The sequence below is a fragment of the Pinus tabuliformis genome, chromosome 2_1 (genome assembly GCF_031772625.1).
Source record: "Pinus tabuliformis cultivar Carrire ecotype Pingquan chromosome 2_1, CPIR1, whole genome shotgun sequence".
NCBI lineage: Eukaryota > Viridiplantae > Streptophyta > Pinopsida > Pinales > Pinaceae > Pinus > Pinus tabuliformis.
The window spans coordinates 601,104,274-601,392,631 of record NC_142299.1 but is presented as its reverse complement, the minus strand read 5'-3'; the positions used below and the strand labels follow the sequence as shown (position 1 = coordinate 601,392,631).

The following is a 288,358-nucleotide window of genomic DNA, read 5'->3' as shown; positions in this document are numbered from 1 at the left end:
ATCGAAGAAAGGAATAAACTGTGGAAACCCTTTAAAAGTCCACAACGCATTGGAGTTTAACATATCAAATTTATTAGGTTCTACCACTCAAATTCCCCGATTGTGATATGTGTATTGCAGACCCGTTGGACCATTACAATACTCCTTAATGAAACATTGTGTCTGCCACATTGGAAGGTATCGCAAAGTCTTAAAGGTATGTTACACTAAAAATAGCGATTGCGATATAATATGCGGACCTGAACAGGTTATACTAACAGCGTTACTACAACATCGTGTCCATCTATCGGAAGTTATGAAAATCATAAAGGGTTGTCACCATTAGACCACAGATTGTGATAGACTCGAAAAACTGCCAATTGCGATAGTTTCATAGACCATCGATTGCGATAAAGTGGTGGACCTGATGAACTTATCAAAAACGGTTTGATATAATATCGCATCCGCTTCATTGGTAGTATGAGTATCGATAATGTTACATCAGTGATTTTGAAGGTTGCGATTGCGGGACCTCCAGAAGTTGCGATTGCGATTAAGATGATGTGGTAGGTGGGACCACCCATTATATGGCTTTAGCTATATTGATATGTGATTTTCGAGAATAAACAAGTTTATGATAAAATTAACATAAAGGGCTCTCTGATGTATTTTTAATATATAAGTCGGCCTCCCTCCAATGAACGTGTCTCTTGGTTATTGGTGAGACTCGTATAAATACGAGTTAAAACACCTCACCTTATGAATTGAGCTCGTGCATCAAAAAAACAGAGAACAAGGAGAGTTCACAACTCGTGAACGTGAAAGTAAGATGAAGGTTGAGTGAGATAGAGAAAAGAACGAAGCCGAAGGCCGAACAACGGAAAGAAGAAAGTTGCAGGTCAAACAATGGGAAAGAAGGAATCTGAAGGTCGACCAATTCTGCTGATTGGGTTAATCTTTGAAAGGCTTGAACCTGTGATGAATTAATGGAAGAAGTACATATTGTAACTCGAAGAACATTTCAGTGAAGCAAAATAAGGTTTGATCTGCCATCGTTTGAAGGGAGCAATAGACTACACCAGTGTTGAAGTATTTTTTAGTATGTTCCTTGGAAGAAAGATATCGCAACACTAAGAATAGTGAGAAGTAGTCACTCCTGAAGTACTTACCACGGCAGATAGAAAAGAGGGTTGAAACAAAGAATTTTTTGTGTGCAGATGATGAGGCTTAGTGCAATCTACTAAAGATATTTTGTTGAAAAGCTTCAGCAGATCTTGGAGACTTTATTGAAGATCATGATGCATTGTTAAAATCATCATGAGGTAAACTTTGCAGACTCTATTGGACAATATGAAGAGTTGTGAAGACTCCTTCATATGAAGACAGGTTGTCATTGATGATGTAGCGTGGAGACTACAGTGAAGCTGTAGATTGAAATAACTCAGTGGAGAAGATTTTTGGAGCTGAGAATTACTATCAAACATATCTAGACAAAGTATAGCAGTGGGTTGGAGCCTAAAGGGTTGGTGCCCTGAAGGTTGGAGCCTCGAACAAACAAGGTAGGTGCCTTGAAGGATAGGGTTGGAGCCCTAGAGGATCGTTGTCCTCAAGAAACATGGTCGAAGCCTATACTAGAGAAGGGTTGGAGCCCTAGGGGTTGGATCCTCTAAACACAAGGTTGGTGCCTTGAAAATATAGGGTTGGTGCCCTAGAGATTGGAGCCTCACAAAAGACCAAGTTGGTGCTTGGAAACAGGTTGGAGCCTGGGAGATTGAAGATCAGTGTCTACATCAAGGGTTGGAGCCCTATATTATTGTACTTGATTCATTATAAAGATTATATTAATAAAATCATTTATTCCTATTGCTCATTTTGTTCTAAATTTAATTGATTTAAATGGTAAAAGTAATAATTGAAAAGACATATTTATTCACCCCCCCCCCCCCCCCCCCGCCTCAATATTTTCAACAATTCATATCAGAGCCAGTACCTTCACTCAAAGCCTAACAGCTTGAAGTTTGATCAATTAGAACACAAATGTAGAAGCCAAGGAAGAAAGTCTCCAATCCTCCTAAAGATGTGTCTCCCTCAACCACTGAAGTTGAAATCAATCAATTTGTGAAGGCTCCATTATTCAATGGAAACTTTGATATATGGGAAGCAAGAATGAGGAAGTTCTTAAAGACTCATGGAATTTAAGTCTGGAAATTAGTGATTTTTGATAACATGATGGATAAAGAATCCAAGGAGTACAATGCAAAAGCGAGGATGACAATCTTGAATGGGCTACCAGATTCTATAAAGGACAATTTTGAAAATTTCTCGTCATCAAAGGGTATATGGGACAAACTTCATGACCTTCACTCAAAAGGAGCATTCACCATGACCACTAGCCAAGAAGATTTTGGAAAGCAAGAAGGAAATATAGAACCCATCTTGGAAGCTGAAGATAAGAGTAATAACATCAAGGCTAAATAAGACCTAGAAGATGAAGAGAATGAAAAAAAAATGAAGATCTCTTCACTAAACTTATGGTTGCCATAGAAGAAATTATTATTTTGAAAAAAAGAAAATGAGGAACTTAAGAAGAAATCATTAGTTGGTGACAAAGACAAACAAGGATGGAAGTTGACCTTGTCAAGCTTCAAGTATAAGAAAGGGATGAAGAACTTGCAAAGCTTAAGGAGGAATTTCATCAAAACAAAAGAAAGCATCATGAAGAAGTCATATCCATGACAAATCAATTAGATAAGGCAAAGAAACAGGAAGATAACTTGTCAAGCTACCTTGAACAAAGGCACAAGAGCTTGAAAAAACCTGAAGCAGGGACTGGTCAATACAAGGAAGAGATCTCCTCCCTTAGATCACAACTAGAAGAAGCAAGGAAACAAGCACAAGGAACTTAGAAGACAATGGAAGCATTGGTAATCATATAAGGACGGGTTGATGAAGGAGAAAAGTAGAGAAACACCATGATATGCCAACTAAAAGAAAAGGATGAAGAAATATTCAAACTAAAATCCGACCTCAACCTTCTCAAGGCCGAAACATGTAAAGCTACAAGGATCATGGAAGAAATGGAGAGCAGTATAGCTAAGGAAAATGAAGAAATCTTCATAATGAAATCAGCTATCATCTTTCTTAAAATAGAAGAAAATGAAGCAACTTGTATCAAGGAAGAGATTGAGAAACAACTTACTAAGAAGAATAAAGTCTGCGAAAGATTGGAAGAAGAGATTATCTCCCTCAAGAAAAAGGTAAAAGGGATGGACAAATTTTTAAAGAGCTCCCAAGCCTTGGATGACATGCTCAGCCATCAAATATCCCCATTTGATAAATCAGGTCTTGGCTATGAAGGAGAATCCTCAAGCAAGAATCATAATGATTCAAACAACAAGGATGTGAGGAAGCTAGAAAGAAATGTTTATGCTCCCAGTTCCAGAAAAGGCAAGGATAAGCGTCAAGGAAAAAATGAAGGAAATCCCATTCCAAGAAGAAATGAAGATGATGTCAAGGATGCAAGAAGAAATGAATATCATCAAAGGACCTCAAGGCAGAAAAACTTCAAAAGTACATAAAGGAAATCTTCATCTCCCAGGCACCAAAGTTTATTTCTTGCTTATTGTTATGCTTGTAAAAACTTTGGACACATGGCAAAAGATTGTAGGGCATATCACAAAGATAAATATTATGGTCCCCAACAATCTCCGAGAAGCAATGTTGCAAGAAGAAGTCATGAATTCATATTCATGAACAACATAGAGTGCTTCAAGTGTCATAACATTGGTCATATGGCACGTGATTGTAACTTGACTTGGGCACCTAATCAAGCTAGAAATATGCTAGAGAAGAAAGTTACACAAGTATGGAGAAGAAATCAAATACAATCTAAAAATCTCCTGAACTCTCCAGGAAACAACATATTTTGTTGACATGATGAAGATATCTTTGATATTCCGAGTGATTCTTGGAAAAAGGAGACCATTCATACAGTTAGGGGGAGCATGTCATTCTTGATCATTATTGCAAAAGCTATATGTGAATGGGCCTTATGAAATCCTTGATGAGCTATATTGACAATCATTCTTTGATAGATCATTTCTCATAAACACTCCATTGACGAACATGATCTCTTATCTATCTAATGGACTGTTGTTAAATATGTTTTCCACTTGATCACTAAGTAGAAATTGGAGTATCAGAGAAGGCCATCTACTACTAATAAGGTGAATCACTATGTTACTGTTATTACAGAAGTTGAATGTCTCAACTCGGGGATTTGAAGTGAGAACATGGACACAAATAGAGGCAACCTTCAAATAAACAGATACACATGGGAATGGATCTTGAAGCAAGAGTAGTTGGCAGCATCTAACAAAATTGAAGCATTTCAAAAAGTTGTCAATCAGTAAAAAGAATTCAAAAGACAGTCACAGATTGGATATCAAAATCTTCTAGTGGAAATAGCTTGCAGAGATTTTTTTTGCAAGAACACAAGGAAAATATGGCTCATCAAAAGGACTATAGAAAGGAGAATGTTGTTCAGTCTAATATAGCTCAGTGACTCAAGGAGAAGCACAAAGATATATAGGAACTAAGATCTGAAGAAAGATAGAAAGAAAGACAATTTTAGTGGCATTTTCTCTTGATTCAGACTATGAAGACCTCTTAATTATGACTATGGAGACAACAGCTACGGATTATAGAAGAATAAAAACTTGTACTGGGACACTTGATGTGTGACTATTTGGAGTCCGTCTGGAAGCATTAAAGTGGATCATCTTTAATCATTGTCGAAGCCATGATGAAGCATCAATCCTTCTATCTTGAGTAAAAAGAAGAGCAGTTCGATAGGGGGAGTACTTGGGCACCCCGTTTTCCATTGATGTCAAAGGGGGAGAGAATTTTGAAAGGTAAATAATATTGCCATCAATGAAAAAGGGTGGTGATCTAGATTGTCATTGATGTCAATATGGAAATATTTTTGGATACTATATGATGATGTGAAGCTAAGCAGAGTAGATCCATGAAGCAACAAGAGCAGTAGACCCAAGAAGGAAAGTAGAGGAGGAAAGATATCGGAAGCCATCAAAAGAGAAAGCCAAAGAGTAAGAGCAAGAAGTTCATCAGAAGAAGAAAATAGGAACATGCTGCGAAGAAAGAGCTAAAGTGAAGAAGATTCATATCGAAGAAAGGAATAAATCGTGGAAACCATTTAAAAATCCACAGCGCATCGGAGTTTAACATATCGAATTTATTATGTGCCAACACTCGAATTCCCCAATTTTGATATGTATATTGCGGACTCGGTGGACCATTATAATAATCCTTAATGAAACATCACATCTGCCACATCGGAAGGTATAGAAAAGTCTTAAAGGTATGTCACACTAAAAACAGCGATTGCGATACAATATGCGAACCTGAATAGGTTACATTAACAGCCCTAATATAACATCATGTCTGACTATCAGAAGGTACGCAAATCATAAAGGGTTGTCACCATCGGACTGCCGATTGCGATAGACCCAACAAACCACCAATTGCGATAGTTCCGCGGACTGCCGATTGCGATAAAGTGGTGGACCCGGCAGGCTTATCAAAAATTGTTTGATATAATATCGCATCCGCTTCATCAGTAGTATGAGTATCGGCAATGTTACATCGGTGATATTGAAGGTTGAAATTGAGGGACCTCTAGAAGTTGTGATTGTGATTAAGATGATGTGGAAGGTGGGACCACCCATTATATGGTTTTAGCTATATTGATATGTGATTTTCGAGAATAAACAAGTTTATGATAAAATTAACATAAACGGCTCTCCGATGTATTTTTAGTATATAAGTCAGACTCCCTCTAATGAACGTGTCTCTTGGTTATTGGTGAGACTTGTATAAATAGGAGTTAAAACACCTCACGTTATGAATTGAGCTCGTGCATCAAAAAACAAAGAACAAGGAGAGTTCACAACTCGTGAACGTGAAAGTAAGATGAAGTTTGAGTGAGACATAGAAAAGAATGAACCCAAAGGCCGAACAGCGAAAAGAAGAAAGCCGCGGGTCGAACAACAGGAAAGAAGGAAGCCGAAGGTTGAGCGTCTCTACTGATTAGGTTAATCTTTGAAAGGCTTGAACTTGTGATGAATTAATGGAATAAGTACAAGTAGTATGTCGAAGAATAGTTCAGTGAAGAGAAATAAGGTTTGATCTGCCATCGTTTTAAGGGAGCAATAAACTACACCAGTATTGAAGTATTTTTGATTGTGTTCCTTGGAAGTAAGATATCGCAACACTAAGAAAAATGAGAAGCAGTCACTATTGAAGCACTTATAGCCGCAGATAGAACAGAGGGTTGAAACAAAGAATTGTTTGTCTGCAGATAATGAGGCTTAGTGCAATCTACTAAAGATATTTTATTGAAAAGATTCAGCAGATCTTGGAGACTTTATTGAAGATCATTATTCATTATTAAATTCATCATGAGGTCAACTTTGCAGACTTTGTTTGACAATATGAAGAGTTATGAAGACTCCTTCATATGAAGATAGATTTTCATTGATGATGTAGTGTGGAGACTATAATGAAGCTGTAGATTGAAATAACTCAGTGGAGAAGATTTTTGGAGCTAAGAATTACTATCAAACATATCTAGACAAAGTATAGCATTGGATTGGAGCCCAGAGGATTGGAGACTCGAACAAACAAGGTAGGTGCCTAGAAGGATAGGGTTGGAGCCCTAGAGCATTGGTGTCCTCAAGAAACCAAGTCGGAGCCTGTACCAGAGAAGGGTTGGAGCCCTAGGGGTCGGAGCCTGTACCAAAGAAGGGTTGGAGCCCTAGACATTGGAGCCTCTAAACATAAGGTTGGTGCCTTGAGAAGATAGGGTTGGTGACCTATAGGTTGGAGCCTCACAAAAGACCAAGTTGTTGCTTGGAAACATGTTGGAGCCTAGGAGATTGAAGATCGGTGTCTTCATCAAGGTTTGGAGCCTTATAATATTGTACTTGATTCATTATAAAGATTATATTAATAAAATAATTTATTCCTATTTCTCATTTTGTTCTAAATATAATTGATTTAACTGGTAAAAGTAACAATTGAAAAGAAATATTGATTCACCCCCCCCCCAGTATTTCCAACATGTTCAGGTGTAGAAATTTTGAATAATATGACACTTATTCAACAGAGATTATCCTGATTATACACTATTGTGGAAAACATGCATAATACATAACCTCCTCTACGTTGATCATCAATTTGCAGTAGCAGAAACAATAACATGCGCACAGAGAAGCATCAATCACACATATCAACACAGTATTTTCCCGAGGAAAGCATCTCGCTAAAAACCCCAACTATCTGTATATTATATTGATTGAGAACATGTAACAATACATAGTACAATACTCCTCACAAGTAATCAGCACTATCTCCATCTGTTACACACAATACAGCTCAGATCTGATCTCCAAATCTCCTCCGTTGCTTGCCTGCCTCCACTGCACAATACCTACTGAGAATGAATGAGAATGGCTGATCCAAACTCCTATTTACCTTGTCAAAATCACCCACACTGTAAATCACGTGATCACAAGCTATATTTCACTTGGTATTGGCCCACACTATGCAGAGATCATTGGCATAACTCAATCCCATGCATGTGCACAATCTCATGCACAACTGATAGCAATCTCAACCTCTAACACCTCTTTCCACTGAACGGTACATGCACTGAGTTAACTGATGTATTCTTCAGTTGCATTATGAGTTAATAATTAGTGAATTAATTAATAACTAATTCACACAACTCATCACTTAGTCTATTGGCCAGTTAGACTAAATACAACTAGTTTAACTAAGTCAAACTGAACACAACTCCATTAACAGCTCATCCAACTCCACAGAACTCAACCACATGAGTTCTAACTGATGTCCTGCATGCAATAGTTCAACTGACCCAAAAAGAAAGCATATTTCCTTCTGACAGCTGTATGTGCCACATCTGTAGCTCAAACTGAGGTGCTCCAAGAGGATAAGATAAAGTTTATAGTCTAAATATTATTATGAGACAATAATATTTGACTTTTCTATTTTTAACTAGCAGTCTAAAAATAGACTCTGATCACTCCTGTTGTGATCACTCCTGCTGTGATCACACCTGCTGTGATCACTCCTGCTATGATCACTCATGCTGTGATCACTCCTGCTGTGATCACACCTGTTGTGATCACTCCTGCTGTGATCACTCATGCTGTGATCATTCCTGCTGTGATCCAAAAAATAGACTTTGCGCCATAATTTGCCTACGGACCTACTTAGTGAAGGCAACTCCTTTCCACTAAGCTACATCATCTTGTTGCATTCTCAACAAGCATTTCTTGTTGCACACTTTTCAACACTCCCTCTCAACAAGAAAGGCTTCCTCTCAAACCCAATCATGTAACTCTGGAATGTTCTGCATGCAACACATCTGCACAGTCCACTTTGCTCCAACAACACTTGGAACAAAAACACTCCCAACTGACCACTCTGTTGGGCTAGGAACATACTCTGATGCTAAAGCTCTACCTGCTACTGACAAGTGCTCCCTCTCTGACATCTGTGCTACTGCAACATCTCCATGCATCTCGCACCATTTCACACCTCTCTGTGCCACCTAGCACTTTGCAAAACACTTGTGCCTCTCGCATTGTTGCAGCCTGCATGATATGCGATATCCTAGGATTCCCTACACTGTCGCTCTCTCTGCCGCTCCATCTGCATCTGTCTCTACCCAATCAGTCAGTTCCTGCTACTCCACATCGGGGCTCCCGTAGCAAGGTCTCATCCAAGAGGTTGGGTACCTCAAGGATCTTGCCCCTCCTCCTTGGGACGATCAATCCACATCACCCCACCTCCTACCTGGAGGTATGGCTGCATGCGATCCCTCAGCCCACCTGGCTCAAATTTTCCCCCTACTGGAGGTCTCTGCATGAGTAGATGTCTCTACTCGATCTCCTCTCAGCTTCCCTTGTTGTGGCTGCTCCACAACCTCCTGAAGCTGTTGCACCAATCGTGGCTCCTCCACAATCGTCTGAGACTTCTTCTGGCTCTGCATGTTGAGAGATAATATACGCTCCCTCTCAACCACCAAGTCTCCATCAGTTGCCTCGCTGCTCAAGGCTTTGCATGCGTCTTGAACCTCAAGAGCATACAGGTTCTTGACCCATGAACCAATCTGCTTCACATGTCTAGTGATGATGTGTCTAAGGAAAACCTTTCCCTTACTGAAGACTACACCATAGCCTTTGTCTTCCAGCATCGCGATCAACACCAAGTTTCTCTTCAGGCCTGGTACATACTTGACATCGGTCAAGGTAAGGCGAGCTCCATGCTCCCTCTGAAAAATAACCGTGCCTACACCTGAGACACTATACTTCTCATCATTACCCATCCCTATGAGTATCTAGAGATCTTTCTCCTCCAAAGTACTGAACAAACTTTTGTCACCGGTCATGTGGAAAGAAGCTTCACTGTCAAGAAACCAACCATTTCCGACCATGGATGAAACCATGCATGCGAAGAGTGTGAAATCCAACTCAAACTGTGAAGCAAGTGCCTCACCTTCAGATCCTTCCCCGGATCCCTTCTTGGACTTCTTCTTTGGGCAATTATTAGCATAATGGCCCAACTCATGAAAACGAAAGCATCTCACCTTCGACTTGTCAACCTTCTTCCCATCATTGGAAGAACTGGATTCGGAAAGAGAAACCTTCCCCTTCCCCTTCTTCGCCTTACTCACTAAGGCACAGTTCTCCTCATCATGCATAGATGAAGAACTGTCTCTGGTGCGTCGTCTAATCTCCTCTTACACAAGATCCGACCAAAGTCTCTCCCATCCTGGAAATTTCTCACTTCCATTCACCGAGTCCTGGTAGCTATGCCAACTCTTAGGAAGGCCAAGGAGTGCTAGACTCACCATATCCTCATCCTCAACAGTTACCCCCACACTTCCCAGCTCATCCCGGCATTGGGTGAACTTCGTGAGATACTGGGGCATACTGTCTCCATTCTCACACTTAATGTTTCCAAGTTTTATCCTTGAGCGCCATTCCACAGCTCAAAAAACTCAACCGCTTCTGATCTAAAATTCGTGAGAAAAAAGTATTTCTCGTACAGAGATCGACTGTATGGGCATTCACCGAATATCTCACCTTCCAAAGAAGGATGAATCCAGAGGCTACCTGGCCCGATCACAGACTCTGCCTGAAGAAATAAAATGTAAACACTTTCTGAATAATAGATTTGATGATCAATACAGCACTGATATCATGTAGAACTTCTTCTACAAATCAGCTCGCTCCCATACCATGTAGAAATTTTGAATAATATGACACTTATTCAACAGAGATTATCCCTATTATACACTATTGCAGAAAACATGCATAATACATAACCTCCTCTACGTTGATCATCAATTTGCAGTAGCAGAAACAATAACATGCGCACATAGAAGCATCAATCACACATATCAACACAGTATTTTCCCGGGGAAAGCATCTCGCTAAAAACCCCAACTATTTGTATATTATATTGATTGAGAACATGTAACAATACATAGTACAATACTCCTCACAAGTAATCAACACTATCTTAATCTATTACACACAATACAGCTCATATATGATCTCAAAATCTCCTTCGTTGCTTGTCTGCCTCCACTGCACAATACCTGCTGAGAATGAATGAGAATGGCTGATCCAAACTCCTATTTACCTTGTGAAAATCACCCACACTGTAAATCACGTGAGCACAAGCTATATTTCACTTGGTATTGGCCCACACTATGCAGAGATCTTTGGCATAACTCAATCCCATGCATGTGCACAATCTCATGCACAACTGATAGCAATCTCAACCTCTAACACCTCTCTCCACTGAACGGTACATGCACTGAGTTAACTGATGTATTCTTCAGTTGCATTATGAGTTAATAATTAGTGAATTAATTAATAACTAATTCACACAACTCATCACTTAGTCTATTGGCCAGTTAGACTAAATACAACTAGTTCAACTAAATCAAACTGAACACAACTCCATTAACTACTCATCCAACTCCACAGAACTCAACCACATGAGTTCTAATTGATATACTACATGCAATAGCTCAACTGACCCACAAAGAAAGCGTATTTCCTTCTGACAGCTGCATGTGCCACATCTATAGCTCAAACTGAAGTGCTCTAAGAGGATAAGATAAAGTTTATAGTCTAAATATTATTATGAGACAATAATATTTGACTTTTCTATTTTTAACTAGCAGTCTAAAAATAGACTTTGATCACTCCTACTGTGATCACTCCTGTTGTGATCACACCTGCTGTGATCACTCCTGTTTTGATCACTCTTGCTGTGATACAAAAAATAGACTTTGCGCCATAATTTTCCTGTGGGCCCACTTAGTGAAGGCAACTCCTTTCCACTAAGCTCCATCATCTTGTTGCATTCTCAACAAGCATTTCTTGTTGCACACTTTTCAACATCAGGTTCTTCCCTTGCTCACTTTGACCTTACTGATCTCGCACTTAGCCAAATTCTGAAAACTTCTTCTTGCCTGAGAAAATTGGCTTCACTCATCCCTCCTGAACTGTAAATTGTGCATTCTCAACCCTCAATCTTAAACCTCTTGGGACCATGAAATGCATAGTTCCTTCCTTCCAGAACTGCACACTACCCAGTCTCAGTGCTCAACCCTGACCCTTGTACTCTATAATTGCGCATCCTTGCCTCCCAATAAGCTCCTTCTGTGCATTGTGTAGTCTCAAGCCTCAAGCTTCCATCCTGACTCCTTGAACTATGCAATTGTACAATTCCTAAGCCTCTCTCCCTCCAAAACTATGTAGTGGAAAACCTCAAGCCTCAAGCCTACCTCCTTGAGCCCCTCAATTGTGTAGTCACCTTGCCCTAGCCTCCCTGAACCATGCACTGTGCAGTCTCAAGCCTCAGTACTAGCCTCTGACCTCTTGAGTTGTGCAACTATGCAATCCCTACGCTATCCTCTTAGTCCTTCCTCCTAGTTCCAACTTAGCCTGTGATTTTCATGAAGCATGATAGGCTAGGAGTTTTTGGACTTATGTTGCCTTGTCATGAGTGGATTTCAGTTTCAGGTATTATATCTTATTATGAAAGGATGATGATGAAGGAGATGAAGAAGGAGACCCTTCCAGAAGACACCCTTGTAGTTGTAAAGACAAAGATGATCATTGAAGAGAATATGAAGAGACACTAGTTTCTGACAGAATATCAAAGATCAGGATCACATGAATACTTCATATCAATAAATCCCATGGAGGATAAATATAAATAACATGCAATATCTATCATGAAGATGCAAAGAAAGCAGCAAAAGGAGCAGTTTGTAAATTCCACATCATCATGAAGTTCCATGTCATCATTGTCAAGAGTCAGACGTGTCATAATGTCTTACCACATCATTTTTGGAATGTAATTATGTAATTCTCCAAATTAGAAAATGAAAATATGTGGAATACCAAGATTCCCGCATGGAATATGAAGAGTCGCTATTGAATTCGTATAGAAGCTCAAAGGTTGTGTAAGAATTTGAAGAGTCATTGTATAATCTCAAGAGTCATGAGGGAGGTCAAGAGTCACATGAGAGTTCAATAGTCACCATGTTTGTTATAAATACACCTGCATAATGCAAGAAAGAGGAATTTTGGGACTTGAACCTTAACCTTAGATTCTCTAGCATTGGCATAGGAGAGAAGATCTTTCTTTGGAGAAGTGGTGACTTAATGTTCCACTATTGGGGCTAGTGTGGCAGCATTATACTTGTATATATTAGCGCTTCGACTTGATTTATGAAGCTCGATGAACCAAGAAATTTTCATGCATGTATCACAAATATAGTAAGATTATTCTTTATATGTTTGTGGTATATGTTTTGTTCACATGTACTAAGGAAATTGAACTATTTTAGCGGCTTTGGTACTTATCTCTTTGAAGGTGTGTTTTCTTTCATTTTATGATCGTGATTGTCTTGTGAACTACTTTGCAGACTAACTTGTTATCCTCTTATGCTCATGTGTGTCTCTTTTAGGATGATACTATTACTTTTCTTCTATAGGCTCACTTTCTTTCTCCCTGCCATGAAAGTACCTTATATGAATCACAATTATTTGCATCACAGTGTCAACTTACTTGCATGTTTCAAAGAATGTTTTTATAACCTCTTATGTTAATAATGGCAGCCAAGGGAAATCCCTAAGGACAATGGAAACTAGTCGCATTTCTAGTTGGGGCTTCTATTCCAAATGGTGTGAGGTCTAATTGGGACTTCACATCAAGGAGATCCCCTTGGTTAACGGATTTCCATCACTTTCAACAATTGGCACTAGAAGGAGGGAAATATGAAAAGTGCCCTTCGACTTTGTTTTGAATCTTCAATCTTAAATGGATCTTTCCCAAATCATAATTCCGGAATGTTTTTCTAAACTATCCCCTAGTAAAATTTTCATCTCCATGGAACATTTTGATGACTTGTCTCAATTTAGGTTTGATGGTGAGGGTGGTACACCCATAGCCAAACATGTATCCAATTTTATTGGTTTTTGTAAATCTAACAAAATCGATGATGAAGATGTTGTTTGTATATTATTCACCCTCACTCTTGAAGGTCAAGTTCATAAGTGGTGTCATACTTTACCATCCACTTCCATTCATTCATTTGATTAATTTCTTAGGTAGATCATCAAGCCTTTGACATGTATAATTATCAATATGTATGTAATAGGATTTATCTTCTCAAAATGAAATCTGGTGAATTTGTAGAGGATTTTCTTAATCAGTTTTTTCACCTTTGCTACGAATTTTTCGAGGGAGTGATTGATTCTAATTTTATCAGTGAAAAGTTTCAGAGCTTGATTCTTCTCTCCTTGAAATATTTTAAATCTAAACCCCTAAATCATGTTTCTCTCCCAACTTATGTTGATCATAAGACACCCCAAATTTCTGAGGAGGAACCTACTATTTCGTTTGTTCCTTTTCCTCCTCATTTTCCAATACCAATTTAGGTGCCTCCTGGTGATGATGCTAAAGATGGTAAATCTAAAAATGGAATTGTTGATTCGCCCATTCAACCTCCACCCATTTCCTATGATCTGGATCCTATTGAGGAGAATTTGGAATGGTTTAGCAATTACATAGAGCCTAAAGTAAAAGTTAATCCCTTAGTCCTTCAAGATCACATTAATGTACATAATACTAATCTTGAATATGAATTAATTGAAAACATAATTTCCTCAAGGGATCATACTTTTCACCCTCTACCATATATATCTCATCAATTTTTTTCAGCTCTTAAAAATGTGCAATCTATTGTTTCAATAAGTAATCAATAACAATATAGTTTCATTTCAAAGGTGGAGGAGCAAAGCAGTGAAGATATGTTTCATATTTCTTCCCTCTTTCAGGATGACAATCTTGCATTTCTGGTTAATCACCAATCTTGCGATCTTCATAACCTATCAAATAATTTCAAATCCTTCATTCAAGTTTAGACTTTGGACAACCATCACTATGATATCCATGTTTCCATTAACACATTTAGTGATGGATATCTAAGTACAACTAATGATATCTTTTCTTCTTTTGAAGGTTTAGATTTACAAGGTATCGATTCAGAATATGATTTTCATAGCTTGCAATCTACATTTATGTGATGGGATTCTCTTTCAATTCTAAATGATTCTAAAATTTGTTCAATACATGCATCTTTAGATATCAAATCCAAATAAAAATGTTGTCGGCCTTTTCAATCCTTGGTATACCCTGTTAAAGAAAAGAAAGAAAATTTTGAATGTTGCAATGGTATGTCTGCCTTTGATCAATATGATGATGAAGATAATCTCATGGAACATAACATGCATGTTGATCCGTTGTTTTTACAAGCTCAATCTGATTTTACAATCGGTGTTTCTCCACCTGAGTCTTTTCATATTTCCTCACCTTTAGCACACTACTCATTGTACCCAGACACGTGTGATAAGTTTATTATACCAGCAGTCTCTCTAAATCCTTTATATATTTATCTGGATGGTCATGGTAGCAATCAGGTACAAGATGGTGTGGTCTTACGATCAGAGGATGAAAAGCTTGAATCTATTATTCATGATTTGTTCACTTGTAAATCTTTCATATGTCAGGAGGAAGACGATACAATTCTAAATGGTCAAGGGAGTTTTCTATCTGATGCATCTCAATTTTCTTATATGTTTAATGAGTTTGACCAAACCAGTGGCATCAATAGTGTTTTCATTGATACATCTAACGATGGTGGTGTGCACCTACCTGTCGATTTTTCTAAACCGCCCAAATTTGATGTTCCACCAGCAGAGAGTTTAGAGATCCTTCAGGAAGTTGAGGCATTTCATTCCCCACTGATATATCAGGTTCTCGCAATCTTTTTGAGATCTCTGAACTAAGCTGGATCCATATTGTCATGCATAGTTATTTCTTTAACATCGATCTAGTGGTTTTGACTTCAATCTTAAAAAGCTCTCGATATTGTCATGGTTATATTCACGATCTTCAAGACAACATTTCTGAGCAGATAAAATATTCTTGTTTGATTAATCTTTCTTCATTGTGTGAATCCTTTGCACCACATTCAAGGTTGGAGAGCACATGTTTCACAGGTCCCCATAGTTCCAAAGCCTGTCATTCTGATTATCAAGATAAACGTCATCCTAGGTTGAAGGATTTCCATTTTTCAAATACTTCTGAGATAGGTCACCTTCCTATCACTTTTTTGCATGTCATGGATCTTATCATCTTTTTCACACAATCTCTCTTATCTAGTGATGGTAAATTCTTGAGTCATTTTGTGAATCAAGAACATTATGTTGATATGAATAGTTAGTTCGACTTGACCCTTGCTTCCAATATGTCACCAGCCTGGTATCTTAATTGGTCTCCTAAATTTTTGATGTCACTAATTGTCTTAAATACCTCAAGTTTTCATATTTTTTCCATGATCCCTAATCAGATACAAAGGGAACCAAAGGAGAATCGAGGATCTTATAGTCACCAATCTGGTCATAATCATTTCACATTGATTGATTTTGTTGAATCCAGTGATCTTCATGGTTTATCATTTCAAAATTTAAATGTTTGTCGAATAGTTGAGACACTTCAGCATGAGTTGATGGTTATTTCAAGTTCTCACCATCTTGGTAGGGATTCTGAGCAAGACCAGACCAAATTCCCCTCAGAATATTCTCTTGCGACTTGAATGTGCTAATTGAAAATTGATTTTCTTTAAGCATCAGGATTTTCAAATTGATTTTTCTAAATATCATGATCCAATCGTCAAATGGTTAGAGAAATATTACATCGCAAGCTTTGTTGCAAATAATAAGTTTTAATCTTTTCTTATGTTTCTGAAAAATGAAAACATGAATGAATGTACTTCTGCAAGAAACCTTCAAGGTTTGTATGGTCATCGTTTCAAGAAACAAGGTAAAGCTCAAAACTCGTTAAAGCTAGTAAGTATGGCACATATTTCTATTGATAAGAAATACCTTTGATTCATTGTGCAAGTTTGTCAAGTTGTAGTCTTTTCTTTTGCACAATGTTTTATATTACTTTTAATTTCTTATATCTTTGTGATTGCAGGTCGGGAGTAGTTACGGTGGCTACACTGGAAATTCCATTACACTTAGCCTTGACCTTCTAGCCCATTAGGTTAGGAGTAGGTTTAGGTGCATTTAGTCCCCTAGTTGCATTGCATGATTCTGAATTTCACCCTACACTAGTCCTTGCATTTAGTGTGTTTTTTTTGTTTGTCTCTCATGTTGCTTAGTCAAGGTTTACTTTCACTCTATTTTTTGCTTTTATCTTCCCATTATTCCTTGTCTTGTCTTTCTTGCTTTTCTTTTAAAAAGACTCTGCATGAAGAAGCTTTCTCTTGGATCAAAAGACAATGTGGAAAAACTTGAAAAGGGAAATTGTGAGGACAAACAATGCTTAGCTTATCTGTTATCCTCTTCTATATCTTGGGTTTACATGTCCTTAGATTCAATGATTTATGAATGGAAAATACAATCCATTCAAACAGAAATCCTTTGGTCAAGCCATAAAGCACGAATCTATTCTAGATCTTCATTCCTTGACTCGGTGTTGTAATTAAATGGTGCTCCTCTTGCTAGTCCAATCGAGTAGAAGAAGGGAAACGGGAAAATCAGTAGTGAGAAAACCAATATTAGAGGTATATATAACCTTCTCTGAAGGAACAACCTCTTTTGGTATGAATAAATCAGGATCCCTCTTTCACCCCAGTGAAACAAATAAGCTTTAAAGCATACTCCTATAAATAAAATAAATAAAGGGTGAAAGAAGAAAAAGGCTTCATGTGCAGAGAGATGAAGAAAGTAACTTCGTCGAGGTATTGTTCAAGCTCGTTGGTAGTGAAGAAATGCATGTGTCCCTGTAGTGACTCAATCGGGGTACTATCCAGGCCTGTTAGTAGTAGAGCAACATCATATATGAAAACTAAGACTTTGATCAACTTAAACTCGCAATTTTATATTACCCTTCTCCTGAATCGAAATAATTGTGGTTTGGCAAGCTTTATGAATGTGTTTAGTACAGAAAAGGAGTAGCGGGGACTATATCCATAACCAGGTCAGATGGGAAGCCAAGGTAATCCATGTGATGAATCAATACTTCTTGAAAGACTAAGACCTTGCACTTAAGGATAAAACCTAAATAGAGAAGTGTTGATTTTGTGATCAACACCCTCTAAAATTTTACCTACATGTGAATTTTGGAGCCTACTAAGGATCTAATTATCTATTTGCTTCATCATCAATGAATTTTATGCTAAGTGTTTAAGTCTTCTTCTCGGTTTCTGAGTGTCGAAGTCACTTGCATACACATGTTCAATCTGTAACAAGTTCATGAGTGCATTCTTTTATGCAAGCTTGAATAGGCATAGTACATTCCATCAACACGGTGTTTGTGCAACGTTAAACTTATGACGACAGTCAGTGCACACTTTCAATTGACAGTGTCTCACTTTTGGTTGCAATTGTACTTCTATTTCGGTGATTTTTCCAACTGTCACTTTTGTGCACCTTCGCTTTCACAAGTGTTGCTTTCATGTTTATGATATTCACTTTTGCTTCTTTTCACTTCAATAAGTGTTACTTTCATGAAATATTTTCTCTGGCATGTGTCGCTTTCAATGTCATTCGAATTTTTCAAGTTTTGTTTGGACTTCTCTCTTACTGTCGCAAATGTCTTCTTTTAGCATGGGAATCATCGTATATCCCATAAGCGTAGTTAAGGTTCATTTCAAGGGGTAAATTTTGTGACAATGAATCATATTTATCATGTTTACATGTATTACACTCATTCCAAAAGTTTCAAACATTTTCGCACAAGTGTCATCACTGTCGTCGCAAAGTGTACCTTAAGTGTCGCACTTGGGAGAAGTTGTTGCATTATCATCGCATTGAGGGGATTATATTGTTCATGTGTTCTGAGTGATAAATGTTGTGTCATTAATTGTTTTGAGTGTGTGATCATGTTCAGGTTTTTCCCTTGCTCACTTTGACCTCACTTATCCCACACTTAGCCAAATTCTAAAAACTTCTTGCCTGAGCAACTTGGCTTCACTCATCCCTCCTGAGTTTTGCACTACACAGTCCCACCCCTCAAGCTCATACTTTTCCTATTGGAACTGTACAATGCACAGTTCCTGCTTTCCATAACTCTGCACTCTGAAGTCTCAGTGCTCAACCCCGACCCCTTCAGCTCCGTAATTACGCATGCTTTCCTTCTAGTCAACTCCTTTTGCACATTGTGTAGTCTCAAACCTTGAGATTCTAGCCTAACTCCTTGAATTGTGCAACTACACAAGCCTTAGGCCTCTCTCCCTCCAAAATTGCGCAGTGGAAAACCTCAAGCCTCAAGCCTCAATCATGCCTTCTTGAGCCCCTCAACTGCACTGTCACCCTTCCCTAGTCTCCCTAAACTGCGCACTACTTAGTCTCAAGCCACATTCCTGACCCTTGACCTCTTGAGCTACACAACTACGCAATCCCTGAGCCAACCTCTCAATCTTGCCTCCTAGTGCCAACTTAGCCTATGATTTTCATGAAGCATGATAGACTAGGAGTTTTCGGACTAATGTTGTCTTGTCATGAGTGGATTTTAGTTGCAGGTATTATATCTTTTTATGGCAGGATAATGGTGAAGGAGATAAATAAGGAGACTCTGCTAGAAGACACCTTTGTAGCCACAAAGACAAAGTTGATCATTGAAGAGAAGATGAAGAAACACTAGTTTGCGACAGAAGATCAAAGATCATGATCAAATGAAGACCCCATATCAATCAACCCCATAGAGGATGAATATAAATAACATGAAATATCTATCATGAAGATGCAAAGAAAGCAGCAAATGGAGCAGCTTGGCAATGCCACATCATCATGAAGTTACATGTCCATTGCCAAGTGTCCTCTCAAGAGTCACATGTATCATAGTGCCTCGCCACATCATTTTTGTAATGTAATTATGTAATTCTCCAAATGAGCAAATGAAAATATGTGGAAGACCAAGGGTCTCACATGGAATATGAAGAGTCACTATTGAAGTCATATAGAATCTCAAAGGTCATGTAAGAATTTGAAAAGTCATCGTAGAATCTCAAAAGTCATGAAGGAGGTCAAGAGTCACATGGGAGGCGAAGAGTCGCCTCATTTGTTATAAATACACCCTAATAACTCAAGCAAGAGGACTTTTGGGACTTGAACCTTCACTTTGGCTTCTCTAGCATTGGCATAGGAGAGAAGATATTTTTTTGGAGAAGCAAGTGGTGACTTAATGTTCCACTATTGAGGCTAGTGTGGCAGCATTATACTTGTATATCTTGTAACTTCCACTAAATATATGAAGATCGATAAGCCAAAAATTTTCATGCATGTAATGTAAATATAGTAAGATTATTCTTTATATGTTTGCAGTATATGTTTTGTTCACATGTACTAAGGAAATTGAACTATTTTGATTGATTTGGTACAGTTTATCTCATTGAAGGTGTGTTGTATTTGGTTTTATGATCGTGTTTATCTTGTGAACTACTTCGTGGACTAGCTTGTGATCCTCTTATGTTCTTCTGTGTCTCTTTTAGGATGGTACTATTACTTTTCTTCTATAGGCTCACTTTCTTTCTCCCTGTCGTGAAAGTACCTTATATGCATTGCAATTTTTTGCCTCACAGTGTCAACTTGTTTGTTTCAAATAATGTTTGTATGACCTCTTATGTTAATAATGTAAGCCAAGGAAAATCCCTAAGGACAATGGAAACCGATCGCATTTATGGTTGGGGCTTCCATTCCAAATGGTGTGAGGTCTAATTTGGACTTCATGTCAGGGAGACCCCCTTGGTTGACGGATTTCCAACAACATCAACACAAGGAAAATATGTCATGAATTTGTAGAATGCAAGTCCTTGGCAACACGAATGGAGATGAAATTCAAGAAGTTATGCAGAGATGTTGCTAGACCTGACTTGGTGAACCTCTCTGAGTATTGACAATTGATTGGGGCATTGATGTTCCTTGTGAACACTTGTCCAAATATATACTTTGTTGTCAACACCTTGAGTCAATTCATGATTGAGCCCCTTCATGCACACTAGGTTGTTTCCAAGCGTGTGCTGAGATATTTGCATGGGATGATTAACCTTGGTTTGAGATATATTTTCAGAGATGCACAACTTCATGGGTACATTGACGCTGACTGGGCTGGAAATGTTATTGACAAAAAGAGCACATCATGGTATTACTTTAGCTTGGGATATGCCATGATATCTTGGATGAGTAGGAAATAGAATTCCATGGCTTTGAGCATGGGTAACGCCGGGTATATTGCTTCTATCATGGCTAGCTGTGAAGCAGTGTGGTTGAGGAAGCTCTTTGGAGATTTGTTTAAATAGGTTCTGGGTATTATAGTGATATATTGTGAAAACAAGAGTGGGATTCAATTGGTAGAGAATCTCGTATTTCATGACAAGTACAAGCATATTGAGATTAGGTATCACTATATATGAGACATGATGTAAAGAGGAGCAATGAGAATCCATCATATTGTGACCGATGAGAAGATAGAAGACATACTCACCAAGGCTTTTCCTAATGGGAAGTTCTTCGTCTTCAGAGAGCAGTTTGGACTAACGGATGTGAGCCACCTGGGTAAGGGTCATGGCTAATCGAGAACACTGAGTGTATATCTTACCCGTTGTTGAGTTCCTAGGATAAGGAATGGAGCAGTAAGGGCTCCTAGGGTTGAGGAAACTCTGGAAAATAGGATAGGGTGTGATCCTTAGCCATGGGGTAAGTCAATCTTGCTTATTGTCCATGTCAGGGAAAATTTTAAGAACCCCCCCTAAATTTATAAATATAATAAATGGGCGAATCTCCATGGTATATAGGAAAAATGGAAGGCGATTTTATCAATAATATAATATGTATATATAATTTTTTGGCGAATCTCTCACCAGGCATGGCGAATATTTTACTCAATTATAAAATCTTGTAAGATCTTGGCGAGTCTTTCACTAAATAATAAACCTTTGTAAAGTCCTAGTGAATCTTAGCATAGGCTACACGCTGGTTTAATTCCCCCATTTAAATAGGCTACATTCCAGGTGAATACCATGGGTCAATACCATGTGCCATTTTGGTGAATACCATGGGTCAATACCATGTGCCATTTTTATTTTTATTAATTCTAATATTAGGGTTAATAATGGTTTTTTGCATGGTATTAATAACAATCTAGTCCATGGTATTTGTCCCATAGTATTTTGGCCATAGATTTCACCTAAATATAACCCATTTTTGAGTGCTCGTAAATATAAGGTGACTTATGGAGTAAATATAAAAAAATGTTTTATTTGTTTACCATACCTCTCGTTTATTTATATTTTTATTAATTTACCATACCTCTTTTACAAATATGGTATTTGGCCCATAGGATTCACTTAAATAAAACCTCTTTCTTGAGCCTTCATAAATAGAACGAGGGTTATGGACTAAATATAAAAAGAGGTTTTATTTATTTACGATACGTCTAGTTTATTTATATTTTTATTTATTTACCATACCTTTTGAGTAAGTATAAAAAGACATTTTATTTATTTACCATACCTCCACTTTACTTATATTTTTATTTGTTTACACCCTTACATGTATATAAGGTGACTTATGGAGTAAATATAAAAAATGTTTTATTTATTTACCATACCTCTCATTTATTTATATTTTTATTAATTTACCATACCTCTTTTATAAATATGGTATTTGGCCCATAGGATTCACTTAAATAAAACCTATTCTTGAAAATGGGCGAATGGATTCACTTAAATAAAACCTATTCTTGAAAATGGGCGAATGGAAGGTTGTAAGTCCTAATTTCAAGGGCTAAATTTACCTTTTTTACCCTCTCCCTTAAAATAAGGTGGACTATTTGAGGTGATTTGTAAAAATGTACTATGATACAAAATATTCGCCCACTAAAAATTTAAAACCCCTTAATTTTGCCAAAGGGCGAACATTCGCCCCTAAAATTATCCTTGGTCCATGTAGGGTTTGTGTGTCATCCTTGCCATTTATGACAAGTGGGTGTCTCCCCCTACCATCAAGTCTAGGACTTGGCAGAGTATACCTTAGTTGGAATCCTACCCACAAGCTAGGCTTATTGGGATTGGTCCTCCCCATTTGTCCAATGGGTTGAGGTGACTTGAGATAGGGTGTGATCGTTAACCAGCCTCATAAGTCAATATTGCTCAAGTATTGGGATGCAGGTGTTCTACCACTTGACTCTTGAGGGTCTAAATGGAGGATCAATAGACAATAGGACAAAGTGTGATCATTAAGTCGATACTTCCTATTATCATTAGATAATAGGACAAAGTTTGATCCTTAATTCAATCTCACTTATTGTCACAGGTCAATAAGATAGAGTGTGATCCTTGCCCTTACAGCATGTAGATCTCGCCTATTAGCCTTGATAGAGGGTGGTAGATTGACCTCCCATATGATGCTAAATTATTATTCTTTTAGATTTGAGAGTGTTCAGTAGATGAGAAGATATGGGAAAAGAAGACATTTGACTAGATGTTTTCATGATGTAGTCAGAAATTTCTCCCTAGATAAGAGGGACTATTAATTTGGAAGCTCAGGGACAAATTCCCTCATTTGGACATCCTTCCTCATCCAAAGAAGACCCTCTTTTCCCTTGGAAAAAAATAATTTTGTCAAGGATAAATTTATTTTTAATGTGAAAACCCAAAAGTGCACAAATTTTAAGTCGGCTTTAAAGACAAATTGGGTCTCCCCCAATGCCTATAAATGCAGCTCATTAGCACCTCATTTGGACACACATCTCACACATTCATTTCTTCTTCTCTTGGAGTTTCATACATATGAAATTTCAGGTCATCTTCTAACATGTGCGAGTAGGAGAGAGAGAGTTCAGGAGGCCTGGAAATCTGTCTAGCTTCAGCACTTTGACCAGTGTTGACTTTTTTAGTTTGGGCATAGTTTGACTTGATTTGACCTGGCATTTTTGGACTGTTTTGGAGGTCGAATTCTTTCGAACATACATCAAGGTTTTATGGGCACTTTGAATGTAGTTGAACGCAAACTTTGACTTTAGATCTAACTGCATACCTTCTCTCTCTATTGACCAAGTCTGACTGAGGAGTTTGGGATTATTTTGACTTTATTTTGACCAGCAAAAGAGGCTCAGTATTTTGACCTTTGACCAAGTTGTTTGGGAGGCTATTTTTCCATTTACTTATGACTAGTTAGGGCATAACTTGTTGGTTTTGACTACTATTGACTTTGAACACATTTTATAATTTGACCAGATTTGACTTTTTGGCTCATCTTTTGGATTTTGGATATTGCTTTGTTGGAAATTCAACGATGTTGATCTTTGACTCTTGGATGGTGAATTTAATCTTGTACTCTCTTTTTTGAACATTTTATAACAATCTAATAAGAAGAATGTGAAAGGGTTTGTTCAGCCTTGAAAATGTCATTCATTTCCATTACACTTTCACTATTATGTCCATTATATCACCTCCATTTCATCTCCATTTCACTACTATGTCACCACATTCATCCCACTTTCATTATCATTGGGCCACCTTTATGTTTTTCCAATCTTTATTATTTCTAAGCCTTTTAAGTGAATTTGTGGTTAAACATTAGAAAATAATGTGCATATTCTTATACCTAACAAATGGGTTGAGATTGTTGAAATGTGTAGGTTGAAAGGAGGCTTCTAGAAGACCCTTATGTGGCACTCTAAGGCCAAATTCGAATTTGGTTGGAAAGAATCATGGGATCATGAGGATATGTGTCACATCTCCTAATTTTATTGTAACTCTAAGAAGACGTGTCTTATCAGTTCCTATTTTGATTAGGACTCTAGAGGTAAAGGGAGAGATTCATGGACTCTCATTAATGAGATGGATCTCATCTTTTCGTATAAATAGGAGATCTCTCTCCTTCATTTGTTAGTCTTTTTAGTCTATTTTAGCTTAAGCTTGTTTTGTAGTTCTTCCTTGATGGCTTTTGAAAGCTTTGGAGAACTTTGTTGTACTTTGTACTTTTGAAGAAATTGAATAAAGCTTTGATGTTCTCAACATGGAAGGAGATGTGAAGTAGATGTCATGGAGCATATTAGGATGTAAGGTAGAGTAGATTTCATTTTGTAAATATTGCTTTGTAGAATGTAAGGTAGATTAGATTTTTCATTCATGCAATTTTAATTCATGCAAGTGTGTTCAATTTTGCTTTGATTTCATAACTAGTGGCATGTGTGATCATCCTGTCTATGTTGCTGACCTTTATTTTTCTGCAGTTTGATTTTCATTAGTATCATTTCTTTAACTTGCACTTTACTTTCTGCTCTTAGATATCAAGTTGTTCATCTATTGATGGTTCTTTTTCCATAATCAAATAACTTTATTGGAGCCAAAATATCACTTAGTACAGCTTGGTTTAGTTTGCTTTAAGACTCACATTGCTGACTTGTTCATAACTGTTCTCACATGATAAATCTAGCTGAAAGGCAAAAAGGTTAAGAAAAGGTTAAAGTAGTGTGATTTGTCTCCTTTATGTAGTGTCACTTAGATTTCACATTGCTTAGATTAAGTTGAAGAGTTAAAATAGTGTGAGATAGTTGTTCTCACTTTTAATTGAATTTAATATAGATTTCATTTTCATTTTAAATCAGCAGCAGAGATACTGGGCCGATGTCATTAGTCCTTTATTTGATGTCTTTATTTTCCTTTAAGCATTTGATTTCATAGGTGGTAGAGGGCCCCTGCCTTGTATAGTTGTCATTTAATTTTGCATTTTATTTCACCATGTATATTAGTTGTACATAACAAAGCTTTTTGATTACTATTGTTTTACATTTTTCTCATGTATATTAGCTGTACATAACAAGTTGTTTTGATTACTGTTGTTTTACATTTTTCTCATGTATATTAGCTGTACATAAATTGCTTTCAAGTTGATTGTAGATTAGTGATGCACATAGCCTTTTAATGAACTAATGACGTGATAGAATCATCTTGTCCTTTTGCTGAAGCAGCAAGGATACTGGGTCTCATAGTCATTAGCTCATTATTTGGTTATTGCATTTTATTTTGATTAAACTAGTTGTATATTTACACTTTTGTTTAAATACTAACTCCATCAATAACATGTTTTAAATTCTTTTGAAGTGCTAAGTTTTGGAAATTACCATTAGGGACATAGGCCTTGTCTTGAAATCTTTATCCATACTTGTCCTTTAAAAGTATTCTTAAGACCTTAGAATAGGATTTTCATTTGCATGAAACACTTTAGAAAACCAACAAGAACAAAACCCCAAAAAAACAACATAAACTATAAAACAACGAAGTAAGAGAAAGGTTAACTAAGCACATATAGTGCACCACACTTCATCAGTTTACGATACCCGGATTGATAATTTATGTAGAGCAATTTAAGACATTAAATTGACTAGACAGGGTTTTCCCCCTTGTGGTGTTTTTCCCTGGTCTTTGACCAAATCCTTGTGTCTCTCTTGATTGTCTCTTATTGTCCATTGCATTTACTATTATACCTACAACTATTATTTACTACTAGAAGATTGAATTGATTCCTAATTGAAGTTAAGAATTGGGCTAAAGTGATTGTAACATCATCCTAAAAATCCCTTTTCAAAACTAGTTGTTTAATATAGTCGTTAAAATTATTAAGAATCTCTATATTGGTTTCTCTCTTTAATCTGGTGCCATAATCTGATTCTCCATCTTGTCCTGACGATGAACCACACTGGATGATTCGAAACACATCGATAATTATCTCTAATGTGATTTCTCCGAAAATATTTCAACACATAAGATATTGATCACAGAAGCCTAAATTCAGTTAAGAAATAAGTAGAGTGACAAAAGAAAATAAACAGCTTGAAGAGAAGAATCAATGCCTTGATTGTACGAAGGAATATGTGTTCCCCTAAGGCTCCAAGAAGAAGAAATATCTAAGGACTTTAGCAAGAAGGAAGCAAAATTGCATCAACAAGAGAGGAGACATGAAGAAGAAGTCAACTCCCTAAAATTTCAACTAGAAGAATCAAATAGAATAAAAGAAGTAATGAAGATCCAAATGATGAAAGAAAAGGAAGAATGTGCTTAGAAACTTGAAGAAGAATTATCTCTTTGAGAAATGAAATCGACATTCTATATAAGAATATGAAGAGCACACAAGTACTAGATAACATTCTTAGTTACCAAAAGTCATCATTTGACAAATCATATCTTGGCTATACAGGTGAGACTTCATGCAAAGATGATGAAAGCCCTAAGTCACCTAAAATCAAAATCAAGGTAAAACCTTAGAGCCATATCCTTCATATCTCTATTCCCAGTGAAATCAAGAAAGGAAATAAAGATGAGTTTGGAAGAACCACTTCACCAAGTCACAGTTATGCAGATAATTTTAAGGGATTCATACACAATGCAAGAAGCAGTAAGGATTGACAAAGATCTAAGGCTCCTCCAAGGAAAAACAACTTCAAAAAATCATCAAGAGAATGTTACTCATCCAAGTACATAAGTATTTTCTCTGGTTATTTTTATTCATGCACTAATTTTGGTCATAAAGTTAGAGATTTTAGAGCATATTGTAAGAATGATTGGAAAGGTTATCATCAAAACCCTAGAAGGAATCCTACAAGCAGATAAGACAAAATCTCCAATTACTATCATAGTTCATCTACTCTAATATTTAAGTCCAATATAGAATGAAATAAATGTCACAATTTTTGTCATATGGCACATGAATATAGAAATTGGATGAAGTGGATTCTTAAGAAAATCAAAGAACAAAAGTTCTCTGAAAAACCTAACCATGTTTGGAGAAGAAAGCAAGTAGAACCAAAGATACAAAATCATGAATTAACTCTGCTTGTTCAGGATCCTATTCTGAATTAAGGAATTTCATCACTTCTATGCATCTTTTCCATGGTGAAAGAATGCCAAAAGTATGTTATCCCTATTAAGAATGATTACCTTAATATGGAGACATAGATGGCATGAGCTCAAACTTGTGGAAACTTCTTGTGTTTCTCTTGACATTCATCTCATCATTTGGAAATGATCATGATTTTACTTTGAAATCAAGGTTGTTAATTTGGAAGTCATGATACATCTAGATAGTGCCATTAAACTGGTGAGATCAAAATGAGGATGAAGGATTATATGATGACAGTTATTTCGACTAAGGATTTTGGAAATGTATCAAGACTAAACACACCACCTTAAAAGTTCAAACATGTTTTCATGTAAGGCATATTGAGTTAAAGTTGATGATGAATGGGATTTGATCTATACAACATCCTAATTTGTTGTTGGAGACATGATGTAAGCAATATTTTTTTATGATTGACCAAAGTTTGAGTTCCAACCATTTGTGACAGATTCTTGTGTGTTAATGTGACTGGAGATATCTTGGTAGAATGAGATTTCAAAGAAATATGATGTTAATAAAGATATTGAAGGTTTGGGTGAGAATGATAGAGTATCATATATATTTGGATCTGATAAAATAACTAAATTTCTACAAAGACATGACCTGAATATGGATGAGTTTTTTTTACGAATAGGTAATTGGTCACCATATTTTCTACTCCAAATTACTGTGCGGAATTTGATAATGTTGGGCTACGATGAGTTTTGATGAAAGTCTTATGTGATCCTTCCGAATATTAAATCCATCTAAGAATAAGGAAATATCTATCACAGCAGAAGCATGATGAGTTTCCCTATGCCAAAAAGGAGTTGCAATGCCAACTTAACTATAAGCTTTAGTGGCATAAAATAATAGAAGGTGGAGGTCTGGCAGTATTATTTACTAACAATTAGACTTGAAGTGTCAAATACACTCTTCACAGAGGAATATATGAAAGCAAAACAAAAATAGTTAATTGTTAATTTGGGAAACCTTGTTCATCGTTCATTAATTTCTCCTAAAAGGCCTTCAAGTGAAGTTTATGGATCTATTGTCCCATAACCTCTAGATGTAGAGGCACGTAAGCTAATTGTTGATCTAGGTAACAAAGTTGGTAAATTAGTTGAGCAATATGTTGAAGCAAGAAAAACAAAAGGGTTAAATTTAAATATGGCTTGAAAACAACAATGAGAATATCTAGTGAAGGAAATGATTACTTATAAGATTGTCAATTTTGGAAGCTTTACAAGGAAGAACCAGCTTCATGTGTCATTGTAGTGAAGACACCAATTGGCCTTGTACATATCTTATTTGAACCTTTCATGCCCTCCTTTTCTCACAAGGTGTTGGGGAATCTCAATATGCCATATGAAACATTGTATCTCTCTAATAAAGGTGATGTGGAACAGTATGGAAATCCTTGGATGATTGTATTTGTTGGTCACAAGATTGGGAAGTCAAAACCTTTGCTTTCAGAAATGAAGGATGAAGATGTCATAAGCACAAACTCAGGAGTAGCATGTGAAGTTCTCGTTGAAAAAAATAACAAAGAGAATATTGAAAGGGGAGAAATATCAAGAAGCAAGATGTCAAGAGAAGCATTATTGATAGTGGGTAGCTAACAAAGCATCCCATTGGCCACTGATGTCAAAGGTGGAGAGAAATACAAGAAGAAGGAAGACAGGGGGAGTCGTGATAGGTGTGCTTACGTCAATGACAAAAGTGGGAGATTGTTGAGAGTTTTGTCATTAGTGTCAAGCAACAGCAAGAGTTAGTGACATCATCCTCAATGGTGAATGCAAACAATACTTCAGTTAAGTTGGATGAGATGTGGGAGGAAATTAGTTGAGCTAGCCCAAGTCTTATGGTTTCCACCAAAAAAATGTGGATTCCATTATCCTCATCAGTAGCATACATTATGACTTATAGGAAGATTTATTTGAAGTACAAGGCCAGAATGGAAGTCAGTGGTGACTTCCAAGTGGATCTATAAGATCAACCATGCAACATATGGCAGCATCGAAAAGTACAATGTGCGATTGATGGCAAGACGGTTATTATAGAAAGAGGGAGTGCACAATGACAAGACATTTTCTCCAGTCACTAGGTACACTTATATTAGAACTATTATTTCTCTTGTTTTGGTTATGGGTTGGAAGATCCATCAAATGGATGCAAATATCACTTTCCTTAATATTGTGATTAAGGAGAAAGTGTATAAAGAGAAACCTCATGGCTTCGAGGTACATGGGAAGGAGTCCCATGTTTTCAAATTGAAGAAGGCTTTCTATGGACTCAAGCAAGCACCCAGGGCATGGTATTCTAGGATTGATGGATACTTCATGACCTTGTGCTTCACCAAGAGTATTGTATATCTTTACCTTTACTTCATGGTTGTTGATGGTGATCCTTTGATCTTAGTGTTGTATGTGGATGATCTTTTATTTACTAGGGTAGAGAGGCTCATCATTGGGTGCAAGAGGGAGTTGGCCTCGGAGTTCGAGATGAAGGATCTTGGCTTGATGATCCAGGTGGATATTGGTGGCCACCTGCCAAGTCCACCTGGACCCCCACCATTGTCTTTCTCAGCATTTTCAGTTTCCTTAATTGTAGCACAACTTACTATTTTTAGCAGTTTTTCGGGGCTCGGATAGATCTTTCTAATGAGCTATTGTACGCGTCAAACGGAGATCATATGCCAAAGTTACAACCCCGGGAAGTTGATGTACCAATTTACCCCAAAACGGGGCCCACAGTTTGGCGTTTCATCTCCTAGGGTTAGGTTTTGGAATGTTAAGGGTTTTCCATTGTTTCTCAACAATAAATAGGCCTTGGAGCCTCATTGTAAGAGAGTTCAGAGCCATGTAGCCATCACATCTCTTCTCAGAGATAAGCTACCATCGCCCTAGCTGGTTTATTTCCATTTCTGGTTGTAAGCATATTTCAGTATTTTCCATTAATGAAATGAAGTATTATTTCCGCTGCATCTTTGTGTATATGGTTATCTCTGTAATTTGTTGCGTTCCTGTTTAAATCCGGATCAGTGGTATCAGAGCGGTCTGCTTTTTCTCTGTTTTTCTTTGCATGTCCCCAACAAGGTCGGGATATAAGGAGTTAGGGCTTGAATTGGTTGAACCTTTGCAAGACCAGCCTCGCAAATCCTAACGGCCTCCCATGGCGGACGAGAAGAAAGACGAGGGGGCAGGAGATCCCATCAAAATCTTGCTCGAAGAAGCCCTCGAGCGACAACGGAACGCAATGATGGACAGCTTTGCCTAGATCCTTCAACGGCTACCCAGAAGCAACGCATCAGCTTCCAGCAGCTACTCTGGAAACGCCACACCCTTTAAGGTACAAGTTAATTTTGAAATCCCAATATTTGAGGGTCAGATAGACACAGATGTCGTAGATAAATGGTTAAATCTGCTAGAGGGTTATTTTTCTGTTCATGAATTTTCGAGTCGGGAAAAGATTGTTTTTGCTCTCCTCAAAGCAGCCCCCCACGTCAAGGACTGGTGGGAAACCTACTGCGAGCAGAAGGATGAAAGTACTGGCTCACTATTTTCAGCCGCACCCACCTGAGATTCATTTCGGGATGCCATCAAGGAGCAGTACTACCCTGTCGGGAGCTATGAGGATGAATACATAAAGTGGACCACGCTACGGCAGGGAAGGGACCAAGACGTGCCGGAGTTCACCAATCTTTTCCATACCCTTCGCACAAAGTTGGGTATCAAGGATTCGGAGCAACATTTGATACTCAAATATTGTGGCTGCCTGCACAAGTACATCCAAGAAGAAATAAAATTCCTAAACATCCCCTCGCTCAGCGCAGCATACCGGTATGCCGTCAAGGTCGAGCAGAAGTTTAAACAAAAGAAGCGAGACTTTGGATCTGCGAATCCAAAGCAAGGGAAAGGTGCCCCTAAACCACAGAACAAAGGACAAAGCCAAGGCGGGACAGCCCAAGACAACCAGCCGAAGCTGCAAGCAAAGAACAGCGTCGCGAAGCCGAGAAAGGACACTGGAAAATGGTGCGAGTTCCATAAGAGCTCCATTCACAACACAAGTGAGTGTCGGGCCAAGCAGTCACTAGTGGCTGAGCTAAAGGTTTCAGAATCAGATGCATGTTCCGACTCTGAGTCAGAACCCGATAAGGGGTATGAAAAAGGGAAGCAGATCATTGATGCGGACCCCAGCGCCACTGTTGCTACCGCAAAGATCCAGAAAAATGAACCCGAAGATCCAGAGGAGGAGGAGCGTCTCTTCCACTCCCAGATGTGGGTAAAGGGCTCCCCGATACAGTTCATTGTTGATAGCGGGAGTCAAAAGAACCTCATTTCAGCAGAGGTCGTGAAGCGGTTGGGCTTACCGACCACAGCACATCCACAACCATACACCATTGGGTGGCTTCACCAAGGACGAGATCTTCGCGTGAGCCAGCAGTGTCGCCTTCCATACAACATCAAGCCCTTCACAGATGAGGTATTGTGTGACATTGCTCCCCTTGAAGTTTGTGATGTATTACTAGGACAACCATATTTGTGGAAGCGACATGTTGTGTATGAATCAAGGCCCCGTGCTGTTATGATTACATTGGGAAATAAGTTGTTCAGGATACCAGAGGTAGCACCACCTGCCGCCATCTCTTTGATTACTGCAAAACAATGCAGTAAGATCATTTCCAAAACCAGGAAATTTGTTTTCCTGATGAAATTCCCTCAAGGAAAGAAGAAGACAGTGGCTGCGGCCTCCAAACAGGGCCCCTCTGCACGACAACTACAGATGGACAAGATTGTGGAGGAGTATGAGGACATCTTCACCTCCCCGGCAGGGGTTCCTCTGCACTATCAAGTCAAGCACTCCATCGATCTGACCCCAGGTGCTCCGCTACCCAATGGACCAATTTATTGGCGCTCCGTTCTGGAGAACAATGAAATCAAGAGGCAGATTCAGGAGCTCCTGCAGAAAGGTCACATCCGTCCGAGTTCATCACCCTGTGGGAGCCCGATCGTGTTGGTACAGAAGAAGGATGGGACGTGGAGACTCTGTATTGACTATCGGGCGCTGAACAAGATCACTGTCCGTAATAGGTACCCGATCTCGCGGATTGATGACCTCCTAGACCAACTAAAGGGGGCGAAATATTTCAGCAAGATCGACCTGAATTCGGGATATCACCAGGTACCAATTGAACCCTCTGATGTGTGGAAGACTGCCTTCAAATCCAAGGAGGGCCTCTTCGAATGGTTGGTCATGTCTTTCGGATTGACGAATGCTCCTGCAACCTTTATGAGACTAATGGATGACATCTTGCGGCCATTCACCAACTCCTTTGTAGTAGAATACTTGGATGACATTCTAATCTTCAGCCAGAGTTGGGAAGAGCACCTCCACCACATCCGGCAGGTTCTCCAAACACTGCGGCAACACAAGCTATGTGCCAATTTGGAGAAATGCACTTTTGGCATGACCCAGGTTCAGTATCTGGGATACGTCATTGATGAACAGGGGGTGCATGTCGATCCAGCCAAGATCCAAGTCATTCAGGATTGGCCCTCTCCAACCGCTCTAACAGAGTTCCACAGCTTTCTAGGTCTTTCCAACTTCTACCGCAGGTTTGTGTTGGGGTTTTCTCATATTTCTTGGCCCTTGAGTCAAGTCACCAAGGGCGGGGTGAAAGAAAAATTCTTTTGGTCTGAATCTCAACAGAAGGCATTCAGGGAGTTGAAGGATCGCCTCTGCACGGCACTAGTGCTCGCGTTACTAGATTTACAACAACCATTTGAGGTCGAGACAGATGCCTCTGACTATGCTATTGGGGCAGTCCTTACTCAACATGGACATCCAGTGGCATATCACAGTGAAACACTTTCAGAGACAGTCCGGAAGTACCCCACTTATTATAAAGAGATGTATTCCATTGTACAGGCCTGCCGACAATGGAAGCATTACATTTTGGGGAAGGAAATGGTCATCCACACAGACCACCGACCTCTGCAGTTCATACAGACCCAAGGGAAATTGCAAAATGATCGCCATCAGAAGTGGTCTACATACCTGCAACAGTTTCACTTGAATATCAAGTATAAAAAGGGCAGCACCAATAATGTTGCAGATTGCCTCAGTCGACCACCGATCATGGCACTAACCACCGTGCTCAACTCTTGTGGGCACGAGACTTCTGATTGGCCACTTCACTACAAAAGCGACCCAGAATTCGGCCACACATACCAGACACTCTTGGAGGGTCGGCAGGTTGCAGATTTTCACCTCCAGGATGCCCTTTTATGCCACCTCGGTCACCTTTGTGTTCCTTCAAGCGAGCGTGCCAAGATGATTTGGGAAGCACACTACAGTCGGGTTGCTGGGCATTTGGGGGCATGGCAGTACTGCAAAATTATTTCTACTGGCCGAATCTTCGACAGGATGTTGGGAAGTACATCCGATCATGTACTGCCTGTGCCATTGCCAAACCGACCATTAAGAAGCACGGCCTCTATACCCCGTTGCCTACCCCTAGTCGACCTTGGGAATCCATCTCCATGGATTACATGTCAGGCCTTCCTTCCACTAAGCATGGAAATGACTGTGTTTTTGTGGTCGTCGACAGGTTCTCGAAGATGGCCATTATGGTGGCCTGCAAGAAGAATATCACAGCAGAAGCCACTGCTAAACTCTTCTTTGAACGAGTGTGGGTGCACTTTGGGATCCCACAGTCTATCATCTCAGATCGGGACAGTCGGTTTCTCAGCACATTTTGGTCTAGTCTCTGGTCAATGCTGGACACCAAACTCACGAAGTCCACAGCCTTCCATCCTCAAATTGATGGCCAGACAGAGGTTGTCAATAGGATGATTGTGCACATTCTGCGCATGTATAACTCAAAGCATCCACGCACATGCGACGAGAGCCTCCCCTATCTTCAGCATAGCTACAACCGAGCTCTTCACAGCTCCACTGGCCATAGCCCTTTTCAGGTGGGTTTGGGATTCCAGCCACTATGCCCCATTGATGTGGCCATGCCACTTGCAGCTACTCACATGAATTCAGCTCATGTCCAGTCCGAAACAGATAAGGCCACCAGCTTCATTGAGCGCATCCAACATATTCGCCAGCAGGTCCATGAAATTCTTGAGAAATCAAATGCCAAGTACAAGCAGCGACATGATCAACATCGGGTGCCACACAAGTTTCAGGTGGGTGACAAAGTCTGGTTGCATTTGCAAAAGGAACGCCTTACTGGAGCCTATCGGAAATTGAGACCACTACGATATGGTCCTTACACCATTACTAAGGCTATGGGAGACAATGCATTTGAGCTCAGCATTCCCCCATTCCTTGGCCTGCACCCAGTGTTCAATGTGGACCGCCTTCGGCCATACTTTCCACCATTGCTAGACACATCTGACATTGCAGAACAGCTCAAACCCACATAATTAAATCCAGATTGCATGGAACAAGCTGCAATTGATCGGATCATGGACACACAGATCAAGAACACTCGCCAACAGAATATCCAACTGTATCGATTTGTCAAAGCAGGCCAACTCCTTCAGCAGGGCAAGTGTCTCACCAGGGAACAAGTTCAGCAGAAGTTTCCTCATCTCATGGAGGAGCTCAACGCAATGGGGACCATTGCTTCCTAAGGGGGGAGGAATGATCCAGGTGGATATTGGTGGCCACCTGCTAAGTCCACCTGGACCCCCACCATTGTCTTTCTCAGCATTTTCAGTTTCCTTAATTGTAGCACAACTTACTATTTTTAGCAGTTTTTCGGGTCCTGAACTTTCAGAGCCGTTTTGAGGCCCTAAACGACGTTTTTTGGGGAATCTGGGGGAAACATGGGTCCATGGAATGGACCGATGGACTGATGTTTCCCATTCCAACAATGATAGTGCTCGGATAGATCTTTCTAATGAGCTATTGTACGCGTCAAACGGAGATCATATGCCAAAGTTATGACCCCGGGAAGTTGATGTACCAACTTACCCCAAAACGGGGCCCACAGTTTGGCGTTTCATCTCCTAGGGTTAGGTTTTGGAATGTTAAGGGTTTTCCATTGTTTCTCAACAATAAATAGGCCTTGGAGCCTCATTGTAAGAGAGTTCAGAGGCATGTAGCCATCACATCTCTTCTCAGAGATAAGCTACCATCGCCCTAGCTGGTTTATTTCCATTTCTGGTTGTAAGCATATTTCAGTATTTTCCATTAATGAAATGAAGTATTATTTCCGCTGCATCTTTGTGTATATGGTTATCTCTGTAATTTGTTGTGTTCCTGTTTAAATCCGGATCACCTGATGCACTATTTCTTGGGATTATAGGTGTTGAAAAAACTTGATGAGATCTTCCTCATACAAGGGAAGTACATTGTTCAGAGATTCGGTATGTGGACTGCAAGTCCATGGCTACATCTATGGTGACCAATCTAAAGAAGTTGAGTGACTCCACTTAAAACTCAGATTTGGTGGATCCCACAATGTACAAGAATTTGATTAGATCCTTGATGTACTTGGTTAACACCAAGAATGATATTTGATTTGAAGTGAACACCCTAAGCCAGTTTATGGTTTATCCAAGGTAGGTACATTGGGTTGCATCGAAGCATGTGTTGAGGTACCTGAAAAGTATAGTTGGATATGGTTTAAGATATGTCTTAGGTGGTGAAGTGAGACTACAAGGATATACAAATTTATATTGTGTTAGGGGTGTAGAGGACAGAAAGAGCATCTCGAGGTGTTGCTTCAGCATGGGATCGGCTATGATATCCTAGTTTGGAAGGAAGCGGACTTCTATCGCACTTAGTGCATCAAAAGCAAAGTATATTGTAGCGAGTTACGTAAGTCAGGAAGTAGTGTGGCTTTGAAAGCTACTTGTAGGGCCATTTTATCAGGATCTTGAGCTAACCTTGATATTTTTTTATAATCAAAGTTGTGTCAAGATTTTGGAGAATCCATTTTTTCATGAAAAGTAAAAGCATATTGAGATCAAATATCACTTCATCTGAGACATGGTGCAGAGAGGAGCAATGAAGCTCTAGTACATATCCACATATGAGTAGATTGCAGGCATTCTCACTAATCTTATGCATATAGCGAAGTTTATATACTTCATATACAATCTTGGTGCGATGCAGAATGTATCCCTCATCGAGAGGGAGTGTTGATGTCTTTGCGAGAATGGGTAGACCATCTTTTGAGAATCCATGTTGATTTGGCTAGGTCATGCTGACCAATGGAGATGGATACATTCACCTAAGTAGACATGTTGATTTGACTAAGCCACATTGATTTGGCCAGGGGTGAATGTCCCAAGGGCGGACCTTCTCCTGACAAGCCATACTAATTTGGTTGGGCTATGTTGATTTGACTAGGGGAGATGGATACATTCACCTTACTCATGTTGATTTGATTGGGCCATGCTGATTTGGCTAGGGATGAATGACCCCGAGGCATACCTTCTCCTATGAAGTCATGTTGATTTGGCTGGGTCATGATGATTTGACCAAGGGAGATGGATACATTCATCTGAGTAGTCATGATTATTTTACTGGGACGTGATGATTTGGCCAAGGATGAATGGCCTAGGTGCAGACCTTCTCTCAAGAAGCCATGTTGATTTGGCTAGGTATGTTGATTTGACTAAGGGAGTTGGATATATTTACCTAAGAAGACATGTTGATTTGGTTGGGCCATGCTAATTTGGCCAGGGGTAGATAGGTTGGGTTACTAACATTTCTTGTTCAGGGTTGGTGTGATCTATATCTATAGACATGCATGGGGGGGGGGGACAATACATCAACATAGCAAGCTAATGAACTTTTCTTGAGGAAGGAGAAATTTCAACTAAGGAGAATACCTCCCTCGCTAAGAGTGGGTGTTGATTTTTTCAAGCAGCAGGAGGTATTCTTGCATGGAAAAAGAGGTCTCCAATTCGACCTAGAATAATTAAAATAAAATTTGTTTTGGAGTAACAAGTCGACCATTTCAAATGGAAGGGCTTCTCCCTTGGATAAGCCCTTCCATTGGATAAGTATAAATAGATGATGTGACATATCATCTTCTCCACCAATGAAGAGCAAGTATTTTTCTCTCCCTTATCTATCTTGGACATCCACGCATGGGAGAAGAATAAGTTGAGTTTGACTAGCATCAAGTGTGAAGAAAAGTTAATTGTTTAATCGAGTATAAATTGCATAGACCAATATGTTTAACCTCTGATTTGACCGTAGATAGTACAACATTGATTGAGGATTTGACTGTAGTCTGCACATGCAGATTCATCCTCATTCTGACCAGCTGTAGGGTTGCACATGTAGGTTGACTGCGATGACAAAGTTAACTGCAGGCAGTAGTTTCACTAGGGCTAACTTTTTATTGTTTTGACTATTTTGACCAATGTTGACCAGTAGAAGATTTGAACAGGTTTGACTAGGATTCGGTCTTGTATATTGGAACAAATTTCTAGACAAATTGTCGATTTGTAAACCTTGTTGAAGAAAAATTTCTCCTAAGAGAATTTGTTGTGTTTTCTCCCAAGATTGGGTTTCCCAAGGAAAAAATTATTGTCTCTATCGTGCACGGTTGTATTTCTATGATCCTTATTGTTTTCGTTGCATTTGTTGTTGAAATTTTCTGAAGTGCAATTATTCAATGATAGTAGTGGCATAAATACTAGTTGAAAATTATTAGGAAATAATTATCTAGCAGAAAAAATTGTATCTATTTTACATCTTGTAGAAAATTTCACAATTGGTACTTCAGTGAAATAGCTAGCTAATGTTTTGTTGGTTGTTTTCTCTCCTTGTAATGTCATGTGATTTAAGATGGTGAGCCGAGGAGAATAATTGTTCTAAGTTTGTATATGTTGTGTTTGGTTCCCCATTTCGAGATTAATAAAAGACGGTTGGAGCTTAGTTTATTTGTGTTTTTTTTATTACGTAAGACAATTGCATGGTATTTAGTTATGTTTCTTTCTAAAAGTTATAATATCTAGACAGAACTATCTCAGTGATATGAATAGTTAAGGCACCCCTTTCAAACTTGTTACATTTCTATGGTAATGTTTCCACAATCGTTATGGATATGCATATTCGGGGTTAGTCTTCCAACCATAGGCTAAGTATGGTAGAATGCTTGCACATATCATATTCCCATTCCCTTTGTTAAATTTTCATCAGTTGTTCTATGATGCAACTATTACTTCAACAATATCCAATAGCATCCAATTTAACAATTTCCACTTCTTCAATTTAACCAATGATAGCATAGCAATAGTAGATGGAACAATTATTCAATGCACGATGAAAGACAAATAAGAGACCAGAGACACAATATTTTGTCAATGACTAGGGGAAAACCCTTTGTAAATATTCTTCAATTAGATTGTCTTCAAATGTTCAGAAAAGAGAGAACAACATCCAAGAGTCAAAGTCAAGCTTTGACTAGCCAATATCCAAAACCAATATCCAATAGCCAATTAATCTTATGTCAAATCAATATACCAATGTCAAAATGATGAGGAAGAGTCAAATCAGGTCAACTGTCGAATCTGTGAAAATTCAACAGCAGTTGACTGCCCCACCCAGTCAAGTCAATAGTAGTCAAATCATGGTCAAATCTGCTTCAATTTAATTCATTCAAATCCTAGTCAATGCAGCCTCTTTTGTTGGTCAAGGATTAGTCAAAACAACTGCAAAAACCTCAGTCCAACTTGGTTAATGGAGAGAGAAAAAGTACAACTTTGTTATGCGATCAACAACAGTCAAACTCCTCAAAATGCCTCAGTTTTAGAGACCAAAAATGTGTACTGATGGGACATACCTTCTCCAAGAAAATCGAAGTCAAAATTCTCCTTTTGACCCTTGGTCAACATTGGTCAAACTTCCACTGCATAAAAGTCAACATTGGTCAAAGGTGGTCTAGTTGCTTTAGAATTTCGTCCTTTCTTCCTCACTGAATTTGGCCTCCTTAATCAAATACAAAAACCGAGAAAACCAAGCCAAACCAAATTCCCAATCATCAAAAGTTGAAGATGCCTCCAAACCTTTGCACATGTGAAGAAGAATAGAGTTGCCTTTAACCTGTAAGAACCAAACAATTGAAGAGAGAAGAAGAATGTGTGTTGTGATGACCAAATGAGGCAAGAGGGCACTTGTATTTATATGCAACTTGAGGGGTGTCATTTTTTCCAGGAGATATTTCATTTGACCCAAGGTCGACCTTGACAATTTTGTATTTGTGGGCTTGACCTCAAAAATCCACTTTTCCTTATCTGAATTGAGTGCTTCAAAAGTCAATTTTGGTCCTCTTGAAAAGAGGAATTCTATGCAATGATTATCTCCATCAAATGAGTTGTCCAAAGTGGATTTGTCCCTAGTTGCATAATTAAACACCCTTCGTTGTTGCAGAAGCTTGGTTCTCACAGCACCCATAGGTGCCTCAAGTGAGACTTCATTTGTTTTACAAGTGATGTTGAAAGGGTTGGTATTTAGTGGATTTTGTTGGTTGCATCTTGTGCATTAACCTGAGTTGGATTCAAAATAACACCAACAATGAAGCCCAGTTGTGATCTCTGTGTGAAATCACCAAGATATTCTCTAGATTATATCTATCAATAATATGGAGAATGTCATTGCAAGGGGTTTCGTCCTCACAAACCAAGAAGAAGTAATTTCCTCCATAAAACAATAATATCAAATATCAAAACCAACATATGAAATGAACTATGCAAATTTTCTTTTATAACTCCTCCAGGAACTTCAACCCTCTTCATCATGCAATGTGGGATTAAATAAAATCACATTTAGTCTCCCAATGAAAGGCCTCATTTTTTTTCTTTTTTAAATAAAATATTTTTCACTTTATAAGTGGCCCTTATAGTCCCTTTATTTAAAATATTTAAATAACAATAAAGTCATATCTTTGACTTAACTTTATTAATTAATAACTTATTATTATTTTATTTAAAATCACCAAGCTATATAAAATGATGAGATAGTTATCAAAACTAAACCCAATGACAATACTAAAAATAGTAACCTTACCAACCAACCTATTCGGTGCTCGAAACTGATTTATTAAAAATAGTAAGTATTAGAAAACTATCCTAAAATCATTCCAAAAAAATGAATCTTGCTCAAAATCTCGATGAAATCTAAATTGATCATCAAACACTGGAAAACTATTGGATTACTTATCTCCAAGGTTCCCTAACCCTAACCTAATAGCCTATGGGAACTAACTGATATGCTAGAGGTCCACCAATTTGACTTGTTAAGAAGACATTATAGATGGGGAGGAAATGAGAGTAGGGAGAGATGTTATATTCACATGTGGGAAAAAGGTAAGACTCTCTCCAAACTTTAATGGTTTCCTTCAAGAGTAGAATATTTGGGTCCTTAAATAATGCAATGATCTAGTACAGTCACTCACTTTCAATGGGTGGTAGACTAACATTGATTAAATCGACATTAGAAGTAATTCTGATATATTGGTAATTCGTGTCTCACATTCCCAAAGGAGTCCTTGAAAAGATAAGAAAAAAGTTATTTCAATTTCCTCTACAATGGGAAGGAAAAAGTAGAGAGAGTTCACTAGATGAGCTAAAATTTGATTTCAAAAGCAAAGGATGAAGGAGGATGGGGTCTAAAGAATGTCCATGTCTTTGGAATCATGGTGGAAAGGAAGTTTATGCAGAATCTATTAACAAAAGGGGGTTTATGAAGTGTATTGATATGTTAGAAATATTGTGTGCCTAATGCTAAATTAACTTGGGTAAGAAGGGAGGATAAATCTTGGTGAAATGGTTCTTCTTTGTTGATTAGTGGTATCATCCGATGTGCTCTAGCCATGAAAATGGTGGAGAGGCTAAAGCACATGAAATCTCCCAAGCCCCGAAATGGTTTGGGGAAATTCCACCCAGTTAGAGAGATATTAAAATAATTAATATTTTTAATGGAGTTCCTAAGTCTAAACTTAGGAAAATTAAAATCATAATGGGTATTAATATAAAACTGGGTGAGAATGTTCTAAAAGACATGGATCAAGCAAAATCTAATCTTAATTGTTGATTAGAGACTTAATCTCAGTCGTTGAAGACGCAATAGAAAAAGTATAAGAGGAGGCTTGAGGGTCAATTGGAGATACACCAAGATTGATCAGTCAATTCGATTTTTTGGAGTGCGGTTCGCTAAGAAAATTTGAAAAAGTGATTTGTTGCAATGAGGGGTAGTGAGTATATAGCAGAGAGGCAAAGATAGTGCTAGAGATTCAGCGCATTGACTGAAGAGGCCGACGAAGAGGCAGCTAGAGACTGCGTGGAGGCTGAGGGGCCTGTGTGAGTGACGCAAAAGGCCAGAGAGCTGACGTCGAGAGGCAGAAGGCTCACGCAAAGGGTTCTAGAGCTACACTGAGGCTAGCAAGGTTGACATAGAGCCTTGGAGCAGCGTCGGAAATATTTTCGTGGGGCAGACTTGCTGAATATCTGTCTCCTAGAAGACGTATTACTGCCGTGTAAAAATATCTATTGGGTGAGCCAGTTTGGCACCCTAGTTCTACTCAAGAAAACTTCATAATAATAAAACCCTCAGAAATACTACAACGGTTTTCCGGCATTGGGTTTTTCTGGGCACGATTTTCCAAAAATAAAGGTGTCCCTTGTGTGTTTGTCTAGTATTTCAGTTGTAACTCTGTATATGAGTTAAGGCTACATTTGTGTTTATTTCTAGTATTTATATGTATAAATAACTTGTTAATGGAATAAACAAGTAGGTAAAATAAACCAGATAATGCAGTAGGAATTTCTGACATGTCAGAATTAGAAATTTCAACATGGTATCAAAGCATTGCAGATCACAGTAGGACTGAAGGCACTAGCAATATTAGAAATTTGCAGCAGTAGCAGTTGTCCCAAGAGACAGAGCTGCTCCTAAGCAGAAGGCAGTAGAGAAGGAGTGATGCAGAGGGTCTGCATCATCATTTCGAGCCAGAGAGAGGGTCAGTGCAAAGGCAAAGAGAGGCAAAAGAGGATCATGAGAGCCACGTCATCTTACTCATCCAAGTAGGCTTGACACAGTTGGCCAAAGGAGTGATTCAGCCTTTGCCGCGATTGCACAGAGTTGGAAATCTCAGTTTCTTCAGTTATCGGGGCCTAGGGAGCTGTGGGAAAATTGTGGAGCTGGTGGGGTTTTCTTTATGTACCTAACGGGATATAACCAAGGTAGAGGGAGTCACTGCCTTGATGGATATCTAGCCAAGAAATCCATATCTAAGTTACAGTTGCAAAGAGGATTGGAGAGAAGCGGTTCGACATTTAGCGAGAAGATTTCCAACAGGGAAGTCAGAACTTAGAGGGATATTTCTAGGACGGAAGTCGAATCTCAGAGGGAGTCTAGAAGAGGAGCGGAGATGGCAATGAACGGACTGAGGGATCAGGACAGGTTGGACAGGGCCTCAAACTTTGTCATCTAGAAGACCAGGATCCTGTCAATCCTGGATAGACATCGCATCAAGGGATTCACCTTGAGAACCATGGCTATCCCAGTAGACCCAGATGATAATGATAAGTATGAGGATGCAATGGTGAAGGTAAAATGCATAATCCTTAATGGGGTCAAGGATCATGTCGTACCACATATTGCTGAAAAGAACAAGGAAACGGAGATGTGGGATACTTTGACGGCATTGTATCAGGGCACTTCCGTACAGCAGAAGATGCTATTAGAGAACCAGTTGCGGTCGTATCAGATGCAGAATATAGAGAAGATAGAACTATACCTCCTCAGATTGCAGGAGATTTGGGACCAACTAACTTCCATACAGGCCATGCTGGATCAGGAGTACATGGTGAGGACTGCCTTGAATGCAGTCTCCGAGGAGTGGGAGACATTTTCCCAAGCAATTTTGGGTAGAGCTACTCTTCCAAGATGGGAAGAGATGTGGGTAGCTCTTCGCCAAGAAGAGATCAGACGGTTGACCAAGGCAGGGAGTAGCAGCAAAGGAGGTCAAATCAAGAAAGAGGAGGAGGAGGATGGGGCTCTGGCATCTGCGGGACAGCAAGGGAAGAGGAAGAAGAAGGACATCTCCAAGGCAAAGTGCTTCCGTTGTGGGGAGATGGGTCATTATGCAACCCAGTGTCCCAGGAAGAAGAATAAGGGAGAGTCTTCTAACTCTAAGGCAGCTCTGGCTAAGGCGAAGAAAGAAGTCTAGAATGATGACGATTATGCAATGAGTCCTCATGCACCTCTAGAGAAGAGGTGGGGAGACATCGATTTGTAGTCAGGAGAACTATAGAAGATGAGGGGCAAGATCCTTGAGGTGCCCAAACTCTTGGATCATATCCAACTACGAGAGCCCAAATGACAGTAGCAAGATGACGGATGTCGGGAAGAAGTAAGATGCGATGGAGTGACAAGGCAATGCTAGAGTGCAGAGGTCTGTAGCAGCGCAGTGGGGGTTGCAGCAGTGCGAGAGGCACAAAGGTGTTTGCAGCAATGCGAGAGGCACAGTGGAGGTTACAGTAGTGTGAAAGTCACATAAGTGTTTGTAGCAGCGCAGAGGCAGTAGAGGGAGCATAGGATAGCAGCAAAGGTAGTGTTGGGTAGCGGAAGCCCAGCGCAACGGTTACAGGGCGTGAAGCTAGACATTTTGGGTAAAGTTAGGATAAAGAATCCACTAAACACGCCGAGCGTGAATTGTAATAGGTTGAGTCAAAGGGTAGTCTGCACAAAAAAAAATGTAAAAATATGTAACTAGGGTTGGCCTACGTAGGGGGTCATGGGCCAAGGGAGGGTATAAATAGAGCGAGGCTCTATGGGTAGGAAAAACAGAATTTTGATTGCGTGAAATGTAATGGGTACTTGAAGTAGAAATATCGAGAGCATCTGTAAGTCTGAGTCGAGGGTTAGGTAGTAGGTAGAGGCTCTGCAACTATGTGCGCAGAGGCCTAGAAAGTCCGCAGCTATGTGCACAGACCCCTGCAGCTGAGTGCGCAGGGTAGATATGGATGTATTGGTGAAGAATAATAATAAAGATAAGTTTGCTTCTGTAATTCTGTATTATCGTGCATCTGTCTTTATGGTTTACCTTTCTATATCTGGTTAATGAAAATGTGATGAATGTATGCGAATTTGGGTTCATTTTGTGCGGAAATAATTTATGTTGGTTAAATGTTTGCTTAAAGACCCTGTTGAATAGTTTTGAATCATAACTGCTTCCTTCAAGTAGAATAGCGCATGAATAAGAAAATTATAATCACCCTGGATCAGCGCAAAGGCCAAGCAGCGCGGAGTTATAGAACAGTGTGTGAACCCTCCAGTACACATCTAGACATCCCTAGGGTGTGGAAACCTAGTTCCAACACCCTCCCCTGCTACCTCGGGTGAGACCTCAGTCCGCGCTCCGTAGGCTATTGCCGAAAGGGCTGGTAGCTGCGGGATTTGTTTGGCTAAATAACTCTTCTGAACCTGGGTCAGGCCCAAACAAGCCAACAAATGGTTCCGTTGTCGGGACCGGGATCTGCCTAAGGGGTGTCTAATGTGGGAACATTGGAATCCTACAAAGAAAGAACTCGAAGATTGGTGGGATCTGAAGCTTCGCGAGTTCGCGGTTCAGGAAAACAGAAATTCGCAGATATCGGAGGAACAGTGGTTGGATCGCTATATATTCACGGACATACATGAGATCTTCTTCATAACATTCCCGATAGAATTATATGAGTGGATCGCGAAGTTAGCTGATAGCGTGGGGAGGTGCAGATTGGACCAGCCCATAGTGTGGACTCCGGAACTGGTGTGAAGGCTGGAAGCCACCGAAGATAGACTTGCGCGCGCGGTAGACCACTGGTTAGATCGGATCATTGGGGGATTTATCATTGAATTCGTGATAGATACAACCATAAGTTACAGCGAAGCAGAAAGGCACTTTCTCCAAGGACCGCAGGGTAGGTGCATCAAATCATTGAATACTTGGATTAAGATGTTGTTGTGTGAGAAACAGATTTTGTACGTGTATTGATGTCTGTGGTAACGTGGAGTGGAAAGGGTTATCGAAGAATAGAAGGAGTAGAAAATAGCCCGTTGGCTTCTATCTCGCGGGAAAGTGAGGAGGATCTCGCTAGGTTCTCGCCGGGGAGTGCGGTCCGATTGATTAAAGAACGCTTCCCACTGATACCACCTTCGTCTACACTGCCACTCGCTTCACTCGCGTCGAGTCCATCCACACCAACACCTTCACCACCTCCTCCACCACCAAAGGTTGGGATGGCGACCGCAATCAAGTTACCAACATTCCAGGGTGTAGGGAATGAAGAGCCAAGTCGGTTCTGGTTTGTGATAAAATCTGTATGGGATGCACAAGGTATAACAGATGAAAACATCAAGAAGGCTACGCTGGTCAGTGCACTACAGGACCGCGCGCTAACATGGTATATAAAATACTCAACCAACCATCCAGGTGAGGGAATAGTGGCAATCCAGGACGCATTGAATAAAGAGTTTGGCCGGCCAAAGTCTGAAGCCCAGTCGGTCATTGGATTCAAGGAGATAGCAATGTTGCCTGGTGAAACTCCGTGGGATCTGGACTAGAGATTGAAAAGTACTATTCGCGAAGCTAACATGACTTTAACAGATGGGCAGCATTGCGCATGGTTTGTGGCATCCTTGACGCCCCAGTTGAGGATGGCTTTGTCACAACATAAGATCTCAACCCAAGCCGAGGCACTGGAGACAGCAATGAGGTTACACGCGACCCCAATACCGGACCCAGGGTTGGGAGTTCAGCAAATCCATGCGCAACTTCAAAACTTGAGCCTGGAAGTGCAGAGTCTAAAGCAAGGAAGAATGTCCCGACTAGAGGTATGCCCGGAGGTAGGCTGTATCAAATGTAAGAGCCCAACACACGACAAGGACCATTGCCCAGTTTTCTTGAACTATCTGGCAGGAGGAGGTCCGATGCCATTAAAGGTAGAAGTACAAGCAGGACCAAGTACTGCACAGGCACTCTGGTGCGCAATTTTCCAGGAGGGAGGGAAGCATGCAACAGATAACTGCCACCTATTACAGAAGTACACCCAGACCTCACAACAACTGTATTGCAACTTTTGTCGATCGGTGGGACACGATGAACGAACGTGTCGAAGTTATGACTTAATGCTAGAGAGAACCCCAGCCTACCAGGTGCAGACTGAGGTGCGAGGAGGGTTTCAAGGACATGGTAGGGGAAGAGGATTGGGGCCCGGACGGGGCCGTGGTCAATTAATTTGTTATAATTGTGGAGGACAGGGACACTACACGCGTGACTACACTAACCCAACCAGGATCTCATGCCCCTACTGTGAGCAGTTTGATCATGAATTAATAGATTGTCTGATTTTAATTGGCCAATTAAGCGAAAAGGGAGTACTCCAACCTCCACCAACCCAGAATATCCAAATGATGCATGCAGAACCTCGCGAAGAGGACCCTAGCATAAACATGGTACTAAGAAGCAGCGCAATTGAAGGAAATGAAGGCAGGGATAGGTGCGACACACCTATGAAGGAACAACGCGCAGAGCCGAAGCAAGGAAGGATGGGGCCAAGAGAAGCCCAGCGAAGCTTCGCGGAAGCTTCGACCCCAGATAGGAGGGATCAGATGGAGGCAGGAGTGGACGCCTCCATGGTCACTACCTTTCTGGAAACCTGCATGAAATTGTTGCGCGATCGTAAGGTTGTTCAAGAATTGCAAGAGCTGATCACCCGATGCGCTAGATCCAGTGAACCCTAGGTCATTCAGAAGATAGGAAGACGTGCTCTACGCACTGGACGGGAGATGAGACTGACCATGCAAATCGGTGACTATGAAATGGATCAAGTTATCTTGGATTTAGGCTCAGATGCGAACGTACTGCCTAAACAAACCTGGGAACGGATGGGCAAGCCCACACTGCAATGGTCCCCGATTCAATTACGAATGGCCAACCAGCAAAAGATCTTACCAATGGGCCGATTGCAAGGGGTGACGGTAGATATCGACGGTGTAAGTACCCAGACCGATTTCGAAGTTATAGAAATTTTTGACGACAGCAATCCTTACCCAGCGTTGCTAGGAATTGATTGGGCTACAGATATGAAGGGGGTTATTAACTTAAAAAGGCACAAGATGACCTTTGAGAAGAAGTCACTACGGGTGGTAGTCCCATTGGATCCATCAAAAGGAGAACGCTATACCGAACCCATATGCAATGAAGAAAGTGATGATGAACTGGATTGCATTTATCAGATAACAGTGAAAGACCAAGATCGGATGCATTTCGCCGAGAATAGAGGAACCTCGTGGGAACGCGATAGCATCTGCACCATGGAATCTGAGGAGGAAGTAGAGCGATGGCAGAATCGATTGCAGGGAGTTACGACACTCAACTGTAATATGATGACACGGTCAGTACGACGCATAGCAACAAAAGAAAGACCCCGACCAGAGGAGAATGACGCGATCATCGAAGCACAACTCGGGCCTCCTGGTACATTATGCGTAATAGGGGAGCAGCCCAGTGTACTGAAGGACAAGTTGTGCGCACCTAGAGGGGAGCCGCAGAAGTTGGGATATAGACGATGGTTTCAAGTCCAGATTAGGGGACGTGCGTGGCGGCCACGATGGCATAAAGCGGTAGAGCGAAGGATACAGATGCGCAACGGACGACTAACAACCCAACCGGACCTGCGCGAAACACAGGAAGTATCTGGTGCAGCCCACTCCACCGCTGACGACGTCCGCGACAGAGTTCAGCAGCTTTGGGCAACCATCCTACAGGGGAAAACATGACTTGATAAGTTAGAAGAGACTGGGGCCCGACTCCATGCACAAAGCCGAAAGCTGGATAAAGCAATTGCGGAATTGCAGTTAGAAGTTGCCTACCTGGACTACGGAACGAAATTACTAAAGGAAACCGACGTTGTTGGCTCTCCTACCCGGTTACAGGCACTGACCCCACTAGCGTCGTTGTGATTGCACCCAAAAGAACAGGGATACGCGCACCATAATTCAGTAGTAGGATCGTGGGAACATATGGGGTGCTCGCAACCCGGGCTAGTCAGGAAACGGAAGACCCGTACTAGGGGTTCACCCACCTGACTATCCGTCGGAGACCCAGCCCCAGCGCCCCATGCAGTTGGAAGAGGGTGCGGGCTAATAAAGCAGGCTGTTGAGAAGTCGCGCGACAGAACCATCGCATACGTACAAAAACCCCACCTGCGTCCCTGGGGATTCGCGGCCGTGAAGGAAAGATGGAAAGCGACCATTGCAAGTACTATTTATGAAGTAATGACCCATTTAGAGCACTACGAAACCGGCGGCGGGGAATTAATGCAGAGGAATAACTGTCGAAATCACATTTATGAACTGCCACAGGGACAAGCAGCCAACCTAGCATGTCAAATCATATATAATTAGATTCGGGGTCACACCACCACATATTTATGCTCTGCAAGAAAACCGCCCAATGTCAACAGCATGATGAGTGACGAGAAATTCACAAATAGTCCATGGTTTCAGGCCTTGCCCAAATATTACCAAGACGTAATCCTGAAGGTGAAGAATCCTACTACATACAGCCACACTGCAGGCCACCGAGCTCCCCAAATCTCCCCGGACGCTACGAACCAAGAAGGATCCTCAGAACCCCAACCCAGTTAGAAGGTCGCCCCGGCATCTACAATCTGGAAAACTCACAATGGAAGAGAAGGCTAAAACGGTGATAATTGAAAGCGAGGACGAAGCTGAGGGTCCTCCCACATACGTCGAAGAAGTCCTCCCTGAAGAAGACCCCATACAGCCAGTACGGCGACCTAATTATGTGCCACCAAGCAAAGGGAAGGCCAAAGTACCAGCAAATCTGGATGAAGTCGACTCTGCTATCAACACCCCGTCGCTACCAAAGGGTGTGCCAGTGGAGAACTCGGTGGTTGGCCGTGTTGCAACAATGAAGTTCGAGGATTGGGACCTCGCAGATAGAGTAAAATTTCCCCATCTCGCGACGGACGCACTAATGGACCAGAAGATAGAAGGGACGGTGACAACCCTACAGCCGAAGACGTGGTTACAAAAGGTGGATCAAGCTGGGTTACTCTGTCTCTTGTCGATTCCTCACTTTCTCCAGCCCCCTATCACCATGTTGGTCATCAAGCAGCTGCTCTGTTTAGTCCATGAGGATGTCTTATGGGTTGGTAAGCCTGTTCGTATCACAGCGGAACTGGTTCATCGTGTTTTGCACCTACCTTGCGATGGTAGAGACCCTCGGGGAATTACTGATAAGGGTAACAATGTCGCAATGATAGAATGACTGAAAAAGAAGTACCAGCTTGCCAAAGGGTAGCGAGGGTATCTCATTGATAGTATCTCAGACAACGCAGTTTGCGTTGCCACCCAATTGCTGGTAGGGAAAGTCATGAGGAAATGTCACGGCACTGAGGTCCCCGCTGTAGTTATCGCTCTTGCTGAGGAATGCGCAGCCAGTGTACAGTTCAACTGGTCGCAGTTCCTTTGCGAAGAATTTCAGACCAATTGTCGTGAAGTGCAGGAGGAAGGTATGAGATTCCATTATGCATGGCTGCTTCTATCCATCATGCTGGTCGCTACTGACCTACCCGAGGAGAGCCAGTTTCCAGTCTTGGATCCGGAGTGGCCTGAAGCCGCTCGATATGCTTCCCTTTGGGTGACACGGGACGCAGAACGAATTCGTAATATCAAGATTTTTTGGGTATTGATGGACGCGACTGTGCGTCAATGGATTAATCAGTTACCCCGCCTGACGGACGAGATCTATGAAAGCATGGAGCACATTGCCGAATTTAAAGCGGACATGCATCATGTCTATATCAGGGCGCGAAAGGACCCGGCTCAGGCATGGACTCCACTCCGGTTTATTGCCATTAACGATGTTATTGACGGGATTGTGGATTCTGTGATCCATATCAAGTTAGAGAAAGATTTCGGCGAAAATCACATGGAATCTCATTTGTCGACGCGTTTCGAACCAACCAGTGTGGTTCATCGTCAGGACAAGTTGAAGAAACAGATCCAGCTTGGCATGTTAAATAGACCGAGCAGAGCCTCCAACGGCTAGTTTGACCAACTGTAAATATTGACTAATGGACCGGGATCAAAACATTTTTAATAAAAAAGGAGATAAGTTATATAGGAGACCAATAAATCATTTAAATTAGTGATAATAGTTTATTAATAAATAGTTAAAAATTATAGGTTAATTATTTTTAAAAGGAAAATTAGTTGCAAAGGACGGCTTCTATGAATAAATTAAATGTGAATACGAGTTAAATGGGAATAAAAATAACTAAATGAATAAAAATAATAATAATAAAAATAATAAATAAATAAATAATAATAAAAATAATAACAAAATAAATAACAATAAAATAAATAAATGAATAAAATAAATACACATAAAAATATAAAATAAATAAATAAAAATAAAAATAAAAATAAATAAAAATAAAAATAAAATAAAATGTGAATACGAGTTAAATGGGAATAAAAATAACTAAATGAATAAAAATAAAATAAAATAAATAAATAAATGAATAAAATAAATACAAATAAAAATAAAAATAAAATAAATAAATAAATAGATAAAAATAAAATAAATAAAAATAAAAATAAATAAATAAATAAAAATAGATAAATAAATAAATAAAATAATAAATAATTAAATAAATTTAAAAAAAAATAAAAATAATAAAGGAAAATTAGATGTATAGAGTAATGTATAAAATTAATTTTATTTAAAAATATTATAAAAATTGTGCGTTAATAAAGGTAATAAAGAAAATCAAAGGATGATATGATAGATCGGAAATTAGTTAAAAATATAAGCAGTAAAGAATTAGAAAGGAAATTAGTTATATGGAGGCCCTTAAATAAAATAATCAATAAAATAATAGGAACAGAAGAAATAGGTTGTTACATACACGATTAAAATATATATATATATAAGTGAAAATAAAGATAAAAGAACACCAAAAAACCAAAGAGGACGAAAAAACGACTAGGAAGAGAGGGTTGGGACCCAACACCTACTGACTTTCCAACCATCCTCTCTATTGAGATTGCTTGGTCTCTGTTCGATCTCAAGTGCTTCCCTGAATTTTCGATGATGGAAATGTGAAACCTTAGCAATAAAACTGGCTTCTTCAATACAAACATGATGATTGGTTTTCTCAGCATGTTCAGCCAAAGCGGAAGACTTAGATATCCTATGCTTCAGATCCGCTGCGTGCTCGCTAATCCTCTGATTAATGGAATGACCAGTCTCCCCAATATAGGGGGTCCCACAGGAACAAGGGATCATATAAACACCCTTCATATCTTTAGGGTCGATGGGATCCTTCACCGATCTGAGGGACGAACGAATGGTGTTCAGGGGTCTGAAGGACACAGGGATACTATGTCTCCTGAGAATCCTACCAATTCTATCAGTGGTCCCTTGAACATAAGGAAGATGGACACTAGGAACACGATCTTTAGGCTCTCTTTTCACCAGAGAATTCTTGGAAGCTTTAAGGAAAGCCCTATGACCCATGTATCTACTATACCCATTCTCCACAAAGACATCCAGCATATGGGATTTTTCCTTCTCAAAGCTCTTCTTGTCCGAGATCCTCAGGGCCCGAGTAGCAAGGGTACTAAGAACACCCATCTTTTGAGCACGTGGCCAGTGGCCTGGCGCGGACCCTTCGCGGAAGCACGTGACGAGGCCACCATTCGGAAACGAAAGGAGGAAGCCATGTGCGCCGCACAATAGAAGTGGAATGAACAGTTTGTCGCGCAAGTTAAAGCAACTCGGGAGCTGGTACTAGCAACAGAAAGTAAACCAGAACCAGGCGGTGAGACATCAACAACGGACAAGGGCAATCAGAAGGAAACCACTCAGCAGGCTGCGACAAATACTCCATCCACTGCTAAGGGTGCCACTTTAAAGCACTCAGCGACACCAGAGCAGCCGAAGCCGCAAAAGAAGGTAAAGGCGTCTAAAACGGACAACAAGGTGACCACCCTCACCGTGGGTGACCTAAATGACATCGAAGATGCCGTTCGCAATGCCACATGGGATGCAGTCGACGAAGCCATGTCTGAGCAGCAGATTGTGTTGGGGGAGCTCCATCAGCAGCTACAGACGCTAGGGATCCGTGTCGCACCAACAAGTGCAAGCACTACTGCAAGGGGTTCTGGCATGTCAGCTGCAGAACCTTTACTGAAGTCCCAAGTCACCTATTCTGTTGCAATTCCAGCAGGTGCATTGATCACCGACAACGTGGAGGACAGAGTTGTGCTGGGATGGCTTACAGGACTGGGACTCAACATAGCCGCTTTACCACGCAAAAGCTTGCACCAACTCCAGGATAGCGCCACGATAGAGCTCCGCACCAGGGAAGGCCATGCCGAACAAATATTCCAGGAGAAGAAAATAAATCTCGAACAGTTGCGCCTCCAAAGGGACAAAGCCGTTACCCAGAACCATCAAATGCAGCAGCTTGTCGCGGAGGCTTGCTCAAGTGCCCCAGAGTTGGAGATTGGGGCTGATCTCCCTATTGAGACCCAAATTCAGAAGCTGGCTACTGGGTTCCGTAGCGCTAAAGAGGAGGCCGCACGGATCCACTGGGAGCTTAGTGTGTAGATCACAGAGTTACAAATGAAGGCTCAGCCGGCAACACCCCCTGAGATCATTGAGCAGCACAAGAACATCATCACAGTCGCTCGCGAAATGCTTACAAGAACAATGAAGGAATGTTCAGATTTATTCACACAGTCGATTGTCACACTCACGACCCTTCAGGAGGACCCAACTCTTCAGTGCTTGGAAACCAAAGCTCGGGAGCTTCAGGAAGCTTATGACAGGACCAAAGGAACCGCGTCGACGGTCGCTATCACGCAGCGCCTGGCTAAGATAAGGGAAGCCCAGGACCTAAAGATCCAAGTTGACGCGGCTCGACAAAAGGCAGTCATGATTAAAGCTCGTCTCCAGCCATGGCTGGATGAGGCATTTGCAGTTTCGACCACCATCGAGCGTTGGGTAGCTCAGATGCAAAGCGAGTACGCCACCATTGAGACAGCGCCACCCGAGACTGAGTTGACGGCCGCACGTGTGGAATTGATGCAACGGATGACAGAATAATTTGCTGCTGGAACAAGTGAGGCGCAGAGGATGCTCACTGCCCTCCGTGAGAAGATTGACGTACCAACCGAGTGACTCGGGACGAGTCACGATGATTGTGTTGGGGGACTGTTGGGTAGCGGAAGCCCCGCGCAACGGTTACAGGGCGCGAAGCTGGACATTTTGGGTAAAGTTAGGATAAAGACTCCGCTAAACACGCGGAGCGTGAATTGTAATAGGTTGAGTCAAAGGGTAGTCCGCCCGAAAACAATGTAAAAAAATGTAACTAGGGTCGGCCTACGCAGGGGGTCGCGGGCCAAGGGAGGGTATAAATAGAGCGAGGCTCTATGGGTAGGAAAAATAGAATTTTGATAGCATGAAATGTAATGGGTACTTGAAGTAGAAAGATCGAGAGCGTATATAAGTCCGAGTTGAGGGTTAGGTAGTAGGTAGAGGCTCTGCAGCTATGTGCGCAAAGGCCTAGAAAGTCCGCAGCTGTGTGCGCGGACCCCTGCAGCTGAGTGCACAAGGTAGATCTGGATGTATTGGTGAAGAATAATAATAAAGATAAGTTTGCTTTTGTAATTCTGTATTATCACGCATCTATCTTTATGGTTTACCTTTCTATATCTGGTTAATGCAAATGTGATGAATGTATGCGAATCTAGGTTCATTTTGTGCACAAATAAGTTATGTTGGTTAAATGTTTGCTTAAAGACCCTGTTGAATAGTTCTGAATCATAACTGCTTCCTTCAAGTAGAATAGCACATGAATAAGAAAATTATAATCACCCCAGATCAGCGCGGAGTTATAGAACAGTGCGCGAACCCTCCAATACACATATAGACATCCCTAGGGTGTGGAAACCTGGTTCCAACACCCTCCCCTACTACCTCGGGTGAGACCTCAGTCCGTGCTCTGCAGGCTGTTACCGAAAGGGCTGGTAGCTACGGGTTTTGTTTGGCTAAATAAATCTTCCAAACTTGGGTCAGGCCCAAACAAGCCAATAGGTAGCTTCAGCATTAAGGGGCTTCCAGCCTGACAAGGATGTCAGAATTTGGGTAGATCAGTTACTTACTTCTCGGTAACTGAGTTGTAGATGCAGCAGTTAGCAGTGGCAGTGCTATGGGCAGCATTTGAGAGAGAGCTGGAGTGCAGATGCAGTGTTGGGAGGAAGGACCAACAACAGCGTAGATGTAGAGGGAGTTGTAGTACAGATGTAGCAGTGGCAGTGGAAGAGCTATGGGCAGTAGTACAGGAAGTAGCAATGCATTGGATGTAGGGTAGCAGGTCCAGCATCAAAACAGGTACCGGTGCAGAAGGATCAATGTGATGTTCAGTGATGGAACATTAGTAGAGCACATTCCTCACTAAGAGGGAGTGTTGATTTTTGGTAGCATCGGATGTGCTCTAGCCACGAAAATTGGTGGAGAGGCTAAAGCACATGAGATCTCGAAGGCCCAGAAATGGTTTGGGGAAATTCCACTCGGTTAGAGAGATATTAAAATAATTAATATTTTTAATGGAGTTCCTAAGTCTAAACTTAGGAAAATTAAAATATTAATGGGTATTAATATAAAACCAGTTGAGAATGTTCTAAAAGACATGGATCAAGCCAAATATAATCTTAGTCGTTGATTAGAGACTTAATCTTGGTCATTGAAGACTCAACAGAAAAAATATAAGAGGAGGCTTGAGGGTCAGTTGGAGATACACCAAGATTGATTAGTCAGTTCGATTTTCTGGAGCGGGGTTTGCTGAGAAAATTCGAACAAGTGATCTCTTGCAGCGAGGGGCAATGAGTACATAGAAGAGAGGGAGAGATAGTGCCAGAGGGTCAGTGCAGTGACTGAATAGGCTGACGTAGAGGCATCTAGAGCTACGCAGAGGCAGCAAGAGCCACGTAGAGGCAGCTAAAGACTGCGCACAGGCTGAGGGGCCTGCGTGAGTGACGCAGAAGGCCAGAGAGCTAACGCAGAGAGGCAGAAAGCTCACCCAGAAGGTTCTAGAGCTATGTTGAGGCTAGCATGGTTGACGTAGAGCCTTGGAGAAGCGCTAGAAGGATTTTCATGGAGAAAACTTGCTAAATATTTGCCTCCGAGAAGAGGTATTACTGCCATGTAAAATTTTCTGTTGGGTGAGCCAGTTTGGCACCCTAGTTGTACTCAAGAAATATGCATAGTAATAAAACCCTCATAATTGTTGCACCGGTTTTTCCGCATTGGGTTTTTCCGGGGACGATTGTCCAAAAATAACGGTGTCCCTTGTGTGTTTGTCTAGTATTTCGTTTGTTGATCTATATATGAGTTAAGGTTGCATTTGTGTTTATTTTCAGTATTTATATGTATAAATAACTTGTTAATGGAATAAACAAGTAGGTGAAATAAACCAAATAATGCAGTAGGAATTTATGACGTGTCAGACTTAGAAATTTCAACATTCTCATTGGTAGGCACTAGTGTCATTTTTTCCGGTGATAGGAAAACTATTAGGGTGGAAGGTGGGATGTAGAAGAAATGAGAATAGGAGAAGATTCTATATTGGATTGGTGCAACTAGGTAAGCCTCTCTCTAGACTTTATTTCTTTTCTTCAAGGGAGTAGTACTGCAGTGATCCAATTTGAACAAACATTTGGTCGCAAGACTTAAAATCACATAGGGATCTTGGAATAGAAGGTGGCTCGCAGAGGGAATGGGAATATTTTGTTAATGAACTTAAAATATCCCATATTAGGTTAAGGGAGGAGGAGGACAAATTAAATTAACGAGGGAGGCTTTTACATAGTCAAAATAGGTTATCAATCATTGATGGGAGTAGCACATGATCTTTTGGTATCGTGGTGGGAAAGGATCTAGGAGTTGAAGGTTTTGAAGAAAATCAAACATTTCACGTAGCTTGTGTTTCAAGACGAATTTTATGTGTGCTCCATCGAAAGGCTAAGGAATCAATGCAACATACTTTTATGAAATGTGTTTTTGTTAGACAAGTCTGTCGAGATGTTAGCAATTGGTTGGGGAAAATTGATTTATGGAACAAGGAGGGTGTGTGGCATTCTCTGTGGGGTTGTTTCTTAGGTCAAAAATAAATATTTATAAAGTTGTCCCATTTTTAATGTTGTGGGAAACTTGGTTATCATGTAGCAATATACTTTTCATAAAGAAAGAGATACCTTCTTTCAAGATTTTCTCCCAAGTCAATGGATCCTCAACTCCTAAATTGTCACAATAGATTGACAAAGGATGAAAGAAATTCTAGTTGACTACTCATCTGATCCATATGTATTTTTTTAGATATAGTCATAGCCAAGTAGTGAGTCTTCAACCGATATTGGGGTGGTTTATGTTGTCAAAGAATCAGATCAGGATTGGGAATAGATGTCAATAGTAGTGGGTGGTTTATCGTTGATGCATATAATCTCCTTTGGCTTGGATGGTAGGTTGTTGTCCTATTTTACTCACAGACTCAACATTTAGATGGGGTTTTTGTCCCTAAGGATAGGTACTTTGAGGTTTTATTGGCTATATTTTTGGTGAGTTTGGAGGTTTCACAAGATTGTGGGTCACAACTGATATCCTCTAGAGTTCTTAGGGTTTTTGTGTTGGAGGGGGTTACGCAAAACTGTTGGTCACAACCAGTTTTTGTTTGTGATTTGGGGGTCTTATTCTTAGAGGGGTTGTCCCTGAGAGACCACTTCTGGCAAGGTCCTTTGGGATTTTACCCTAGATTGAAGAGATTTTCTCCCTTTACAATAGCCGTTTTATTGTAGCAACCTCTGAGTAAAAGGCTCTTCAAGGTCCATTTAGTTTAAGGTCAACCAACGATCGAGATTTTTCGTCAGTAGATTCTAGATTAGCTCAGATAGAACCATCAATTTCTGGTGGACAAAGATATTCAAGAGCCAAAAGAAGGAAGACTTGGTGTGAAAAAATCAAAGGAGAAGAGGTAAAGGTGGCTCTTGGGGAAGATGTGTATCTTCATAAGGTCATACAAATGGTGAACCTAGCAATTGTGGTTCAAGCCATGGGTCAAAGGTTTAAAATTAAAAACGTAAAGAAGTGGTTTGCACATGCATGGGACCAGCATTTGGAGCCTCTTCCCTCGGTTTCCTCCTTAGCTCAAGGTTGGTTCCTTCTCCTCTTCAACTCGAGGGAAACCACCTCATAGATCCTCAAATGGAAATGGAATATTGACTTGTTCCTAGTTTTTATGAAGAAATGGAATGTTAGGGCCCAACCCTAACCCCTTTATTTATGTAATAGGGTCGAGTCATAGTTATAGTTAGTTAAAGAGTCAATAAAGCCTGTATTAATAATTGTAAGTGCTTGAACCGCATTTAAGAAATGGACCACAGTTAGTTGCAAACGAGCCATGGTATTAGATAGATGGTATTGAGAGAACCATGGTAATGACCCATGGTATTGTATGTATGAATCCTATATAAAGGATAGAGACTCCCCATTGAGAAATATCGAGTCTTATTTTGTAATCGAGCTTTGCTCTGCTAGAGGTTGCCCCCTCAAAGAGGCAAGTGAACATTGCTTTCATCTCTGAATAATAAAATACTTCTTGTTTTTCTCATTTTGTTTTGTGTTCTAGGTTGTATTTCTTTGCATATTGTGTATTCTGGAATTTCTCGCAGGTCAAGAACCTAACAAGTGGTATCAAAGCACTTTCCAGGGCCGATGGTACCTCCATTTTTGGCAAAAGTTTTTTTTTAGGCTAGAGACGTGTTACGACGTCTTTAAACCACGGGATCTGTCATTGAGCACATAAACCTGCGGATTTAGGGAGGCATGCATGAAGGAAATACAAGAGGTGGTCATGCTTATTGGACTCCCTTGTAACCCCTGTGGGTACCCTTCGAGTAGTAGTACATTAGACAGAACCGCTCGCGGACTGCCTTCCACGTACCCTCTGGGTATATTGGAAGCCCCCTAGGCTCACCTAAAACCTCGCCTTAGATAAATCGTCGGTTGCCTTGCTGCTACAGTACACTGAGAACAGCACTCGGGGAGATTACTCACGCGTACGATAGGGTAGTCGGGTAGTACGGCTAAGGGTACAGTTGATCCTCCTTAGTTAGTGCCTTGAAAGATTGGGTCGAGTACTATTGTTGGACCCTTATGTATATTGCGATCTGTAGCACCTGACACTCCTTTGATACCATAGTTCCCTCGACTCTTTGAAGATTGCATGTTATCTTATTTTGCAAATCAGATCTAGCAGTTGGGGTTATGTCGCCACCGCAACAATCAGATCCACTAGTTGGGCAGTCAAACTCACATTCAAAAATTGGGGTTTCGCAGGCAGATCTGACCATTTGCGCAGTGAGGCTTGTGGCTCCTATAGTCTAGGCCCGATTTTCGTAGGACATTGGGCAAGATCAAGTTTTCTGGAATTTGGCCACTGCAGTATTGATCAGCGGGGAGTAAAAATCCATTCGGAGTATTAAAAAAAAAACTGAGGCCTTCCTGGGACACTTACAAGAGACTTAGCCCATAATATTCAGGACAATTAGTTGATCGCAGTGGTACCATTCACTTGTTAGCTTCAATTTTCAGGCGGTCCCAAATTTTTTCAAAGTGACGACAAGTGACCAAGATCTATGTATGGTAGCAACCAGAGCTCAAGTCATGGCCAACAAGAAGATCGAGCACCTTGAACAAAAGTTGGATTATTTCCATAGCCTAGCGGAACAGATGCAGCAATTCATGGCACAATTCAAAATGAGCACGTTGGGGTTGCATCGAAGGCACATGGTATTAATGAAGACCTTGAAGGAGAATCTAGCCATCATATTCACTTCCATGGAAATCACCAACATTCCCACCCTCGCCCACCCAAGCTGAACATGTATAAATTTGATGGCTCTAATCCGGCAGTATGGGTAGCCCAAATGGAACAATATTTCATTCTGAATGATATCCTAGATGATTAAACTAAACTACGTGTGGGATTCCTTTACTTGGACCAAGAGAGGTGGCAATGGTGGAAGTGGCATCGGAAATGCTATCCCAGGAACATAACTTCGCAAGTGTTCTCAAAATCTCTTTGTGACCAATTTGACAGAGAATCTAATTTTTTGGGCCGTCTTACTAAGCTCTGACAGACAGGCACAGTAAAATACTACATTGCAACATTTGATACATTGGCCATTCGCACAGAAGGTCTAGGAGATGAATTCTACTTTGAATGTTTTATAAGTGGTCTCAAAGAAGCCATCCAAGCCCATGTCTGGATGCACCACCCACCTACATGGATGGATGCTTGCACAAAGGCTATCGAAGTGGAACATGCTTTAGCTGCCTAGTCACCTCGTCCAAATTTCATAGCCAAGGGACACCCCACCCAAGCTCAAGGCCCTACCCAAACACTTAAGGTTCAAAAGGTGTCTCCAGCAGAAATGGCTGAAAGAAGAAAACAAGGATTTTGCTACTACTGTGATGACAAATACTCCCCCGGGCATAAATGCAAGGAACCCAAATTCTTTCAAATTGATGTTACTGATCACAGCTCATCTGAGGAAGCCCCACCCCTTGAGGGACCAGAGGACGAAGTTGAGGAAACCCAACAGGACAATGAACTCCTAGCTACACCAGAGGAACCAGTGATCTCGCTACATGCTTTGGTGGGCATTTCTGCGCCCCAAACTCTCAAAATCAGAGGCTTTATTAAACATTGCCCTGTAGTAGTATTGATTGATAGTGGTAGCACTCATAAATTTATCCATCAGCGAGTCGCCGAAGTTGTTCATTGTTTTGTCATGGCAGTCTCTAATTTCCAGGTCCAAATTGTTGATGGGGGGAAAATGAAATGTGAAGGCCGCTGCGAAAATATCAAACTTCAAATTGGAGACTACCACCTAAAGACCCACATGTTTGTGATTAAAATGGGTGGTTGTGACATTGTCTTGGGTGTTGAATGGCTTTGCACACTAGGCCCAATGGATTTCCAAGAGTTATATATGAGCTTTAAGCAGAATGACCACATGCATACCCTCCGTGGACTCTAGGCAGGTGCTCCTTCTATCATCAGCTCACATCAAATGGAAAATTTGTTGAAAAAAGGCCATCATGGAGTTATCGCCCAGTTTAATACCATCCAGGCCATAGAGCCCACTACTCTTCATATTCATCCTGAGATGCAACAGGTCTTAAATCGCCACCAGCAGGTATTTGATAAACCTTAAGAGCTTCCACCCTCTAGACGGGAACATGATCATATCATCACCTTGGTCCCAGGGGCACAGCCGTTGAATGTGCGCCCATATCGATATCCTTTCGCCCAAAATAATGAAATTGAAAAAATCATCAAGGAACTCCTTGAAGTCGGTGTTATTCACCCTAGCATTAGTCCTTATTCATCACCAATGGTCATGGTGCTCAATAAAGATGGGGAATGGCGCATGTGTCCAGACTTCAGGGCCCTCAACAAGCTCACTGTCAAAGACAAATTCCCTATCCCGTTTGTTGATGATATGCTTGATGAACTACATGGTGCTCAATTTTTTACTAAGCTAGATCTTCGCTATGGCTATCACCAAATACACATGAAAGAAGTAGACATTCCCAAGTCTACTTTCCGAACTCATGAAGGCCACTATGAATTCTTGGTCATGCCATTTGGTCTCTGTAATAACCCATCCACTTTTCAAAACCTCATGAATCACTTTGCAACTGCTCCGGAATCACAAATTATTTGTCAAATTCTCCAAGTGCTCTTTTGGCATGGAAGAATTCGAGTATTTGGGCCACATTGTGGGTCGTGAAGGTGTCTGGGTGGATCCCAAAAAGATATAGGCAATGCAGGATTAGCCCCAACCAAAAACCTTGAAGAGTTTGAGGGGATTCTTGGGTCCCACTAGCTATTATCGCAAATTTGTCCACAATTATAGTCATGGTGCTAAAGAAAGATGGGGAATGTCTCATGTGTCCAGACTTCAGGGCCCTCAACAATCTCACGGTCAAAAACAAATTCCTTATCCCGGTTGTTGATGATCTTCTTGATGAACTACATGGTGCTCAATTCTTTACTAAGCTAGATCTTCGCTCTGGCTATCACCAAATACGCATGAAAGAAGTAGACATTCCCAAGACTGCTTTCCAAACTCATGAAGGCCATTATGAATTCTTGGTCATGCCATTTGGTCTCTGTAATGCCCCATCCACTTTTCAAAGCCTCATGAATCACCTGTTGAAACCATATCTCCGAAAATTTGTCCTCATTTTCTTTGATGACATTCTCATCTACAACCTAACCTAGGAAAAACATCTTCAACATGTAGACCTACTCTTGCAACTACTCTGGAATCACAAATTATTTGTCAAATTGTCCAAGTTCTCTTTTGGCATGGAAGAAGTCGAGTATTTGGGCCACATTGTGGGTCGTGAAGGTGTCTGGGTGGATCCCAAAAAGATACAAGCAATGCAAGATTAGCCCCAACCAAAAACCTTGAAGAGTTTAAGGGGATTCTTGGGTATCGCAAATTTGTCCATAATTATGGTCACATTGCTAGACCCCTCACTAACCTTCTCAAGAAAAATTCATTCCTCTGGACTGATGCAGCACAACAGGTGTTTATGGATCTTAAACATGCCATGTGTTCCACTCTCGTATTGGCACTACTCGACTTCACCAAATCTTTTGTGATTGAATGTGATGCTTCAAGTACTGGTAGTGGTGTTGTCTTAATGCAGGAAGGTCGACCCTTAGCTTTGACCAGCCAACAACTAAATGGGAAATATCTGGGACAATCTACCTATGAGAAGGAGATGATCACCATATTACATGCAGTAGATACCTGGCGACCATACTTATTGGGGCGGCATTTCCAAATGCATACAGACCATCAAAGCCTCAAATATTTTTTGGAGCAATGTCTATCCTCGCCCCAACAAAATAAATGGCTATCGAAAATATTGGGATATGATTATGAGATAATTTACAAGAAAGGGTGTGACAATGTAGTAGCGGATGCTTTATCACACCAATTTGAGGATGAAAGCACCTTGATATCAATCTCTCTTCCCATGCCCAATTGGATTGAAGAAGCCCATAAGGAATGGTTTTCACACCCCTCTCTCCCAACTCATTAATAACTTGAGAGCAAATCCTAATTCCTTAGTTGGCTACTCTTGGAAGGATGAGATTCTTTGCTACAAGGATAGAGTAGTTATATCGCTGACATCCACCCTCAAAACGTGCATTTTGGCAGAGATGCACTCATCTCCCACTACATGCCATGCAGGCTTTCAGAAGACTTATGCTCGCACTCATTGTTCTTTCTTTTGGACAGGCATGAAAATTGACATTCTTACTTTTGTAGCTGAATGTGAGGTGTGTCAACGCCACAAAGGAGAAACAGTCAAGTTACCAGGCACCTTACAACCATTGCCAATCCCTGCCTCTGTCTGGATGGATGTTTCTATGGATTTCATTACTGGTCTCCCGAAGTCAAGAAACAAATCAGTCATCATGGTGGTTGTGGACAGACTTTCTAAATATGCTCATTTTTGCGCTCTACCCCACCCATTTACCCCCACTTTGGTGGCTCAAGCTTTCATGGACCAGATCTTCAAACTGCATGGCATGCCCACTTCCATTGTGTCTAATCGTGATCCGAATTTCACCAGTAACTTTTGGCAAGAACTTTTCAAGCTACAAGGCACCTAACTCCAACTAAGTACTTCCTATCATCCCCAAACTGATGGTCAAACTAAAGTAGTCAACAAATGTTTGGAGACATACCTAAGGTGCTTCACTTCAAAAAAGAAACATCAATGGGTACAGTGGCTACCTTTCGCTGAATAGTGGTATAATACTAAATATCATGCAACCACCAAGATGACTCCATATGAAGCAGTGTATGGCCAACTCCCACCTTCACCTATTTCTTATATCCATGGATGCTCTAAGGTGCAAGCAATGGGTCAACTCCTATAGAATCGTGTAGCCATGATAGCTCTTCTCAAAGATAATCTCGATCAAGCTCATAATTGAATGAAGCAACAGGCAGACCAACATCGTTCATAGCGCACATTTCAAGAAGGGGATCAAGTATTCCTGCGGATGCAACCATATAAGCAAACATCGCTCAAAGAAAAGGGCTGCCAAAAATTAGCTCCAAAATTCTGCGGACCTTATCAAATACTTCAACGCATTGGAGCAATAGCCTACAAGTTGGCCTTGCCACCAACTTCAAAAATCCATCTAGTATTCCATGTATCATGCCTCAAGAAAGTGGTGGGGAACAATTGCAGAATTCAAACCAGTCTACCTGAATTGGATGAAGAAGGTTCACTCTGGCTCCAACCTAAATAGGTCCTCGATACACGAGAACAACATCTATGCGGCCGCACGATTAAGGAAGTCCTCGTCAAGTGGAAAGACACCTCTCCAGAAGATGCGACCTGGGAACCAACCACTATTCTTTAGCAGTTTCCGCAACTTCAACCTTGAGGACAAGGTTGCTTTTGATGGGGGAGGGAATGTTAGGGTCCAACCCTAACCCCTTTATTTATGTAATAAGGTCGAGTCATAGTTATAGTTAGTTAAAGAGTCAATAAATTCCGATTAATAATTGTAAGTGGTTGACGCGCATTTAGGAAAGGGACCACAGTTAGTTGCAAATAGGCCATGGTATTAGATAGATGGTATTGAGAGAACCATGGTAATGACCCATGGTATTGTATATATGAATCCTATATAAAGAATAGAGACTCCCCATTGAGAAATATCGAGTCTTATTTTGTAATCGAGCTCTGCTCTACTGGAGGTTTCCCCCTTGAAGAGGCAAGTGAACATTGCTTTCATCTCTGAATAATAAAATACTTGTTGTTTTTCTCATTTTGTTCTATGTTCTAGGTTGTATTTCTTCGCATATTTGGTATTCTAGAATTTCTTGCAGGTCAAGAGCCTAACATGGAAACCATTATTTGATGTGAATAGAGAACAACTAGATTTGACCCCCATTTAGGTTCTTTTCTCGGGTCTTCCTGTACAGTATTGGTACTTAGAGGCTCTTCGAGACATTGGCAGTAATCTCCGACATATTCTAGAGGTTGACTTATCTTTCCACTACACTGGGGTGATGAATTTTACATGTATCTTAATCACTCTAGATATCTGAAATGGTCTTGTTGCGGAAATGGAGTTAGGTCTCTTGAATATTCCCCACCTCTAAATTATGGACTATGAAGGCATCCATTTTCATTGTAGGAATCACCAACATGGCCATATTGCAAAACATTCTTCCATTCCTTTCCATGGTTAGGAGGACATAACTTCCATGTCTACAAAAAAGAGAGGTCAATCCACGGAGTTTTCTAGAGTTGAGAAGACACCTTTAGATGGAATTCATGGTCGGGATATCTCCTTTCCTTCACACCCTCCTCTAGCGATTTTAGAGGTTGAGGGAGAGATGTAGATGGAGGCAGTAGAGAATGTTGAGAGTCCTATGGATGATGATCTAGTGCCTTCGATGCATCAACCGAATTGTTCTTTGGGTATCTCCTCTTCTCCTTAAATAGGCCTTACCATGCTTTTAATTTAAATGTTTCTATTTGATGTCAATTGGTTGTGAATTAGGATACACCAAATTAAGAATTGAAATATTGAGTCAAATAAAAATTCTAAATAAGAAATCATATCCTCCACACCTCTCTACCTGAGTATTTCTTAATAAAAATGAGCATTACATGTTATAAGATCAATCTTAGAATGAACATCGAAACAATGAAACTACCACACAAAAATCATTCCTTCAAAATTGTATTTGATGGTAATTTTTGAAGAGACGTAATTTCATGTGTTATTTTATTATTGTTAGTACGAAGAATTATTGTTGGAGAAAGCCATGGAAAAGGTAGAGCTTCTCATTGCTATTGAAAGCACCTTATTTGTTGGAAGCCTACAATAGCTAAGATGAGCTTCTCTTTACAATCCAACATTTTAATGGCATGTAAAATTCCTCTTGGAACTTTTAATGCTCATTAGTTAACTCTATAATAGACTTAACATTAAAAGCAATGGCTAGGGAATTGAAACCTAACTTGATCAAAACATAAATTATTATTAATCTCAAAATGCAAGGCTTGCCTCAACATGTAGTACGGTGCTAAATGGTTTGTCATAAAGCTTCAATTGGACTTAATAACCTTGAAGAAACTCATCTGCATGTAAAACAATGCATATGAAAATCCCTCAATTGTAGCATCCACTTAATTAATCAAATGGGAGGATGACATCTAAATTTTAACAACAAAAAAATTATGAGAACTATTTTTCAATGCTAAAGATTATTGTGAGAGTGGACTCAATTTTCATCACCAAGTACAAATACACATTTTTATCAATAAAAGAAAACAAAACACCTTATATTAAGAAATAGAGGCAAGGATGAGAAAAAAACTACCCATAGATTGAGTTTGAGAGCATGTTTTAGAGTTGACTAAGGGTTTTACAATGCAAGCATGCACCAATGATGATGTCCCGCATGTTTTAATGATATGGTGATAAGTTACCACAAAAGAGATCCAATGAATGAATTTGTCATCAACACCTACAATGAAATGTTGCTAATATTTTGAACAATTTGGCATTGTGTAGTGGAAATTTTTATGCTAGTATGCATGTTTAAATGATATGGTGATAAGTTATCACGAAAGAGATCCAATGGATGAATTTGTCATCAACACCTACAATGAAATGTTGCTAATATTTTGAACAATTTGGCATTGTGTACTAGAAAGTTTTATGCTAGTAAGCCAACATAGCATTAGCATATATGTGTGTGTGTCATTACTTAAGTGTGCATAAACTATGTATAATTTCTCATCATGTCAAAGTTAAAAACCAATCACATATCACAATAATTAATAAATTGCTTCATTTCATTTTAAAAATATAAAATATATGTTTTAGTGCATATTAATAGGAAGCATACAAAGGGTTCCTATTTCTTGGTATGATAGAAAAGAATAGCTTCAAAGAGGGTAATTAACAAGTTAATTCGATAGGAATTTGTTGGAATCACAAGTTTGAGTTATGAAATCTCCACAATTTGAGTGCCCTATGGGAAATTTTAAGATCTTAAATCCATATATATATATATATATATATATATATATATATTCAAAAACCCATTTTAAATAACAAAGATAAAAATATGGCAAAAAAATTGCAAGTTTCTAGTCTAACACTCCAAAACATATAATGATTAATCAATGCCAATAAATAGATCTAACTTTTTTAATTTGCTATGTAATGTGAAACCTAAGATGATTAGCATTCCTAACATGTGACTTGAGTAGCCATGACCCAAGAGGATCAAAGCCATCAAAATCACTAAAAGATCACACCCACCCTGCACCACATCAACGCTTAGCACGGCTAGATTTCTTCCCACATAATTTCAAACCAATAACTTTTACACCACAAAATATTTTAACAAAAACATCTTATTATCATCAGCTTTACACCCATAAAATAAATATATCTATATTTAAAAATTCACTTTAACTAAAAACACATCACATACCTCTACCTCTACCTCTACCTCTACCTCTACCTCTACCTCTATTATTGTAAAAATTCTAAATTCATATTCGCTAGCTGTATATACTCACCCAAATTTTAAGACTTGTTTTAACAAAAATTATTGTATCTCATTCTCCTATGATCGTGTCTCATATTTCAATAAATTTGAGGAAAGATATACGGACGTTACTAAGTCTGAAATTTTTGCTTATGCTTATGTCTATTTGTTGGCTTTCCAAAATGTCAAAAGGAGTGAAGGTGAACCTTGGTGTCAATTTTTAGGCTGTGTCATTGAAATGGGACCTTCAATATATATGGGCTTCAATATATATGGGCTCGGGAAATCTCCGAAATCATGAAGCAACAATAATTATTGCTCCTTATAAATTGTAGGGATTTTATTATTTTGATTTGGAATAGGATATTTAGATTTAAATAATTATGTTTTTTTTATGTTTTTTAATTAAATTGATTAATTAAAGAAATGTTATATAAATATGAGTTATAGTTTTTTGGTATTTGGTATTAGTAAGTCAGGGTATTGACTCGTGGCATTATAATCAAACTTATTTAGATTAATAAAAAAAATAATAATAAATTTCAATGACTACAAATCTGGTTACATATATATATATATATATATAATTCAAATATTAATTATTATTATTATAAAGAAGAAATTATAATTTAGTTATTTTTTGTGTTTTTTAATTTTCACAATGCGAAATGTATCATGAAGTGTTTTGATCCCTGTCATTTATCAATCATTCAATATATATGATTGTGTTAATTTTATCAATAAACAAAAATGATAATCATCTAATTAAACAACATTGAATATCAATTGCTAAACTATAATTATCTATTACAATATGATGAACCAAACTAATTCCACCAATAAACTCAACTTTTATCATGGAAATTTAAGGTCGAATAATATATTCTCTTTTCCTCATTTCACAGGACTTCAATTTTAAGACAACTCCAATTTAAACAAAAGATTATCTACCACAAAATTTTGAAAATATAACTCCCAACATATCAAATTTACAACATAAAACACCATTTATTAATTGGTAGTACAAAGTTCAAATTTATTTTTCCTATATCAATTAGTTTGCTAATATAGTCTTGAGTTCATAATTTTTCCAAATTAAGTTAATCAAATCAATTAAACCACCTCCTTATAGTACATTATTTATGAAAAGTCATAAATTGCAATTTGAATCCAATAGAATCTTTCAAAATTACTAGACTTAATTGGGATCCATAATTTAGCCATCTTGTATCCAAATATTCCCAAAACAATAAAAATATTATACATTTTCTTAAAACAAAAATTCCAAAAATCAATAAAAAAATAAATCTTACTAAACAATAAAAATCAAAGCTCAGTCAACTTATATTTGAATTGAAAAAGAAAACAAAACAATAACCTTGATTATTAATCAAGCTTAGTTAAAGAAAAAAATTAAACTTTATATTGTCAACGTTTGACAGCTTTGAATCAAAATATTTTTTTAAAATAAAAATTCCAAAAACCAATTAAAAAACAAATCTTATTAATCTTATTAAGAAACAAAAAATAATAAAGCTAAGTGAACTTGGACGGCTTTGAATGGTAAAAGAAAACAACGCAGTAAAGGTCATTAATCAACCTTGCTTGAGGGAAAAAATAAGGCTAATTTTGGACAACTTTGAATTGAGAAAGAAAAAAAAAAAAACAAAGTAGATATTTTGATTAAATATTATTATTTTTTAACGGTATTTTGGTTTTTAATTTATTTAAATATTTGAAAAGAACTTTACATGAACATGTTCTACCAAATGTAATTGAAATATTATTTAGTCAACTTTGAAATGTAATTGAAATATTATTTGACCAATTTCGAAAAATAATAGTGTAAATCATGCTTTTATATATATCAAAAAAGTTATGTTACTTGAACACACATATTTCTTAAGGTGTGACAATCATTTTATTTAATCAAAAATTGACATTGACAAAAAAAATATTGTTAAGACAATAACATAATTCTCCAATATAATAAAATCTTTCAAGATTACTACACTTAACTGGGACCCATAATTTAACCATCCTTAATCCAAATATTCCCAGAAAAATGAAAAATATTATACATTTTTTTAAAATAAAAATTCCACAACTCAATAAAAAAAATAAAAATAAAAATTCTTAATAAACGAGAAGTAAAGGGAAAAAAGCTAAAGCTTAGTCAACTTCGGATGGATTTGAATCGAAAAAGAAAACAAAACAGTAACCTTGAAAAAAAAGTCAACCTTTGACAGCTTTGAATCAAAAATTCCCCCAAAAAAAAAATAAAAAATCCAAAAATCAATTAAAAAACAAATCTTATTAAGAAACAAAAAAAATAAAGCTAAGTGAACTTGGACGGCTTTGAATTGTAAAAGAAAACAACGCAGTAACGTTGGTTATTAATCTAGCTTAGGTTAAAGGAAAAAAAAATAAGGCATATAATGTCAATCTTGGACAGCTTTGAATTGAAACAAAAAAAAATCCAAAGCAGTAAGCTTGATTTGTAATCAGGCTTAGCTAAAGCCTTGGTAGAAAGAGTATGAACCTAGCTCTCTCCCATATAAAATTGAAGAAGTATTCCACAGCCCCTATTAGAATAAGGATTGTTTGCCAAAGATGTGTTTTTTGGGAGATGTTTTTTGGATTCCATTACTTTAACATGTCCTTGAGGGGCAGCACTGCATGATACACACTTCCTTCAGTTTAAATGAAACCAAGTAGTAACCTTGATTATGAATCAAGCTTAGGTAAATCCTTGGTAGAAAGAGTATGAACCTTACTCTCTCTATACAAAATTGATGAATTATTCCACATCCCATACTAGAATAAGCATTGTTTGCCAAATATATGTGTGTTTTCGGAGATGCTGTTTGGAGTTAATTACTGTAACATGTTCTTGAGGGGCAGCACTGCATGATACAGATTTCCTTCGGTTGAAACGAAGCAAAATAGTAACTTTGATTATTAATCAAGCTTAGGTAAAACCTTGGCAAAAGGAGTATGAACCTTGCTCTCTCCCATATGGTATTGAAGTATTCCACTTCCCATATTAGAATAAGGACGGTTTGCGAAATATATGTGTTTTTTGGGAGATGTTTGAAGTTAATTACTGTAACATCTCGTTGAGGGGCAGCACGGCATGCTTCCACCAAAATTCATCCTGGATTTACATTTAGCATCATCTCTTTGTTATAACGTCAAAAAAGTGAAACAGACCCGGAAGGAATGGAACTATAGTAAACAAAATATCCCTTCTTCAATCTCACCAATGAACTCCATCGGCAATGTTACCCACCAAAATAAGTCACCCTATAGGAGAAAACTCTCATATTCTTGACAGCCAGTTGATCAGCCATGCATCTAGCAGCCCCTGACAGCCACCACTAATTGATGATATGCCATATATCTCTTTCACTCGCATCATCCGTTTGTTTTACACCCATTGATCCGGATTTAAACAAGGACGCAACAAATTACAGAGATAACCATAAACACAGAGATGCAGCGGAAATAATACTTCACTTCATTAATGTAAAACACTGAAATATGTTTACAAACAAAAATAGAAATAAACCAGCTAGGGCGATGGTAGCTTATTTCTGAGAAGAGATGTGACGGCTACATGCCTCTGAACTGTGTTACAATGAGGCTCGAAGGCCTATTTATTGTTGAGAAACAATGGAAAACCCTAAACATCCAAAAATCTAACCCTAGGAGATGAAGCGCCAAACTGTGGGCCCCGTTTGGGTAAATTGGTACATCAACTTCCCAGGGTCATAACTTTGGCATACAATCTCTGTTTGACACGCACAATAGCTCGTTAGAAAGATCTATCCGAGGACTATAACTCTGGGAAGAGCAACATCGGTCTACGACCCATGTTGCTCCCGGTTTTCCCAAAAAACGTTGTTTAAGGCCTCAAAACGGCTCCGGAAGTTCAGGGCTCGAAAATCCGCTAAAAATAGTAAATTGTGCTACAATTAAGGAAACTGAAAGAGACAGTTGTGGGGGTCCAAGTGGGATAGGTGGGTGGCCACCAACATACACCTGGATCATTCCTCCCCCCTTAAGAAGCAATGGTCCCCATTGCATTGAGTTCCTCCATCTGCTAGACTTGGTCCTTGGTGAGTTGTTCTGCAATCTCTGAAGTGTCCAGTAATGGTGGGAAGCATGGTTGAGGGCAGTCCACATTGAACACTCGGTGCAAGCGAAGGAATGGGGGAATGTTGTGCTCCAAAGCATTGTTCCCCACAACCTTGGTACTAGTGTAATGACCATGTTGCTTCTTGTACTTGTCATTTTTCAGAATGGAGCGGTGATATATCGGCCTGTTGGGTAGAGCTGCTCTGGGAGTCAGATCAAATGAATGCTTGACCTGACAATGCAACGGTATCCCTGTGGGTGAGGAGAAGATGTTCCTGTTTCCTTTCATGATCGTATCCATCTACTGATGCTGCGTGGAGGAACCCTTCGCAGGGGTCATGGATGTGGCGACAATCTTCCCCTTACTTTGAGAGCAAACCAGACAAAATTTAAATTTCCTAGTCTGGGAGATGATCTTACTGCCTTTCTTAGCAGAGATCAAAGAGGTGGCGGTAGATGGGGCTACGTCCGGTATCCTGTATAATGAATTACCCAAAGTAACAATAACAACACGGGGCCTTGATTCATACACAACATGTCGCTTCCACAAGTATGGTTGTCCTAATAATACATCACAAACATCAAGGGGAGCAATGTCACACAATACCTCATCCGTGAAGGGCTTGATGTTGTATGGAAGGCGACACTGCTAGCTCACGCGAAGATCTCGTCCTTGGTGAAGCCACTCAATGGTGTACGGTTGTGGATGTGTTGTGGTCGGTAAGCCCAGCCGCTTCACGACCTCTGCCGAAATGAGGTTCTTTTGGCTCCCGTTGTCGACAATGAACTGTAGCGTGGAGCCCTTTACCCACATCTGGGAGTGGAATAGACGCTCCTCCTCTGGATCTTCGGGTTCCTCCTTCTGGATCTTCATGGTGGCAACGGCGGCGTTGGGCTCCGCATCAATAATTTGCTTCCCTTTGTCATTCCTCTTGTAGGGTTCTAACTCAGAGTCGGAACATGCATCTGATTTTGAAACCTTTAACTCGGCCACCAGTGACTGCTTGGCCCGACACTCACTTGTGTTGTGAGTGGAGCTCTTATGGAACTCACACCACTTTCCCGTGTCTTTTTTCAGCTTCACAGTGTTGTTCTTTGCTTGCAGCTTTGGCGGGTTGTCTTGGGCCGCCCCGCCTTGGCTTTGTCCTCTGTTCTGCGATTTGGGGGCACCTTTCCCTTACTTCGGATTCGCAGATCCAAAGTCTCGCTTTTTCTGTTTAAACTTTTGCTCGACCTTGACGGCATATCGGTATGTCGTGCCGAGCGAGGAGATGTTCAGGAATTCTATTTCTTCCTGGATGTACTTGTGTAGGCAGCTGCGGTATTTGAGTACCAAATGTTGCTCCGAATCCTTGATACCAAACTTTGTGCGCAAGGTATGGAAAATATTGGTAAACTCTGGCACGTCTTGGTCCGTTCCTTGCCGCAGCGTGGTCTACTTTATGTATTGATCCTCATAGCTTCCGACAGGGTGGTACTGCTCCTTGATGGTATCCCGGAATGAATTCCAAGTGGGTGCGACTGAAAATAGAGAGCCTGTACTTTCATCCTTCTGCTCGCAGTACGTTCCCACCAGTCCTTGATGTGGGGGGCTGCTTTGAGAAGAGCGAAAATAATCTTTTCCCAACTAGAAAAATCATGAACAGAAAAATAACCCTCTAGCAGATTTAACCATTTATTGACGGCATCTACGTCTATCTGACCCTCGAATATGGGGATTTCGAAATTAACTTGTAACTTAAATGGTGTGGCGTTTCCAGAGTAGTTGGAAGCCAATGCGTCGCCCCAGGGTAGCCACTGAAGGATCTGGGCAAAGTTGTCCATCATTGCGTTCCTTTGTCGCTCGAGGGCTTCTTTGAGCAAGATTTTGATAGGATCTCCTGCCCCCTCGTCTTTCTTTTCATCTGCCATGGGAGGCCGTTGAGATTTGCGAGGTTGGTCTTGCAAAGGTTCAACCAGTTCAAGCCCTAACTCCTTATATCCCGACCTCGTTGGGGACATGCAAAGAAAAATAGAGAAAAAGCAAACTGCTCTGATACCACTGATTCGGATTTAAACAGGAACGCAACAAATTACAGAGATAACCATAAACACAGAGATGCAGCGGAAATAATACTTCATTTCATTAATGTAAAATACCGAAATATGCTTACAAACATAATTGAAATAAACCAGCTACGGCGATGCTAGCTTATCTCTGAGAAGAGATGTGGCGGCTACATGCCTTTGGACTGTGTTACAATGAGGTTCAAAGGCCTATTTATTGTTGAGAAACAATGGAAAACCCTAAACATCCAAAAACCTAACCCTAGGAGATGAAGCGCCAAACTGTGGGCCTCATTTGGGTAAATTGGTACATCAACTTCCCGGGGTCGTAACTTTGGCATACGATCTTCGTTTGACGCGCACAATAGCTCGTTAAAAAGATCTATCCGAGGACTATAACTTTGGGAAAAAAAACATGTGTCTATAACTCATGTTGCTTCCGGTTTTCCCAAAAAAATCGTTTAGGGCCTCAAAACGGCTCCAGAAGTTTAGGACCCAAAAAACTGCTAAAAATAGTAAATTGTGCTACAATTAAGGAAACTGAAAAACTGAAAGAGATAGTTGTGGGGGTCCAAGTGGGATAGGTGGGTGGCCACCAACATCCACCTGGATCACCCATCTGGCGTGAGCACATGGACAAAGATGGGATTCCTCTCAAAAAGTACTTTGATCATTTTACAATCAGGTACTTATGCTTGTTTGTCTTTGGGCATTTGGTATGGATTATGGGGTGATCTGGAAGAAGGATGGGCTTTGGCTATGATCTTGTTCTCTCACCTTAAATGGGGGGTTAATCTTTGATGCTAGTCCAATGGGACCTCCCTTAATGGCCCAATAAGTGTAGGAGGGACACTACTTGGGAAACCCTGATTGAGATAGCGTAGTTCCATCTTCCCATATGCCATACTTAACACTCTCCATCTTACATTAGAAGCCTTTATTTCACTTCCATTCTTCAAGTTCAACTTGTCATTGGTTCTTTGGGATTTGCACTCATAGGTCCACACACCTGGGTAAGGCCCAAAAACTTTTCCCTTTGAGGTTGATGCATCTAAAAGAAACAGAAAAAGAATACATGGCCATAGCAAAATTAAAAGAAAGAATATCAAAATGCAAAAAATGGTCAGGGAAATAAGAATTAGCACAAGGGCAAAAGCCCAGTATGAGCTCTACCTCACTCATATGGCCATCACCTGGTTCCTGAGCATATGTTACGCCATTACCTCAAAAGAATGAACTCTTGCATGTCCCAAACCCGATGGGCAATGAAATGACTCATCATTAAGGGTAATACAACTGCCACATCATTCAAAGCAAGCTCTAACCCTTGAGCTATGAGCAATAATACAAAGAAAAATCAAAAAAAGTAAAAGGCGCACAAAAGGGGTGGACAAACAAACGTTGAGTTGGTAATTCATGCTTCCACGAATGCTCCCTCCTCACCTCTATACGCTCAGGATGTGGATACCCCCATCAACTGGACCCTTTGACCATGGCACTTGGCCATGACATTTGTCCCCATCGTTACCATCATTATTATTCACTAACACCTATCAATTGAAGGGTAGACTAAAGAAATGTTACATCCCCTTAGGGGTTGGAAATACCTAACAAGGTTGTCCTTTAGCTACTCCTACCTAGGGAGAAAACACCATTGCAAGTTCAAGGCTTTGAATTTGGAAGGGGATCTTTATTTGAAGTATAAAATAGCACATGACATTCAAGCTTGTTTCACTTAAATGTAATAATGATCTTTTCCCCTAATGAATGGTTGCTTTCACTAGAATTTGTATTGTGATTGTCAAGTCGTTTAGTAGCTCGTGTCTTGCGCACCTTCTCCACAGGTACCCAAGCCATTAGAGAAGCATACTAGCACAAACAGGTGAAGCATTGAGACTCTTGGGCCTCCTAGCAGAAGTAGCATATGACACATGTTCCAGGGCACCTCCTACACCCAGGACATTGGATTCCTTTGCACTAGATTTGATGATTCTTCAGGACGACACACCTGAACCCAACATGCCCCCAGGTCAACCTTAGCACCATGTGATGGATGGCAGTTGATTCAAGGCCTAGATGAGGATGGTCTCATCTTCAGAGACTAGGGAGGGCTAGTTGCACCTGAGAAACCCTCAATGTTGAGCAGATAAAGCCACTTTGAGCAATTGGAAACACATGAAGACCGCACCCTAGCTAGATCTTGGGACCACATAGGAGCCATTTAGATGAATTAGAGTGCCAACCCTCAAATCTTGATTTTTACATGCTTCTAAATCATCTTGGGCACCTCATATCACTTGGAAATGGCATTTGGAGCTCATTCTTAGCATGACATTAGCGTTAGAGAGCTAGCAACTCACACATGTGGGCTAATTTGGGCATTTATTGTAAAGTTAGTGGGTTGGCTTGTAACCCAAGGTTATGTTATATTCAAATTTGTTTTCTAGGGGCTTTTAGGCTAATCAACTCTTGTCCTCCTCGTATAAATAGAGGAAAGGATCATTTGTTTCTGTTCATCATCACTTGTGACATCATTTGGCCTCTTGGAAAATTTTGACCCTCTTGTATCTCGGAGAGATGTGACCCTATGGAGAACTTTGCCTATTGGAGCTATTTTCTTGGCATTGGAGAAGTTATCTTGGATCAATAGTGGATTATACATGCGTTTTGTCTTCTAAGTCAACCTTGTTCTTGATAAATTTTTGATCTTATGTCTAATGTATGGAATGCATTGATTATCTAGGGGTTTTCTATTGCACCATTATTACTGAAGACCAAATGTATAGAATATAGATATCATCATTGTATGCATTACTCATGTATGAAATGTGAATGATAATCCCCTTGGTGAATCTTTATAATAGCTCTCCCAAGTGACATTGATCCCTCATAAAGATAATAGTTAGGGTTTTGTGCTAGGGCATCAAAATATCCTTACTCCTTTGCAAGATTAGTCAATCTATTACACGCATAGGCTCCATCATCCCAAGAACTAGGCCCTCGCCTTGTTAATTTGGTGATCAAGCATCATTTCATCCATAAATCTGAGTTTCTCTCTCTCTCTCTCTCTCTCTCTCTCTCTCTCTTAAATTCAACCCTCTTAAGGATAAGCATCCAAGCTAGGGCTTGGTGTGAATTGTCCTATAAGAGTTTTGGTTGGCGAGGGATTTAAGATTAGGAGAAGGTTTGGTTGCCTCAAAATCAGCCTTCCTTAGTGGCTAATGTCTACATTTCAAGCCATAATTCTCTTTCCCTGGGTGTGTTTGCCCCAGGCAAGCCTTAGTTTTGCTAAGCTTCAACTTGAGGACTTTTTGAAGGTTTCTTGTGCCATTGGCTTGTTAATATTCATTGTTTGGAAACCTTTCCCTGGAATATTGACCTTATGATATTCCATTTTGCTTGCTATTTCTCAAGCCCTAGGACTAGTGTGCCCTAATTTGGCCTTCCTCGAGAATGTGAGTTGCCTCTCTTACCTTGATTGAGCCTTGTACTTAAGAAGAGTCATCCTCTAGAAGCCATTTGTCACCTTGAACCTTCAACCTAGAATATCTCTCATAGGTGACCTATCTAACGAGAAGCCTCCCATTGGTGAAAGTCCATAAAGAGCAAGGGGTAGTGGTTGTGGTGACAGTGGGCCACACCTCATTGTTGTCACTTGGTCTAGTGCTTGCCTTGTAGGGCTCCCCTCTACAAGACCTGCTAGATTTTGAGACAACAAGCAACAAAAATTGAAACTTTAGTAAACAACTTATTCCTTCCTCATTGTCGCCAATGAACCATGACCTCGTTTGCAATGCTCTCTATGACAATAACGTGTGTCAATATCTGCATGAGTGAAAGAAATCTTTAGAAACAATTTGCACATTTCGAAGTTCTTTATCGAAGCCCTTAAATGCAATGAAAAGGGACATATCTGCCTACAGTTAAATTAGACGATTCAGAACATGGCCCAGGTCACCATGACTAGGGCTTCGCATAAACCATAATGAGTGCAATCTCCCTAGGCATGAAAGATTTGCATCATCATGAAATGAAATCCTCAACGAAAGGATATGCCATTGTGATTTCAGTAAACTTGTATTCAAAAAGAAAGAGATGAGCACCAAATAACTAGGATGTTACATGTCAAGGACATGTCTTGCCAGCAAGATCATACAAACACTGCTCTTGTCAGCTGTCAAAGTGTAAAATGATAATAAAAATCAACCTATGACGAAAAGTCTCACCAGGAAGAACATACAAAGACTGAGTGCTTCTCAGTTGTCGCATTATTAAGGCCAATAAAAATGTCTTTGACCAAAAGTTTCGCATGTAAATAAATCTAGTTATTAAAGTCAACTTATGACATGATGGCATGCAGCTTATCCCGTTGTCAACTACCTTAAATTAAATAAATATTTATCGAAATTCTAATGTTGTATCTATATCATGCTTTCATATTCCTTCTGAAGAGTGCTCAATGGAAATGATTTTGTTTCATCAAATCTAAATCTGTATATCATCTATAGAAGGAAGTTCCTGTGTTAACCTACTGAATTTCCCTTAAAAAGCAAGATACATGCTATCCCATGAGGCATTCACCTGAATGACGATGTTATTGCTTCGTGATCTCTCAGCCAATATTTGCTGGTAGAATGCCAAGAGCTTCAAAATATCATTTTGTTATTAGATTCAACATATGTACAACAAAGGTTCATTCTCAGTCACTGAGATTCTCTCCATTAACACGAATACCTAATTTACTTTGCTAAGCTGATGCCTTAAGGGATTTGATTCCTTGATCATCATTTTACGTAAAAAAAAATCTTGCATGTCATATCTGTCCTTTTATCCTGAAAGTAGACAGGTTGTGTGTTTATAATTGAACCTTTAAGGGTCTACAACCTTTTGATAATTTTATCATGGGTATTAGATATTGATTTGAATTTTAGCATTCAAATTGCATGAACAGACTCTTATCTGTATCTAAGGACTCAACACCATGATTGAGCAACTAAGATTAAAAGATGCCATAAGTCACTCTGAACAGTAAGTAGGCTGTCGCATCTTAGAATTAATATTCAACTAAGTGCAAGAATTGCATGTGAATGTGTCAAATTATTTGCACAAACATGTCTTCAGTAAAACAGCATTCACTTAGATTTTAATCAAAATTAAGGTGTCATGTTCCTCCTTTCTTCCTCTTCTGCCTTACGCCAAGCAGCCTTCAATCCATGTCAAAATCAAACAGAAACATTCGAATTCAGTAGGAAGCCTAACTACTAAAAAGCTAGAATATTTCTAGAAATCTGACAGTTTTTATGCAAGAAACAAGACTAGGAACACAAAGCTTACTTGCTCCAGCTCAAGTCTAGAGACACGTCGTTTCAGTGCATCTCCAAGGCCCAAGCCTCCCCACACAGTTTGTAACTCTTCGGTTCTAGTGTTCCTTCGCCTTTGCCAAGGATCATTTTCTGCCGCAGCTAAAGCAGCTGCTTGCTGCTTCTCAATATCAAGCATTGACATCACAACTGGCAGAGAACAGTTGCTTGCGGATGTTTCAATCATATCACTATTACCTTCAGACTCATAAAAGTGCTTTTCTTGCTTCTTCTGCTTGTTCAAAGTACAAGATGATTCTGAAGTCTCAGTGCCAGATGCCCGAATCCCTGCATCAGGATTTGGAGAGAATCCTATCATTTCACTGTTGAACACATCCTTCCTCTCAATCTTGACCTCCTTGACCTGATTCTGAGGCTGACCCTCAAACACCTCAGATGAAGTCATAGAATTCAAGTTATTTTCTGTTAGGATCTTGCCGGTGAGACTTGTCAGCTTTGCCTCCTTGCTTGTGACACTTTTTAGCTTTACATCCTTGTTCCCTATATTCACAATGTCACTCTTGAAATTTCTTTTGTTTTGCATGGCAGGAGTTTGTTTCTGCAGAATGTCACCCAGACCAGGAATAGTGTGGTCTTCTTTACAAGATCTTACAGATGTCCTCTGTGCTTCAAATTCTTTAGCACTTGCTGCTGCTGCCAACTTCTCTCGTTCCAACCTTGATAATTTTTTAATGAGGACCTTATCCAAACCCTCGATCTGCTCCTTTTCCCTTACACTTCCATGCTCACGTAATCTACTTTCTGACATCTTTGATACATGCTCATTGGAGGAAAATAATTTGGATGGAATATTCATTCCATCACAATTGTTAGCAGATATTTCAACAGTCTCAACTAAGGCATTTTCATGGTTTTGAGTACCAATATTAGTTTGTTTTAAACCTGAAGAGACCTTATTTGTCAGTTTTACATCCTTGTTCTCTTCATTAATGATGTCACCCTTGATATATATTGTATTTTTCATTGCAGGAGTTTGCTTCCTCAAAATTTCACCCAGACCTGGTATACTGCAGTCTTCTTTACAAGATCTTTGAGATATCCTCTGTGATTCAAATTCCTTAGCATTTTCTGTAGCTGCCAACTTCTCTTTTTCCAACCTGGATATTTTCTTAATGAGAATCTTATCCAAACCCTCGATCTGCTCCTTCTCCCTTATACTTCCACGCTTCTGGAATCTGCCTTCCGAAATCTTTGCTCCATGCTCATCTGAAGAAGATAAATCTGACTTCATATTTGTTCTATCACAATTGTCAGCAGCGGTTTCAACAGTCTCAACTACAGTATTTTCATGTTTCGGAGCACCAGCACTAGTCTGTTTTATACCTGAAGAGATCTTATATCTCAGCCTTCCATCCTTGTTCTCTTTATTAACAGTCTCCCCTTTGACATTTCTTGTATTTTGCATGGAATGAGTTTGTTTCCTCAGAATGTCACCAAGCCCAGGCATACTCTGGTCTTCCTTGGAAGATATTACAGATGACCTCTGTGCTTCAAATTCCTTAGCATTTGCTGCAGCTGACAACTTCTCTTTTTCCAACCTGGATATTTTTTTAACAAGGACTTTATCCAAACCCTCAATCTGCTCCTCCCTTTCTTTTCCACGCCCTTGGAATCTACTTTCAGAAATCTTTGATTCTTGCACATCTGAAGATAACGCTGACTGAACATTTGTTTCATCAGAATTGTCAGCAGCTGTTTCAACAGTCTCGACTAGGTTTTTTTCATGTTCTAAAGCACTAGAATCAATCTGTTTTACACCTGAAGAGATTTTACTTATCAGCTTTACATCCCTGTTCTCTTTATTAAAAATGTCACTCTTGACATTTCTTGTATTTTGCATGGCAGGAGTTTGTTTCCTCAGAATGTCACCGAGACCAGGCATACCATCGTCTTCTTTACAAGATTTTATAGAGGTTCTCTGCATTTCATATTCATTAGCATTTGCCGCTGCTGCCAACTTCTCTCTTTCCAACCTTGAAACACGTTTAATAAGGACTTGATCAAGACTTTCAGCTCTCTGCTCCAATTCCCTAGGGTGTTTGTCATGCTCCTTTAATCTAACTGACATCTTGGCTTCTTGTAATTCTTTCTCCAACCTTGACGTGTGTTTCACAAGAACACTCCCTAAATCAGAATTAGAAGCAGCAGCCCTTTCTGCCTCCAAGCGTGAAACAGGTTTAACTAATACATCTGCAAGACTACTACCATTGATGTTGGCATTTTCCTCCGCATTCTGTTCTTTGAGCAGAGCACTCAAACCACGGGTAGAAACTATTTGTTCCAGGGAAGTGAGTTCCTCGGCGCTTAGGAATTTCATCCTCTCCAGCATTAACTGAACAAGATCTTCAGAAACATCCCGAGGTGATGGAAGTTCTTTTGATATTTTGTTGTTTAATGTTGCCTTAAAGGCTTCAGATTTGATCTTTACGGAATCAGAAGTATCTTCCTCACTGTCCAATTTACAAACAGGATGAGTTTCAGCTTCAGAGGAGCAGGTCCACTTATCCAAACCCTTGGGAATTTCGATGACATCACTACATGGCACACCTGCGGTATCTTGACTCTTGACCATACATTTGCCCTCATCCTCACCTGCTGCATCTGTGAGTGTGGTATCTGGGAGATGAGCCAACCTGCCAAATGCAACTTTAACAGCGGCTGCAACCTCTTTCTCTACTTCGAATGCAGTTTCAAAAGAGGCAGTGACAATATGATTCGAACCTTCTTCACTACTGGGGATCTCACCCTCACAGGAATGCTTAGAACTGCTATACTTGTTCTTCATAATCACTCCAAGTGCTACTGCCCGGGCTAAAGCTTCAGATGCTTTTTTGTCAGCTTTTTCCAATTCCTCTGAAGCTAATTTGCAAGGAATCCTGCATAAAAACAAGCAAAGAAACCAAAAATGGAAGCAGATTTCAAGTATTTATAGATGTAATCTAGCAATTGCAAACAACCAATAATCTAAAAAGAAATTAAGGGCAACCTTGCTGCCTCCAGGATGCGACACCAGGACGCTTCCACCAATTTAGCTTTGCGGGTTTCCATAGCTTCTTTTGCTGCTGCTTGGACTGCACGTTTTTCCCTCTCAACTCTTGGCAAATGAATATTTGAACAAACCAGAGTCTCATCGAGAGATGCCATCATTCCCTCTGCTTCCTGCGAATATCACAAAATATTTTGCAAATGCCTTGAATACTTCTATTTATGAAAAGGACACATCAAAAGACAGGAAATAAAAACATACCTGCAACATTTTGATCTTCCGCTCAAGATAAGATTCTGTTTTCTTCCGTGGAAACCAATTTAGAGGAGACCTTTTCCGATAAGGAGTCTTGACAATTCTTGAGCCTACACTTTGACATCCCACGTTTTGGATATCCACAACCTTATTTGTCTTTCCTGTGCTCAACTTACTGATAACATGCTTCCATATGCCTATTGATCTACTTGAATCATAGGCAGTATTACTAGCCACTTGCATAGCAATTGTGAATGGGCACCTATTTTCTTGCAAGGATTCTGTGTGAATTTGATATAAAATCGTATTTTCATTAATGTTGTTCTCCAGGGACTTGATTTCTTCATGCAAAGGATGATCTGATCTGTCCAGTTGTTTACTAGTGATTTCAAGCTGGTTTTCATTGTGATCTTCCTTACTGACAATTACTGGTTCATTATGAGTATTTTCATGAGAGTCTGGTTTCCCCATATCCTTTTCCTTGATCTCAATCGTTTCATGAGGAAACTCTGTGGTTGGCGATGACTGGCATTGCTGATCTGTATATGGTTTGTTGTTTGGAATGCTGATTTTATTGTCCTCATAACATGTGCTCACTTCCTCAGCCTGATTCCATGTACAAAGTGTTCATCAGTTTGAGAGTTGGGTTTAGATGAAAAGACAGCTAAAGAGGCCTTCTGAGGCGCATCAAGCTCAGTGGTGCAACTCAAACAAAATGAAATCTGAATTTCAACCAAGCAGCAATCAACAGCTGCGAAGAAAACCATAAACCAAAATATTTTTTGGTTCAAAATTCAATTAATTACCAAGAATATTAATACAGCATTGAATTGACAATACGTGAATCTGGCTCAGCAGCAGTATGTTTTCAAGAAACAATAATGATTTTCAACTATGGAATGGTAAGGTTGTTAGATATATCGGGTAATAACACGAGATTAACAAACCCAAGAAAATTAGAATCGCATCATAAAATTAGTCCAAGACACAAAAGTTCAGGCAGCTATCACTGTACCCAAATAGGCAATTGAGTATCACATAGATTTAAGTGATTTACAATTGTGGTGAGAACCCCACCAAAAGGCTATTGATCATTTCCTTTCGGGAACCTCAGACTCTGTCTTCAATTGGGTTAATCAATCAGACTGATTTTTTAAACAATTAACAGCCATGTCAGTTCTCAAGGAGGGACTTAACGAGGAGTGTCCGTGAATTTCAATCTGTTTGAAAGCACCTCAATGGACGGAAGGCATTATTTTTATAAAAAATGCTATCCATGACCTCTCTTTAGTGGTTTCACAACAGATATGTAGTTTATTGCATTGTTTTTGAGCAGATTTATCAAAAATCTGAGCTTTTTAAACGATAAATGACTGCTACAGAACTTCAGAGTTAGTATTCAAATGTTCCTACTCTAGGATTGTAAATTGGGGGAGGGAATAACAGATAATTTTCAGCATTCTTTTATGTTTGGGTATATTTTTCTGCAATTTTCACTCGTGTCTATGGTCTCTTTACCCTACACCATGTTGGAAACAATGTTATCAAAGCCGAACTGGGAGCCGGTCAGAACCAAACTGAAACCCTTAAAAAAATTGGATTGATAAACACGTGCCGCCTGCACCTACCTGTTAGTGAGAAAAGCCTTTAACCCCACAAGGTGTTGTTGGTGGCAAAAACTAAGAGAAGGGGTTGTCACCTATTCCCAACTCTCTCTGTTTAATCTATCTCCTAGGTTAGCTAAGGGGGGTGGTCCCTAAATGGAAAACTAAGTTAAAAGATGTAAGGTTTCTACGAAATGTTAGAGTGAAATGGATTACTTTTTTGAGATTACAAGCAAATATAATATGAGCAGTATGAACTAAAATCAGACTCAATAACCATCAACACATGACATAATAATAAGCATGTGTAAAACCAGTCCCTTCAAGATATTGCTCAAAATGAATGATACTTTTTCAAAATAAAATAAAGTGCTTCAGATTGAAACACAAGTAATCCTGGAAATGAAACAAAAGATGTTAGCAAAATCAATGCAAGATATATATGATCACTTATTAATCCAAAGCATACAAGGAAAGAATACCTTACAAAGGAAACCAAGTAGTATTCCACTTGCATAATGAGATAATACTTGCCCAAAGTATCCAATCAACACATATTCATAAATGACAAGTGTAATGACTATTTGCAACTAAAACAATAAAATGTGTTAATATGAAATGCACCTAAACTAAAATTGGATGCAATTATCTTAGTTACTTTTAATCTAAATGCCTAATCTAGGTGGGAGATCTTCTTGAGATCTTACCAAAGGGTAAAAATTGAGGTGATTGTAAAAAAGAGAGGTCGAGAACACGGTGGTGTCATTAACGTTACCCTTCCCCTAAGTCTTACTAGCCAACGTGTGTCTTCGTTCTTACAAGGGGATAAGCCACTTTCATAACTGCGGGGTCACACACATTTACCTTACTTCGTACCAATTGGAAGAACTTTCCAAAAAAATCTTTTTCTTATGATTTCTATCAACCAAGCTTGTGCTTGGAGGTTGATTTCTTTAAAATGCAGCTAAATTAAAATGTCTAATATTATATGCAAATGAGATTGTAAGTGCTATGTAAAAGATAGAAATTGTTTCAATTAAATATACTCCACAAGGTCACTTGTATAATTACTCAAGTAAACACAAGATGCATAAGCTTAATGAAAATTTGTGAGTTGCTAAAGATAGATGATGAACAAATAACAAACTAAAGCAAATGAAGCTTGAAACGCATGTAAACTTTTTCAATGTAAATTGCAAATGCTTTGAAAATAAATTTAGATAAGATTGATGCCCACGATAGCTTTGCAAAAGAACTTTAAACTTGAGAAAAGAATATTAGTTTGACATGAAAGTAAATAGTTGTTTTGGGAAATAGACTTGTCCAATACACAATGCTTCAATATACTCAAAATGGAAATATTGCACAACAATTAAGTATGAATTATTTAGACAAGTGTCAAGCTAATTGTATCCAAAATTACTAAGAATAATAGAGGTGTTTGCATAAAGTAAGAGTAGATTGCTTTGCAAATGGAAATGTGAACATGAAACTTGTAGCAACAATGATAAATGGTGCAAGCTTAAAGCATGTAGCAAACTCGAAAAAGTAATGTGATTTGTGTTACTTCCCAATTAGAGAATGCATGTGTGAAAAATGAAAGAAATAGAAATGTTAACAACCAATCCACCCACAAGTTTTTCTCCTTAAATGGAGAAATAGGATGTCATGGGTAAACCCACGCTCCCACAACAAAAACAGAAATTTTATTATTACGATGTTACAATGAGTTTAGAGCCTCTTAGAGGGTTGCCCAAGGAGTAATGGAAAGATACTATGTGAAATCTTGAAACAAAAAAGGAAATCCCTTCAAGATATGGGAGCCTCAAGAGGGATGAAATGATTCTACAATTAGTGAATACAAGCTCCAAAATCATGCATGGCCTAGCCTCCTCAAACTCTCCTAATGCCCACGACCTCCTTGGAATGAGTCTTAAAGCTTGAGAGGGCCTACAAGAAAGGATGTTAGTTCTACAAAACTAAAACCAAGGTTAGTTTGAAAAGAGAGCATGCAAGTGGATGATAATACTACAAAATAATATACAAAAACTAAATTAAGTGATGGGAAAAGACCCCATCACTTGTCTAGCTTATAAGAGGCTCTTGATTAGCTAGATAAAGAGATGAAAGCACAAGAGTTTAAGAAGTAGATTTGCTTGAAATAATCAACTCAAGCACAAACTATGTCAAAAGGACCCCTGCAAAACCAACATTTTCGAAAGATAAGCTATTAAGGTTCAAATAATGATTGGAGCTCTTGAAAGCTATGCTAAGAGTGGGTTGGTCTCTTGAAGACTTCCCCTCACGTTTTCTAGTTGATCCAAAAGATGGTCTCTACAAAACTTCAAATGCACATTAGCTCATATGGATTAAATCAATAAACAATGACAAGAGAACTCTAGAATTTGTATGAAAATAGATAGAGTTGTCTAGCCTAAAGCATATCAAATAACCAATTGCAAATGTAAGATAGCTATACATTCACAACTCTATAAAAGCATAGGAGAAAATGATATCAAATTAAACACAAGTAGAAAATTATGCCATTATTGAGTCAAGCACAAATTCCAAGAGAGAAACACCCATGAATGAACCCCAAAGTCTTTTTATTCATATAAAGAACAAGTATGTATAGAAACAGAGCTTTCCCAAGTATAATAGCTCGTTGCAAAAAATACAAAATGAGAACCCAAGTCTCAATTATATAGGAGAATGGGTGGAGATCCCAATGAAGAACCAAATGTCAAGTGTGATGATGACAATCCCAAAGCTCCATCATGCAATTTGAATTCCCCAGAGAGGCCCACACAATACTTGAGAGGAGCTAACATGTTGCTGGGGAGGGACAAGTGGATATGGGAGTGGAGTGGTAGCAGACCACTCTCCACTCATCTTCAGTCAAACTCCAAGTCAAAGCCCACCAAAAAGATGACTCCTCCAAGCAATTTGAATTTCGTTCCTTAATAAATGTATTTTTTCTTGGGAACCTTGTGGTCCCCTCCAAAAATTTGATTTTTCTTGGAGCACATATTTTTTCCTTGATTTTAGGAGTCCACATCACTTTGGGACTTCACTTTAACTCCCCCATGATTTTCCACCTCATTTCCACATCATTTGGCATGTGTGGATATTTATTTTTCTCCATTTATTTAATTGTTGGCTTAATTTATTGTCACATTTTCCACTAAACTTAGGAAAAGTGGGTTTCGAGGGTCTAGAACACATTTTTTACCCCTCAAAGTGTCTTAATAGGAAGTTGAGGGTGAGAGGTGCAATTTTTATTACGCATACCCCATACAACTTCTTTATACATCACTTATAACATTTTAGATACAAATATTATTCCAATTTCCGCCATGTGGGAAATTTAAAAATTTTAATAATGACCCCCTAGATCTAACCAAATTCCATGTAACTTTATGAGTGATTTAATGTGGTAATATACAATAACTCTAGACACTAGGACTCACCCAAGGCCTCACCATCAAGCCGTACTCTGGCTTTGGGGTTATGCTTGGAGGAAAAAATTCAATTAATTATTAAGTCTTGTAAGGAGATGATAATTAACCAAGTGAAAAAACCTCCCAGAGTAAGACTCACTTGATGAAAAGGTCCCAAGCTACCTATGCTTGTTACATGACTCAAACTCATCATACTAGCATCACTTTACATCATCCTCGTAGGGCTTGTGAAATCCGGGTACAACAGAAAATGATAAGAAGAAGTAGAGTTAAAAAATTCTAATAATATGATGATCTATGATGGTAGAAGCATCCTTTGGTACATCCTTGGGCATGGAGCCTTCAAATAATCCTTAGGTGCCACTCCAATGGTCAATAGGACCAAACAAACGATTGGCTAAAATAAATAAAATATTCAAATCTTAAAGAAATATATATATATATTCATGTGCATCCATATCAATCCAAACCATTTATACACGAATTTGCAAAAGTTCTGATTTACTTAGAACGTAAGGGTGCATATAATCAAAATAGCACCTAGTGCAATCCATTTTTGAACCAAAAATACATCAATAAACAAACTCTAGATCATCTCTAGCACCCAAAAAAGATCACGCTACTACATATACCTACATATCAACAAAATCATTGCCTATATCGGGATCTTTGTCAACAATATCACCCTCTAAGAATTAAAATAATATAGAAAAAGCATAACATGTCAAGTCAAGATTTTGTTTGAGTGATGGATACATTTTTTACTAGGGTCATGATAGAGGAATTCAACAATCAATGCCAACAACATCAACTTACATAGAGGGCTTGGTGCTTCTAATGAAATGCTAGTTCCATACCCTCGTATATGACAAAATCCAATGGAAATGGCGCAATTTCCCCAATCTTGAAATCCTAAAAATTGTTGAGCCTCCAGGATTTTGAGTGGGATATAATATTCTACTTTATCGATATGAAATCCAATGAGTTTGAAACCACTCCCAAACATCCTCAAACAAGTAATCATAACGTTAAAAATTTAAGCAAAAGGTCACTTTTGGTTTAAGAATTTAACATTACCATTAATTGCATAGCAATAATAGGGCCCTCGGCTTTAATATTAACCACTCAAAAATTATTCTTTAAAGAAAGAAAAAGAATTGTGTTTGGAACGACCTTGGTCACATTGTACAGAACCGATTGTTTCAGTACCAAATCAGCCTTTTTCAGTTCCAAGCCTTGAACCGACCCAGTTTAGGGGTTAAACAAGTCAAAACGACCAGTTCCACCTGTCCCGAGCCAATTCAAATAACACTGATTGGAAAGCATCTAGAGGTTCTCTGGAAAAAAATACAGTACATGGAAGCAATGTATTTTCTCCTTTTTTCAATAGAGTTTCCTGGTTGTTGTTGTCCTAGGTAATGATGCTCAACCACAAGTTGCAAGTAAAGACCAAGACAAGTCTAATGAGCTAGATATGGAAGCAGGAATGTTGCTTAAGTTGATATGACAAATGAAATGCTTCTTGAGGTACAGAAAGGAAAGACTTCAACAACTATTTATAAGCAATTGAAAAAGTTGCATGAGACTTTGGACAATGCTTGCACGAAATGGGAGCATTTTTAGAAGGGAAGCATTGAGAGCATCACTTTCAAAAATAATCTAAAGCAAAATGTCTCATATGCATATATAGACACACACACATGTTATCACATCAAAAGTGATCACCTAGCCAAAATAAATAAGGTGGATCATAATACGCCATGTAGTATGGGTTTTTACACATTAAAACCCACTTTCACCTAAAGAAATAGCCTAGGAAACCATTTTTTCTAAGTTATTTCTATTAATTAATCTACCCATAAATTTATTAATTTTATGTTATTCTCATATTTTTACCCATTAAAGTGAAAATAATTCAAAATATTTGCACTCAAATTTTCCATTTCCATTGGAATAATCAATAAATCATTTATTTATTAATTATTCCTTAATCCCCTAAAATTTTCATAGAAATAATTTATTTAAAACATTAGTTGTAAATTATTTGTAACTTGCCCCCAACAACTCAACCAGTGATGGCCATGTAGATGAAGTATTATGTGAGAGGAGGTTCAGTGTTCAAATCCCCCCGATTCACCTTATGCGTGCGGAAAGGGGCCTACATACATGCCTAGAGTTTATAGTGGTAGCCATTGGAATCAACCAAGGGTTGGGGGGTTCCTATAACACTACTTCGAACAAAGGGGGAACTTTCCTCCTAAAGGGTATGTTGTTTTCAATCACAATGGATGAGAGTGCATCATTACATGAGAATTTACTTAAGACCAACGACATCAAAGAATAGTGGTATGCCATCAATCGAAAGGTGCAAGAGGACATGATGGCAATCATATTTTAAAACTTAAAACATGCTTACAAACACTTTATTGAGAACCTGAACATCACCACGACGAGTGTTCACCTTAAATTTTATGAGTTATGCAATACACTCTTATAGCAAGACAAATGGGACACACGATTATGTAGCAACAATGAGACAAAGGGTTCAGAACAAGCCTTTCAAGTCAATGTCAATGGCAATGGCAAATGGGTAAAGAAAGGTCAAGGCAGTGGTGAAAATGCAACCAAGATCCTAAAGACCATCACTTGTCCTATTGTAGCAAGGTGGGCCATATGAAGGAACATTGCATAAAGAGGTTAATTGATCAAAAACACCAATGTTGCGAATATCGGCATCGGGATAAAATCGGCAAGGGTTCGAAAAACCAAAAAATCTTTAAAATCAGGAAAATATCAATAAAAAGCAGTAAACATCAGCAAAATCAAGATACCATCAAAATATTAGTAAAAATCGACAAACATCGGCTAGGCCAAAAAATCGTGATTTCGAAATGAAATCAGGGTGTTATTGAGGTGTTCGCAACACTAAAAACACAACCAATGAGAACCTTAGAAGAAGGCTCATCTCACAAATCATATAGAGGAGTCAACCTTCTTTGCATTTGACATGGCTAGGAAGCAAGCTAATCAACACAAGTAATATTCTTGATACATTGGTTCGAGTGCATCATAGCACTTCACAAACAGGCAAGATTTGCTCACAAAGTACGCTACTTGCTCCTTGAAGGAACCAATGAGCTTTGTTGGTGAGGCAAAGTACATAGTAATTGGCAAAGGGAATGTGAAGATTTCCATTGGAGAAAAAATGTTGATTTTCCTTAGTGTTTATAATGTGCCAGGTGTGGAGTTTAATCTGCTTTAAGCGGGTCAAATAATGAAGCATTTCCCCCATAAAGATGTCAATTTTAGCAACCACAGATGCTCTATATTTGAGTCTTAACCTAGCAACCAAGAAGATGATTTCTCTTGGCGTGGAGGATCATGGACTATTTAGATTGCTTGATATTGGACAAGTCAAGGAGCATGCATCAAATATCACTACACTTTGGCATCAACAATATGGGTACCTTAACTTGACCTACCACTCTCAATTCGCTTAAGAGAATCTAGTAAATAGACTTCATTATATTCAGTAACAGATCTAGGGTGTGTGTAATGCTTGTCAAGCATTGAAGCAACACAAGGTGCCATTAGATGAAGGATAAACTTGGAGAGTGGAGAGAATCCTTCAACAGGTCCATGAAGACATTTGTGGACTATTACCCACCCAAATGGATACCCCTCGGGAGAAAAAAATTCTCCTATTTGTTGCAACCCTACAATGATCCATAGATAGCTAGCCTCAAGGGCCTTCCATACATGCTCTGAAAAGTGGTTTATTTCATCTATCTTACTCATTAGATGAAGGTGGATCCATCTACTATAACATACATTAATCACTTTTGTAATCAATTGTTTTCATATAATGATTAAAGGCAGTCTAGTATGGATCACAAGTTGAATTGGAAGATAGATTGCTTTTGGGCATATTCTTGTTCCCATACTTCACCTTGGTGGTTACCCCTTGCCCCTAGTCCAATGTGACCTTCCTTGAGGCCTTTCTTTCCATTATCTAAGAAGGGCACAAATAGGGGGCACTAATTGATGTTACGTATCCATGATAATTCCATACTTGACACTTTCCATCTGTCCCTGGTATCCATATCCCATCTTCGGGTTCATTGTTATCCGTCACCAGTATTGGCTCCCTGTTTTCCTCATCATTGAGTAGGGGCTCGAAAACATTACCTTAGGAGATTGATGCAGCAAAAAGAAAAGAAAGAGCATGATCCATAATAATAAATTACAAAAGATTGGTTGGGATATAATAAAGTGTGTGGACAAAAGCCTAGCCTGAGCTCTAGCTCCATCATTAGTCCTCACCCAATTCCTAGCCAATGCAGAAGCAATCAAAATGAATTGAACTTTAAATATTACAACCTTGATGAGTAATAAAACGCTTCATCTTTAAGAGTTCAATGATGCACAAATGAAATTTTGTAACCCTAGTTATGCAAGAAAATGAAAATCAATGAAGAAAAAGGTGCACAAGAGGGGTGGTAACAATAGGTCGAGGAAATGGGTAACTCAAATTCCATTATTGCTCCCTCTTCAAGTTATAACACTAAAGGATGATGGAAATCCATAGTTGGTACAAAGGTTGTGGCATCCTCCATGAAGTAAAACCTTACCATATCACTAACCACTTGCACCTATTGATTGATGGGTCAGCCTAGGAATTGTTACTCACCTCAGGGTTGGAAGCACCTAATAGGGCCTTTTGATAACCCTCCCATATCTAAGCATGGTAACTTATTTACAAATCATCAGTTAGGAAGACATTTGAAGATGATGCTTGTGTGAAGTACTTTGGTTCCTTTTGCATTAGATATGGCACACTATGATACTTTTATGGTTATTTTACCTATGATAATTATCTCACTTGATTTTGAGGGTATTTTAAAAATCTTTACACCTAGGTACAGTTGTCATCCCTTAAGGGATTATATGAGACTTCTCTAGCACTTCAGAGAGGACATCCATCCCCACTTGACAACCATTACGAACACCAAAGTTGAGATGTTGACCACATTTTGAGAAGTGTTTACCTTGGGATGTATCCAATACTAATGATGACTTTCTTCTCTCCCTCTAGAGCCTGAAATGATGTGCATTTGGACCAGGATGTTACTTAGAGAGATGATATACTTCAGTGACATCAAGATGCTCCTAGGCTACCATTGTACCTTCCTGATGGGCATTGCCTTGCTGCTAAGCCGATATGATGATGATGACAACGACTTCATGCCTCTCTAGAGGGGATGGTGCACTTCTCTAGATGATGATGCCATGCCCTAGCCTTCTGATTGTTGAAAATGTAGCAAGCAAGGTCTTTTGGCTTGTGCCTTATTCAAGTGAAGACCTTGAATTGTCCTCATGAGTTAGACTTCAATGATGGCAAGTTTATTTCCAGTTTATGGGAATAATCATCAAGAGTTAATGCGTAGTGTTGGAGGTCCAGTTAAGTGGAAGCCTTCATCAATTTGACTACAAGATTGGTTGGAAATAAGTAGTTCAGTTAGAGTGAATTAGTCTTCAGTCTTGATTAAAGGAAGAGCGAGTTAGTTAACTTGCTATCACAACTCGAGTTCTAAATTTGAACTAGCCTAATTTAGCATGGATCGAATCTATAAAGGAAGGACGAAGGTACAAATAATTCATAATTGTTTGTGCACGAGGTTGTGAGACAAAGCAAGCTCACAAGATTGTGAGAGAGAGAGAGCCTTGATTGTGGAGCGCAAGAATTGTGTCCTAAAGAATAGGAGCACAAGTGCGCTAGAATTTAGGGGCATTGATTGTGCGTAGGTGTGTGGAGCTAGGGTCCTAAATAATAGGAGTTGAAGTGCGCATAGAAATAGGGGCCAAGTGCGCTACAAAATAGGAGATTTTGTGCGCAAGGAGATAGGCCCAAGTGCGCTAAGAAATAGGGCCAAAAGTGCACTAGAGAATAGGAGATTAGCGCAAGGATTAAGGAGGCTCAAGTGCGCAAGGAAGGAGTAGAATTGAAACAAGACAGCAGGGTTTGCAGAGCAAGACAAGGAGGCAACAGAGGATCAATTGAGTGCAGGAACCAAGATCAAGTAGTGATCAAGGAAGGCCAAGATCAATTGTATTAGTTGAGATTTTGTGAGTAGCAGAACGCTTTCTCAAGAGAGACAGATTGCTTTGTAATAGATTCAAATGCTCCAAGAACAATCAATAAAACAGCCACATCAAGCAAGCAGGTTCTCCCAAGACATCTCTCCAAACACCAAGCTTCTCTCCCCCTTTGACATCAAGGACAAAGGGCTGACCAATGTTGAATGAAGACTTCCTTGCCCCTGTGTAAAGAGGATCATTGTAGATTTAATCTGCTAAAGATGAAGACTGTACACTGACCATGCTCCCCCCTAAGCATATGTTGAATCTTCTGGAAGATATTCAATGAAGTACTTGACTCTATGACTTAACCAAATATGACATTTCCTATGTTAGTTCCCTATAATACTAGTGTATCTCCCTTATTGTTATTGTTGTGCCCATGTACCCCCAATATCGTTATTGTTGAGCCCCATAGAAGACCATTATTTTTATTGTTGTGCCTTTACATTATTATTGTTATGTAGGCTCTGATTATATTGTGACCCCTTAGACTCCTATATATACAAAGGAGGTCTTGTCATTTGTATCATCCAAGAATTGTTCATTTATGTAATGTAAAGGAGGTTTCCCCCTTGAAGAGGATACTTCTTAAGTCGTTGATCTATCCTTTTGTCAGCTAGTTGCATAACATTTGGTATCAAAGCTTTGGATTCTAGGGTTTTGTTGCTTCAAACAGGCCATCGAGGCATTTTCGTTATAATTTTTTTCTACGAAGCTTCAGAAGCTGAAATTGCGATCAAGCGGAGCCGAAATCTTGGTGAACTTTGTGCTGGAATTTCAAATCTTGGTTTGCTATATTTTTTGAGATATGGTCCGAAGAAGTTAGGGTTTTTGCAAGCTCCAAAATTCAGTCTCAAACAGGTGACCTAGGGAAAATCGTCATAACTTTCGTTTCATGCATCGGATTTGAATTATGTAAAAAGTGGTTGAAAGTGCACGGACTAAAGCTTTAATGCTTAGGAAAAAGCTTCCTTGTGCTTTATGGCTCTTTCCCTCTTTTGTATGCTTTGTTTGTTTAGGAAAAAGTTGTAGATGAGGATAAAGAGATCACATTCCACCATAGGAGTTTCCTTAAGTGAACAAGAGTGTCAAAGTGAGTTAACTCGGGCTTTTTGCCTTGTGACTGAATGAGAATTTGGTAACACAAGTTAGATGAAGGGACAATGTGTTATGGACTAGGATAACGTTATCTTCATGGTACATAACATGTGTTATAGTCTTAAATAGGCCAAAAAAGGGGGTGCAAAGGGGTGCATTTCAATCAAAAGCATAGTATTCTCCTATAAGTTGATGAGGAGGCATTTTTATGTATAACAAGTATGGAGTCTATGATGTGTTAGATTTGCCAAGTAGTCACTAAGGAGGCCGAAGTTTTGATGCCCTAGCACCAACACTTAAACAATTATCTATGCAATGCAAAAATAGAATTTTCATGGGAGAGCTCCATTCACATGTTATGTATGAGTAATGCATGTTATAGATCATCTAGAATAGCATTCAATATATCTTCAACAAATTAGCCCACAACTGTAAACTCTAGAATCAACAATATTCCATGCATTAGACATGTAAAATAAAGATATTCAAGAGTTAGGTACACTTACAAGATAACATGCAAAAGATCCATCCATTCATCCAAAGAATAGCTCCAAAGCACAATGATTTAACTCCAAATATCAAAACGCATCAATAGGTCCAAATTCTCCACAAGTACTAGAGGCTGAAAATGCACAAGACCGTTGAAAATCAAAGTGTGATATGATGAGTTATGAGGATGAATGAATCCTCTATTTATCAATGCAATGAATCAATCCTAACCCACACGTGTGAGCCAAAATAGTAGATATGTTGATGTCATGCAATCGTGATCTCTCCTAAGGCTAGCGTTCAAGGTCAGAGGTGCCATATGATGTGTAGAGGCCTTCTAAAATCATCTCGTATGGGTTGGCCCCTAGGTCTCTATCAATCTCCCTCTATGGACCCCAATTTTGGTTTACGGCACAAAAGTGGTCTCATGGGTCTCTAAGTGGTCAAAATGCTTGTCTCTGCCCCAATGTTGAGGGCTATGAAGGTGGTGCTCCCATGTCTCAAGGTGTGAGACAATCCTCCTCTAGACCATGAGTACAATTGCCAACCCTCATGAGTGCTAAGTCCGTTGGGGGCACGTCTGGTCCAAATTCATCATCCCATAAAGGTTATCAATGTAGGGCAAAGTGTTGGAACGTTATGGGTGCTAGCGTTTCCCATAGCTAGGTGTGATGCTTTGCTACAGCTCGGAGACCCATGGCTCTCAACGCCTCACCTGTGGATGCAAATATGCTCCTCTGAAGGACTTGGGCCCCAGTTAAGTTTCCCAAGCCACGATGGAACCACCTAACAATTACACACAATATCCAGTGCTAGCATCTACATCATCAAGTACATTTAATCATTTTTGCATCTAAGTTAACCAAGCTTGCAAGACAAAGCTTCCCTTCTAAAATTAAGGTTTTGAACTCATTAGAGTGTTACCTCCCTAGCTAGGAGTGGCTAATTGACCACACTTTTAGGTGTTTCCAACCCTTAAGGGGAAATGGCATGCCCTTTGTCCACCTATCAATTGATAAGTGTCATGTGAATAATGATGGAACAAAGGGGAGAAGACTTCTTGGCCAAGTGCCATGGTCAAAGGGACTCACTATAATGGGGCACCTCATCCTAAGTGTATAGATGTGGGGAGGAGCAATCATGGATGCATGAGATACCAAGTCGGCCTTTGTTTTTCCACCCCACTTGTGTGCCTTTTACTATTTCTTGATTTTTTCTTTGTATTATTGCTCGTAGCTCAAGGGTTAGGGCTTGCTTTGTATGATGTATAGCAATGATTACCCCCTTAGGGCTGAAGCAGCTCATTTCAAGGGACATGCAAGGGTTCCTTCACATATAACGAGCAACACGTGCTCAGGAACCGGGCAATGGCTATAATGAGTGAGGTAGAGCTCATGCTAGGCCTTTGCCCACATACTAATGTGTATGTCCTGACCATCTTTTTGCATTTTGATCTTCTTTGTTTTTAGTATTTACTTGTGGCCACTATTTGCTTTTTCCTTTTCTTTCAGCTACATCAACTTCCTAGGGCAAAGTTTTGGTCCCCACCCAAGCATGAGGATGTATGGTGCCAATCCCAGAGAACCAATGGTTAGTTGAACCCAAAGAAGGGTTGTGGAATATGGCGCTCGTAATGTAAGAAGAAAACTGGTAAGTATGAAATTGGGAGCGATAGGACTACACTATCTCAAACGGGGTTTCCTAAGTAGTGCCCATCCTATACCTATTGGGCCATTAGGGGAGGTTCACTACACTAGGATGAAAGATTAACCCCCCATTTAATGTGAGAGAACAAAATCACGGTCAAAACCCCTCTTATTTCCAGGTTACCCCATAATCCATGCCGAATGCCCAAATTAGAAGCAAGCATAAGCACCTGATTACAAAATGAATAAATTACATTTTGATCAAAAGCCCACCTTCCAACATGTGTTCTTATGAAATGGGTGAGGAAATATATGACTGATGCAGGTGGCGGAGAAATGAATGGCACATCATCATTGAATACTAGTGGTTGTCAAGGGGTGTTGATTGTTGGCTGGAAGAGAATATAGGAGAAAATATGTTCTTATGGGTTCACCCACTTTTGGTGGGTAACAGCGTCCATATAATTCAATAAATTAGGGCAAAATAGAAAAACCCTAGATCATCATTTTATTCAATACATTAGGCATAAAATCAAAAAAAAAAATCAATAATAAAGCACTTACAAGACAATATGCATGTACAATCCAATTATTGATCCAAGGAAACTTCTCTAAAGACAAGAGTATAGCTCCAATAAAAGAAATGCTCCATATATCACATCTCTGTAAAGGTACAAGAAGGTTGAAATTCTCCAAGAGGCCAAATTTTCACAAGTGATGATGATGAAAATGAAAAGTCCTCTCCTCCATTTATATGAGGAGGAAGAATCATGATATTAGCCTAAAATCCCCTACTAACAAGTGAAATCAGAATGAAACCCTTGGGTTACAAGCCAACCCAACTAGCTTTGACATAAATGCAATTAAAAGCCCACACGTGTGACTCATGAGACCTCTAGGGTTGACATCATCTGCTAAGGAAGCTCTAAATGCCAAGCATTGATGTTATAAGGCGCAAACTGTGATGTAGTAGCATCTAAAAATCATCATTTTAGGGTTGCCCCTCAAGTTTCCATCATTGGCTCTTAGTGGTCCCCAAAATTCAGTTGGGGTACCGCAAAGTGGTTTCTTGGGTCTCGAACTGTGAAAAATTGTCCAACTTTGCTCCAATCGTGAGGGCTTTCTAGGTGCTACTAGACCTCCCAAGTCTCTGAAGGTGAGACCATCCTCATCTGCACCCTAAATGAGTTGCCATCCCTCATATGGCGCTAAGGCCGACCTGGAGGTATGTTGGGTCTAGGTGTATCATCCGAAAGAATCATCAAATGTAGTGCAAAGTGGCAAAATGTCGGAGACCAAAGGCTTTCAGTGCTTCACTTGTGGGTGGCAATATATGATGTATGATGTATTATTGTTGGTCGGAGACCAAAGGCTCTCAGTGCTTCACTTGTGGGTGGCAATATACTTCTATAATGTCTTAGGTACTTGTGGGTAAGGTGCCCATGACATGAGCTACAAAACCACTTGACAATCACAACATAAAGTCTAGTAAAAGCAACCGGTCATCAAGGACAATAATGCGTATGTCTTAGCCATCCTTTCATTTTGATATTCTTTTTATTTTATTTTGTGGCCATGATATGCTTTTTTATTTTTCTTTTACTTGCATCAACCTCCCAGGGCAAAATTCTGAGCCCTACTTAGGTATGAGGATGTATGGGTGCCAAATCCCAGAGAACCAAGGGTCAATTGAACCCAAAGAATGACTGTGAGATAAGGGCTTGTAATGTATGATGGAAAATGGTAAGTATGGAATAGGAATAAATGGAACTACGCTATCTCAATCAAGGCTTCCCAAGTAGTGCCCCTCCTATACCCATTGGGCTATTAGAAGAGCTCCCACTGGACTACGATCGAAGATTACCCCCCCACCCATTTAAGGGAAGGGAACAAGATCAGGGTCAAAATGTTGAAATTGAAGCTCTGTGTTGTTACAATCACTTAAATCCAAAACTTCTTTGTGCTGCTGTTGTAGCGGCTATAACCACCCTCCAAAATTTTGGCCTGCACCAATTTCGGAGCCTCCCTTGAAGAGTTCACTTGATGACTGCACACACTCGGGTTCACTCAGTGAACTCATGTGAGTCCTTATATCTACCTTGCTTGTTCATTGCATTCAAGTCTCTGCATGTTGATGTCTAAGTCATGCTTGCGACCATGTTCTGGTTATGCTTAAAGTCTTCGCTTCATATGTGTTTGTTGTATTCGCTATGAAAGCATCTATCGCACTCACACATGGAGTCACATTCACTGTTGCGCAAGCGTCGTCTCGATCAATGAACGAGCAATCATGAGTGTCACGTTTGTCGCTTACACCGTTGGTCAGTCTTGTTGAACATATGTGTCTAAATAGTTTGGTCATTTCGTTGTCAAGACATGCGAGTGTCTCGTATGATCACCTATGCATATTTCGATTGTTCACACACTTAGCCATTTTTGCTGAAGGTTTTGACGGCCTAACTCCCCTCTGACAGTCGAACCATCACCCTGCCATCGACTCGATCAACTGTCAACCAAAACAGAGCAGAAGGACCAAGCTAGTCTTTTCAAGCTGCGCCGCCGGCAAGCAATCCAATCAACTCTCATTCTAGTCACCCGGACAGTCGAACCCGACAGTCGCCCCGAGACTGACTCCCCTCAAAAATTGCGCAGAGGCCATTGACCTCATCCCCTCAATTGATTGAGGACATTGCGCACATAGGCCGGATAAACATCAAGTGCCCATCCCTGTTTCCCTCAGAAAATTGCACAGTTTTCCCAGTCAGTCATCCCAACAATCGACCAACTGTTCATCTCAGAAATTGCGCAGTGTTCATGAGCAGGCCTTTCGCTGCCCATCAGTCAGCTGAGCTCAGAAATTGCGGAGAGATGATCAACAGGTCGGCCTCCCGGCCTCAATGCAGTTTTCCTTGCCAACAGCCCCTAGCAGCAAACTGCCAGTTCCCTCTGGGAATTGCGCAGTTACGGCTGCCAGTGACCCAGGCAGTTCCCCAGAAAAACTGCGCAATCCCTGCCTACTAACCCTTCATGCAGCACGGGCCATTCCTCTGGAAAATTGCACAAATCTAGTTGTCCAGCCCCGCTACCCGTTCGTTCTGAAAAATGCGCAGAGCATGCCTGCCTTGCCTTCCAATAGCCCAGACTGTTCCTCCCAAAATTTGCACAATTTTGCCTCCCAACCGAGCCAGACCTTGCAGGCAGTCACTGTCGACTCAAATCAACTGTCTCCATCTCTCAGTGACTCTTGCACGGTTTTCATCAACAATTCCCTGGAGCCATGATCCGCATCACAGCCTTGCTGCTTCTCCTGGTCACCTACACCTAAATTATCATGTGTCATGGTAGACTAGGAGGTTTTGGATTTGATGTCGTCTCATCATGAGTGACTGCAGGTACAGGTACACCAACGAACATGGCAAGACGACGAATGGGATGAACGAAGAGAGCACATGCAGAATGACAGGTTCACCAACAGACGAACGAAGCATGCGAAGCGGATGAACACGATGAACAAGCACCTTCGCGAACAGATGAGCCTGTCAAGCCTTCCAACATGCAAGAAAGGAATAACATGCTAAAGCTTCATCAAGCGAACCAAGGACCATCGAAGACTCCGCGCACTTCGCCATGCGAAGGTGGAGCTATGATAAACCATGAAAACATCCATCACCCAACAGCACTATAGCTCGACATGCACTCCAACAGCAACACGAATGTACCAGCATTGTCATGTCAAGTCATGTCGAGTCACATCATGAGTCATGTCACCCACATCCTCACTATGGGCTTGTTGTCAATCAATGTGATGTAACGTGGAAGTCCAAGAGACCCACTTGTTGAACAAAGATTCATTTAAGTCGAAGAGTCATGGAAGTCAAACGGTCATGAGGGTAGTCGAACAGCCACAAGGGTCAGTTTCACCCTTGGCTATAAATACCCCCTCATTTGTACATGAAAAGACTTTTCACCTCAGCTCCTCCTACATAGCCAAGAGAGTCTGTAATCTTTTCTTTGAGTAAGTAGTGGCTCCAACGCCCTGCTGACGGGGTTAGTGATGTATGGTGTAACGATGTGTCCTGGAACTTTTGCTTAATTCAGAAGCATGTTAACAGTCCAGCATGTTTTCACACATGTATTGTATTTGTTGTAAGACTGATCTTTAACACTTGTAATGCATGTTGCTTTAACCTGTGTTCTACATCTGAACTGATTCATTTGTTGTAATTCATAATCTATTAATGGAAATGTGTTGTATGCTGTTAATGTTGTCCCGTCCATGTCAACTGCTCTGTCGGACATCAGGCAGACCTTTCACATGAACCTTGTTGTAACAATTGTTGCACTCGTTCGGATTGATCCATGAGTGTTGTACGTGTTATCTTACCTTGTACGTTGTGACTGCCGCATCCGAGTGGACTGCTCCGCCGGAAGCTATGTATGTCCTTTTGTGTTGTGTGTTCCTAGCCGAGTTGGGACTGATCCCTTTCAACCTGGAACTCACCTTCACTCTCTTCCCCTCACAGTGAAAGAACCATTGACACAAGTACACTTACACTCACCAGGCACGCGAACCTCACTTCTCGAAGACAAAGCAGACCTCCCTTGTGCTGACAAGCAAGAGTTGAGGCAAATCCTTCAGACAATGGCAATTGGGCCATCATACCAGATGGGACTCCCACACCAAATGGTGTGAGGTCTAGTTAGGACTTCATACCGGGGTGATCCCCTGAATGTTGGCGGGTCTAGCACCGTCAACATTTCTGGCGCTAGAAGGAAGTCAGTCAGTTGTACATGGTTGAATTTCTCCTCACACTCATTCAACAAACATCTGGTCAAGGCAGTAACTCGCACTCTCTCTCACCTACACGCAACTCAACGGTTGGTTACTCCTCACCTCCCAGTGTTGAGCACGAGACTTCAGATAAACACCTTCGCTTCGTTCGTCCCATCACTCACGAGCTCGCAAAAGTAGTCGAATTGATCCCAGACAAACAGCATCTTCCACGCGTAGCAAGGAAGCCAAATGCCACTCCCACGAGTGTTATGGTATCATCAGTGGAAGAAGCAACCCTTGCCACACTTGAAGGTCTAGGAGAAGCTATCGAAGACAAAAAGAAACCTCCAATCCTCCAGCAAGGTGAACAAGGCACTCTTGTGATCTCAAGATCAGACTTTGGTGTAGGAGGCGGAGGAGAAGGCAACGGAGGAGGCAGAGGCGAGACAAACCAACAGACTCAGTGTCGAAAACATGAGACTCCGAAGGAGAGGAACAGTACGAAGAAGACGAACAGATGGTTGACCCAAATCTTGAATGGATGACTCAGGGACCATTGGCTCTCTTAGTCGTCTTGCATAAGATGCTGAGGCAAGCGGAGAGAATGAACGTCAAGTTCGACCCTGACAGCATGGTAAAGGCGGAAGACCACCTAGACAACTTCTACCTACAGTTGCAGACCCTCGAGGTACGTTATGATGATGTCGCATGTAGATTGTTCCCATGTACCTTGGTTGGTCGCACAGCTGCTTGGTATCACAACCTTCCACTGAACTCTATACACAACTAGGTCGCATTCAAACGCATGTTCCTTGAGAAGTTCGCTGATGACAAGACCCCAGCCATGCTACTCAAAGAGTTGGGAAGCCTCAAGATGGAGGGAAAAGAGAAAGTGAAAGATTTCAATCAGAGGTTTACACGTATATTGAACAAGTTCCTAGCAGACACTAAGCCTCATGACTCCATCACCACTGATTACTACACGTCCGCACTGCCAACCAACATTGCACAGTTCGTCAAGCAAGCTACGAGACCAACACTATTGGAAAACTGTGAAGAGGCTATCATTGTTGAGAAAGACCTGCATGCAGTTGGAGTCATCAAGGATGATGAATCGACGAAGGACTCCAAGGATGTGAGCAGGAAGTCCCAAGCAACAGCGAGAAAGGGTAGAGACAAGGAAGCAACCGACATTGAGACCCTCACTCGTCTTGTCAAGAGCTTGTCCACTGAAATGTCCGAACTCAAACAACGTAGATCGGACACATTTGCAAGCAGTCACCCACCTAGGCAGAGACAGGCAAGCAACGCATCAAGCAATAGCCAGTTCGTTCCAAAAACTGCGCAAAAGCCTATGTTCCAACTCGAACAATGTGCAGATCCGAAATTCTGTTCTTTCCACAAAGAACATCATCCTGAGAATTCTTGTCCAGGCTGGAAGCGAGTCACAAATACTTTTTACAGTCGTACACTCGAGGTGGGAAGCAATATGCAAGAGCAACCGGAAGACACGTACAATGATGAAGAGGTTGCACCTAATGAGCCATCAAGTTCTGAGCATGTGGTGAACATGTATCAGTGCTCGCAAACAATGGCAAAGACGAACACCGAGAAACAGCCCCGGAAGCAAACTAACCATTACAGTCTTAGAAGTAAAGGGGCTCCCCCCACACTTTGGGAGATGCAAGAAAAGATCAGACTGTTGATAAGGAAGACCGATCCACCGGCCAGCCCAAAGCAGAAAACACAAAGCAAGTCTGGGAGGACAGCGGCGAACAAAAACACATCCATGAGCAGCAACCTGCACAACACTCCATCGGATAACACGAACACTCGTCTTACCCCGAACACCTCGATGAGTCTACCACCTCTAGATTACAACATTGTTGATGACATGAAGAAAACTCGAGCGAACATCAATTTGTTCGAGTTGGCTAAGATCCAGAGTCAGCGAAATATCCTGTTGCGCGCATTAGGACAGACATCGACTACGCAGCCTCTACTAGCAAGGGAGCAAGCACACCTCCCAGATCACTTTCAACTGTGCTCAATACACTCCGGATGGAAGAAGCAAACTCAGGTTGCCCTCCATTCCTGCTATCTTTTGAAATCTTCAACTACAATGTTCACAACTGTTTGGTTGATTCCGGTGTGGCAGCCAACGTCATGCCGCTCTCCATCACTAAAAGGATCAATGCACAGTGGAGCAAGACATCCGCGCAAATCATCCAATTTGATCGAACATCGATACCATCTGTTGGTGAATTACAAGACGTGATCATTCGACTATCCCATGACAGTCGAGTCCACCAATGCATCAACATAGTGGTTGTGGACATCGCAGAAGCATATGGTCTATTACTCAGTAGGGATTGGTCCTATTATCACTCCAGGAAACTCTCCTAGGATGTAGCTCCGAGATGCCTGGTAACATATAAATCTTCAAAATCGTTCTCTAAACTATTGGAATGAATTGGGGTTTGGATCAAGTCAGATGATTGTTTCCACTCAGGACATGCATGAACACCCTCAGCTTGACAAGGCTTTAAACCACTAATGCTCAATAGTTTATAGATTCAATGGATAGATGGAGAATATTGACTGTACCAGCAGACACATACATAAACATATATGAATGGCTAGCTATAGAAAGTAAATGAAGCTTGCAAATCTAATTTATCAACGCAGAGATAAGATGACAGTTATCTGGCATTAGACACAGAAGAAAACATGAATAACCTATTCAAGTGCAAGGTTAGAGCAGAGGAGGAGATGGCAATTGAACATGTAACAGCAAAAGAAGCTTGTATTACTGGAATGAAGATGAGACGCTGGGAGGAACAGAGTATCCACAGTCTCCAAAAGTTGAACCCTTGATACTTCGAACTTTCAACCATTTATAGGCTTTTTACAATGCTCTCGAACCCTCTGAGGCTCGAGATGTCTTAATCTATCCCCTCTGTTTTCTTAACTACTTGATGCCATAAACAAACATGAGCTCAGAGGTCTCTTTTTCTAACAACACAGTAACCAAATTATGGTAATTTTGTCGCGCTGTCAGGTGGCTCGCTCGTGCCAGCGATGTTCCATGACCATTTATGTTAGTTCGGTTGCATCATGTTGTTGTTTCTTCCCCTTTCGGCCATGTATTCCGTTATTTCAGTTCAACTGTCCGACTGTCACAAACACTGACAGAGCCAACAACTTTCCTCCCTGGGTGACTGATGGGAAGTGGGGTACGGGGGCATATGGGCCGTTGGATGGGATGGATCAACGGTCAAGACATTGGTCGGGCGGCGGAGGACGAACTAAGGTGATCATGAACGAAGGTCGTTGGATCGAGAGAGATGGACGGAGGAGATCAATCGCCGGAGGCCTGAAGTCGTGGCGGGAGCGGAATAAGTCTGAGCCGTCAGATCTTGGATGGGTAGATCGAACGGCTATCGGGCAGAGGAGGTGCTCGAAAGATAACGCCCGGGAGTGGTTTCATTTGAGCGGAAATGGTTTCTATCGGGCGGTAAGCGGTAAAGGTCGAAGCCCGCTCGATTCCATTCATCGGGCACCACGTAACAGCGAAGGAGAGAGGAAACCGCCTTTATCGGGCAGGTATCCCTCTCGCTTGTTGCCCAAGCAATATGCGCAATAGCCGTTAGATCTGGTGGGAATGATCTAATGACGATGATTGATCGAGCATATCACGTCAGTCGGGTGAAGTGCAGGTCGTCAGATCAGTGGGAAGATCGACGACGGGGGGACACAGAGGTACAGGATGTCCTCGAGAAATGTGCAAAGGGCGCATATGGACGGAAAGGTAAGGTTTTTGGGGGGTTTTGCACATTAGTGCATGGGGGCAACAATGGATTAAGTCACATAGGGCCAAGGCGAAAGTGGGTTTGGTTCTGATGTGAGAGTTGGGTTAGGACATGAGTGAACGAGAATGGGAGTGGATGAGTGAAAAGAGTGGGGTGATGGACCATGTGGGAACCTCTCCACAACAGCAAAACAAACCATTTCCTCCCTTTAGCCTTCAAAATAGCAGCGCTGCACCTCAGGGCTAACACTAGCTCCTTCTGGGGATGAAAGCCTCCCTGTGAGGTTTCAAGAACTGCAGACCACTGCCTTTCCAATAACAACCAAAACAAACTTATCTCCTAGTGTTCCATTGGGCATGGAGTTTATTTGCATAAAACAAAAACTGAAAAACCTATTACAATATTAAGGCCTTAAAGCCTCATATGAAGTAAAGTTTCAAAAACCACCCATTGACTGGGCCATCAAAGACACCTTCCCCCTCCAAATTGTGCAGAATGAAAGTATTGTTCATCTGATCTTGAGCAATGACAAACGGTCATGTCCATAAAGCATCAAATTTACCATGGCTGTCCTTCTTTTCCTTCAATGCATCCCATTTGAGAACCTAGTCACCAACATGAAAACTGTCTATTTTTGCCTTTCTATAAAAGGTTTCTTTGATCTTCTTCTGATGAATTCTTGACTTCTCAACTAGTAGTTCTTTGATCTATTGTAATTCAACCAAGTTACTCATTCTCCTCGCCATGTCATTCTCTTCATCATGCTCTTCTTGCAAGAATTTGGCCACAGGGAGAATCAGCTGGATAGGAAAAACAGCATCAACGCCATAAACCAGCTTAAATGGAGAATTTCCTATGGACTTCTTGTTGGTAACCCTGTCAGCCCACAGTGCAAACTTCAACTTGGAATCCCAGCTCTTTTTGTTGTCCTCCAACAGTTTTTTGATTATCCTTACAAGACTCTTGTTAGATGATTCTGCCAGGCCATTGCCTTGAGGATAATATGAGGTAGAATGCACTAATTGAATGCCCATGGATTCACACATGTCCGTCAATTCTTGTGCCCCGAAAGCTGCTGCATTATCAATGATTAGTTTGGTTGGGCAACCAAATCTAGAGAAAATATTCTCATTCAAGAACTTTATGACAACATGATGATTAGCATTCTTAGTGGTTATAGCCTCAATCCACTTGGTGAAATAATCAGTGGCTACCAAGATCCATTTGTGCTGGCCACTGGAATGTGGATTAATTTCACCTATGAAGTCCGAGCCCCACTGCTCGAAGAGACCATTGGCGTGCACTGGCTTCAAGGGCAGAGATTTTCGTTGTTGTCTTCCTGCAAACCTCTGACATTTGTCACAAGGCCTCACAAAAGAAAATACATCAGAGAATAGAGTAGGCCAATAATACCCAGATCTCAGGACCTTGTGGGCTGTGGTTTTCCAACAATGATGCCCTCCACAGATGCTAGAATGGAACTGGTGTTGACTTCCACAGATTGTCCTTTGTCTAGACATCTGAAGAGGATCCCTGATGGGTCTCTCCAATAAAGCAGGTTTTTATTAATGCAGAATTTGGCTGATCTGAGCTTAATGGCCCGGGCTTGACTTGAGCTAAGCCCTGGAGGGACTTCTAGCTTCTGCAAAAAATGAACTACACTGGAATACCATTCACAAGTGGCTAGATTTTTAGCCAAAGACTGATTCTGCTCTTGCTCTTCAGCTGCTTCCTCTGTCCCTTCACCACCTGCATTTGAACCTATGCAATTTATGTCAAACAAACTGCAATTTTCCTCAGCCATAAGCTTAGCCAAGCCCTGGCCTTTGACAAGCTTGGTGGGCTTCACCTCTATGTTGAACTCTATGAATTTTGCAATCCATTTAGCTCTCTTTCCATCAATATCTGACTACGTTAGGACATCTTTTACTGAGGCTGAAGGTACATACGCAATCACTTTGGAATGCAGAATATAAATTCTGAATGCCTTTAAAGATTTTATCAGAGCATAAGCTTGTTTTTCAATAAGGTCATACCTTAGTTTAGCATCCCTCGGAGTTTTGTTGAGAAGGCCACAGGGTGTTCTACACCTTCATCATTTTTCTGCAATAGAACTGCTGCAAGTGTATCATAAGAGGCAAAAGACAACATATAAAACTCCTTGGTGTAATCTGGACTGATTAGAGTGGGAGCTTCCATGATAGCTTGTTTGATGGCATCAAAAGAGCTTCTTGCAGCATCTGTCCATTTTATTTCTGATCCTTTCTTCAGCATGGAAGTGATGTGCTTCACTAGCTCTGCAAAGTTTGGAATAAACCTCCTGACAAAGTTAATCTTACCCAAGAAAGATTGAGTGTCCCTTTTTGACCTTGGGATGGACAATGTCTGAATTGCTTGAACTCTTGTTGGATCAATCTTCACCCCTTCAACAGAAACAATATGTCCCAGAAGTTTGCCTTCTTCTAGAGCAAACTGTGACTTTTTTGGGTTCACAGAAATTCCAAATTGTCTGCACTTTAGAAACACCTTCTTCAAATGTTGCAAATGGTCCTTGTGACTGCTAGAAAAGATTGTTATGTCATCAAGGTAAATAAGGACAAACTTGTCCTTCTCTCCCACAAAGGCTATGTCCATGGCCCTCTGAAAAGTAGCCCCAGCATTCATCAATCCAAAAGGCATCTTGGAGTACATGAAAGTGCCCCAAGGAGTAGTGAAGGCAGTCTTTTCCTGATCTTCTAGATGTACAGCAATCTGATTGTAACTTGAAAATCCATCTAAGACAGATATGACTCTAGCCCCTGAAACTTTTTGCAGCAAATGTTCCATCTTAGGCAAGGGGTAGTTGTCTTTTTTAGAGCATTTGTTCAGATTCCTGAAGTCAACACAGAGCCTGATTTCTCCATTCTTCTTTCTCACTACCACAAGGTTAGCTATCCACTTTGAATACCTTAGGGGAACTATGATCTTGGCATCCAACAGCTTCTTGATTTCCTTTTCAGTCAAAGGCAATAAGAGAGGGTTGATAGGTCTTAACTTTTGCTTAAAAGGGATGGTGTTCTTCTCTAGTGGAATCTTATGTTGAATAATGTTTGTGTCATAGGTCTTAAGATCATTGTACTCCCAAGCAAAAATATCAGCAAATTGTTTCATCAGGGTGCAATACTCAAAACTTTGGGCAGAAGACAAGTGGGTGGACAGATTTATGTACTTTGGATGGTCTGGACTCCCTACATTATGTCTATGAACTGTAGACTCATTTTCTTTTTTGGCAGGCTTATAAGGTACATCATTATGATCAAACAGCGTCTCTAGGGGCACCAATCCTTTGGGTATATGGTTACTAGGCAACTGGACAATGTTATCATGACCAATCTCGTTCTTTAGCTTGCACTGGTTGCATTCCTCAATGGTTTCGTTTTCCTAGTCAATGTGCGTTTCAGAAAATTCATCAATGACTTGTAAAAACCTATTAATTTCATCATCATCTTCAAAAACTTTCCAGTATTTGACATTGTTAGGCAGAGATGATCTATATTTCACCTGAACTTCATAAGTCAATTTAGGAGGCAAAGGAAGGATAAATGTGCTAGCAAACACAGCAAGGGAATCAGCAAGCTGGTTCTTCATTCTAGGGATGTAAGAAATGCTGAAACCATTAAAAGAACCCTTGAGCTTCCATACCTCATCTCTGTATGCTTTCAGCTTTGGATGCTTTGCTTGGAAAGTTTTGTTCACCTGCTGAATGATAAGGTCTGCATCTCCAAACACCTTCAGACCTTTGATGCTCATTTATTTAGCAGCGTTTAAGCCCAATACCAAGGCTTAGTACTCTGCTATGTTGTTTGTGACTTGAAAAGTTAACTTGAAAGATAAATGAATGCATTCTCGTGTGGGGGACACAAGGACTACACCTGCCCTTGCAGCTTCCTTAGAGCAAGCTCCATCAAAGAACATGCCCCAAATTTGTGGGCCTTCTTCCTCTGTGATCTGGCAAACCGGTTTCCTAAGCTGCATGGAGGCCAATTGGGATTCTTCAATCTGAAGAATACAGGCTCCAAAATCAGTGTCGACAGCATAGATGGGATGATTAGTGGGATTCTTTTCATCACTGATGATATAAGCCAACTGAGCTTCTCTGTATAATCTCCTACTCTCACCCCCAAAAACTGGGAAAGTAGCATAGGACAGATCATTTTGCAATATTCCAAAAGGCGCATATGGACGAAAAGGTAAGGTTTTCGAGGATTGCACATTAGTGCATGGGGGAAACAGTGGATTAAGTCACATAGGGCCAAGGCGAAAGTGGGTTTGGTTATGATGTGAGAGTTGGGTTAGGACATGAGTGAACAAGAATGGGAGTGGATGAGTGAGAAGAGTGGGGTGATGGACCGTGTGGGAACCTCTCCACGACAGCAAAACAGACCATTTCCTCCCTTTAGCCTTCAAAATAGTAGCGTTGCACCTCAGGGCTAACAGGTCCAGCAAGTTGGATGGATATTTTGCTACTGACTGGCCTCACATGTGGCTTCCACACAAGGGCAAGTGCAACCAAATCCGGGTAGAATCCGAGAGGTACATGAAGCATAATGTCACTCCCATCAATGGCGAGAATGAACCGTTGGCTCTCGCAGAACTCATGTTTGGCAACTGCCTCCTTGAGACAACATTGGGGTGTTATCCTGCACGGCCAACTCCAACCCCACCAGACACACAGTTGGGACTCCTTCCTTGCCCAACTAATGGTAATGAAACTTGTACAGCACATTGTACCAATAGTAGCAATATTAACAACGACAGTAGTAGCAGTAGTACTAGCACATCAAGCGGTCCGTGTATAGATGGGTTGTGGACTTTGTACTTCGACGAATCAAAGACACAGGACGGCTCAAGAGTCGGGTGTGTTCTGATCGACCCTTGCAATAGGAAGCATCTGGTGTCAAGCCGTTTGGAGTTTGAGTGCACGAACAATGTAGCAGAATATGAAGCACTCGTGTTGGGCTTGCAGAAAGCCATCAACCTCAATGTGGTCATGCTTAAAGTGGTAGGTGATTCAGAGATAGTGGTATGGCAGGTACGTGACACCATTCACTGTTTATCACCACATCTAAAAAACTACCAAGAAGAGGTATGGCGACTAATCTCAAACTTCAAAGCGTTTAACATCATTATTGGGCCACGTGCGCATAATGCAGTTGCCAATGCACTAGCAAATGCAGCCTCAAGAATGTCACTGATTAGGGATAGATTTACTATTGAAATTTTGTACAAACCATCTATCTCAGACAACATAACTAACTTACGCGTGTTTAATGATGATCAACAGATACTACATTTTATGGCCAACGTTGACGTTTTCAAAGATGCAGCAATAGACGATGACGAGCATGAGCGCTCTCTACAAGCAGGAGTTGATGACATGAAAGGCCACATTATCACAAAAGGTGTGGTATCACTGGAAAAGCTATATGACTTGCAAGAGCGGTTCCAAGGGCCAAGGAATAGCAAGACCCATAGTTCCACCATGAGGCATGAACTGATAAACCTGGGAACAGAAAAGGATCCGAAGTTTGTCAATCTTGGTACATGTTGTACACAGCAAGAACGGCAAGCCTTCATTTGCTTGTTCAAACAGTACCGAGATGTGTTCGCGTGGACGTATGACGACTTGAAAACTTATGACACGCGGATCATCCAACATATCATCCCAATCAAGGAAGGGGTCAAGCCATATCAACAAAAGCTGAGAAAAGTACATCCGTCGCTTGAACCCCTCATACAGAAAGAGCTTACTAAATTGTTGGATGCACAGATCATATATAAAGTTCGTCATTCCACTTGGGTCTCCAACCTTGTGCCTGTACGAAAGAAGTCTGGGGAAATCCGCTTGTGTGTCGATTTCCAGAACGTTAACTGCACCTCGGACAAAGACAACTACCCCGTGCCGTCTATGGACCATATTTTGCAAACAGTATATGGGGCACAAATGTTCTCTCTCCTTGACGGTTTTTCAGGATACAATCAGGTTCTGGTAGCAGAACCTGATAGACTCAAAACTACTTTCCGTACCAAGTGGGGTACATTCGCATATAGACGAATGTCGTCTATGGACCATATTTTGCAAACAGTATCTGGGGCACAGATGTTCTCTCTCCTTGACGGTTTTTCAAGATACAATCAGGTTCTGGTAGCAAAACCTGACAGACTCAAAACTACTTTCTGTACCAAGTGGGGTACGTTCGCATATAGACGAATGCCATTTGGGCTTGTAAATGCAGGCGCAACATTTCAACGTGCTATGGACATCACCTTTCGCGGACTCATTGGGCAGAGCGTGGTGGTATACCTCGATGATGTGACTGTGTTCTCAAGAAGACGAGAAGACCACATATGCCATCTTAAGAAAATTTTTGAGCGATGCCAAAGATACGAGATTTCCTTGAATCCCAAGAAGAGCGTATTCGCCGTGTCAGAGGGGAACCTCCTCGAACACATTGTTGCCAAGAGCAGGATCAAGGTGGATCCGGACTGGGTCCAAGCTATCACACGGATTCCTCACCTAATCAACAAGAAAGCCATGCAGTCCTTCTTGGGCAAGATAAACTTCCTCCGGAAATTCATCTCGGATTATGCGCAAATAGTCAATCCCATGCAGGACATGATTAAGAAAGATGTAGTGTACACCTGGGGCAAGAAAGAAAAGCATGCATTCGCCCAGATTAAGCAAACCATTGCCGAAGCGCCCGCACTTTATAGCCCAAATTTAAAAAAAAAAATTGCGATACACCTTCGCTTCCAATAACTCACTAGCTACATTACTCACTCAAAAAGACGAAGCTAATGATGAACAAGAGCTTAACTACCCCGCCATTGACAAACAAGCTTATGCAGTTTACAAGGCGGTGAAACACTTCAGGCCCTACTTGCTGAAGAACCACTACATAGTCTTCGTCCCCCACCCAGCAGTTCGTACATTGCTGGTACAACAAGAGCTAGGAGAACGACGTGCGAACTGGATGACAGGTTTGCAAGAATATGATCTTGAAATCAAGCCAATACACATGATCAAAGGACATGGGCTCTGTAGACTTGCAGCTGAAGCAGTACATGCTCCAGAGAACGAAGAAGATCTTGCCGATTGGGAGCAGGAGATTGAAATGTATGAAATAAGGCGAGCAACCCCCACGGAAAACGGAACCTCTTGGTACGTAGATGTACGCCAGTACCTTGAGCATGGCACCATACCCTCTCACTTTTCTATCAGATAGAAGAGGGCATTGCGCCTGAAAGCCTTGGCATATCAATCGGTGCACGGAATGCTTTACAGAAAGCATAGTAATGGAGTTTTGCTCAAGTGCCTAGAGGCACAGGTATCAGAGAAGGTACTTCAAGATCTGCATGACGGACCCGTCGAGGGTCACTTTGCAGGAAATACCACTGTTTATGCGAGCAGGATTTTCCTGGCCCACATTATTCAAGGATGCACATTCCTATGCCCGCAAATGCCCGGTCTAGCAACGATGCGTTGGAGCCTGGCAGAACACGAAGATCAGCAGCCCCACTACACCCTGTTCCAGTGACTGAACCATTCCAACATTGGGGCCTGGACATTGTTGGGGAAATTTTCCCTCAATTGTCAAAGCAACACCGCTATATCCTAACAACAACAGACTACTTTACGCCGTGGACAGAGGCAGTTCCGCTCAAACAAGTGAACGACCAAGAGGTCATTAGCTTTCTCCGACAAAATATCATCTCATGCTTCAGCGTTCCGGTATCACTTGTTTTTTATAATGCAACTTATTTTTCGTCTTTGAAACTCTATGACTTTGCATTACAGAATGGTATTGTGCTAAAACATTCATCAAATTACTATCTGCAAGGAAACGGTCTAGCAAAGTCTACGAATAAAAACCTCATCCGTATAATCAAGAAGATTGTTTTCTCTAAGCAGTGTAACTGGCATACCGCCCTGACGAATGCACTATGGGCTGACCGTGTAACACCTAAGCCCTCTCTGAATACCTCATCGTACTTCCTGGTTTACGGTAAAGAAGCTATCCTCCCGCCAAATATCTACTTGCCTACTCTTCATCTTTCCCAGGAATCCCAAGGCGAGCCTTGCCAGCTAGTTCGGCATAGGATGGATGCTCTCCATAAACTCTAGGAAGAAAGGATGAAAGCAAAAGAAAAATTCACACTCCACCAGAACCATATCAAGAGGTGGTTCGATAAGAAGTCTGCAGGGAAAGCTAGCTTCGATGTGGATGACTTAGTTCTGAAATGGGATAAGCCCCATGAAGACAAAGGCAAACATACGAAGTTCCAGTCCCTGTGGATTGGCCCATACACAATTCATGAGAAGCTTAGCCCATAAACGTATCGTTTGCGATCACTCGACGGCAGGATTAACAACCTATTGACAACCTTCCTATCAACGGCCAAGATCTCAAGCATTATTTTCAATAGGCCGGGTCGTGCCCGTGCCATGTACATAGTCTATTTGTTGCTTGTTGTTTCATTTGATTGTTGAAATTTGGTACCGGAGGACAGGTGGTTCCCTTGGGCTTTGATCTTTGGCCTAAGGAAAAGTGTCTAAAAGAATTTAATTTTTCTCCTAAAGTGACTTTATAATTTTATAAAGTTAAATCTAATTTAAAAGTGACTTTAAGTGATAAAGTTACTAAGTCTAATTTTAAAGTGACTTTTATAAAGTCAATGAAAAATTAGAAAGGAAAAGTGACTTTGGAAATAAATGACTAAGTGGGCCTTTATTAAAGTGGGGTGAATTAAAAAATAAAAAGTGAGATTTAAATAAGCATTTAATCTCAGCCTTAGATCTCAATCTATTTCAGCCATTGGATTTAGGGATCACCCAAAAGTCACTTGGATCACCCAAAGGTCACTTGGGGTTAGATTAAAGGAGGAAAAGGTCATTCATTCTTTCATGAGCAGATTGAGAGAAAGAGAGCAAGAGAGCAAGGGAGATTTCTGGACAGTGAGCTGCGGAGTTTCAGCAGCGGAGTACCAGCAGCGGAGTTTCAGTAGCGGAGTTTCAGCAAGTCTGTATAGCGGAGTTTCAGCAGGACGGAGTTTCAGCAAGGCTGAGATAAGTTGTAAAAGGTTGCTTGCTGATTTTCGCTGAATATTTCTCTTATTGTAAAAAGGCATTTTCCAGAAATAAAGAAGAGCTCTCAAACTGGTTTTCCCCAAGAGTTGTAGGGGGTTTTTCCAGGGTCACATTGACCAAAAATCTCAGTGTTTAAATGTGTTTTAATGGTTGTTTATTACTGCTGATTTTTATTTCTGCAATTTCTAGCATTCTGTAAAATTTCCAGAATTTGTGTTTTCAGCAAATTTATTTTTTCCAGCTTGTTAAATGTATGGTTATGGGAAAGGGCATTTAACTATATAGGAGAAATAAGGAGAAACTGAAAACCGGGGTGGGAAATGAGAAATTTCTACATGGTATCAGAGCTTGAGTGCTGAAGGACAGTTTGGCACAGCAAAAGGAAAAATTACAGCTGCTGATTTTTCACTCAGAAAATTCTAGCAAGCTAATTTTTTTCATAAACAACAGTTTTATCTTTACTACAGCAGTGCTATTTTTCAGTTTTAGGACAGCAAGATGTCATTGGGATTGAGGGTGGAGGATAGGCAGGATGGGCATACAAATTACAGCGTTTGGAAAGAGAGAATGCAGAGTATCTTTTAGGAGGCAGAAGTCTGAGATATCATGGTGCATACCACACAGAACCCTGTTGTTGTGCCTACTGATGCTACTCAGTTGACAGCTTATAATAAAAACAACAAGGGTAAGAGGCTGATTCTAGAGGGAATCAAAGACCATTGCATTCCTCATGTGAGAGGAAATAGCAATGCCCATGAGATGTGGACAGCATTGTCCAATCTCTACCAGAGTACCAATGAGAACCAGAAGATGGTCCTGAAGGAGAAGCTGAAGAACATTAAGATGGGTAATGATAGTGCAGCTGGATATCTCACAAAGATTACTAATGTGAGAGATGAGTTGGCAGCGATTGGAGAGGCCATTCCACCCACTGAGTTGGTGCGGATTGCAGTGAATGGCCTCCCCCGTTCATAGTTGAACTTTGCTGATAGGGTTTGTGCACGTGAGACCCTTCCCACATGGGAGAGGTTTTGGGATGATTGCATTCAGACAGAGATCAGGAAAGGTCAGCTTCGGGGCAGCCAAACCAGTTGAGCAGGATGAGGATGTAGCACTGGTGGCAGGAGGCAAGAAAGGCAAAGGGAAGAAGCAGGCTTCCATAAGCAGTGGTGGGGGCAAAGGCAAAGGTAAAGGTAAACAGGGGAACACACAGAAGGACTATTCCAAGGTGAAGTGTTGGAATTGTCAAAAGATGGGACACTATGCAGTTGTGTGTCCGGAGAAGAAGAAGAAGAAGGGGAAGAACCAGGACGTGGCAGCTTCAGCAGAGATTGAGGACTTTGCAGGTCGTTTTGACCGGGAGTTTGCGTTCACTACGTGTGAGTCCTCTAGTGCAGGATCACCTGCCACACAGGTTCAGAGGGAGCATGCTTTTCCCTCAATTAGCAGAGCATCTTCAAGTATCTGGTATGTGGGCAGTGGGGCTTCACGTCACATGACAGGAGTCTGTGAGTACTTTTCAGAGCTTTCAGAGAGTAGCACTGATATAGAGGTAGTACTCGGTGATGACAGAATTGTTAGAGCAGTCGAGGTGGGGACACTGACATTTCAGAGGGAGTCCAAATCTCCCTTGAAAGTGTCAGATGTTCTTTATGTGCTAGGGATGAGGAAGAACCTCATATCCGTCTCAGCTTTGGAGGACAGAGGATATGAGGTACTATTCAGGGGAGGACAGGTGTTGATGTATCCCAGGGGCACTCCAGCTGATTCAGCTAGAGCGATAGGTGTACGCCATGCAAAGGTGTACAAGTTTGCATTCCAGCCCCTTTTGGCATTGAGCAATAGTACCGACAGCAGAGCTAGCAGTTCTGAGCTGTGTGAGATTTGGCACCGCAGGATGGGACATATGTATCATGGAGCCTTGAGGACATTGCGGGAGATCACTACAGGTGTGCCAGATTTCAGTACTGATAACTTTGATACTTGCAGAGGTTGTGTGATGAGCAAGTTTGCCAAATCCCCTTTTCCTAGCAGTGACAGCAGAGCAACTGGGATACTTGATTTGATTCATTCCGATGTGAGCGGTCAGATGTCTCATGTTTCCTTGAGTGGATATGAGTACTATGTTTTGTTCATTGATGATCACTCCAGGAGGACCTGGATTTATTTTTTGAAGACCAAGAGTGAGGTCTTCAAGCGGTTTCAGGAGTTCAGAGCTCTTGTGGAGACACAGACAGGTCGAAAGATCAAGTCCCTGAGGTCAAACAATGGAGGAGAGCACACCCTTGGAGAGTTTGTTGACTATTGTGTGGAGGCAGGCATTAGGAGGGAGTTCACTGTTCCTTACAACCCCCAGCAGAACGGGTTTGCAGAGAGGAAGAACAGATCCATCATAGGGGCTGCCAAAGCCATGTTACATGATCAGGGGTTGCCATTGTTCTTGTGGGCAGAGGCCTGCAACACAGCTGTTTACTTGCAGAACAGGAGTCCGCATCATGCCTTGGGGCACATGACTCCAGAGAAGGCTTTCTCTAGGAAGAAGCCTGATATTGGTCATCTTCATATCTTTGGATGCATTACATACTCCTATATACCCAAGGAGAAGAGGACCAAACTAGAGCCCACCGCAGAGAAGGGTATCTTTGTGGGCTACAGTGAGACCTCAAAGGCCTTTCGGATTTACATTCCTGCACAGAGGAGAGTTGTTGTCAGACGGGATGTGAAGTTCGAGGAGGACAGGGCCTTTAGGAGGTCACGGGAGTTAGAGTATCTGGGTCAGCCAGACCCTCAGTAGCAGTTGAGTCAGTCGCAGGGATCCAGTGGGCAGGGATCAGGAGGATCAGGAGGTACATCTATGAGGATGTCAAGTCCGTCAGTGAGCAGTGGCTCACCGAGCCAGAGGGGTGGTGCTCCGGGCAGCATGCAGAGCAGTTCACTAGGGAGTCCACTGATGGACAGTTCACACGGTACCTCAGCTTCTACAGGTTCAGGTGCAGGCAGGAGGACAGCAGACAGACAGTCAGGAGTTCAGGTTCCTTATGATGATGAGGAGGAGGAGTTTCATTCTCCGGTGGGAGAAGTGTGCTTAGGGAAGAGGAGGCCCAAGTGGCTTTAGGACACCTTGAGAGATGCCTCATCTGTTGCTGAGCCGAAGAGGCCGGTCAGAGAGAGTAGACCACCTGAGAGGTTTTGTAGCTATATGGCGATGGTTACCAGCATCCTTGACTCTGAGCCTTCTAGCTATGAGGAGGCAGCTACCCAGCAGGTCTGGAGAGAGGCCATGCAGGAGGAGTATTCTTCTATCATGAAGAATGATGTTTGGGAGATGGTGCCGAGGCCTGAGGGCAAATCCGTGGTTACTTCCAGATGGCTTTACAAGGTAAAGCATGCTGCAAATGGCAGCATTGAGAAATTCAAATCAAGGTTTGTGGCTAGAGGGTTCTCCCAGGTAGAGGGAGTTGATTATGAGGAGACCTTCGCTCCCGTGGCTCGATATACTTCGATCCGCTCCATTATATTGATAGCAGCAGAGATGGGTTGGAAGATCCACCAGATGGATGTGAAGACTGCATTTCTCAAGGGCTTCATACAGGAGGAGGTGTACATTGAGCAGCCACAGGGCTTTGAGGTGCATGGGAAGGAGTCCCATGTGTGCAGACTGAAGAAGGCCCTTTATGGCCTGAAGCAAGCTCCCAGAGCTTGGTACTCCAGGATAGATACATATTTGCAGGAGATGGGTTTCACAAAGAGTGAGGCAGATCCGAACCTTTACTTTATTGTGATTGGTGAGGAGCCTCTCATTCTAGTGTTGTATGTGAATGACTTGGTCATTACAGGTGCAGAGAGACTCATAGAGCACTGCAAGAGAGATCTTGCGACGGAGTTTGAGATGAAGGACATCGGCTTGATGCATTACTTTTTGGGCTTGGAGGTGTGGCAGGAGGAGGGGCATTTCTTCCTGGGGCAGGGGAAGTATATTGTGGACATCCTTAGCAGATTCCACATGGAGGATTGTAGACCCATGTCGACACCGATGATCACCAACTGGAAGAAGCTTCATGCTTCGGATTCCGAGTTGGTGGATCCCACATTGTACAGGCAGCTGATTGGTTCCTTGATATATTTGGTCAACAATAGACCAGATATCTGTTTTGCAGTCAACACGATGAGTCAGTTTATGTGTGAGCCTAGGAAGGTTCACTGGGTGGCTGCAAAACACATTTTGTGGTACTTGCAGGAGACAGTGGATTATGATCTGGACTACAGGCAGGGAGATGGAGTGAGATTGGCAGGATACACTAATTTTGATTGGGCAAGTTGTGCTTCTGATAGGAAGAGCACTTCAGGGTGCTGTTTTGGGTTGGGTTCAGCAGTAGTGTCATGGTTCAGCGGGAAGCAGCAGTCAGTAGCACTGAGTTCAGCGGAAGCAGAGTATATGGCAGCCAGTCTAGCTAGTTGTGAGGCTATCTGGCTTCGCAAGATGTTGTTTGGCTTATTTGGTCAGCCGTTGAGACCTTCAGTGATTTACTGTGATAATCAGAGTTGCATTAAACTCACGAGAATCCAATATTGCATGACAGGTCAAAGCATATCGAGATCAGATATCATTTCATCAGAGACTATGTTCAAAAGGGAGTTGTGAAGCTTGAGTATATTTCCACTGATGAGCAGGTTGCAGATATTCTTACCAAAGCCTTACCACGGGGCAAGCATGTCTACTTCAGAGACAAGATGGGTGTGGTGAGGAACACCTTCCTCGGTAAGAGGGAGTGTTGAAATTTGGTACCGGAGGACAGGTGGTTCCCTTAGGCTTTGATCTTTGGCCTAGGGAAAAGTGTCCAAAAAAAATTAATTTTTCTCCTAAAGTGACTTTATAATTTTATAAAGTTAAATCTAATTTAAAAATGACTTTAAGTGATAAAGTTACTAAGTCTAATTTTAAAGTGACTTTTATAAAGTCAATGAAAAATTAGAAAGGAAAAGTGACTTTGGAAATAAATGACTAAGTGGGTCTTTATTAAAGTGGGGTGAATTAAAAAATAAAAAATGAGATTTAAATGAACATTTAATCTCAGCCTTAGATCTCAATCTATTTCAGCCATTGGATTTAGGGATCACCCAAAAGTCACTTGGGGTTAGATTAAAGGAGGAAAAAGAGGAAAAGGTCATTCATTCTTTCATGAGCAGATTGAGAGAAGGAGAGCAAGAGAGCAAGGGAGATTTCTGGACAGTGAGCTGCGGAGTTTCAGCAGCAGAGTATCAGCAGCAGAGTCTCAGCAGCGGAGTTTCAGCAAGGCTAAGATAAGTTGTAAAAGGTTGCTTGCTGATTTTCACTGAATATTTCTCTTACTGTAAAAAGGCATTTCCAGATATAAAAAAGAGCCCTCAAACTGGTTTTCCCCGAGAGTTGTAGGGGGTTTTTCCAGGGTCACATTGACCAAAAATCTCAGTTTAAATGTGTTTTAATGGTTGTTTATTACTGCTGATTTTTATTTCTGCAATTTCCAGCATTCTGTAAAATTTCCAGAATTTGTGTTTTCAGCAAATTTATTTTTTCCAGCTTGTTAAATGTATGGTTATGGGAAATGGCATTTAACTATATGGGAGAAATAAGGAGAAACTGAAAACCGGGGTGGGAAATGAGAAATTTCTACATTGATTTGTTTTGCTTATTATCTTTGCTTTCACTTTGTTTGATTCTGCTTACTATTTTTGTTCACGTTCATTTTGTTTGTTTAATATATTACTATTTTTGTTTTCGGAAATAAGTGTTGCCAACCACTACGTTCTGGCTTTTGAATAAAGTATGTGGTTGAAATTTGAAGAGACTTGTGACACTACAACACTTGGCCAGTCTTGTGTCCGTTTTCTTTGTGCTTGGTTACAACCTTCGACTGATGAAGTCCTGACGGAAAATACAAACCGTCTATAAGGGAAGCTTTGGTACAACCGTGAACCTGTGTCCACACTGGGAAGCCCCATGCCTGTATTCAGCCTTCTGCTCTGTTTGTTTAAGCTAATCCAACCAGTAGAAACGGAGAAGGAGAAAATCTAAACAAGCAAACCTATGTCAAAGGTCTTACATGCTTCTCTGAAGCATCAACCTCTTCTGCTCTCAATAAGTCGGGATCCCTCTTCTGCCCCAAAAATAAATAAGTGCCTATGCACAGTCCTCTTGAAAAATACAAAGGCGAAAGAAGAGAAAGGCTTACTGCGCAGATAGGTGAAGCATGCAACTCCACCGGGGTACTGACCAGGGTCACTGGCAGTGGAGCAATGTGTGTGTTCCTGCGTGACTCTGTCGAGGTACTGTCTAGGCCTGTTGGCAGCGGAGCAACACCAAAAATGAAAACTTATGCTCTGAAAATCTTCAACTCGCGAGCTAAACTACCCTTCCCGGATTCGAAACACTGAGTTCTAAGCTGAAATTTTGATTGTGTTCGACTAAGTTAACAAAAGGTGAACCATGTATGTCCATGGGGTAAGTGGGGAAACTGAAGTAACTCACACAGTGATTCAATACTCCCCGAAAGACCAAGGCCCTGTGCTAGCAATGAACCGAAACAAAGAAGCTGGAGTTCTACCAGTGTGTTGCCAAGTGTTGTAGCGGCTACAACCACCCTCCAAAATTTTGGCTTACACCAATTTCGGAGCCTCCCTTGAAGAGTTCACTTGATGACTGCACACACTCGAGTTCACTCCATGAGCTCACGTGAGTCCTTACATCCACCTTGCTTGTTCATTGCATTCAAGTCTCTGCATGCTAATGTCTAAGTCATGCTTGTGACCATGTTTTGGTTATGCTTAAAGTCTTCGCTTTGTATGTGCTTGTTGTATTCGCTATGAAAGCATATGTCGCACTCACACACGGAGTCACATTCACTGTTGCGCAAGCGTCGTCTCGATCAATGAACAAGCAATCATGAGTGTCGCACTTGTCGCTTACACCGTCAGTCAGTCTTGTTGAACATATGTGTCTGGATGGTTTGGTCATTTCATCGTCAAGTCATGCGAGTGTGTGTCGTATGATCACCTATGCATCTTTCGATTGTTCACACACTTAGCCATTTTTGTTGAAGGTTCTGACGACCTGACTCCCCTCTGACAACCGGACCATCACCCTGCCATCGACTCGATCGACTGTCAACCAAAACAGCGCAGAAGCACCAAGCTAGTCTTTTCAAGTTGCGCTGCCTGCAAGCAATCCAATCAACTCTCATGCTGGTCACCTGGACAGTCAGACCCGGTAGTCACCCTGGGACTGACTCCCCTAAAAAATTGTGCAAAGGCCACTGACCTCACCCGCTCAACTGATTAAGAAAATTGCACAGACATGTCGGATAGACACCAAGTGCCCATCCCTGTCTCCCTCAGAAAATTGTGCAGTTTTCCCAGTTAGTCATCCCGACAGTCAACCAACTGTTCATCTCAGAAATTGTGCAGTGTTCATGAGCAGACCTTCCGCTGCCCATCAATCAGCTCAACTCAGAAATTGCGCAAAGATGATCAACAGGCCGGCCTCCCGGCCTTAGTGCAGTTTTCCTTGCCAGCAACCCCTAACAGCAGAATGCCAGTTCCCTCTGGGAATTGCACAATTTCTGTTGCCAGTCTCCCGGGCATCCAACTTGCAATTCCCTCTCGAAATTGCGCAGTTCTGGCTGCCAGTGACCCCAGCAGCCAACTGGTAGTTCCCTCTAGGAATTGCGCAGTTATGGCTACTAGTGACCCATGCAGTTTCCCAGAAAAACTGTGTAATCCTTGCCTGCTAACCCTTCATGCAGCCCGACCCGTTCCTCTGGAAAATTGCGCAAATTTGGTTGTCCAGCCCCGCTGCCCGTTCGTTCTAAAAAATGCGCAGAGCATGCCTGCCTTGCCTTCCAACAACCCGGACTGTTCCTCCCAAAATTTGCGCAATTTTGCCTCCCAACCGAGCCAGACCTTGCAGACAGTCACTGTCAACTCAAATCGTCTGTCTCCATCTCTCAGTGACTCTTGCGCAGTTTTCATCAACAGTTGCCCAGAGCCATCATCCCGCATCACAGCCTTGCTGCCTCTCCCGGTCACCTGCACCCGAATGATCATGTGTCATGGTAGACTAGAAGGTTTGGATTTGATGTCGTCTCATCATGAGTGACTGCAGGTACAAGTACACCAACGAACATAGCAAGAGGACGAATGGGATGAACGAAGAGAGCACATGCAGAATGATAAGTTCACCAACGGGCAAACGAACGAAGCATGCGAAGTGGACAAACCCGACGAACAAGCACCTTCGCGAACAGATGAGCTTGTCAAGCCTTCCAACATGAAAGCAAGGAATAACATGCTAAAGCTTCATCAAGCGAACCAAGGACCATAGAAGACTCCGCGCACTTCACCATGCGGAGGTGAAGCTATGATACACCATGAAGACATCCATCACCCAACAGCACTATAGCTCGACATGCACTCCAGCAGTAGCATGAATGTACCAGCATTGTCATGTCAAGTCATGTCGAGTCACGTCATGAGTCATGTCACCCACATCCTCACTATGGGCTTGTTGTCAATCAATGTGATGTAACGTGGAAGTCCAAGAGACCCACTTGTTGAACAAAGAGTCATGTAAGTTGAAGAGTCATGGAAGTCAAACGGTCATGAGGGTAGTCGAACAGCCACAAGGGTCAGTTTCACCCTTGGCTATAAATACCCCCTCATTTGTACATGAAAGGACTTTTCACCTCAGCTCCTCCCACATAGCCAAGAGAGTTTGTAATCTTTTCTTTGAGGAGTAAGTAGTGGCTCCAACACCCCGCTGACGAGAATAATGATGTATGGTGTAACAATGTGTCTTGGAACTTTCGCTTAATTCAAAAGCATGTTAACAGTCCAGCACGTTTTCACACATGTATTGTATTTGTTGTAACACTGATCTTTAACACTTGTAATGCATGTTGCTTTAACCTATGTTCTACGTCTGAACTAATTCATTTGTTGTAATGCATAATCTATTAATGGAAATGTGTTGTATACGTTGTTAATGCTGTCCCGTTCGTGTCGACTGATCTGTCGGACATCAGACAGACCTTTCACATGAACCTTATTGTAACAGTTGTTGCACTCGTTTGGACTGATCCGTGAGTGTTGTACCTGTTATCTTACCCTGTACGTTGTGACTGCGGCATCCGAGTGGACTGCTCTATCGGAAGCTGTGTATGTCCTTTCGTGTTGCATGTTCCTAGCCGAGTTGGGACTGATCCCTTTCAACCTAGAACTCACCTTCACTCTCTTCCCCTCACAGTGAAAGAACCATTGACACAAGTACACTTACACTCACCAGGCACGCGAACCTCACTTCCCGAAGACAAAGTAAACCACTCTCATGTGCTAACAAGCAAGAGTTGAGGCAAATCCTTAAGACAATGGCAACCGGGCCATCATACCAGATGGGACTCCCACACCAAACGGTGTGAGGTCTAGTTGGGACTTCATACCGAGGTGATCCCTTGAATGTTGGCAAGTCCAGCACCGTGAACAGCTGCAAAATAAGTAAAGTAATTGTAGATAGAATATAAACCATATGCACAATTGAAGACAGCCAAGAACTTAGTGAGACACAAAGAAGTTAGGTCAATAACCAAGGGAAAAACCAACTAGATTCTTCTTCTATTAGAAATCAATTGTTCAGCAAAGATACAAAGTACAATGAGATAATGAAGAAGTTCACCCAAATCTGAAGAAGATCTCTGACAGCAGTAGTTGATGCAAACACTGAAGTTTGAATCACTTTGGCTCTCCAAGATCTACTCTAGCTCTTCAAGATCCTTTCTCTCTCTCTCAATTTTCCTCTAGACTCTCCAACTCTATCTTTCTCAAGTTCGAATTCTCCTCTCACAAGCACAAGTGTGTCAGGTGAGGATGAGAGGCACAAATATATAAGAAGAGCAAGGAGGTTGAATTCATGAGGGAGTAACTCCTATGCCTTGAGGAGGAGTTACATATGCCAAAATAGGAGTGTCACTTATGTCATAAAGGAGAGGAGTGTAACTTATGCATTTAGGAGAGAAGTGTAACTTGTGCATTAAAGAGGTGTAAGAGGTATCTTTTATGACGAGTCATTAAATTGTGTAAGAGAGTGTAAGAGGTGTGTAAGAGCATTAAAGGGAGAGAGGAATGAATCCATTAGGAGAGAGAGAGTAACATATGCATTAATTGAGAGGAGTTATATATGAGATGATTGAGTGTCATGATTGAGAGACTTGAATTTCTTTTTAATAATAATATAATAACATCATAAAGAGGATAATAGCAATAATAATAATAATATTGATGATTAAGTTAAAAATTAAACAATTGAGATTGATTAAGGACAAGCTAAGTGATTTTCCATCATATATATATGATTATGAATTGATGGAAAGTGATCTACTATTTTTGGAAAGTCATGGTTGCAAAGATAGATATGACTTTCTATTTTTAGAAAGGTCGGAAATGAAATTTTATTCAAGGAAATACATCCCATCGCTGTCAATTTTCAACACAAAACCCCTTTTTCTTCCTGGTCACCCCATAATCCATATCAAATGCCCAAATACAAACAAGCATAAGCACCCGATTGCAAAATGAATAAAGTACATTTTGATCAAAATCCCATGTTCATCCATGTGCTCTTATCGAATGGGTGAGAAGCATATGTTTGATGCAGGTGGCAGAGATATAATGGCCCGTCATCGACTAGGGGTGGCTATCAAGGGCTGCATGACTGGCCAGCTGGATGTAAAGAATGGGAAAGAACTTTTTTCCTATAGGATCACCCATTTTGGTGGATAACAAGCTGCGTCAACCTCCAGGACAAAGTTTGTGGAGATTGTAGCTTGGAAAGTGATTTTGCTTGGATCAGGTGCCATGACATGCAGCAAGTCACCTTAATTATCTCCTATGGCAGTTAATTAATGCATTTCCTAGATTAGGACTTTAGGCAGCATTTTAATTTAATAATTAGGTACCTTTTTATAAAAGAGAAAAGAAGTCAACGACAAATTAAGTTGTGATTGTTGATCTCAATAAAGTGAGATCTAATCTCAATCGTTGAGATTAGGGATTTTGCTTGAAATTAGGATTCGATCTTTTTAATAGGGGGTTTGGGCCAAAGGAGAGATTATTATCAATTTGGCACGAGTTGGGATTCAGTGGAGCGCAATATTTAGCAACGACAATAAGAAGAGAATAGGTTGAGCCAACTAGAGCGACATCAAGGCAAGCGATATCAGCAAAGAGGCCGAGTTACCTTGGCACGTGTGGACCGAGTTACCTTGAGCTAGTAGGCCAAGTTTTCTCTTAGGTCGTGAGGCCAATCTTTCCTTGTGCATAGGAGCTCTTCTGTTAGGCCTCACGTGTGGACCCTACAAGGGTCAAGTCAAAGAGTGGGTTGAGATCTTTTGTTGTGTATTTGCTAGAGCAAATTCTTGTAGGCCTACTGTAAAAAATATTTCTCTTGAAGCTTAATAAGAAACCCAACATTTGTTGGTTTCCCCCACACTAAGGTTTATAGGGTAGATTTGTGTTAATTCTCTGTTGTATGTTAATTTCATCTGGTTGGTTTAGTGTATTTTTGCTTATGTTATTTATTTGGTTAAAACCAAGAATATTTATTGTTACAAATCATATCAGAAAGCATTATCTACTTCATATCTGTGATTATTTGTTGAGACAGTAAATTTGTAATTGGGTTAAAAGAAATTAACATGGTATCAGCGCAATAATCTCTGAATTCAAAGCCAATAGATTTGAAACCAGTTTCAAGACAAAGGCTCAGAATTCAACATTTCAATCTCTTCTAGGGTAATTCTACAATGGTTACCAATGTTCGATATGGGGATAGGCTTGAGGGTTCTTCAAACTTTTTGCAATGGAAGGTTTGAATCTTAGTTGTTCTCAAGGAGAACAAGTTGTTGAATTTTCCGAATACAACAGTCGTGCACCCACGCTCAGATCCAATTGCTCTTGATCTGGATGAGGTCAAGGAGGCCAAGGCACAAAGGATCCTTTTCAACGAGGTCAAAAATCATCTTACATCGCATCTGTCAGAGACGAATACTGCGAAGAAGATGTGGGATACTCTGACAAAGCTATACCAAAGCGATTGTCAGAGTCGTAAGATGGTGCTGAGGGACAAGTTTCATATCACAAAAATGTCCAAGGGGGGAGCGTGACATCTTACTTACCCGAGATAAAGCAATTGAGAGATCAAATGGCGGATTTTAGGGACACAATTCCAAATATTGAGTTGGTGTGTATTGCCTTGAATGGCTTTACGAAGCAATTGGGAGTGTTCGTAAAATATATTGTTGGCCAAGAGAACCTACCCTCTTGGGAGAGGATGTGTCATGACCTCATTTAGGAGGATATCCAAGAGGGTGCCCTGCATGCAAATCAGAAAAAGAAATTCGAAGAAGAGAACTTTGCCCTAGCAAGCAATGGTAAATCTAAGGCTCTGAAAGGGCCAAGCAATGGATTTATTTCTAGGGGCAAGAAGAAGAGAGATCCAAGTAAGGTTAAATGCTTCGCATGCCATCAGTTATGGCATGATGCCAACCAATGCCCTAATAAGAAGAAGGGGAAGCAAAAGAAGCAAGTTGTTGCTACCGCAAAGGTAGAGGAGTTTGAAGCGCGGTTCGAGAATGAGTTTTCACTCATTACATGTCTCTCGAACTCAATTACCACCAGCGTATGGTGCATTGATGGTGGGGCTTCTTGCCACATGAAGGGAGTCAAAGAGTATTTCACCAATTTGAAGGAGAAGTTGGATTTCTACATAGAGCTTAGAGACAATGCCAAGTACCATCTAGCTGGTATTGGGATAGTCAAGTTTCAAAGTGAGTCCAGCAAACCCTTGTTAGTGGAGGACGTGTTGTATCTTCTGGTTATGACAAAGAACCTTATCTCAGTTGCTACCTTGGAAGCCAAGGGTTACATTGTGACCTTTGAAGAAGGTAAATTGTATATTTGGCCTAAGAACTCCAAGACTGCGAAAGTGATAAGGATCAAGAAGGGCAACTTGTTTCGATTGCGATTTGAGCCAATGCATGCATTGGTAAGTTGTAGCAGAGAGTGGGAAGAGTTATGGCACAGGAGGATGGCACATCTTCATCATGGAGCACTTAATGTGCTCAGGGAGATAGTGATGGCATTATTAGAACTAAAGGTCGAGCAGTATGGGGTGTGCAGCGATTGCGCACTGGGTAAATATGCCAAGACCAGTTTTCTGAGCAGTGACACTAGGTCCAAAGGGATTTTGGATCTAGTACACTCAGATGTGTGTGGGCCCATGTCAACAATATCCTTGAGTGGGTACCAGTATTATGTGACCTTCATTGATGACTTCTCTAGGAAGACCTGGATCTATTTCATGAAAAATAAGGACGAGGTCTTCAACAGATTCAAGGAGTTCAAGGCTCTAGTCGAGAATCAGACAGGGAGAAAGATCAAGACGTTGAGGTCAGACAATGGAGGCGAGTACACATCTAATGCCTTCAAGGACTTCCATGCACAGGAAGGCATCAAGAAAGAGCTAACAATTCCATACAACCCTGAACAAAATCGGGTTACACAGCAGAAGAATAGGGCTATTGTTGGATGGCCAAGGCCACAATCCATGACCAAGATCTGCGATGGTTTATATGGGTAGAGGCTTGCAACATTGTTGTATATCTGCAGAACAGAATCCCACACAAAGCGTTGGGTAGATTGACACTAGATTTGCATCTTTGGGTGCTATGTATTACCATGTTCCCAAGGAGAAAAGAACTAAGTTGGAACCTAATACAGAGAAAGGTATCTTTGTGGGGTACAGTAAGACTTCAAAAGCCTATCGTTTTTACATTCCTGCTCTCAAGAAGACAATATTGTGGAGGGATGTGAAGTTTCAATAAGAGAGGGATCTTCGAAAGTCTCGCAACATGAGTTCTTCTACAATTGAGGTTCAGGAGGAGCAAGCACCAAAGGTTGACTCAACGCAGATTCCTCAAACTACAATCATGTAGGTTGGTGAGAAGAGCGAGCAAGCCGAGCAGAGAGATCAAAATGAGGAATAGGGGATTCCTCACACCTAGCCTCAGACTCCAGGCACAGGGAGGAAGAAGGCCAAGTGGGCAGAGTAGACACTAAGAGAGCACCAGGAGTATGTTGGTACTCTAAGATATTCAATCAGATAGAGCAAGACTACTTAGCGTTATTCTAGGTATATGATGTTGATGAGTGAACTAATTGAGGCTAAACCTGCCAGCTTTCAGGATGCGTCTAAGCATCAAGTGTGGATGGATGCCATGGTGGAAGAATATTCTTCCATTATGAGGACCAATGTTCAAAGGTTGCGCCATGAACAGAGGGCAACTCAGTGGTTGGCTCCAAATGGGTGTACAAGATCAAGCATGTTGTGGATGGCAATGTGGAGAAGTTCAAAGCCCGTTTTGTGGCTAAGGGCTTTTCGCAGAAGGAAGGGATCGATTATGACAAGAAACTTTGCCCTGATAGCCAGATACTCATCCATCAGAGCTATCATTTCTATAGCAGGGCAGATGGGTTGTAGGATTCACCAGATGGACATGAAGGGGGCTTTTCTCAACAATAGCATCAAAGAATAAATCTACAATGTACATAGAGCAACCAAAGGGTTTCAAAGTGCAGGGGAGGGATTCCCATGTGTACAAATTGAGGAGAGCATTGTATGGGCTCAATTAAGCTCCCAGGGCGTGGTATGCGTGGATTGACAATTATTTGCAAAGTGTGGGCTTCACCAAGAGTGAGGCTGACCCAATCTTGTACTACATTTAGGTGAAGGGTGAGCCTCTCATATTGTTGTCGTATGTTGATGACCTATTTCTCACAAGGTTTGAGGAGCTCAATGCACATTGCAAGAGGGACCTTGTAGCAGAGTTGGAAATGAAGGATTTAGGGTCGATGCACTACTTTCTAGGGTTGGAGGTGTGGCAGAGAACGAGAGAAATTTTCCTTGGACAAGGGAAATACAAAATTGAGATCTTGATGCATTTCAAGATAGAGCATTGCAGAACCATGGCTACGCCACTTGTGACCAACTAGAAGAAGATCGATACTTCCAAATCATAGGCAATGGATCCTATCTTGTATAGATAGTTGATTGGATCTCTCATGTATCTGGTCAACACCAAGCCAGAGATTTGTTTTGTCATGAACACACTCAATTAGTTTATGGTAGAGCCTAAGCGAGTTCACTAGGTAGCTGCAAAGCATGTTTTGAGATATCATCGAGGCATAGTTGAGAATGAGTTAAGGTACACTCAACATGATGGAGTGATGTTGGAGGGGTACACTAATGCAAATTGGGAAGGCAGTATAGTTTACAGGAAGAGCACTTGTTGGGTGCAATATCAGTTTCAGATCAAGAGCAACCTCTTGGTATAGTAGGACATAAAAGTCAATTGTGTTGAGTTCCGCAAAGGCCGAGTACATGGCTACCAGTGTGGCGACGTGCGAGGCTATCCAGCATTGAAAACTCCTTGTTCGGCTTTTTGATCAAGAGTTGGATTTGACTGTCGTTCACCATGATAATGAGAGTTTTATTAAACAGTCTAAGAACCCAGTGTTCTATGACAAGTCGAAGCATATTGAGATCAAGTACCACTTAATCAAAGACTGCGTGCAAAAGGGGACAGTGAAGCTGCAGCACATTCCCATAGACGAACAGGTAGCAAACATCTTGACGAAGGCCTTAATGAAGAGCAAGTTTGTATTCTTCACAGATAAGTTAGGTGTTGTGCAAAACACCTTCCTCGCTAAGATGGAGCGTTGTGATTGTAGCTTGGAATGTGATTATGCATGGATCAAGTGCCATAACATGCAACAAATCACCTTAATTATCTCCTACATCAGTTAATTAATGAATTTCGTATGTTAGGACTTTAGACGGCAGTTTAATTTAATTGTTAGGTACCTTTTTATAAAAGGGAAAAGAAGTCAATGACAGATTAATTCGTGACCGTTGATCTCAGTAAAGTGAGATCTAATCTCAATCGTTGAGATTAGGGTTTGATCTTTTTAATAGGAGGTTCGAGCCAAAGAAGAGACATTATTGATTTGGCACGAATTGAGATTCACCGAAGCGCAGTATTTGGCAGCAAGAGCGAGAAGAGACTAGATCAAGCTAGCTAGAGCGAGACCAAAGAAAGCGATCCCAGCAAAGAGGCTGCGTTACCTTGGCATGTGTGGGTCGAGTTATGATGAGCAAGTAGGCCAAGTTTTCTCTCGAGCTGTGAGGCCGAGCATTCCTTGTGCGCAGAAGTTCTTCTGTTGGGCCTCACATATGGGTCATATAAGGGCCATGTGAGAGAGAGGGACGAGATCTTTTGTTGTGTATTTTTTGGAGTAAATTTTTGTAAGTCTGTTGTAAATTATATTTCTCCTGAAGCCCAAGCAGTCTGCGTCAAAGAGTTGATCAATAGATTTTTGTATGTTATCATAGCTCACACCCTGAGAATTGGAAATAAGGTGGCAGACTGGTTGGCGGACTAGGGTACCATTGAGGGACATCAAGATCTAGCTATTAGTTGGCATTTGGCTCTGAGTTCATCAGACTGAGATCCATGTGACTTGGCAACCATTTCTCGCCTAGTAGACAAAGACAATAATCCCCCCAATGGGCGTGATCAATCCTTGGCTAATGTGGCCTTCAGGCCACCTCCCCTCTCCACGCGTCCAACATACTTGACGCCTTAAATGTGATTTACTAGTGGATTGTCCGGACAGTGAAGCCTCTAGAGGCTCTAGGCATATTTATTCTTCAGGTCATGTGAATTGGGAACAACTTTGTGAACTGGGAGATGAATAGGGGAACTTGGGAGGGAAGATTTTGCTTGGGTTTCCAAGAAGGCTCGCTCAGAGAGTCGAACGGCCATCGAGAAGTTGTGCAAGACAAGTGTGTTGGAGGTTCAACACTGAGTGACTCTCAAGCATTTATTTGGGATCCTAGAGCGGTGCCACCCCACTCTCGAAGGCCCTATCTCTGTCTAGCGGTGGTAATTGTTACTGTCGGTGTCTGCAAGCAATATTGGCCTCTGAACAGGAAGGAGCTCACTAGTATTCAAGTATATCTATTGTTCAGTTTGTGGATTCAACCTTTGTTATGTGTGTCTATGGTTAAGGGAAATTGGTTCCCATTTATGGGGTTCTCGTATTTTGGGTGTTGGGATCCCCTGTTAAGTCCTAAGTCGTGTTTTTCAATATTGTAGAGGTTCATATAAGTCCTAATTGGTTGTGCTCTCCATCTCATAATCTTGTGTTTCGGTGTGGGAAAGGCCTTGGACCCTAGAGGTATGTAATTGCCATCTTCTATTCTGGGAAGTGGAGTATTTTCTGAAGCTTCTATCCTGTGTTGATTAATAGTGTCCTCTGTCAGTTAAGGTCTGGGAAGATTATTGTTGGAACTTAGGGAGGTCTGTCACAGAGAGGTAAATATTTGGGTGCATTGGCTGGTGAGGGAGCTTGTCCTAAGTCTATATGGTCTTCGAGTCTCAAGGAAGCTTGGTCTGTGTCTGGACATGGACTCCGCCACCTTTAGTATTTGTTGGGCTCTTTGAGTGTTGAGGTCCTTCTTACTCTCATCTAGGTCGGTCCCTCACTGTAAGCTCTAGGCTCCTCTGGTTCTGGAACGTATGAGTCTGGTGGGGGGATTTGATTCTGTATTTGATAGCATATTGGTCCAAGTTTGGGTTAAGTTCCTGCTTGCAAAAATGCCTTGCTAGCGAGGAAGACCTCAGAGAGGTGGTGGTCAACAAGGGCGACATAAGGCAAGAGCCAGTAAAGAAATCATCTCCAACGAGGACGACTCCGAGAGCATGCATAGAAAGGGCCAAATTGCCCAAGGCCCGACCTGCTCTCCTGACCATGTAGACTAGCCTGCTACCATGGAATTGATAGTTGGGCAATCGAGAGGAATCCAGGCCAACCTGGATATCCTAAGGGAGCACAGATATGAAGACGGGAACGAGTTAGTGGCCTATATGAAAGTGTTGGCATTATGATACAGGTATGACACAAGTGTTGTCCTTGATGGCAACTCACTCAGATGACAGACCAAAAGACGTAGGTTCTCTTTTAACCCAGCCGTGTATATATGAGGGTTCGCCGACCAAAAGACGCATATGCGTATACACGCACTTTCACGCAAGGAAAGGCGCGTACATGTTGGAGAACTTGGTTTTGGTCCGTGGTATTTGATCCATGGTATTGTGATCCATGGTATTGGTCCAAAGTATCTTGTCCGATGTGTTGACCCCAGGTATTTGGTCCAAGGTATTAGTTCTAAGTGGTCTTGGACCACGGTATTGGGCAAGGCCTAAGACTATAAAAGGAGGAGGAGATCATTAGGCCAAAGTGCAAGTGTGCAAGGATTGAATATCTGATGAAGTGTGAGATCTAGTATGCTGGTTATGGATTTGTGACGCTTTGCTTGATCTGAATCAAGGATGCACCTATGCGGTTGATGACGAATGATGGATTGGGATCATAAGGCTTGGAATGTATTATCACTATGTGGTTTGATCATGGATAGATTAGATCTGAATTATTGACGCATGTTTTATTGTATAAATGTTATGATCTGGGTATGACTGATGTTTGGAATAGCTGCAAAGTTATGAGTAAATATTTTCAGATCTGTACACGGGTTGGTTTTGGTAAAAGCGCGTATACACACTAGTTTGGTTCATCATAGTAGCGTATACATTATGAGATATGATATTTGAAGTTGCAATTGGATCTGGTTATTGTTGCAGAGTTCTATGGTCTGTTCTGTGTTCTGGTGACTGTGATTTATTGACAGGGTTTTAGTGATTCAGTTTTGGGTGATTCAGAGATTGATGATGCAGGTGTAGTTGATGGAAGTATTGTCTTTGTGGTTCAATGTTGTTGATGGGTCCAGTATGAAAATTGGATGAAACGTGCCCTTCAGATTATGGTGTTGTGCTTCAGGAGTATCCAGTATGAAAATTTATGAAACGTTGTCCCTGGAGGAAGTGAGAAGGTCGTAGCCTTTTGTAGGTCGGCGCCTACATACTGGTAAACATATCGGCCAGTACAAGAGCCAGGGGGTTGGAGCACCCTTCCAGTAATAGCTAGAAAACGAGCAGGGAAAATTTTAAGAACCCCCCCTAAATTTATAAATATAATAAATGGGCGAATCTCCATGGTATATAGGAAAAATGGAAGGCGATTTTATCAATAATATAATATGTATATATAATTTTTTGGCGAATCTCTCACCAGGCATGGCGAATATTTTACTCAATTATAAAATCTTGTAAGATCTTGGCGGGTCTTTCACTAAATAATAAAACTTTGTAAAGTCCTAGTGAATCTTAGCATAGGCTACATGCTGGTTTAATTCCCCCATTTAAATAGGCTACATTCCAGGTGAATACCATGGGTCAATACCATGTGCCATTTTGGTGAATATCATGGATCAATACCATGTGCCATTTTTATTTTTATTAATTATAATATTAGGGTTAATAATGGTTTTTTACATGGTATTAATAACAATCTAGTCCATGGTATTTGTCCCATGGTATTTTGGCCATAGGTTTCACCTAAATAGAACCCATTTTTTGAGTGTTCGTAAATATAAGGTGACTTATGGAGTAAATATAAAAAAATGTTTTATTTGTTTACCATACCTCTCGTTTATTTATATTTTTATTAATTTACCATACCTCTTTTACAAATATGGTATTTGGCCCATAGGATTCACTTAAATAAAACCTCTTTCTTGAGCCTTCATAAATAGAACGAGGGTTATGGAGTAAATATAAAAAGAGGTTTTATTTATTAGGCCTTCATAAATAGAACGAGGGTTATGGAGTAAATATAAAAAGAGGTTTTATTTATTTAGGATACGTCTAGTTTATTTATATTTTTATTTATTTACCATACCTTTTGAGTAAGTATAAAAAGACGTTTTATTTATTTACCATACCTCCACTTTACTTATATTTTTATTTGTTTACACCTTTACATGTATATAAGGTGACTTATGGAGTAAATATAAAAACGGTTTTATTTATTTACCATACCTCTCATTTATTTATATTTTTATTAATTTACCATACCTCTTTTATAAATATGGTATTTGGCCCATAGGATTCACTTAAATAAAACCTATTCTTGAAAATGGGCGAATGGATTCACTTAAATAAAACCTATTCTTGAAAATGGGCGAATGGGAGGTTGTGAGTCCTAATTTCAAGGGCTAAATTTACCTTTTTTACCCTCTCCCTTAAAATAATGTGGGCTATTTGAGGTGATTTGTAAAAATGTACTATGATACAAAATATTCGCCCACTAAAAATTTAAAACCCCTTAATTTCGCCAAAGGGCGAACATTCGCCCCTAAAATTATCCTTGAAAACGAGTGAAGGTTGGAGCCTTCAGTAGGCCAACACCTACGTACTAGTAAACGGATCGGCTAGTACAAGAGCTAGGGGGTTGTAGCTCCCTTCCAGTGGTAGCTGGAGAACGAGAGAAGGTTGTAGCCTTCTGCAGGTGGGTGCCTGCATACTGGTATGAGTCTGCACCAGTACAAGATTGTAAACAGGTTTTTCTTATCTTAAAGAAAATAGCAGCAGGTGGTTTTTGTCCCGCATTGGGTTTCCACCTTATATCATGGTGTTCATGTGTGCTTCTTATGTGTGATGATCTATTCTGTTTTACTGCACCTGTTTACTGTTCATATGGTTAATGAAGTTCTGATGCACTGATTAAAGATCAACATTTAATGGATTAACTGAATCATAAGTTTGCTAGATATACGCTACTTGCATTAGACAGTTGCGTGTACACGCGGGTTCCCTTAACTGAAGTAGCATATATGAATCTAAGTGTGGAGATGAAAAAGTTACTGATTTGCTAATACTGATTCACCCCCCCCTCGCAGTGTTATTTCCAACAATTGGTATCAGAGCAGGTCCTTTGGTAGAAGCTTGATCGCTTGAAGGAGATCCGTAGAACAATGGGAAAGAAAGCGCGTCAGAAGAAGACAGCTCAAAGGAACAGTGACAGCCTGCCATTATGTGGAAGTAAGTATTCAGATTCTGAATCACCTCAGATTGAAGATGAACAAGCAAATGAAGCATCAAATAAAATCATAGATCAACAAGATCTATTTAACAAAAGGGAGAGTGCCCTCAAAGAAGAAGTTATCAGCTTAAAAGCTCAGCTAGAGTGTGCCTTCAAAGTACATCAAATGCTGCAGGAGCAAAATGAAGAACAAGAAAATGAGATTCTCAAACTTAGGCAACAAGTGGAAGAAGGAAGAAAGTCTTAAGAAACCTTGAAGAAGCAATATCTGGAAAAGGAAGAACAACATCAAGTTGAGGTAAATATCTTGAAAGGTAAATTAGAAGAAAAAGATAAACTATTACGATTTCAAGATAGTACTAAGATTTTGGATGATATTCTTAGTAGTCAGAGGTCGCCTGCTATCAAAACTGGTCTTGGTTTTTATGAATCTATTGAAGGTGAATCTAGCTCACAAGGTGAGACAAGGAACTCTAATGCAAAATCTGAAATGCTCAACAAGGAGATGAGAGGTCAAACCCATCAATAACCAAGGAAAGATAGTTTTCAAAGAAAATCTTTTGCTCCTAAATATGGAACTGATAGACGGTTATTTCCTCCGATGAATAATGTTGAATGTTATGTATGTCATAATTTTGGACATGTTGTAGCCAAATGCAGAAGTAGAATGGTTCAAGACCATCACACAGAAAGATCATCACGTTCCAGGTACTTTAAGGGATATTGTTTGTCTTGCAATATGTTTGGTCACAAAGCTATTCATTGCTACAGAAGGAATATGAAACATGTAAGGTGTTATGCATGTAACAAGCTTGGACATATCGCAAAGGAATGCAGGAGAAGATTTTGGGCTCCATACCAAAAGGAGAAAACATCATCACGGTCGAAGATATGGAAGAAAAAGGAAGTACAGTCAGAAAGATGTGGCATAGCAGAGTATACAGACATGACAGACTCAGAGGGAGTTGAAGGTGTGGAACCTCAGTGTTCTAAATCTCATACGCAAGTTTCATAAAAATAAGTCGCGTTAATACGCGAGTTCAAAGCTGCACAGTCGCGTATATGTTGGTTTGAGGAAAAGCAATGGGACAAACTCAGGGAAAAGGGCCTGATATGATTCAGTCAATTATTTGCTCTGTTTGATGATGGTTACAATCTGCTGATGATTTGTGGAAATGTGTTGGTACTCATAAGATGTTGTTTAGAAGTGCTTTTCATCCTAACTTGATGATGATGATGCCTTGATACTTCTTGCTGATATATGCATGATCAGATCTAACAGTGAACAGATTGCACAGGTTCAAGGGGAGCATATGCTTCGAATAATGCATTGTTGGCATTATGGTTAGAAGTCTTTGGTGATGATGCTTATGATACATCTTGCTACTTATTGTTGGTTGGCCAAGAGAATGGTATTGCAAGTTACAGGTCTGGATGATGGTGACAGATGCTTATGATGCAGATCATATACGGTGTATGATAGTTGCTGATGACTATCATGGTCTTGTTTAGGTCGTTGGTCTTTGTTAAAAATGTCATGTATTTCTTTTAAAGACCCATGAGTCATATGATGTAATTTGTAACCCCACTTTGCAAAGTAAGGATGATGTAATAATGTCTATTTCAGTCATGTATAAACATTTGGTATATCTCCACTTGGTTGGGTGGATGAGTCAAAATGGTGTATCCCCACTTGGTTGGGAGATTGATGTATGTATGATTCATTGGTGATAGGAATTCATACTCTTAGTTGAGTTGTAGAGTCATGTTATTCTTTTGAAAAATATTTTTGCAGACTCGGCATGTTCTCAGGGGGAGCATGGATGAATTGATACATCTTAGCATGAACAAAGGGAGAGCTCAATCAGAGATTTCAGCATGTACTCATGAGGAGCATGGACAGCAGAATGTATGTCAAGGGAGAGAATATCTTGATTCGCCCTTTGCCCTTGATGTCAAAGGGGGAGAGTGACTTGGTGTGGTTGTTGCCATCAAGTCCAAAGGGGGAGATTGTTGGCATTATGATACAGGTATGACACAAGTGTTGTCCTTGATGGCAACTCACTCAGATGACAGATCATAGTTCAGGCTCTCAGAATGAAGGAAAAAGAGATATATGCAGGTTCCCTTTTAACCCAGCCGCGTATATACGCGGGTTCGCCAACCAAAAGACGCGTATGCGTATACACGCACTTTCATGCAAGGAAAGGCGCGTACATGTTGGAGAACTTGGTTTTGGTCCGTGGTATTTGGTCCATGGTATTGTGATCCATGGTATTGGTCCAAGGTATCTTGTCCAATGTGTTGACCCCAGGTATTTGGTCCAAGGTATTGGTTCTAAGTGGTTTTGGACCATGGTATTGGGTAAGACCTAAGACTATAAAAGGAGGAGGAGATCATTAGGCCAAAGTGCAAGTGTGCAAGGATTGAATATCTAATGAAGTGTGAGATATAGTATGCTGGTTATGGGTTTGTGATGCTTTGCTTGATCTGAATCAAGGATGCACTTATGCAGTTGATGATGGATGATGGATCGGGATCATAAGGCTTGGAATGTATTATCACTATGTGGTTTGATCATGGATAGACTAGATTTGAATTATTGACGCATGTTTTATTGTATAAATGTTATGATATGGGTATGACTGATGTCTGGACTAGCTGCAAAGTTATAAGTAAATATTTGCAGATCTGTACGCAAGTTGGCTTTGGTAAAAGAACGTATACACGCTGGTTTGGTTCATCATAGTAGCATATACATTATGAGATATGATATTTGAAGTTGCAGTTGGATCTAGTTATTGTTGCAGAGTTCTGTGGTCTACTCTGTGTTCTGGTGACTGTGTTTTATTGACAGGGTTTCAGTGATTCAGTGTTGGGTGATTCAGAGATTGATGATGCAGGTGTAGTTGATGGATGTATTGTCTTTGTGCTTCAATGTTGTTGATGGGTCCAGTATGAAAATTGGATGAAACGTGGCCTTCAGATTATAGTGTTGTGTTCAGGAGTATCCAGTATGAAAATTTATGAAACGTGGTCCCTGGAGGAAGTGAAAAAGTCGTAGCCTTCTGTAGGCTAGCACCTACATACTGGTAAACATATCGGCCAGTACAAGAGCCAGGGGGTTGGATCTCCCTTCCAGTAGTAGCTGGAAAACGAGTGAAGGTTGGAGCCTTCAATAGGCCAGCGCCTACGTACTAGTAAACGGATCAGCTAGTACAAGAGTTAGGGGTTGTAGCTCCCTTCCAGTGGTAGTTGGAGAACGAGAGAAGGTTGTAGCCTTCTGCATGTGGGTGCCTGCATACTGGTATGAGTTTGCGCCAGTACAAGATTGTAAACAGGTTTTTCTTATCTTAAAGAAAACAGCAGCAGGTGGTTTTTGTCCCGCATTGGGTTTCCACCTTATATCATGGTGTTCATGTGTGCTTCTTATGTGTGATGATCTGTTCTGTTTTACTGCACCTGTTTACTGTTCATATGGTTAATGAAGTTCTGATGCACTAATTAAAGATCAACATTTAATGGATTAACTGAATCATAAGTTTACTAGATATACGCTACTTGTATTAGGCACAGTTGCGTGTACACGCGGGTTCCCTTAACTGAAGTAGCGTATGTGAATCTAAGCATGGAAATGAAAAAGTTAGTGATTTGCTAATACTGACTCACCCCCCCTCTCAGTATTATTTCCAACAGAAATATATTCAGTATAGCCAGACAGAGATCCTAGAACAATTGGCTAATGTGCGCAAAAGCCAACGACAGACTAATGACCGCCTGCATGAACTTGAGGCCAAAATGGAGCATATCAATTTTCATATGCACGAAGGACATGGCCCAATGGTAGCTCCACCCATGCAACCTCCTTAACCACCACCTTTATATGCAGTCTATAGGATGTTTACTCATTTTGTTTCTTTTTTAGTATGTATGGTTGTCTACCCCTTCGAAAATAAAGGTTGAATGGAAAAATCTTAAGCACTATATTTCAGCGCTCCTAGCCAAGAAATCCAGTCGAAGTGAAGTCAGGAGAGTCATTGACAAACCTTGTGTATTTTGCATTTTTCTGATAATATAATAGAAGCTTTTTTTACTGACCAAAAAAAAAAACCCAACGTGTGCTTGTTTTCCCTACACTGGTGTTTCTAGGGTATATCTATTATCCTCTATTGCATGTGATTGTATGTGATTGGTTTCAAGTATTTTCACTTCTGTTGTTTATTTGGTTAAAATCCCAAAATATTTATTGTTACAAATCAAATTAGAAAGCATTGTTTATTTTAAATCTGTGATTATTTGTTGAGACAGTAGATTTGTAACTGGGTATGAAGAAATCAACAAAGTTTCAGACCCAAAATAAAAAATGAGGATAAAAGAGTGTCAATCCCAATGAACCAAAGACCACAAGCGCGAAGAATACATATGAAATCTGAAGAATGGAATATTACAGACATGCTACTAAAATCAAAGTCTCTGAAGTAGTGCCCCTCCTATAACCCTAACGATTCAAAGGAGGCCCCACTCGACTAGGGTCAAAACTAAGCTACTCAGTGAAGTGAGAGAACGGGTTTATAGTCAAGATTGGTCAATTCTCTAGATCACCCCTAAATCCATGTTAGAATGCCCAAAACATCAAGTAAAAGCACATGATTGCAATAAGGTTAAAGTACCTGTCGAATGATGACCTACCTTCCTTCAAAAGGAATGTCGAATATTGTGAGGTGTTTGACCAATGCAAATGGTGGAGGATCATGGCATAATATCATGTACTAAGCAATGTAGGGCTGTTGGCTAGTTTTCCAAAGGAGAAAATTTTTCTCCTCTGGAGTTACCCACCTTTTGATGGAAAATAGTTACATTTAAAAATAGAGCACCTCACAAGCCCAAATAGGAAGCTTAGACCACTACAATATGGGCCTTACACAACCATAAAGGTTGTGGGTAAAAATACTTTTGAATTTAGTATCCCCCTTTCCTTGACTTGCACACAGTATTTAATGTGGAGTTTCTTTGACCATATTTTCCACCTTTGTTGGACAAGTTGGAGGCAGTCAAGCAATTGGCCCCCACAAAACTCAATCCTAACTGCGTTGAACAAGCGACAATGGATTGGATCATGCACACCAAGACAAAGGATACCCACCAACAACACTTACAACTCGACCGAGTTGTCAAAGTAGGGCAGCTTCTTCATCAAGGCAAGGGGCTCACCAAGAGCCAAATTCAGTAGAAGTTTCCCCATTTGATGAGAGAACTTATTGCAATGGATACCATTGCTTCCTAAGAGGGGAGGATTGACCCAATTGGATATTGATAGCCACCCTCCTTTTCCACGGTCTCAATGGTTCTCTTTCTACTTGGCAATTTTTCTATGATTCTTGGGACCCAAACTTCCAGGGCTATTTTGAGGCCCTAAAAGATGTTTTTTGGCAATTTGAGGGACCAAGACTTGCCATGACATACTTTATGTTGAACACCTAATCTTTGGGATTATGAATCCTATGTAAATATTGTAAATAGCAAAATAAGAGAAGTTGGAAGACGAAGAGACATTGGGACATGAAACCCAATAGTCTCCCTCTCCCTGTATATAGTCATATTTTATCTTAATGCAAATGCAAAAAATTCATTCAGAGTTACTGTTGGCCTGACATGGTATTAAAGCCAACTCCCAAATTAGTTTTTTGTGTTGTAACTCCTGTCAATTTCGTGCCATATTCTCTGTCCTTTGTCTCTTTGCATTTGATTTTGTTGAAGCATTGAAGGGAGCAACGTATGGTGCGATAATCATGACTGTATGTTGGTGTGCGTAACAGTTCATTGGCTAGATTGTTTTGAAGCTCTGCATTGAAGGTGTATGGTGCGGTGGTTGTATGGTCATGGAAATCAATCAAAATTTAATCCTGCGTTATTTTTGTCGCATTGAAGCATTGCATAGAGGCATTGCATCGCAACCTGCTGCATTGAAAAGTTTGAATCGGTTGAAAAAATGGTGTGGAGACTGGTGCGTTAAACTATTAGTATAATATACTGGTATGCATTGGTCCCATCTTCCTGTGCGTTAAACCATTGGCATAATATCCTATTCATATATGTTGCATTGTTCTTCTGGTCGTAAGTTGAATCACCGTGGGTCAAAACCCATGAATGTTGTGCATTTGAACTAGTTAATTGAGGGCTGAAAACCGAGAATGTTGTGTATGAAAGCATATATGTGTTGACCGTTGAAAAATCATGTGCTCTGTTGAAGTTTTAATAAAAATAATTTTCATATGAGCACTCTTTTGAGTTATCGACTTATGTTTATGTGTGATGTTAATAATCATCATAAATGGAGGTCGTATAGAACAATTCTCCCTTGAAATTTGTATGTATTTACATTTGAAGGCATATATGGTGCACATTAAATATGAAAATGGGTTGAAAACATGATAATGGGATATGAAAGTGCGTTGAGATCATTTTAAAAGGTCATGGTATATAATATAATGGGCATATATATTATGTATTAAGATGTGTTGAATTGGATACCATAGATATATATGTTATATATTCTATGTGTGGAGATTCACATATATTTTTTGAACAGATGATGGCATGAGTTGGAAGGTTTATATATATATATAAGGCGCGTCAATTTTATTGTAGAAACATTTCAGTTTTTGTGACTATTTAGGGTGAAATTCAAAATTATATGATGCATTCACTCATATCCATAGTGGGAGTAGTTCTCACTGGCAAAGAGAAGTACCATGAGTGGTCCAGGAAGATAAAACACCTTGATTTTCAATGAGTTGTGGAAGGGGCTTTGTGAAGGAGAAGGAGACAATGCACCGGAAAATCCCACTTCAGACAAGGAGCTTGTCATTTGGGAAAACAAGAATAGCTAGGCCTATGCCTTGAGTGCAACATCAGTAAGTGAAAAGGTGAGTCGTCATATTTTGTCATTTTCAAATGTTTTTGAAGCCCTAAAGAAATTGAAGGAATTATATGACTCACACTCTGAACTTGAAGTTGTTCAACTGATGATCAAATTGTTCAATCTTGAATTGAAAAATGATGACCCTCTTGCTTGAGCATCAAAAATAAGATCCATTATGCATGACATAAAAGCCACCGGTGTTGAAATAGATGTTCCCCTCACAGCCTATGTGAAGGCACTATATCCCAACTATTCACATTATCTTGAGTCATTGCAAGTAAGTGGCAAACTTAAAGAGATTCCCTTTGACTCCCTTGAGAAGAAGTTTGCTGAAAGAGACAAGGATTTTGGGAAGAAGACAGTTCCCCAATCTTCTAAAGAAGTTGTGTGCCTTGCACAGAAAGAGAAGAAGCATGCACAAGATTCTTCTAAAGGAAGAGGTGGCCGAACATTTTATTGAATTTGTTGTTATCAAATCATGTATTGTGATGTTTTTATCACAATGTGTTGTGCTTAAGTGTTGTAAAGGTGTCTTTAGACACTACCCATCATCTTAGAGCTTAATTACTCTTCTGTTTATTTCTTTAGTTTTTTTACTTTGTTCTTAGGTTCGCTCAATCTCCAGCATGGTATCAAAGCTAATGGTTTTGACCTAGCTCTGTTGTCTTCAAATTGTGCTTATTCAGATCTTGCAAACATTGACTCTAGATTGATTGATTTGTTAACTCGAACCTAATTTTGAACATGTGAGATCTATTAGAAACCTAAAGATGGATTCCAAGATTGATCCAATCATTTTAAATGAACAAAATTATGTTGTTTGGGCACCAAACATGGAAATCCTACTAGAGAGCAAAGAGCTTTAGCAGTATTAAAAGAATGTTATTCCATATGTAAAGGATGACCAGATGAAGTTTGTTATTGACGAAAAGGAAGATGAGGTTGTTAGAGTCATTACGACCTATATTGCTTGGGAAATTCATTTTGATATGAGTGGGATTGACTATCCTCACGAGGTATAGAAAAAGTTGAAGTCATTGTTTGACAAAGTCAATAAAGTCAAGTCATGCAATTAGAGAAAGCATTGATCTCCATTCATCCCCATTTCTTTGAGGGATTGAGGACTATTGGCTCATGTTAAAGAACTACAGTTGAAGTTGGGTAAATGCAAGAAGAATTTTCCAAAGAAAGATGGACAACTCATTGAATTGGTCCTAACAAATCTAAGAACAATTTATGATGTGTTATGTTCCTCATTGCGCACTAATTGGAGATCGGAATAAGAAGATGGTAGTAAACACTTGACGCCTTTCGTATTTTGTTGATTAAGGACCAACAAAGGTTGCTTGATGAAGGAAAGCTTGGTAGTAAACACTAGTTTCACTTGCTCAAAGGAAAGGGCAAGTTGAATCAAAAGGAGAAGGGAAGTAGGCAAGAATGTCTCGACGAAAAAGTTAAATAGAAGAGTGATGAGTTGACATCAACCAAGAAGAATCGAAAGAAGACATGTGACTATTGTGGAAAGTTGAGACATGCAAAGAAAACTTGTTGGAAGAAGTGTGATGATTTGGAGGAGAAAGTTAGACAACTTAGAGGAAATGTGTCAACTAAAAGATCGACCATTATGTCTATTGACGACATTATGTTTGTTGACGACTTCACTTTCTCGATCATAACTCGAGCGTACAAAGCACAAAATGAATGGGCAGTTGATTCTGGTTGTGCTCATCATATTGCGAAGGATGCTTCTCTATTTTCCTCCTTGGATAAGGAGGCTAAGAAAAAAAATTATCTAGCAGATGATTTTGCTCTCAACATTGCTAGTTACGATGATGTGCCTTGTCGACATGGCGAAATCATGAATGTCCAGCATGTGCCTAGTTTGAGGGTAAATCTATTGTCAATTTTCTCACTGACATAAACTAGTAAATTAACAAATTTTGGCCAAATCAATTCCTTACTAGAGATCTGAGGAAAGGCAAGTTGATTGTCATCAAAGGGGTTCTTGACTCAAAATATGGACTATGTAGTTCCACAACTTCTCCTAACTAGATGCTAAATAGACTACTCTCATTGCACAGAGCGATGATCGGAGCAAGCTCTAGAATGAACAACTTGGCCATATGAATTTTAGAAGTCTAAAGATAATGGCAACACAAAATATGGTTGTTGGTTTACCAAAGGTTCTTCCACTTGATGGAGTCTATAGAGGGTGTGTGCTAAGCAAGCATCATAAGTCACCTTTTGATTCTGGCAGAGCATGGCATGCACAAAAACCATTGGAGCTTGTTCATAGAGACCTTTTTTGCATTAATAAGCCTTCAGTGGGAACTGCGAAGTATATTTTAACCTTTATTGATGATTTTTCAAGTCTTACTTTAGTTTATTTCTCAAAAAATACAAGTCGTGTCTTTGAAAGATTCAAGGAATTTAGGGCAGTGATTAATAAGCAACACGGTCGACCCATTAAATGTTTGAGATCTGACAATGAAGGAGATTATGTGAATTGACCATTTGAATAAATAACTTGTTCAGTCTATTATTTCTTTGTAGAGGTTTGTCCCTCTTACTCCTCAACAGAATCATGTGGCAAAACATAAGAATCGAACCTAGTCGAAATGGCTCAATGTCTCTTACAAGCTAAAGATTTACCGACTAAGCTCTACGTTAAAGCCATTTATCTTGCTAACTATCTCTTGAATCATGTTCTGACTAGAGCTACCAATTATGTGACTCTAGTAGAAAGAAAGTGTGGTAAGAATCCCTCAGTCGACCACCACATAATTTTTAGATCCATTGCTTGGATGCATATTTACAACAATTGTAGAAAGAAATTGGATGCAAAGAGTCTTGCTTGCATCATGATGGCTTACTATGAAGAGTCGAAAGCATATCGATCAAATCATTATCAAGAGAAACTCAGAAATGTAATCTTTGATGAGAAGTCTTCTCACATTAAGTTGTTGAACTCTTCATCTAGATTGTTTCATAGTGATCCCTTTAATATTGTTGCAGATAATGAATAGATTATCCCTTTATTCAATATCTCACCCACTTAGTTTATCATTGTTTTTGAGTCAACCGGCTGACAATCATCTCTAGTTGAAACCATAACCTCTCTAGATTAGCCTTCTAAATTTGAATATCACTTCAATGACTTCTTGTTTGCCTCGGTGAGTTGTTAAAACAATTGAAGTCGTTGGACCACATGTTGGTGATGTTTCCTCAAACCGACAAACTCATAATTAGAAGTAGTGTGCGAGCATTGCATTAATGGATCATGTTCATGAGGCTTGTTATCTAGATTCCTGTGTTGATGCAAAAGGACAACCTAAATAGGAATAGGCTATGCAAGATTAGATGGATTCTTTTTTGAAGAATCACAAGTGAAGAATGCCATGAAGTGTCGATGGGTGTATAGACCAAATTAACTTATGAAGGTGACATTGAGCACCATAAGTCTCGTTTGGTCACAAATAACATCAAGAAGGCATTGGCTACACTGAAACAGTTTCCCCTATTGTAAAGATTAATTATGTTCAACCGCTCCTTTCCCTTGTTGCTCGTTTTGGATGACAAATTCAACAGATGGATGTTAAGAGTGCCTTTCTTCATAATGAGTTATCTGCAAAAATCTACATGGAACAAGACCATGGTTTTGTGACATCCCAATTTTGTCTACCGCCTGCAAAATTCATATGGTTTGAAGCAAGCCCCTCAAGGTTGGTATGATAAGATTGATCAATTATTTCTCAATCTTGGGTTCAAAAGCTATGAATCTTATCACAATCTTTATGTATTACACATTAAAGGTGATACTTTGATTATTGATGTATATGTTGATGATTTGGTCATAACTGAAAAAATATTGATCACATTCTTAGATTAGTCGACTTGCTAACAACTTTGAGATGACAAACCATAGCCTTTTGCATTTCTTTGTTGGTCTTCAAGTTCTACCATTACCTAATGGTCTTTTTCTCTCTCAATATGAATATGCATTGGACTTGTTGAACTGATTTAAGGTGGAAGATTGTAAGCCATGTGTTACACCCTTTCAATCGGGTATCAAATTAAGTAAAGAGTGTAAATATCTGAAATTCAATGCTAACCTTTATACACAATTGGTTGGTATCCTTATTTATTTAACTCACAATCACTCTAACATTTCTGTTGTCATTAGTGTGATTTTCTAGTTTATGCAAGATTCGTGAAAAACCCACTAGAAAGATACAAAGTGAATAGTTAGTTATATTAAGGGTACCTCTCATTTTGGTATCAAATATTGTCGAAGATTAGATCTGTTTATTGATTTCACTATCTCCGACTAGGCAAGCAATAGTAATGACCGAAAATCCAATTTATGGAAATGCGTTTCACTTTAGTGTTGGATCCTTGATTTGGTCATGCAAAAAACATGTAGTCTCTCTATTGACTACAAAAGTCAAATACCATGGATTTGTTAATGCAAGGACGAAGGCAGTATGGATACGTCAACTCATGGGAGAGCTTGGGTTTCCTAGCAAGACCTCGACTACAATTTACTGTGACAATCAAAGCACAATTCAGGTTGCTAACAATCATGTTGCACACAGTAAGATGAAGCATTTCGAACTTCAAGCTCAACACCTACAGCGGTGGGTTCAAGAGAAGGTTGTTACTTTTGTCTATTGCATGATAGATGATCAAATTGTTAATATATTTACAGAGACATAGTCTAAAGACAAGTTTATTAAGCTACCTGATATGTTATGGCTTCAAGGAGCTACAATTATGGAGGGGAGTTGTACTTGAGTATGTCGAACTTCATGCTCAGTACCTACAACAATTGGTTCAAGAGAAGGTTGTTACTCTTGTATATTGCAACACAGATGATCAAATTGTTCATATCTTTACAAAGACATTGTCTAAAGACAAGTTTATTAAGCTACCTGATATGCTATGGCTTCAAGGAGCTATAATTATAGAGGGGAGTTGTATTATGCTAACATAATTTCACCTCTTAAACCCTAGAACGATGTGTTAATGGGGGGGGGAGGGCGTTGGAACCTAAGGTTATGTTGGTTCATCACATCTCTAAAGCTTCTACAGACAGTCTGTCAAGGGATCAACTAACTAGAGATGTTTAGTCGAGTGGTCAACTGGCAAAGCAATTGACTGAATGGTCAGCAAGTTAGTCGAGCAATCGACTAGCAAACAGTCAGTGAAGTAGTTACCTAGCGAGACGGTCAATTGGGTGGTTAGAGGAATCAACTAGATGGTAGGATTGACTCAAGCAATTGACTATCTGATGAAAATTGGGTTGACTAGAAAAGTCAACTCGTTGACAGAATAGTGCAGATTTCATTGAAACAGTTGAAACCATTGACACTCACTTATGGACCAAATCTTCCACAATTCAAGGAAATTGGTTAGATTTGGACACTATAAATAAAGGATCCTATGGGTCGAATATTATATCAAATCTTGTTAAAATTGGACAACTAGGTCCAAACTCCATGTTCTGATGCTCAGATTAAGAGGCTAATATTTTTGTTGGATTCCTCTTTCTGAGAGGTGTAAAATCCATATAAAAATAGTCTTAATCCGATGAGCAGAACTTATATTTTGAATTTATTATTCTTAATAAATTATATGTGCAAGGTCAGCCAGTTTTGTAATGTAGGCTCACATGCCCAACAGATGTGTCACACACCCTCATTGATGGATATATATACAGGAAAAGTTGGAGAGAATTTGAAGACAACTCAACTCACATCTTCCTCTCTCATCCTAAAAGTACGAGCTACCAGGAGGGTTGTTGTGACACATGCTGGGCTGGCTGACCAAAGGAGACTTTGCTGGTTGAAGCATCCTGTTGACCGCCGAAACGAACACATTCATTTTTCTTGTTTCTGATTTGTCTTCTGTAAGATCTGCTTATATGTTCTATCTGCATTTCGCTTATCTACTTGTATGATTGCTGTGAGAAAAGTGAAATCGCTCTTAGCATAGAACATCTACAAAACTTTACATGGTATCAGAGCTGAGGTGAAGACAAACTCTATCTATAGCAATCATCATCGAAGAACAGGTATTCTTGAGGTGATCTCCTCTCCACGTCTGGGTTTTTGGAAGGAGAGAACCAACAGATACGCTGGCCCAAGGGTGATGCCCTAACCGCAGGAAGCCGCAGTCATATAAGGAAAAACCGCAGTAAGGTTAAAGGTTAACGTGTGTTCACATAAGGGACAACCGCAGTAAGGCTAACGTAGCTGCAGTCAAGCCGCAGTCATGTCTTACAAGGAGGTCTGGACGCAGTGCAAAAGGAGACCTGTAGCTGTCAAGAGGAGTACTAATACGCAGTTGAAGAAATAATGAAGCCGCATATAAGTAAACACAGGACATAAAGAACAGTTATGATACGCTGTTCATATACCCAATATTGTTTATGTTGTATACGCAATATGGAACCACTTTATACGCTGGGAATGGTTATACATATATACGCTGGAATAATGAAGCCGCAGTCCATACAATATATACGTTGGAATAATGAAGCCGCAGTCTATATATATATACGCACAATTAATGAAGCCGCAATCTTTGGAATGAAGACGCAGTCCATACATATATACGCACAGTTAATGAAGTCGCAGTGAAAACCTATGTGCAGTCACGGAGACAGTCATATGAACTCCGATACTTCTGATATTTTGAAGAACAGTTACATGATAAATGTCGGAACTCTGTCCACTATAATAATCATACTATTAAGGGAATGAAGCAGTAGTGGAGCCGCAGTCTAGAACGCAGAAATCACACATGCTAGATCTCGCATGGAGAAGCTGGATCTGACTGCACCTCGGTTAGGGTATGAGGTGCATTCATGACCAGAACTCGAAGGTATGATGAGGACGCAGAATTGATCCATGAACTGGGCTAAATATTCTCTCGGCATACCTATGAATTAAAGGCACAAAACTCGGATGGATAAGGAAATGAAGATCTCGGATAAGGACACTGCAATGAGGTCTGAGCTATATAGATTCTCAACAGAGACCTAATCCTTATAATGAAAGTCTCTGCATTACATGAATAGATTGATATGACAATCTCAGCATAAAGATATCTCCGCTCTTTCAGAGATATTCCTGTATCAGTCTCGGCATATAATCTCGTTGAAGAGAATTTCAATAATGACTGTGTCTACTGCAATCTGAGCAGTGACAATCAAATCAAGAGCTGCAGTCTCGAAGGGAGCAGTGATGGATCTACTCTCTCGGATCAACGAAGGTCATTTTGAATATTATCTCTATTTCATATATATTACTGTCTCAGCATAACCAGATTAATGAAGTATGTTTCGGTGATGACATTGATTCTTGGCATCCCTGAAAAAGGAGATATACCATATCAATAGTCTCCATTGTATTCGGATCTAGTGATCTCAACATGAATATGATCTCAGAAGCAGTCACAATGACAAGGATCACAAGAAGTAATAACATGATTATTACAATTTAAGTATAATGAAAGAAGCAGTACAGCGAAGTGTTGTCGTAATCTTTATGGTGCAGAGATCCTAAGGGCAACCATAGCGTAACAATGATACACTAAAAGATATTGCGACAACAATGAAGTTCTTGGTGATGCAATGATGTTAGAGGAGCAGCAAGATGGTGATCTCAGCAGTGCTCAAGAAAGAGACTCATAATCCGCAGCTTCAGAAGGCCTGAATCCGCAGTCTGTTGACCCTATACACAGTATAAGGAGGTCTGGAAGGACAGTGTTTCGATTGCTATAAATAAAAGAAGCATGGTGACAGCACATTGATAAGGGCTGTTCCTTAGGACTGTTTCAAGGTTGATAAGTCACTGTCATCAGATCAGCATATGTTATTAGTTGCTGACTGTTTGAGGATCATAGGCCTATCTTGCTGCTGGGCTAGGCCGCAGGCCATAGCGAGCAGCATAGGTTGTTCTATCAGTCTTGGACTGCGTGGCCTACTGCAGACTTGAAGGCCTTCATTATTGATGAAAAGGATAACTGCTGAAGCAGTGTCAGTTAGTACAGCAAGAAGATCACAGTGTTCTGGAAATTATATTGAGTCAAGGTTTGACTATGTTCGACACAGTTTGATGAGCTTCCTATTGATGCCACCTGAATGGACATCAAATGAGTTCAAAGACTTTTGCAGAGAAGCTGGCATTAAGAGGGAGACTACCACTGCATATACTCCTGAGCAGAATGGTGTTGCTGAACGCAAAAATAGGACTATTGTGGAAGCTGCCCGTGCCATGCTATGTGACCAGGGTCTTCCAAAGTTTCTGTGGGGAGAAGCTGCAAATACTGCTGTGTACATTCAAAACCGATGCCCTCATTCCGCTTTGGACTCCAAAACTCCCGAAGAGTTTTTCTCTGGTAAGAAACCTGATGTCTCACATTTTAGAATTTTTGGATGTCCTGTCTATTTTCATGTGCCGAAAGAAAAGAGAAGTAAGCTGGATGCTACTGGGAAGAAAGGAATGTTTGTGGGCTACAGTGAGACTTCTAAGGCATATAGAGTCTATGTACCTGATCAAAGGGAAGTAGAGATAAGCCATGATGTCACTTTTGACGAAGATGCTTCCCTGAAGAAAGTAGTAGATCTTCCTAGATCTGAAGAAAACCATGAAGAAAGACCTGGAAATCTGGAAGAACCCCAGGCTGAGACTATGCCTGATGTTGAAGGGCCAATGGACCCTATTGATCCTTCCCCTTCTCTAGGAAAGAGGCCATCATGGCTCAGGGACACCCTCGAAGATGCTGAGGGTCATGCTGCCCCAAGGGGAACATTCCGAGAAAGCAAGAAGCCGTGTAGATACCAAGGGTATCTAGCTGCCATGAGTACTATTATACAATCTGAACCTGGATCTTTTGAGGAAGCCATCAAGCATCAAGTCTGGAAGGATGCTATGAGGCTATTATGAAGAATGATGTCTGGGATGTGGTCCCGAGACCGAAGGACAAATCTGTTGTCACCGCTAAATGGCTCTACAAGATTAAACATGGATCTGATGGGAGTGTTGAAGAGTTTAAGGCAAGATTTGTTGCCCGTGGCTTCTCTCAAAAGGAAGGAATTCACTATGACAATATATTTGCACCTGTGGCTCGATATACCACCATCCGATCCATCATAGCCCTTGCTGCTACGCAAGGATGGAGTCTTCATCAGATGGATGTCAAGACCGCTTTTCTGCATGGTGCAATAAAGGAAGAGGTGTATGTAGAACAACCTCTGGGATTTGAAGTTCAAGATCAAGACACTTATGTCTGCAGGTTGAAGAAAGCCCTCTATGGGTTAAAGCAAGCACCCAGAGCTTGGTATGAGAGGACGGATAGTTACTTGATGAAGTTGGGCTTCACTCGAAGCAATGCTGATCCAAACCTTTACTTTAAGGTTGAGGAAGGAAAGCCTCTCATTCTAGTGCTGTATGTGGACGACCTCTTCCTGACAGATGATGACCCTCTCATTCATCAATGTAAAAGGGAGCTTGCTGCTGAGTTCGAGATGAAAGACCTAGGACTGATGCACTATTTCCTAGGCCTGGAGGTCTGGCAGAGACCTGGAGAGATTCTCCTTTCTCAAGGAAAGTATATTGTGAAGCTTCTGGAAAGATTTGGGATGGTGGACTGTAAGTCCATGTCGACACCAATGGAACTCAACCTTAAGAAGTTGAGTGGCAGCGCTGCAGGGCCTATCTTGGCCAATCCTACTGAGTATCGTCAACTCATAGGAGCTTTGATGTTCTTAGTGAACACCCGTCCGGACATATGTTTTGCAGTGAATACTTTGAGTCAACAGATGGTTGAGCCTCATCATTTTCACTGGGTTGGTGCCAAGAATCTTTTGAGATATCTTCGGGGCACGATAAACCATGGGCTGAGATACACTGCCGGGAGTGTGATACTCCGGGGATATACTGATGCCGATTGGGCTGGCAGTGTGGTGGATCGTAAGAGCACATCTGGATGTTGTTTCAATCTTGGTTCTGCTTCGATCTCATGGATGAGCAGGAAGCAGAAGTCGGTGGCTTTGAGCACCGCAGAGGCCGAATACATTGCTGCTAGTATGGCCTGTTGTGAAGCAGTTTGGTTGAGGAAGCTCTTTAGTGAGCTGTTCCAACATGTGCTAGATACCACTGTAATACTCTGTGATAATCAGAGTGGGATTCGTATGACTGAGAATCCTGTGTTCCACGACCGATCCAAGCATATTGATATCAGGTACCACTTTATCCGGGATATGGTACAGCGAGGCGCCGTAAGGCTCGATCATATAGGAACTGATGAGCAGGTCGCGGATACTCTCACTAAGCCCCTGGGGAAGGTCAAGTTCCTAACCTTCCGTGAGAGTCTTGGTGTCGTGGAAAGACCCTATGATATGGGTCATGTTGGACGATGAGCTCTGGGAGCTCTGGGGGGCTTTGGGGATAGCTTCTCGGAGCTATAAGCACTCATAATGCTTCTGCCCCACCCTTGTGATTATTGAGCTGGTTCGCCACTCATTTAATCTGTGCCCCGTATGCATCCTACCCATTGAGTTCAGGGCTCATGGGAAGTACCTCTCATTTGGCCAATGAGGTGTGGAAAAGCTAGAGACTATTAGCAAAGACTGATGGACGCATCAGAGATTGCCGTACTCTCTATCTAGGATGGCATGGTCCAACCACTTGATCTGGGATCAAGATTTGTGAGGTCTGGGACCTCTGGACTGATTATGTCAGTCGGGGAATGATGTCTTTGTGACTGACCCACTTCTGTTCTGAAATAAAGAAGCCAGCAAAGCAAGTTTCGGCGGGATGACTCACGATGTTAATTGCACTAATAGATGGAGTTCTCCCTAGTTGAGAGGGAGTGTTAAAATTGGACAACTAGGTCCAAACTCCATGTTCTGATGCTCAGATTAAGAGGCTAATATTTTTGTTGGATTCCTCTTTCTGAGAGGTGTAAAATCCATATAAAAATAGTCTTAATCCGATGAGCAGAACTTATATTTTGAATTTATTATTCTTAATAAATTATATGTGCAAGGACAGCCAGTTTTGTAATGTAGGCTCACATGCCCAACAGATGTGTCACACACCCTCATTGATGGATATATATACAGGAAAAGTTGGAGAGAATTTGAAGACAACTCAACTCACATCTTCCTCTCTCATCCTAAAAGTACGAGCTACCAGGAGGGTTGTTGTGACACATGCTGGGCTGGCTGACCAAAGGAGACTTTGCTGGTTGAAGCATCCTGTTGACCGCCGAAACGAACACATTCATTTTTCTTGTTTCTGATTTGTCTTCTGTAAGATCTGCTTATATGTTCTATCTGCATTTCGCTTATCTACTTGTATGATTGCTGTGAGAAAAGTGAAATCGCTCTTAGCATAGAACATCTACAAAACTTTACAAATCTATTATTATCAAATCATGCATTGTGATATTCTGATTAGAATGCGTTGTCCTTAAGAGTTGTAACGATGTCTTTAGACACCACCCATCATCCTGGAGCTTAATTACTCTTATGTTTATTTCTTTAGTTTTTGTTCTCTATTTTTTGGTTCCCTCAATCCCCAACAATATTTGTAGAGTAGATTATGTTCAAAATGAAATTGAAATGCTTAAGTATCGATAGACTAAGACTTGAACTATGGTGAATCAATGAGGAACTATGACAGTGGAAAACGTTTAGTGCACTCAACTAGTCTTTTAATTACAATACTATCAATATTACAAATATTGTAAATACAAAATTGGAGTTTAGAAACACGTAAGAATAATGGATAACAAAAGATGTCAACACATTTAAAAAAGTAGAGTAGCATTCAAATTGTGTTTTGGGTTAGTTGACCCTTCATTTAATCCTAGCAATCAAGAACAAAATACAAACAAATAGACCTTGCATTATTTTCTAAAAGGAGATGGTTAAACACGTCTTTTGGAGTTGTTGGGCAATTCATATTTTCTAGATATGGACAAACAAAGCATGCAAGTTAATTTGTGGATCCTTTGAGATGGAAAGGAGTAATCTTAATAACTAGATGATTTGGATGCATGGAAAATATGTGGGACATGTGACCCTCCAAAATGGGTAACCCCATAAGAGAAAACGTTTTCTCCTATTTTGGACAACCAACCAACCAATATCCCTACACATTTTCTTGATGATGACGATATGCCATTTCCTCCACCGTCTACACCAGTCACACACCTCTCACTATCCGACATTCCTCTTGGATGAAGGTGGGCTACCACTCAATAGGTACTTTGATCATTTTGCAATCGAGTGTTTTTACTTAATGTTTTGGGCATTTAGTATGGATAAAGGGGTGATCTGGATGATTGACCAATCTTGATTGTAAACTTGTTCTCTCACCTTACCAAGGGGATTAATATTTAGCCCTAGTCCAGTGGGACCTCCCCTAAGGCCTTAGGGTTATAGGAGGGGCACTACTTGGAAGACCTGGATTGAAATAGTGGTTCATTCTCTTTTACCATACTTAACATCATCCATATCTCATTATTACCCCCATGATACCATCTCCATTCTTCGGGTTTAACTATCATTGGTTCATTGGGATTTGGCACCCTCTTATCCACATCCTTGAGTAGGGTTGGAAAACATTGCCCTGGAGGTTGATGCAGCTAAAAGAATGGAAAAGCATAATATGGCCACAATGAAAGAAAAAGAAAAGTCAAAATGCAAAAGATAGCTGAGACATAAGATAGCACGTAGGAAAAAGCCTAGCATGAGCTTTACCCTCATTTAGCCATTACCTAGTTCCCGAGCACTTGAAGCTCCATCTCCTCTCACCAAAGGGAACCCTTACATGTCCCAACCCCGATGAGTGATAAAATGCCTCATCTTAAGGGGTAAATTAAATGTTATATCATAAAGAGAAAGCTTTCTTTGAGCTATGCACCAAAATACAAAGCATTTTCAAAAATAAGTAAAAGGTGCACCAAAGGGGTGGAAAGAGGTCGAGCAGGGTAACTCATGCATCCACGATTTCTCCCTCCATTACATTTATACACTCAAGATGTGGACTCCCACTAGTTAGTCCCCTAACCATGGCACTTGGCCATGAAGTCATTTCCCCTCTATTGCCACTTACTTTCATTAACACCTATTGATTAAAGGGCTAACCTTGGAAATGCCACCTCCCCTTGGGGGCTAGAAGCACCTAATAGGGTTGACTACTTAGCCACCCCTACAAAGGTAGGGAACACCTTTACAGGACTTGGTCTAGTTAGATATTTGAAGGTGATCCCAATTTGAAGTATTAATATGCCCTTAACATTTAAGTATGGTCCACTTAGATGCATTTATGATCATAGTCTCTAATGAATGGTTGCTTTCACTTGAGTTTGAGTTGGTTTTGCCAGGTGGTCTAGAGCAGCAAAGACCTTGAGGGCACCCTACTCCACATGATGCCCAGGCCATACATTACATTCCAAAGAGCATGATGACTTCGCAGATGTGGCATTGCCCACTTTTAACAGAGCGTTGGACCCTTTAATGACTTGAGCAATTGATATACATCCTAGAGCACCCCAAGAACCAGAACGTTGGGCTTCTATTGCCTAGCATTGAGGATTCTTGATGATATACTAATGGACCCAGCATGCCCTCGGGCTAGCCTTGACACTACTTGATGGGTATGCCATGATCCAAGGCCCAGATGAGGATGGTCATCCCTACAATGATTGAGGAAGGCTTGTTGCACCTGAGAGAGAAGGCAACACGTTGCCTACTTAGCACCCACAACTAGATTTTGGACCTCGAGAGTTGCTTGAGGCTTGATTTGAGGATTTGCTTCAAAGGGAGGATGATCATGATGCTTGGGGACACTTTCAACCTTTGCTTTGCCTTGATGGAGAATTTGGAGCCCTAAAAAGGCATGACATCATCACTCCTTTAAGCTTACGACTCACATGTGTGGCCTTATTTTGGCATATTTAGTTGTTAAGCTAATGGATTGGCTTGTAACCCAAATTTACTTTATGTCCACTCAAAATCAAACTTGTGTAGGGAATTTTAGTCATAAATTAGAGATGGTAGACCTCATATAAATAGAGGATCAAGATTCAAATAGTCTTTTGTATACTAATTGTGGAGATGTGATCTTGTGTGGATTTTGGCTCTTGGAGATTAATGCTTATTGTGGAGACATTATTTTGGGATTGAAAGAAGGCATGTTCTTGGATATATTGTGAGTACCTTTTGTTGAATATCTTTCATGATTATTGCATGTAATGGAATATTGCTAGAGTTTCTATGTTCCTTGTATAAATGCTTGGTAATTTTTGCATGCTTTAATCTTGTATCCTTGAACTCCCTAGAAAACCTCCTAGAGAGCATTTTTCTAGTGAATTTCTCCCCTCATAAATGATAGCTAGGGTTAGCAAGTGAAAACTTAGAGTTTTCCCCTTTCCTCCCTTCAAGGGTTTAATATTTCCATGGTTAAAGTTCCTAAGACTCCATCACCCAAGTAGATAGAAGGCATTGGCAACCATCTTGATGATCAAAAACCTTAAAATTTTACCTTTTTACTCTCTTCCTAAAATTTTATCCCTTCAAGGAAAGCCACTAGGGTTAGGGCTCAAGCCAAATTCAACTAGGGCTTCAACATTTGAGCTGATTTGGGACTCTTTTACCTTGTTGAACCTTATAACATCAAAATCTAGCAATTTTCTTAGTTAGAAAGGCATCTCTGGGGCTAACATCATCAACCCTAGGCAATTCTAAGGCTTGTGAAACCCTAATTTTGCATAAAGCTTCAACTTAGGGTCATTTGAAGGTTTGTCATTTTGTTTGTTGATCATATCTTGCAAACAAACCTTTTCCCTTTGCTTGTACGCCTAGATGTGCCATTTTGAGTTGCATCTCATAGGTTTTTCATAGGTACATTATTCCTTATTACAAAGAATTGTGCCTTGTTCCTAGTGTGAAGTACCTTGATTTAGCCTTCTAAAGTGTCACCTTGATCCTATCAACCTAGAATACCCTTAGGTGACCTATACTAGGAAGCCTCCCGTGTGGTGAAATTCCACTAAAGAGCAAGAGGTGGAGTGTTGAGGTGATAGTGGCATCCACCTCATTGTTGTGTCATAGTTTGGCTTTTGCCTTGTGAGGCTTCTTACAAGGTCTGCTAGATTTGAGGCAACAGGACTCAATATACCTTAAGCATTTCCTTCTTATAAGTAACCTACTAAACTCGAATTTCTCTATTTATGCTAAGTTGACACATCATATCACAACTAGGATTGAAATTTTCAAGAAAGATGTAGATTTCTTAAACGTGGGAGCTGGGGTTTATATGTTAGATTTCTAGTATGTGTTGCGCAAGGAAGGCATCATTGTTGATCTTTAAATCTCACATGCAAGGATTGATATAATACAATGTTGTTTCTACTACAATATAAGAAGCATTTCAAAAGTAAACGATACACAACAACACAAAATTTTTAAAGATCCAAAGATAGAAGAATAGGCCAAAAGCAGACTTCAAAAATCAATTATGTCAAATAGATAATGATGTTTGTGAATTCTAAGGAAATCAACAAGGTGCATCTAAACAATTTTCTTCTTATGGATCAGCGAAGCTCAAAGCCATCAAGGTAAAAGGAGCATTTTGCAGAAATATAAGGAAGGAGCAGACAACCTAAAAAATGTACTTGGACTTCTAAAGACTGCAGATCCAAATTAGAAAGGTTTACGATAAATTTTGAAAGAAGACCAATCAAAATTTAGTTCTCAACATAAATCCAACAAGACATTGCTTCATTAGGGATGTTGACAAAGTATTAGGTCATTCACCAAAGTTCTATTCTCTCCGTGATTTGCCCATTCATGGCATGAGTTTCAAAAGAGATGAGTTCAGGTACACGTATTGACAATTTGGAAAGAATAGATAGCTTTTAGACTTGACACTTAAATCAAAGTCAGTCCATCCCTATGACACACTCCCTTGAATTTTGTTTTATGAAGGACTTCCAAAAAAATGCAAATAAGAAAATCTCAACGTATGTCCAATATGCTTCAAGCCAAACTATTACCATATGGAAGGAGGATAAGGAGGTTTTGTAATAGACTAAAATTATGTAGAAAAATTTCAAATCAAAATCATTAAAAAATATTAAACCTGTGTCTCTTATGGGGAGAAAAAGAACCTACTGACGGCATGTGACACAAGAACATTGTGGTATGACGGTATAAATGAACAAATTTAGTTTCTGTATATAGCATTATCATAATCCCTTGAGGAAGAATGCAGCATAGCCATCCCAAACTTGCATGTGTTGTGTTATATACCTAGGGGGGATTATATGGGGTACAAAGGGAGGTACCCAAGGGAATAATGTAATAATGGGATGGGCCATAGTAATAAATAAGGTGGTTAACCCGTATCATGTAAGGGACCACAAGTAGTTAGTAATAATGTAATGGGCCCATGGTATTAGATAGATGGTATTGAGGGAACCACGGTAATGACCCATGGTATTGTATGTATGAGGCCTATATAGAAGCTAAAGACTCCACATTGGAAGGTGTCAAGGAATATTGTATGAACAGGCATATGGTTTGTGGAGTGCTCTCCTTCCTTAAGGACGTAATGTATAGTGTTGCCCTACCTTAAGTGTTTTAATATTAATAAAGAAGCATTTCTATATTAAGATCTTGTTATTCTTGGATTTATTTGCATTGTCTTATATTTTCATATCAGATCTATAACAAATGGTATCAAAGCACTTTCTTGGGCAAAAGTGAATAAATTTTTTTTTATGTTTTGCAGGAATATTTTGGGTTAGCGAGTTTGTAGATCAGATCTGTATGTTTTGGGGCAAAATCTACAAAATATAATTGCAGATATGAATTCTTTGTGAAAAAATACTCGATTTCAACAAAAAATCGGCCGAATCGTAGTTCGGATGAAGGAGATATCGCTAATCTAAAAATCAGTGGTGTTGCAGACAATTTTTCAGGGCAGCAAGTTTGAGGCACAGATTTGGACGTCCTGATGCAAAATCTGCAAAATCTAATTGCAGATCTGGATTCTTTGTGAAAAAATACCCAATTTCAAAAAAAAATCAATCGAATTGGAGTCTGGTTGAGGGAGATATCGCTGATTTAAAATCAGTGCTTTTTTTCATAATTTTTTGTGACAGCGGGAGAGTTGCAGCGCAGATCTGAAATTCCAGTGCCTGGATCGAGATATTTATCACATGGGCAAACGCAGAATGGTTGTTTCATTTCCGAAAACAGGTCATAATAGGGATTCTGAGCAATATTGACTAAACTGTGACAATTTCAAATTTTCGCCAAGTAAGTGAATTTTTTTCCAAACCTTCATGGCTTCTAGCAAGGAATTTTTTACAGGGAATGATAAGGGTCCTACTATTGAAGAATTTATAGAATATCACAAATCTCGACACAAACAATTTTGGGTAAGTCGCCTGCTATTTAATCTAAAAGATGAAGCTGCTAAATGGTGGGACTCAGTTGCCGATTCAGTGGCGCAACTTCCTCATGAAAAACTAGAAGAACTTCTTTTAGAAAAATGGTCCCAGGCTAGAAAACAAGATAAGGGGAAACATGTGGGGTTATTTCCTACTGGTATATCCTTATTGCAAGTTCATAAATTGATTTAGAAGGAGAAAATCATTGTGTCTATAAATCCGAGTTGCAAACAAAATCTCATAAATGTCAACTTGGTAAAAAAATTACAAGTGCCAGCAAGACACATGGAGCACACACAGGTTAATAATGAGCAGGTGCAAGTTTATAAAGATTTGAAGATTTCTATGGACAAGTATGTATTGCATTCTGATTTTTATGCTTCAGATATGGCTAATGAGGATGTTGTTTTGGGATACCCATGGATGGAATCGGTGGGTACGATAAATATTAATGTGCAGAAGAAATTCCTTAAGCTCTAGTATAAAAAGAAGAAAATTACATTACAGGATATTTCCATCAATAAACAGATACAGTCCACGGAGGCTGAAGCAGAAGATGTTCGAGGGACTGACCTATCAGATGATGAGCCATTGATGATCGACAATCAAATACAAACAAAGACTGACGCAGAAAAGGATACAGGGGTTGATACATCAGATGAGGGCTCAGTGGTTGAAGTAATATTGAAAGATAAGGCACCACAACATGCACCAAATAACAGTCAGGCTCCAGTAAGGGGCGAATTAAAGAAAAAGACACCGTGAGTTAAAACTTCAACATATCTCACCCATATCACCTAGCAAGACACCAACCAACAAGATGGCAACCAATTAGCCACAAGGACAACAACCCCCGCATGATAGATAGAGAGAAGCGAAGATCCACTTACTACACATCAAAACAGAAGAGCTGCCACGGTCAACTTCCATCTCAAGCGAGCGAGGCACCAGCGAGATCGAGGGTTCACCTTTCTCTTGGATGGCTAGATGCACGTGCATGGTACCAGTGGACTACTCTTTTGAATAGATCTTATTATTTGTGTTCTTCCCATGTTTCGGGGACGAAACATGCTAAGGGAGGTGGAATGTTATATACCTAGGGGGGATAATATGGGGTACAAAGATAGGTACCCAAAGGAATAATGTAATAATGGGATGGGCCATAGTAATAAATAGGGTGGTTAACCCGTATCATGTAAGGGACCACAAGTAGTTAGTAATAATGTAATGGGCCCATGGTATTAGATAGATGGTATTGAAGGAACCATGGTAATGACCCATGGTATTGTATGTATGAGGCCTATATAGAGGCTAGAGACTCTACATTGAGAGATGTCAAGGAATATTGTATGAATAGACATATGGCTTGTAGAGTGCTCTCCTTCCTTAAAGAGTGAATGTATGGTGTTGCCCTACCTTAAGGGTTTTTATATTAATAAAGAAGCATTTCTATATTCAGATCTTGTTATTCTTGGGTTTATTTGCATTGTCTTATATTTTCATATCAGATCTATCACATGTTGGAGGTGCCATAGCCGTCTAGAGTCCCAAATCAAGTAGGAGGGTATTACATGGGCTACTAAGGTACAAAATTGCGAGGGGTGTTTCTACCATAGTATGAATAGCCTCAAATCATATGGGAGACGCTACCAAAGCTCTCCATCATTGTTCCCGAACGGAAGTCTTGGACTTTCTAGAATGATACACAGTATGGTGTTTATCAAATACTATGTTAAATTCTAGGGATGGGTATACCTTTATGCCAGCATCTAATATCTGCTCACTGTTATCTGGATTACGTGTGCTAAACGAATAGTCATTACTGTTACGAGTGGACTGTGCTTAATAGCTATCAATTATTTTCACACTAAATTATAGACTAATATTATTATTCAATGCCATTATCTACTAGATATCTCACTTCAGTAAATCGATTGAAAGTATTCGCAATCCCTGATAAATGGGTGACTTCAACAAAAGGCATCAGGGTGACAGTCCAATCTCGAAACAGGTGTCACGGCTAATATGTATCCAGGTTATGCAAACAAAATGTGGACCATCATCTCAGACTAAACCCTGGCAGATATTAACAACGCCAAATGACAATTATTAATCCTGATCCACGAATATAAGTGTGCATTGAAAATATGGACCACATGGAAAATGGGTTCTCCGCATTGCGGAACTAGCCCTTAACAGGTAAGCCAACTATCAAAGCCCGTGGTGGCCACTGAGGTTATTTAAATAAATTAGTAAGGGTTAAAAAGGCATTGAAGGGGAGGAACCGTAGCAGGTTCAGACCGTGAAACGAAACTACTACTACGATTTCAGGGAAAAAGAAAAGCCGATTCAAAATTATAGATGTGGAATAAAAATGGCACAAATTTTACCTCAGAAACGCCATTGCCTCCCGCTGCCATATTCAAACACGTGCTACACTGTCGTTGAAGCAGGCTAGTATTAACAGAGAAGTTCCAGACAAAAGCCAAAAATCTTCACGTCTGTTTAAGAGAAGGTGTGTGTGAAGTGCGGAATGTGAAATTTTGCGTGAGTGTCATTACGCTGGTTACGCTGGTTATGTTTGAGACCAAATCCATGGAAGCAGAGTTTCCTTACATTCAAACACATTAAATGAGCGGGAGTGCCAACGAGCCGATGTCGTTTACTGCATATTTATTTAAATTGAGCCTTGCCCATTTTTGTTAGTGATTTTGTGCTTCATGGACCTTAGGGTGGCTTTCTTCCAAGCGACATTGGGTCTTGTTTGTGGTTTTGTTCCAAGCGACCTTGGGGTTTGTTTCTGCCAATATTGAAATTGAAGGTATCTGTTATTAAGGTTTAATTTATTAAATATGAAGAGGAATTTTAAAATAAATAAATAAAAGTAAAGAATAAATTTTAATTATATAAAAAATTAATGAATTTATATTAAGTTATTTTTAATTTTATTATATTTTAAAAAATGTATGGTTTAATTTATTAATATTTATATTTTTTATTGTTTTTAATATGTATAATTTTTAATATATATAAGTATTACCCCATAAAAGTGGTTTAGAAAAGTATTTAGAGTTTATAATATATGTTAGCAATATAAGTATATTTAAACTAAATTAGTTGTAATTAATTTTCAAAAAATTATTGTGGGAGTGATAAAATTTTGATATATATATAAAATTAAAGAAATGTATACATGTTTGTTAAATTTAAGAGTTTTTCTTTTCGTCTCAAGGTTAATGTTTAATTTATTAATTGGTAAATAGTTGTAAATTAAATTAATTCTACTAAATATCACAACCAAATATATAGAAGTATCATTGAAATCATTTAAACAAGAAAATCAAATGTTTCTTAAAATTAAATAAGAATGATGGTTAACACATGGCTTTGAAGACATCTTAATCTTTTAGGACAATTTATTTTGCTCACATCTACATTGAGTTCCTTGATTATTTTGATTCAGACCTCCAATTGATTTGTATATAAGCACGTAGAAGATAATGAAAGAATGATTGGAACTTAAGCATTTAGCGAGCAATGAAATAAACTCAAACTTGAGGGTTTTGTAATTGGTCAAGTCAATTTAAATATTTGAGTTTTGTATATAAGGATGTTCAATTTCAATTAATAAATTAATTTGAAGTTTCACTTAAAAGGTATATAGATTTTGTTTACTCAAATTGAATTGAAAATAATGTATAGAACTTTAAAGTGCATAAACATTGAAGTGATATATGTATAAAATGATCATCATTAGCGTGGCTTGTAATGGAATCAAATGGTCACATTCGCATAATTATTTGAATTCTAGAGTGAACGGAGTTTTGTTGCACTCAATTCCAAGTGGATAAAAAGGGGGGCCATAATAGGATTGCATGGAAAATTAAGTTTGCTTACATGATCTAAAAAATTTATAAGTACTAAGTTTGCCCAGAGTTAGAAGTATCCAAGCAACAAGTGTAATGACTAGTAGCAACAAATTAATTTAAGCCACTCTCAAAGATTCCTCAAACTTATGTTCAAAATTACCATAGAAGCTAAATTGTGAGATAAAATATAATAATGGATACAGTGAGCTTAGCAACAACATCTTTATGATTTTTTTCTTTGTAAGTAAGAGTGAGTCAGCACCAACAAACTACCACATTCCGAAGATTGATATGAGGAAATTTGATGGTAATGATCCTCTAACATGGATATTTCAAATCAAGCAATATTTTGATCTACACCAGGTGGCACCCTTACAAAAGGTAAATACTACATCTTCGTTTTTTGAGCAAGACCAATATGTTTGGTCTCAATGGCTTTGTGAAAGAAAAAGGATTATGTTATATATTGGTCCATTTTTACAAAGGAATTGATAACACGTTATGGGGATATTAAGAGCAACACATTCTTTAGTCAATTAGTAAATCTTCGACAAAAAGGTCTTATTACAGAGTACATTCAATAATTCCAAAAGTTGAGTCTTGGAGTAAGAGAATATTTAAGAGGATAACTTGTTAAACCTATTTATGGGTACTTTAAAGGATAGAATTCAACATGAGGTGCGTCTCTTTGAACCTAAATCTCTAGAGCATGCTTTTATTCTCACAAGGAAAGTTTGAAATAAAAATATGGTCATTAGAAAATTGGTCACTAATAACTATAGAGAAAATCATGTTGCCTTTCCTAAACCAATAAGGTTGACTCCTCAAAAAATGGATGAAAGAAGAGCAAAGGGATTATGTTTCAATTATGACAGAAAGTATAGTAAAGGGCATAAATTCAATGAGAATAAAGTATTCCACATAGACTGTGAAGATGAAGAAGTGGAAATTTCACAAGATCTAGAGCTAGAAGAAACTACTCCAACGCTCTCTTGTCATGCATTGGTCGACATCAATACTCCACAAACCCTCGAGATAGAAAGATATATCAAAAACCAAGGGATAATAATATTGATTAATTTAAGGAGTACACTTGGGGAAAATTTTGATTTAGGCAGTACCCATAACTTCATCAATCACAAATTGGCAAAACTTCTTAATTGCTTTGTATATCCAACACTAGAATTTCAAGTGATGATTATAGATGGAGGTACCACAAATTGTTCAAGGAAGTGTAATAAGATTAAGTTGGATATGGGGGGGCATTTATTGGTTAGTCCCACGATTGTAACCCAAATGGGTTGTGATATTCCTACTTAGTGTTTCACTAAGGGAATATCAAAATATTGATCAATTTTGGCACTCACATTATCTAACTTAGGAAAAAGGGGGCCTAGGGGACCCATATGTGATTTTTGTCCTAAGAGGCACTCCAACTATAGGCTCAGCGAAAAATTGTGGCTTTGGTGGAACGTGGGGGCCACAAAGAAGGCATTTTCAACCCACAAGGAGAATATGTTTTCATTGGCTCGAAGAAGGAGAGTGGAAGTCGATGTGGGCCCACATGGGCAGCCTTGGAGGCAATTTGATAAAAGAGGGAGGAGCTCTCATTTTTGGTTATCATTCATCATTTTCGAATTTGTCTTTAACAAGAGCACGCTTGCGCAGTGAGCCAAGTCTACATGTGTTGTTTAACACACCGAGTGTTTCTGAGCAGAAATCCTAGCCCTTGCTTCGGTGGACTTTGAGTGTCAGGCCAAGGAGGGAGTACTTCTTCAGCATAATCCACACCAACAGTAACAAAGAGAGCCACAGTAGCAAAGGGACGGTGCAGTCATTAATAGAGGCATTTCAAGAGTGTGGGGAGATAAGGGAATTTGAAGTGGAGAACTGGTGGGAAGGCTTGGGAAGCCTTCTAATGGGGTTTGTGGGTATTTTGGAGGCATTTTAGCAACAAATCATTTAGGAGGCCGAATTTCCCAGCTAGAGAGTTAGTCAAGCTCAAGGGGGTCAAAATTCTTGGGTCAAGCTTTGGCCAAACCCTTCATGGGTTATTCTGTGTTTCTCGAGTAGAGGCATGGATTAACTTCCCAGAATTTTCTACGAAGTAGAGAGGGCTCTAGCAGCTCTTCATTTCAGGCAGCAACACAATTTTCTAGGTTTTACAGCGCAACAATTGAGCTGAATTGACAGGGCACTGAAGGAGGGTGATTCGGGGATCATTGAGGACTTTTCTAGCCTGCTAAAATCAAGCCCAGGTGCACACATTCCAGCACCTTGATTGTACACCTTTCCCATTTAATAAAATAAGTAGATAACACTGTTATGGAAGCACTTTCATGGTTTGATTGTCTATTTCGATTTTTGTTATTTGTTGTCTATTTTGCTTTGATTATTTACTGTTACTTTTCCCTTAGGGATATTATAGTAGTATCAGAGCTATAGACTTGGCACAACCCGTGGGAGCAACACAGTCTATGACACCGGAGGATAGGCAGAACGTGACATACAAGAGGCAGAGGTACATGAGCAAAGAACGACAGCTAGAGACCAACCCTGATCTCGTGGCGATAGAACCAAAGGTGGAGGAACCCAACATGGGGAACAATGAGGGAGAAAAAGGGATGAGGAGGAGGAGTTTTTCCAAATCCTATTGAAGGCAATGCAGGATTTGTGTCGGAAAAATTGAAGGGATAGGGCAGCGAAATAGCAATGGTAATAAGGGCAAAGGAGTCCAAGGGGATTTCCACTATGGAGAAGGGTCTCGTACATCACACCACCATGCATCTCTCCATGACAACTTTCCATTAGTCCAAAACACACCCCTTAGATCCACCATTCCCATGTTGCTATAATCTGGAGCAGGAGGACAACCAGAGCAGAAAGAAGTACCCTATGGAGACTAATTCCTAGAGTATCAATCTTATGGACCTGAATTTGGGAGGGTCATTACTTTCAAAGGTTTCTTCCAGCAGAAAGGAAACAACAAGTCCAAGGGACAAAATGGAGGAAGTTATGCCTAGGGGACAGACCTGCAACGAATGGTGGGGAGACTATTTCTCCCAACTTTCGATGGGTCCTCCAAGAGCTCAGCCAAGGCCTGGGTCGAGAAGCTAGTTGTCTATTTCTAACTTAACCAAATGACATAAGGTGAGGCAATCAATATTGCCACGTTGCACTTGGAAGGGGAAGCCCACGACTGGTAGTTCCACGGATTGACCACGTTGCACTTGAAAGGGGAATCCCACGACTGGTGATTCCACAAATTGACCATGTTGCACTTGGAAGTGGAAGCCCATGACTGGTGGTTCCACGAATTAACCACGTTGTGGCATGCTAGAGTGACTACCTATGATGAGTTCACCAGGAGGGTGTTGGAGCGGTTTGAGAGGGAGGATCCATAAGGGTATTTTGGGGAGCTAACTAAGCTCAAGCAAACCGAGAGTGCATAAACCTACATCTTAGAGTTTCTACGTTTGTCGATGATGTTCCAAGACTTCTCAGAGTCTAGGAAGATTTTCATGTTTATCGATGGGCTAGCAAAGCCATTGCATGGGTTGGTGAGGGCTAACAGGCCCACTACATTGCAGGATGTCGTAGGGAGAGCCTGAGAGCTATAGGATGCCCTACCCAAGACAAGGGCACCATTTCCCCCTAGACAGGGCTTCCAGCAGAAGGGGAAGGACAGTAGGGCCCCACCACCGAGGGCCAATCAGGGGCGTGCACAACTGGATGATGAGACCAGAAGAGACCTCAGGCGGAGGAAGTTATGTTTCACTTGTCAAGAGCCATGGGCACCAGGCCACAGGTGTGTTGCTGGAAAGGCTCACTCCATAGAGGTCTTCTCTACAATGAAGCAGAGGAGGAGACTTATTTTGAGATGTCGGGAGAGGATAGCGCAACACCACCAGGAGGAGGAGGAGGAGGACCACCACCACCACCACCAGGGGGAGTTTCTTTCGCACCTACTGGAGGGGTACTTGCATCGCTGCGAGGGGCACCCAAATTTTTTACTATGAGGATCTGAGACACTGCTCAGGGGCAGTGTGCCTCAATATGGTGGACAGTGGGGCTACCCACAACTTCATTGATGCACAGTTGATTTAGAGGAAGGGCATCACAACTGAGGAGTTCGAGGGATTCTCAGTTCTTATGTCTCGGGATAGGACCATGCAGTGCACCCGCTATGTTCCAGCTTTGACAGTGACCCTAAGGAATTACTCCATCACAGATCATTTCTTTCTGGTGGATCTATAGGAAACCAATGTTGTGTTGGGATTCTAGTGGCTATATACAGTGGGCAAAGTCTCGACAGATTGGTAGAAGCTGGAGATGGAGTTCATAGGGCCAGATGGCATGACCGTGTTGCTTCGAGGGATGCACTCATACCCCCCACAGACTGTCTCGGCCCACAGGATGGACGCTGACTTGAGACATGGAGACATCGAGTGGCCTATGGAGTTGAGGATCTGAGAGGCTGGGGGAAATTCTAATCCACCACATCCGGAGATACAGGCTATTCTTGATAGGTATCCAATGGTGTTTGGGGACATACCACCGAGACAACCTCTTAACAAGGGGTTTGAGCACACCATCAAGTTGGAGCCAGGAGTACAGGTCATCATCACCACCCCTTATCGACATCCCAAGGCTTATCGGGATGAGATTGAGAGGGCAATCCATGAGTTATTGGCACTAGGACACATTAGACCCATCTCTTGCCCTTTTACTTCATCAGTTGTGCTGGTGAAAAAGAAGGACAGGTCCTTATGGATGTGCATTAATTACAGGGCTCTCAATAAGAAAACGTTGAAGAATCGCTACCTTATTCCCCGTATAGTTGAGCTGATGGACGAGTTGAGGGGAGCAAACTACTTCTCGAAGATTGATCTGAGGCCGGGGTACCATCAGATTTGGGTGAGGGACCAAGATGTCCCAAAGATAACACTATGGTGCCACTATGGGCACTTTGAGTTCCTAGTTATGCCTTTTGGGCTTACCAATGCACCTGCCACATTCTAGTCATGCATGAACCATGTGTTTCATGGGCATTTGAGGAAGTTCAATCAAATGTTCTTTGACGACATATTGATCTGCAGTCGTATGTGGGAGGAGCATTTATAACACCTTGAGAAATTACTGCGCATCCTAGAGGAGCAGCAATTCTATACCAAACTGTCCAAGTGCGTGTTTGGGCTGACTGAGATGCTCTACCTTGGGCATATCATTAGGGAGGATGGTGTCAGAGTGCATGAGGAGAAGATCAGAGTTATCCAGGATTGTCCATAGCCCAAAATGTGACCAAGTTGAGGGGGTTCGTGGGCATTTGCACCTATTACAAGAAACTTGTGAAGGGTTACTCACAGTTGGTTGCACCCCTCACAAATTTGATGAAGAAGGGGACTTTCGAGTGGACCACTACAACGCAAGAGGAATTTGATTACCTCAAGGAGGTCATGAGTAGTTTTCCAATGTTGGCACTCCCTGATTTCACTCAGCTTTTCATGTTGGAGTGTGATGCATCAGGAGTGGGCATGGGGGTCGTGTTGATGCAAGCGGCACCCCATTGCGTTTAGGAGCAGGAAGCTACTACCCCATGAGCTACTCTACTCCATATATGACAAGGACATGTTGACCATCATGCATGCATTGGCCAAGTTCAAGCAGTATTTGGTGGGGAACAGGTTCAAGGTCAAGACCAACCACAATAGCCTTAGGTTCTTTTTGGAGCAGAAACAACTACAAGAGAGGCAGCAAAAGTGGTGAGAAAAATACAGGCATATAAATTTGACATTGAATATGTCAAAGGGAAGCACAATGTAGTTGTTGATGCATTGTCTAGGAGACCAACCACCTTTTCCTTGATGAACATTACCCCAGATTAGCGGACGCAGTTACTCATTGAGTGCTCCAAGGAAAAGTTTGCATGCAAGATCCTTGATGGGTTGGTGATGGATGACCAGTATCGGGTGATGAACAAGGTGATCTACTACTGAGACTAGATTTACTTGGTACCCAACTCCCCACTAAGGGAGAAGATTCTACAGGTTGCCCATGATTCACCACTAGTAGGGCACGAGGGGTTTAGGAAGACATACAAGAGCATTAGGGAGTGCTTTGCAAGGAAGGGCCTCAAGGAGGACGTTTTGAGGCATATACGGGAGTGTGACACATGCCAGCAGAACAAGGGAGAGCACACACACCCTGTTGGTCTACTATAACCGCTTCCCATTCTGAAGGGAAAATGGGAAAGCATATCGATGGATTTCATCACCGGGCTGCCCACAATACAAGGCAAGGACTACATATATGTGGTGGTGGATCGCTTGACGAAGTACGCTCATTTATTTGCCATTCCAGCTCGATACTCGGCCTCACAGGTGGCGAGATGTTCTTCAGGGAGGTATTTCGGCTACATGGTCTCCCCAAGACCATTGTTAGTGACTGGGACAACATGTTCATGGGTGGGTTTTGGCAGGAGTTATTCAAATTGGTGGGTACGAAACTCACCCCAAGTACCAGCTACCACCCATAGATGGATGGCCAAAGGGAGATGGTTAACAAGTGGCTGGAGGGCTACTTGTGTAACTATGTGATAGGGTAGCAGAACGCATGGATATGATGGTTGCATTTGGGGCAATAATGCTACAACACTATGCATCACATGTATATAGGTATGTCACAATTTCAAGCCCTATATAGTTATGATTTATTGTCTTTTGCTGACATTATGTTTGGAGATAGCAGGGTCCCAAGGGCCAAGGACTAGATACAGGAGAGCCAAGACATCTTGAGGGCTCTAAAAGACAATCTGCAAATGGCCCAAAATCAACAAAATCTTTATGCAAATAGGGCAGAGTTGAGAGGCAGTTCAAAGTTGGGGACTTGATCTTTTTGAGGCTCCCATTGTACCAAAAGTCTACGCTCAAGCAAAAGGGGACTGAAAAACTCAAACTCGACTTTTATGGGCCCTGTCGTGTTGCTCGGAAGGTGGGGGAGGTAGCATATGAGTTGGAGCTACCACCGGGGAGTCGGCTGCACAACATTTTTCATGTTTCTTGCCTCAAGAAGGCACTAGGGCAGTTGGTCACCGCTACTACAGAGTTACCCTGTATGGACAATGAAGGCCATTTGGTGCTTGAACGAGAGGCCATTTTGGATTCTAGAGAGAGGCACCTGCGTCACAGGGTCATCAAAGAATTTTTTATTCAATGGAGGAATCTATTGGATGAGGATGCCACCTGGGAGGGGGAACAGATACTACAACATCCTTCTTTGCAGTTGCTTGAGGACAAACAATGCTTTGGTGGGGAGGAATGTCATATTCTTGCTTAATGTTTCACTAAGGAAATATCAAAATTTTGATCATTTTTGGCACTCACATTATCTCACTTAGGAAAAAGGGGGCCTAGGGGAGCCATATGTGATTTTTGGCCTAAGAGGCACTCCAAATATCCGCTCAGCGAAAAATTGCGACTTTGGTGACATGGGGGCCACCATGAAGGCAATTTCGAACCACAAGGAAAATATGTTTTCATTGGCTCGAAGAAGGTGGGTGGAAATTGATGTGGGCCCACATGGTTAGCCTTGGAGGAAAATCAATAAAAGAGGGAGGAGCTCTCATTTTTTGTTATCATTCATCATTTTCGAATTTGTCTTTGACAAGATCATGCTTGAGCAGTGAGCCAAGTCTGCATGTGTTGTTCAGCACATCGGTTGTTTCCTAGCGAAAATCCCAGCCCGTGCTTCGGGGGACTTAGAGTGCCAACCCAAGGAGGGAGTTCTCCTTTAGAATAATCGACACCAGCAATAGGTGGTTGATTTGCAACAACAGAGAGAGCCACAACAGTGCAAGGACTGTGCAATCATTGATAGAGGCATTTCGAGAGTGTGGGGAGATAAGGGAATTTGAGGTGGAGAATTGGTGGGAAGGCTTAGGAAGACTTATAACAAGGTTTGCAGGTAGTTTGGAGGGATTTCAGCAGCGATCATTGAGGAGGCTGAATTTCCCAGCTCGAGAGCTAGTTAAGCTCAAGGGGGTCAAAATTCTGGGGTCAAGCTTTGGCCAAACCCTTCGTGGGTTATTTTGGGTTTCTTGGGTAGAGGCCAGGATTAAATTCCCGAAATTTTCTGAGCAGTAGAGAGGGCTCTAGCAACTCTTCATTTCAGGTAGCAACACCATTTTCTGGGTTTTATAGCGCAGGAGTTCGACCGAATTGACAAGGCACAGAAGGAGGGTGATTTAGGGATCATTTAGGGCTTTACTAGCTTGCTAAAAGCAAGCCCAAATGCACACATTCCAACACCTTGATTGCACACCTTTCCCATTTAATAAAATGAGTAGACAACAATGTTATGGAAGCATTTTCATGGTCTGATTATCTGTTTCCATTTTTGTGATGTCTTGTCTATTTTGCTTTGATTATTTACTGTTAATTATCCCTTAGGGATATTACATGGGTGGTGTTGATGTTGTGTTAGGGGTGCAATAGTTAAAATCATTGGGAATAGTGACCCTTAATTTCCAAGATCTTTTCATAATATATTTCTCAAAAGGAAAGGAATTTGAGCTTAAAGGTATCCAAGGGAAACCAAGTAGAGTGATAAGCTCTAATAGCATGACAAGATAGATAAAAAAAAATGAACACCAAGGTGTAGTTGTACAATTATGTTCATTAGATGTTCAAACTTCTCTATCATTTGCGCTAGTGGATCTTCAAAAAGTAATCAACAATCGTTCTAAGGTATTAGGAGAAATGCCTAAGGGTCTTCCACATGTCCGAGATCTTGACCATGTTATTCATTTGAAACCTGGAAGTGTACCACCTAACATTAGGCCTTCTAGATAAACACATGCATAGAAGAGTGAGATTGAGCGTATGGCTCAAGAAATGTAAGAGGCATGCATCATTCAACTTGCCCGAAGTGCTTTCTCTTCACTAGTAGTGATACGCATTTAAAATAGAATGCAAAAAATTACAAATATAACCATAGATACAGAGATGCAATAGAAATAACACTTCATTTCATTAATATCAAATATTGAAATAAACTTACAAACAAAATGGAAATAAACTAGCTCGGGTGATGGTAGCTTATCTCCGAGAAGATATGTGGCAGATACATGCCTTTGAATTGTGTTACAATGAGGCTAAAACGCCTATTTATTATTTAGAAACAATGGAAAACCCTAAACATGAAAAAAACTAACTATAGGAGATGAAGCACCAAAACTATGGGCCCCGTTTGGGTAAATTGGTACGTCAACTTCCTAGGGTCATAACTTTGGCATACGATCTACATTTGACGCACATAAACCTCGTTAGAAATATCTATCTGAGGACTACAACTTTCAAATAGAAAACAAAAGTTAACTCTCAATGTTTGCTCCGGTCTTCCCAAAAAAACATCATTTAGGGCCTCAAAAAGGCTCCGAAAGTTTGGAACCGGAAAAATTTCCAAAAATAGTAAACTGTGCTATAATTAAGGAAACTTAAAAACTAAAAGAGATAGTGGTGGGGGTCCAAGTGGAATAGGCGGGTGGCCACCAACATCCACTGGATCAGTCCTGCTCCCATAGGAAGCAATGGTCCCGATTGTGTTGAGTGCCTCCATGAGATGGGGAAACTTCTCCAAAACTTGGTCCTTGGTGAGCCACTTGGCTTGGTGCAGGAGTTGGCCAACTTGACAATCCGATATATTTGGATATTCAAATGGCGAGTGTTCTTGATCTGTGTGTCCATAATTCGATCAATTGCGGCATGTTCCATGCAATTTCGGTTTAGCTCTTTTGGTGTGAGTTGTTCTGCAGTGTCTGATGTGTCTGGTAATGGTGGGACGTATTGCCGAAGGTGGTCCACATTGAACACTGGGTGCAGGCCAAAGAATGGAGGAATTTTGAGCTCAAAATCATTGTCTCCCACAACCTTGGTAATGGTGTAAGGACCATATCGGATTCGTATGAGCTTCCGATGAGCTCTAGTAGCATGTTATTTCTGCAAATGCAACCAAACCTTTTCGCCCACCAAAAACTTGTGTGCCACCTGATGCTGATCATGTTGTTGCTTGTACTTGGAATTTGACTTCTCCAATATGTCGTGAACATGTTGGAGTATGTGTTGGATTCATTCAATAAATTTTGTCACTTTATGAGCCTCAGACAATACATGTGTGGATTATGTTTGTGTAGTCACATGAGGCATGACAACATCAATCAGACACAATGGTTGAAATCCTAGACCCAGTTCAAAGGATCTGCGACTAGTCAAGCTATTGAGAGCTCTGTTATAATTGTGTTTCACATAGGGAAGACTCTCATCCTAGGTTCATGTATGTTTAGAGTTGTACATGTAGAGTATGTGCATTATCATCCTATTGACGACCTCCATCTGGCCATCAGTTTGGGGATGGAAGGTAGTTGACTTGGTGATCTTGGTGTCCAATAGTGTCCAGAGGCTTGGCCAGAATGTGCTCAGGAACCTGTTATCCCAATCTGATATAATGGTTTGCACGATCCAAAATGTACCCACACTCGTTCAAAGAAGAGTTTGGCGGTGTCCTCGTTTGTGATACTCGTCTTGTAGGGTGCCAATATAACCATCTTAGAAAATTTGTCCATGACCACAAATACACAGTCATTATCATATTTGGTAGCAGGGAGGCTAGACATATAGTCCATGGAGATGGATTTCGCAGTTGGTTCGGTGTAGGCAAAGGAGTGTACAGGCCTTGCGTCCTGATGGTTGGCTCCGTGATGGTGGAGGCAATGCATGATTCGATATATTTCCCAACATCTACTAAAAGTTTTGGCCAATAAAAGTACTTTTGTTGTACAACCACAATTTTCTCCACATCAAAGGGTCCTGCGACCCGACTGTAGTGCGCCTCCCAAATCAGCTTGGCATGCTTGCTTGAAGGAACACAAAGGTGGTCCAGGTAGCATAATAATGCGTCCTGGAGGTGGAAATCAGGAACTTGCTTTCCATATACTAGCATCTAGTATGTGGAGGCGAACTCTAGATCATTTTTGTATAGTTGCAGCCATCCAGAGGTCTCGTGGCCTCAAGAGTTGAGAACAGTAGTTAGTGCTGCAACTAGGAGTCAACTGAGGTAGTCTGCAACATGATTGGCACTGTCCTTTTTGTTTTTAATGTTCAAGTGGAATTGTTGCAGATATGTAGACCACTTATGATGGCAATTGTTTTGAAACTTCCCTTGTGTATGTATAAACTGAAGAGGTCGGTGATCGGTGTGGATGACCGTCTCCTTCCCCATAATGTAATGCTTCCATTGCCGACAAGCCTGCACGATGGAATACATATCTTTATCATAGGTGGGGTACTTCCGAATTGTATCAGAAAGTGTCTCACTATGATAGGTCACTCGATGCCCGTGTTGGGTGAGGACTACACCAATAGCATAGTCGGAGGCGTCTGTCTCAATTTCAAATGGTTGTTGCAGGTTTGATAGTGTGAGTACCAGTGCAGATCAGAGGTAATGCTTTAGCTCAACAAATAACTTCTATTGGGACTCGAACCAGGAAAACTTTGGTTTCACTCCGACCATGGTAATCTGACTCAAACGCCAAGTGATATGAGAGAATCCCAACACAAACCTCTGATAAAAATTTGCAAGGCCCAAAAAGCTACGAAGCTCTGTTAGAGTTGTTGGGGCTGGCCAATCCTGAATTACTTGGATCTTAGTTAGATCCACATGCACTCCACACTCATCTATGATGTAACCCAGATATTGGACCTGGCTCATGCCAAAGGTGCATTTCTCCAAGTTGCCACACAGTTTGTGCTATCGAATGGTATGAAGGACTTGTTGAATGTGTTGCAAGTGTTCTTCCCAACTCTTGCTGAAGATGAGGATGTCATCTACATAAAAAACCATGAATGAGTTGGTGAAGGTTTGCAAGATGTCATCCACTAACCTCATAAAAGTAGTAGGGGTATTTTTCAACCTGAAGGGCATAACCAACCATTAAAAAGGGCCTTCCTTGGATTTGAAGGTGGTCTTCCATACATCTATGGGCTCTATTGGAACCTAGTGATAGCCAGACTTTAGATCGATCTTGCTAAAATACTTGGCCCCCTTGGTCATCAATCCATGGGATTGGATACCTGTTCCTCACAGTGATTTTGTTTAGTGCCCAATAATCAATGCAGAGCCTCTAGGTCACATCCTTCTTCTATACAAGTACAATCAGGTTCCCACAGGGTGAGGACATTGGTCGGATGTGCCCTTTTTGTAGAAACTCATGGATTTGTTGCTCGATCTCTTCATTTTCAAGAATGGAGCAGCAATATATAGGCCCTGTAGGTTTTAACCTCGTACAGAAATTACTTGCATCGGAATTCTAAAAAATACAAAATAAATAATGGCAAGAGTATAAAACATAAAACAAATATAAACAAAGAGTTTCCCCTGGATCCCAAAACAGGGACTACCAGATTGATTTTTCATTATGTTCCTTTCAATGTCACAATACATATATATACATGTTAAAGCATCCATAAACCCCAATCAATTAACCCTGGATTAAAACATAACGCTAGTTCCCTTGATCAAATCTACAAAATACCATGGGCAAAAAACCATCATGCCCAAAACCATGTACAAAAACCATAGGTAGGTTTACCCACCTAATATGGGGTCCAATTTTTTTTCCCTGGGGCGCTTGTTCTCACACTTGTTGTTTTCTTTCCACGGGGGGCCACATGAGAGCTTAGTCATTGGTACAGCCCTGCAACGCCCATTGTTTCTCTACACCAAGAAAACTTCTAAGTGCTCACAGACTTCATCAATGCATCTACAACATTCTTCAAAGTGTCCACCTTTACCAGCAACACCTTTTTGTCCTCAACCATATCCCTCACAAAGTGATACTGAACATCAATGTGCTTTGACTTTGAATGATAAGCAGGGTTATTTGCCAAGAAAATTGCACTTTGGTTGTCGCAGCCTATCCTTATAGCTCGATGTACTAACCCCATACTTGAACACAATCTCTGCAACCAAAATGCTTCCTTGCTTGCATGAGTGGTTGCCATGTATTCTGCCTCTATAGTTGAAAGTGCCACTATAGACTGTCTCTTGCTCATCCAACAGACTACACCTCCAAACAGGTTAAATACATACCCACTTGTAGATCTTCTATGATCCAAATCTCCAGCCCAGTCTGCATCAACAAATCCATGGATGTCTAACTCTCTATCAAATCCTGGTCTTCCTTGGTAGCAAAGACCCTAATCACCAGTGCCACGCAAATACCTGAAAACCCGCTTCACTGTTGTCCAATGCTCCTTCCCTGGTTTTGACATCAACCTGCTCAATACTGCCACTACATGTGCAATGTTTGGTCTAGTACAGACCATTGCATACATTAGGCTGCTGACTGCACTTGCGTATGGAACATGGGACATGTCCTCTTCGTCTTCTTGTGTCTTGGGACACTATTCAGCACATAACTTTACACCGACAGGAATAGTAACCTTCACCGGTTTACTATCTTGCATATTAAACCTCTGCAATATTGTCTCGACATACTTCCTTTGATTTAACTAGAGCTTCCTTTTTGCTTGATCTCGTTTAATTTTCATGCCCAAAATATAGTTTGCAGCACCAAGATTTTTCATGTAAAATTTGGAGGATAATTGGGTCTTCAATTCCTAAATATTTTCTTTGTTATTTCCAATCAACAACATATTTTCCACATACAAGACCGAATAAATAATACGGTCTCCAATTAATTTAAAATACACATAGTGATCTACTTTGCTTATGGTGAAGCCAAGTTCCATATATATGTATTTAATTTCTGATACCACATCCTTGGTGACTGTTTTAACCCATACAGAGACTTTTTTAACTTGCATACCAGTTCTTTCTTACCCTTCACCGCAAAGCCTTCAGGTTGCTTCATGTAGATCTCTTCTTCTAGATCCTTTTGAAGAAATGATGTATTCACATCCATCTGTTCTACCTCAAAATCAAAAGCAACAACAATAGATAAAAGTAATATAATAGAAGCTACCTTGGCAATAGTAGAAAAAATATCACCAAAATCAATTCTCGACACCTTAGAATAACCTTTTGCTACCAACCGAGCTTTGTATTTCTCCACCTTTCCTTCTGCATTCATATTCTTCTTAAACACCCATTTCTTGCCAATGGGTTTCCTTCCAGCCTGCAACTCCACCAGATCCCAAGCCTCATTTTTGTGCAAAGATGCCATTTCATCAACCATGGCCTCTTTCCAGAGTTTGCCATCCTTTGAATACACTGCTTCCTTGACCGTTCTGGGATCATCAGCAGTGATAGATAAATCAAAATTTGAATAGAAAGCAGCTAGACTATACCTTTCTGGTTGCCATCTTTCTCGAACTAATCTTCTCACAGCTGGATTTTGTGGCTCTTCATATTTTGATTCCTCTTCTGCTATAGAGTATGATTCCTCCTCCATTAGTTCAAACTCTATCTTTCTAATACCACATCCTTAGTGACTATTTTAACCCATACACAGACCTTTTTAACTTACATACCAGTTCTTTCTTACCCTTCATCGCAAAGCCTTCAGGTTGCTTCATGTAGATCTCTTTTTCCAGATCCTCGTGAAAAAACGGTGTATTGACATCCATTTGTTCTACCTCAAAATTAAAAGCAACAACAACAAATAAAAGTAATATAATAGAAGCTACCTTGGCAAAAGTAGAAACATATCATCAAAATCAATTCCCGACATCTCGGAATAACCTTTTGCTACCAACTGAGCTTTGTAATTATCCACCTTGCCTTTTACATTAATATTCTCCTTAAACACCCATTTCTTGCCAATGGGTTTCCTTCTAGCTGCAAACTCCACCAGATCCCAAGCCTCATTTTTGTGCAAAGATGCCATTTCAACAACCATGGCCTCTTTCCAGAGTTTTCTATCCTCTGAATTCACTGCTTCCCTGACCATTCTGGGATCATCATCAGTAATAGATAAATCAAAATTTGAATAGAAAGCAGCTGGACTATACCTTTCTGGTTGCCTTCTTTCTCAAACTAATCTTCTCACAGCTGGATTTTGTGGCTCTTCATCTTTTGATTCACCTTCTGCTGTAGAGTATGATTCCTCCTCCTTTAGTTCAAACTCTATCTTCTCAGGTTCCTTTGGTAGGACTTCATGTTTAATAACATGTTTCATCTCTCTAAAAACCACATCGTGGTTGTACAGAACCTTCCTTGTTTTTGTGTTCCAAAGATTATAACCTTTTAAACCATCCTTATACCCAATAAATATTCACCTTTTAGATTTACTATATAACTTGGTTCTTTTCTCCTTTGGAACATGTACATATGCATCACATCCAAATACCCTCATATGTGAAAGAGAGGGTTTCTTACCAATCCATACCTCTTATCAAGTCTTATCCTCTAACGTTGATGAAGGTGATCTATTGACCAGGTAACAAGCAGTCTCCACTGCCTCTGCCCAAAATTCATGTCCTTACCCTACACCACTAAGCATGCTTCTTGCCTTTTCCATCAACGTCCTCTTCATTCTTTCTGCAACTCCATTTTGTTAAGGTGTGTATGGAGTAGTCATATGTCATGCTATGCCACACTTCTTACAGAACTCTTGAAATTCCTTCTTGCAAAACTCTCCACCGTTATCTGTCCTCAACACCTTTATCTTCTTCTCTATCTAGTTTTCCACTAGAGCCTTAAATTCTTTAAACCTGTCAAAGACTTCAAATTTATTCCAGAGGAAATATCTCCATGTATTCCTTGGAGAAGGAAGGAGGCATTAGAGCCTATCCCCCCTTAGTGACAACTTCCTGAACTCGAACCATAAATCAAAGTTTAGTAAACTTCGCCTTTGTGAGAGCCTTTGTAAAGATGTCTGCAACCCTATCATTGGTTGAACAATATTGCACTTCAAGAACATGGTCGTGAATGAGCTTTCTGATGAAGTGCATGTGTAGTTCAATGTGTTTGATACGTTGATGTTGGACTGGATCTTTGCATAGTTGAATGGTACTTTGATTATCACACCAAAGTGTAGTCGGACGTCGTTGCTAAAAGCCAAACTTTGACAGGTTCTGACAAATCCACAGGGCTTCCTTACTAGCTTCTACGGTGCCACAATACTCTGCTTCAGCTGAAGAAAGTTAAATGGAACTTTGTTTCTTGCAAGCCCATGTAATAGGTCCAGAACCAAGAGTGAAGACATAACCTGCAGTAGACTTCCGATCATCAGGGTCACCAACCAAATCGGAATCAATGAAACCAAACAATAGAGGAGATGTTTCTACACTGCAATGAATCCCAAAATGAACTATACCTCGAACATAACGAAGTATTCTTTTAGCTTCTTTCCAATGACTTTCATGTGGGTTTTGCATAAACCAAGCAATAAAGCCAACAACAAAGGAAAGGTCAAGACGAGTATGGGTCAGATACAATTTTTTTCCTATAAGCTGACAGTATAAGGTAGCATCAACTTCGGGGGAAGTACAAGTGACTGAAAGTTTGGCTCTAGACTGAAAGGGAGAAGGGGTTGGCTTAAAGTCTTCCATGTGAAAATGGCGTAGAATATCATAGGCATACTTGGACTGGGAAAGGGAAATACCTTCCTTGGTTTGCAAGACTTGAAGACCAAGAGAATAATGCAGGTGTCCTAAGTCTGTCATTTCAAACTACTTTTTAAGGTTGAACTTCACATGGTTTATAAGGTTGGGATCACTACCAGTAAGGATAAGATCATCAACATAAAGAACAAGAAGGATAAGATACTTACCCACTTTCTTGGTGTAGACAATATTGTCAGAATGACACCTAGAAAAGCCAGTATCTAAAAGAAAGTTATCCATTTTAGCATACCAAGCCTGAGGGGCTTGCTTGAGACCATAAAGGGATTTCTTAAGCCGACATACAAGGCTGGAGTCTATTTGTAGAAATATAGGAGGTTGTTCCATATAGATTTCTTCATGCAAGTCCCCATGCAAGAAGGCAGATTTAACATCCATCTGATGGACTTCTCATTTGAAAGAGGCAGCAAGGGAAAGAACAAGGCCGATAGAGTTCATTTTGGAAACACAAGAGAAGGTTTCAGTATAGTTAATGCCTTCAACTTGTGAAAAACCCTTAGCAACAAGACAAGATTTATGTTTATCAACTTTTCCATCTGGTCCAAACTTGGTTTTGTAAACCCATTTGCATCTAACAAGTCTTCGTCCCTTTGGAAGAGGAACAATATCCCATGTATCATTTGCCAATAATGAATGATATTCTTCATTCATAGATGCATCCCAATCTGGATGTCCTAAAGCTTCTGCAAAGGTGTCAGGATCACAATTCCTTGAAGCTTGAGCCAGTAAAGTAGAGGCTCTATTAAACTGAGAATGTGTTTTAAGGAAGTTGGTTTCCTAAGTGTTAAATTAATGTATTTATTTAGGCTTTTGAGTGATTTTAATGAGAATAGGAATTAATTAAGTATTTTAAGTTATATTTGTAAATGTTCTCGAATATTGGAGAACATGAGATATTTATGATAGTTGAAAGATTTGGGAATCAGTTGTAAATCTTAGATTAGGAGTTGGTTTCATGATTTGAGGAACTAGGGAGGAGCCTTAGGGATAAGGAAGAGATTTTAGGATTTTGTTGAGAAGGTTATGGATCTAAACCAGGAATTGGTTAGAATCTTTTTGTATAAATGTAAGCCTAAAAGGCATAGAAAGAGGTTAGTCAGTCAGTAGATGGTTAGCTAGTTCAAGGTTAGCTAGTTAGGGGTTAGCTAGAGTCAGGAATCAGGGGTTTGATTGTAAGCCTATGGGTAGGTAGGAGAACAAAGGCCACTGATTAGAAAATCATGCCAGAGAGAGAGAGAGACTCTTATGTAAATATTTATTTATCAATACAGAGAATTTGATTCCTGAATTGTGTGGTGTGTATTGAAATTGTGTATGAATTAGTGTAATTCTGCATAGTATATGTATGCAGGTGAAGTTCGAGCAGAACACAAAGAAGAAGTGAGGATGAAGGATCGTGGTTTGATCATTGAATCTAATTAAAGGATTAAAGTGAAGTTCAAATGTGACAGTGATTAAGAGTACACGGAGTTAAGCTCAAGAGGGAGTTGTGTTGCAGAACAACTAAAGACCAGAACCTTCGAGAAACCTGAAACCATAGAAGAACATTGAGAAATGGCATAAAAACAAAGTAAAGAGAAGGACGAAGAAATGAAGTGACGATGCACAGGAGCTGTTGGATCTATCAAATTAACGAACGAGATTGAAGGCGATGGGCACCCAAGATTAAGTCGCCCAATATAAAGTGAAAGAGATGAATGGCAAATATTAAACCTAAGTGTTGGCAGAAGGACAGAGCGGTTTTCGTAGGCAGAAGTGGTTTTCGTGGGGCCTCAAAACCGTAAGTGGTAAGTGAAAAACGGACCCAATGAACATATGAATCGAGATTTAATTGAGTTGAAGTCCGGAGGTGACCGAGCCATCCGTTAAAAGGGTGATCGGACGCATATCGCGTGCAAACAAGCACTGGGTTTAATTTGGAAATCAGACCCGATGAGAGTTTATACATCGGGGTTGAATCTTCGTTGAGTTTCGGTGATCAGGACCATCCGTTGGTGGACTGATCAGACGGATAAGTGCGCGCAGGTTATCATTTTGAGCGGACCCGATGTGTTTATCAACGTGGGTTAAGGTTATTTGGGTTCCGAAGGATGAATGGAGATCGTGCGATAGCCGTTGATCTGATGGAGTGAAATCAATGGTGGAGGTTGAATGCGATAAGGTGAGTACCAATAAATGTGCCAAGGCTGTGGATTGGCAGAAAGGTAAGGCTTACGTGTGTTTTGTGGAGTATTTCTATTATACGAGAAATAATAGAAATAAAACAGATCAAGGTTTTATGGGTTAAGTAAAGTTTAACCAAAGTCGAAGACCATGGTACGGGGTTTGGTTAATAAGCGTGGGGTATAGAATTAACCAAAGTTTAAGAAGGGTTGTTAAGGTTCCGCTTAAGGATTTACCAAAGGTTTAGACTATTGGATACTTATTAAAACGTTTCCGCATGAGGTTTAATTAAGAAGCCTAAAGCCTTAATTTATAAAGGTTTGACTAGGCAGGGAAATTAAAATTCATGGGACATAATTGATTATGCATTTTATATGCATACTGCGGGTGAAGTCAGTTTAGGCTGGCGTCATAAGTGGAATAAGTCTATATCCTTTGACATCTTCAGAATATCCAACAAAAATACATTTTTCACTCTTAGGTTCTAAGGCTTTATGTTTCTCATCGGGAATATGGGCTCATGCTTTACTTCCAAAAACACGAAAGTGGTTTACATCTGGTTTAATTGAGCTCCATGCTTCTTTTGGAGTGATATTCTTTAAAACCTTAGTAGGAGTGCAATTTAATATGTAATTTGCACAGTTAATTGCTTCTGCCCAAAAATTAAGACTAAGTCCTTTAGATTGAAGCATACAATTAGCCATTTCTTTTAAGGTGCGATTCTTCCTTTCAGCTACACCATTTTGTTGTGGAGTATATGGAACAATATGTTGCATTTGAATTACATGCTCAGTGCAAAATTTGATGAATTTGTTGTTAACATATTCTCCGCCATTATCAAATCTTAGCTTAAGAATTTGATGTCCAGATTGTTTCTCAACAAGGGCCTTAAAGGCTAAGAACATGTTAAATACTTCACTCTTGAGTTTTAAGAAGTATACCCAAGTGCATCTGGAGAAATCATCAATGAAAGTTAAGAAATACTTGTAGCTAGAGAATGAAACAATTGGAAGTGGACCACATAAATCACTATGCACAAGTTGTAAAGGGGTTGAGGCGTGCCAAGAGGCACGTTTTTCAAAACTATCCCATGATGTTTTCCAACTACACATCCGGAACAAACACCATCTCTGTAAGATACCATAGGAAGACCTGTCACCATATTTTATTTACATAGATTTTGAAGGGAGCGATAGTTTAAGTGACCAAATCGCTCATGCCAAAGTTTGCTCACTTCATCATTATGAGCAACAAATACCGAGGGAAGAGTTGATGACCCAAATTTGTTAAAATTATACAACCTTGTAGAATCATCAACAATGCCAGTAGCTAAAATCCGTTTAGGATCTCTTAGGTCCTTAACTAGCAATTGCACCAAATGTTGCAAAGGAAACGCCATAAAGCATAAATTCCAAAAGAATTGTGAGATATAGAAAATAACTGAATATAAAAATTGGTAAACAAAATGCTATTCAAACAAATATTTACATAATTTGACCATCAATCTCAACCTCTGATAAATTTCATGGGCGATGTGCATGGACTTGCCTCCTATTCTTATACTCATACATCCTGGTAAATAAATGAGTAAGCTCAACCAACTTATGAGACTGACCAGAAACCAGAGTTGTTGTGATGGATTTCTCAACAAAACAATCTCATACCCATCTCCATATGAGCTCATTCCTTCTTCCATCTGCCAAAACATGGCCCCTCCACCTGCTCCTCCCCATCTAGCAGATGCATATACATGTTTATAAACCACATCAAGTAAATTGTCTCTCTCACTCGTGTGAAATCCTGGGTCTTTGTAAGATTTCCCAAACTCTGCAAACAAAACTGGTTTTTTCAATATCCTGCTTCCATCTTCAAGATGGCTCTTTATCCAACTCTGCAAAAATGAATATCGTGCTTCCATATTCAAGATGGCTCTTTATCCAACTCTACAAAAACGAAATCTAGGTCTCCTCATCTGCCCCAACAAGCCTTTAAAAGTTGAAATCACAGTTCAATATATTATTGCAAACTCAAACATTATCATCAAGAAATTTAATCCCTCTCTATGCTTGCTAAATCTAGAGTTAAGATGGATCTAAACTAATTTAATTATTAATAATTATAACTCTTAATTCTATTTTATTTTATATTTATATAATTTGACTAAATTAAGATGTTTAAATAACATTACATAACCTTACGACATCTCATTCATGTTGGGCTAAAGTCTCCCATGCAATCATTCATGTTGGACTAAAATCTCTCCATACAATTATTTAAATTTGTAGATATTTATTTTTATTTTAATCAATAATATTTAATATAAAGTAGAAAATATAAACTTGGAAAAGCCCATAAATATTATAAATATCAAGTGAATTACAATGTACTTTGAACCATTTAAATTTATAATTTTATATTTTTATTTTGGAAAAATTTCAAACCATAATATTGATAAAAACACAAAATTATTAAATATATGGTTATTTTATTTTATAAATATTACATACAATGATACATGAAAAACGTAATATAATTTCAAAAATGGTAATTTATAACTTTAAAATTACTTAAGTATGCAGAAGGAAACATAATTTCAACTATATTAAAGTATAAGAGAAAAAGTTGATAAGCTACATAATTTTTATTAGAATTCTGAGAATTTTACACCCCATTAGACTGCTAAGAGCAACGAATTAGGTGTGCCCATTAAATTCAAGCTTACTTATCATACATTGCAGTGTTCTTGATTTAATAGATCTTTTTTGTGCAATACCAAGGTTACTTACCATGGATAGGTAATGGATTTTTATATCTTTTAGATATTAGAATTGTATGCTATAAACAGTTATGTTGAAATATCTATGTAGTGGCTACACCACATGCATTTACAGTGCAATATTCCTTTGGTTTCCTTATTTCCTCTCATCACTTGGCTAGTGATATTTTGAAATGCCTTACTGCATCAAGATTCCTAGTGTTTGTTTCCTTATCCGTACAATTTCCTTATTTTGTTTGAACTGCTTGGCTAGTGACATATTGAAATGCATTATTGCACTGAGAAAAATTGGGTGCTTTACATCCTCTATGAAATGCATTATGGCACTAAGATTTCTAGGGTTTGTTTCCTTATCTGCACAGTTTCCTTATTTTGTTTGAACTGCCTCGCTAGTGACATTTTGAAATGCATTATTACACTGAGAAAAGCCAAGTGGTTCATGTTATAGACATTTTTGTGCCTTACAGCATTGAGCATGAAATGTTCATAATCTAAGGGATCCAAAGTCCCTAAACATGTTGTTCCTACCCCTAGAGGAACAAGGCTAACAAACCACAGCAATTCACAGAAGTTCTCCACCAGAAACTGCTAAAAAGCAAGTCAATTCAGGATCAATTCAGTGGCTCCACTAGCTGTCTGCGCTGAATGTCAAAGTCAACACTGGCTACCTGCACTGCAACGCAGGTAGAAGCACTACCAGGGTGCGTTGAGTGAGTTTTGACAAATGGCAAGTTCATTCCATGAGGTGTCAAGACCCAGGAAGCTTCCCGAATCTTCCTCAATGACACTTGCCTCAGTGAATTCGACTGGTGATGAGTAAGAGGTTCCCAATCTCCAAGTGGAAGCAAGAACCTCCAAGTGGAATCAAGAACTGACAGAGGGATAGGACACTAGTCAGATCTCAAGCTGACTCATCCTCTCTCCAAACATCTATATATGGATCTCTCCTCCATGAGATCTAGAGGCTGGAATTTTGTTATTGCAAAGAATTGTTGTTGGTTTGAGATTGGAATCATTGGGTGCTTAATGCTTTGAAGGGGGTGAAGATAGGAATTCCATTTGCTGGGAAGGAGATGCTGGATTGGAGCCCTCTGGGTTGTATCTCTTCCTGAACCTTGTTATTCATCAATAAAGCTATCTTGGTTTCTCCTATATACTGATGTATCTTTGATGTATGATTGCATTAGTATGTTTAGTTTATTTCTAATCCTGAACTAGTTATGAATATGAATCCATGTCTTGTGTAGTGTTCTCTTCTTGTAATCTTGCAGAAACCTCTTGAAGCTGGGCGAGCGAGAAGGCAAGTAGCTGGGAACTCTCAAAGAGAAGAGAAACTGGATCGAGGGACAAACGGAAGACACCGGTTAGTCCATCCATCTCTCTTCATTCTTAATTCATAAAGGAAGAATACTAGAATAGCTGTCTCTGTTTGTTGCTAAGGCACTGTCACACCTTAGGTGGATAGGATCGTCCTGCATAGGCATTTTTCCCCACAACAATTCATAGCCTGGGTGGGAGAGATGTTTGTTTAATCCTTATGGTTTCCTTATTTTGTTTGAATTGTCTTAGGGATGTTTTGAAATGCATTAATGCGTCAAGAGAAGTGAGGTTCTTTACAACTTAGGTGGGAGAAATGTCGGTGAAGTGAGGTACTTTAAGTGTGGGCTAGGAGAGATGTTTGTGGTTTTCTTATGGTTTTTATTTTGGCTGAACTGCCTCGCTAGTCATATTTTGAAATGCATTATTATATTGAAAGCAGTGAGGTCCTTTGCCAGCCCAGGTGAGAGAGATGTTGGTGAAGGGAGGTAATTTACAACGTGGGTGGGAGAGATGCCTGTGGAATTCTTGTGATTTCCTTAGTTTGTCTGAACTGCCTAGCTAGTGATATTTTGAAATGCATTAATGCATTGACAGAAGTGAGGTGCTTTACAGGTGGGTTGGGAGAGATGGTGTAATGCTGTAAAAATAGCAGATGCTTTACAGGCTGGGTGGGAGAGATTTCAATGTAAAGTTGTAAAAAAACAAGCAATCTTAACCCTGGATCTTCTAAGCATCTAGAAGTTTGCACATATTTTTTTAATCCCTCTCTACTTCATAGTGTTGGGGTTAAGATGGATATATGTTAGTTTTGTTTCATCATTGTTGAAATTTCTATGAAGTGTAATGGCACTTCCAAAATTGATTTGTAATGATAATTCTGTACCAGAGTTTGTAAAACTACTAGACTTTTCCAATTTCTAGAAAAAAACAGAGTAATGGTTTACTGAAAATCTTAAATATGTAGTTTCGATTACAATATAGGGTATGGTTGGTCTATTTTGACCGTTCAACCAAAGGTGGGTTTGGATTCTGGATGCAGTCTCCGTGAAATGTTGTTTATTATTTAGACTAGGCTTAATACACAACAACTATACATGAAATGTTAGCAGAAAATATGCTAATATAAACAACTCAGTGGTAGAAACAAAAATGGTCAGATACAGAGGACTCAAGTAGATTGCTAATCTGGAGATATATAATGTAGTATCTTGTCTAATGTGGTAGGTTTTTACTACTTTCTAAATTAAATTGCTGATTTAACTGGCAGAAAGTTTTGGGCCAAACAATTATTTTCTCTTTATGGTAGTAGTTTTTTCATTGTGTTTCCAGTGCAGAGTTTTTACATTTGAAGATTTCTGCTTCATTGGCTCATTTTCATAGTAAGAGATTAGACCTGACTAAACCATTTCAAATTTCCAAAATAAATCATTTCCCTTTAGGAAATATTCTATAATTCCATGTTTCTGTGCTACAAAACTCTACAAGTAGAACAAATCAGATTTGTTTTCTTAGCTAGTCTTTTAACTTAAAGACATTTAAAAAATATTGAATATAAAAACAACTTTTAACATTGATACTTCAGTATTTTATTGTATTTTGCTGCATAATGATACTCCAAGCTCTTGTTTTTGAGTATTTGTCTGGTGTAGTTAGTCGATCTAATTGCCTATGTTTGTCTACCTTCATCAATGCGCTATACTACTTGGTATGCTTTAGCCAAGGAAGCAAGCCAGAACAGGATGTCTAGCCAAATTAGAGTTCGTTCTTGCACCTTTGTTGTATATTGCTATCTTTTTTTAACTTTAACTTTTTGGATTTAATGATCATTATTTCCAATAATAACATTTAATTAGTATTCACTATTATAGTTTACTAAAATCCCACTCTACATACTGTGCAGGCCTAAGGATCTCCACATTCCATTTGAAAGATTTGGAACATTTAAGGACGTCTATCTTCCAAGAAATTTTTATACAGGGTATGTTGATGAGTCGTGACATTTAATTTTTTTTGCTTCTTTTACTCCCATATATTTCCTACTTATTTAGGAAATATTGGGAAAAACTTAGATGTTTCTTGCTACAATTTTGTTCACTTGTATGCTTTTAACTTATGTTCAATTTTGCAGTGAAAACTTACAATCAAATATTTCTATGACATTTTTCTCTTTTGTTTTCAATCTTTTATTAAATAAACATTATGGTGTAAAGCATATTACAAAAAAACTTAAAAGTTTGGTGGATGATTATGGAGAACCATCAGATTGCCAAAGGTCAAATTAAATTGTGAGCGGGGGTGATTGGAAATTCCGCGGATGATTGAAGAATTGGGTTGAAGTTCATTGAATTATGAGTTGGGATGATTGGGATGATTAAATTCTGAAGTTCACCCTTGCACAAGCCAATTGTGATATCTTGGTAGTCTTTCAACATATTCAAGTATTTTGATTTGGCTTTGGTAATGTTGGTAGTTAAGGGAGTTCATTCCTCACTAGATTATATTTCCATGAGTCTAGTAAAGGGGAAATGAATTCAACCTACATCCATGTAGTTTGAGTTTTTTTTTGTAGGACTAAAAAATATGCTTCACAAGAGGGAGCAAGGAGACCTAGATGACACAAATCACAATGTAAGGACAATCCATCATTAACTGGAACAACTTTGTAGGGCAAAAGCATGTGCTTGGGGCCAAGAAATGGTTATATCCATATTACGCATCCAATATAAAGTGATTATGAATAAAGATGCAGTGGGAAAGATCACTTCAGTCATCCATATTAGTCACTTAGTATCATGTCTTAAATAATGTCATAAATCATATTAAGTAACTTAGTAAATCATGATAAATAGACCAAACAAATCCTATGATTGTCTCAAATAATGTAGTCAAAGAATAATTATAATTGTCCTAAATAATGTAATAAATTATATTAAGTAACTTAGTAAATCATAATAAATAGACCAAACAAATCCTATGACTGTCTCAAATAATGTAGTCGAAGAATAATTATAATGGTTCTAATGATGTAATAAATCATATTAACTTAGTAAATCATAATAAATAGACCAAACAAATCCTATGACTGTCTCAAATAATGTAATCGAAAAATAATTATAACAGTTTTAAATAATGTAATAAATCACATTTAGGAAGATAGTAAATCATAGTAAATAGACCACTCGGTGTACATAAAAACTTTTAAATACAATTGTAGCTGTATTAAATAACTTACTAAATCATAAAAAGAAAGGAAATTATTTTCTCAAGATAAGCAAGCTAATGAAGTTAATGTTGCTTTTGTAGGCTTTTCCTTAGTTGTTATTATGATTAATTATATAGTTTTCTCTTCACTCTGTATAGATAGTATGATGTCACCTATCTACCAAATGATTTGGCCTACTGTATGATATCCCCTATCTGCCAAATGATCTATCCAACCGAGCATTTCAGAAACAAGTTTTGGGGCACAAGATCCAAGGAACAACTACTCTTATAATTGAATGTCACCAAGGAACTATAATTGTAATATAAATCGATGTAGGCAAAGAAGATTCTGACACACCACAAAACGTTCACTGATGTTTTATCATTGTACTCCAAAGCGAAAAGAGAGTGTGATTCAAACTCTACGTCGAAAACCAATGGTGAGCAAAAATAACAGAGCTAAAAGAACTGGCCGTTTAAAACATTTTCCATTTTCCATATTCTATTTTTTAAAATACAACTTTCTAGAGAAAATTTGAATTATTGAGAAAAATTTCAGTAATAATCACATTATCTCTTAATAAGACGTCATATTTTTGAGATAGTTTGGAATGTCTGTATTGATAAAAAAAAATCACCATATAGTTTGAACATCTTTATTGATCATTTACAAATTTTGTTATGGGAGATTTAGGGAAGTAAACCGTGTTGTGGTTTTGAAAGGTTCAATATTTTAAGTGGATATTCCACTGATTATCAGGGACAAGTTAAGGTTTGATGATCTAAATGAGTGCTAATCGAAACCAGAACACAATTTATTTCCAATCTCTGCTGACATTATGAATACCTGTGAAAATCTACAGCTCGGTATTATCTTTCCAATCGTGTATGAAACTCCTCCTGTGGACTCTGGAATCAAAAGTTAGAGCAGATTGAAGTTCCATTTTGAAAACCATAAAACAAGGAGAAGATGCCTAAGGGTAAAATCCCAGGCCTCGACATATTGACAATCCCGCACATCAGCGATCTCGCACATCGGTGATTCTGCATATTGGTGATCTCGCATATCGACGATCTCGCAGATCGACAATCCCTCATATCGAAGGTCCAAGGCATCGAAGCATCAAGAGATCGATGCATCGCAATCAACGATCAAACATGTGACAACCTTTTAAGGTTGCGATATCGCATGAAGTTTTGATTACGATTAAATTTGTCAGGATTGAGCCTCTAATGTTAAACCTAAGAGAAAGTTCAAAGAAGCATTTACAAAGGAATTAGTCACAAAACCAGAAGAGGGTGGGCATTTTCTCTCTCCTCTAGGGGGCCACATGGCTGAATATGATTGGTTCCAATAAGGGACATGTGGTGGCCGATGTCATCTTGATGTGGCAGTAAGGTGGACACATGTCATGTTGATCTAACATTTTCAAGTCCTATGGGGACATATCGAGATGACACTTGTCACCACTCAGGAAGCGCCACGTGGCAGTAATGATGTCACACATCGGAGATCGGTGGTTGCAACGTGTTGTGCCTTAAAAGGAAATCATCAATTGAAAACCTTCGATCACGGGGCTTTGATATGGGGGTTGGCTTACAGTGACGAGGAGCGCCAAAGGACCAAGGGTTAAGACAAAAAGGTGATTAGAGTTCAACTATCAACGAAGTGAAGTGTTGTGCGACAAAGTTAAATCACCGATTGAAAACCTCCGATATAGGGGTTGTCCTATGGCCACGGGAAAAGCCGAAGAACCAAGAGCTAAGAAAAAAAGGTGGTCGACGTTCACTGTTTCATGAAGCCTGTTTAGTGTGAAATCATGATTTGCTATGATATTTGGCTAGGCACTCGACCATAGCCCCGGTCATATGACGAAAAAGTAATGAAAGGGCTCAAAGAAAAAGGGGCCTAAAGGGATCAAAACTCATTGTTTCGCAATGTTTTGGAGTGTTAAGGGCCCATACTATAGAATCCACGATATCACACCGTGGTTATTTTACGAGGCGTGTTGCATTCCGGTAACATGGTACAGAGCTTTGAAGGTGTATGGGTTGGCAGTTGCAGTATTAAACAAAGGCATGGAGTAAATGGAGGTATGGGACTCAGGAAGAATTAATGGCTTAGCATGAAGCTCCACTTAGTCATACAATGAAGGACTGTTAGGAAAATCTTTGCTTCTGCTCTGTGACAAGCCACCACAGTTGATCGCTACCAACTCCAAGGAGTGGTGAAGTCAGGCAGTTAGGGTGAAAGCAAAGGCAACCGACCGAGAAGCTAGAGGGACACATTGTGGCAGAGACGTGGCCTGATCAAGGGCCTTCACAGGAAAGAAAAAAATTATTTTCCTCAGTCATCTTTCAACTTTTCTTATTTCTATTTATTTTGTAACTTCTTTGTATTTTCAAGAAAGGAATCAAATCCTTGGTAATCGTTTTAGGCGGCAGAGCTATCGCATGTCGAGACAACTAGCCTATTGGACAACTGGCCCTTGGCTGAGATATTTTTCAAATGATTCAAAGCTCTCCCTCTCCTTATAAATAGAGGGAAGAAACACTTAATACAGGTTCCGGAATTTGGACCCACTGTGGTCCAAATTTTGTGATTCCACTTTGGTTCTAATTGCCTGTTCACGAGGGACTCGAGTGATGTATGGCTAAATGTAATGGACTGGTATATTGGACTCATTTTGAGGACTAATGAAACTCTTTGGTGATTCCAATAATGGTTGTAAGCAATATGTTTCCCCCTCTGTAAATCTCATTTTATGTATGTTTCTCTTCTACTTAAATTGTGTAATAAAGCTGTCAGTCTCATTCTCTCATGGTTATATGTATATTGATAAGTAGTACCAATACCTATGTTATTTAAAGATTTACTTATGTACCTTTAAGAGCACATATTTACATATGCTAATTAGTGATAAGTGTATCCATGAGCTATAGAACATGAAACCTTAATTCACGCTCCGCAATTCCTGTCATTCCATCTCTTCTGCTTTCCATCCTTCTGCTGGAACATTGTTGCTTAGGATTTTTTCTTGTTTACAACCCTATGAATCTATTTCCTTCATTTCTCTCCTCCTCTTCACCTTTACTATAACTTCAATATTAAGTTACCCGTTGTTGTGTGTCGGCTATTAGAACAAGACGTTCCTCTTTGAGATCAGCTCGATTCACCCCTTATATTTGGATCCAAGTATTTGCTTGAGTTCACCTTGATGAAAGGCTATTGAACTAAGCCCCCTTTTTTATTTTTCCAAACTACGTGACTATTGGAGTTCAATAGAAGCCCCTCACTGATAATCTTCCATGCACTCCTCTATCTAAGATGTCTTAGGCACTGGTTAACAATCAACACAGAGGTTGTCTCTAGGAAGCTTTCTATATCTCTTGAGGCACTTGTGCTAAAGGTGCTATAAAAAGCAACAACATATTTCTTGCGCCACTGTTGGGGAACAGATTATAATATTTTTCCCTGGGTATGACAATATTTACATTCCCTCTGTTAGGTGAGCAAGGGAAGTGTGGGTCGAAGATCTCTCACCTTGGAGACTCCACTTTGTGAATACCCATTGTGTGATAGTCCCAACAATGATAACATATCTTTGGCGCTATTGTTGGGGACGAAACTGAAATAATCTTCCTTGGGTACAACAATATTTACATTCTTTTTGTTAGGTGAGCAAGGGAAGTGTGGGTTGAAGATCTCTAACCTTGGCGACTCCACTGTCTGAATTTCATTATAAACACCCTGGTGACTCCACTGTCTGAATCTTAATTGTAAACACTTTGACGACTCCATTGTCAAGACATGGAGGAGAATATAGAAGAGATGGAGAGGTTAATAAAGAAATCCTTTTATAGACTAGTAAAACTGGAGTTAGAAAGTATAAACCAATAGAACTTCCACGCTTCTAATGTGTGTTTAAATCCCAAATACAGAAGGCCTCCCCTATAGATATTGCAAGGGGGGGAAGAAACAACAACAAGATCACACTCATCCTACACTATATATAGAAGATAATCCAGAGAAACAAACACCAGATGCAAATAAATTTCAGGGGAACTTATGTTCATATTTCTCCAATAAAGAACAAGAACTCAGAGCATATGAAGAAGAGGAGGATATTGATGCAACGTTGAATGATGACGAGATCGATGAATATTATAAACAATTCGTTGATCTTATGTAGAGTTAGCTGCACAAGAAACACTATCTAATGTCATCTGGAAAGAGATCGAGAGGGAAAGATGAAAATGAAGGTAATCCTTATCCAAAGTCTCTAAAGCTAACTGATAAGGGAAAGGTGCCTTTAGATCCCAATTTACTTAAGCTTGAAGCCATCAAAGAAGAGAAGTATCCCCCCCTCTAGGCCCATCTGGTATAAAGAAAAAGAGCCAAGTAGTGTCAGTGGATGCCCCAACCAAGAAGATATTGGTCAGTAGATTATTCAAGAAAATGAGTGTTACGGGAACAAATCCCCTAGTGCTTTGGGTCAGAACCCCAACAGAGCAAGAGTAATCTACAACAAGAAACACGCATACAACTCAGGAAACATGCTTAAATAAACAAACTATGCAAGGATGAACAGACCCGAATGTCCTTCGTTTGGGTAGTTCCAGCCAGGGTTCAAACCCTATGAAACTCCTGATGATCTTCGAATCTGCAAATCAACCAATTCGAATACACATAACAACATATAGATGAAGCATTTTAATGAAATCAACTTTATATCATATAAGCAAATGGTTAGTTATACATCAAAGTAATCATTCATACATGAACCATAACAATAACATCTGATGCATAAACAAAGTCGATCTCAGGAACAAGACAACATTTCTTTTTATTGTAGAAAACTATAATAAACATGGAAAGAGTTCACTTGAGTCTTCCTCTTCCGGCTCCAAGTGGAACCGTCCTCCAAGTCCGTCCAGTCCCAGTCTTCAACAGCCTCCTTCCATAACCAATACCATGATACCTCAAACAAGTGGGATAATATCAACACTCAAGGAAACAAGGGTTTCCTGAACCTGGGGAAGTGCTTGAAGCACAGGGATACTTTAGACTTGATCAAGGGATAATTTCAGTATAGTAATTCTATCTCTTCTCTCCCCCTTAAGGCCTTCCCATAGAAGTCTTTTTATACTTCTCCCAAATTAGTTTTTAAGTTGGGAAACAATTGGGAACAGTTGGGCCATGGGCACTAGGAGGTAATCAACAGGTAAAACCCGTGAACTCTGCCCATAGTTAAGGAAATTTAAAATTTTTAAGTGTTTTAACACATATACACGAGTTGGGTATTGACTAGCCCGCATGCACACGCTTTTATCATAGGGAAAAATAGCATACAAGGATTAAAACACTATTTTTAAAATATTTGGATCAAGTCTGGAAGGAGGGGTTACCCTAGGCCATAAACCAAGCATCACAAATACCAAGGGTGATATTTGGAGCTATAAAAATGAGGCAGCTGCAATTTTATCTCATCAAGTCCATGATCCAGTAGCTGACTGCGTGGCGTCTTTCTTTGGCCTGCAATAATATTCCTCAATTCCAAGCCCAATTAGAAGGTTCATGGAGGAGATTAAAAGATTTGAGCATCAATAATCAAGTTGGGGGCACATATCAAAAATTTTGTCAGAAAATTTTTCAGGGTGCATATGTGTTTTGATTTTTGAACTCCAACATCATGGAGGCATTAGGTCTAGCACCCAAATACCAACCTGGTACCTTTGGAGGGTTGAATTCACTTTGGTGAATTTATGCCCATTACATAAGCATGAGTTGTATATAAATAAGCTCATTAATTGAGCATTCATTTTCGAGTTGTTAGAATTTACTTTTATGCATTTTAGTTGGATGAGGAAAGGATTCCCAGAAAATAAAGTTCCATGGAGTTTTTTCCGGTTTTATAGATTCATCATATTTTTGAATCCATGCCCAATGGTGAAGGCTACTCGTTTGTAGGTTCTCAGCACCTTGCCAACAAGACACTATTCCTAGTTGGAGCCAATGTTATCACTCACTGCAAAATTTGTTTTCAGCTAACCAACGTACAAAGGAACATAAAATTTTGTAGCCATATTTCAAGCCATAAAATCCATAAAAGCTAAATAAGACCTCCTTAAATGGATAGTTATCGGATTTATCTTTCCAACGGTATATGGAACTCCTCAAGTGGACTCTGGAATCAAAAGTTAAAGCAGATTGAAGTTGCCCTTTTGAAACCCAGAAAACAAGGAGAAAATTCCTAAGGCTAAAATATCGGGTCTCGACATATTGGTGATCCCGCACATTGGCGATCCCGTGTATTGAAGATCCCGCACATCGGCAATCCTGCATATTGGCGGTCCCACATACCCGCTATCCCGCGCATCGGCAATCCTGCATATTGGCGGTCCCACATACCCGCTATCCCGCACATCGACGATCTCGCATATCATAGATCACACACATCAACGATCCTACATAACGGAGGTCCAAGTCATCGGAGGTCCAAGGTGTCAGAGAATCAAGAGATCGGCGCATTGCAATCAACGATCAAATAGGTGACAACCTTTTAAAGTTGTGATATCGCACGAAGTTTTGATTGCAATTAAATTCACCGGGATTGAGCCTTTAGTGTTAAAGCACCGAGAAAGTCCAAAGTAGCATTTACAAAGGAATTCAGTCGCAAAACCAAAAGAGGGCAGGCCTTTTCTCTCTCTTCTAGGGGGTCACGTGGTTGAATATGATTGGTTCCAATAAGGGACACGTGGTGGCTGATGTCACCTTGAGATGGCAGTACGGTGGACACATGGCATGTTGATCTAGCATTTTCAGGTCCTACAGGGACATATCCAGGTGACACTTATCACCACTCGGGAAGTGCCACGTGGCAGTAATGACGTCACACATTGGAGATTGATGGTTGCAACATGTTGTGCCTCAACATGAAATCATTGATTGAAAACCTCTTATTAGGGGGCTCTGATATGAAGGCTGGCCTACAGCCACGAGGAGCACCAAAGGGCCAAGGGTTAAGCAAAAAAACTGATCAGAGTTCGATGAGCGACAAAGTGAAGGGTTTTGCGTCAAAGTTAAATTGTCGATTGAAAACATCTGATATAGGGGCTAGCCTATGGTCATGGGAAGAGACAAAGAACCAAGAGCTAAGAAGAAAGGGGGTTCGACGTTCACTGTTTCATGAAGCCTGTTCAGTGTGATGTCTTGAGTTTCCAAGCTCCGATATTTGGCTAGGCACCCGGTCATAGCCCCCGATCATATGAAGAAAAAGTAATGAAAGGGCTCAAAGAAAAAGGGGCCTAAAGGGATTGGAAATTGTTGTTTCGCAATGTTTTGCAATGTTAAGTGCCCATACTAGAGAATCCCCAATATCACACCGTGGTTATTTTACGAGGTGTGTTGCGTTCCGGTGACATGGTACAAAGCTTTGAAGGCGTATGGGTCGACAACTGCAGTATTAAACGAAGGCATGGAGTAAATGGAGGTATGGGGACTGAGGAAGACTTAATGGCTCAGCATCGATCTCCACTCATTCATACAATGAAGGACTGTCAGGACAATCTCCACTCCTGCTTTATGACAAGCCACCACAATTGATCGCTACCAACTCCAAAGAGTGGTGAAGTCACGCAATTAAGGTGAAAGCAACGGGAACCAGTCGAGCAGCTAGAGGGACACATTGTGGCAAAGACGTGGCCTAATCAAGGGCCTTCACAAGAATGAAAAAATGATATTTTCCTCAGTCATCTTTCATTTTTGCTTATTTATGTTTATTTTGTAATTTATTTGTATTTTCAAGAAAGGAATCAAATCCTTGGTAATCATTTTAGGCAGCAGAGCTATCACACATCGAGATAGCTGGCCCTTCAATGAGATATTTTGTAACTGATTCAAAGCTCCCCCTCTCCTTATAAATAGGGGGAAGAAACACTTAATACAGGTTCCGGAATTCTGCACCTGCAGTGGTCCAAATTCTGTGATTCCACTTTGGTTCTAATTTCCTGTTCATGAGGGACTCGAGTGATGTATGGCTAAATGTAATGGACTGGTATATTGGACTCATTTTGAGGATTAATGAAACTCTTTGGTGATTCCAATCATGGCCGTAAGCAGTATGTTTTCCCCCTCTGTAAATCTCATTTCATGTATGTTTCTCTTCTACTTAAATTATGTAATGAAGCTGTCGGTCTCATTCCTCTCATGGTTATACGTATGCTGCTAAGTAGTAACAATACCTGTGATATTTAAAGATTTACTTATTTACCTTTAAGAGCATAGATTTACATATGCATATTAGTGATAAGTATATCCATGAGATATAGAACATGAAACCTTAATTCGTGCTCTGCAATTCCTGTCATTCGATCTCTTCTGCTTTCCATCCTTCTTCCAAAACATCGCTGCTTAGGATTGTGTCTTGTTTACAACCCTGTGCATCTATTTCCTTCCTTTCTCTCCTCCTCTTCACCTTTACTACAACTTCAATATTAAGTTGCTCATTGTTGTGTGTTGGCCATCAGAACAAGACATTTCTCTTCGAGATCAGCCCGATTCACCCCTGTATTTGGATCCATGTATCTGCTTGAGTTCACCTTGATGAAAGAATATCAAACTGAGCCCCCCCTTATTATCTTTCCAAACTATGTGACAATTGGAGTGCAACAAAAACCCCTCATTGATAATCTTCCATGCACTCCTCTATCTAAGATCTCCTAAGAACTAGTCTATGATCAACCCAAAGTCTGTCTCTAGGAAGCTTTCTATATCTCCTGAAGCACTTATATTATATCATAAGTTGCATAAAATTTCTTTACTAGTTCATTTGTATCACATGTTGCATCAAAATTTTGAATAAGGTCCTCTGTATCACATGTTGCGTCACTTTGCTTTATTAGCTCCTCTGTGGCACAAATTGCATCAATTGTATGGATGAATTCATTTATATCACAAGATTCATTAGCCTTTTTTATTAGATCTTATGTATTATAAATTGCATCAACCTTCATTGTAGATGTTGAATCAATCATATCATCAATCTAATTATGTATTTTTCTTAATTTAGTCTGAAGTGCATCAAGCAATTGATCCTTCATATCTATTTCTCTTTGGATATGTTTTGCATATGCTAGCATGTCAACCATTTGATCAATTATGATTTGATTTTGTTGTAATTTCCACTCAATTAATTTAACTTTATTGTGCAAGTCATGGTTGCACTCTTGTAAATATTTAATTTTATGAGAGGCATTTAGTAGGTCCTTTCTTGTACCCATTTTTCACTTGTCACATTCACTTGTACTTTTTTTCTCACGATTCCTCTCTCTCTCTCTCAATATTTTAATTTCAAACTCTAAACTCTTTTATAAAAAATAAAGAAAAAAGGATTTCCTTTTATAAAGCATCATAGTTTTCTTCACTAAAACTAAAACAAATACCAAGTTGGGTGTGTTGATGTGCTCACGAAAGGTTCCTTGGATCAACACTAACAATTTTGTTACTTTCTATTTGTTTTATGTCCTTCAAGCACCAAAAAAATAAGAGAATACGACTGTGAACCAAGCACATCCCATTCATATGCTTGTGAAAACTTTATCCATAAGTCAAAGATTTGAACGTGTGGATGTTGGTTCTTTATCTCTAATTGTAGAGGAACAAGAAGCAAGAAGCAAGAAGCAAGAAGCAAATCTTTGGAGAAAGAAGTCAACAAGCTACAATAGCATTAAGGTCTTCCTGGAACAGTCTCTACTTTTCATGTTGTTGTCACGTGCAAATCGATATTTAGCTCGATCTGGAGAGATTTTGCATCTACCTATTTTCACTATATCAAATCCAGTAGTGCCGTAAAAAACCTTCGTTAGTGGTTCACCAGGCTATCTAAGAACTTAGAAATGACATCCATATCTTTTTATCATGGATGGCATCGACACCAAATAAATAGGTGCACCATTGCTCAACTACTATGCATACTTTCCTTGGTAATCTATGTAAGCTCATGAGTCTATCGACTCTTCTTTATATTTTAACTCCATATGTTATCGCTCTTTAGAGCTTGGTATCTGCTACCCAACATCTAGTTCAAATTTAACATCATCAAATCCATCACTACACCCTCTCCATGTATTGAACTTGTCACACTCTACTTTGTTGTCAAAGCCGATTAGCTTAGAGTCAATATTCCATCAAATAAAGTAGGATTTGATCCCAAAATCCAAACCGCATGGCCACATAATTTTCTCGTTGTAATAAAAATGCAACCTTATGAGAATAGGGTAGCTAGCCTATTTTCTTGACTATCACAGGCTTCCCTGCCAATCATCGCCATCTTACTTAGTGGAATCAATCATCCAAGTTTGGCATACAATTATATAATTTTGCTCCAATTGTCTATAGATTTTTTTTTATGTATCCCCAAGTTGATGGATTTTGTTTTGAGCGCCATTATACTGCAAAATATTTATGTTGTTGATCCAACAATGGAGAACTAGTGCCTTGTAAACTAATTTCAAGTCATTCAACCAACACCAATATGTAAATATGTGATTTATTACGTGTTTGCATATTCATAATAGTGATCACACAGTCACATTTTTATTCCTTAATTGGATAGAGCGATGACACAAAGGGTTTCTACACATCAACCAACATTAATCCATAGTTGAATTCACCAGTAAATACCATTGATTTAGGGAGTACCCTAAAAAATGAGTTAATCCAAAATAAGGCTCTTATAATTGTATTTTGGGTAGAAGAAAGCACTATATTAGTTTTGTACCTTCAGAGCTTTGGAATGAGTGTAGGGACACAACATTTATTGAACCATCCCCTCCTTGTTGCGATTGACTAAGAGGCATTCAAGCATTGCCAACATATATACTTATCCACACTATTGTATTTTTCTAAAGGAAGGATCTTACCTTTCAAGGGAAAATATTTTTACGCAAGACGTTTCCCCAACACTTTGATGCAGTGATCCTCCTTAATACAATGAATATGCTACTCTTTAGTATAACAATGCTCTCGACTATAATGGATCCATTTTTCTTCTTGGCGTTGTAGTTGCTACAACCCCCCTCCAAAATTTTGCCTACACTTTGATTTTGGAGGCTACCTTTAATTATAAGAACTATCATTTTAATTGGCATCAAGTGTTCTTTTTCTTTATTAAGTGTCGTAATGACTTTTTCTCTCATGTTAAGCTTATGATGTCTTGACGAGGTTTTCATGATGACAATTAGGCCGTTTTGACAACAACTGCTCAACTTTTGAGAAAAGCAAGAAACTTCTTGAACATAAGCTAACCCTTGCCTGATCAACACTGGTTACATGCCTTGCCTTGAGAAATTGTGCAATCCTTTGTCACAGGTAACGGTGCTACTCCTTGTGAAACTAAACTACGCAATCCTTTGAGGTATGCAGCTATTGTGAAAGCAAAATGTGCAATCACCTCGTAAGAGAAAACTACGCAATCCACTGTGAAACAGAACTACATAGTCCTTTCAGCCAATGAACTGTGCAGTCCTCGTAATTAGCGAATTGCGTAATCCTAGAAAATAGGAGGTTTGCATTCCTATCCAGCGGTGTGGCACAAGTTTTTACTTTTGATATTTTGACATGGGTCAAATACTAAAGGTGACTCCTTGATTTTAGGCATGCAAGGCTGAAACCCCAATCCTAATCTCATGAGTGATAATATATATAATAAAGGCTCATAAATCTCATTATCACGCTTGCCATTGGAGCTCTAACCATTCCCATGAGCACCAGGGGCTTTGGATTCCATCTGCGCTGCTTTTTCAGGCAAGTTTCTCAAGTGTCTTTTTGCCTCGTTCTTCTTGTAAAAGGTGACGTTTCAGCTATTATTAACTTCTACAAGTGTCATTTTAGTCTTTTTAGCTTATTTCCCAATGCCGCATCGCATTCCTTGTCTTTTCGCCTACTAGTAATTATTGTTTTTGGGTGTATTTATGCATGCATGTCCTTCTCTATTCACTATTTTGTTTACTCGATGTTAGTGACTGATTTGAAAGATTCTCAGGTTGATCCACACCTTTTCCCTCTTCAGTCACAGATCCATAGTCCACCCTTCTACCAGAAGAGACTGTGTAAAAATTGAGCCTTTCTACCCTCCTAAACTGCACATTGCACAATCTTTCTCAACAGAGCCCCCTTCTTGTTAGCTGAAACTACGCAGTGCACAATCACTAGCCTCTCCAATTGCATATTGCATAATCACAAGCAGTAGTGAGGCCTCTCTGCTAACTGCAACTGTGCAGTGCAGTCCCTCTCTCTCTTAGTAGAAACTGTGTATTGTGCATATCTAGTGCAAAAACAACTCCCTTGCAAACTAGAATTGTGCAATCCTCATATAGAAGTTAGACAGTGCACATTTCAAGTGCTTAGTAGGTTCCCAACATTACACAATCCCTTTTCTTAGTGACTATTTTCTACTTGTAAGTTGATCGTTTAGTTCATCTCTTACAAAACTAACTTGTGTTAAAGAGAGATTCCATACAGGTTGGTAGAATTTTATGTTTGTGGAAAAACATGTGAACAATTTATGAAACCAACGTTTCGGACTAGATTGGTGAGTCCATCATCACGGCAATGTGATTTGTATTTTGAGAAGAGAGAGCGTGAAATTATGGAGCTATTAATAGTTATTTTAAAAAATTTGATATCTCCTCTTTCTTTTTTCTTTTTAATGTTGGCCTAATTGATTCATAAATTATTAATTCATTTATTTATGTATATATATATATATAAGTGTTGAATTAACTAATTTTATTTATATATTTATTTAATATTATAATTATAATTTTCCTTTTTATTTACTTTTAAGTGACCGGTTTAATTAATGAATTATTTGGTTTTTATTTCTATATATATATATATATATAATTAATTATTATTGTTCCTTTACAATTAGAGATAAAGAACCAACATCCACACGTTCAAATCTTTGGCTTATGGATAAAGCTTTCACAAGCATATGAATGGGATGTGCTTGGTTCACACTCGTAGTCTCTTATTTTTTTTGGTGCTTGAAGGACATAAAACAAATAGAAAGTAACAAAATTGTTAGTGTTGATCCAAGGAACCTTTCGTGAGCACATCAACACACCCAACCTGGTATTTGTTTTAGTTTTAGTGGAGAGAACTATGATGCTTTATAAAAGGAAATCCTTTTTTCTTTATTTTTTTATAAAAGAGTTTAGAGTTTGGAATTAAAATATTGAGAGAGGGGGGAATCGTGAGAAAAAAGTACAAGTGAATGTGACAAGTGAAAAATGGGTACAAGAAAGGATCTACTAAATGCCTCTCATAAAATTAAATATTTACAAGAGTGTAACCATGACTTGTACAATAAAGTTAAATTAATTGAGTGGAAATTACAACAAAATCAAATCATAATTGATCAAATGGTTGACATACTAGCATATGCAAAACATATCTAAAGAGAAATAGATATGAAGGATCAATTGCTTGATGCACTTCAGACTAAATTAAGAAAAATGCATAATTAGATTGATGATATGATTGATTCAACATCTACAATGAAGGTTGATGCAATTTATAATACATAAGATCTAATCAAAAAGGCTAATGCATCTTGTGATATAAATGAATTCATCCATACAATTGATGCAAGTTGTGCCACAGAGGAGCTAATAAAACAAAGTGACGCAACATGTGATACAGAGGACCTTATTCAAAATTTTGATGCAACATGTGATACAAATGAACTAGTAAAGAAATTTTATGCAACTTATAATATAATATAAGTGCTTCAAGAGATATAGAAAGCTTCCTAGAGACAGACTTTGGGTTGATTATAGACTAGTGCTTAGGAGATCTTAGATAGAGGAGTGCATGGAAGATTATCAGTGAGGGGTTTTTGTTGCACTCCAATTGTCACATAGTTTTGAAAGATAATAAGGGGGGGCTCAGTTTGATATTCTTTCATCAAGGTGAACTCAAGCAGATACATGGATCCAAATACAGGGGTGAATCAAGATGATCTTGAAGAGAAATGTCTTGTTCTGATGGCCAGCACACAACAATGAGCATATTGAAGTTGTAGTAAAGGTGAAGAGGAGGAGAGAGGAAGGAAATAGATGCATAGGGTTGTAAGCAAGACACAATCCTAAGCAGCAATGTTTCGGCAGAAGGATGGAAAGCAAAAGAGATGGAATGAGAGGAATTGCAAAGCGCGAATTAAGGTTTCATGTTCTATATCTCATGGATACACTTATCACTAATATGCATATGTAAATCTATGCTCTTAAAGGTAAATAAGTAAATCTTTAAATATCACAGGTATTGTTACTACTTAGCAGCATACATATAACCATGAGAGGAATGAGACCGACGACTTCATTACATAATTTAAGTAGAAGAGAAACATACATGAAATGAGATTTACAGAGGGGGAAAACATACTGCTTACGGCCATGATTGGAATCACCAAAGAGTTTCATTAATCCTCAAAACGAGTCAAATATACCAGTCCATTACATTTAGCCATACATCGCTCGAGTCCCTTATGAACAGGAAATTAGAACCAAAGTCAAATCATAGAATTTGGACCACTGCAGGTGTAGAATTCCGGAACCTGTATTAAGTGTTTCTTCCCCCTATTTAAAAGGAGAGGGGGAGCTTTGAATCAATTACAAAATATCTCATTGAATGGCCAGCTGTCTCGATGTGCGATAGCTCTGCTGCCTAAAATGATTACCAAGGATTTGATTCCTTTCTTGAAAATACACATAAATTACAAAATAAACATAAATAAGAAAAAATGAAAGATGACTGAGGAAAATATCATTTTTTCATTCCTGTGAAGGCCCTTGATCAGGCCACGTCTTTGCCACAATGTGTCCCTCTAGCTGCTCAACCAGTTCCCGTCGCTTTCACCTTAACTGCCTGACTTCACCACTCTTTGGAGTTGGTAGCGATTAATTGTGGTGGCTTGTCATAAAGCAGGAGTGGAGATTGCCCTGATAGTCCTTCATTGTATGAATGAGTGGAGATCGATGCTGAGCCATTAAGTCTTCCTCAGTCCCCATACCTTCATTTACTCCATGCCTTCATTTAATACTGCAGTTGTCGACCCATATGCCTTCAAAGCTCTGTACCATGTCACCGGAACGCAACACGCCTCATAAAATAACCACGGTGTGATATTGGGGATTCTCTAGTATGGGCACTTAACATTGCAAAACATTGTGAAACAACGATTTCCAATCCCTTTAGGCCCCTTTTTCTTTGAGCCCTTTCATTACTTTTTCGTCATGTGATCGGGTCTATGACCGGGTGCCTAGCCAAATATCGGAGCTTGGAAACTCAGGACATCACACTGAACAGGCTTCATGAAACAGTGAACATCGAACCCCCTTTCTTCTTAGCTCTTGGTTCTTTGTCTCTTCCCATGACCATAGGCTAGCCCCTATATCGAAGGTTTTCAATCGACAATTTAACTTTGACGCAAAACCCTTCACTTTGTCACTCATCGAACTCTGATCAGTTTTTTTGCTTAACCCTTGGCCCTTTGGTGCTCCTCGTGGCTGTAGGCCAGCCATCATATCAGAGCCCCCCAATCAGAGGTTTTCAATTAATGATTTCATGTTGAGGCACAACACGTTGCAACCATCAATCTCTAATGCGTGACGTCATTACTGCCACGTGGCACTTCTTGAGTGGTGACAAGTGTCACCTGGATATGTCCCCGTAGGACCTGAAAATGCCAGATCAACATGCCATGTGTCCACCGTACTGCCATCTCAAGGTGACATCAGCCACCACGTGTCCCTTATTGGAACCAGTCATATTCAACCACGTGACCCCCTAGAAGAGAGAGAAAAGGCCTGCCTTGTTTTGGTTTTGCTACTGAATTCCTTTGTAAATGCTACTTTGGACTTTCTCAGTGCTTTAACACTAAAGGCTCAATCCCGGTGAATTTAATTGCAATCAAAACTTCGTGCGATATCACAACTTTAAAAGGTTGTCACCTATTTGATCGCTGATTGCAATGCGCCGATCTCTTGATGCTCTAAAACCTTGGACCTCCGTTATGTAGGATCTTTGATGTGTGCGATCTATGATATGCGGGATCGTCGATGTGCGGGATAACGGATATGTGGGATCGCCGATATGCAGGATTGTCGATGTGCGGGATCTTCGATACACGAAAGAAAGGGAATAAAGAGAAGATACACAAACACAAGAAGAATTGAAAAGGAAGGAAGAAGAAGAAAGAAAAAAAGTAACTTGAGGAAGAACAACATAAACATTTGGAAGATGAAGAAAGAAGATAAAAGCAAGATGATGAATTTGTAAGAGAAATTGAAGAGTAAATACAAGCCCAAGACATGGAGGTTGAGCGGGAGGAGGTGAATCAAGAGGTTCACATAGTGGCCATTGCAGAACAAGTAAACAATCAATCTTCACATCCTCTTATAGGTGGCCACATTACATTTAGAAAAATGGGAATATCTCCTCCAGATGATGCTATGCTCATGGATATTTCTAGCCTGACCTTTGATCAGGTAAAGAACATAGTAATATAGGAAAGCCAGAAGTATTTCCCTAATGACTTGGTTCATGCTGCTTCCATTCATGCAGAGAGGGTGATTGCGACCAATACAACGAGGAATATGAATATAGTTGCAGCAACAAAATTAGCTTTTGCAACAACTGCAAAAGTAAATACAGATTTCCTAATGGAGGAGAATAAGCAATTGGCAAAGGATCTAGCTGCTGCAAGAAAACAGATTGATCATCTCCAAGCCGAGAACCAAAGACTGTCTTCCACTAATTCTCACTTGAAGGAGCTATGAGCAATGATATATGATGGAATCCAATCATTGGGAGACACCATCAGACAACTTTATGAAGAGATGATCACTCTGAATAAAGCGATGGTTCCTTTTGCATGACAAGCAAAATAGGTCACAGGAGAATGTGAAAGTTTTGAAGGTGATTCATGTTGTCATTAGTGCGATCCAGGAATGGAGCACTACGTATAGGAATGCACCATTAGAGTCAACCAAAAAGACAAGACAGAAAGAAAAATTGGAAATTGGCCGAGGTTAGAATGTTTTTATAGAGTAACAGGAAGATTGGTACGTATGTGGCCAACGTTATAACCGGCTATGCAAGGTTGTATCAAATTTTGGAATCCTTGGATAGAGCACACAATATTCCTTCTATTGGGAGCATTGGAAAAGACAAAGAGCATAAATGTTACCAGGAAGGAAATACAAGAATACTTGAATAATTTGAAGCAGGTTATTACTAAGGAGGAATTGGAGATTACATGGTAGAATATGAAGTTATATGTAGCCGGACCTGCCAAGGTAAACATAAAGTTCTTCTTATTTGGACTAAAGCTCAATTTCATTCCAAAACTATCTATCTGGAAGTTATGGAAGCAAGAGTCCTATATAATGCATATCTTCCATCCAAGTTTCCAGACATAGTAGCATAATATAAATCTTGGTACTAATATGTTAAAATAGAGCTACAAGTGGAAGTTGTTGAGCTAGAGTTTCCTCAAACTCAAGTATAATGTATAAATTTGTGCCTTATTAGGCTTTAGCCACATTTTTGTCCTATGTGGAAGGTTTTTTCTTATTGTATTTAGAAAATAATTAAAGTGGAAATCTAACAGTGAAACGTGCAATATGAAGAGTCATCAGTTAGAATAGACGCAAAATAAGTCCAAGAGTCATGAGAAAAAATAAAAAGTCACAAGGGGAGATGGAAGGTCATCCCATTTGTTATAAATAAGTGCTCGTAACTCAAACAAAGGGCTTGGCACTTGAGATTGGATGCCTTGGCTTATCTAGTCTAGCATAGGAGTGAGTATCATTCTTTTGAGAAAAAGTTTGTAACTTCATGTTCCACTATTGGGGCCAGTGTCACATCATTGTATTATATACTTGGAACATTCACTTAATGATTAGAAGCTCTTAGAGCCAACACACCTTCATGCATGTATTGTGGATGTTGTAATACTATTCTTTAAATGTCTACGATATATGTTATTTCATTCATGCTAGTTTCAATGAACTATTTCGTTAAATTTAGAATGTTTCTTGTTGGATGTGTGTTATATTGCTTTCACGATCACTGTTATCTTGTGAACTATTTTGCAGGCTAACTAACGATTCTTTATATTTTCATGCGTCTCTTTTAGGATAATGCTATTGATTTTCTTCTAGAGGTTCAATCTTTTCGCTTTGCATTAAAGAACCTCTTACACAAGGTTTATTTACTTGCTATCACCAAATATATGTGTATGTCTTCTTATGTGTTAGTTGCATCCAAGGCACATATTTGAGATCACGGTTATGGCAATCACTCATATTTCTGGTTGGGGCTCCTATCCAAACAATGTGAGGTCTAACTGAGACTTCATATCGAGGAGGTCCCCCTGGTTAACGGATTTCCAACACAGTCAACACTTGGGTACAATGTTACCTACCCAATTTCTTAACACTCAAATAAAGACATATATATGAACATAATTAGATCCATTTGAATTTAACCACAAGTTTAGAAATAACAGAATCTAAAGATTTTACAAATATGAGTAAGTACATGTGGGAAAATCTGAGGACCAACATTGTGGTGGCTATGACCGCAAATCTAAGTATTTTCTAATAAATATCTTAAAAAATAATCAATGGATACATTTATAATGGTCGAAGCTACAACTATCACACATTTTCCCTCAAACTAGAGACACCTCCAAATATTTAAACATTGATCTTTTTGAAACTAAAAATTATATCAAGACAAAATGAATTTACAATAGGAGTAGATTAGAAAAAAATGTCATGTTGATTTGAATAACAAGAGCCAATAATGACACCATACTTTCCTTGACGATGTGATTTAGATTTGATGTAGATCTGCATTCTATTGGCATAAGCAACCTGACTCCTCTCATCGATCACTACCATGGAGCAACTTCATAACACATCTTCAACTTAAGACTTCACCTCTCATAAGCTCATCATGCTCTCATAACCTAGCTCTAATACCATGTTAAGAATTGGAAAGAATGGGACAAGACAAGTGAACTAGAAAGGCTTAATGCCCTTGTATTTCACTGCATTGATCCTAGGATGAATTTATAATACATCAATTTACCTTCTAGATCTCACTGAAAAATCATCAACAGATCATGATAACACCTCTTCAAGTTAAGAATTACAACTTATGGTCTCTAAATTCGTGATTGTCTATAGACTCACGATCTAAACTGTCCAAAGAGATCAACTCAAATTTCATGTCATTTCATCCAATGTTGTGAGAACATATTATAATGTTGTATTGGAGAGAGAATCAATGTGCACTTGGTTAGGGTTCCTTAGTGTATGCATAAAAAGTAAAAAGAAACTCCCCCTTACTTTCAATTAAATAGGGAAAAAATGGAGTAAGCTAGTAAAAAATGAAGTTGGTGTCAATATTAGAGTTGAATAAGGATAATATGAGTTACAAATAAGTGAGACCTAAAGAAATAACTCACACATGCCACTCCTAACTCCATGTACAAGTAAACTCCAAAATTATGACTAAATCTTAGGAGATAATTTTTCTAAGAATAAAAGGATAAGATAAGTGGAAAAGGTTATCTCCTAGAAGGGAAGTACGCAAATGTGCAAGAAAAGGATAAGGATAAGGATGTGTGCTCTAAGCATAGTCATGTCAATCCCTAGTCATTGTTACATGCCATCATACATAGCAACACTTTCTAAAAATAAAAACTAATATAAAGAGGAATCCTCCTAAACAATAGGTAACATGCATGCAACAAAATGCGCCCCCCCTGAAGCACAACTAGGATGTGCATAATAAATTAGTCCCAACAATTTTCAACCATGTTAGTGTTGGGGGATGAGGGGAACCCAGGAATAGGTAATAGATAAAATAATATAAAAGAAAATATATGGAAGAGAAATACGACTCCAAGATGACGGGTGGTGTCTAAAGACACAATTATAGCATTTAAACACAATGCATTGTGAACATAGCATCACAATGCATGATAATGAAAATCAATACATTTCAATGCATATTTTATCCATAGGGTCCTTTATTTATAGTGTTCAAATCTAATTAAATTCCTCTAATAGTGGAAGACTTAGTCCAAAACGAGCATTGGTTGTTCCAACATTTTTTTATGAAATTTGCGTTGTTTCATTAACCAGTTAATTGTTCTAGTCGACCTACTTCTCGTTGACTAGTTGATTTCTTAAGCTATCCCAACTATTTGATTCTTCTGACCATGTCGATTCCTCCTACCACTCAATTGAGGGTCCCAATAAATGACCACTTGATCAACTATTTGCTAGTTAGTTACTCAACCAACAAGATGACCTCAATCAACTGCTTTGCTAGTTAACCACTTGACTAGTTGTAAGTTGTTGTAACAACCCTAGTTAAAAATCCATGTAATAAAGTTAATAAACGCAAAATAAGACCAAGGTCATGAGACACATATTCCAAGATGAATGTTGGGAAAAAACATTGTGATGGGGATCACTGGTGATTAATAAATGGCTATGGAAATTGGCTAAGGCAATGACAAAAGCAAATAGGAATTAATTTGCACTTTAGTGATCAAAGCTCTTTGCATTTGCATTAGTAGGTGTCTCATCAGTGTCAAAGTTTGCATCCCGTTAGGCATGCCATAACCCTGATGGAGGAGCTGGTCAATTCATACCCCTCTTGGCTTTGCTGGATCAGGTCATATCAGTCATTGAGTTTTTCAAGCTTGTCTTGATGTGTCTTAATGTCAAAATTCTAGGTCTAGGGTTTTGGTCATTTGTCTCTGCAAGGTCATGTCTCTGAAAGTCCTTGAGTGACCAGCAAGCCAGAGGGAGGATGGTAAACATGTTCCTTTGATATTCTCATTATGTATAGTTCATTTTTAAACTTGGATTTAAAAACTCTGTTTTTAAACCCAAATTCATGATAATTTTTTGTAAAAAGAAATAAATTTTCAAAAAGTCTTCAAAAAGGCAGCAACAACCCTGGTCCCCTCGCCACAGTCCTTCAAATGATCTACCTGCAAGAAGAAGCAAGTCAAAGCACTCAAAAGGTCAAATTCAGATAAAGGAAACCAAAAAATCAGTGTTTTTTAAAAAAGTGTCAAAATAGACTTTATAAAGTGGGTTTATGGATGAAATTTTTTCAAATGAGATTATAAAAGGTCATATTCCCTCCTTTCACTCTCATTGTGCATTTCAAAGCTTGCAAGAGAGGTTGTGAGAGAGTGATAGGCGAAAGAGGCGAAATTACAGTGATTTCAGGCAGTTTGCAGGTGCGCGACCCGTTCAAGCCTGTGCACGACCTGCTGGGCGGTGCGCGACCCGTCCAGGGCACTCCAGCAGTGTAAATTTAATACGGGCGCGACCCGTTGGGCTGTGCGCGACCCGTTGGGGAGCCTGCGCGACCCGTTCAGCTGTCTGCAATCAAACTTCAACCAAATTCCTTCATCTCCCTTCAAATCTTCTCAAACGCTCGAGGTAGGGTCTTTACTCATTGTTTTGGAGATGGATGATGAAAATAAGCTTGTATGCTATGATTCTAACCTCACATCAAGCTAATGAAAAGACTTATATGGCTGCTTGTTAATGTTTGTAAAATGCTAGGGTTTTGTGACTGTTTCAAGTGATTTTGTCCCATTTGGTTCCCTCCCTTGTTTTTTCCCCTTTCATTCACAGTCATGCTTTCATCTTTGTCCCATATTATTTGTACATAAAATGTAGACTTTTTCCCCATCCCTAAACTATAAACCCTACCCCTCTCACAAGCACACAAAACCCTAATTCCCTCTACCATACACATGCAAAAATAGAACAAAAAGAAAAGATGCATTTGCAAATAAAGAAAAGAGTCATGTGAAAATAAATGTTGTTGTATATCTAGAGTCATGTACATAACCCCTACATACCCTTGACATCCCCTTGTACATGAAAGCCTTCCCTCTATGTTAAAACAATGTACATGTACTCCTTTTAAAAACAAAATCTGCCTTATGACACACATGAACTCCTATAAGCAAATTTGGTGTATGGTGTCCCTATGTCCCTATTGATACATGTATGCCCCTTCTATGTTCACTATCATACATGTTTTTGTCCGATATGAGATGTTCTTTGCAAATGATTTCCCAATGTTAAAATGTGTTCCTATATGCATGACAATTTGTAAAGTTTCCCTTGAAATTCCTTGTTATTTTCATATATTCCCATTCCTTGTTAAGAAGTTCCCTCCCCTAATATTCCCCTCATGTTTTTTCCCCTTGAAACAACATAGAGTTTAGTACTTTTGCAGGCAGAGGCAGCAGTTCAATTTGTCCTTCAGTTTGTCCACTTTGCTCCAAAACCATGTCAGATACCGGAACTTATGAGCAAAGTGATGACCATTCATCATCTACAGAGATTGAGGAACATAGGAGGCCTCGTAGAGGGGGTAAGGGAGGCCATCATAAGCGGGATGAGCCTACTTCTTTGGCAGAATTACAGGCTTGTCCTTTGGCAGTGAATTGTTTCCGGTATATGTCATGCTATCAGTTTTGTGAGAGGATCTCTCAGCTTCAGCATCATAGAGAGTTGGCCCGCTTGTTTGTCTTACACCTCCATGATGGACATGTCACTCTTGCAGGGGTGAACTTCATATTGACACCTGAGGTGATCTCAGAGGCTACAGGGATACCAAATGTGGGTGAGGTGTGGCCTAAGTGCAGATTACTTGATTTTGTTCACTTTGAGCCTTATGTCCGGCCATCATTTGTGAGACTGTTGACGGGTGTTTTCCCATTCAGATTTCTCCGGAGCGAGTATGCTCCCCTCATGAGACTTATTATGCATTACTTTACTTGTGAGGGCAGATTTTCACAGGTGTATTCCTATCACATTCGCCTTTTGATGCATTTCACCCGGGTGAGGATGATGAACCTCCCGGTCTTCTTGTTTCATAACATTCAGAGGATGGTGCCCATGTTGCAGAGGAAAACCCCGACTCAGCAGTTCAGGAGCCTTTGTCACTATGGTTTGATCCAGCTCATAGTCTCTCATCAGTTGACTCAGCAGGGCATCTCATGGGAGGAGTTCATCTCCCGTGAGTTTTTCACAGTGCCACCTCAGCCACATCAGGAGGCCATTCATGAGGAGGGAGGACCATCTCAGCAGCCTGATGCTCCCATCACTCGACATGTCAGCTACACTCCTTTGGTCACCTATCAGAAAGGCCCAAGGGCCTTATTTGCAGTAGCTAGGCGAGTACTATCTCCACAGCAGGTGGAAGGGGTCTCGCCTTCATCTTCAGATCAACGAGTGTTATCTCCACACCAGGTGGAAGGGGCCTCACTTTCTTCACCAGCACAGGTATTGCAGAGGGGCAAAGAGCCCATGATTCATGAGGATCCGGTGATTGATCTCGAGGTCAGTTCTCCTAGCCAAGAGGCAAAGGAGATCATTCAGCAGCTCAGGGCCGAGAATGATGTTTTGCAGCGGAGACTCGACGGTGCCCAATGGACCATCACTTATCTAGAGCAGCGGAACACACAACTAGAGGAGGAGAAGGCACTTGATGAGCTTTGGAGGATTCGTAGTGACCGAGTCCTAAACCGTAGGAGGCCCGGTGATCCATTGCCTGCTGACCGAGAGTCATTGCTCATTCAGGAGAATGCCCACTTGGAGAGGTTGTTAGCTAAGGCCAACCAAGAGAAAAAGCTGCTAAGGAACATGAAAAATCACTATTAGGCGAGGATGCATGTTTGCAAGGCAAAATGAAAATGTTCCAAAGGAGGTTGTCCGAGGCTCTTAGGCGGAAGAAGAAGACCAACCCCCTCAGTATCTTGGCCGAGGCATCCCTCAAGGATCATGACACCCACTAGCCTCTTCACAGCACCAAGCATAAATTTTTTTGGAAGTTTTGGCTCATTTTTGGCATTTTTGGGAAATTTACAGGTTTTGGCTTCTCAACGGGTCTCACCCCCGGTGAGACCCTTTGTCATCGTAGCTCCGTTTTGCAAAAACTCAACATTTTTGGATTTTTCATGCAAAGTTACACATGCCTATGGATGGATTTGAGTTTTCATGGAGTTTTGGGCCTCCAAAAGGTCAAAATACAGCCAAATTTTGACTTTCTGCCCCTTTTTTGAGCTACAGAAGTAGTCTTGGGAGAATTGACTTTTGACTGGGCAAATGACATCCAAATCCAAAAATTCTGGTTGGGTTGGAAAGGTTGGACTCTTGAGGGAGGAGCTATCATTGTATATTTCACTTGTATCTCTGCAATTTTTGGCTAAGGAAGACCAGGGTTTTGCAGTCATCTTTGGGATTCTTGTGGACTCAGGTGTTGATGGTGTGTTTCTTCATGTTATTGTAAGCTTTGTTATGTGATTCATTTCCTTTCTATATTGCTGCATATTAAACAAATGAAGTGATAAAGTCAGAATTCATGCTTGCCATGCTCTACTTTTAAATTTGTTTAATTTCTATTTTTTCTGCTGTCTAAAGAGAATTCAAATCCATTGTTTGCTCTCTTTAGCCTTCTTATCTTTCTTCCTAATCATCCACTTCAGCTAAAGACATCAATACAGGTTCCTACCTTGCCCCAAAGACCCCCCTGCAGAAACTGTGTCCAATCCCCGCACCCTAAATTGCAGTTCCTCAAATTACCACCAAAAACCCAAAAAAAAACCCCCAAATCAACCTTCAAATCAGTTTACTAGCCTAATATCAGTGTTACCTTGATTGGTCATCTCTTCCTATTGAAAATTTACTGAGATTGACCGGAGAGAGCCTTCTCCTGCCCCGTAGGGCTAGCTACGAGGCTGAATGGTTTGATGTAGCTTTGAGATTTGCCTTTTCAGCCTGAGGTGAAATTTCAAGTGCTAACAAGTTACTCAACCAACAAGATGACCTCAATCAACTGCTTTGCTAGTTAACCACTTGACTAGTTGTAAGTTGTTGTAACAACCCTAGTTAAAAATCCATGTAATAAAGTTAATAAACGCAAAATAAGACCAAGGTCATGAGACACATATTCCAAGATGAATGTTGGGAAAAAAACATTGTGATGGGGATCACTGGTGATTAATAAATGGCTATGGAAATTGGCTAAGGCAATGACAAAAGCAAATAGGAATTAATTTGCACTTTATTTATGAAATAATGGAAAATAGGAGAAAAGGAAGGTGAAAGGTCACATAATTGCATGTGAGGAAAATTGAAGGAAAAATAGAGGAAAATGAAGAAAATTAAGGCCTCAATGATAAAAAGGCTTATGAGGATCAATTCACAATTTTTGTCAGTTCAGCCTTTGGCACTCTCATTCTATTCTCTCTCTCTCATACTCTTGCACACTTAGATTTTCTTGGAGCACTCTTGGAGGATTGTGGCATACTTAGGATTTGGAGAAAGAAGGCAAAGGAAAAGCAGGAAAACGCACGAGGACAGCGGGATCGACAACTACAACGAGTTTTCTCTGCAGGTACCGAGTTGCATGTATGATCTCCTTGCTAGTTTTGGAATACATGGCATATGCATGTGGTTGTTTGGTTATGATTTTTCATTAGAAAGGAGGGTTGCCTAGATTGACAGTGGTTTTTCCTAGCCTTGCCATTTTCTGGATATCCATGGTGTTGTGGGTTTTCCCATTTGTTTTTTCTGGTTAGTGCTCATGTTCCTTATGGTTTTGGGTTGAGTTATTAGTTCCTGGAGCCTTGGTCGAAAAAACGTTATGAAGCCCTTGAACAACTTGGGTTGACTTACTAGTCCTTGAAGCCTTGGTTGGATAAATGCTTTGGACCCTTGGTGGGTTGAGTTACTAGTACTGGATCCTTGGTTGGACAAACACTTTGGAGCCATGTGACAATTGTGGGTTGAGTTATTGGTCCTAGAGCCAGGTTGGAACAAATGCTCTGGAGCCCTGGACAACTTGGTTAGGGACCTATCTGGTGATGGTTAGTTATGTCCGGCCGTGAGGTGTAATCACTAGTTTAGGGTTAAGATGGTTTGGCCTCTAGAAGCCCTAGTTTGATTTTGATTGGTTATTTCCATGAGATCCCACATTCATGCTTGGAATATGGCACGGGAGTGCTTGGTTGAAAGAGAGGTTTGGTTCAACCCAATCTATGGTCGGGTGGTATGTGTAAGTCCCTCACTTGGTTAGATTTTCATATGTTAATAAGAGCTCTTTTCCTTTTGTAATTCATGAGTATTTATACTTTTTATTATGTGGCTTTGATGATTGTTCTATTATCGTTATTATTCTGGTTATATGCTGGTTATAAGCATGGTTTTATGACAAATTATACTTATGGCTCTTAGCATATTTTGATTAGTAAATGAATGGTTATTGACTGTATGACCTAATAGACATCTTTGTAACTATTGTGAGAGGGAAATAAATCTTTTTGTTCGTTATGAGATAAGTATGAGACCCCTATGTTTAGATATGTATTTATGACCTGTAGATTGCCAATATGGGTCAGGTTAAGTCCTTGATCAAGTTTTGAATTAGACTCTTTGTATTTTTGTCATTTATAATTTCTAAGAGTTTCATCAAGTTTTGGGCAGAGGTCTAGCCTTGAAAAAGTGGCTCATATCTCGGGGTCGCTAGCACAAAACTGAGTAATTTAGTCTATAGTCACCTGGAAGTAGGCTTATGGGAGTGACTAGAGGGTTACAGTCGTCAAATTGCCTTGTCATGGGAGTGATCAAGAGTCTAGATCATTAAAAAGTAAAGTTAACTTAGGGTTTAGGCACCTAAAGTGGTTGTTTGGCTCCTAGGGGTCTTATAGCTCCTTAGGAAGGTCAATATGGTTTTAGCCCATCGATTCCACTTCCTTAAATGTACTTATGAGTTTGAGTCATATCACAGTAACTCTTTTTCACATGTTTACCTTGGTAGACCAGTGAACTTGGGTAAATGTTGGAGGAGGGTGGTTATAGGGTGGTATTAGAGCTCCCAGGTTCAACACTTGGTCTGGATGGGCGGAATGTGTTTGTCATGCATGCATGTAAGTTGTATATGTGCTTGTTATGTATGCATGGTGATGGTCATTTTCGTAGTTGTGTTGTCATGTAGATGTTGATGGTGTCATTGTTGGAATGTGTTTTTCATGCATACATGTTGGTTGTATATGTATTCGTTATGCATATAAGTGTATGCATGTTTGTTATGAATGTATGGTTATGGTTATGATTGTCATGGTATGCAGTTGGCGTTGTCATGCATGATGTTGGTATATTGATGTGGTTATGTACATACACATGTATTGTGCTAATCTAGATTAATCTTGTAGACGAGATAGCATCCCGTGAACTTCACTGAGGTACATTTATTTTTGCTTATGTTTGTTTTATCTCACATAATATGTTGCGGGAAGAAGATCAAAGATGACTAGAAAAATGGTGGACTACAGTTCACGTGATTCTCCCTACAGATCAGATGAGCAACATGGTGATGAGTACTCCCCTCACATAACAGACACATTGAGAAGTATGAAGGCAGAAATAAGGAGTTACAAAGCGGACCCAAAACTGCCTTCCCCATCTGATCCAGCAACAACCATAAAAATCAATCAAAATCCTCTGAGCAAGCATACCTAGCCTAAAATTAGTTTTTTATATCAGTCATCTCAAGCCTTCCCTGATAAATTTTCATTGAGATTGACAAGGAGAGAGTCCTCTCCCAACCTAATAGGGCTAGCTACCAGGTTAAGCGTGGTTTGATGTTACCTTAGACCTGCCTTCCTCAGCCTGAAGTAGATTTAGGCCATAACATCAAACACTAATGATGGGTTTCTCATTGTGTAGGTCTCATTGATATCTTTCCAATCGCACTTGAATCATCAAAATCTGATTTCGTATGAGAAAGTTAGGCTGATTTGAACAGTGAGGTTTTTCAGTTGCAAAATTGATGTTTAGCTGCGGAATGGCTTTAGCTGCGAAATGACTTTAGCTGTGAAATAGGGCCCAGTTTCTATAGCTAAAAATCTTGAACAAAAATTTAGCCATTCATTTTTCATAATTAGTCAAAAATTAATCAATACCTTTCAGAAAAATGAGCAAATAACCTACTTATTTCATTAATTCATTTTTTTTCCTTAGTTTCTTGGGAACATAAACCTTATTGAATTCTGTTTATACAGGTGGAAAATGAAGTCCGTGGCCTCAGGAAACGGATCCTTATCTCTGAGAAACATGTGCAGAACAACGTCCTGTTTTCCATAGGTTTCTTTGTTTGACTTTCTTTTGACCAGGGTCTTCTTCATCGATCTAGGCCAGATGGATAGGATACAATCCATGCTCTGATGTTTTCCAAGCTACCCATATGGTCCTTTTCCTCTCTTGACACCTGTAACCTACAAAAGCATGGAGATGGTTGCGGAACAGGGCTGCGTTCCATAGCTAAAAGATAACCAACCATCAGTTTTCTGATTTAAGTTATTGGAGAAGAGATTTTATGCAACCAAGTACTAGGGAGAAAAGTCCAAGATCGCAGCTGGTGCACAGGACCAATTATTCATGAGCTTCTCTGCTATTTTTCAAAAAATTTCTTCACTGTCTACGTGGAGAAAACTCTGTAAACAGTGGTATATGGAAACAAAAACAGTTACAAAGTCGGAAATGAAATGTCAGGGTATGTGGAAAGAAAATGATGGATATGGGAATGAAGCATAGAGAGTATATGAAGCAAAAAAAAATAGTGTGGAGGCTGTAAGGAATGGAGGTGTTGTATACATAGATTGTATGAAAATAGAGTGTTGCTTATGTGCAGAGAGAATCGAAAACTGAATGATCAATCCAAGTGCTCGTATACATAGGAAGGCTGCGGAGGTAAAAATGAGAAACTCGGTATATTAAAGGAACAATAGGGATGTAAAAGAGCCGTATCCAACTGGTTCAAGTTATAGAATTAGCCGTTAAACAGATCAGTTTGGAAGAGTCGTATTCAATTGGGATACGTCATGTAATCAGCCGTTAAACTGAAGTAACAATGAAGTACGAGTTATTAAAGACGGGAGGTGTGTAATCAGGATTGAATGCCACCACACAATAAGTTCCCAAATTGGATTTTCCCTCTCCAAGCACGCTGAGTTAAAACAACAGATTGTTCATCAATTAAAATTCGTTTTTCTTCACGCGGCATGCAAAAAGAGGCTTCAGAGAACCGAGAAATTCTCCCAAACCATCGCGAATTTCTTAAAACCATTTCTAGGTTGTCTAATTAACACCGTCCCCAAAAAAACCCAGGTTTTATTTTTTCCTAATTTGTTTTCATTTGGCCGGATCGTGCAGTTAAAGTTTGACATTTTTTCAGTTATGCATTTTTGTCAATTACATCCTCTGTAAAATCGATTTAAAAAAAATTGTTTTCAAATGCAATCACAGCGTAGACAATGGCACCAGCAATGATCCAGCCAATCTTGGGAAATTCTTGCAGAGATTTTACAGCTTCGATAACTCTCGCAAAGGCCTTAGAGAGTCCTCTGGATGGCTGTTTGAAGCCCGGTTGAACGCATACTTTGAAGTTTGGTTTTGATATCAGATGTGGTCACAAATAAGAAATCAGAGGCAACAAACAAATCAAACATGGCAAAAAAAAAAATTTGCCGGTAAATGATACTTTGGAATTTCTTAAAATGCCACCACACCTTTTATGTCAAATGAAACTCGCCTTGCTTGCACAAAAAAAAAAAAAATGGATTTGTCTTTCACCATTCTAATATACAAATCAATGCTTTCCTATTGAACTAAAGCTCAGATGATTTGCACAATTGGATTTTTCATTGACAGGTTTTGATGAAGTCCTAATCACAACAACGGATTGGAATCTAATGGCTCCTAATTTTAGGCAGCAAAGGCTTCAAGGTAAATGTACTGAAAACATGACTTTGACTGAGGTCTTAAGCTCGTTTTTTTATCGATCTAGGCTAGGTGACTAGGATAGAATCCATGTAGGGATGATTCCAGAGATGCCCATGTGGTCGGTTTCTTCATTTGATGGCTACAACCTGCTAAACCTTGGAAATAGTTGTGGAACACATAGTTAGCTGCAAAACAGGGATGTGTTTCGCAGCTAATTTGGAAAATCTTATTAAAACAAGAACCAGTGTTTTGAGGGTCACTACAAACCATAACCAGTCAATCTTGGACACCTATCAAAGCAGTTGGACTTTTTATTTTTTATTTTTCATTGAATCAAATGAAATGAAATGATTTTTTTTTAACATAACAATTCTTTTTATGATCCTCCAGATCACACAAAGTGCAGGAGGAGAGCATACTCAAGGTTTTTTATTTTTTATTTTAGATGTAAGAAATAAGGTCTCCTAATTACACTTCCCCGACAACGACGCCAAAATGTCTAGTCATTTTAGTGTACTAAATTTCTCTACATAAATTATCAATCCGGGTATCGTAAACTGATGAAGTGTGGTGCACTATATGTGCTTAGTTTACCTTTCCCTTACTTCATTGTTTTATAGTTTATGTTGTTTCTGGGGGTTTTGTTTCTTATACTTAAGGAAATTAATCTAAGAAAGAAAAGTTATGCTTCTAGGTGAAAATCTCTAAATGTTAATGGTCAACTAAATCTAATGACTTTGAATGTTAAAATCTACTTTCTAAAGAAAGGAAAAAAGGAAATGAACATTAGATAAAAGCAAATCAAAACTTTGAACAGTTAGATTAATCTAAGCCGACAAAATATCTATGAAATGAAAGCAAAAATGGTAACAACTAAATGAAGTGTTTTATCATTCCACTATACAATTTTGGGAGAAGTACCTCCTTGTGATAGCATTTGGAAGGATCCAATACTCCATTGTTCTAAAATTGAAAATGAAATTGCAATGAACTTAAATGAAAATCTAAGACTGAAAGTAAAATTGCAACTAATCTACTATAACAACTAAATGAAGTGTTTTATCACTTTGCTACATAATTTTGGGAGAACTACGTCCTTGTGATAGCATTTTGAGGGATCCAATACTTCATTATTCTAAGAAAAAGTAAACATAAAAATGCAGAGAAAGACTCATTCATAAATGAAATACTTCGCCACTTAGTGAACCAAGGGCTTTCGGAAATATTCACTTACAACATGAGTTATTAAACTATGGAAAGCAAATACAAAACATGTAAAGGAAAACTAATCTACTGTGTGCTCTAATGCTCCAAGCACCAATTGGAAAATACTTTCTTGGACTATTTTGCTAAGCATAGATTACACAGTTAGATAAATCTACAATCAACCGGTTGAACACACTTGCATGAATTAAACTTGCATGAATGGAAAATCTAAACTATTAAACTTGAAAACAATAAAATGACATACTTGAATGAAATCAAAGCAAAGCTACAAAATACAATCTACTCTACCTTACATTCTAATATGCTCCATGACATCTACTTCACATCTCCTTCCATGTTGAGAACATCAAAGCTTTATTCAAATTCTTCAAAATTACAAAAGTTTACAAAGCTCTCCAAAGCTTTCCAAAACTAAAAACCTACCAATGAAGGAGAGAGATCTCCTATTTATACAAAAATATGAGAAGTCATCTCATTAATGAGAGTCCATGAATCTCTCCATATACCTCTAGAGCTCTAATCAAAATAGGAAATGATAAGACACATGTCTTCTTAGAGTTTCAATACAAATAGGAAATGTGACACATATCCTCATGATCCCATGATCCTCTCCACTCAAATTCGAATTTGGCCTTAGGGTGCCACATAAAGGTCTTCTAGAAGCCTCCTTTCGACCTACACATGCCAGCAATCTCAACCCACTTGTTAGGTATAAGCATATGCACATTATTTTCTAATTTTTAACCACAAATTCACTTAAAAAGGCTAAGAATTAATAAAGTTTGGAAAAACATAAATGTGACCGAATGATAATGAAAATGAGATGAATGTAGTGACATGGTAGTGAAATGGAGGTGATATAATGGACATAATACTGAAAGTTTAATGGAAGTGAATGACAATTTCAAGACCCAACAAGGGGTTGACCTTGATCCTTAGAGTAGGTTAACTCCATGCATTCCAATGCCCCTAACTATTGCAAACCCAACTACAAGTCGTTCCACCATCCTTATTTAAACATAAGGTTTTGTAACATTGACTTAATATTTAGAATAGATATCGAATGTCAGCTTAGAAGTTCCAAATTAGTTTGGCCCTATGAATTTTGTCTCAACACACACACATACAAGTTTAAATTATCTTATGTTTGCGAAATGGTTGTGCTTCTCTATTGTGGTTGTGTAGTTTGCCTTTTTTCTTACTATTCATTACATTAGGGTTTGATTTGAGTCTATATATACAATATCTCTAGCACAAGTTATATATTCTAGTAGGATGATTCGACACAATATGAGCCCATTTGATCACTAACCCTATGTCCAAATAGAGTGTCCTTTTAGATTTGTACATGGTAGCGGAGATAACCATTGGATGTAATTCATTCCCTTATATCTTGCAACCTCTCGCTAATGGTAGCTCTAGGTGTTTCTCTCTCTCTTTAAATTGATTTTTTACATCTCCATCCTTTCAAGGAGCTGGATTATTCACTTTAGATAATGTTGTGGTTGTTTTAGAAGGCTTTATCATACTCAACTCTCCTTTAACTTGTATAAGAGTCCATTAGAAGCAATAAATAGTTGATGCAATTGGTCCATTCAAAATTTTTGTGTAAAGGGTTGATTGAGATCTCTATTAGTTTTGAAAGAGTCAAAGCTATGCATGCATTCAATTTTTACCTTGGTTAAAATTTGGGTCAAGTAGACCTAGATTATTGACTGCCCAAGTTTACTGCTAATAGGAAAGCTTCGTTTTTTAGAATTTCCACTTTAACAATTTCATCTCGATATTTTACAAGATGTTGTTTTATCACCTCTATAAGACAACTCTTTCCTTGTAACAAACAGCTACTTTGTACCTATTTAGGATTTGGATTCTTCAAATTTATGGATACATCCCTCTTAAAGCATCAAGAAGACCTATTTTAATGCTTGCGCTCCATGTTTCTGTTGAAAAGTGTAACTAAGTTCAATCTTCATAATGACATGTAAAGAAGAAAAATAAATTTATTGTATTTCTTGTTTCATGGGTTTCATGAGAAAGAGATTTTATTTTTGAGTCAAGATTCCCATTGAGAGTCTTTAGGAATTATTTGTCATCTAGTCATAAAATGACAGAGTCATTGTCATGTATTAAAGTCATGTTACACTTTGTATAGAGTCAATCTTGTCTATGTAAAGTATCCTCCAAGACCTTGTCACTTATCCTCTCCAAGTCGGCCTACAATGATGGAAGAACATGCTAGAAGAAGTCGGCCTAACCTCTAGTGATCATGTCGGCCTAAAAGACATGAGATGAGGTGTATATAAAGCCTAACTCGGCCTCACTTGAAAGCATGCAACTCGACATACATTCAATGAATAAGTGCGAAAAATAAGGGTTACAAAGAGAAGTGTGAAGAAGTGATAAGGAGAATTTCTTCTGGGGAAGTGAAGGAGGTTTCTTTTGGGGCAGCGAAGAGAAGTTTCGTATGGGGTAGCGAAGGAAGGATTCTTTTGGGATACTTGTTTTGGGCAATTGATATAGAGATCTAGAGACTAAGATTCTCTAGAGGTAGCAAGTGAGATCATAGAGACCGAGTTTCTCTAGGAAAAGTCGAGAAGAAGCAGTGTGAAGTACAAAGATTGAGTTTCTCTAGAAGGAGCCGAGGAGAGAAGTTCAAAGAAAGTCGAGAAAGGGAAGAGGCAGAGCATCAAGTTTAGTGACAAGGTTCTTGGGAGGATACTAGAGTCAAGGGTCTTTTTCATGGTCTTGGTACTCATCAATTGAAGATCTAGAACATTATTTTTGATCGGTTATCCTCTCAAGAGGTGAGAGGTTTTGGCTCTGGCTGACAAGCCTACATACTGTGTCACTTGTATTTTACTATGCATATTGGTAATTGTCTTGATGAAAAGAACACAATAATAACATAAAGAAGAAAATACTAAGCTAAGAAGTAAAAGTATATCACAAGCAATTATCAAGCAGAGAAATCTGTTAACTATTCATGCCCTAGATTTCTCAACATGGTATCAAAGCTTAGGTTTTGAAGTCAAGAAGGGGCATTCAAAGTAAGTTAACACATGAGAATCAAGCTTCAAATAATGATCATACCAAGCCAAAGAACACTAAGAAAGAAATCAAGACCTGCTCAAACCCTAGAATGAAGAAATATACTCTAACAAGAGTCTTGAAATTATCTTCAAGAAGGAAGCAGGAGGAAAGACCGAAAACCTAGAAGCACTCTAGAGATCATCACTCATACATCACCATATAAGTGGAAGCTCTTCAAATCTAAGGAAGATTAGATCAAAAGGCAATCTTCTCTCTAGTGAAGCAAGGATCTCATTTGAGAAGGATCATCCTAAAGAAGGTAGTCTTCCCTCACTGAAGTAAGAACCTTCTTAAAGGGATCATCTGAAGCAACAAGTTCGTCATCAAGTTGAAGATCCTATCTTCACAAGTAAGTACCTTTTTAATCTAATCTAGTAAAAATGACTTCATGTTCCAAGGAGAACCTTAAGCTAGTTGGGATATCAAACTTCCTTGCATTGAAAAGAAGGATAAACATAGTCCTAATGAAGTCATTGATCATGTCCATGGAAAGGTATCCAAGCTATCTGAAGAACAAGCATTATCTAAATACATGGAAAGGGATCTCAAGGCTCTAAAGATTATTAAGAAATCTATCAAAGATCCTCACATTTCCTATGTAGCCAAGCTAGAGACATCTAAAGAAATATATGATAAGCTGGTAGAAATTTTCTCTAAGAGCATGATAGAAAATATCACATCACTTAGATTTGATCTATATAAATTGAAGGTATCAAAGGGTGATGGGATATCATCATGTCTTTCAAAAGCATCTCAGATAAAAGGGCAGTTTCAGGTTCCAAGAGAGATGGTATCTGATAACGAAATGATCTCTACTATTCTAAATGCATCGACTGATGAACAAGGCAACCTCATATATACTGGGGAACAAGAAGCTATCCCATTCATCAAATTATGGTCTCTATGCAAGGCGAAAGAAGAGAGGTTGAAGAAAGAAAGTAACAAATGATCGGATAGAAGGGATCAATCAGTGACAAGAAGAAAAGGGAAATTTGGAAAGTTTTGTCCCCCAAAGAAAAATAAGAACATGGCTAAGGAAAGACACTATGATTGTCAGGCACTATAGAAGAGATTGTCCTAAATGCAAGAGGGACAAGGAAGAAGCTCATATTACTAAGGAAGTCAAAGAACTTGAGACAAAGAAGCTTAAGAAGGAAGAAGCAAAAAGATCTCTACTATGACTAAGATGGTCTTCTTCACTAGAAGGTACTTTTCACTTGTAATTTATAGATAGGAGGCAATATAAATAAGATAGGATGCATCATATTAGAAATTAACATCGTGATAGAAGCATTAGAAGTGTGTGCTCGTGACATGGGAAGCAGAAATAATATCTGGAATAAATTGTATTGTTTACAAAGAAAGAGAGCTCTTGGAAACCTCATTGAAATCTCAAAAGAAGTATAGGTCATCATCGACAGGGATCATCATACTATAGCCAATAAGAAAACATTTTTCGGGTAAGGATATGAAAGATCCTCAAGTTTCTATGATGGAATCCTTATTAAAGGATTCACCGATCTAGAAAGGATGCAAGATTTTCATCAGGAATTCCAACTCATGGGATTCAAGGGATGATAGTATGATGACATAACAAGAAAGCAGGTCTAAAGGTTAAATTTCTTTTCGTTCAAATGAAACTGCTACAGGAAGTCCAAATGACTGAAAGGAAAGAAGAGGTTTGTATGCTTACATAGGATATTATGAAAGTCATGTCATATGGTTGCAAATAATTTGGATCACTATTTCCATCTTGGGAAATATGATCAAAAGAAGAAAGGATCTCCTCCTCTAAAAGATTGCAGAAAAACATAAGTCAAACTAGATGAAATCAACATAATATGTTCTCATATGAATCACGAGGAAGCTAACTGCAATTGAGGAACTTTGATTGGAAGCTCCAAGGAACGAAGTGTGAAAAGAAAGTAAGAGATCATAAAATATGCAACAAAGGTATAAGGCATTCAACATTTGAAGTCCAAGAAGATTTGACTAGAATATCTCCTGAAAAGATATGAAGACTCTGATGGAAGTCGGAAAAAGATAGAGACCCTTGACAATGGATATCTGTGGGAGATGTGTCAATATGCATGCAAGATGTTGATACCTACAAGGATATGTCATGATGAAAGACCATCACAAAGGTAATTTTGATTTAAGTGTTCATTTCTTTTTTTTGAATTAATAACTGGTTTGGCTTATGTAGAACTGTCAAAGGGAATATTCGTGGATGACTTCCAAGAGGACCATAATGAAGGATGTAAGATCCTTCTGGAAAATATGGCATGAAAGCAGAATGACATAAAGCAAAGCCAGATGGAAAACTGAGGGATCAATTTCTGATGATGTGAGGACATTACTAACTCATGGATGAAAGTGATGGATGGTATGTTCCCTATGAAGAAGTCCCCGAAAGATGAAGACTCCATGACAAAAGAAATTTATGACATCAAAGAAGAGAGGAGTTATTATAGCAGCTGGTTGTTACACATGAGGAGTTGTTGTAGGTCCCTAGTTAAGAGGGAGCTTGAATAGAAGTTTCTTACTTGAAAGAAACTTGGAAATTCCTAAGCCAAGAGGGAGCTTAGGTACATTCCTTTTTGGTAGGAGTGAGTACATTAATTTATTGGAATATGTCCTCCCTATTTGAAAGGGAGAGATAGACGTGCCATTCTAGTCTTCATGTGAGAAGACAGAATGGAAGATTGGGTAATCATTTGGCATCCGATACTCTTTGCGGATGAGATAGGGCATCTAATAGAAGAGTATTTGTGGAGGAACGATATTCTTTGAGGGTTGGAGAGTCTGAGATAAGAATAGTCCTCATAGAACACAACTTGAGTACCTGGGTAGAGGATGTTCCGAGAGAGACAATCATGAGAGTGTCTAAAAATCATTGGTCTCGCCAGCATTGAGCTAAGATCTTGTGGAGATAATGAGTTATTAGTTAAGACCTTGCTATGTAACAATGTAGGTTGATATGATTTTATACAAATGACTTACCAATCTGCATTCTTGTTATGAGAAATTCTTCAAATTGAGAAAGTCCAATTACCATTATGAATACCTCCCTAGTTAAGATGGAGTGTTGAAAAATGTACCTAGGTTCAGTATTCATAATGGCATGCAAATTTTATGTAATGAGATGTAAAGAAGAAAAATAAATTTATTGTATTGCTTGCTTCATGGGTTTCATGAGCAAGAGATTTTATTTTTGAGTCAAGGCTCCCATTGAGTGCCTTTAGGAATTATTTGTCATCTAGTCATAAAATGATAGAGTCATTTTCATGTAATGAAGTCATGTTACACTTTGTATAGAGTCAATCTTGTCTATGTAAAGTATCCTCTAAGACCTTGTCGCTCATCCTCTTCAAGTCACCCTACAACAATGGAAGAACATCCTAGAAGAAGTTGGACTAACCTCTAGTGATCATGTTAGCTTAAAAGACATGAGATGAGGTGTATATAAAGCCTAACTCGGCCTCACTTGAAAATAAGAAACTCAACATACATTCGATGAATAAGTGCAAAGAAGAAGGGCTACAAAGACAAGTGCAAAGAAGTGATAAGGATAATTTCTTATGCGCAAGCGAAGGAAGTCTCTTCAAGGCAAGCGAAGAATGTTTCTTATGGGGAAACAAAGGAAGAATTTTTTTAGGATACTTGTTTTGGGTAATAGATATAGAGATCTAAAGACCGAGATTCTATAGAGGTAGCAAGTGAGATCATAGAGACCGAGTTTAAGTTGAGAAGACGCAGTGTGAAGTACAAAGACCGAGTTTCTCTAGAAGGAACCGAGAAGAGAAGTTCGAAGAAAGTCGAGAAAGGGAAGAAGCAGAGCATCATGGTTAGTGACAAGGTTCCTGGGAGGATACTAGATTCAAGAGTCTTTGTCATGGTTTTGGTACTCATCAATTGAATATCTACAAAAAGAATTTTGATCGGGTTTTCCTCTCAAGAGGTGAGAGGTTTTGGCCCGGGCTGACAAGCCTACATACTATGTCACTTGTCTTTTATTGTCCATATTGGTAATTGTCTTGATGAAAAGAACACAATAATAACATAAAGAAGAAAAGACTATAAGCTAAGAAGTAAAAGTATATCACAAGAAATTATCAAGCAGAGAAATCTTTTAACTATTCATGCCCTAGATTTCTCAACAAATTCCTACATCAATATGGGCATCAAGGACATAAAGTAATGCCTTGAATTCACACATGCCCTTTTATCTTTAGGTGAAAATGTGTCTTTTGCATTGAGCTCACATGATTGCTCATTCTTCTCCTTTGTCTTTTCTAGGAAGTTCTCCATATTCTCTCCATAAAATGTTGGTTTTTATATTTCTATTAATATCAAATAAGCATTTGTTGCATCCTACACTTTTGCAACAATAGAACAAGTCAAAGCGAATTTGTTGACCTAGCAGGTTTATTATTGTACAACCATCCCAAGTTACTAAATCATCATATTGTTATTGTATTTCACCATACAACTAAGTTGCAAGAATCTAGATAGTCAAAATTCTCAAATAGGGCATCAATTTCTTTTTCCAACTAAGTTAGTATTTTTTCAATGCTTAGAATCTTGAAGAGTAGCTTCCTTCAAATGATGCCTCAAGGAGCTAGATGCTTCACATTATATATCAAGGGAAATATTTTAGAGATTTGTTTCCTCTATTAACATTCAACCCACAAGACTAATGGTATCGTTATTGAATAAAAGTTTTTTGCCTTAACTTCGTGGCCTACTTGAATACTCTTTCTTGGAGTCATGTTAGGATATTCTTAGAAAAATTTTCACCGCACAAAAGAAAAATAAGGGTGTAGATGGTTCACCTTGTTTAACTCCTCTTGACATTGGCATAGAGCTAATATAATAGCCATGAACTGGAACTAAAAGTTTTGGTTTCTAAAACATGTTCTTAACGAAAGGAGATTATGCCAACATATGCCTCTTAAATAGATGATTGAACTTAGGGAGTTTCATTACAATTGTCATAATTCGTTTTTCACATTGACTTTTGGAGACATGGAGATCAATTTCTAAATTTTAATCCTCTAAAGAACCTCTACAACCATCATGATTGGCTAAAGCAACAACCCAATGACTAAACTACGTAGGAAATATTATTTTCAATTTAGGACATATACTATTGTTCAAATTCAACGAAATATTCCTAGGTTAGTCCTTAGTCAAGGGAGAATGTATTGAAGACCCCAAAATATGTCTATGTGAAGTAGGTCACCATAATATACTATAATGTTGCTTCCTTCAACTAGAATTGGGAAGATAATTTACATCATAATATGTACTTTGTTCTAGGTGAGAATGAAAACTTGATCAGTAGGGAGAGATAATGTACCCTTGCAAAGCCTAGCGGGCTGAAGGGGAAGAACTTGTCACCAAATCGTGTTTCTTTGACATAGGATGATTCCTCCTCATATTGTTCTACTCCTCCTATCTCCAAATTGACCCACATTCTTTCCATGTGGATAGTCAATCCAAGCTCCATTTACGACACACCACCTCAAGGTAGTTATATTTTAGCATTTCCAATATATGACGTGCACTACTTACCATATTTTTTATACATTGGCATGCATAGTATCTATGCTTATATTCTCCCTTGATAAACCATGTGTCTTTGATCGAAGTCCACATAAGCATTGCTTGGGAAGGAGGATATTTGTGAGTAAGGATGCAATCAAATTCTTCCAAATGTTGCAGAAATGACACAACAATAACTGAGAAGGAAAATTGAAACTATAAAAATCAGAGCATATAATGGCATCGAATGAATCTCACTTTGTTCCATTTCTCGATTAATTCATCAAGAACTACTAACACCGAACTTATCATCAAAATTTCAGATAACCTTTATAGATATCAACAATCTATTGTAACTCTAACTATTAAATGAATTTTTATTTTTTGGTCCACCCGAACTCTCTTAGGTGCTCACACCCCTTTTAGAAATATGCATTATGAAAGGAAAATTTCTTTAAAATCTAATTGCTTGTTTTTAAAATTTTAGTGATAAGATGATAATGGGTTGGTGGATTTTGATTTAAATTTTATTATCAAAATGATAATGGATTGATGGATTCTATATTAACTTAGATGAATTGGAATGTGTAGCTTAGATGGTGTGAATTGTGCTTTTGTTGTTTAACTAACATGGATTGTGCTTTTATTGTTTAGTTATAACTATGGCTACATCATCCTCCACTCGAAGAGGAATATTTTTCACATACTACAAACCCATCGCTTTGTTGGAAACAAAATTGGCAACCTTTGGTAGATCAATTGGTAGTTCCAAGAGATAGCAGGTGGTACTTATAAAATGCCAAAGGTGGTATTGACATTGAAGGGTATTTGATCTGTTTTTGTATGATTAGTTTTGTTGTGCTAATAACAATTACAGATTTATAAACATGTGCTTGCTTCTTGCTTTTTTTTTTTGTGTTGAGGTGTCCTTAGTTGTTGGTGCTTATAAACATGTAAATTTCCTTAAGTTAAACAAGACATTCATGAGCAAAATAGCTTCAAAAATGAATAATGAACAACAAACATGTACAGTGTAGCAAACCATCAAAGATACACATTAACACAGTGTTTTGATGAAGGAGTTCACCCCTCCTAGGCTACATCTCCTTGGTCCAGCTTCCATGGCTTGGGCCTCTGTATTAGCTCAACGTGGAAAAAAATGCTCTTTACAAATCTCCATGGCTACTGATACCTGCACCAATGTGTTCAGAAGGTACAAATTAGCCAAGAACACTTCTTTCTGATCTCAATTTGATCGAAAATTTAGCAAGTTATGTTTCATCCAATTTTTCCTAGGAAACCTTGCTAAATCTGGAGAGACTCCAGTTAAGTCACCAAAACTGGTAGTTTCTGCCTAATTTGGCGCGTCGCCAAATCCGCTGCCAACTTAATCCGATTTTTAAGCGCGCTTAATTAAATCTTTAAACATAATTAGTTTTTAATTAAATGTGATTAGTGCTAAGTGATATCCATTCATTGGCCCCTTGGTTTTCTGGTGCGCGGTCACATGGGGTGGGGGTTGGCCCGCAAGGTTGGCTCCCACCATCCCCACTGTCAATCATAACTGCAAAATTAAATGTAATTTCGTGGCCACATATTTCAAAGCTTGCCTTGGTGGTTTGTTGGTATGACATAGAATTTGGGTGGGGAAGGTTTTGAGTTCAAAACCTACCTTCACCCCTCCCATACACTTTTACCATAATAAATGCATACACCATATATAAAAAACATTGCCATGAATTTATCTGTTGACCTTTGAATTTAAGGCATACCATAGGTTGGAACTTGGAACTTTGAATGGTTTAAATATATGTGGAATTTGGAATTAAAATATATAATATATATATTAATTATTTCTCCTTCACACAATCACACTGGCGAATCCAGAGGTGACACTTGTCACAGCCTTATTGGGCGAAAATTGAAGAAGATTCCCCTTGCTGACTAGACTCCTGACTGGACTGCCATGTCATCATTCTGCAATTGTTTTAGCTTATTAAGGAATTTAGACTTCTGTGATCCATAATATTGTTAGATAATCTTCGGCATAATCACATAACCAATCTTTTGTCGACGCGTTTCGAACCAACCAGTGTGGTTCATCGTTAGGACAAGTTGAAGAACCAATCCGGCTTAGCGTGATTAAATAGCGTGTGCAGAGACTCCAACGGCTATAATGCTAACGGCTAATTTTGACCGAATGATCTTGGTCAAACCACTAAGCTATTTAGGAAAACGAACAACAGGTCTTTTCTCCTTCATCTGGACTTCGTTTTTGATGAAACAAATTGCGTTGCGATCATCTTAATGAGACGGACATAGTCATATAGTTTTCGAGCCAATCTGAGAACTTTTATTTTTGAGTTAAATACTGAGCACCTAATCATTCCTCCCCACCAGAAGCCTTTTGAACCCCAAAAGATATTATCGATTGTTCAACAAGTGAGGGTACAACTCCCTCACTTTTTTGGTCTGCAACCATTTGGCTTGAGAAGGATTTTGTCCCTTGAGTCCCACTCTAAGGTATTTGACATCCCCTCTCTTTGAAGTTCTGGTTTTTTTGTCAAGTATGAGATCTTGCAATGGTAAAGGAGTCTTTATTCTTTTCATTATTTTCATTTTTGAATTTCTAGTGCCATTGGCATTCCATCGCCTCTCCTCCTCTCCTCTCAGGGCTGTTGAATTGTGGTCTGTTTAGTCTTGTTTGGTTCGTATATTTGGAGCTCCATGTTATGTTTGTATGAGTCTGGTATGGTCTAGTTTATGTTGTTCAATTTGTATTTGTCTACCTTTATGTATCATTTGTTTGGTGTGCATGTGTGCTAGGAGAGGTGGAGGTAGGACTTCTTGTAGATACTTTGTTTGGTATGCATGTGTGCTCTAAGAGGCTGTGTGCATGTGTGCACTTCAATTTTCAAATTAGTAGAGGAGCGCAAGGACTCAAATGCATTTAAGTGAGGTACATGCTTTGTGTGTCAAGTTTTGATTTTAAGGGCATGTTTACATTGTTCCTGGAGATCTAAATCCTTATGCACATTGTATGGTTTAGGCCCCTAAGAATGATAAATATAGCATTATCCTTTATTTAGTGACTCTTAGTATGAACATTACTCATATCCATTCATGCCATCTTGTATACCCCTAAAGTAGCAATAAAGTAAGCCCATAAATACTAACACATTTGAGCCTCTATTGTAGAATGTCTCTATCTTGTCATAGATGAGAGTGTTCCTTCGAAGTCTAATGGTTTTCCCTTTCCTGATGGTTTAGAGTATGATCTTCATGGTCATGGGAAAATATTTCTCTTAACCTTGCCTTTGATTCGAGTGACATGGGGCAATACCATGTGGTACATCCTGAAACCATGAGGATGGATCCATCATTATTTTCTCATTTATTTCCCTAACCTACTCTTCTTTAACTGTATTTATGCCACTAAGATATTGGACTTAGACTAAGGGCATGCTACCACTCCTAGTGTTTATCTAAATTATCCTTTTTTTAGGTCTTTGATACTAATATCCTCTATCTATGGCCTTTGCATAATTCATATATTTTATGGGCTTTCCATGTCAATGAATATCTAAACATCCATGTTTCATAAATATCCTCACATGAATAAATATCCTTTTGGTTCTTATTGAGGACAAGGCATTATATATTTTAGTGAAGGACAAATATCCCACCAGCTTTCTTTTTCTGTTTAATTTTAATTTTAATTTTTATGTTAAAGCAGTGTTCGATCTTTCTTTCTCTGTTTAATTTGTTTTTTTTATATGTAAAGCAACCTTATTTATGGTGCATCTAACTTGAATAGTGTTGTTTATTCACTATAGATCCTACTTGCTTGAAGTGCTTTTAGCAAGCAATAACTTTTGATGATGGTTTGGTTAGTGGGATTGCGACTTATGTTGTTTAATCGCTACACTTTGACAAAAGCGGTAATTAGAGCTTTGGTCATGAGAGGGTTATTTAATCAACAAGATGTAGAGGAAGACCCACGAGTCAAAGTAGTCTCTTGAACCAAACCTCATCAACCACCAACAACTGTTTCAAGTAGAAATTCAAGTAGAGATTGTTCCTAGTCTATTCTAAACATAACAAACTAGGTTTTTCAAACATCGCCTTCACTTTTTAGAAGATCAGGTTTTCCTCAGGGTTCAATAAAGATAAAGGAGCATCAATGATCCATCGCAGGGGCATATTAGTTATTGGTGCAATCACAAGTTGTTCCTTCCATACTTTTACCTAGCTTATGGTACCTATACCCCATGGCCAACTAATTACAATTTCTTTATGGGTAACACATGACCTATAAAATAAAAGAAAACTTTAAATAAAAATAAAAAATAAAAAACATACAATTCTCTAATCCATGGTTTTTCCCATGATATTATTAAACCATGGTTTTTTTCCCATGGCATTCTTCTCTAATATGGCCTATTTAAAGGCTAATAATTAACCAACCTAGGTCCATCTTAATTTTGGACCTGCTAAGCGCTAAGAGGGATCAAATCTCTTTTCACTCTAAAAGAGTTTTGCACCTCAAGAGAAAGATTTTATTTCTCCCGACGCTTAGTAGGTCCAAGAGGGATCAAATCTCTTTTCATTCTAAAAGAGTTTTGTACTTCAAGAGAGAGATTTGATCTCTCTACACTTGGTAGATTCAGAGTTTTAATTAATTACATACCAAAACAACTATGATCCTCATGTACATTATATGTACTCATTATCGTACAATTGCACTTAAGGTCACTTTGAACCATTACAAATCCTAGCCAATACCCACCATTAGACTTCGAATGAACACTCTCATTAATCCAAAATATTGATGATCTTTACTTAAAAGATTGTTTTAAAATATTAATGATCATCTTTACTTAAAGGATTGTATTAAAGTATTAATGATGAGATGGGATTAAATTTAAATTTAAATTTTGTTGAGCTTTTTAGTGAAATAGGTGTTTCTTTTGGTTTGCTTTAAAACATGCAAAATAAGTTAATTCAAAATATTAATCTTTAATTAAAAGATTGTATTAAAATATTAATGATGACTTAAAAGATCCGATTAAAAGATGGAATTAAATTTAAGTTTTAAATTTGAATTTTGTGGAGTTTTTCAGTTCTGTTTGATCGTGATCAGGCAAATTTGGAACAGTTGTTGCCTTTGTTGTGCTTGCTTTTGTTGCGCCTTAAAACATGCATCTACTGCTATTACTCTCGAGCTTTGGCTCTTATGCCTGTAAGAAAGGATTCGGACAGGCGTGAGAACCACCCTGAAACGCTGGTCGCTCCACTTGGAGAGTTCCAGAACTCCACTATCTTCGCTAGCAGGCCAGTACCCTTGGCATTCTACATATCTTTGTAAATAAAGCAATGCTGCTCTAAAAGGGATGTTACAAGGGCAGGTGGCAGACATCTCTATAGAGCGGCGGCTGGAGAGGACTGGAGAGGATTTTGAAGTATGCTAACCTATGCTTGCATCGACTGCCTCATTCAATTCCATGAGCAATTCCGCATTATTTCTGTGAACGTCCACAGGCTGCTCATCCCCACCGTCATGGTGGCCTCCAAGCTCCTCGAAGACCTGTAAGCGAATTCTCGAATTCAATACTTTAATTACCATTCTCTATTTCCTGTTTTTCAGCAGTTTTCATAAATCCCATTATTTTCACCAGTCTCAAGATTTTAATATCGGTTTGATTTTGTGAACAGAAATGATAGGAATTCGTATTACGCGAGAGGAGGCGTGAGCAGCGAAGAAATGAATAGAATGGAGATGGAATTCTTCCAGCCCCACCTATTTGCCTCCCAATACCGCGTGTTAGACGGTGTGCAGGTGTCAGACCTCTCAATAGAGCGGCATCTAGAGAGGACTAGGGAGGATTTTGAAGTATTTTAACCTATGCTTACATCGACCGCCTCATTCGATTCCATCAGCAATTATGCATTACTTCTGTGATAGGCTGCTCATCACTTCCGTCATGTTCCTCGAAGACCAGTAAGCGAATTCTTGAATTCAATACTTTAATTACCATCTGCGTTCTCTATTTCCTATTTTTCTGCAGTTTTTATAAATCCCATTATTTTCATCAGTCTCAAGATTTTAATACCGGTTTTGATTTTGTGAACAGAAATTATAGGAGATCCTATTACGCGAGAGTAGGAGGCGTGGGCAGCTAAGAAATAAATAGAATGGAGATGGAATTCTTATTTCTGATGGGTTTCAAGTTGCAGTTGAGTGTGCATGTTTTGAGGGTTATTGCAGGCATCTGGAGAGAGAGGTGGTGTGATAGTTTGAAGATGCTTGACTACATCCGTTCCCAGTTTATTTGTTGATTCAAAGCTGCAGCGAGCAGATCACCCTTGGTGCCGGGTAAATCACATTTGGTGCGGGGTAAATCAGGTATATTCATCATGCTATTTACTATTTTCTATTGCTTCTTAGCATACCCTCCCTGATTCAAAGTTGTTCTTGACCTGACAAGTGAATAGCGTGAGTTTAATGCGGCTATATAATTGGTCCACAACCAGATTCGGCTCCTGCCTGGAATGTTGTGTTCCTCCATACCATGCTCTAACACAGAAGCTTATCGGAAGCCTATCTTGCACACCATGCTCTAACAGAGAAGGAGAAGGCTACAGGAGAGGCTCTCTCTTTCTCTACTCTGTCATTGTGATGTGTTTGTGGAGGTGCTGTCTGTCAATGTGATGTATATGTCTGCCAATGTGATGTATATGTGTGTGATGTATATGTATTTGTGGAGAGCACCGTGTTAATGTGTTAATGTGATGTGTTTGTGTTTATGTAGCACAAAGTGTCAATGTCAATGTGATGTGTTTGTGATTGTGATTTTTCATCTCTCTGAGTATGAGAGAGAGCAGAGAGACAAAGCAGAGAGCTGAATGTGGCAGAGGAGAATATAGAGTGATTGTTCACTGTTAAATGATACATTCACAGTGTGAGTCACACACCTCGTGTCTTCCATTATTTTTTAATTCATCCCCTTTTTGTAATTTTTTTATTTATTGAAAAGAGTCGTGCCTTCCATTAATTTTCATCCCCTTTTTGTAATTTTTTATGATGGTTTAAATTTTCATAACCAGGAAGGAGCTGACATACAATGAATTTCAGCGCTGCAGATTTCTGCAGCGAGGAATTTCCATAGTTTCAGCAAGGTACAGCCCGGGAGCTATCATCCAATGAATTTCAGCGTTGCAGATTTCTGCAGCGAAGAATTTTCATAGTTTCAGCAGTTCTTAATTTCAGCAAGGTATTTACATACTAATTTTTTTGGTCTCTCGAAGTTAGATTGAATGAAAAACAAACTTGTTTGTGTTTAGAGTTTTATAGGAAATTCGACTTGAATTTTGATATTTAGGACCTAAATTCTGAAATATTCTCTTTACTCTAATTTTAAAATCTTTTCAGTGCACTTCCATAACTATATTGCATCTAGAAATAGAGACCCAACTCGTACTTAGAACAGATGACTTAGCGGTTTGTTTTCCAGGTTCGGGATAGTGGTTGGTCTGTGGGAGGTTTTCTATTGAATTTGTCCGGCGAAGGGAGGCTGTAAGAGATCTAATGTCCATATCACTGCTGCAGTAAATGATCCAGACAATGTAGTGCAGATGGTTCAAAGGTAAGTTTAGTGATCAACTACCTTGCTTAATAATGTTTTTAGGCTTTAAGGTACAGATGACTCAGCGGTTTGTTTTCCAGGTTCGGGATAGTGGTTGGTCTGTGGGAAGTGTTCTATTGAATTTGTCCAGCGAAGGGAGGCTGTAAGAGATCTAATGTCCATATCACTGCTGCAGTAAATGATCCAGACAATGTAGTGCAGATGGTTCAAAGGTAAGTTTAGTGATCAACTACCTTGCTTAATAATGTTTTTAGGCTTTAAGGTTTGAGAGTGAATTTTGAATTGTTTCTTCAATTTTAAGAAGCATGGAGTATGTTGACATGAAATAACGACTCCCTGAAGGGGGTTCATGATACTGTAATCGAGTACGGTAGAATTGGGTTGTTGTCAAACTTAGGGGCCACTCTTTCCCATATTTTGACATGTTGTTGTGTTCCATCAACTGTTCCATTTTTTTTAATTTTGTAAAAAGTATCTTAAGGACTCCTCTAGAGTTACCTTACACATTGAGTCCCATTGACCTACCCTTGTGGTCATTCATTGGCCATTAATATAATTATCGTATCTTATCTAGTATGGTATGATCATTTCCTGTAGCTATCACTTGTTCTGATGGAAAAATAGGTTGTAAGGTCTATTCCTAAATCTTTGCCTATGAAGATAACCCAATTTGTAATCATTTCTGGCCTAGATACAAGACTACAAACATGCTGGAAAAATGCCTTGAATTTCGTAAATGCTAGCCGTTATGTGGAACTTCATCATAAAATGTTTGAAACTATCTCATAAATAGCATTAAATTTGGCTTGCTCATGTATTTTGGTAATAACATAAACTGATATAAATTTCCCAGCTTTATGCTTAATATATCCTTCACTCTGCAAGTCCAAGCAACAACAACTCCACCATGACCTGATCATGGAGTTTATAATATTTCTAGTAACATTATCAGGGCTGCAACAACATTTCAATATAAGCGTCCTTCCAATATTGTATACTAGGGCTCCTTTGATGCTGAATCTATCTGTGTATATGGCTCCAATGAAAAAAATACTACTCTACAAATGCACTCCAAATCCTTTGACAATTGAAAACTCCCACATGCAGTTCAAAACATTAAGTAAAATGGTAAATGGTGAAAAAACTTCAACCTATCTTGCTACTACCCATTAAGTTGGTAATATAGGCATGTGAAGTTTTGATGCAATTTAGTGAATTTGAACACAAGTGTTAACTCAATAAGCCTATCCCATGACTCAAGTTGACTTGCAAAAAAAACTTGTCGAGTTTCTTTTTTGCTGAAAGCTAGAATCAATAGAAGGTCCTTAATCTCACTTAGACACATCAATGTTACCTTACACATTGAGTCTCATTGACCTACTCTTGTGGTCATTCATTGGCCATTAATATAATTATTGTATCTTATCTAGTATGGTATGATCATTTCTGGTAGCTATCACTTGTTCTGATGGAAAAATAGGTTGTAATCATTTCTGGCCTAGATACAAGACTACCTACACATTAAGTTGGTAATATAGGCATGTGAAGTTTTGATGCAATTTAGTGAGTTTGAACACAAGTGTTAACTCAATAAGCCTATCCCATGACTCAAGTTGACTTGCAAAAAAAACTTGTCCAGCTTCCTTTTGGCTGAAAGCTAGAATTAGAAAAATGTCCTTAATCTCACATAGACACACCAATGCTACCTTTTACACATTGAGTCCCATTGACCTACCCTTGTTGTCATTCATTGGCCATTAATATAATTACCTTATCTTATCTAGTATGGCATGATCATTTTCGGTAGCTATCACTTGTTCTGATGGAAAAATAGATTGTAATCATTTCTGGCCTAGATACAAGACTACAAACATGCTGGAAAAATGCTATGTATTTTGGTAATAACATAAACTGATATAAATTTCCCAGCTTTATGCTTAATATAACCTTCACTCTGCAAGTCCAAGCAACAACAACTCTAGCATGACCTGATCATGGAGTTTATAATATTTCTAGTAACATTATCAGGGCTGCAACAACATTTCATATAAGCGTCCTTTCAATATTGTGTACTAGGGCTCCTTTGATGCTGAATCTATCTGTAACACACCCCCTAAATGTTTTCTTTAGGTCCTCTAATTTTTGTCACCTTTACAGCTCAAGTAAACAACGATCTCAGATGGGCACCAAAAGTGAGCCCTCTGCTGCACAACGTAGTTAATTTCCTAACTTTGACATCATGTTAGATTGTGAAATTGTATATTTCAGACAACGGAATATAGGACAGACACAAGGGAGAGAGAAAAACAGTGTCACATATATCCATTACTATTCATCACCAATGTTCATTACACACACGATATTTTCATTACATGTGCTGTTGCTAACTGAGCTGTGTCTTTTTCTGTGAAGCTGCCTATGATTTGTACATGACATTGATACTAAACTATTATCTATAATAGCATTTCCTTGCTTACCTGTCATCTATTCTTTTGATGTGAACCAGTATGAAGGGGCATGATTTGCAAGAACCATCTCATAAGCCCTTCAAAATCAATGGCCACTGAGTTACACGATCCACCTTCCAAGGGGGCCATAACATCTCACATCTGCACCAGATATGAAATCTTTTGTCCTGGTGCAATTAGGTATGTTAGGAACAACACAGGATTAATTGGGGTAACATAGCCCATAAAACACTCATCAATGTGTGACTTGGACTGGGCAATGGGACCAAGCTCACAACTCTCCTCCCATCCGCAGACAAATTGCCAGTAATGCAGTTGTCACCCCCGAGCATGAGAAACATGTCCCACTGAGCCATGAAGGATTCCAGAGGTTTTGTTTCCACACCTCCACCCTTTTGGGTTCAGCTTGCAGACATAATCCGAGATTCCAAAGGAGATCTTCCTCCACCCAACAACCATGAGGGGTTCTAGAGGAGTTTGTTTCCACACCTCCTCCACCCTTTTGGATTCAACTTGCAGACATATTTCAGGATTCCAGAGGAGATCTTCCTCCACCCAACAACCATGACGGATTCCAGAGGTTTTGTTCCCACACTTCCACCCTTTTGGATTTAGCCTGCATACATATTCCGGGATTCCAGAGGAGATATTCCTCCGCCCAATAGCCATGAGGGATTCTAGAGGCTTTGTTCCCACACCTCTACCATTCCGGATTCAGCATGCAGACAGATTCTAGAGGAGATTTTCCTCCACCCAACAACCATGAGAAATTTTAGAGGTTTTGGTTCCACACCTCCACCCTTCTATTTAATTAGCAACACTATATAACCCAACAATAGCCATGCTTAATGAAATGCGAAGGGTTCTAAAGTTATATTACCCTGTTATGGAACATGAAAACTATTCCAATTGTTTCTTATCAGAAATGAATTTCACACTGTTATGAAACATAAAACAATCTGTCATTCTCTATCAAATAATGGCTTCAAGCTTTCTGCCCCAGTAGGAATAATTCCATCCAAGTAGTGGCATGCTAGGATGTAAAGAAAAATCCACTCATTGGCATTGTTGGAGGATCATTCCCCACACAGAGAGATTAAGGGTTCTAGCCTCCTTATGTAAACACAACAATGTCAGTGCCACAAATAGGACACACAATAGTAAGAATATTAGAAGCAATTGAAATTGCAGGCAGGGTTTCCTTTATCAAATCATACACCTTCGTTGATCTTTACCCTAGGGATTTATTCGTTTTCAATGAACTAAAAAATATCCAGCGAGAACTAGAACGGGTCTAAGTCACCTCTGGTGCTACAATGTTCCAAGTATTGTAGTTATATCCCACTGCTGTCCAGACCTGAGCTTTGCCATCAGCACACTTGATTCAGTCCCTTGATTTCTTCTCACTCTTTTGTATTCCTCCCTATGTTCTTTCCTCTGCCCTCCATTCCCACTCCGTTCCCTCTCCTTCCCCTTGTATTCTTCTGCTCGCACCATCCTTCTAGTTAGTTAGGCCTTGCCCTTTTGGCCCAACCTTATATGGCCCCCCCTATCGTTCCTGACTCGTCGCTAGCAAACCGTTTCCTTTGGCCACCCCCTTTCATGCCATTTGGCCTCCCCTCTTTCTCCCTCTCTCTGCCATTTGCCCTCTTCCCAGGTTGGAAAGTTGTGTGGGAGGGAAAGAATCTTGTTCATGGTTGTGAACTATTTGCCAGCCATTGTTGGTTGCGTTCAGTCCTCTCCCTCCAATGCCTGTGAGCACCCCTGGTTTACTAGGTCTCGGTGTTCAATTCCCCTCTCCATGACCGAAATTCGTTACACCTTATAATTGTGCACTATACATACCAAGAATTATGTGTATTCCAACTTTGAATATTTAGTATAGTTCAACTTTAGGTTATTGTTGTTGAGGTCCCACCTAATGTATTTAAAGTTGTGTCGCCCCTTAAGGAAAGACCATTATGTTAGTGGTTAAGCTCTTATTTAGAATCCATTTATTATTTTATTCATAGACATAGTGTATCTATTATCTCTAGTATGTATACAGGGATAACTAAGGTGTTTACCATAACCATGCGAATGCAATTTCAACATGTATTTCTGAATGTAACAAAATATATACAATATCATAATGATGTGAGGTTACTAGGGTAATATTTACACAATGTGCACCTGTTTACCACATGACCGTGGTCATTACAACCCTCCCCCTTGAGGGAAACACCATCCTCGGTGTTCTATGACCTCATACAATGAAACAAAACATGCATTGTGTTATGGAGCTTATAGATTTATACAATATTTATAACGTTTTTCAAATTTATTTTATCTAACAACCAAAGATGGACAAGTTCCCTGCATTTGATCAATCATCTTGCTATAGCTAAAGTCTCATGTGTCATTCAGTGAAAGTATTTCTAAGAATGTTCAGTTTCAAGAGGGAACATGTCAGAATGAATTTGTTATCCATGATAACCCCTAGAAATAATTTTTAGTTTGATTAGTCATTTTAGATAGGGTTTTTATGTTTAGGTTCATGTGAAAGCTGTCATATGGTACATTTAGTGTTTGATAGGGTCATCATAAAAGAGAAAAGGTCATAATTCCATTTGTTTTGAGGTCATCGTTTCATAATTGACTTGTCTGACAGTTTTACAAACTTTCGCAGCAACTCCAGTTCAGCAAACCAAGAATTCGCTATGAAAGTCCCTGACAGTTCCGTAGCAAAACGGTCCATCCTAACACTTGTCTCGCTACGAAAGTCCGTTGCTGTGTAACGGTTTTATTTTAAATGATTGTTAGTGATGTCAGAGTTGTACTAAGTCATAATACACCTTTATTCTCATGTCCTCCACTTCTTTTCATTCACCCTTACCTCTCCTTTTCCTCTTTATACCATCTGCTGCTATCAAAAGTTCACAAGTGCTGTCGTTGAATAGGGTTTTGCACTGTCAAAATGAGTCTAGCTGTGGTCTAGGTGTTCTCAAATTGGTTTGCAGGTGAAGAGGAAGCAACTCACAAGCAACTCCTGACGTGTTGATAAGCATGGCAACTAGAAAACAGTACAAAGGAGGTGTTGTAGTGTGTTATGAGCCCACATATATGAAATTGCTTGAAGAAGACCCAACTTTTGTACAGTCATTTGCCAACGTGGGATGTCTACAATTTTGCAAAAAATTATAGGGTTTTCATGCGCAAATCAGTAAAGACTTTGCCATCAATTTCACAGGGATTGGCACGAAGGTTGGCATCTTGAGTTTGAATGTCTCTCCAAACACCATTTCCCATGCTACTGAAATCCCAAGGTCAGGGGAGACATGGTTTAAAGTCCAGAAGTTCTAGCTACAGAATTGTGATGAATTTTTGAAGGAAGAACATCGAGGGATTGATATGACAGTGGGACTGGGCATCTCTAGAACTTGCCTTAAGGAGCATTATTCCATGTTGCTGATGGTTATTCAAAAATATTTTACATGTGAAGGAAGGTTCCATATGGTCTACCAGTACCACTTTAGATTGCTGCTCCACTTCACAGGTAAACAACCCTTAGATATCCCTTTCTATCTCTTCAGAAGTCTAGGGAAAATGGCTGACAAGGTTCAAGCTAAACCAGACACAAGCAATACCTCTATTTTTCATCATGGTCTTATCAAATTGTTAGTGGTTGAAGAGTTAAATAGATTGAACAGAGATTGGCTTACCTTTTTGTTCTTAAGTGGATATGAATTAGATGTTGCTACCCCCTCTAGGAGAACTCCTAAATCTAAATCCACAACCCCTAGAAAAGAGCATCAACCAGTGGCAGAGCAACCTGTAATTGAAGCTTCCATAAGCACTAAAAGGAGGATGACCAGAAGACAGAGTAGAGAACATAGTACAAAGAAGGGCAAGCTGACTGATATTCTAGAAGCTATAGACATTGAAGAAAGCCCAGTTGAGCAGCCTATAGAAGTGACCCAAATTGAAACCAAGAAGAAAAGCAAGAGAGCTAAGAAATTAGACTTTACTCAAGAAGAACATGGTTTCATTTTTAGGACAAGGAAACTTGTCACAAGATCAACGCAACAAGTTGAGGAGATACCTGAAGTACCATTGGACAAAACGGAACCATCAAAGAAGCCAGCAAAGAAAAAGAAAGGCAAGGAAGTTGTTCAAGAAAAAAGTGAAATAGAGGTTCTACAAGAACAATTAAGGGAAGCCAGACAAGAAGTTATCAAGACCAAACTTGAGTTTGATGAATACCAAAATGAAGTGTTAAAACAGATAGTTTTTTATGATGAAATTATAGACAAATCTAAAAAGATGATAAGGAGGACTCTGCCTTTGCACAAAATGTTGGAGCATATGTATAAAAGGATTAGTTGGTTACAGGTAGATAGGAAAAGCTTATAGGGACAAATCACAACACTGGAAACTCAAATTGAAATGGTCCAGGTTGAACTCAGACAGAAAAACCTCAAGATCATTGTTGAAGTGGGTGCTACTCCATGATATGGTAAAATTCTCAATTTTGTTTTCACTATACCTAAACCATTAAACCCAACCTTATATATAGTGAACATGGTATTAGGAGTAATAAGGAGGCATTAAGAATCAAGAAAATTAGAAAAACTTAGAATTTTGGAACTTTCATAGCAACTCCCCATAATGAAGATGAGAATTTGCTACGAAACTGCTGCAACTTTCCATGGAGGTTAAGGCTAGTTTAAAACTCAGCAAAGATAGTTCTAAAGGTATATGCTTACAAACATCAAAGAAGACCTCAGAACTAGCAGAGAGAGACTAACATAGGGGTGTTTTTTTGAAGTTGCTACCAAAGTTTGCTACAAAATTGCTAAAGACTCTGTTTTTTGCTACGAAATCATAAAAACTCTGTTTTTCTGCCTTTTTGAAGATTTTGAATATCAGACATCCAAGCTCCAGATGGATTACAGATCATAAAGGGTGTCCACTTCATCATGCAAAACTCCTATTTTTCAGCATGCCAAGTCAGCACATAGCCACATCAGCATAATAGCAAGCGCATTAAGACAGTCAACAAAAAGGAAATTTATTCATATCAACAGGTTGAAGGTGTAATGACACGCCAACAAATCCAGCAAGTAGTTGGGCTCGATTATCCTCATCAACAGAAAGTGGTTAGAGTTTTAAAAGCTAGTAGAGTCGTAGTTGAATTCCAACTATGTAAAACAAAAAATCCCTATGAGGACTCTGTTAGTTAGAAGAAAAATAGGAATAGGTCTCTTAGATAGTGGATCCAATTTGGTCCAGGTGGCAAGTTAATTTAAAGAGATATTTTCTCTATAAATAGTTAGCTTTTCAACTTTGAGAAGGGTTGATGGATAATGTGAAGAACTAACCTTTTTTTCCAAAGAAAAAAAACGGTAACCTTTTATTTGAAAAATGAAAAGTTACACTAGCAGATGCATTTAAGCATTCCATAAGTTGCCCAGGTGGGCTCGAGTGCATTTGCACCCCACGCAACGTTAGCAGAACTAACGTGCATAAAAAGAATAAGAAAAGAGAAGAGAAAGAGGAGAGAGAAAAAGGCAGAAAAAAACTGAGAGCCGGCAGTGAGTAAAAACTCACGCTTCAAGTTTTTCTCCCCTTTTTCTTTTCGACCTTACGCCACTCTCCTTGAGTGGGTTCGATCGTAGCTATGACTAACTGTGTTTCTACATTTGGTGGTGCTGTATCCTTGTCTGAGTCTGAAGTATCTGAGTGATGCTGCCGTTTGATCCCTCCCATGCTTTGATCCTTGTCTGCCTGATTTTGATGGATCTTTGTGATCTTGTTTTCTGTTGCAGTTTCCTTCTGTGTCTCCATTTCTTGGGCTACCCCTACATTCTCTGCGTGGGTGTCATCCTCTTCTGCTTCTGATTCTTCATCATCTGAGTCAGGGGGAGGAAATTGCCATCCTTTCCTCTGCTTCCCTTTCTGCTTCTTTTTGCTGTTTGCTTTTTTTGCTTCTGGGCATGTGCTTTGCAGGTGTCCTGTCTGTCTGCAGAGCCTGCATCTGAAGGCAGTATTTTCATAGTCTAGTGCTTGCAGCCAGTTTTGTTGTTTATAGATCAGCCTTATGTTGTCTGGCAGCCCTTTGCTTAGATCTGCTTCTACACAAATGCGTGCAAAGGTGTAAATCCTTTCATCAGTCCTCTCCAGATCTGTTTTGATGTATTTCCCTATGCTGTTCCCAATTCCTTCCAAGACTGGTTCACTCCAAAAGTGGAGGGGAAGGTTGTATAGGCGGACCCAAACCGGTACTTTGGATACCGTCATGTTATTTGGATCGAAATCTGGGAACCATGGGGTCATGAACAACCCCGATGTTCCCCAGAACCATGGCCCATCTCTGATGATTTTTTCTCTGATTTCCGAAGATGCAAATCTAACTATAAAAAAACCCTTGGAGCATAAATGTATATCACATTCCATGGTCCAAGAGGTGAAGATCCAATGGAATAGATCCATTGGTTTTGGCCAGAAGCTGTTAAAACGGCAGATTAGGGCCTGAGTTTCATAGGACTGTACGAAACCATCAAGCCCTGTAGCGTCAAAATTTAGGGCTGGGGTTTGCCCTAACTGATCTACTATGTATGGCCTAGGAGTATACCTGCCTTGATCTGGAGAGGACCCTGCGTCTTTGTTACCCTGAAGAATGTTCTTGTAGGAGGAGCCTCCTTTGGGAGGCTGCTGAGATGCTGGTTTTTTCCCCTTGTCCCCTCCTGAGGAGTTTTTGTCTCCCCCTGAGCTGCTTGGCTGGCCCTGAGGAGGGGCTCCTCCTCTCAGTCTGAGGTTCAACAGAATGGTTTCCCCTGGTTTAATTCCATAGTTTCCCATGGTTCTGTTGTCTTGGAGAGACCATCTGCCATTGACTAGATGTTGGATCTGGCTGGGGTATCCAGTCAATGCACAAATTTTCTGCTTCAGCTGCAACACAGTGTTTTCTGCATGTACCCATACTAAAGTGGATTGCATCTCTGGGGTTTTAATAAAGATCTGAAAGGGAGTTACCTGATGTCTGCAATTTTGCTGAGTTCCTGCTTTGCCTGAGACGGTGACATTGCTTATTTCCTTGTGATCTATCTGTCGGCGATCTTCCAGATCTGGTCTTCTCTTGCGACATTCTACCCTTTGCTTGTCGCGATCTGCCAGCTCTCTGTTGGATCGATGTATATAGTCACCAATCAGCTGCCTAACCTCCTGGAAGTCTTGCATCTTTTTCATATTTGTGATCTCCGTCCTGGATCTACAAGAAAAGGGCCATGCAAAAGGGTCCGTAGGCGGATCTGCCCCATGCAACCCTACTATTTTGCATGCATAACCAGGGTTGGCAGATTCGGAATATGCCAGGCCGTTTTCTGTAAAAAATCCGCCCCCAAAACGAGTTCTGACCCCAAAAACGAAGACCGACTGCAGATCTCTGGTCTCGGACGTATTTGTTTTCTTCTCCTTCAGATCGGCTCCAGATTCGTTTGACCCATCATGCATTGGGCGGTATGGGCGAAGGGTAAACACTGTACCCACAACCTCCGGCAACTTCCAGGTATTTTGCCGCCTAATCGACGCTGCTTCAGGGGTTTGAGGAGGGTCATAAACCTCCCGCAGAGCGTTCTTGCTTTCGATCCTGCGGGGGCTTGCGTCCTTGCCCCCCACTCCGCCTCCGACGATCATCTTGCCGAGGGTTCCATCTCTTGCCCGGGTCGAATACGTAGCGCAGGCCATCTCTCGTCTCCCTTCTGAGAAGATTTCTTACTTTCAGATATAATCTGTGAAGAACTAACCTTATGTAAGCTTTTGATCCTTTTAATAGAAAATTTGCAACAACTCTGTTTTTGTACCTGAGATTCATGTCATGGCTTTCATATGTTCTTACCATGTTGTTTTTTGTTTTACATCGTATCTTGATTACTTGGAAATCTTGTCAAATTGCCCCAATTTCCTTCATTTACTGTGTATGATTGTGGATGTTAATTTCATATCAGTTTCAAAGCTATAAATGCCCCAAATTCCATCAAACACTGTTGTTGGCCATAATTTGTTTTAATTTGACTCCATGCCCAATGGTGGCAGTGATCACATTTTTCTTCACCTACAAAACCACAAAAAAAGAGAGATCAGAGTTAGTCATTTGTTGTTTGAATTGTTTCAAGTAAATTTGATAAACATTTGAGAGAGCCCTCTCAGATTGGAAGGGCTAACTTCCAGTTCAAGTGGTCTGAAATAGTTACACTAGGTTAAAGGTTGAGACAACCCAATTCTTTCTAGCCATCTGCAACATACCTGATCTTGTAGATCCATCGTGATCCTACTGCTGATCTATCTTCTAGTCTAGGTACTACTTCCCAAACATCATTCGTCATGATGGAGTTGTATTCTTCCACCATGGCATCCACCCATACTTGGTGTTGAACAGCTTCCTGAAAGCTAGAGAGTTCTTCAACCTGAGCTACCAATGCCTGGTATCTATCAGGTTGTCTACGTTGCCTTTTCTCGGTTCTAGGAGCTCCAACAAACTTCTCTGCGTCCCTTGTTGTTTGCTGTACTTCGTTGCTGGTTCTACCACTGGTGGTGGGAGGCTCAATCAACTCCTCCTGATCCTTCTGTTCCATTTGCTGAGAACTATTTGCATTTCCTCTTCTGAGGAGATACTGGTATTGGTCATTGTACTTGATCCAGGTGTTTGTCCCCCTACCTGTCCTCCTTGCTGCCCCTGCTTCTCTTGGACTAATGGAACATCTCCTGACTAATCCTCTGCAAGCATCTCATGATATTTCCTGAAAGCTTTGTCCTCCATGAACTTTGCATCTCGTCTTACTACAATCTTCTTGCTGATGGGAATGTAGATTCTGTATGCCTTTGAGGTCTCGCTATATCCTACGAGATACCCCTTTTCTGCAGTCTGATCTAGTTTACTTGCTTCTCGTTTGGAATGTGACAATAAGCCACACTTTCGAATATCCTGAGATGACTGACTTCTGGCTTCTTCCCTTTGAAGACTCCCTCGGGCGTTTTCTTCCCCAATGCTCTATGAGGAGTTTTATTTTGGATATACACTGTTGTGTTGCAAGCTTCTGCTCATAGATACCTAGGTAGATCCTGATCATAGAACATAGCTTTGGCTGCCCCTACAATAGTTCTGTCTTTCCGTTCTGCTACTCAATTCTGCTCCGTATTATATGGAGCTGTCCACTCTCTTTTGATGCCCTCCTTTGCGCAGAAATCTGTGAAGTCTTTGTCAGTATATTCTCCACCATTATCTGAATGCTATACCTTTATCTTTTTCCCTGTCATATTTTCAACAAGAGCTTTAAATTCTCGGAAACGATCAAAGATCTCATCCTTGGTCTTTAAGAAATAGATCTAGGTTTTTCTGGAGTGATCATCGATAAAAGGTGATGAAGTATTTGCCACCACTAAGAGCTCTTGTGGACATGGGACCACAGATATTTGAGTGTACTAATCCTAATACACATTTTGCTCTATTGTTACTTCTGGAAAAGCCTGCTTTAGCGTACTTCCCTAGCACACATCCTTTGCATAAGTCATCATGTTCACTACTAAGGACTGGTACTCCTGGAACAGTGTCCTTGAGCATCCTCAGTGCTCCATGGTGTAAATGCCCCATTCGCCTGTGCCATAATTCATTTCGCTCCTTCTCACCATTATAGTTGCTGCCTATCCGTGCCATTGGTGATTCAAGCTGCAATCTATACAACTTGTTGCTTCGAATCCCAATTTTCCTTTTCTTCTTCCAACTTGGATGCTTGACGTATACTTTCTTTCCCATGAAGTATACATCATATCCCTTATCCTATAACTGGGACACTGAAATAAAGTTCATTCCTAATCCTGGCACATGCAGAACATTGGTGGCTCGGATGCTGGTCCCTGCTTCTGTCTGAAATGCTATGGTGCCTCTCCCTACTGGAGTACATTTTGTTCTGTTTCCCATAGGAATTTAGAAGTCCATTTGTTCTTCTTGATAGTTCGAGAAATGTTCTCGTACTCCAGTCATATGAGTTGAAGCCCCGCTATTAATGTACCAAACATCTGCTGACGCTAAATTTGCTAGGCATGCGAATTCTTCATCTAATCTAGTAGATAAATCTGAGACACTTTGAGTATCCATATTGTGCCAATTTTTGACGCTAACTTGTCCCAACAATTGCTGCAGGAAAAACTGTGTCCCACCTGAGACAACTCTCCTTGCTGAATTTTCTGCTGCATTGTTCCTTCTACCACTGACAAATTTCGATTGGAAAGACTTACCTCTCTGTCGACTCAATTAGAGAGAGTTTTCCCACGAAATCCAATCTTCTTGGCTTTGAACTGCACAAGCCCCTTGGAAATTCGAATTAGCCCCTGCAGGAATTTCGAATTCCCTTCTTTCAACGTTGGGTCTTCCTACTTCTTCATTCTGCTTCCCTTTGGCTCTGGTACCATGTGAAAATTTCTAAATAGAAATTCTATTGCAGTGATTAATATTATTTCTTCTACTTATTATCTCAGAAATAAGTTATTCACAGTGTTCTTACAACAAATATCGAAATATATTCTACTGCAACCTTCACAATCAAAACATTACAGAAAGTAAATTTAAGGAAAAATACTGGCACAAATACAATCACAATGACAATTATTTTTGGACAATCGGCCCCGGAAAAACCCAATGTGGGAAAACCGGTTCAGCAGATGAGGGTTTTACTATTCTTCAACAAATTCTCATGTACAAATTACAACCAAAAAAATAGGAATGAGAAATTTTACAGATGCTTCCTGACAAATTTTTGACCTAGGTGAAGCACTTCTTCTTCCCCGGAATCCTTCTGCATCCCTCTGCGTCAAACTTCTCACACTAGCCTAGCATCATGCTACCCACGCAGACTCTGCGTCAATCTGCCTTTGCGCTGCCTCCTTCAGCGTCACCCTGTTCCTGCTCTGCTTCTTGCTACCTTGCACTCTCTGAATATGCTGATGCTCTCTCTTCCTTTCTCACCTGTAACTCTCCCTCTGATTTGATTTTCTCTTGCCGAACTTCGACCAGTGAGAAAATTGATCTTACTCAGGTAACTGAGTATCTGCCTCTAGTGTGTTCTCCAAGTGCCCATCAAGCCTCCTCTTATAATCCTCTTGTTGATCAATCAACGACCCAGATTAGATTCTAATCAATGGTTAGGATCATTTGACTTGATCTCTGCCTTCTTCTAGAAGTTTCACCCACAGTTTAGATTAATACCCATTAATTATTTTAATTTCCTAAGTTTAGACTTAGGGTCCCATTAAAAATATTTAATTATTTTACTAAAACTATCTCCCGGTGGAATTTCCCAAAACAATTTATGGGTATTGGAGAATGCATGTGTCTAAGCCTTCTTGCAAATTTTGAGGCCTAAAGCACATTCGATGCTACCCCAAATCAACATCCTGGAGTATCAGTCTTATGGGCTGGAATTTGGGAGGGCCATTACTTTCAAAGATTTCTGTCAGCTGCAAGGCAACAACAAGTCCAAGGGACAAAATAGAGGAAGTTGTGTAGGGGACGTACTTGCAACGCATGGTGGGGAGGCTATTCCTCCCAACTTTCGATGGGTCCTCCAAGAGCTCGGCCAAGGGCTGGGTCGAGAAGCTGGATGTCTATTTCCAATTGAACCAAATGATAGAGGGTGAGGCAATCAAGATTGCCACGTTGCACTTGGAAGGGGAAGCTCATGATTGGTGGTTCCACGGATTGACCATGTTGGGGCATGCTAGAATGATTGCCTATGATGAGTTCACCGGGAGGGTGTTGGAGCAGTTTGAGAGAAAGGATCCAGAGGAGTATTTTGGGGAGCTGACTAAGCTCAGGCAGACCGGGAGTACAGAAACTTACAGCTTAGAGTTTCTGCGTTTGTTAGTGATGGTCCCAAACTTGTTAGAGTCTAGGAGGATTTTCATGTTTATTGATGGGCTAGCAGAGCCATTGCGTGGGTTGATGAGGTCCAACAGACCCACTACATTGCAGGATGCCGTAGGGCAAGCCCGAGACCTATTCGATGACCTACCCAGGACAAGGGCACCATTTCCCCCTAGATAGGGTTTCCAGCCGAAGGCGAAGGACAGTAGGGCCCCACCATGGAGTCAATATGGGTCGTGCACAGCTGGATGATGAGAACAAGAGAGACCTCAGGCGGAGGAAGCTGTGCTTCACTTGTCAGGAGCCATGGGCACCAGGCCACAGATGTGCAGCGGGCAAGGCCCACTATATAGAGGTCTTTTGTGACAATGATGCAGAGGAGGAGACTTATTTTGAGATGTCGGGAGATGACAACGCAACACCAACAAGAGGATGAGGAGAGCCACCACCACCACCGCAACTAGCAAAGGGAGTTTCTTTCGCACCTACTGGAGGGGTACTTGCATCGCTGCGAGGGGTACCCAAATTTTTGATTATGAGGATCTGAGGCACTCTTCAGGGGCAGTGTGTCTCTGCACTGGTGGATAGTGGGGCTACCCACAACTTCATTGATGCACAACTGGTTCAGAGGAGAGGCATCACAACTGAGGAGTTCGAGGGATTCTTAGTTCTTGTGCTTGGGGACAGGACCATGCAGTGCACTTGCTATGTGCCAACTTTGACATTGACCATGGGGAATTACTCCATGACATATCATTTCTTTGTGGTGGATGTATTGGACACCAACGTTGTGTTGGGAGTCCAGTGGCTCTATACACTAGGTAGAGTCTCGACAGATTGGTGGAAGTTGGAGATGGAGTTCGTAGGGCCAGAAGGCAAGACCGTGTTGCTTCAAGGGATGCACTCATACCCCCCATAGACTGTCTCGACCCACAAAATGGAGGCTGACTTGAGACATGGAGACATCGAGTGGGCTGTGGAGTTGAGGATCTCAGAGGCTGGGGGAAAGCCCAAGCCACCACATCCGGAGATATAGGCTATTCTTGACAGGTATCCAGTGGTGTTTGGGGACATACCACCGGGACAACCTCCTGACAGGGGGTTTGAGCACACCATCGAGTTGGAGCCAGGGGTGTAGGCCGTCATCACCACCCCTTATCGACATCCCAAGGCTTATCGGGATGAGATTGAGAGGGCCATCCATGAGCTATTGGCACTAGGACACATTAGACCCAACTCTAGCCCTTTTGCTTGATCAGTGGTGCTGGTGAAGAAGAAGGACTGGTCCTTACAAATGTGCATTGATTACAGGGCTCTCAACAAGAAAATGTTGAAGAACTGCTACCCTATTCCCCGTATAGATGAGTTGATGGACGAGTTGAGGGGAGCGAAGTTCTTCTCGAAGATTGATCTGAGGTCGGGGTACCATCAGATCTGGGTGAGGGACCAGGATGTCCCAAAGACAACATTCTAGTGCCACTATGGGCACTTTGAGTTCTTGGTTATGCCCTTTGGGCTATGTTACCGGATTCGTCTGGTCAAATGGCTGGATCCACGGATCCCCGGATCAGAGACGGATTCGGATCCGGATCCGCAGAGATCCGCCCAGCTTCTTTTTGAGGATCAAAAACCGTCAACGTCAATGCACAAATATTTGGTAAATGCCAGCGCAAAATTCCAAAACTGGAAATCAAATGGTCCATTCGCTAGTCAATGAACAAATCAGCGTCTGCTAAAATAATAAATCAGCATCCGGGAATGTAATGAATCAGCTTCGGCTAAAATAATAAATCAGCGTCCGGGGATATAATGAATCAGCGTCAATGAATTAATGAATAACGTCTACCAAAATAAACTTAGGGAGTTGGCCACCGTATATTATTTTTAGGACCATATTATAAGCTTTAAATTATAAACTTTAATGTAGTGGCGTGAACATTATAATACACCCATTTATATTTGGACATTTTAAAGTTTAAAAAGTAACTAATTTGGGGAGTTGGCTGCCGTAATTTATTATCTTTACGACCATATTATAAGCTTTAAATTATAAACCTTAATGCAGTGACTTGAACAATATGATCTACCCATTTTATTTGGATATTTTAAACTTTAAAAAGTAACTTTTTATTTAGATATTTTAAACTTTAAAAAGTAACTTTTTATTTAGATATTTTAAATTTTAAAAAGTAACTTTTTATTTTAATCAATTTTAAAGTTTCTTTTCAAGTTTAAAAAGTAAGTTTTCTGGAATAATTTGTTTAATATAAATATTATAACTAATAATTAATGTTTAAATATTTATAAATGATATAAATATTATAACTAATAATTAATGTTTAAATATTTATAAATGATACATTAATCGTAAGATAATTAAATTAATAATTATTTTTAAAGTATTATATTGAAGTTATATATTTAAAAACTCACATATGGTTTTCATTTTTATATAAATTTAATTAATATTTATAAATGATATATTAAATCTGAAATTATTTATATAATAATTATTTATTGGATGTAAAAATTATATATTATAAAATTAGCACATGTTTTTATTTTTATATTTATATAAATTTAGTTTTTATTTTTATATTTATATAAATTTAAATTTTAAAATATTTTATATTTGCGTGTACTTGCCGTTTCCGGATCCTGGTTTTTTAAAAAACTGGCGGATCCGTATCCGAATCCGGATCCGGATCCGAATCCGGGTAACTTAGCCTTTGGGATAACCAACGCACCTGCCACATTCCAGTCATGCATGAACCACGTGTTTCGTGGGTAGTTGAGGAAGTTCGTGTTGGTGTTCTTTGACGACATATTGATCTACAACCAGACATGGGAGGAGCATTTACAACACCTTGAGACAATACTGCGCATCCTGGAGGAGCAACAGTTCTATGCCAAACTGTCCAAGTGCGAGTTTGGGCTGACTGAGATGCTCTACCTTGGGCATATCATTGGGGAGGATGGTGTCAGAGTGCATAAGGAGAAGATCAGAGCTATTCGGGATTGGCCAGAGCCCTGGAATGTGACCGAGTTGAGGGGGTTTGTGGGCATTTGCACCTATTACAGGAAATTTGTGAAGGGTTTCTCACAGCTGGCTGCACCCCTCACAAATTTGACAAAGAAGGGGGCTTTCGAGTGGACCACTACAGCGCAGGAGGCATTTGATCGCCTCAAGGAGGTCATGAGTAGCTGTCCGGTGTTGGCACTCCTTGATTTCACTCAGCCTTTCGTGTTGGAGTGTGATGCATCAGGAGTGGGCGTGGGGGTCGTATTGATGTAGGGGGGCACCCCATAGCGTTTGAGAGCAGGAAGCTACTGCCCCATGAGTTGCTCTACTCCATCTATGACAAGGAGATGCTGGCCATCATGCATGCATTGGCCAAGTTCAGGCAATATTTGGTGGGGAACAGGTTCAAGGTCAAGACCGACCACAACAGCCTCAGGTTCTTTTTGGAGCAGAAACAGCTACAAGAGAGGCAACAAAAGTGGGTGAGCAAACTACAGGCATATGACTTTGACATCGAATATGTCAAAGGGAAGCACAATGTAGTTGCTGATGCGTTGTCCAGGAGACCAGCCACCTTGTCCTTGATGAACATTGCCCCGGACTGGAGGGCGCAGTTACTCGTTGAGTACTCCAAGGACAAGTTTGCATGCGAGATCCTTGATGGGTTGGTGATGGATGATGGTATTGGGTGATGAACGAGGTGATCTACTACTGAGACCGGATTTACTTGGTGCCTAACTCCCTGCTGAGGGAGAATATTCTGAATGCTACCCATGATTCACCATTAGCACGGCACCGGGGGTTTACGAAGACATACCAGACCATTTGGGAGCGCTTTGCATGGAAGGGCCTCAAGCAGGACGTTCTTAGGCATATAAGGGAGTGTGACACATGCCAGTAGAACAAGGGAGAGTAGATACACCCCGCTGGTCTGCTACAATTGCTTCCCATTCCGGAGGGAAAATGGGAAAGCATATCAATGGATTTCATCACCGGGATGCTGGAGTACATGGCAAGGACTGCATATATGTGGTGGTGGATCGCTTGATGAAGTACGTGTTAAAATTGGCAACTAGGGCCAAACTCCATGTGGGTAATCTTATTTATGGCAGATGCTATTTTTCTTGGATCCCTCTCATCGAGAGGTGTAGGATTGATCTAAAGATCATCCGATTCCAATAAGTATTCATGGAGTTATGAATTTATTTGTGTTATAAGACAATTCGTCAAGGTCGGCCAACAACCAAATAAACCCCACATGTGCTCAACGTTTTAGTATCAAAGGAGATGACTTAAGAGTCATTTCACACACACTTCTATCTTGATTTCTCTCCACTTGTCTTGGGTTTTAGTGGAAGAGAAATCTAGGAGTGGAAGCCCTAGACGTTGGAGGAAGAGAGGCTGCCCTAGACACACATGGAAGGCTGCCCTAGACACACATGGAAGGCTGCCCTAGACGCAGATAGAAGGCTGCCCTAACACAGACCTAAAGGCTGCCCTAACGCAGACCTGAAGCAACCCTAACGCTGGATGCCCTAATGCAATCCTAAGGTGCGAATTTGGAGCAAGGAAGGCTGAGGCAGGTTCGAGTTTGTAGGTTGTTTTGGGTGCAAATTTTAGAGAAGAAGAGCTGCAGCTCTTAGTCATTGCATGAGGCAAGAAGGATGGCTTGAGGTGACACATTGGAGCAGTCTTACCGTGCAAATCAGGCCGCAAACTAGTGGTGAGTTTCATGATTGTTTTATGCATGATATTGGGGTGTATATCTCTGTTTATAGGGATGTAGTAAGGGACTATTACAACAACTGTTGGGAGAGAAAGGACCTCCTAACTAGGCCGCAGTCATCTCTAAGGACAACGAGGGAAATAGGGGTATTCTCCCTATATGTTAGGCTTGTTGGTGTGCCCTAACCAGTCAAGTACATGCACAAAAACCTAGTCTGAAATCAGCAGTAGCATGCGGCGAATGGAGGGCTGTTTGTGGACTGATAGTTAGATGCATGGGACAGCAAGGCAACTAGTACAACAGTGCTAATATATGGGACAACAAGGTACATAGTGCTGTCAAGATATATGGGACAGCAAGGTACATAGTGCTGTCAAGATATATGGGACAACAAGGTACATAGTGTTGTATAGATACATGGGACAACTGTGACATGGCAGCAAAGGCACATGGACAGCAGTAAGCATTGGGACAGCAACAAGACATGGTGCTACAATAGCAATTGGGACAACAGTATGGTAAGCAAGGTGCAATAAGCACATGGTGGCAAAACAAGGTGCAGTAATGGCACATGAGGGTACATGATGCAGTATAGTGATGGGTACTGTCATGATTGATGAAGCATGATAAGATGCAACATTGTGATGATGGGTGCAGCATGGTGCAGCACAGTGAGGTGCAACATGATGACGAGATGCAACACGATGATAGGTGAAGGAGCCACCTTGGAGAATCAGTTGAAGTAGCTTGTCTTCAACTGATTTCATGTATCATCTTCTTAGAGATGATCTATGCTCTTATCTAGATAAGTCAAAGTGTTGACTTCTGTTGTAAATGTACTATCTCTCTCTCTTTGCTGAACTATTGAAGAACATATAAGAAGAATTGATCAAGGGTTTCCCCACATTGGGGTTTGTCCCTGGCTAGCGCCACATCTTGTGTCCTCTTGTCTTGGCTTGTCTTCTACGATTTATGTTTATGTTTTATCTGCAGTTTACTTTAATGCTGATTTGATTGCTAATCTGGAAAGGATATTGAACTAACTGTGAAAATTGAAATAAATTTCTCTAAGCATAGAACATACCTAAACTTAACATGGTATCAGAGCTGAGGTGAAGACAAAGCCCAAGCAAGAGTGAAAGAGCAATCACCGAAGGCAGTTGGGAAAGGACAAAATCAATGGGTTCCTCATCCCTCTTCAAAATCACCGAGGGTGAAGTTGGAACAAAGAATATAATCAGAGTGGCGCAACAGAAGCTTCTGATGGCCTACCTAAAGATCACTTCTATGGGAAGTCCGGATCTAAGGATGGAAGGAAAGGCAGTTTGGCCATTATGCGAAGGAGTGTTCGACTGGCAGGGACACATCATTTGATGATGATAACAATCATTCCAGGGACATCTTCAATGATTAGAGGAATGATAGGTAATGCAGGTCATCAAGGATACAACCGACTCTTCAATGAAAGCAAGGAACCCCAGGTATGAAGAATCAAATGTTTTTTCTGATAAGATTAAGAAGCGTTATCTTATATTGGCCCTCTCCTTCAGATTCTTTGGGAATCTGGCTTATTGATTGTAGTGCTTCAAGGAACCTCATTGGATAGAAGGGTGGTCTGTCGAATCTAGTAGAGATGAAAACAATCGTGGGATTATACTTGCAGCTGATGCCACCTATTCCGAAAAGGGTGTAGGATGTTTCTCCTCAATTGAATGAGGGTAACTCGATTCATTTACAAAATCTCTTTTATGTACTTGATCGCAAGAAGAACTTGGTGTCCATTTCGGCAATGGAAGTCAAAGGTTTCAGGGTGGCATTCATCGATGGAAAGATGACGACAGGGATGCCTGAATTCAAAAGGAGCATGAAGGTACATGTCTGAGATGTACCAAAGGAAAATCTCACAAGGGGACCATTCCCCTCATGTAGTAGGTCCACAGGTTTGGAACAACCCGAGGAGTTTGAGATTCATGATCGGGAATCTCATGTATACAGGTGGAAGAAAGCCCTCTATGGCTTGAAGCAAAACACCTTGGGCATAGTATGAGAGGATTGATAGCTGTTTGATGAAGTTGAGATTCACTAGGAGTGAAACCAATCCAAACCATTGCTCGAAGGTTGTGGATGATAGACCTCTCATACCGACACCTTCTGAGGACGACCTATTTCTGATAGGTGCAGACCCTCTCACTTGCAGAAGTAAGAGGGAGTTGGATTTCAGATGTGGAATGGTAAACTGCAAAACAGTGACTACGTCGAGGATCTTAACTTTCAGAAGTTATATGGCGGTGATGACCGACTAGATTTGGGAAATGCCTTTGAGTTTCATAAACTCATTTTCATTGATGTTCTTGGTGAACTTCCGTCCGGATATATGTTTTGCAGTTAGCATGGTGAGCTCCAAGAATCTTCTGAGATATCTTCAGGGCACAATCTCTCATGGATTGAGATACACTGCCGGAAATATGAAACTGCATGATTATTTGAATGCTGGACGGGCAGGCAATGTGGAGGATCACTAAAGCACTTCTCAATGCTGGTTCTCTTTGGATTTTGCTTCGATATCATGGATGAGAAGGAAGTAGAAGTCGGTTGCTATAAGCACTGCTGAGACTGAATACATAGCTACGAGTATGATCTCGTGTGAATCTGCCTGGTTGCGGAAGCTCTTAAGTGCTGTTTGTACACATGATGAATACCACTGTGATTCTCTGTGACAACCAGAGGGGGAATTCGATTATTGAGGAATCCCGTATTTGATGATTGCTCCAGTAGATAGACATCAGATACTGCCTTATCTGGGATATGGTAAGTCGATCAACGAGGAGGCTCCATCACATTGAGACTAATGTACAAGTCCCAAACATTTTGTCAAAGCCCCGGGGAAAGGTCAAACCTGTGACTTTCCCGAACGACTTGGAGTCGTTGAGAGACCTTCTTGTAAGGGTCCTGCATGTTGCATGCATTGAGCTCTGGGAGCTCTGAGGGTCTTGGGGTACTTAGTGGAGCAACATACGACCACAGGGTGACTCACCCTCCGCTGGTGGTGCGCTATGTATAGGATGACAGGTTCAACCTTACCCTGTGATACCCTGTGGCGACTGTGGAACAAGATGATTAGTTCTCCTGTGGGCCAGTATGATTAGTTCCCCTGTGGCAACTGTGAAACAAGATGATTAGTTCTCCCGTGGCGACTGTGGGGCAGGATGATTCATTCTCCTGTGGACAGGATGATTAGTTCTCCTGTCGAGGCATCCTACCCATGCAGTCTGGGACTCATGGGAAGTACCTCTCATCTGATCAATGAGCAGGGAAATGGGGTTAGGGACCATAGTAGCATTATTGATGGATGCATTGTTGTATCTACTGTACTCCCTATGCTAGGATGACATCCATTGATCTGGCATCAATGAAACTGATTTGAGACACTCTCTTGTGATATTGATCTAGGATCAATAAAACTGACTTCGTGTCAGTAAGAGTGATATGACACACTCTCTTCATATGGAACTGACTTCGGGTCAGTAGAGAATGGTATGAGACATTCTCGATCAATTCTTCTTCTTCATGGTTTAGCAGAGCAGAGCAGTGCAAGGCACTGATGGCAGAGATAGTACAATCAAACATACGGATCAGCGGATGAAGTTATCCTTAGTTGAGAGGCACCCATAAACACAGACGTGGACCTTCCTTAAAACTTTTTAGGCATTAGAGAACAAGTAACAGAACTCTGTAATAGCTTTTGTGCTTAAAATATGCACAACAAAGCTTAAAACCAAACCTGCTACAGGAAATGCTTCCCACATCTCCCTTATGTTGCAGGTGTAATGCCCGCTGTTGGAAATTCCAACACAATAAAACAACGGGGGTATGCCAGGAGCGAAACTCTGCATCTAAGTATCTGGTGCAGATGTGAAATGGTATGGCCCCCTTGGAAGGTGGATCGTGTAACTTAGAGGCCATCGATTTTGAAGGGCTTATGAGATAGTTCTTGCAAGTCATGCCCCTTCATAGAGTTTTACTAGTTCACATCAAAAGAATAGATGACAGGGTAAGCAAGGAAATGCTATTATAGATAATAGTTTAGTATCCATGCCATGCACAAATAATAGGTAGGTTCACATTCACAGTTTCTTCTCAGTTAGCAACAACACACGTAATGAAAATATCATGTGTGTAATGAACATCGGTGATGAATAATAATGGATATATGTGACACTATGTTTCTTTCTCTCACTTGTATCTGTCTTAAATTCCATTGTCTGAAATATACAATTTCACAATCTAACATGATGTAAAAGTTAGGAAATTAGCTATGTTGTGCAGTAGAGGGCTCACTTCCAATTGCTTTTTGGTGCCCATCTAAGATCGTTGTTTACTTGAGCTGTAAAACTGACAAAAATTAGAGGACCAAAAAAACAAAAACAAAAACAAAAAACATACTTGTCTACGTTTCAAACCCCAACAGGGATCCATCATCAGGACACTCACTGAATGATGATGATGATCATCATGATCATCATTCAGTAAGTTTCCAGATGATGGATTCCTGTTGGGGTTTGAAACGTCGACAAGTATGATCTTTACTGTGGGTACCCTGATTCAATCAAAAGAAATGAACCACAGATGCCTGAAATCCAAAAAAACAAAAAACATTTAGGGGGTGTTACAAGTGGTATCAGAGCTCTCAGGTTCAACACTTGGACCTAATGGGCTCTATCACAAAAGGGAAAGAGGTTGAGAACTTGAGACACTTTCAGCCACTTAAGATACCTTGTCAATGGAGGAAGAGTCCAGTCATCTGAGATCTATGGCCAATGGACTCTCTAATGTCAAATAAAAACAAACTGCATATGCGCTTGTAGGACCTACACTGAGGGCACAAAATTAACCATTCCAAAACCAACCTGAATTCAATGGGACCCCAAACATTTTGTAAAGATCGAACAGACTGGAAGAGTCTAAATTTCTTTGCCTATCTTTTAATTTTTGGTGGCAATGTTAGTTTGGAAAGATTCAATGCAAAATCTAAAGTTCTATGCTTAAAGTGCCATATTTTGCACTTGTTAAAATGCCCCTATGGGAACTGTATAAAATTTGCATGGTAAAAGATCTACACCCATACTTTTATACTCAGATAATGAATATGGTGGTGGTTAGATATGAATTTGGCTATTTGGTTAGAGGGTATAGCATCTTCCATTATGGAATAACTTTGTTGCTTATTGATATACTATAAGTGCATTAAAGCTAACCAAACACTTGAATATAGCTAGCAACTCTTCCACTAAAATATTCAAAGAGCCAATGTCAAGGCATAGTTGAATCAAATCAATCTGTTACTCAAGGAATTCAATTACACCATAGCGGCAACACATGACAGACTGCAATAGTCCTATTAGTATGCACTGGTGGAGTGTATCGTTAGAATTGGTAGGGGAGAAGAGGATGAGTTATGCTGCTGCAAAATTGCTTAAGGAATGTTGTCCAACCCTTGTACATACCCTCAACTCTGCCTATATAGAGGCCCAAAGTATGAAGAGTAATTCACCTTAGATGCATGTGGAAAAGGAAAGAAAACATGCTGAGCTTGACAAGGTCTTCATGCTTTCCTGACTGAGATCTCCTTGAGTGCATCTCCTATTTTTTTTGTCTGTCATGACATGTTCTCAAACTTCCTCTGTCTCTGAAAACCAAATCTATTCCATTACCATAACCCTGTCAATTGTATCTATGATGAGGTCCATATTTACAATTTTTCATTGTTTTCTATCATACTTGATTGAGATCATTAAAGTTTCATGAACCTACTTAGGGAATTGCTTATCATTTCACATCATAACTTTGAATACCCTGTAGAAGAAGGGAAGACCTTATTCTGATTAGTATAAATTGTTCCTGGCTATAGTAGAAGTACTCTCCTACAAAACCTAGATCTAGCATATCTCTTATCTTTATTTAGTTGGGAACAACAAGGCAGTGTTGGATTAGCACACTGTTTTTCACATTGTTGAATTTCCACGATCTTGTGTCTAGGTTAGAATCTTAAAATCTTTGACGCTACCAACCAAGAATCTCAATGATACCGCTTTGCACAGCGGAATATAGACAACCGTAAATCACAGATGCACAAAATATGGATAACTTTTTACAATTTTCAACCCAACTTATAATACAATAGTCTAGGGCTCCCGTACCAAGGATAATGGCCCTCATACATCCACTAGTGCAAAAATACAAATTGGGGCTTTGTGTCAGTACATCAACAACCAATCTACCCTTAATGAGATACTCTGACCATCTAGCTGCTGTAGAGCTCCTCACAACTGCCCTGGTCGTACCCTGCACCTGCCCAGTCCTTCGGCTCCCGTTCTGCAGCTCCTACCTCTATCAATGCTCCAAGTCCATCTAGCCACTCAATCTCGGCTATCAAACTGCTCACTAGTTATGACTTAGTCCATCAGGGGTACAACACATCGAGACTTATGTCGAGTTGTTCACAACTCCGTTTGTGAACAATCCTCAATCTGCCCACTAATGCTCCTCAGCTACTCAGGGACTTCAGCCCACTATGCTCCAAACTAGCATAAAAAACAACTCAACATATCATTAACACACCCCTGCATTCTTCTTGGAATGAGATTTTCACTGCTGTAATTTATGTGTCCTGGTTAGGGCATGATCATGACCTATGACAGCCATGCAACCCACCTTAACAGTCCTGTTTCTGCTTCGGCTAGGGTCCTTCTAGTCCTCCCCTTGCACGCTGCACTTTAGGGCTAATAAACAGCCCCACAACACCCTTAATTGACCCCTGTTTAGGCATGCGACCTATTACTCCAGGGCTCTAGGGTTGCAGCCTTATAAACAGGGACAAAACTCCCTCTTATCCACACCAAAATGCCTCAGATTCTGTCCAGGGAATGCAGCATCCTTTCTGCTCCTCTTTAGGACCTGCAATAAATGCCCAAATACATGAAATATACCCAGAATATTAGACAGACCTTGCGGCTGTCCTTCTACAGCAACTCGGCCTCCAAACAGATTTCAATCACCCTTGTTTTGTCCTCTCCTAGAGCTCGGCTGCCTCAGGGATATATCTCTATGTTTTGATGCACCAAGGATGAGTAGAATGACTCTAACACACCACTTATTTATACACATAAAAGGGCTCCACGAACTAGATGAAGAGACATGACTTTTGGACCAAGCCGACATGACTTGTATGTCGAACAATTAACTGTCGACATCAAAAATTCATAACTCAAGTTCTAGAGCTCTGATTTGGGTGATATTTGAAGCATTGGAATCTGCACGCCAAACTCTATCACCTCAAATTTTCTCATGCACAAATTCTTCATGGATTTGGCTCAAATCCCGATGGGTGAAAAACCCCAAGCTTGGGTTTCAAACCTACAAGGCCACTTGTGGAGCTCCTTCCTCCAAACCCTCGATCCACAAGGCTTGGAGTACCTCCCAAGCTACAAAAATCAACATGCATGAGCTAGTTGAGGCCGACAAGAAGACCTAAACCTGGTTAGGTACAGCAAGGTGGCTTCTGTTGTAGAATGTTTGTAATTTGTGACACTGAGAGAGGTATGCTCCCATAACTGTGCTCCTTTATCATACCATTACCCCGCTTAGGTGCAACAAGCATGTACGAACGTCTTCAGCTAGGAGGTGAATCCATCCTTTGACACCCTGTTTGATAGCTCCTAATGAAAGATATAGTAGTTTGGAATTGCATTACAGTTCACGCTAATATAAGTTGGTAACAAGGTTACTTACAATAACTAGGGTTTAGGTATGTGTGCTAGTCGTGCTGCCAAGCATATTTAAGTGAATCTGGTTACAATATAAAAACTAAGTTTTCATGAGCCCACTGTAATCTGGGTCTGAGAGTGCATTAGAGAGTTGTATAGGAGTGTGTGTGTGAGCCCAATACATTATAGGAAAAAGCAACAACTGGTGACTAAGACTGCAACTAGTGCATGTTTGCCTAGACTGATGGGTCATAATCCTTCATTAGCCCCATTGACCTACTTTTATTTTCATTTAATTCGTCTTATTTTATCTTTTATATTCACTCAAATTTATGACAATGAACATTGTCTTTCTTGGAGATTTTATATTTACTTCTCTATGTTTCATCATAATTCAACATAATAACATGAGATGAAAGATTTTTACAGAATCCAAATTATGGAATTATAAGTCGGGAATGTATGTGAGAGTAGGTTTCATGCTTTAGAACCTCTTATATAGGGTAGATGTTCATGCCCATGTGTTCAGCTTTGTGAATACAACTACAATAATTAATTAAGAGTGAATTACAAGAAAGCATTCTACATGATAGTGAACTAAACCACACAGATTCTTATAGGAGAGTAGACTGCTATAATGATAATGTAAAATTTTGACCCACACGGTTGTGACTTCATATTCTTAAATCCTTGCTTGAGATTGCAGACCTGGAAAGAAAAGGGGGGGGACTATGGAAAGAGTGTTCCCTACCCAAGTCCGTTTCAACAGTTGTGGGGAGTTTGAAACATCATTCATGACTGGTATGTGCTTTATATTGTCAACTATGACTTGTATGAGAAGAAAGCAAGTCCTGATACTCATTGCTAGAGCACAGGTAAGGATTCAAGCTTATTGTGAGATTTCAACTTTGCCTCTACCAAAAGGGAAGTGAAAGGACAACTGAAATTCGTTTCTGCAGCAGGCCACCACATTTTGTTCTTTTCCTTTGCCATTTACCAATTACCTCTAGTTCGTAAAAAGGATATGAGTTTTTGGATGCCTGATAACTAAAAATATAGGCGTCCAGAAAAGTTGTAATAGAAGCAACTTTATCATTTTGAATATCATGGACTGAATTTTGCTCTAAGGTTGCATTTTCTAGTGCCTGGCATGCCAACTACTGGAAAACAATACAGCTGGCAGATCGTTTTCTTGCATGTATGCTCAATGGGCAACTATTCTTCTAGTTACAGAAGGATCTAGTGGTCTATCTCGTACATTAGTAGTGACAAACAAAGTCAAGTCAACTAATAAAGCGAACAATCGCACTTGATCTTCTGAGTCTTCTGAGTTCTAGTGTTTATCCGTTGAACACACTGACAAAGTAATTCTCATTGATCATTCCTCTCAAGAAAGCAAACTGTAATATCCCAAAGGGAAAATTAATAGTAATTTTTAAAGTGAAATAGACAACACATCGCGAAAATCAAACAGACAATCAGACCACGAAAAATGCTCCACAACAATGGGAAAGGAGTACAATCAAGGTGTTGGAATGTGTGCACCTAGCAAAGCCCACAATGATCCTGAATCACCCTCCTCCAAGCCCTATTAATTCAGCCCAACTGTTGCGCTATAAAACTTAGAAAATGGTGTTGCTGCCTGAAATGAAGAGCTGCTAGAGCCCAATCTACTGCTCAAAAAATTATGAGAATTTAATCTGGCCTCTACTCGTAAAACCCAGAATAACCCACGAAGGGCTTGGCCAACGCTTGACCCCAAAATTTCGATCCCCTTGAGCTTGACTACCTCTCTAGCTGGGAAATTCGACCCCTTGAATGATCTACTACTGAAATTCCTCCAAAATACCTACAAACCTTGTTAAGGCTTCCCAAGCCTTCCCACCAATTCTCCACCTCAAACTCCCTTATCTCCCCTCACTCTCAGAGTACCTCTATTAATGACTACGCAATCCCTACGCTGTTGCGGCTCCCTCTGTTGTTGCAATTCGAACTCCTGTTGCTGGTGTGGATTATGTTGAAGAGAACTCCCCCCTTGGGCAGGCACTCGAAGTCCATCGAAGCAAGGGCTGAGATTTCTACTCGGAAACACCTGGTGTGCTAAACAACACATGCAAACTTGGCTCACTGCTCAAGCGTACTCTTTGTCAAAGACAAATTCGAAAATGATGAATGATTGATCCAAAATGAGAGCTCCTCCTTTTATCGAATTGCCTCCAAGGCTACCAATGTGGGCCCACATCAACTTCCACCCACCTTCTTTGAGTCAATGAAGCATATTCCCTTTGTGGGCTGAAAATGCCTTCGTGGTGGCCCCCACATTCCACCAAAGCCGCAATTTTTCACTAAGCCTATAGTTAGAGTGCCTCTTGGGCCAAAAATCACACATGGGTCCCCTTGGCCCCCTTTTCCTAAGTGAGATAGTGTGAGTGCCAAAATTGATCAAAATTTCGATATTCCCTTAGTGAAACAGTAAGCAAGAATATCACAGTCCTTCCTGCGAAAACGTTGCTTGCCCTCAAGCAATTGCAAAGAAGGATGTTGTAGTATATGTTACCCCTCCCAAGTGGCATCCTCATTTGGTAGATTCCTCCATCGAATCAGAAATTCCCTAATGTCCCTGTTACGTAGGTGCCTCTCTTTGGAATCCAAAATGGCCTCTAGTTCCAACACCAAATGGCCTTCATCGTCCATGGGGGGTCACTTTGTAGTAGCGGTGACCTGCTGCCCTAGTTCCTTTTGGAGACAAGAAACATGAAAAAAATTGTGCACCTGGCTCCCTGGTGGTAGCTCCAACTCATATGCTACCTCCCCCACCTTCCGAGCAACACGATAAGGCCCATAGAAGCGGGGTTTGAGTTTTTTTGCCCCCTTCTGCTTGAGCGTAGACTGTTGTTACTGTTGGAACCTCAAAAAGACCAAGTCCCCAACTTCTAACTGCCTCTCAACTCTGCCCCTGTCTGCATAAATCTTCTGTTGATTTTGGGCCATTTGTAGATTGTCTTTTAGAGCCCTCAAGATGTCTTGGCTCTCCTGTATCCAGTCCTTGGCCCTTGGGGCCTTGTTGTCTCCAAACATAACGTCAGCAAAAGATAATGCATCATAACCATATAGGGCTCGAAATGGCAACATACTTATTGACATGTGATGAGTAGTGTTGTAGCAGTATTCCCCCAAATGCAGCCATCGTATCCATGCCTTCTATTGCCCTATCACGTAGTTTTGCAAGTAGCCCTCCAGCCACTTGTTAACTATCTCTGTTTGGGCATCCGTCTGTGGGTGGTAACTGGTATTCGGGGTGAGTTACGTACCCACCAATCTGAATAACTCCTGCCAAAACCCACCATGAACTTATTGTCCTGGTCACTGACAATGGTCTTGGGGAGACCATGTAGCCGAAATACCTCCCTGAAAAACGATTCGGCCACTTGTGAGGCCGAGTACCAGGCTGGATTGGCAAAGAAATGGGCGTACTGTTAAGTTTAGGTATGTTCTATGCTTAGAGAAATTTATTTCAATTTTCACAGTTAGCTCAATATCTTTTCCAGATTAGCAATCACATCAGCATTAAAGTAAACTGCAGATAAAACATAAACATAAATCGTAGAAGACAAGCCAAGACAAGAGGACACAAGATGTGGCGCTAGCCATGGACAGACCCCAATGTGGGGAAACCTTTGATCAATTCTTCGTATATGTTCTTCAATAGTTCAACAGAGAGAGAGAGAGATAGTACATTTACAACATAAGTCAACACTTTGACTTATCTAGATAAGAGCATAGATCATCTCTAAGAAGATGATACATGAGATCAGTTGAAGACATGTTGCTTCAACTGATTATCCAAGGTGACTCCTTCACCTATCATCGTGTTGCATTTCGTCATCATGCTGCACCTCATCGTGCTGCACCATGCTGCACCCATCATCACAATGCTGCATCTTATCATGCTTCATCAATCATGACAGTACCCATCACTGTACTGCATCATGTACCCTCATGTGCAATTGTTGCACCTTTGCCACCATGTGCTTGTTGCACCTTGCTTACAATACTGCTGTCCCAATTGCTATTGCAGTGCCATGTTTTGTTGTTGTCCCAATGCTTACTGCTGTCGATGTGCCTTTGCTGCCATGTCAAAGTTGTCCCATGTATTTATACAACACTATGTACTTTGATGTCCCATATATCTTGATAGCACTATGTACCTTGCTATCCCATATATCTCGACAACACTATGTACCTTGCTGTCCCATATATTAGCACTGATGTACTAGTTGCCTTGTTGTCCCATGCATCTAACTGTCAGTGCACAAACAACCCTCAATTCACTGCATGCTATTGCTGATTTCTGCCTAGGTTTCTGTGCATGTACTTGACTGGTTAGGGCACACCAACAAGCCTAACGTATAGCGAGAATACCCCTGTTTGCCTCGCTGTCCCTAGAGATGACTGCGGGCTAGTTAGGACTCAGGAGGTCCTTTCTCTCCCAACAACTGTTGTAATAGTCCCTTACTGCGTCCCTATAAACAGAGATATACACCCCAATATCATGCATAAAACAATAATGAAACTCACCACTAGTCTGCGGCTTGATTTGCACAGTAAGACTGCTTCAATGTGTCACCTCAAGCCATCCTTCTTGCCTCATGCATAGACTAAGAGTTGCAGGTCTTCTTCTCTAAAATCCGCACCCAAAACAGTCCACAAACTCGGACCTGCTTTAGCCTTCCTTGCTCCAAATTTGCACCTTAGGATTGCATTAGGGCATCCAACGTTAGGGCTGCTTTAGGTCTGCGTTAGGGCAGCTTTCTATCTGCGTCTAGGGTAGCCTTCCATGTGTGTCTAGGGCAGCCTTCCATCTTGTTAATTTTAGGTATGTTCTATGCTAGAGCAATTTATTTAATTTCTTTTCCATATAGCAATCACATTAGCATAAAGTAAACTGCAGATAGAACATAAATATAAATCGCAGAAGACATGCCAAGACAAGAGGACACAAGATGTGGCGCTAGCTAGGGACAAACCCGACAATGTGTGGGGAAACCCTTGATCAATTCTTCTTTTATGTTCTTCAAAGTCAACAGAGAAAGAGAGAGAGATAGTACATTTACAACAGAAGTCAACACTTTGACTTATCTAGCATAGATCATTTCGTATAACGATGAGATCAGTTGAAGACATTTTGCTTCAACTGATTCTCCAAGGTGACTCCTTCACCTATCATCGTGCTGCATCTCGTCCATTTGCTGCACCACTGCATATGGCATCATGCTGTACTAATCATGATTATCATCATGCTGTCCATGCTACCCATGATATCTTACATCATTCTGCTGTCCAATGCTCATATCATCATGTTGCCCTTACTATCCTTCTGTATATCAGCCTTAGCTGCTTGCTATGGCTTGCAGCCTAGCAAAGTAGCTAGGCTATCCTCCACGCAGTCCCATTATTTGCTTATCACTGTCTCAGCGTTCTTCATAACCACGCTGGATAGCAGTTACGACTGAAGCAAATTATATAAACCTGACACAATGAAGCGTATATATGACTGTGTCTAGATGACTATGTTCCATACTGCGTATGATCCCATGACTGTGTATGACTGCGTGGTATATTATATGAATGCCCAGCGTATATATTCAACGTATATATTTCCAGCATATATACATAATGCCCAGCGTATATATTCAGCGTATATACATAATGCGTTGTATGGACTGCGTGGTAGTGCTGTGCATTGTATGGACTGCGTATAGCGTGGTTCCATATTCATATGTCTATGTATAAATGAATGTAAACAACTTATAGATATATAGCATGAACAACGTTTGATATATGAACAGGGTTTGCATACATATGATTCCATGCACAACGTATAGGTCTCACCATGAACAGGCCTACGCTATCTGCGGCATTTTCATCACGTTGACTGCTGCTTCAATCTAGACATTGCCAGGACTGCGTTTCACCATAATGCCACAACGTTCACCATGACTGCGTTTCACCATAATGCCACTGCATTCACCATAACTGCATTTCACCATAATGCCATGGCTGCCCAGATTACACGTTGCTTGTTGTTCTACGCTGCCAGATCTGTAAGGCAACGGAGGTTTCTTCTTGGACTGCATTATGAGATCTTGAGCCTTCCTGTTGCCTAAGTCACCAGGTTCGTGTTCAAGTTCGAGTTCAACAACCTTGAAATTCGAATAAAGTTCGGCAACTAAAAATTTGCCGATAAAGTTCGACATAAAATTCGACATATAGAAATTTGAAAAAAAAATGTATATATATGGCCTTGATTTTGGAAGTGTCTAACAGATGTATAATCCTTTAGTTATGCTGGAAATCTTCATGTCTTTCTGAACAGTTTTTTAAAGAAGTATTGCACATGGCTTCGTCTAAATATCAATAATCATCGTTTCAGAATTGCTGAGAACTCTTCTGCTACCATCTTGCTAAAGGTTGAAAATGCCATCTAAAAAGCTTAGAGTCATGGACGTGATGTTCAAGAGCTATAAATTTAGAGCGTGGATTAAAGTGAAGGAGCTTTGAATACCCTAGAGTGTTTAATTATCCCAGAAAATAGCATTGACAGTAATTATAATAAAAGACTAGTGTTTACATAAAGCAGCCAGTTATTTTCAAACTTTCACAAAGTTTCAACCTCCCTCTAACCTAAATCCCCTGAGAACCTATTGCCATGTTATGGGTATATTTGTTTTCTTTGATTCACAGCTCTGATGTATAGATCGGACCACCAACATCAAGCAACAACTGCACAGACAGCTCAACTAGGTTAAGCATGACTCACATAGTCACTTTACATGCATTCGGCCACGGTGTTGTGTTATTACCTTCCGTAATAACATGGTATCGAAACACTACACTTGTTATTGAAACACTTGGCAGATTTTCTGGAACGAACATGGTATCAAAACACTTGGCAAAATTTCTGGGACAAACATGGTATCGAAACACTAGGCATAATTTTTGGAACGAACATGGTATCGAAACACTTGTGAATAGTAACAAGCCGTAAGGATAATTTTAGTAGATAATAAAAGTTCAGGCACGCAATGGACATTTCAGGATAATACCAAAGACAGATTAAACTCTTTTTGAAGGGTTCTCCTTTAAAGGGCTTGAAATACAGAAACAATAGACGTTATCAAACACAGAATGAGGGCCTCAACTGAGAAATTGGGTAGTGTGTTCTTCGTTAATAATCTTTTGTTTATAATGGCTTCGGGTTTATTTATCCACTGTTATTTTCCCATTCATTTTATAGAAGATTATGTTAATAGGCGTCGACTGGAAATAAAAACGAGCAAACTGGGGCCTCATTTGATGATATAAAAAGTATGATCATCAATTTTTTTAATTCAGCTGAAAGTTAAAACTGTGACGCAACATGCAGCTCAAATTGCGAATGGAATGGGCGTTGGCATTTCTAGGGCCCATCGTGTCCAAATTTTCAAAATTCACAGATAGAAAAAACAGTGTAGTAGACTCGCCGATCTATGAGGGTTAGAAACAAAGGCCCCAAAACCAAATGTTTGAAATGTAATTAGTAAAGAATTTAAAAATTTTGTACCTGAAGCGACAGTCCTGCACAAGAAAAAAGCGCGTTCAACTCCAAATTCAAAGCCAATCACACTTACTAGCTTAATGCTAACAACACTGTTTACTTACAACGATCTTATTATTTATTAATCAACGAGGGCCTCTATGTTGAGGCCCACAACCCGTTGAAAAAGCTGTCGGAAACTCCAAAAACCTGTCGAAAACCCTATTGAACAGTGAAAACCCGTGGGCTGTCACTGTATCATGTATGCTATTGCTCACGTGGATTGGTAGTGGTCAGTGGTCGTCAGTCGGTTCAATGGCTGCAATTTGCAAATAATGAAACCTAACCCACTGCAAACAATGAAACCAAAACCAAAACGTGCCTGCAATTCATTTCCAAATTTTTTTAAAACAGAAAAAATCGAACCAAAACGAATTTAATCGAACTGAAACGAATTTTAACGATTTTGTTCGCCTTTAAATTCGAGTTCGCCTTTCTGTTCGAGTTCGCCATTTTTTTCGGCGAACTTGAACGAATAAATTCGAATTCGTTTGAAGTTCGGCGAATTTCGAATTTATTCATTCAAATTCGCCAAACCCGGCTTCTAAGCCTGTTGCTGTGTATTTAGTGACAACGTCTAGGGTTTCTTCCATAACAATGTTTAGATCTAGATCATTATGCTACTGCGGCTAGGGCATCATAGCAAATACTCTTAGCATTTTCTCCTTCTCCAAAAGCCCAGATGTGGAGAAGAGATCACATGAAGGGTGTCCAAATGACTTCAAATCCTCTTCTATTTATACCAAAACGTATAGGTTGAATAGACATGACGTTTGGCCTTCTTGAGCCTACATAAGTTGCTGGTAGGCTAGATAATAAATCCATAATCAAAATAAATTCATATCTCCATAAATACTTATCGGGATCGGATGATATTTAGATCAATCCTACACCTCTCGACGAGAGGGATCCAATAAAAATATCAGCTGCCATAAATAAGCTGACCCACATGGAGTTTGGCCCTAGTTTCCAATTTAACACTCCCTCTCAACTAGGGAGAACTCCATCCACTGATCCATATGTCCAACTATACTATCTCTGCTATCAGTGCCCTGCTTAGCTCTGCTGGCTCTACTCTGCTATGTTGGCTCTGCTCTGCTCTGCTTAGCTCTGCTGGCTCTGCTCAGCTATGCTCAGCTCAACTCTACTAGCTCTGCTTTGCTCTGTCCAGCTCTGCTGAACTATGAAGAAGAAGAATTGATCGAGAATGTCTCATACCATTCTCCACTGACCTGAAGTCAGTCTCAGAGTGCATACCACTGGTCCCAGACTAGTCTCAACTCACCCAAAGTCAGCGTCATAGTGGGTGCTACTCCTACCACTGGTCCCAGACCAGTATTGCAGGCTCAGAGAGTGTACCATTGGTCCCAGACCAGTATCGCAGGCTTAGAGAGTGTACCATTGGTCCCAGACTAGTGTCAATTGACCCGAAGTCAGCGTCATAGTATGTACCACTCTCACTGGTCCCAGACCAGTCCTGCACTGACACGAAGTCAGTCTCAGAGTATGTACCACTAGTCCCAGACCAGTCTCAACTGTCTTGAAGTCAGCGTCATAGTAGGTACAACTCCTACCACTGGTCCCAGACCAGTATCGCAAGCTTAGAGAGTGTACCACTGGTCCCAAACTAGCCTCAACCGACCCAAAGTCAGTGTCATAGTATGTACCACTCTCACTGGTCCCAGACCAGTCCTGCACTGACACAAAGTCAGTCTGAGAGTATGTACCACTGGTCCCAGACCAGTCTCAACCGACCCGAAGTCAGCGTCATAGTAGGTACAACTCCTACCACTGGTCCCAGACCAGTATCACAGGCTCAGAGAGTGTACCACTGGTCCCAGACCAGTCTCAGTCGACCCGAAGTCAGCATCATAGTATGTACCACTCTCGTTGGTCCCAGGCCAGTCCTACACTGGCACGAAGTCAGTCTCAGAGTATGTACCACTGGTCCTAGACCAGTCTCAACGGACCCGAAGTTAGCGTCATAGTAGGTACAACTCCTACCACTGGTCCCAAACCAGTATCATTGATCCCAGATCAATGAAGGCCATCCTAGTGTAGGGAGTACGGTAGATACAACGATGCGTCCATCGATACTACTATGGTCCCTATCTTCATTTCTCTTCTCATTGATCAGATGAGAGGTACTTCCCATGAGTTCCAGATTGCATGGGTAGGATGCCTCGACAGGAGAACTTAATCATTCCCATCCTCGCAGGAGAACTAATCATCCTGCTACAATCGCCATGGGGAACACATCATCCAGGCCTCATAGGAGAACTAATCATCTTGCTACATTGGAGAGCGAATCATCCTGTTCCACAAGAGAGCGAATCATCTTGTCCCACAAGAGAGCGAATCATCTTGTTCACAGGAGAGCGAATCATCCTGTCCACAGGAGAGCGAATCATCCTGTCCCACAAGAGAGCGAATCATCTTGTCCCAGTGCGCACCACCAGGGGAGGGTGAGTCACCCTGTGGTCGTATGTTGCTCCAGTAAGAACCGCAAGCCCCCAGAGCTCCTAGAGCTCAATGTATGCAACATGCAGGACCCTTGTACAAGGGTTTCTTGACGACTCCAAGTTGTTCGGGAAAATCATAGATTTGATCTTTTCCCCGGGACTTTGACAAAGTGTATCGACTTGTACATCATCTTAATGTGATGAAGCCTCCTTGCTCATTGACTTGCCATATCCTAGATAAGGCAGTATTTGATGTCTATCTGCTAGAGCAATCGTCGAATACGGTATTCCTCAATAATCGAATCCCACCTCTGGTTGTTACAGAGAATCACAGTGTTATTCATCATGTGTACAAACAACCCACTGAAGAGCTTCCCCAACCAGGCAGCTTCATACGAGATCATACTCGTAGATATGTATCCGATCTCAGTGGTGCTTACAGCAACCGACTTCTGCTTCCTACTCATCCATGATATCGAAGCAGAATCCAAAGAGAAATAGCACTAAGAAATGCTCCAGTGATCCTCCACACTGTTTGCCCAATCAACATTCGAATAATCATGCAGTTTCATATTTCCGGCAATGTGTCTCAATCCATGAGAGATTGTGCCCTTAAGACATCTCAGAAGATTCTTGGCACCAATCCAGTGAGGCTCAACCAAATATGAGCTCCCTATGCTAACTGCAAAACATATGTCCGAAATCCAACTCGCTCTTACTTCTGTAAATGAGAGGGTTTGCACCCGTCAGAAATAGTTCGTCCGCATAAGGTGACGGTATGAGAGGTCTATCATCCACAACCTTCGGATAATGGTTTGGATCGGTTTCACTCCTTAGTGAATCTAAGCTTTATTAAACAACTATCAATCCTCTCATACTATGCTCAGGGTGTTTTGCTTCAAGCCATAGAGGGCTTTCTTCCACCTGTATACATGAGATTCCCGTTCATGAATCTCAAACTCCATGGGATGTTTCAAACCTATGGACCTGCTACATGAGGGGAATGGTCCCCTTGTAAGATTTTCGTTCAGTACATCTCAAACATGTACTTTCATGCTCTTTTTGAATTCAAGCTTCCCTGTCACCATTTGACTCACAAATCTCTGGTGCTATGTGTCAATGGACATGGTCCCAGTGGACTTCCTGTAACTTAATACAACCCTGAACTTCAAAGCATCTTTGAAAATTCTATTTTCAAACACGTACCTTTCCATCGACGAATGCCACCTTAGAACCTTTGACTTCCATTCCTGGGGTTCCTTGCTTCCTTGAAGAGTCGGCCGTGTCTTTGATGACCTGCATCTCTGTCATTCAGACACTCCTTCGCATAGGGGACGAACTTATCACCAAGACATCTACCTTTCCTTCCACCCTTAGATCCGAACTTCCCAGTGAAGTGATCTTTAGGTAGGCCATCAGAAACTTCTGCTGCGTCATTCTGATAACATTCTCTGCTTCGACTTCACTCTAGGTGAATTATGAGGAACCCATTGATCCTTCTATCTTGTCCCAACTGTCTTTGGTGATTGCTCTTTCACTCTTGCTTGGGCATTGTCTTCACCTCAGCTCCGATCCCATGTTAATTTTAGGTATGTTCTATGCTAGAGCAATTTATTTAATTTCCTTTCCATATAGCAATCGCATCAGCATAAAATAAATTGCAGATAGAACATAAATATAAATCGCAGAAGACATGCCAAGACAAGAGGACACAAGATGTGGCGCTAGCCAGGGACAAACCCCACAATGTGTGGGGAAACCCTTGATCAATTCTTCTTTTATGTTCTTCAAAGTTCAACAGAGAAAGAGAGAGAGAGATAGTACATTTACAACAAAAGTCAACACTTTGACTTATCTAGCATAGATCATTTCGTATAACGATGAGATCAGTTGAAGACATTCTGCTTCAACTGATTCTCCAAGGTGACTCCTTCACCTATCATCGTGCTGCATCTCGTCCATTTGCTGCACCACTGCATATGGCACCATGCTGTACTAATCATGATTATCATCATGCTGTCCATGCTACCCATGATCTCTTACATCATTCTGCTGTCCAATGCTCATATCATCATGCTGCCCTTACTATCCTTCTGTATATCAGCCTTAGCTGCTTGCTATGGCTTGCAGCCTAGCAAAGCAGCTAGGCTATCCTCCACGCAGTCCCATTATTTGCTTATCACTGTCTCAACGTTCTTCATAACCATGCTGGACAGCAGTTATGACTGAAGCAGATTATATATACCTGACACAATGAAGCGTATATATGACTGTGTTCCATACCGCGTATGATCCCATGACTGTGTATGACTGCGTGGTATATTATATGAATGCCCAGCGTATATATTTCCAACGTATATACATAATGCCTAGCGTATTCAGCGTATATATTTCCAGCGTATATACATAATGCCCAGCGTATATATTCAATGTATATACATAATGCGTTGTATGGACTGCGTGGTAGTGTTGTGCGTAGTATGGACTATGTATAGCGTGGTTCCAAAATTCATATGTCCGTGTATAAATGAACGTGAACAACTTATAGATATATAGCATGAACAACGTTTGATATATGAACAACGTTTGCATACATATGATTCCATGCATAGCGTATAGGTCTCACCATGAACAGGCCTACGCTATCTGCGGTTTTTTCATCACGTTGACTGCTGCTTCAATCTAGACATTGCCAGGATTGCGTTTCACCATAATGCCATAGTGTTCACCATGACTGCGTTTCACCATAATGCCACTGTGTTCACCATAACTGCATTTCACCATAATGCCATGGCTGCCCAGATTACACGCTGCCTGTTGTTCTACGCTGCCAGATCTGTAAGGCAATGTAGGTTTCTTCTTGGATTGCGTTATGAGATCTTGAGCCTTCCTGTTGCTGCGTATTTAGTGACAACTTCTAGGGTTTCTTCCATAGCAGTGTTTAGATCTAGATCATTATGCTACTGCGGCTAGGGCATCATAGCAAATACTCTTAGCGTTTTCTCCTTCTCCAAAAACCCAGACGTGGAGAAGAGATCACATGAAGAGTGTCCAAATGACTTCAAATCCTCTTCTATTTATACCAAAACGTATAGGTTGAATAGTCATGACGTTTGGATTTCTTGAGCCTACATAAGTTGCTAGTCGGCTAGATAATAAATCCATAATCAAAATAAATTCGTATCTCCATAAATACTTATCGGAATCGGATGATCTTTAGATCAATCCTACACCTCTCCACAAGAGGGATCCAATAAAAATATCAGCTGCCATAAATAAGCTGACCCACATGGTGGAATGTGGGGGCCACCACGAAGGCATTTTCGGCCCACAAAGGGAATATGCTTCATTGGCTCGAAGAAGGTGGGTGGAAGTTGATGTGGGCCCACATTGGTAGCCTTGGAGGCAATTCGATAAAAGGAGGAGCTCTCATTTTGGATAATCATTCATAATTTTCGAATTTGTCTTTGACAAAGAGTACGCTTGAGCAGTGAGCCAAGTTTGCATGTGTTGTTTAGCACACCGGGTGTTTTCGAGCAGAAATCTCAACCCTTGCTTCGATGGACTTTGAGTGCCTGCCCAAGGGGGGAGTTCTCTTCAACATAATCCACACCAGCAACAAGAGTTCGAATTGCAGCAACAGAGGGAGCCGCAACAGCGTAGGGATTGCGTAGTCATTAATAGAGGTACTCTGAGAGTGAGGGGAGATAAGGGAGTTTGAGGTGGAGAATTGGTGGGAAGGCTTGGGAAGCCTTCTAACAGGGTTTGTAGGTATTTTGGAGGCATTTCAGTAGTAGATCATTCAGGGGGTCGAATTTCCCAGCTAGAGAGCTAGTCAAGCTCAAGGGGGTCGAAATTCCGGGGTCAAGCGTTGGCCAAACCCTTCGTGGGTTATTCTGGGTTTTATGAGTAGAGGCCAGGATTAAATTCTCGGAATTTTCTGAGCAGTAGATTGGGCTCTAGCAGCTCTTCATTTCAGGCAGCAACACCATTTTTGGGTTTTATAGCACAACAGTTGGGATGAATTGATAGGGCTTGGAGGAGGGTGATTCAGGGATCATTGTGGGCTTTGCTAAATGCACATATTCCAACACCTTGATTGTACTCCTTTCCCATTGTTGTGGAGCATTTTTCGTGGTCTGATTGTCTGTTTGATTTTTGTGATGTGTTGTCTATTTTACTTTAAAAATTACTGTTAATTTTCCCTTTGGGATATTATAGTTTGCTTTCTTGAGAGGAATGATCAATGAGAATTACTTTGTCAGTGTGTTCAAAGGATAAACACTAAGACTCAGAAGATCAAGTGTGATTGGTCGCTTTATTAGTTGACTTGACTTTGTTTGTCACTACTAACGTACGAGATAGACCACTAGATCCTTCTGTAACTAGAATAATAGTTGCCCATTGAGCATACCTGCAAGAAAACGATCTGCCAATTGTATTGCTTTCCAGTCGCTGGCATGCCAAGCACTAGAAAATGAGCAACCTTAGAGCAAAATTCAGTCCATGATATTCAAAATGATAAAGTTGCTTCTATTACAACTTTTCTGGACACCTATATTTTTAGTTATCAGGCATCCAAAAACTCATATCCTTTTTACGAACTAGAGGTAATTGGTAAATGACAAAGGAAAAGAACAAAATGTGGTGGCCTGCTGTAGAAACGAATTTCAGCAGTCCTTTCACTTCCCTTTTGGTAGAGGCAAAGTTGAAATCTCATAATAAGCTTGAATCCTTCCCTATGCTCTAGCAATGAGTATCAGGACTTGCTTTCTTCTCATACAAGTCATAGTTGACAATATAAAGCACATACCAGTCATAAAATGATGTTTCAAACTCCCCACAACTGTTGAATCGGACTTGGGTAGGGAACACTCTTTCCATAGTCCCCTCCTTTTTTTCCAGGTGTGCAATCTCAAGCAAGGATTTAAGAATATGAAGTCACAACCGTGTGGGTCAAAATTTTTATATTATCATTATAGTAGTCTACTCTCCTATAAGAATTTGTGTGGTTTAGTTCATTATCATGTAGAATGCTTTCTTGTAATTCACTCTTAATTAATTATTGTAGTTGTATTCACAAAGCTGAACACATGGGCATGAACATCTACCCTATATAAGAGGTTCTAAAGCATGAAACCTACTCTCACATACATTCCCGACTTATAATTCCATAATTTGGATTCTGTAAAAATCTTTCATCTCATGTTACTATGTTGAATTATGATGAAACATAGACAAGTAAATAGAAAATCTCCAAGAAAGGCAATGTTCATTGTCATAAATTTGAGTGAATATAAAAGATAAAATAAGACGAATTAAATGAAAATAAAAGTAGGTCAATGGGGCTAATGAAGGATTATGACCCATTCGTCTAGGTAGACATGCACCAGTTGCAGTCTTAGTCACCAGTTGTTTCTTTTTCCTATAATGTATTGGGCTCACACACACACTCCTATACAACTCTCTAATGCACTCTCAGACCCAGATTACAGTGGGCTCATGAAAACTTAGTTTTTATATTGGAACCAAATTCACTTAAATATGCTTGGCAACACGACTAGCACACATACCTAAACCCTAGTTATTGTAAGTAACCTTGTTACCAACTTATATTAGCGTGAACTGTAATGCAATTCCAAACTACTATATCTTTCATTAGGAGCTACCAAAGATGGTGTCAAAGGATGGCTTCACCTCCTAGCTGAAGACGTTCGTACATGCTTGTTGCACCTAAGCGGGGTAATGGTATGATAAAGGAGCACAGTTATGGGAGCATACCTCTCTCAGTGTCACAAATTACAAACATTCTACAACAAAAGCCGCCTTGTTGTACCTAACCAGGTTTAGGTCTTCTTGTTGGCCTCAACTAGCTCATGCATGTTGACTTTTGTAGCTTGGGAGGTACGCCAAGCCTTGTGGATCGAGGGTTTAGAGGAAGGAGCTCCACAAGTGGCCTTGTAGGCTTGAAACCCAAGCTTGGGGTTTTTCACCCATCGGGATTTGGGCCAAAACCATGAAGAATTTGAGCATGAGAAAATTTGAGGTGATAGAGCTTGGCGTGCCTATTCCAATGCTTCGAAAATCACCCAAATCGGAGCTCTAGAACTTGAGTTATGAATTTTTGATGTTGACAGTTAATTGTTGGACATACAAGTCATGTCAGCCTGGTCCAAAAGTCATGTCTCTTCATCTAGTTCATGGAGCCCTTTTATGTGTATAAATAAGTGGTGTGTTAGAGTCATTCTACTCATCCTTGGTGCATCAAAACATAGAGATATATCCCTGAGGCAGACGAGCTCTAGGAGAGGACAAAACAAGGGTTATTGAAATCTGTTTGGAGGCCGAGTTGCTGTAGAAGGACAGCCGCAAGGTTTGTGTAATATGCTGGGCATATTTCATGTATTTGGGCATTGATTGCAGGTCCTAAAGGGGAGCAGAAAGGATGCTGCATTCCCTGGACAGAATCTGAGGCATTTTGGTGTGGATAAGAGGGAGTTTTGTCCCTGTTTATAAGGCCGCAGGCCTAAACAGGGGTCAATTAAGGGTGTTGCGGGGCTCGTTATTAGCCCTAAAGAGCAGCATGCAAGAGGAGGACTAGAAGGACCCTAGCTGCAGCAGAAACAGGACTGTTAAGGTGGGTTGCATGGCTGTCATAGGTCATGATCATGCCCTAACCAGGACACATAAATTATAGCAGTGAAAACCTCAGTCCAAGAAGAATGCAGAGGTATGTTAATGATATGTTGGGTTGTTTTTATGCTAGTTTGGATCAGGATTTGTGTAGCCTATGGAAGCCAAGTAGGAAGGGTTAACATGTTAATTAGCGGCCCTTACTAGTGGGCATATTCCATAATGAAACTCTGTGATAGACCAATTCGGATGATGAATGTTGGACGAGTGTAGCTGCCAAGTTATTGGGGTGACATGGATTGTCAGATGCCCTAATCAGTGGGCAGATGTTGCAACAATACATTGGAGTCTAGATTTGTGCAATAGCTCCTCTATTGCAGAGCAAAGGGCAGATGTGGATAAGTCTGTGGGCATCTAATAGAAGGGTCTCCTAAGTGTGAGGATGCCCTCACTAGGTGCTAATGCTACAACGTCGACTTGGTCACTCGTGGACTGTTGGAGGGCAGCGTGAGAGTGGACCAAGTGTGAACGTGGATTGGGCATTTATGGTCTGCTGGAGGACAACGTGATAGTGTCCAAGTTGGAGCTTGGTGTGCAACACCTTGATGGACAAAGGTAGTTGCTAGAGTGGCAGTTGTTGAGCTCAAGGGTTGACGAACCAGAGGAGCAGTTGTGGAGCCCAAGACTTGTGTGTGGAGAAGGACTTCTACAACAGATGATGGGCAGTCCTCCTAGCCCGTGTTCGTTGTGGGAGATGGACATCTTGTAGTGATAGGTGGCAACCCTCCGTGCCCTATGTTGGTCTTCATTGGAGCAGCGTATGAAGACCATAGTGGGCTGAAGTCCTTGAGTAGCTGAGGAGCAGTAGTGGGCAGATTGAGGATTGTTCACAAACGGAGTTGTGAACAACTCGACATAAGTCTCGATGTGTTGTACCCTTGATGGACTAAGGCATAACTAGTGAGCAGTTTGATAGCTGAGATTGAGTGGCTAGATGGACTTGGAGAATTGATAGAGGTAGGAGCTGCAGAACGGGAGCCGAAGGACCAGGCAGGTGCAGGGTACGACCAAGGCAGCTGTGAGGAGCTCTACATCAGTTAGATGGTCAGAGTATCTTGTTAAGGGTAGATTGGTTGTCGATGTACTGACACAAAGCCCCAATTTGTATTTTTGCACTAGTGGTTGGATGAGGGCCATTATCCTTGGTACGGGAGCCCTAGACTATTGCATGATAAATTGGGTTGAAAATTGTAAAAAGTTGTCCATATTTTGTGCATCTATGATTTACTGTTGTTTATATTCCGCTGTGCAAAGTAGTATCGTTGAGATTCTTGGTTTGGTAGTGTCAAAGATTTTAAGATTCTAACCTAGACACAAGATCGTGGAAATTCAACAATGTGAAAAACAGTGTGCTAATCCAACACTGCCTTGTTGTTCCAAACTAAATAAAGATAAGAGATATGCTAGATCTAGGCTTTGTAGGAGAGTACTTCTACTATAGCCAGGAACAATTTATACTAATCAGAATAAGGTCTTCCCTTCTTCTACAGGGTATTCAAAGTTATGGTGTGAAATGATAAGCAATTCCCTAAGTAGGTTCATGAAACTTTAATGATCTCAATCAAGTATGATAGGAAACAATGAAAAACTGTAAATATGAACCTCATCATAGATACAATTGACAAGGTTATGGTAATGGAATAGATTTGGTTTTCAGAGACAGAGGAAGTTTGAGAACATGTCCTGACAGACAAAAAAATAGGAGATGCACTCAAAGAGATCTCAGTCAGTAAAGCATGAAGACCTTGTCAAGCTAAGCATGTTTTCTTTCCTTTTCCACATGCATCTAAGGTGAATTACTCTTCATACTTTGGGCCTCTATATAGGCGGAGTTGAGGGTATGTACAAGGGTTGGACAACATTCCTTAAGCAATTTTGCAGCAGCATAACTCATCCTCTTCTCCCCTACCAATTCTAACGATACACTCCACCAATGCATACTACTAGGACTATTGCAGTCTGTCATGTGTTGCCACTATGGTGTAATTGAATTCCTTGAGTAACAGATTGGTTTGATTCAACTATGCCTTGACATTGGCTCTTTGAATATTTTAGTGGAAGAGTTGCTAGCTATATTCAAGTGTTTGGTTAGCTTTAATACACTTATAGTATATCAATAAGCAACAGAGTTATTCCATAATGGAAGATGCTATACCCTCTAACCAAATAGCCAAATTCATATCTAACCACCACCATATTCATTATCTGAGTATAAAAGTAAGGGTGTAGATCTTTTACCATGCAAATTTTATACAGTTCCCATAGGGGCATTTTAACAAGTGCGAAATATGGCACTTCAAGCATAGGACTTTAGATTTTGCATTGAATTTTTCCAAACTAACATTGCCACCAAAAACTAAAAGATAGGCAAATAAACTCAGACTCTTCCAGTCTGTTCTATCTTTACAAAATGTTTGGGGTCCCATTGAATTCAGGTTGGTTTTTGAATGGTTAATTTTGTGTCCTCAGTGCAGGTCCTACAAGAGCATATGCAGTTTGCTTTTATTTGACATTAGAGAGTCCATTGGCCATAGATCTCAGATGACTGGACTCTTCCTCCATTGACAAGGTATCTTAAGTGGATGAAAGTGTCTCAAGTTCTCAACCTCTTTCCTTTTTGTGATAGAGCCCATTAGGTCCAAGTGTTGAACCTGAGAGCTCTGATACCACTTGTAACACACACCCCTAAATGTTTTTTGTTTTTTTGGATTTCAAGCATATGTGGTTCATTTCTTTTGATTGAATCAGAGTACCCACAGTAAAGATCATACTTGTCGACGTTTCAAACCCCAAGAGGGATCCATCATCAGGACACTTACTGAATGATGATCATGATCAAACCCCAACAGGGATCCATCACCAGGACACTTACTGAATGATGATCATGATGATGATGATCATCATTCAGTAAGTGCCCTGATGATGGATCCCTGTTGGGGTTTGAAACGTCGACAAGTATGTTTTTTGTTTTTGTTTTTTGGTCCTCTAATTTTTGTCAGTTTTACAGCTCAAGTAAACAATGATCTCAGATGGGGCACCAAAAAGCAATTGGAAGTGAGCCCTCTGCTGCACAACATAGCTAATTTCCTAACTTTTACATCATGTTAGATTGTGAAATTGTATATTGCAGACAACGGAATTTAAGACAGATACAAGTGAGAGAAAAAAACATAGTGTCACATATATCCATTACTATTCATCACCGATGTTCATTACACACATGATATTTTCAATACGTGTGCTGTTGCTAACTGAGAAGAAACTGTGAATTTTTCTGTGAACCTACCTATTATTTGTGCATGGCATGGATACTAAACTATTATCTATAGTAGCATTTCCTTGCTTACCCTGTCATCTATTCTTTTCATGTGAACTAGTAAAACTATATGAAGGGGCATGACTTGCAAGAACTATCTCATAAGCCCTTCAAAATCGATGGCCTCTGAGTTACACGATCCACCTTCCAAGGGGGCCATACCATTTCACATCTGCACCAGATACTTGGATGCAGAGTTTCGCTCCTGGCATACCCCCGTTGTTTTATTGTGTTGGAATTTCCAACAGCGGGCATTACACCTGCAACATAAGGGAGATATGGGAAGCATTTCCTGTAGCAGGTCTGTTTTTAAGCTCTGTCGTGCATATTTTAAGCACAAAAGCTGTTACAGAGTTCTGTTACTTGTTCTCTAATGCCTAAAAAGTTTTAAGGAAGGTCCAGGTCTGTGTTTATGGGCGCGCAACAATCTCTTACAAATGTTGAAAAGATAAATTTACTTGCCCAACAACTGTTAAAGAGGCCTAGACCCCAAACACTTATTTTAAGGTACAGTAACCTTATTATTTGAATTTATATCAGCCATCAATCATTATCTGGCTTGCTTACCAACATCCCGTATTTTGAAAAGTGTTTTGGTCCGTTTGCAAGTGGTTACCTGAAATATTGGAGCTAGGATTTTCAATGCAAAGCTGCTTTTAGTCGCTACTGTCATATATCCACGACTAAGAACCCTTCTTCTTGTGTTTTCCTAGCACTATACAGGGTTGCAGTCAAATATCCATCAACCAGTAAGTGCAGACATGCAACAAGCTTTCACATCGCTAGCACTCTTGGTGCATTTACAATGGAATATGAAAGAGATGTCAGGGCTTGTCAGAAAGGCAGAGCCTGCTCCAAGGAAGGTCTTAATGGCACACAATATAAAGGTTTGGCTCTTTAGTATTTATGGGTCATGAAACTGTAACCCCTATAGGAGAAATTCATACCAAAAGTCAACTCAAGCAATTCAAGGATTGAGCCCATACCAGAAATCAGTTCAAGTAATTCAAGGATGACCAGAGTAATTTCCATCCATTGGATAGAGTGATAGTCGAGTCAACGTCTTTGATGACACTAAGGTTCCAAGACTTGAGATTAACTTATCCACCACTAAGATCTACTATAGATACAATTCCCAAGAGCTTCAAGGGATTATGAGCAGGGCTATAGAGAAGTTTCATCTAATACAAGGAGTAAATCAGCAATGCAAATATTAATGTCATGCTGTTTTTTTCCATTCAAGGATCACATTCCTCATGAGTAGCATATGTAATGTCATTGCACTCGAATTTGATCTCTGCAGATTTCATGATTAGACAATGACACGTTAATATCTTAGATAAGACAATTTGTAAGTGAACTATACTAAAACCATTACATGCCCTGTGGAGCACCACACATCGATAGAACCTATGTGTGAGTAGGAATGCCAAGTAACTGTACAACAACCACTTCAGAGTTTTAACTTTCCTTTACTGCTGTAAATACACATATGTATAAGAAAACTTAACAGCTGCGCAACATCTGTCCTTAAAACTTGGTAGAAAGGTATAGTAGAAATCTAACAACCATGTGGCATACTTATTGAAAATTCCAGGCAATGTTTAGTCAATATGTCACTGAACCTCAGTTATCAAGCTTAGAGTAAGGAATCTAGAAGTATTGTAGGGTCATTAGTCATTGCCTTGGGAAAGTTAATGATGGTGGCACATACGTGAGACATTTGCACATGACAGTTATGCCTGTATGATAAGTCTCATAACAAGTTATACATGTATTAGCCTATACAAGTTTACTGTTGTCTTATGTGATGGAATGGCACATTAGTGCACTAGGAATTGCTAAGCACAGTAACAAATTGCTTGCCACTGTTATCACATTTAAAAATTATATATTTGGAGTATGTTGCTGATTTTTCCTGTTAGATGCCAATGAATAAATTTTTTCTGCCCAAATTCTATGGATGGATGAGTTTTCCAAAATACTTCATGATCACATGTTGCCACTGGTTCTGAAATGTTTCGATACAACAAACTTATTGAGCTTGGTGCTATGTCATCTCTGTTATGGGTTGGTCATGTTTGAACAATATGTTAGTAACTCACTGCTTTATCTGCAGATATTATGCAAATAAATATGTGTCCTTCATCAGCCCAACCATAACATTCAACATAGAAAAAGTCTCCAGTTTGTGGATGTGATGTGTCACTTACAACAAAAGAAAAAAGACTGCACTTTGTTACTCACTCTATCTGGCTACATCCTGTTTTTTTTTAACTTTGTATTTAATCATTTTTATTACCTTCACTGCATTATCCAATATACCAGCTGCAGTATACATGCCATAGAGTGCGACATATGTTTTGTTGTTTTGGGGATTTCACAAACATTGATGTTGGGAAACAAGATTTCCTAGTTTGATTTTGTTGTGGACTCTACAAGGACTGAGCAAAGCTCCCCACACATCTGTGCCTACTTCTATTCCTGCCAATAGTTTATTGATAAAGGCATTTGCCTCCTCCAAGTTGCAGAGCCTCTTTTGCTTGCTCATGCTTTCCAAATTCATCGATCATTGTAGACCCAGAAATGACATTCCTTTCCAGCATTTTCTCAAACATTCTTCGTGCATCCTCTGTGTTCCCACATTTTCCATACATGTTAATAAGTCTGCTACCCAAAACCACATCTTCCTCGTATAAACAACATTTAACCATGTGGGCATGTACCAATTTGCATTGTTCTAGTGCTGCTATACCACGAACATACACTAAGAATGGTGGCAAATATGGAGCAGCTGAGTTTCATGCTGGATTGCTGCAGTTGCCAGAAAAGGACTAGAGCTTGACCCCCAGGACCATGCTCTTCATATCCTCCTAAAATCTGTTGATTAATTGCCAATCTTCACGTTGGCCCTTTATAGTCCAAACCTTTTATACATTTATAATTCAGTTAAACAATCAAAGCATTAACCTTTCTCTTTTCTTATCAAAGAGACATATAGAGACACTTCTTGTTTTTTTTCCCTTGCTACTTAATTCCATCTTCTATTGGGTCAGATTGACTCTCACTCTTCAAGATCATCGACAGGCATGCTTCCATCCTTTCTCGCTCTAATCCAATGTTTTGTTTTGCATATACCCCCTTTGAAGGTGGGGATATTAACACATCCTGCTTTGGGGAGGTAATTGTAGGTTAAATTTTCATAGTCCAATTTTTGCTTCCATATGATGCCAGTAATCTTCAAAGGGAGTACTCTAGACCGATGTTGCGAACATCTCGATAACATCCTGATTTTATCTTGAAATCCCAATTTTTTGGCATAGACGATGTTTACTCATTTTTACTGATATTTTGATGGTATCTTGATTTTGCTGATGTTTGCTGATTTTTACTGTTATTTTCCCAATTTTTACGATATTTTGGTTTTCTGGACCCTTGCCGATTTTATCCTGATGCTGATGTTCACAACATTGCTCTAGACCCTCTATGACATCCATTTTTGACAAATAACCTTCCATAGGTTGTAATATTAGTTCTTGGGGAGCATAATTTTTTTTTTCCATAGAGTGTTTTCATTGGCTGTTAGGGAGTTGGGACCTCAAATGCAGGGCCTGGTTGGGAAGATAGAGATTTAGAAGAGAACTCAAATGATGGGGCTTAGGGTTTCATGCATAAGATAAAATCCCGATAACCAAGGTTTGGCTCCTATGTAGAGTTGGACTCTACTATGAAAGGGCATGAGCAAAAAGATGAATATAAGCTTCTATTTTGAGGAGTTTCCAGGTTTCAAAATTCCGTTGTAGGTCTAAGAGTCAAGCCTAAAGCCCGTTTAACCCATATATTAAGTCAAGGTCCAAAGACAATTCCATTTGTTCTAGGGCGTCTTGACAGAGGGGAATAATAGGGATTGAGGCTGTTTTCTCGATGATAAAACATCCATTAGAAAGAAACTGAGAGGTTTCACTAGAACTTATAGGCACCACAACCTCCTTAAGGTTTGTGGGCTTTTTATGAGTGATTCCGTGCACAAATATTTTCCTGCAAGATTTTCCTTGGGAAAAGAAGAGTGCCAATGTGAGTGGAAAATCACTTCCTACAAATACCACATGCTAGAAAAACCACACAACCCTACTGTAAATTGCTTCCAATAGCACTAGCTTTAAGCATAGAATGCAATGTAAAGGTAGAAAATCTCAAGCAATTCCTTTTATGATCAAACTCCCATGTTTGGAGGGT

At 39.9% G+C, this 288,358-nt stretch overlaps 1 protein-coding gene across 3 annotated transcripts; it reads right to left on the bottom strand.

Annotated features, from left to right (window-relative positions):
• Positions 1-78,142: 78,142 nt before the first annotated feature.
• LOC149201902 (uncharacterized) lies at positions 78,143-221,265 on the bottom strand. 3 transcript variants are annotated; one of them, XM_089403038.1, is made up of 5 exons: positions 221,148-221,265; positions 82,119-82,718; positions 81,858-82,030; positions 78,825-81,747; positions 78,143-78,694 (listed from the first exon to the last, which is right to left on the bottom strand). In XM_089403038.1, the coding sequence occupies exons 2-5, from the start codon at positions 82,581-82,583 to the stop codon at positions 78,644-78,646; spliced, it is 3,612 nt and encodes a 1,203-aa protein (XP_089259164.1). In that variant the 5' UTR covers positions 82,584-82,718; positions 221,148-221,265; the 3' UTR covers positions 78,143-78,643. The 3 variants fall into 3 exon arrangements, with proteins under 3 accessions (XP_089259164.1, XP_089259163.1, XP_089259162.1); XM_089403037.1 differs by having other exon boundaries at positions 221,143-221,259; XM_089403036.1 differs by lacking the exon at positions 221,148-221,265 and adding an exon at positions 162,139-162,501.
• Between the last annotated feature and the right edge of the window lie 67,093 nt (positions 221,266-288,358).

Excerpts from the sequence above, each read along its gene's own strand:
- LOC149201902 (XM_089403036.1), bottom strand. The coding sequence starts at position 162,168 with ATGGCAGCGGGAGGCAATGGCGTTTCTGAG. Across the intron at positions 82,031-82,118 it reads GGAAGATCAAAATGTTGCAG|GAAGCAGAGGGAATGATGGC; the intron begins GTATGTTTTTAT and ends TGATATTCGCAG. Across the intron at positions 78,695-78,824 it reads CTAGACTTGAGCTGGAGCAA|GCTGCTTGGCGTAAGGCAGA; the intron begins GTAAGCTTTGTG and ends CATGGATTGAAG.